Below are 266,475 nucleotides of genomic sequence, written 5' to 3' on the forward strand. Positions count from 1 at the left end.
GAACATATAGTTGACGCTGTCAAGGCAATCCAACCAAAGTATATAAAATTCCAGCATCCGATGAGCCACCAGACGAGCCTCAGTACAGATGAGCTAGATCATGGATTATTTTCTAGTGTTTGGATTGATATCTCAGGGTCAGTGCTCAAGAAGCCATTGTCTTCCTGCTCTGACAACCACCCATCACCGTTTTATGATCTGGCAGCTGTGACACATGGTTCATGTATTTCATGCTCATCAAGACATTCAGTTACCACTTGTGCCCTGTGGATGGAGGCATTCATCCTGGAACACTGAACAAGAGGAGAGAGAGAAATGTTTTTTTCCACATGAAGGAATTGCTTGCTCAAAATATCACCACCTATATACTTTATATATTGCAGAAACATTTGAAAGTACAGATCACACTTCTGCCCTCGTTGTGGCTTCAAAAGCACAAACTGTCTCCCAGAGATCTTGTTTTCAACACCCTGATCAGGATAATTCTGCTTGACTGTTTTCCTTCTTCTACCAAGGCCAGCACTCACAATCAGGTTCAATTCGTTTTGGTGTGTTTAGTGAGATTTAAGTGAGAGTATAATCAGATTATGACCTCGCCCGAGGCGTGAATGGCTGGAGAGAGGGAACGGACCACCCGTGGACTAACACCCAGCTTTCCGGTCGTGTCCTTCTAGTTCAAAAGGACTTTTCATTAAATGCTGTGATATGATTAGAAAGGCCACCAGAGTTGTAGCTGTAACACGAGGCTGGGGATTGTGGCATTAAAGCTCTTTGTGTTTCTAAACAACACATCAGTCAGTTCCCATGATTAAATGTTTTGATACATGTTTGAGTCAATAAAAATCTTGTGGAAATTTTGCCTTTAATTTTTTAAAGATTTCTACATTAAATTCTTCTGAAACTAAACATTGACAGTGGGGCTTGAACCAGAGTGAGGTAAAATATCTGTGTCACCTCTCAAGGATAAAAAAACTTAACTTTCAGAGAAAAAACAAATATATATAGTATTCCATTTCTTTATTCTTGTCATTGTCTTGTCAGGTGAGGTTACCAGAAACTGTAAAATAACTTTCTGAAGGGAAAGGGGCAATCTATGAGTTTTCTTTCACTTTGGTGTTTCAACTAAAACATTGCATTGTTCATTTTGTTTAGCACAATGAAAACACATTGGACATCAAAGTCATATATTTCTTGCAACCTGTTGCTTTCTGTTATGCTGCAGACATATAACTGAGCAACTTATGCAAAAAAAAAGAAAGAAAGAAAAGTAACTCACTGAAATAGACTATAAAGCTTTGATTGTCCTGAAAATGGCTGCACATTCACATAGCACAGAAAATGAACCTTTGCTTCTCTGTCCAGAGTTTATGTCCTCCTATGTTCCAAGTTGCTTCACTCACTGGTGCAAATACCTCTGACTTATCTCATGTGATTAACTCCAAGCTGCTGTTTGATCAATGCATTTTAAACAAAGTTCAACCTGACAGGGAAAAGTGGTTCTTATACCCCCCCACTCTCTCACACACACACACACACACACACACACACACACGGTTGAAAGTAATTGAAATGATGGAGTCTGTTTCAATGTTTTAATGTTTTTGTATCTGCAGCCATGTGACGTGTTTCACTTAAGCTGAACTTCCAACAACGTGGGCCATTGAAACAGAAACTTCTCAGGTCATTTTTCTTTTTTTTTCTTATCGTTACGCTTTCACAAATTGTTATATTTACCGTGACTATCCTGCTCTCTAACTCCGCACGCCTGGCAGGTCTCGATATCCCATCTTCCACATCATTAGGTTTCCTTTGAGCGTGTAGCTTCAACTGACCTGAACTAATTGTCGACCACAGACCGACCATGTAATGACTCAATCATTCAGACGTTCAGAGATTTCACATCAATCATTTCCTTTCTGCTCATTGTTACACATCACCTACCTCAAAGTCAAACATCAAAACTGACTCAATCCACCATCAGCTGTGTGAATACTGTGTCTGCTGCACACTTTTTTCTACACTCCGCCTGAGTATTAAAATCTATGTTTTTCTGGGAAAGTTGCAAGAATACTCGTTATAAACTGTGTTAACCTGAACATGTAATGCAGCCTTTATATAGAGTATATCTGGTTTCATTGTACATTCCCTTGTCAAGGCTGTAATTCACATTGTATGGGAGGTCAGGATGGGAGTATTATTTTCAGTCACGGTCAGAAACAGCTGCCAACCTTTGTTTTGTTATCTTTCCTGCAGTAACGTCGCTGAATACAATTTATTCACTTTCATCTCCTCCACTTTCCCCCTCAACTGCCTCAACAAAAAGCTCCTGTCAGTCCTTAAGTCTGCATTATTTTACTTGAACGCAACTTCAATTACTTCAAATTGCACCATTTCATAAAAGGTGACAGCTTTGACATTTCAGCCAGACGGAGACAAGAAAAAGAAGATCCAGCTGAGTTTAAAACAACGACAAACAACAGTCTCATCCTGAATTATTTTCAGCAGGGACCAACAACTGATAAAGTGAAACGTAAGTGAATTTAATCATTAGGATGCAGATGTGTCCTATTAAAACAGAGAGTTCCAGTATTTTGTAATTATATTGATATCCCTGCATTTGGAACAGACTGTGTAACACGTGAGAAAGTAGATAACAGAAAAATAAATAATAAAATAAGCGTAAAACTATTCATTGTTGTGTCTAATGGGGTCCTTCTAAAACACCCAGATTGGGGTGAGGTTGATTGGTAACTCTACACTGACTGTAGCTGAATGTAGGTGTGAATGTGTCTCTGGTTATACCCTCAAATGATAAGCAGTAAAAATAATGGATTGATAAAAAAAACAATTTTTATCAATGTTCAACTTAATTTTCATTAAAGACGATGAAGAACATATTAGAAGTTAAATGGAGTGAGCGCCACCATGCAGCCTTTTAAAGACACAAACATCCAGGTGTCTGTTTCCAATCACAGGCACAAGGTGGGGGGGGGGGGGGGGTAAGTTGAAATACTCTCATCTGCTCTCTGGCTCTGATTCACTTCACCACAAATACAACTGGAAGGTACGGAGGGAGCTGTCAGGAGAAGCAGGGTCTGATCAACTGCATTTTCTCTGAAGATGGGAACTTTGGCAGAGGAAGAAGGACAGACAATAACTGATGACGGCAGGAGGACTTGTTGCAGTGATTAATATCTCATTCAGTGAATTGGCGGTTCCATTACGGCTACAACTAATGCACTTATGGAAAAAATGCAGGATGTATTTGTCCTGGAGATGAGAGGGATAGAGTTTCCTGCAAAGAGACAATCCTTCACTCAAAGTTAAATTAAAGTTCACAGGTGGAGACATTTTTCAACTGAAGATTAGCTTGAGAAAAGTGATTTCATTGTTATTAATCAACATGGAGAAAAAGGTTCATTCAAAGTTAGCAGAACAGAATCAGCTACCAGTGGCTACTCCCTGTGATCGATATTCCCATAGCAACAAAGGATGAAATAACTATCTCCATTCGTTTTACTTGGCGTTTTAGGGTCTTTTACCACATTGTTTTGTTTTTTTCGACCCAAAACTTTCCTATTTTCATTCTTACATTCAGCCACAACATGATTTTTTTTATATAGTTCCAAATGGCAGACATACGAAGTTGGTGAGTTACAAGTGGCTGTATTGGAGCCTTTAGCAGTTGAAAAGCCAAAAAGTACTTTAAAACTCGAAACTAAAACTGAACCAAAAGATGAATAAATAGAACATTAGACTCCGTTTCACATCTTCACTTCCAATGAATGCTGGATGAGTAACTACAACTGTTTGCGAATGGATTTCTTAATATTAAGTTAAGCCCTCACAGAAAACACTCCTCCTGAAGCTCTGAAACTCTCGTCAGTAGTCCAGCCGATAAGGTAAAGCGAGAGTCGAGGCGGACATTTCCTATGAGCGATAGAAACAGTTGACCAATCACAAAAGAGTGGGCCCATTGGCCAATGGGAGCAGACTGGGTTTTATGGGGACCTTAAAGAAACAGGAACCAAGCATCTCAGACAGAGCCTGAATAGAGGAGCTGCAGCAAAGTATGCTATGTGTTCTGAACATTAGAGAATGGAAACCTTTCAAAGTAAATGAACCTCAATATGAGCATGATACTTCTCCTTGAAGTACTGCGACGCTTCCCACATGTGTCCTGGTTTTGTTACTGTTTGTTTTGACACTTGTTACAGAATGAAAATTGTTTATGATTTTGTCACTTATTTTATTAGTTTTGACTCACAACCTTGTCTCAACATTGAGCCAGTTCAGCCTCTTTCTCATATTTCTTTCCTATTTGTTTCAGTCTTATCCACTGTCAAACCCCCTTTTCATCCACAGCAGATGAAAAAACACAGAAAGAGAGAGGAAAAGCAAGGCTGCAGGTAAAGTTATGAACTACTGCTTCTTCCACAGCCGTTTAAGTGTGAGGTGGCTTCTTCTCTGATCTGTTCAGGGACACATGTTGGAGAGATGTTACAATCATGGAACAGTCTCTGTTTGCTTGTTCTGACACATTTTTTTACACCGGGATTATCTCATTGCACGGGAACTTGCATACTTCCATCTGTTGAAGATATCAACAGGAATTTCAATGCTTCAGGCACAAGGTCCAGTGGATCTGTTATGTAATGGACAGGAGCATCACACATAGAGATTTGATATGGATAGAGTTTCATAAATCTCACGAGTGGCTCTAAGCCTTGTTAGTACGCTGCTGAGAGCTTCCTAGATGTCAATTTCATGGATATCATCTGTCTCTCTTTGGTATGAAATACAGATGTAGGATCTCTTTCCCACATTCGAGAAGCAATGTGATACAGTTATGTAGTGTGGCGGGGGACTGTTTGTTTGCTTAGCCTTCGCTCTTCCTGTGGACACGAAGTAGGCAGCCACAGTGGACAGTGGCATCAGACGGCAAGAGTCTCATGAGTAAAAGAAGCGCTGAGGGATGAAGCATGAAATCTGTTTAAACATCCATTCAAACGCTACCAGGGTGCACTGTGCATATGACCTCGCCTAAGGATACTCAAAGAAAACAGTGTTATGAAACAGTTTGTATTTGTGAGATGTTGAATGTATTTTCTTTTTCAAGTTAAAATGGCACTCAGCAGAGCACATTCCTCCACTAAGTCCTAAAAGTCCCCTTTATGAAACCACATCCAAATCTTCATTTTTTAAAATTTGGATCGGCACCAACCTACACCAACCTACACACCCATAGATTTTGCTTTTTGGGAAATTGGTGAATATGTAAAAACATTCATAATAAAAAATGTAATGGGTGCTTTCTTGGCCGATGTTCCATCCTTCCACCAAGTTTCGTGGCTAACGTTATATAACCTCTTTGGCGGAGGTGATAAATATTTAGTTAAATAATGTTTGAGAATACTTTAGATTATGATTATTATATTATAAATTATTATAAAATAAAATTGGCTGTACAAGTTGTGTATTTCTGTTGGTTGGTTGGTCAAATATTTTATTCCAAAAACAAAAAATCTCCTCAGCTGTATATTCAGTTTATTTATTTGAAATGAACATAGCAATAGCATTGGAGCTGTGTCATACAATAATGCACAGGCACCAGTTGCACTGCATTTAGTGTTTGTTCAAAAGTTGGCCACCTTACAACTTTGGTTATACCCTGACTTTTTGTCAAGCTGGACGTGGCCAGGTCAAAATTTCAATGAGTCATTTAAGACCAAGACAAATTACCATCGATTTTACTTTGTGATTTGTAATAATTATCTTAACATCCTTTCTTGCTAAACTAGGATGATGAATATAATAATCATATGCGCCTCACATCAGTATGTTAGCATTGTTCGTTAGCAATCTATATTATATTCAAAAGTCCATTTTTGGCTCTGGTGGTCATGATGTTGAATACAGATCCTGTCTGACTCAGCTCAGCCGGTACAAATGAAATGTAGAGCGAGGGGGACTACCATCCTCCTAGGGTTAGGGTCTCTCCACGGGAGATCAGAACTAATGAGGATCAGAGGCATCGCATTATGGCTGAGTAACCATACAATGGTAATCCTCTCAAACACTTAATCTATCCCAGCATGCAAATATTTGGAATCTGTTACTTGAAAGCAAATATGTTTCAGAGTTTTCTTTTATTTTGCTGCTCCTTAAAAAATGTAAACGTCTTTCACAGAAACAGAGGATGCAGCTATGATAATAACAAGACTTATCTCATGTAAGAACTAAAGCTGCTCTTGTGTTGTTTGGAGCTGATGTGGTAACACAATTTTTATAGAGCTGGACATCTATGTTTTTGACAAGATGACCTTTTATTACCACATGACAAGTGCAGTGTCTGTAATAAACCTGCCTGCCTGGAATGGGCTGTTTGTTTGGCCTGTGGTGATGCTGGTTGCAGCTGTATTTCCTGAAACTATAAAACTGACCTGTAGTAATTGAGCCACAGCATTTAAGACTGGCTGCAGAACTCAGTCAACAGCCACCGCTGCTGCACACATAGCTGTTCACCTGTGTTATGGAATTTTCATAGATGCTGTCTCTTGTCCTCTCTGGGGCAGAGTGCAGCAGGCTGTTGTGTTTGGGAAGTGTGAGAGCTTGGCGAAGGTCAAAGCCTTCACTCCCTCGACATCACAGATATGAGACTGCGTAAGCAGCAATACTGTCTCCATAACTAGAACATACATTTGACTGTTTAGGAACAAGCACACCCATAGATTAAATGATCTGCTGGGGTACAAAGTGTGACTGCAGGAAAGCAGACTTCAGAATATGAGAGAGCATCATGCACAGATGTTGTATGGATGAATTCTGATTTTCCTCTTGGCCAAGCTTTAATAAATATTTCAGCATAAGACCCCGAACTGGAGAATCAGTTGCTGTTATGAACTGACAATGGGTGCTGTTCTCCAGTTTATTCACATTAATATCAATATTAAATTTATAGTGTGTCCAAAACTCATAAGATTTGACCCTGCACTTCCTTGGGCCCTTAACAATACACCTGCCAAGTGTTAAGCTGATAAGATGAACGGTTCTTGAGATATGCAATTCACATACAGACAGACAGACATTTCTGGAATTAGTAGAAATATAAGAATCTAACATTAAGTTTTTTATTAAAAGTAAAGAAAATAAACCCATCTCCCATCTCCAGTGATACATTTATGTGAAAAGAAATGTTTTATTTATTTGAACAATCATTTTATGAAATGATTCTTTTTTTAGTTTTTTTATGTTAACATAAAGTGTGTGTGAAAGGCTTATAAAAGATTTTAAACCACATGCAATTGATGGTCTCACAACAAGAACAGATGACATTGTGTATCTGAACTCAGCCCTCAGAGCTTTGCAGTGCTGTTTAGTGTCCACAGTTGATTGCCTGTATCCAAAGAGGCAGACAAAGAAAAGCTGATTGTTTGTAGTTTGTTTACTTATTGAAATTACCACCAGTCTGCAGGGATCTGCTGGGAAGATACTTAGCTAAATGCAAGATATGTTGCTATTTCCTCTTTTTTGGGTTGCAAGAATTGCATGTTAACTGCGGGAGGTTACGTAAAACAACGATGAGTTTGGCTTTGATCTGACTAATGATGTATGATCAGGACAAGGTGTCTGATCTCAGATTCCCTACATGTAAACAATGAGGAAACATTGTGATCATTGTTGTTGAGGAAAAAGTTCAGCAAGGATAAATCTCTCTCAGATGCCTTCTACAGAAACACGTTCTGAGGTTCTGTTTGGTTGAAAATATTCTGAAAAACAGTCTCCAGTTTCTGGCCTCTCGGTGAGAACGTGTCTATAATCTTTTCCACTAATATCAGTCTGTGTCACTGTGCGGTCTTGTCTCCTTTTTTAAAATGATGAGTCCTATGATTACATTTCAGCTCCTCTCACGTATTAAAGGGAGTAAAACTGCGGCTGCAGCGCAATCCGCCAATATCAGTTTCCCAAATCATGTTGCAGACGATAGCAGTGGAGTGTTGGTAACCCCAGGCGAAGCACGAGGTGATCATTAAAATAAATCCCCCTCTAAAAGAAAACATCATGCATCATGCAATTATTCATATCTGTGGCATCAAACCATGCATCACTACATTTAGGATTAGGTTTGAAAAGCTGCTCCAGTGCAAATGAAAACTTAGAAAAATGACTCTGTCCAGCAGATAGCAATGGTCAATTACCCATGAGGCATGTTTTGATTGACTTTTTCAGGGTCTCAAACATGTTTTCTTCATCCTGCTAAATATTTTCAAAACTCATTTGTCTGGATGTCATCAGTGAAAATGTCCATGAGTGGCCTGTCATGTTTTATCAAAAGAAAACATCCCCTCGATATGAGTGAACCACTTTTCATCACGACCACGCTGGTAAGTGGATGTGTTGTTTATCTTACTGTGCTGAGGAGACCTGGGCTTGGTAATAACCGGTCTGTGACGTACAGCTGAACCTAGAAAAACAATGAAGACATTTGTCTTTTTTTCCTTCTCACGTTATTAAGCAAAATGAAAACATGAAGTAGTCTTGTGATCCATCTAAAACAGCACTTTCCCTTGATGTGAATTATGTTAATCTACCGTATATTTACATTTCAGGGAGTTTGAGTCATACCAGGAAGATTCTGGGCAAACGTATCAAGGTGTTCATATCTCGCTGAGTACAGTTTATGTGAACTTGCCCTTAAATGACCCGAGACGTGAGAGAAAAGCGCAGTTCAATAAATCGCGATTCCCCGTAAATATGTAAACTGTAATTTTCCTCTGCGCACACCGGTGTGTTGCTCTCACAATTGAGTTTATAAACACAACAACAGCCTGTGACTAGTTCTCGCTTCCTCTGCTCTTGCGTGATGTTGTGATAAGTTACAGGCAGAAAATTAAAACAAGAGGTCATGAGAAAAAAACCTTGGATTAGGAACAAGCTCTTGCATTGCTCATACCAGCAGTGTTGGAAGATGTATTCAAATCCTTTACTTCAATAAAAGTATCAAAATCACACTGAACATATTTTCCACAAGAAAATGTATTTTATTAATTGTCAAAAATAAAAGGGCTCATGCTGTAAAATGGTCCCTGCTGAATAAACTGTATGATGTTTTGAGCTAATTTTAACTACTTCATATACTTTTTGGTAGTAACAGCAATGCATCAGGCTTATTTTCCATAATACCAACATATATTTAGTGTCACTTTTCAGTGAGGACCACGTATCTTTAAAAAGTTAACTTTTCATTAGTCTGTGACAATTCATTTTCCTGCTCCAAGAGTTTTACTTCATTTAGCACAGTTTACTTTAGTTCATTTAGCTCAAGAAGAAAATGAATGCTTCCCCCTGGTAACAGAATAATCTTTCATTTTCACACATTCAAATTCGCCCAGTTTGGAAAGAGGCTTACATCATTTTCACTGGACAGGAAGTAAAAAGTTCAATATTTGCCTCAGAGTTAAACTGGACTATATATCAGAGGAAAGATGCTGCCTGACATGAGCCATCAAATTATTAGTAATCTGCTTTTTAATAAACTGTTTTATTTAATGTAATAACAGAAGATGAGAAGATGGATATCGCTATCATGTCTTTAAGCTAAATATGAAGTTAGCCAGCAGATGATAGCTCAGCTTGTTGTAAAGAATGGAAACAGGAGGAAATAACTAATGCTGATGGCTCTGTCCACCGGTAACATAATCCACCTACACCCTACATAACCAGTATTATGTGTTTCACTGTGTGTGTAATTTCATATCAAATAAAAAACAATTGATAATTCTTGCTCACAGAGAAACAGAGAGTTTCCTGAAACAGCCTCACTGAAGTAAAGATTAGTCGTTCGGGGTAATGCAGACCATATGTAACAGGCTTTGTAAGATTTCACCAAAGATGAACCACATGCTTCCAAAATCTGAGCTGTAAATTCAATTTTCTTGTTAAAATGTAATCATTCCAAAACACAGAGGATCGTGCCACAGATCTCTGTGCAGTTTGATTTCAGCTTCAGTTAAAACAAAAGTCTCGGATGTGTTAACAGAATAACAGATGGTGCTGAATCAAAGTTTGAATTTATTTAATGTTACAAAGTTTCAGGAATTATTTTGAAATCTATTTTGAAATGAAATATAAATCATGTGCTTTTTTCATATGTTATTTGTTTCATTTTCTATCAGAATAAATAAACACATGATTTGAAGAACTGTATTAAACATATAGAATGTAATTGAACAATCAGAAAAATGTATACGCCTAATATCTCATTAAAGTATTAGAACAAGTGCGTACAAAATACTTGATGTCATTTATGTCCTATTGTTTTAAGTTAAAAGTTACATATATGAGAACATTTAAGGAGAAACTCAGAGTTAAAGGTTAAGAAATCACAAATGTTCTGATTAAAGACAGAACCAACCCGCTACACACTACATATACAGTATGTTGTCATCACATTTTATGACAGATAACATCGATGTATTTTATAATAACATTGTACATAGTTTCATGTACTGTTGTACTTTGTCAATCAACATCCATGCTTATCATTTTGTCATTGGATTCTGAGGAGAGCTGCTCAGAATATCCCAGGATGTGTTTGAATGAGACTGACCTCAGAATAACACCCAGTAAAACACTGGTACAAAGTAAGAACAGACTTTAGTTTGGATTGGTGTGTTATATGAAGTAATTAGATATGTACCACACTCACATTAAAAGAGTTTATTCAGTAAAAGATGCACCATAAAAAAACGAAATAAATAACACATATTTAGTTTCTTCTCAAAATAAACTAGAGTATGTGATTACATGTACAGCAATATTTCTAACTAACAAAGTTACTGAACTCCTTAATAGCATTTCATAGACCAGTTACTTGAGAACAAACCTGTTTCTAGATGCAAACAAGAACAATCGATTCAATTCAATTACTTCTTCCTCTAAAAACCAAGTGGGAGCTCTTGTTGTTTGTGGAATAAAATGTTATATCAATTATGATTTAGTCCATTGATGACACTGCAGATAAGATCTGTCCCATGTGAACATACATCCCTTCTGTTTCCATCACTGACCTCCTGAATGTTTTCTTGATTTTGTTATGGGAACACATGCCTCTGAGAGGGATACCAGTCTCTCTTCAATCAGTAAATATTCAAACCCTAACCTAGGTTTGTGGTTTTTCTCAGACAAAATAAAATTCACTGGATATGCTAACCACCCAGTGACAGAGCTACAATGTACTATTAAATGAAATCACTGAAGTGATAAAAATAGACTTTGCTATTCTAAGCCCTTTTCACTAATGCAACAATTTATGGTCATATAATTTGAAAGACAAGTTTTAACTTTTTATAAGTCCATCTTTATTTTACATTCAGTTTATTTCTGTTTTACTGGATTTTACAGATTTCTGCTTTTCTAGTTTTTGTGATGAAGTTTACACTCGAGGCTGAGCAACAATTTCAATTCAACATTTCCCATGCTCCGCTGACTCTATGGATCAAACTGCGGCAGCATTAAGTCTTGTGAACTGAAAATTACCAACTACTTGTTTTATCAACAAATCAGAAACATTTCTGGAGCTTGTTCGACAAATAATGACCACTAACCAAAGGGTTGGAAGTTTAATCCCCACCTCCGTGTGTGGAAGTGTCTTCGGGCAAGACACTGAACATACATAGATGCACTGTATGAATGTTGGTGTGAATGGGTGAAGGCAAAACGATACTGTGAAGTGCTTTGAGAGCGCTTCCTGTGAAGAATGGAAAGATGAACTTATATACATTTACATTTACAGCACCATTGTTAAGAACAGTACAGTCTGTGGGTTTCTACAGCTTCACTTACTCCAATATGAACAGGATCTCTAACTTACTAAATATGATTTATTTGTGTTAAACTTAATCTCCAGTAAATATTTCATCCCAGCAACAACAGATACAGTGCTTTATATTTCTCCATTTGTTCTATTTCATGCAATAGTGAGTAAGGATTTCATTGGCATGCATGTAGAAGACGTTTTGTGAGGCTGAAGAGTTCACAACTACATTCACACCAACAAACCAGTCTGGTTATCTTGCTCAAGGGCACATTGGAAGATGGAAAAGTAATAACAATTTTCAGATTCTCAGATTTCCCTTTAGATACAAGTTCTCCAAGTTAAAGCCTCTTTTATGGATAAATTACGTTTTGTAGACGAAGCTTTTTAACTGATGGCCTCGAATTACTGATCAGCTCAACTGAAACCTCTCACACTGAGCTCCGGCACAAAAGGAAAATCCTCCTCCTCTTTAATGCTCAACGCCTGCAGATGTCTTTCAGAAGGTAAATGTAGCCCCCATCTTGTTTTCATTTTACATGCCCCCAGTGTCATCTGTAAACATGATATCCTCTTTCATTGGTACAATAACAGCTATGACTGGAACCAGTCTGCTAAAGAAACATCTCAGCGATAAACACTTCTCAGTGTGACAAGTGTGACAAAGTTTGGTGCAACAGTTTTTGATTTGTTTTAGAATTGAACGTGCTCAGTGTGAAGCCTGGAAAGAGAGAGGTGTTCCTGTACGATAAAATCTGACGGTCCAAATATTGTCATAAAGTTTCAGGCCATTTTAGGCCATTTTGTATACATATGTAAATATATTACAGTATCTTACCAATCTATCGGTATTGCATCTTTTGACTCCCCATTAAAGATATTGGCATCGGCCCCAAAAATATGTCTCTAATTATGTCTCTACAATGTACATAAAACAAGAGCTTCTGACGTTGTACTTGGGAGCATTAGAAGTTAGTTTCTTAACTACCTCATACAGAAATGTATGAATCCAGTCATGGACATTTATTTCAGTGTTTCCCCAGATTATCCTTCATGGTAAAACTGAGAGAATTTAAGTGACACAATTCTGATGAAGGGAACTGGAAGCATTTAAACCTGTAACTGATTTTAATGTTGTAGCTGGTTTATGACTTAATATCCAACCATTAATCTTGGTCTGCATTAGAAATCACAGCCACATTCACTTCATGTTCAACTACTCACAACATGACCTTTCAGCATCATGTGTTTTTACTCATACTGTAACTCTAGTAGCAACACATTTGAAATACATAAGCATGCCAGTACAAATACTGCATGGTACAATGTTTTTCCCATATATTTCCCTGTTCTATATGTTTCCCACACATGTCTTTACAGGAAACAGATGAATGTCATGATGAAGGCTCTCCAGTGCAGAGAAGGAGAAAGAAAGGATCTGGTGTTCGACCACACATAAAGTTGTGACTTTATGCACCATCAGTTGGTCAGTGTATTTTAAATTTACATCTGCGTGTTGTGACAGTTGTTTGACTCGGTGATGTAAACACGGAGGCACCCTGCTGTGGGAACGTCCGAGCGCATGAGGGTCACTGCTACAGAAGGATAACCAAAGGGTGTGTTGGTACAGCTGCCCTGTGGTGTCCGTGCACTCGCTCAGGTATAAACCATCAGTCGTTCTCTCGCTCCTAACCTGAAGCATGTGTGTGGTGGTTGGGGGGTCAGAATTCACATGCAACGCTAAATCATGTTAGCGTGACTAACACATGGTTTGTGTGAACACTGCCAAGCAAAACAAGCACTCTCTCTTCAACACAACCCTTTGGACATGACATGTTCCTTCCAGGTGATTAATTTTTAATAAAAACAAAACTGTTGCTCCAATTTAGGAAGTTTATGTGTGATTTCCACAAAACCTTCAACTAAAAGAAATAAACACAGAATGATGACAGTTTTTTAATGTTGTAGTTGTAGGGAATGTAGATATGTATTGTCCCTCTTTATATACACTCTATGATGCTGACTAATATATGAAATGAATTATTTTCCACTAGAGGCAGTAAAGAGTCTGGAAAGACCACTGTCAAAAACACAACAGAAGAGGAAAAACGAATAGCCACTGATTTATAACAGCTTCTATGTGCAGTACATTTTAAATTGTATTAAACAATAGAATACTCAATATCCTGGTATAACAATTACAGTGTGATACAAACCATCAATCTAGGAGTGTGTATAAATATCTCCCATAATAGAGTTTTAATGTAATGAATGTCAAATGAAGGCAAAATAGAAACAAGAACTGGATCCTTCATCGTCCTTAATAATTGACATCATTGATAATGAGCTTGCATGAGGCACAAAAACCGAGGTCAGCCATAACCAAACCAAGTCCCCAGACACAGTCCCTGCCTTGTTCAGCATCTCTCTGAAGCTCAGTGGTTTTGAGGAGGTTATCAGTCACAGAATCATTTTCCTTTGTAGAGTTTGTTTTAGATGGGATCAGTGAATCTTGTGGAAGCCGAAGAAACAACACGGTTCCTGTTCAGACCCAACCTGAACTACCAACGTTTTACTAAAGATAACTGTCTGCACTTTTGTGACTTTAAAGCAAAAAAAAAAAAGAACTTTTCTCATTCGATCCTTGAAAGTGTGCAGCTACATGTGAGTGAGAAAATAATAATCACTGTGTTTTACAGCCATGAGTTTCAGCTACTCCCCCAGCATGTGGAGACAGTTTAAAGAAGCTCGATGGAATCCAGCTCCACAGAGAATCCAAAAAGACAGCGATGTATTGTATACCACTGTGGCCTCGGGCTTTATTCCCGGAGGAGAGCTTACAACTCACAGCATCTGTAACATCTGCAGCTCAGTTCATGGAAAATCAATGACTTGCATCCAAGGGTCCAAGGGTTTGCGTGCACGCTGCCACCTCTCAATGATGTGCCTTTGTAAAAGACTGCGTTGTCTGTGCGCAATTCTGTGGTTTCAGTGACAAGTACGATGATTCCTTCACCTGGAAACATTTAATAGAAAAGGGCTGTGATTTCCTGAAGGTTTTTGCTCAAATGTTTGGAAAGTTTTACAAAATACTGTAATTAGTTTCCTGTGCCGTCCACGCTCGACCACAAGTGCAGCTCCTAATTACATCTCTTTGTTTATTCCAGGTCAATTTGACTTGACGTAAAATTGTACTCCTACTGAGAAAATTCCTTCCAAGGTTGTATCTTGTCAAAAGAGGATGGAAAGATATTAAATGGGGACAGTTTGTAAAACACTTCCACATACCTGCATGGAATTAATAAAAAGTTAATTTCAGTTTGGATCGACGCCCAATTCGTCCAGTTCTAAAGTAAAATGTTGCCACAACTTTACCTTCACAAATTTGCATATCACTGTTTGTTTTCCCTGCCAAGGTGCAAACAGGACCAAAATAATCTGTGTAATGAAATATTTAAAATGTTTGATGATAGCGTATAGGTCTTATGGGAATGCTGTTCCAGCAGAGAGTGTGTCAGGCTCAGAGTCTGAATAAACTGTAATCCATTTAGAGCCAGGTTGAAATACTGTACGGCCACTGTAATCATTTAGATAGGATCACATCATCACACAGTAGTTAGAGAAGATAACAAACACGAAGCACAGAGAGAAACAGGAAATGTGAGCTGAAATTAATATATAATTCTATAAAATGAAGATGGTTCATCCGCATTTGAAACTATTTGGGGGCAGAAAAGCTCATTTGGAACAATTTAATAGTTTTATGACAGAATAATATGACTTATGATAGATGCTGAGACATGGTTACATTTTATATTAAACACTGATATCTGTACATAAAGGGGGAAATGATCCTGTATAAAGTTGAGTAGAGTCTACCACACATCCAGTAAATTATACCAGATGGGCTGAATCATGCAGGATGCGTTGGAGGTGCAGAGAGGCACAGAGTGCTGTGAAATGTGGGAATTTTCTATTACACAACCAATATGGAGAAGGGCTTTACAGTGCATGGGGCATGGCCTCAGGCAGCCAAAAGCAAAAACTACAACAGAGCCTGAAATGTAATAAATCCCCAAATAAAACTGAATCAGATTGAACTGAAGATGTTACGTATTGTTTTGCCTTTTTAATAGAACGCTGAAGAAAGTTCTTTCAAAGATGAATTACATTCATTAACAAACCTGATTGGTATGTTATTTAAACTGCTGAGGTTGTGGCTGGTTGGTGTACGGCTCCATTGTAAAACCAAAAGATTTCAAATCAATTAAAAATGACACATTTTAACTGATGGTCTTTTAGGCTTAGTGATCTCATTTCAGGTCGAATATGAATGTCGGGGCTTGTGGACACTTGGATGACACCACACGAGCAGTCTGGATGCATGTTATGTTTTTTTTCTGTTGTTTTATTACGTCTGAAGAAGAGGTCACTCTGGCTGCAATGCTGTTTACCCCTGAAACTCCAAAAGTGTTTTGTCGACTTAAACACTTCGCCCACCCCTCCATCGCCATAGTGGTGAGTAGATAATGAGTGAACATTTCAAAAATATCTTTAAAGCTATATTTTCACTAACTCAGTTCTAAGGACAGTGTCATTGTTATGTGACTGTTCTTTAAAGTCTTCCAGATAATATGGTAGAATTTCTAAATAAAGTCATTACAATTTTTTTTTGGGCTGGTTAAATTTAGACATTAATTGATTTCACTACAAAACAAGAAGGGATTTTTTATTCCAACATAACTTCAGATTGATTGACTATTGGAAATAATGTCTGACAGGTCATTATTATTCGTAATCATGTTGCCAATGGTATAACGTGCATTAGCTCCCATTTGCTAATGAATCACAAAGACAATTACTGAGCAGGTCATTACGTGAGATCTTTTTTGAACAATATTTCTTGCCATTGTGTTTTCTGTTATCCACTGTTCTGTAATAATATTCTGAGTATTTGTATATATGTAATTTTTGCAGGTGCCTATGTCAATGTTCTTGTATTTGGGTTCTTGTCAGAAAGTAACATTTAGCAAAAAAATAGGCAAATGACCCTGGACTCCAAATAGTCCTTTCTATTTAATGTCATGGAATAATACTTACTTACAACTCAACTTCAGGATGTGTCGAAGGAAATATTGACCACAGATTTCATCATGGAGAACTTCCATATGACAGGTCCAACAGTTCTCACCCTTCTTATTGATTAATGAAACTGAGAGATCCCCACATGTCAGAACAGATGGGTGTCTGTGTGTGTGTCTGTGTGTGTGTGTGTGTACATATTATTCAATCGTGAGATTATTTTCAAAAAGATTCCTGGATCCAGCCCTTGCAGCAGCAGCTTATTTTCACTTTGAGATGTGTTTGATTTGTTTTGATCATTTTGCCTCACAAATCCCCGATTACTCACACTTTCCTCTTATAAGAATCTGAGATCCAGGAGCTCCTTCCTCCTGCAGCATCCTGACTCCAAGCCAGTAACCTTGGAAACAGTAGGTCACATATATTACATGTCATTCATCAAAAAAGGGGGGATATGGCAACCTATTTGTCTGCCAACATGTCTGGTCAGATTGTATCTCACCATTCAGCTGAACAAATGACCATACAGCACCTGCAGCTGCTGAACTGAATGTGTCAATTACATCAAATGAACAAAGGGTTTGGTTGAAGGTAATAAATCATTCTGCTCGATGTAAGACAGACCGGCCTCTTTGTGGCTGTAGAAGAAGTGAAACTATTCCAGGTTGATCCTTGTTACAGATGATCCACTGCTTTTTTATTCACTGGCCTTCATCACGATTACTTCACATAACGTGTGTGTATTTGTGAAATGTCCAGGCAAGAAAAAGTTTGTTTTTCTGTTCTAATTGTCAAATTATAGGAGAAAATAAGACATAAAATAATGACAGCCCACATAAGCTGACATAAAAAGAACATTATTAATTTATATTATTGTTGGACTGAGATGAAAAGGGAGATTATTTGTGTTTATATTCAAGTTCATTTGTAAGAAATCCTTCATGACCTCTGGGGAACACTTTTGATATGTGAGTATGGCCTGAGGGGGTTCGTTATTTTTAATAGATGTTTTATCTGGTTTTGTTTGGACACATATATCGCAGTCACTCATGCAAGCCAACTTCTCTTTACTCCTTTCATCTGAAATTGTATCTCTCACATTTTAAAATGTTGACCTGTATCTGATTGAGGCTGAATATAAAGTACAGTAGGCCTTCACATCATCAGCTTTAGACATATTGTATTCAACCAAAAATTGACAGCTCCAGCTCCAACATTTTCCATATTAGGCGGCTCTCGTTTGAAAATAAAAACTCCAAAGAACAAACTTTTGCTTGTCTGAAGATGACATAATATAATAAGGCATAGTCCAAATGTTGAGAGGCATTTCAATGTACAGGGAGAAGGAGGGAGCAGGGAGAAATAAGGAGACATCACGGACATTTACTCAGAAGAGGGGAGGGGGTTAGTGACAGAGCTTCAGCAAAACACACATCAGACAGGAGGCAATGATGTGCTGCTCCGACACCCCAAAGTAACAGTGCAGTCTCTGGAGGTAGGCTTGTTTTGTACAGAGTACCTTGATGCGATCTTAAATTTCTATGTGACGTTTCGATAATGTAAGGCTTCATATGTTTCCAATGAATCGTATGAAAGTGGTGACATTGTGTTTCTCTATTCAGAAGACAGCACCAACCTTTGGATTCTGCTCTAATTTAAAATAAAAGGCACAAAATTAACTTTAACTGTGTGATTTGCCACAAAATCGCACAGGACAGACACAACCATATACTCTGGAAAGCAGCTCTGAACCTGGGTTTGTGATGTGACTGCTGTCTGCGCCAAAGTGGCGCTTTTACGCACGATGGAGGAGCTTTTACGCGAGCAGCACAGTTGGGCGCATAATGGTTCGTGGAGCATCTCAAGTCGTGGAAACGAAAGCCACGTAGGAAACACCACAGTGAATCCTTTGAAACGGAACGAAGAAGTGGCCAAAGTGGAAGTTACCGTCCTGGCGCTGGTGCTTCTGCTCGCTCTGACCGGGAACCTGTGCGTCCTGAGGGCGATCCACACAACCAAGCACAGCCAGTCGCGGATGTATTACTTCATGAAGCACCTGAGCATCGCTGACCTCGTCGTCGCGGTCTTCCAGGTCTTACCGCAGCTCATTTGGGACATCACGTTTCGCTTCTACGGGCCGGATCTGCTGTGCAGGGTGGTTAAATATCTCCAGGTCGTGGGTATGTTTGCGTCCACTTACATGTTGGTCCTGATGTCCATCGACAGGTGCATTGCTATCTGCCAGCCGCTTCGCTCCGTGCACAAAAGGAAGGACCGCTTCTGCGTGATCGCCTCTTGGACCCTCAGCCTGGTGTTCAGCGCTCCTCAAGCTTACATCTTTTCTCTGAAGGACTTTGGGGACGATGTGTATGACTGCTGGGGGGACTTCGTGCAGCCGTGGGGAGCCAAAGCGTACATCACATGGATGAGTCTCAGCATTTACATCCTCCCAGTGGCTATTTTGAGCGTCTGCTATGGTTTGATATGTTTCAAAATATGGCAGAACTTCAATTTAAAAACCAGGAGGGATCACTTCCTGACCCTCAGTGCAGCCAAGGCCTCCAAAAACGCGCACCCGCTCGCTCGCGTGAGCAGCGTGAGGCTCATTTCGAAAGCAAAGATTCGTACAGTGAAAATGACGTTTGTTGTGGTGCTGGCCTACATCCTGTGCTGGACTCCCTTCTTCTTTGTCCAGATGTGGTCTGCATGGGATCCTGCTGCACCAAGAGAAGGTAAAGGCACAACCGGTTTTCCTTTACGCACAGCTGGAGTTAGGTTTATAAAGTACAAAGTATGAAGTAGTTGCTAAAGTAAAACTTCAGTAACAATAATATTTATTGATTTTTGCAGATGTGAGCCCTCTTTTACAGTGTGCAAAATACTCAGGGTCACTATAGTTTGAGCATCATCTTTGTCCAAGATTTATATAGATGAGTTTATTGTTTATGATGTAAAACACCACTATTCTCCAACAATACAACACAAATGTTATTCCTCCACTATACAGTATGCCTGAGCACGGCAGTATAAGAGAGTCCACTTTGCCTCCGCAACAACACAACAGTGTTTAACATGCAGCAGCTACAAAGTGAACACAGATGAATGGGAGTGTCATTTCCAGTGGTTATCAGTAGACAGAAAGTCCCCAGAGCCACCAGGAAAGTAAATGTACCACAGCATCAAAGAGTTTCTCTCTCTGTGTTCCCAGTGGTGGTTTGTATAACTTTCCTTTAACTGCATGTTTGCTCAGATATACTGCTCATATCATCTGAGTTTGCCATTTAAGGGAATGAGGGCAGCACAGCAGATATGACCCATACCTTTTAAGTGGAGTTATCTGAGTGGAACTGCATGAATGATCATTAAGAGCATTCACAGAGTCAGATAGCATAAGTCACATAAAGCCTGTGTAATCATCTTCCTCTTTTAGTCTTTTCTTTCAAATGGTTTTGCCCGAAACTAGGAAAACAAACTAATTAAAGCCAATGAAAGAATGCACAGTACAGACCTCAGCAGCTGTCATCATAGGGGCCCCCATATAGTTTACATTGATGGACTCAATTACTGTGATATCAGATATTACCATTTAGTAAACTTTGAAATATTGAATTCTTTGAAAGCCACCTCCAAAAATTTCAACAACAAAAAAACTTTTTCAGTTTGGTGACATTACATTGTTGAGGGGCTGCAGCCAATCCCGGCTGTCACTGAGTCAGAGGCGGGGTCAGTCACTCACAGTGTTGACATAAAGGGCTTTAGGATCTAAGTGCATGGTTTGGAGCGTGTTGTAAGTGCATTTAGGGTGCGTTCAAATACACTTATGCTAGTTAATGGTGCAATACATTGCTGCGTCAGGTACATGGTTCAAATTGGTTGCACTTAGTCTCTTTATTAATCATGGTCGTAACATGCAATAAACCAATCAGAGTGTCATCTCCCATTCTCTTTAAATGTCAGATTAGCTTGTATAAAAAAGCTGACAGCTTGTCTGGAGTGTAGATCCCTGTAACGCAGACTTGCCAGATGGTGATAGAAAACTCGTCTTTTCAGAGCTTTGTGTGTGAGCAGACCATCTGTGTGTTTGTGTGTGTAGCAAGAGTGTGCACTTGTGCATATGATCTATGATATCTTGATAATATTCCCTTATAACAATAATGAAATACTGCACCATTGTCTTCAGATCCTGTTCAGGTTGATCAAAATCGCAAAAAACTTCCACAGCCTCAAGATCACAATGTGTCTGACCTCACTTCATTTCGAGAACATCACGCCCACGGGGCATCAAATGAGCCCTGGACATATAAATGACAAGTGTGTCACTCCAAAATGAGTAAAGACGCTTGCATTATGTCTGGTCTTTAGTTTAGGAACCAACACAGACCTGGAGAGAACATGCAAACTCCACACTAAAGGTCCAATCAAAAACCTTCAAATCACCAAATTTGAAGACGTGGTTTTCATTGGACAGTATTGCTACACAGACAGATCATTGTTTAACTAATCCTTTATTACTGACAGTAATTATCGATTTGCACAGTACATCAATCACATCAAATGTAAAATAATTAAATTCTAAGAATAAATACCTGAACTGATTATGGTATACATATGGTTAACACGTGTGTGGGAGAAAGAAACAGAGAGGGGAGGAGGACAGACGTCATCGATTTGAAATATTTCGACGTATTTTGGGGCAGTTTCATAAACGGCAGAGTGGTAGATAAATCATCTAGTTCACATGCAGTTGATGTTAACAACTAGATTTCAAAGAAAACATTTTGAAGATAAGTTTTTGTCCATCCCTTAGTGTAAAGGTAAAGTTAATTCATATTCCACTGACATATTTACTGATTTATTGCATTCTCTCTGACGTAATGGTGATCTGTAAACACCTTGAGCACTTTCTCGGCCATGAACTTCCTGTCATATCTTTATTGCGCTGAACAACCTGCAGAGGATCCACTCATAATAAAGCAGAATCTGACGTTGAGCACTTATGCAGTGTTTGATTAACTTTTTATCCTCAGACTAATCTTGGATAAAGCATGCACTCTCAATAAAATGGCAGTATAATTAAAATCCTCCATTTAATTCTCAGCATTATTGCCTCCTTTCTATTTTCAGCTTTAGTCTGAAAATAGTGGCACTGTCCATCATGATATTGCAGAAGAAGGAGTTAGCATTAAAGTTTTTCCTTTCATTTCTGGCAGACAGTGATAAGTGTCTGTTAGTTGAAGTGAAGAGAAGCAGGGTTAAATAAGAAAATGCTCTTGCGGTGTAGTAATTTGCCATATGAGGACTGTATCTTCCATGACCCTACACTTCCTGCACTAAATAATCTCTTGTTTAACTTCTCTGTTGAACAAGTCTTGACAGGCCATTTGGTTGACACTGTACACACCACACCTCCCAAAATAAAGCTATAGCGAGTCAGAACGGCATGAATAGAACAGGTCAGCATTTTGACCACAGAGGAGAAGAAGACAACGAGGACTAAATCTCTCACACCACATTAAAGATTGGAAAAATAAATTGGAGGTCTTCCACTTTCCCCCATTCCTACATGTCGGGATTCTTCGTGATCCGAAGCTCCAACAGTTGGAAATTTAATCAAATGGATTAATGAGATATAATAACTTGTGGTTTTTTTACTCAGTACAGCCCATTGTAATTGAAGCCAGTTTATCATATGTGTGTCAAGCTACAACTCAAGCTACTTAGAATCGCATCCATCAACTGACGGTATTTTCTTATGAAATAAATGTTTTTGGGCAGCTGCCCCGGAAAGAAACTGATTTATATAAGATGAAATAGATAGTTCAAACTTTACACAATCTGTGAAATCTTGACTTCATCTTGAAGAAATGCAGGTAAATTACGACCAGTGAGTGTTTGGCTTCTAACCGCTTCTTGACATAGCTTACACGCTTCATTACAGTCACAATGAAGATCTCACAGTCATGCTGGTGGTTTAGCTTGTTAGCCTGCTAACTTTTTCATCATGAACCACAATATTGAATACGTTGACCTGATGATGGTGTCACGTGAAAGGTTAATACAAATCAACCTCTGGGACCATGGAAGTGTCCATACCAAATTACGTGGAAATCTATGCAATTCTTTTTGATGCTTTTTAGTAAAAAACAAAAGAGTTGACTCAATGGCGGAGCTACTGGAAAGTTCAATACAACAAATATCTCAACAATGTCAGTGACTCCTGGCAATGACTCAAACACTTAGAATTGCAGTTTGAAAGTTTGAACTTCAGTCCATCAGGTGATTACATCTTACTGGCATTGAGAAAAACATGCTTCTTTATTGGCGTCTTGCAGATTCACCCATTCACTCCCCTTCTAAAAATCTATTTTAGGTATCAAGGAATTGGATCCCTTCCCAGCATTCATTGGGTGAAAGCCAGGGTTCACCCTTGACAGATTGCAGGTCACTAACAGTGACTGATGTTGTTTTGATGAATATATCCAATGAAAACACCTAAACCATTAAAGCTCTTCATTTCCAAATGTCCTGTCTGCTCTTAGTCCCAAACACACTTTCAAATAGTGAAATCTCTAAAAATTGGTAGTTATATAAATAGTTTTAATATAAATAATATATATAATTGTTACACAAACAGGAGAGAACTCTATTTGTTTGCAACATTTTTCCTCTGAGGACTTGGTTCTGTATCGAGTGTTTCCAGCAGCAGGATGGCATCTGTGCGACATACTGAAAATAAACATGATGATTCCATCATGATGAAGGAGGATGTCACCAAGCACAATGCTGTGGTTCACTGATGTGTTTAAAAAGGTTTTGACAGGAATTGAGGCCTTTGAGGCAGAGATGGTTAAGATATAATGTGTTTGGGTTACCTGCAGGCCAACTTTGAGGTTTGACAAGAAAAATATATCATCAGATGCTTGGTTATTTCAGTTTGGAATAAAAAACTATTCCCAATCCAACCCACTCAGATGAATTTAATAGCACTATTACAATTTGTATGTATTGATTTCAGGTCTGTGTTTTTCTCTGTCTTTTTCTCAAGACATTCCCTTCATCATCGCCATGTTGCTGGCCAGTCTCAACAGCTGTTGCAACCCCTGGATCTACATGTTCTTTGCTGGTCACCTGTTCCACGACCTGGTGCAGGGCTTCTCCTGCTGCTGTCGACAGACCCTGACAGACTCCTCCTGCGGCTGCGATCAACACTCTAGGCACAAGAGGAACTGCTCCACTTACGTCATCAAGAACACCAGCAGCCAGCGGAGCCTCACACACACGTCCAGCACAGGGGGACCGGGACACTGAAAAGCCACATGAACGCCATTCAAGCATCCGAGCAGCTGTCGAGTAGTGTGGTAATCATGCTGCTCACACAACTAATTATCTGCAGCAGTGCTGTGGTGTTGGCCATTGCAGCGTGTTCCTTTTCAAATGCTTTATACTGAGGTAAATAGACAATGCAAACATCCTCTCCAGACCATTCCCTGCACCCTGAGATAACAGAGAGCAGAACAACATCTCTGTCCAAACTGTGATGTGCAGTAAGGCTACATCTGGCATCAGTTTATATCTCTAAGGATTGATGCCCTCTGCTTTTGCAAAACATTGCTTTCCTTTTGAACTTCCTGTCCTGCATATACAGTGTTTCTCTTCTACTTAAGACTTATTTTCTGTGTAAACATACACAAGTTGTTGTTCATATACTTTTGTCCTTCAGTGTTGAAGCTTAAAGTCTTGTTGTCCTGACTTGACCTTGAAAGATAAGCGATGGTCAAATATTGTACAAATATTATTTCTTGGAAATCAAAGCAAATTGTTTAAATGCATTTTGATAATTTGTCGCTCAGTGCAAATACTTCTACATTTCAAGGAGTTATTGTTTGACCTTTAATGCAATATTATTTTGTGTACAAGTATTTTATACTCATGTTATTCTATCATGTGTGTGGTTAAATGAAAATGTTGCATGAACTAAGAAATCTATGAAAAAAAAATTCACTCTTAAAGTTTGGCTTCATGCAAAAATGTTCACTGTAAAAGCTCAAGACAATAATCAACAAAGAAAATCAATAAGAATTAATTTTATATTAAGCCGACTGGTTTCAATATAGTCAGCAGACTTTCTTGTGCCACAGATCAAACAGTGTTTGTAGCATGAAATTCGCTTTGTAAATAATTTCCACTACTTTCATGTGTGTCTGCACATCATTGTTTTCATCAACTCCATCTCTGTGTTCTCAGTGTACATGAACCTCAGATTTAAAGCACATTGAACCCAGTTGGGACCAAGTGGTGAAAATGATTCCCTCTAGTGGCCACAGTTATTACTCTTATCTTGTCTTTCTTGCTCAGTGTCTCCAGCTTTATGATTCCATATGATGTGCCAACTTCTTTACACTCAACATATGGAGAGTTTCAGTGTCATGATCATATAATGTGCATTCTTACCTCATTAAGAGTAAGAATTTTTAAAGTGTTTTAAAATGTTCTTTAACTTTGTTAAACCTGGCAAGGATTCAAAGAAAACCTTGAGGTTTAGAGCAGCATTCACATGGTGCAGTTTTAAGATGGGGGAGGATCATTTTTAAGATTCCAAGATTAAAACTAGAGTAAAATCTTCAGCTTCAGGTGGACCACCCTCTCTAACCCCTGAGTCATATAGCAAGAATCCTAACTTAAAATCCTCCTAGAGAGTTTGAATCACCACCACGACTTGTCTATTAAAGTTAAATTCACTCATTAATACTGTGTAGATATATGAACCAAAGCACCTGTTGACAATAAAGAAAACACCTTTTCATTGCATCGTAAAGAAAAGCTTTTAATGTGTTGAAATTGTGTTCAAAGCTTAACAGCTGGACAACGTGTTGTGCTTGGCAGCAGTCAAATGTGACCACGTGGACTATTGACAAAACTATTAAACATTTCACTAAAAAAAAAAATCTCCAAAGTAGAGAATTTCTGCTCGACTGTGTCCCTGCATGTCAGCCATGATCCCGCTTGCTCTCTGACGAAAAGAGCAGGTTGGAGCTGAAGCTGAGATAATGAAGCGAGAGAGTCTGGGTGTGTTGGCTGCACTCTGAGCCACATGTGGGCAGGGAGTGGCAGTGTGTGAACTGAAACGCCACTCAGTGTTATTCCAGGGCTGGGCCGCCAGCGAGCAGCTGACAGCTTCTTCAAATAGAGACAAATAGAGAGTACTGCTGACATACCATATCAAGAACACACACACACACACACACACACACACACACACACACACACACACACACACACGTGATGACTCACACTGTGACTGTGTCAAAGCATTCACGCAGAGGGAAACCGGCTCATGCTGCAGGTCACCCTGCTCCATAAGAAGGAGCCATACTGTTCAGTGGGAACCATATAAACAGCGTAGCCTATAAATAAATCTATATGAAATCCAAGAATGCTTGTTTTCAATCTGGAGATCTGTTGCATTGATAAATATTTGAAGGTAATTACACGTCCTGTCCTGTGGGCCATCATCTTTCATATTATTCATACCCTGGGACACATGCTTTGAATATTTGCTTCAATCACAATAAATGGGTTTATACGTTTTATTATCATTATTCATTTTAAAACATTAAATATGTTAAGTGCTCAGAGCTGATCTAATTTCAAACAGAAATCATTATCATTTCTTCCCAGGAAAACACATCTATCATAACTGGTTCTTCTTTTCTATTCTAGGTTTAAAATGAGTGACTTCTTTAATCAAATTATGTCATCATGGTTTTTGCCCCTTGAGGAACAAAACTAAACTGCAGATATAAAATGTAAGAAAATATAACACCAAACTAAAACATTGTAACAAAATTATTAAAATAAATTCAATGAACATAACAATTTCTACTGAAATGACCTCAAACTCTAAGAAACATAGCCCCATTTTGAAATCAGTAAAAGTGCTGCATGCTGCATTCCTTCTTCTCATTATTTTCAGCCCCTGTAACAAAAGTTATGGTGAAACCCAGTTTGTATCACGTGACATTAACTCACATCCTCTTTTCAATATCACTCCTGGATGAAATGTTGAAATAAATCCTCAAGGATTAGCTTCTCCTGGGTGAGTCTCATTCTTTGGCCAGGTGGATGCTGAAGCCTCCGCAGCATCTCCCAGCGCTCGTAAGGAAGGGACGCACAATGATGCCCAACACGATGCTCCACAGGCTCTGCAGCCAGCGGGTGCCCATACGAATACAGTGGATACAGGGACTCACCATCCTGTTACAGGAAGACGAAAAGCTCTTTTTTACCCCTCCTCTCTATAAATGTGTCCCGTTGTTCCTATTGTGTTTTCACCAAGAGCCAGACAGTGAAAACCAGTGCAGTTAAATAGTTCTTATTACACTTCCATGAAGATGGAAAGTGTCTTTAGATGTCCAGTCACTTAAACACTTGTGGATTATGGATTTCCCACCATGCATCTAAATAACATCAATGGTCACCTTAACTCAGTATTAGTATTTATTTGAGTTTTAAATCCATTATGAAATAAAAGCAGAAAAGAAAAAAGACCAATAAGTTTATTTTCATAATGAAAAATCTACTCAACTATTTCTATAATTTATTTCCATATGATTATTTATTTCTGAATTTATTTCAAGATCTTTATAGAATGTAATGTTTAATATTTGGCAGTCGAGGCTGCATAGACCATAAATATTGTTTAGCGATGGAGGTTCTCTGGCCAAATTAAAGTCAAACTACTGCTGTGGTTAGACACCACTCAGAGTTTGTTGTCATGTTAATATTATACATAATATTAGTCCTGAAGGCAGCAGGATCTGAACCTACCAGATGTGGAAACAGCTGAAGATGGCAAAGAGGAGGCCGGAGATCACTGATATGGGGATGGCCAGAAGCACAGTGACGATCCTGTAAATCCAAACCCTGCACACCTCAAACAGGGCGTGGCTCCAGATCCAAACTCTGTCGCCACTGCGCACCGACACTGGCTCAGCAATCACATCCTCAAACGTTACCTGGAGACACATGGAGAAGTGATGGTGGCAAAGAGGATGATTCACTTTCAACATAGAACACATCTCCACTGGAGGGCAGTGCAATGAGAAAGAAAGGTTCCTGCTTCTTAGTGGTTTTATCAATTAATGAATCAACATTTCTAATCAAGTGGTTGATAAAACAAAGTTACTGCAGAGGAATGCATTACCTTGAGGCAGTCATTGATACCTCGGGGGTCTCTGACATTAATCAGAGGCTTTGTATCGCTGATTTCCACTAGTGTGGAAGTATGAATGTTTTCCTCTTCCTCATGAGCCGGATGGGCCCTCCACAGCATCTGAGGTTCCTCCCCATTATCAAAGTCTTCAGAGTCCTCCAAGTCAATCTCTACTTCCTCTGAATCTTCCCCTTTCATCGTGGAATCCATGGGAACATGTGAAGCAGACACTCTCCAAGAGAAGCAGAGTAGATGTCCGTCTCTGCACCAACAGCTCAGACTGAGGCCGCTGGCCGGACTCCCCGGTTGCACCAGGGTTATATTGGGAATGTTACGGTGCCCTGGGTGGTATTTGCGGAGTGAGGATCATTTTCCTGTGCAGTGGGAGGACACGAAGTATAGGAGGGGGGATATTAATACTGTGGGCATGCAGATGAACCAGTATAAACACTGATGCAAGCTACAGGGAATGTAATCACACAGACAACATGAGACAAACCTGCAAACATGTGACAAAGGAAAACAGTTCCATTCAGAATATTTAGTGATTTAGAGATATAAGTACTATTGCCTTGATGATTTCATTCATTGCTTTTTTTTTTCATTTATTCCATTCATTCTCAGCCTGATGGCAGAATAGGAGTCAGGCTGCAAGACACTCCTGCCCCCCTCTGGCCAGTAATCGAAATGAAGTGTCTTCCTAAAATGAATTTCCTCAAGAATTAGAATTGCACGTAGCAGAGCACATATCACTGAGGCCCATCAGTCTCCTTACATTTCACAAACTCATAGATATGGGATATTTGAGAATGTTAAAGAAACGGGGGAATAAGTTTGTGACTCCCTGATCTGGCTGCACACCAAAATGTAATGGGTTCTTTCCCATGCTTCCATTAAGTTTTTGCATAATCTTGCTTACAAACAAACAAACAAACCAAGAAACTAACAAACAGATGGAGGTGAAAACCTAATCTCCTGTGTGGAGGGAATGATTCTGCAGGTGCAGCTTTAATCTCTCTAACAACAAATCTTTATTATGATTGTTTATTTATTTTGTACTCTTATGGATCCTATCTCAAAATAATAAGGAAACTGAAATGCTCAGTTGCTGAAATCAAGTTTATTCTACGTCTCAGATGCCATCCTCTTTGCTACTGGTTGATTTTAATCAGGGAAAATAAACCCCTTTTTCTTATAAACCGTTGACGTTGTTTTAGGGGTGAGATAATGGTTTACTGGAAAGCTGTTAATTGTGTGTGTAAGGATGCATCACTGCCTTGGTTTGCTCTCTCACCATCAATCCCAGAGCAGAAGCAACAGGAAATGTATTGTATCATGCCAGTATCCTCCTCTTTAGGTCCGGATACTGTGAAAAGTGTCGTCAGGACTTTGCACTCTGTTTGGTGTAAAACACCTTTCGCAACAAGCTTTTAAGGAAAACACTTTCACCTCTGTCGACCTTCGGACCCATTAACCAAACATGCTCAGTGTTAATAATAGGACAGCTTTGAATCCACAGAGTTAGACCTGATCTCACTATTCTAACCTACTTACCTGACCTTAATCACAGAAAGCCATGTCACACTCCTCCTCATTATGTTCACCAAACAATGGCCTGGTGCAGCAGCTGGCTAACAATCTGATAAAAATGAGGTGAATAAAGAAGGTAATTTATTCAGAGGCATTAATGCTGCATGAAATTCATCTGCAAAACTCAAATATTAAATTCATTTAACATTTTGTATTAAATTTGTTTGTGTGATCTTTGGCTTGAATATAGTTTAATTGGTTTGACTAGTACCAAAAAATGTAATTCAATCATAATTTGAGTAAAACTGCATGTTACCATATAGTGAACACATTTCTACTGACTAGCTGTGCATCAGTTCAGAGTTTAGTCCAAACAAACTCTACAATGAGCCAGACACAGTCTCCATGGTAATGATCATTCCTGCCCGCTGGATGAAGACAGAGAGAGAACACGGTGCATCGATGACTGAGAGTTTCCTGTGTCGGTGCAGGAGACGAGGGTATGCTAATGGACTGCACACCCCGGCAGATGGGCTTTGTTTGAGTCCATGGCTGCAGAGGTGAGGTCAGCAGAGAGGGTGAGTGGACAAGAGGAAGAGAGAGTCCCAGCAAATTATACCTTAACACTTATCTCAAGACGTCACATGTGGAGGGTGTTTTCATACCCAGGACATTTCTTTTTTTTCTCAGAATGTTCTGTACTCATTGGGGTTATTTTGTGAAATTCTGAATAAATTGAAGTCACACAGTCACTACTTTGGAAAATCTTCCTATACTGCTACAGTCATTTGAAAACAAAGAAGAGTTCTAGGATAATATTTTATCTAAAATACTGAATTAAAACTATATGTGTAAAGTGTATTCTGTGTATTTTATCTGGCATAATTCTGGTTGTTATTTAACATTTCGTAATACAGTGGTGTTTAATTCCCTTAAATCTAATCTCCGTTAATGTGCTTCATCAGGACTGTGTCAGGACTGTCACCTGATTGTGTTCCAAACAAAAACCTAATCCTGACTGACGAATGAAATTACAATACATGTCATTGAGCTGCAATTTGTGCATTCAACATCTATGAGGGGACATTTTTGGTTTATAAAATTAATATCAAAGTATATGAAATCGTTTTTATCCAAATGAGACAGACAAAACTTTCTCAAAATAACGTCTCATGGCCTCAACATGACAATGCATGATGTAACCTTGCATAAAAACTCAAAGGAGCAACATCTATTCAGATAAAATACACATGCAATGTTCATTGTGGAGATGTGTTTTTAACCAGGGTTGTACCCACAGTCCACCCCCTCTGCAGCTTATATGCAGGATAAGGGATGTCAGACTGTCAGACTGTCCAGCTGTTTTCAGTACAATAGGTCAGACTGATTATCTGACATGTCCAGTTAACAATGCAATCACTAATCTCTGCTGTTCCCATCTAAATCCACCACAGAATAAAAAATACATTTACAGAATGAATCTGACATGGTCATGTGCTCGACCATTTCTAAGCCGAGAGCCTGTAACATGCACATCTTTACTTCATCCTGGCTTCGGGTCCTTCATTAGTTTGTGAGAGCTGAGTGAACAGGATGTGAGGTTGTGCCGTGTGAACATGTTAAATGTGTACATGCAGGAAACTCATGCTGTGTCAGAGTTCCGTATCACTCACACCTTCTCCCTTTGAGAGCTCCTCATTATCACTGTCTGTGCAGCAGCAGCAAACCGGCAGCATGCACAATGTTCTCGCTTCAGCAGAGTTAGCGTTAAAAAAAACTCGGCTCAGTTCAATGCCTGAATTCTCATTTTCTATAGAGAGCAGACGTGTGTTTGATCTACAGTGAATATGATTTGTGGTTGAGGTGGACGGTCAATGTGATTGTCTTGATTTAATAGAAGTGGCCCCTGAGCTGGGAGGTCTTTCACTTTAATTAGCAGCTTATGAACACGGCCCAGACTCAAACATTCATTAAAGTGAATCTCACACTCTGGAGGCGGGCTGATGAAACAAGCAGTCAGCTCTTTGAAGTGTATTTGCATCAATCACCTCTTTCTCACTGACTCATATATACTGAATATGTTTAGGTTGGTTTTTGAGCTGAGGTACAAAATGTGGATTTTATTTTTGTGACACTTCCACTTTGTGACACTTCCTAATCCCCCGTCTCACAACATATGATGCTTAGAAACATAAAAATGGAATTGGTATTTTTGCCAACTTTTGTATCTCACCAGGAGTTGAAATAAAAATGTGTGTATTTGAACAATTAGGAGCACAACATGAGTCTGACTGTCATGTCCAATAAGTATAGAATAAAAATGATTTAAAGTATTACTGATAAATTCCAATAGGTAAAGAGGCTTGTGTCCTCTCACGGCAGCAGCAAGTTCAGGATCGACATCAGTGTCTTCCTCCATTCGCTCTCCCAATTTCACACATGCAACCTCTTCACAATAAAGGCAAAAATCCACAAAAATTACAGCTAAAACCGTCCACTGACCTGACATCAGCCCTGAAAAAGATCTCCTCATATGATCCCTCGTTTTCAATCATCCTATTTATACGACTGTGGTGATGACATTGACCTGATGACATGTATCCTGTTTGTGTACAACAAACCTTGATTGAAGTGTCTTCATTCATTTGTGCATAACGGCTTGTTCCCTTGCTGTATTTTATAATGTTGGCTTTGATAATAGCTGCATTGCTTCTCTGCAGCACTTACACAACTGAGTTTATAGCCAGACACCATAAATTGGCACAGTGTTAGCTTGCTTTTAACATATCTGGACGTCAATAAATTACTGTGTGTGTTTATGTGTGTGTGTCTTCTGTCTTCACTGACTGTGATAAGATGCATCACAGATACTTAACAGCAAGTTTTTATTTTTCACACATTTCCAATATGTTGATGTGTTGATTGATCTGTGTCTCTGGATGGTGTTCACAGGTTTTATGTAAATCTAGCTCTGTGTGCTGTTCTCATTTGTCCCCAGTTGTCAGCGTCTCTACCCGATGTCATCCTCTAATCTGAGCAGTGGAGCTGCCCCTACCTTCAAAACATCCACCACATTAACACAAAGACATCAATGTGTCTCCAGTGATCTGTATAGAATATTAATGATTAACGCACTTCGACAGGAACAAACTATACTGGACTATATCGGAATCTCACAAGTAAATCATATTCATAGATAGAAGGATGGAAATGTGGTTAATCTGCCCGTGTTCATATATTGAGAGGGTATTAAATACAACCATTTGAGCTGTTATGAAATGGTATTTTCTCCTTCCTCTAATCCTGGGTTAACTGGGCTCAGTCTTAGTCACAAATGGACATGGAAGTCAGGACCCAGAAAACCACAGCTCTTTTCTGCAGAGACAGAATCAGGATGCACATGTAGATATGATGATACTCGCTCATATGCCTCATTTGAGAGTTTTTTAGTGTTCAGAGACTGATGGGAAACTATTCTTAGCCTAGGCATGTGACAGACTTTTAGTGGGAAGGCGGACTCATGTTGATTCTTCAGTTTAAGAGACTTTATGAATGACAGTAAAGACATTTAAATGATTGACTGGGCAACAGAGTGTATTTTTGTTTTTGTTCACAGTGTATTACTTGCTGGTGATATACAGTCAGATTAAATTATTACTTACCATGATTTACATAAATCATAGTGTTTATTTGCACATATAAAACAATTTCTTGAACAAAAAGTGATGTGTCTCTTCTTTGAGTACAATAAATAAGGTTTACAGAAATCCTTGTCACATAAATACAACATGTCAGCATTGAATTATTATCTACTCGTATAGGGAATATTGCTGGTTTATTTGTACTTCATATAAAAATAAGTCATAATTTACTGTACAGTGATGACTTTTATTGAGATGGATCTACTGATTGCAGAAAACAGTAACATTGCTTTAATAGTGAGAATAGTGTCCCTTATTAGATGAGTCACTGTAAAACTCATTTTACCACATAAACTGTAACGATAACTAAACTGCCTATTAGCGTTCTGTCTCAGTATTTCTTTGAGTGTTATCTTTCGATGAAAAGATGAAAGTGTCAAGTATCAAAGAAAAAACCCTGTGTTTATGTCTCGGTGCTGTATCTGAGCTTATTTTAGAGTATTAACAGAGCAGAGTATTAACCCTGTGGCAAAACAGTGAGGTATATATAAATCTAACCAAACTCTTCTGGGATCTGTCCTGGTATCCTGAATCCGGTCTGCCCAGTTTGATCCAGAGTGTTTCTGGGACTGGGTGTGGCAAAGCTTGCTCGTGTCTCTAACGTGCAGCTGGTCCTGTGGAGGAACTGCAGGAAGTTCTCCTGGCCTGAGCCCTCGTGGCTGGAGGCCGCCAGCTCCACGGGCCGGGCCGCGTAGCAGCGCCTCAGTTTACAAAGCTCCTCCCTGATCTGCCGGTTCAGAAGCCCATAAAAAAATGGGTTAACTGCAAAGGAGGAATAGGCCAGCCAGGTAACTGTCTCCTCCAGGTCCTCGGGGATGATGGGTGTTGCATGTAGCGTCAGGTGGAGGTGGAAGGCAAAGTAAGGCAGCCAGCAGATCAAGTACTGACCAACAATTAGCACCAGAGTGAGAGCAGCTTTACCACCACCAAAAGGCCGGTCACGCATGATCCTGCGCGGGGCGTTGCGGGTTGTAATGATGGTGGTCTGGCTGTTTATTGAGTCAGAGCGAAGCTTCAGTTGATTAGTTGTCCACGAGGGCAGAGGTCCATGCTGGCGGGCGGCCACACGTGCAACCTTGTACACATTACAGTAGACAGCAAAAATCACAACAGCTGGCAGACAGAAGCATGTGACACTGAAGAGCACAGAGAAGATCCGTCTGTGATCACTGTGGCTCCAGTGCAGCGAGCAGTGTGCAGCACTGATGGTGCTCAGACGGCTGTAGGACGGCCACCCAAACACAGTGGACAGCCCCAGCACGGCAGAGGCCACCCACACCATCACCATGACAGCTGCAGTCAGCTTCAGCGTCATCTTCACCTCGTAGCGCATAGGGTGGACGATGTAGTAGTAACGCTCAACACTGATGGCCGTGATGGTGAAGATAGAGGCGGCTATGAGGATTACATTGAGGAATACGTACACCTGACACTCCAGCATAGTAAACACCACGCCAGCAAAGTACGGAGAGCTGGACACAATCCCCAGAGGCATGAGCAAGATGGCACAGAGCAGGTCCACTGCACACAGGTGACAAACAAAGGCAAATTTCCTGAGATGAGGGGCTTTTATGACAACAACCAGAACAGCAGTGTTGGCCAGAAGTGCCAGGACATTCATGGTCACCATGAAAAATATCCCTGTCAGGTCCTTGAAGCGCATCTGGGGGTTGGGAAGGGTGCCCAGGTGTCTGCTGGGGGCTGAAGGCATTGGTGGCCATGCGGCGGTGCTGTCATTGTAATCAGGGGTCGGGAATGAACTGTTTTCCTCCATGATTCATAATAAAAGTTTCAAAGTACACAGCCGATCTCCAGACTCCTCCATTATTCAGTGATGAGGCAACAGAATGCTTTACACATCAAATGAAACACACTTCACTCCTGTGAAGAGAAAATAAAATCCATTAACACAGAATATTCAACAGTTGTGGAAACTCATGTTCAGCTGGATAAATTGCATTTGCTGATGTTTACTGTCACTTAAGGGAAAGAAGCAGTGAACACAACACTGACATATTGTAGCGATCGTTGAGCCGGTCATTCTGATTGGACAGCAAAGATGCAAAGGCTCATGGGAATGTTTAGTGTCCTGGGTAACTGTAGCTGCAGATACAGGGCAACATTATAATTAATTTGGAGCATAGATGGTGACAGACAAAAAGTGAAGCCAAAGGGCCTCAATTACCACCTGGTGACCGGCTACAGTAAAGGTAAGAAATCCTGACTCCTCCAAAAAACGAATGCAATGTCCAATAATTTTTTCTCAAAGAAACGAATGTATTCCTTGTCATCCCTTGATCACTACTGAAAACTCTGGCTCCAAATTTGCGAGACAGCAATGTTCGTACGCAGGATATTTTGGCTTCATTTCTGGATCATTGGAGGAAGTGGAGACGCGTCATTCATCTTCATATAAAGCCTATGATTTGGAGTCGTATAGTGGTCACTTGGTGGATATATGACCAACAGAAACTTTCTATTCTCTCTCATTTTGGTCTGCAACAATTCATAAGGGACTTTGGCTCTCCAGTCGCTAAATGCTCCTCTATGTTCACCAGCGAGTCGCCAGCTGTGTCTGTCTGCTGCCGGAGAAAACAACGCAGGCCTAAGTTGACATAACAATGACAATGCAATGACATCATCAGGACAGACAAAGCTCCTTCAGAGCCACATAAGACATCGCTGTTGGTTTGGTGCACTAAACATGACATCTCAATTTATCTTAACCAATTGCATGCAGAAATGTCTTTCTATTCATAATTTTCTCCATTTGTACCAAACATCCACAGGTCGTCACTGCGTTATCATAACCTTCAAGAGACACACACAGTGCATGCACATATCTTGAAGATGTTGGGAAGTTAATCGATAACTGTTTATAGAATTTGTGGGGATATTTTAAAAGGGCTGCTCTCTCTCTCTCTCTCTCTCTCTCTCTCTCTCTCTCTCTCTCTCTGTTTAGCGGCAGCAACTTGATCAATAGGAATAATTCATGGAGGACACTCCGTCTCACTCCGTCTCTCCTCCGTCCGTCCCTGTCCTTTTGAAATGAAAGATAATGAGTGTGCTTGTTTTAGCCCAGCTGCAGGGAACCGGCGACATTGATTAGTATGTATTCAGAGTCACCCTGCATCGCACCATCAAAGAGGAAACCTCTCACCCACCCAGGTCTGACCCCTGAGTCATTGTGCACATTCTCATGACAAACAACAGAATACAATGACTGAATACATGTGTTTACTGTATGTTCAACATGTATATATGTGTTTATACTTTCATTCCTGTTCCTGCATTCAGTATCTACAAATAATCAGGTTTCACTTGGACGACTGTGGAAGATGCTGTGTCCTTAATACATGTGCTCGCTCCCTGCCAGTGATCCACTGATGCCCTCGCTCCCCTGCCGTAATCTGTCTGGTGAACAGCTATTGGCATGCCACGCTCGCTCTTAGATTTATCCCCACCAACCACATGTACATTTCCATGCATGTTATGTAAGGGTGTCCTCGTTTTCATCGGGTTCCAGCCTCAGCCTCAGCATATGCTCCGTCCTTAATGTCCACGTTTTACTTCTGAGGGGATAATCATTTTCAGCCAGTCTATTTATTTATTTAACTTCCTCTTATTATTAATTCATGAGAAAAACATTCAGTGCATTTTGCATTTGCTGTTGTTCCTTACCTTTTAGAAAGATGTAAAGAAATAACCATATATGAATTATTTTCTACATTATAATGAGGATGAAGTAATTATGCACAATTGGGAAAATCCCATAATCCACTTTGTTTTTTTGTTTTTTTTTAATTATGCTGACAACCAGTTTTATTGCATGTATGTAGTACAATTGATTGCCAATATTGATTCAATATCAAAGAGGAAAAATATATAATTTTATAAATAGGTATAATCTAATTTAGGAAATTGAAAATAACAATGTACATTTTATTAATCCAAGATATATAAACATTTTCTTATAGAGAAAATAAATTCATTTAATATCGCATATGTTCCACTATACAGAATGACTAACTATATGAGGTTTGGCTTTGTTATTCTGAATGCTAAAAAGGTTAACAGCTGATAAATACCACTGGTTATTAATATCATTAGCTCCATCAGTGTTTCTAAATATTTTTGGGTCTGTGTTAACTATACAGACTAAATGTCTGCAGGTTCATTAGAGGTCAAAATCTCACCCCATCGTAATATTCCAGGCCTTTGCAGAGAGGGCTGTAATGCACAGTTGAACATTCATGCACTCAGTGGAATATTTATGTAGTCTCATTACAGTATCACAAACAAATCTATCTTCATTTCGATGTTTCTTCTTCAAATTTTGATATAATTGTAAAAAGAAATAGGTTTGACTCTCCACGACCACTCAACTCTCAACTCTGTCTCAACAAGAATAAAACTTACCAAGTACCTCTTACAGTTTGGCTGCAGCTCCACCAAAACAAACTTTTCCTCTGAGTCCTTCCAAAGCTCTGTGGTGAATCATTCTCAATCCTCAGAGGTCAATGCTCGGGCTTTGCTTCCAGCTCTGGAGAAAGTGCTGATCCACTCGACAGAGCTGTCTCAGGAACTGTGTTGTCCTGTTGCAACTTCTGATGAAAACTGCTATTTTTTCCCCAAAGAATCAGACAAATGAAGCTTGAGGAGAGACTCCAGGGAGAGCTGGTGCTGACAGAGAGAGAGTGAGAGAGGTGATGTGCTGTGGGTTCACTGAGACAGAACAGCTGGTTTGTAAGAAGGGAGGGGGAGGAGCCAGCGGTTGATGATTGTTCACATCTTTCAAGAGAAGATGACTGTCAATCTGACACACACACACACACACACACACACACACACACACACTTTTAATCATTTTTATTATGAATCTTTACCATATGGGTTTTAATTTAATTTAATAAACCGAGCTTTGGTCCCCATGAGGTCCAGTGGTCCTGTTTAGGTTAGTGTTTATGCTGGAAATGGCCCTTAAGACTCAACAAGAATTACTACAAACACACGCTCTCTCTCTCTCTCTCTCTCTCTCTCTCTCTCTCTGTCTTACATCGGTCAGTGTGTGACTCTGACTGTCACACACTATCCACTGTCTTCACACACGCTCCTCTATTCTCTTCTCCAGTGAGATGCGTGGATTTGCTTGGTTCGTTCATCATTTCACACACAAACACACACGCTTGAACTTCTATGTTAATTAGGAAACTCACTGGCATCATGCATTCACCAGCCCCTTAGACTGACAACTAAATGCAACGCTAACCCATACCTAAACTTACCCTAACCTTAAAACCAATGTCCTCTCTCAGGAAGGTCTACGCTCACATACAATCACACACACACACACAACTTTCTGCTTCAGGTGGAGTTGATCCTATCCCTTGATTCCCTCCATTGTAATAAGAAGTTCCATTTCACATCAATTGCACCCTTAAGGCACTGGGATAAACCTTGGATAAATCCTTGCAGAGCACGTAAACAGAGCACAGCACTGACATCTGCTGGTCCCTGCTAAAAGTAAAACATTCCTGATGGAACACACTACACTGACGGAGGAATTTAAGTGTTCCAGAGGTTTATTGGCCCTTACATGGTGAAGCACAATAACAGAGAAGTAGAGTAGTAGATGCTGTGGAAGCAGGAAGATCACTTCTGGCTTATTCTAAAACTACAAAAGTTATTCTTCAAAAACAAGATCACTTAATGCATTGCACGATTTGTAAAGAACAATGTACAAATGAGATCTCTATCATTTCAAACAGTTCCTACTTTAACACACAACGGCTGAAGAAATGTGGTCCACTTATCTAGACAGAGCCACTACCGCAACTGAAATAATGTTTTATTATCGAGTCCACGTGACATTTTATAGTGCCGTCCAATTACTTTATTAGGTCACCATACTAACCTTCACACTTTTTAAACATACAGTACATCCAACACAAACAGCTGTCAAAGTAAAAAATGACAAATTCTGAACTAAAAAAACAAATAGTTAAAAAAACTAATTGACTACTGACACCAGATTCCATTGCTAAATAAACTAGTTGATTAACAAAGATAATCTGTCAATCGTTTCTACCAGACATGAAAACCAGCAAACCAACTAATAAAAAGACTTGAAATGCTATAACTGAGAGTCACTTGTCATAGGTTCATTTTCAGGCAGGAGTGATGCATCTTGGCAAAAGCTTTGATCGATGATCACTTTGTTTTCAGGTTTACTCAAACCCATCCTCTTCTTTAACAGTTTGTCCTCATTATTCAACTTTGTGCGGATCGCAGTTTTTATTTGGCTGCCGTCAACACCAAACTTGAGGGCCACATGCTCTGCAAAAAGAAACATATGAAAACATCTTTAGGTTTTAATCACAATTTTGTCGAATCAAGACTATATTGAACGAGCAGCACTGTGCGATTACAATTTAATGATCATGTTCAGATCGGGTATTAACATCTGTCCTGAGAGATCCAATCACAAGTGGTTTAAAGTTCACACAGAACAGAATGTGGTTTGAGTGATCGGACCACAGAATGTTAAAATCAGATCTGAACTGAGTCAATGATAATAATATTATAATAATAATAATAATAATAATATAATAATTGTAACTTACCAATTATATTCCTCAGGATGTCAGGTGGTAGTTGAGGCTTGTGACAATCATCTCCAGTGAAGGTGTTCCTCCGGCCCTGCAGAGAGTGGGTGGCCAACGTTTCTCTATCGAAAAGTATCATCAGCAGCGCTGAAGTGTATTTTTTGTAGTCCGCTATCTCTGCGATGCGCTCGTAAAGATTTTTTGGTACTCGAAGATTCTCAGCAAGAAACAGAAAGCTATGATCGTCCTGTGGGCAAAACAAAGACAAAATTAGTTCCAAAAACAACAAAAGAGATGATTCTGACTCCATCACTTTTATCATATTGTTTGCTGTTGGTGAATCTGATCATAAAATCATCTTCAAACAGTAGCTCAGACAGTGAAAAAGTTGAATCCTCCAAAATTGTGCCGTTATTAGAGGAAGAGGAATATATGACCTCTGACCTCTGGGATGTTATGAACTGCTCTCATCTCGGGCTCAGCCAGGAAAGAGATGCTTTCATCTTGGGAGTTTTGTGGCGCAACTCCTGCCTCGCCTCCTTGAAGAACATGATCCAGGGTGACTCGCAGTTCATGTGCCGTGTGCCTCATCTGCATCATGAGAGTGTTCATTTCTGCAAAGTGTTGAATCAGCTTAGAAATGTTGACACTGGAGCAGGTTTATTCTTCAAACTATTTAAATCAGTACATTGTAAGGTTAGAGTCAAAGCTCTGAGCTGAATGTCAGGAATGCTAAGATCATAAATCCAAGTTTGCAGAACAACCAGAATTCTGTCAAAACATCTTGTGTGACATTTTGTACTTTTTTTTAATTTCCTTACAGTACAGTCCAGCTGTTCATTTGAAAACTGCTACTACATCTCTTTACTGGTACATTGGTTGAGACAAATAAGATGGATTTGATTGGGCCACATATTGAGATTTTTATATTGTATGTTCCAAATATTCGAGACGGAAATTTGGGGATTTTTTTAATGATATGAATGAAAATCAATATTATTGGAATAGAAATGTCTGTGTAAGAAAAAAATCAATTTAAATCCAGGTTCATATCCATTCATTGATTATTGGATAATTAATTTAATAACAATGTTAATGACTGCATTATAAATAGATTTCTGCACATTCAAATGGCAACACTAATGACTATTTATTTAATTGGAAGTTGATTAACTAGCCTCAAACTACACTGTACTTTCCAGAAGCCTTCTTAGGAATTAAAGCAATAACTTTAATTTCTATCAACATCAAGTTTTTTCATTTAAAAAGGCTTCAACCGTGACAATGTAACATGTGTAATATGTGTTTATTCATAGAATACAACCTTCTCTTTGTGTCATTGAATCTATTAAAGATGACTTTGATGATTGTAGAAAGCTATGATCAAAATGAGTCACCAACCGTGTGGCTTCACCAGATATTTTGAACACATTAATTGATAAATAAATCAATATTGTTTTCCCACCCACCTTTCAGCTCCCTCAGCTCCCTCTCGGCCAAGATTCTACATCTGCGTTCATATTTGAGTTGAGCCTGCAGCTGCTCGATCTTCATGAGGAGACTGATGGTGTCAGTTCTGATGCCTGGACTTGCAATGTGTTCATCGTCAAACTCAATGTTTTCATTCTGCCACATGGGGAGAGATCAGATCAACACTTGAAATGAAGATGGTGAGGCTCATGTTCTCACTGACACACTACATCCCTCACCTCGTTGCTGGGGAAGGGTGAGTAGCTGGATTCTTCGGGCAGCCCATACTTCTCCACCTCTGGATCACAGCCAAACTCCGGAACATCTGGACAGACCTTTATCATCTTCATGGGCAGCTGTGCTGGAGTCGTTCCTAGACCTCGCTTGGGTGGCATGAGGATGGAAAACTCTAAAACAAAAAAAACAAAAAATAAAAGAAAGTGAAACACGATCTGAGAGGAGATGTGTGGTCAGCTGACTTATCAGACATTTTTTTTCTGTACAGGATGAAATCAAACTTTTGAGCTCAACTTTTTTCCACTTCTCTCGTTTATTCTCGATTTATCTTAAACTCATCTGTGGGAGACGAGGATGAAAAGTTAGTTCCTATTGCATCCAAACCCGCGGAGCCCTGAGCCTTCAGCTGCAGACAATGAGTGACCCGACCTGTCTCCCAGTACATTACCGATACATCATCCATGCATGTGGTCGAGAGGACGCTCACCTGGCTGCTCGGCTCGACCTCAGGGATAAACTGTGACGACACTCACTGAGGACAAAGCCAGCGCAGTAAACCAAAAAATACTGCGTAGTAGAGGAAGTAGTAGTACTACTGCAGTAGTACACTACATGGATCCTCCTGCAATTACGGCTCAATTATAACAGCCACGCAAATCTTTTGCGGTTGAATATGCGTGAGATGATGACTGTTGAGATTATCTCTCACTGCAGATGGTGCACATGTTTGTATTATGACCGTGTTTAGATTTTTACAATTGTGTGCGGAACACATTTTCGGAAACTTATTCCCCGGGGGAAGAATTTTCCCAAGTACAGTTTCCTGCGAAGCTAAAAAAATCTAGGTTTGACCAATGAAAACGCAGAGTTTCGGAAAGAGGCGGGACATGGTGGAGAAACCTTTTCCAGCAGCCAATCAGCGCCTGAGTTGAAACCCGGTTGAGCTTCCTAGTTTGGTTGGCGTGTACCCATGTGGGTTCAGAGCAGTGTTGACTTGAGGGAGAAACTGGTTTAGTTTCAAACGCTGCGTTTGAACATGTCGTCTTTTTTCATCAAGACGAAAGAAAACCCCAAAACAGCACGGAAGGGGAAACATGGAGCGGCGCCGAAACGAAAAGTAAGTCAGCACAACTGTTAGCAAACGAGCTAACCAACTAGCAGTTTGAGTCGCCTGGTGTAACCTGTCGTTCCAACACGTTGGAGCCAACGTGTTCTTATAAACCTTGTGTTGTCTCCTGCTGCAGAGTGATGGGGATCCCGGTGCTAAGAGCAAACTACGAGAGAAGAAAACCAACTCCAGATACAACGAAGAGATTTCCAGCGACTCTGAGAACGAAGGGTGAGTTTATCATCCGTATGAATTCGTCACTTGGTCTCCAGCAGCTGTGAACGTGTTCTGTTCGTGTGCTCAGCCCCACAGTGCCCAGGAAAAGACAGGTCATCGTGGAGAACGACTATGGGGAGACACCGCAGGAGAAGAAGCTGAGATTAGCCAAACTGTACCTCGACCAGCTGAAGGAAGCAGGTAAACTCATGTCTTCCATGTGACTTTTAGGTCTGACAGTGCGGTCAGTGGATGCGTTTGTTTATTGTGTGATGTCTTTCGTTATCAGATGAGAATAAAGCAGAAGAAGAAGACTTTGAGACGGATCTGATCGCAGGAAGGCTTGAAGAAGAAGTGGTAAGTGTGACAAACCAGTATATTTGTTATAAGGCTGTGTGACAATATATTTCACATCTGTCGATATCACGCTGAGTTTCATATTGTTTCTTGAAAGTTTAGAGCATGATTTGTGCTCCCGAGTGAACGTTGTGCTTTCAAACTCTTCTTCACATTGATTTTGGATTTAATGCTTAAGACCATTCACAGGTCTGTGTTATTTATCTTTGTGTGCATGTGTTTCTCCTCAGCTCGAGCAGAAAGGAAAACTTCAGCGATTTATTGCCAAAGATGTAAGTAAACTAATTATGATGTCTGCGGTAGGAATGTCCATGATCAAAAAGCAAAAAACAACTTTATTAAAAATATGTAATGTGAAAAACAACAGTGACTATGTAGTCTTCAAGTAATAAATAAAAAGAAAAGACTATTAACATTATAAAACAGAATAGTGGCATGTAGGAAAATTGTGAGATTTCACTTATCAGGTACTTGGTTCTGAAATATCAGTTCTCATGACATTCCTAGTCAGTTATTTTACCTGGGTAAAACCATTTTGTAAACAAATCACCTTTTATTTGATTTTCTATCTTTCTTTTTTAGCTCATTCAACCAGAAGCGTCCGAGATCCGTTTGTTAAGAGGACACAAACTTCCAGTTACTTGTCTGGTCATCTCCCCCGATGACAAGTGCATCTTTTCTGCTGCCAAAGACTGCTCCATTATTAAATGTTAGTATACAATGAAATCCTATGAAGCCATTTTATGAAACTTATCTTATAGTTGTCAAAGCTTAAAGTTTGTTTTAGCGTCTGAGTTCAGTTTCCTTTTTCATATATCTCAAGGGGATGTGGAGAGTGGGAAGAAACTGCACACGATACCCGGTGGAAGGAAGGGTACTGAGGATCGGCATGTTGGACACACCGCCCACATTCTATGCATGACCATATCATCAGATGGAAAATACTTGGTGAGTTGTGCTCAGTATATTCTGCTTTGGAAAACGTGCATATTTAACCACTGTAGTCAAGAGCTTCTTCAAATTGTATTAACACCAACTATCCCCACATCTTTTTAGGCGACTGGAGACATGAACAAATTGATCATGATTTGGGAGGCAGAGACCTGTAAACATCTTTATAAATTCACAGGCCACAAAGGCCCTGTGTCGGTAAGCTCACCTCCTCTCTCTTCCTCTCTCTTTTTAAAGTCTTACATTTTTTTTAATCTTCTATTTGAGGTCTACCTGTAAATCGTAAAGTGCCTTTTTCTTCTCAGGGTCTGTCTTTCAGGAAGGGAACTCATGATCTGTACAGCGCATCTCATGACCGCTCAGTCAAGGTCTGGAACGTGGATGAGAATGCATATGTAGAGACTCTGTGAGTAACGAAAAATGGATCTCTGCTAACACTTGCATTCCTCTTGATTGTGTGAATGTAACTGTGATTGTGAATCTCTGTAGCTTTGGGCATCAGGATAATATCACAGGACTGGACAGTTTGGGCCGCGAGCGCTGTGTGACCACAGGAGGACGGGACCGCACCGTGAGGGTGTGGAAGATAGCTGAGGAGTCTCAGCTTGTTTTCCATGGCCACGAGTGAGTCTCTCTCTTTGTTGCTTGTGCTTCTGAGTCTTGTTGAAACCAGTTCACATGTGTTAGTCTACTGGTAGGTTCATAAATGGTTAAGTAGGAAAAGTTACATAAAGATATTAAATCAGAGCAGGTTCAAAGCAGACATGATCACCCCTTTGTAACGCAGATATTTAAGCCCCTAGTATTTATTCTGCTTGTTGTTCCATCACAGGCCAGAGAGACAAACTGTAATTAGAATTGCAGTCAGTAGAGCGCACACGTCCTCCCAGAGACCCAACTGTCCCCTCATGAAACCACAATTAAATTCATTAGATCTGCACCAAATTGCAGATGCACATACACATCAGTCCCCTAAATGTGCTAGATTTTTTTTACTTCATGCTCTGTGAATTATTCTCTGAGAAATCAACAATAATGTTTAAAAACACAAATGCAGATGAAAACAGAACCTCCATGGTGGAGGTAAAAACCATGTGATGTCTTCATTGTTTATTTGATATCTTGAACCATATCAATAATTCTCTCTGCCTTGGTCCTTTGAGACAAACTGATACTTCTGACACTTGTACGATACATACAGAAAGACTGACATCTTTATCACTCTGTCCCACAGAGGTTCAATCGACTGCATCCAGCTCATAAATGAAGAGCACATGATCACAGGAGCCGATGATGGGTAAGACACGAGTTGCAGTTTAATTTTCTGTGACCTCATCGTGCTTACAGATCCACTCATGTTGCCCTCTCTCATCTTTCTGCACGACCTCAGCTCTGTCTCTCTTTGGAGTGTCAACAAGAAGAAGCCTCTCAGCACTGTGAAGAAGGCACATGGTTGCCATGGTGACGCAGAGCTGCAGCAGCCTCATTGGGTCGCTTCAGTGGCGGCTCTTCACAACTCAGATATCGTCGCCTCAGGTGCCTGTGGCTGTGAGAGTCCTCTTTATGAGCTTTTTAATAGCACATAAAAATGTCCAGGGTGCTTTCAATTAACTTCTCATTTTTTCTTGAATAAAAATCTAATCAACATAATTAATACATTTACTCTTAATCTAGTGTCCTACATTCTACGAATGGTTTCACTCATATGTAACTAAGCTGTACTTGTAGTGATGTGTTGTCTATTAGTAACAGAGCAACAATGTTCTTTTCTGTACAGGTTCACATAATTCACAGGTGCAGCTCTGGAAGTGTGGTCAGAATTACCGTGGGCTGGAGCGTCTGTTCACCGTACCAGTGGTAAGCTCCTACCTCCTCTTCTCCTTTGTAAAAAATGCTCATGTTTACATAAGATGTGTTTTCAACTAAGAACAAGTTATTTATATATATTTATATACGCTTTCTGGGCAGCCACATCAGTTTCAAAATGTCTCATTTTGTTTCTCCATCTGCTCCTGTTTCCAGTCTGGTTTCATCAACAGTCTGAAGTTTTCGAGCTCTGGTCAGTTCTTGGTGGCAGGAGTTGGACAGGAGCACAGGTAACTGAACTTATTGGTCATGTTTCCATAGTAACTGTCTGGAAAGGTTGCTGTCAGCTAATCAATGTTATCCGAGGTTTACTGTCAGTAAAAGAAAAGTCCACTGGGGGGCAGTGTTGATCAGTTGAACAGACTTAAACTCTGTAGTTATTTACACTGGGTTAAAGTTATAAGCTGTTTTTGGATGGATATATATTTTCATTCACTGAATGAGAATCGAGTAGAACTATGGTGCAGTGGTTAAAACGTAGTCCCGGTTTGGTCGCTGTCTCTCTGTGTGAAGTTTGCATGTTCTCCTCGTGTTAACATGGATTTTCTCAGGTAGTCTGGCTTCATCTCACAGTCCAAAGACATGCCGATTAAAGTTAGGTTAATTGGAGACTCTAAATTGACCATATGTGTGAATGTGAAAGTGAATGGATTGGCTCCAGCTCCCCCAGCGACCCTCAGGAGGACAAGCAGTGTAGATGATGGATGGTTGAATTCTGAATCATTTTCAATTACAATCATTCAAGAAAGAGTCAGTACCGAACAAACTAGCTCTACAGACCAGATGAATGTAGACTGTATATATGCCAGAGCAGTGTGGTCATGTTGCTGAACTCAAGTCTCACCAGAAAAGTACTTAATATATATGTTAGTATATTTCATGCTACTCATCCAGCCAGCTCACTTACCCTGCAATATGACATTATCAGTCACCTTAAAGTAAGGGTTATTATCTAATTTGATGAATAGATTCCGACAAGTCTCCATGAATCTGACCTTAATTTGAATTTAATCGACTCATAAATGTTGTTTTAATTAGATTTGCACCTTTGGTTTGTTATGAGGGGGTTTCTGCTTCTAAAGTTAATGAAAGCTCTGTGATTAAAATTAAAGTGGACATTATGAACGTATCCTGGAGGATAAAGTAAGATTTCATTTTCCTTTGTAAAAGGAATTCAAACAGCCAGTCTCCTCAGGCCTACCTCCTAACAGATATTCAATATTAGAATGGCTTCAGAGCACATACCTCTGCCAAGACCCAACAGTCCCCCTGAAAACCAAATCTTCATGTTCTGACATAGTTCTAAAACTATTAGATAATATAAAATGTTGATTACCTACTGAATCCACATGATCTCAGCTACACATGGGTGGTAGTTACAGGTTTTAGCCCTATTTGTTACCACATTATGTCCACAAGTTACAGATTTATATTGGATGTGCACACACTCACAGACCCCAGTTCTCTAAACACAGTATTTAAATAAAGATACGTGCAGGATTTCCTCGGAAACGGGTGAAAATGCCAATAAACACCGTATCTCACAATGTTAAGTAAAGTGATTAGAAAGGTCAGCTGCTAAATGTCTTGGGTTCATTATCGGTCCACGTCCCAGCTTTCCTCCAAGTTTTGTGGAAATCCGATCATTGGTTTCTGCATTATCCTGCTGATCAAACTAAACATAACCTCCTCGGTGAAAGTTATAATTTCTGTGATCAGTTTCGATTTGTGATCTTTAACAACAGGTTGTATTTTCTCTGATGTCTGTTTACATTGATTTGGTCTTTTCACACAACTGATCTGTACAAAGGTTAGAGACAGGATGAAGGTTCAACACCAGTGTTTATTATTGGACATCGTCAGATCTGTTTGTCACAGTTTGAAACTTCAGTCTGTAAAAGAGTGGGTCATGAGACAAACTCCCGTTTTGATTCTGTTTCACATTTTGCTTTAAATTTTCACATGTAGTCTGTTTGTGGTGACTATCTCTGATTCCCAGTTTCTGTTTCCATCTGTTCAGGTTGGGCCGATGGTGGAGACTAAAAGACGCCAAGAATGGGATCTATGTTATTCCTCTGAAAAGGAAGCCTCCAAGTCCAGAGGAAGCCAAAACAAATGAATAGTCCAATAGTTAGGTGTCTTTTTATAAATTAAACATTTAAAAACTGCTCATGTTTCAGGTCTTTGTTTATCCATTAACTGATATTAAAGCCTGTTTGATTTTGCATTTGCGCTTTCTCAGTCTTCCTGCAGGTGTCCTCTGGGGCTTTGTCGGAAGCTTCACTCTCCTTTTCACTTGTTCATATGATGGTTTTATTAATGACATCTACATTACAGAAATGTTAGGAGGGAAAATCCATATTTTTCACTTTGACAGTCAAACATTTTGAAGCCTGCGCAGGCTTCAGATTTAGTTATATTGGGTTTGAAGATGAAAACTAAATCCTTTAGTGCAAAAAGCTCATCTAATTAGCAGCATTTATTTTAGGTAGTATTAATAATTGCAAGTGTGATCCCAGACACTGCGATGATTAATCTTTTAATATTAAAAAAACATTTTATTTACATAAATTACAAGAAAGCACACAATGTCACACCAGTCTACATTAACACATCCTTTATATTGTGTAGTTGTCTAGTTTTTCATCACGTTCACTAAGGTTAATCACATTTTGTTTAACAGAAATTTATTTCATAGCATTTTTTTGTCAATGTCTAAAAACATCTGGAAAGATTCACAGCACTCTAAGGACAAGATAAGAACAGCCTTTTGTTTTGTGTACCACTATTGCTTCACAACAACCCATTTGACAACAAGACTGTAGGACAAGGCACAGTGCATTTAATCACAACTATCTGTAAACCAAAGATATCACAGCATATTAAATCTATACAAAAAGGCTTTTACATTTCATACAAACTGCTCGCTGTAGGAACATCGTTTAGCTTTCACAGTAAGGAGTTACCCTTACCACCGTCAGTCAGCCAAGCCCCAGACAGAGTTATCTCTCCGCAGCATGTTGGATGGCGAGGGTGCTCCGTCGTTCACCGCCATGTTTGTGGAAGGGATGACTGATGGGGGGGATGCTCTCGTGTTTAGAGAGGAAACCTTTTTCACAAAGAGGATGTTGTCGAGTCCACCACCTCGCGCCCGTTGCAAACGGCTGGCACGTAGTTAGAGGCTGATCCTGGGGGAATAGAAATAGCAGTGTTAGCCAGGAGAGAGGTTTTCCACTTGGAAACCGAACTGTAAACCAGAGATAAAGGCTACGAGCAAAATCAATGGTTAGTCATGGGCTTTAAAAGTGAGAGTAACTAACATCTACTCAAATACTATAAGTGTAATGTTGAAATACTACTAATTTACTTTACACAACTAAAAAACATTGATAAGGAAATACTTTCAGTCCTCTACATTAATTTGGAACCTAAGTTACTAGTTTATAAAAAATGACATTGGAGATTAAAATACGCAGTAATGGATGTGCCAGTAACAATAATCAGGTATAATATATAACAATATTTGTACATTTATAATTTTTAATACAGAACTGATGTATTTATACATGTATAAGTTTTACATCTTTAAGAGGTAAAACCTCTGGAAACTTCTCAGTCCTCAAAGGTTCATTACAGACAAAATAAATCTTTTAAGTCCAACATGATGAGTAAATACATTTGTGCAAGCCTTTAAATTGAACAACTATAACGAGCTGTTAGAACTCATCTAGCTCTGAAACAAAGAAAAAGCACACTGACTGCACTATGTAAACTTTTGTGTGTTTATTTAAACAGATTGTGAATTATTTGTCAGTTTCTTAATAAGCTATAGATAAAACTCATCTCCCATGAAAAGAAATATAATGACTGGATTTTAATTGCTTGGCCGGGGTGATGCAAAACCAGAGAAACGAGCAAGAAACTTTCAATATTGTCAAGTTTCCATTCTCACGTTTCATTGCTTGTATTTATGTTTAATTAAGTAATTTGAAAAAAAACTCAGACATCTGCAACATGTGGCAATACTCTACAGCTCCAACTTTTGGTTGTGTTTTATACAGAGTGGTTGCAATTCAGCTGATTGCTCTGATATGACATATGTCATATCTACTTTTGAAACCTAAACTGCTGCTAGGTATCAGGTTGCAGCTGAAATTGGGAAAAAAATAACTTAATATACATCAGGAAGATTTCAATGGTCCAGGTGCCTTTTTGCCTCTGGCACCTACATCAAAGCAAACCCAACCAAACCGAACTGAAACCACAATCAACCGTTCTCGGGGGGCCCCCTTCTAAGCTTGGGGGCCCCAGGCCATTACCTGCTGTCTACCCTGTTGCAACGCCCCTGCATGGCGGGTGCTTGTGGCTACCTTTAGAGTAGCTGGAGCTGGGGGCAGAGGCAGAAGCGGACACTGTGGCGCTGAAGCGGTTGGCCGTGACTCTGAGCGTGGTCACATTTTTCTGCGGCTGGAACAGGATGATGTGGATCTTGGGGGTGAAGAGGCAGCCGAGGACCACGGAACCACTCAGACTGACGGAGATGCACATGGTGGTGGTCTGCACCTGGGATGAGAGACGAGTGGGTGATAATAAATATGTCAGTCTGAACTCGGGCTGTTGTCTTATCTCTTCAAAGGACTTAATAAAGGTTCTTCAAAGGCCTCCTTCACCCCTCCACCCACACAAACACACCTGTTACTTGGCTGGAGCCTTGTTTTTGTCAAACCAGTTCACCACAGTTCTCTCCTGCTCTGGTTACTCCCACATCTAGAAAGGTTTAGGATTTTGCTGCATCAACTGTACTTGTGTATTAGAGCTGTAACTATTGATTAATCTGTGCATCAATCGACAGAAGGTTATTTTGATGAGAGATAAATCATTTAAATAATTCTCTAAAGAATTTTCTTTACAAACATTAGTTGAACAATCTGAAAATGCCACGTTGACCTTGAAGAAGTGTTTCATAATTTTTTGACATTCACACTGAAAAATCCTCCTCCCTTCTCTGCCGGCTACGTTTGGGAGTCACAAACTCATCTTCAAGTTCACCAAAAAATGCATGAATGAATAAGTAATGGTATTTTGTTGGTACATTTTAACTTCAACTTAGCATTCTGGTCAAAAGTCATTGCAGATATTATTGTTGACTTTGGCTAAAGAGCAGCAGGAACTCGCTGTGAACACAACACAGACCAATTAATTTAACTTTTAAAGTTTATTCATTAAGTCTGTTCAGTAACAAACAATGGCCTGTTTAAGATTTGGTGAAAATCTTGCATTTAAAACATTTCCTTAAAAGAAACTTGTAAATTTAATTCCGATATTGACTCATGTTTTACCTCCTGTCTGTCTACCTGCTATTCGGTGCTATGAAGATAATAAACAATATGTGTTCTCACTGCCGGCTGCAGCTGAATGAACACTGAGCTTGAACCAAATCGACTTAAACAATGAGCTGAAAGATGCAAAAACATCAGTGTTGCACGTCGATTATCTTTCAGTTCATGATTAATAGCAACAACTTCTGTGTAGTCTTTAGTTCTATAGATGCAAATATTGATTTTTCCACATGAACAGTGTTGCTGCACCTAAGAACAATTTTATATTTGATGTATTCATTCATTTTGCATTATCATCCGCATTTCCCTTTTCAATTATGTGTGAAGTTTTCAGTTATGTATGTTAGCAATTCTAATCGTGCATTGTGTGCATGAATATGAGAATGTGAAGAAGGATGTGGGGGTAAGCACAGCTGGTAGTCCTGGAAAGTCCGGGTCTTGTTAGTCATATTTCAGCTGCTAATGTGAGCTGACTGCTGGGGTCATCTTCCTCTTCCCACCCCACTGGTTACCCCTGCAGTCCAGGAACTTCTATTTGCAGAACCACAGCATGAAGTGTAATCCCTCCTAAACATACATCAGTACGGCTCCAGTGCAGAAATATGAGAAGTCCTCACACATTTCTGCTTCAAAAATAAGTAATGAAAACACCAGCAGGACTGCGGCTAACATGACTTCAATTGTCTTCTGTCTGCAGCTCCTTATCTCTTTCAGCTGCAAAATGTCTTTCTAGCAGCTACTTCCATTTAACAGCTTGTTCCACAAATAATTATTAAGCAATAATCAGACATGCTGTGGCACTGAAGACTACTGTGTTCTTACTTGAACACTGAAGGCAAAGAGAATGAGGTTACACTTTAAAAATTATTTAATGCCTTAGTTAGTGACTTTTTCATTACATTTCTATGATTGGTTTTATTATTAACTTGATATTTTCAACAGATATTTTCCTTCTAACTTGAACAAATGGCATCTTAGTATTCATTTCACATGGTCTATGTCTTTTATGAGTTTAGTATTTTAATTTACTGCGGTTACTCTGTGAAAAATATATAACAGTAAAGGTATGAATGTGTAATTAAACAGTGTATAGTACACATATTGCAGGATATTTACTTTTAATGTAATAAAAATATTCCTTCTGAACATGTCTGTGTCCATGAGTTCTAAATGATTCACTGGGCAACCAAGCTGATCTCTCATTAGAATGTCTGTGTTATCCAACCCTAATTTGAAACGTGGCAACTGAACCTCCCATTGTAACTTGTGTCCCACAGAACCAAAGTAGCAAGGTCTCTGTTGCGTTGCCAAACCTCGTGCTTCCAATCGCTCCGCATGCTGCCTCTCCAGCATAAAGCCCGATATTCCACAATCTTCAGCTGCTCTCATGTAATTCGGACTCAGGAAAGGTATGGGCAGTTTTTCAGTTCGTGGTTTGGGTGCCAGGAAGGCTGATTGCTGCAGACGTGAAAAAGCCCAAGGTACCCCATGATGATATAAAGCTTGTATGAACCTAGACCACCACCCCACATCTGTTCGCACAACAAAAGCCTTGTTGCACACCCTGGTCGAATGCTGCGGCAGAAGCCTTGAGTTTGCCCAAGGCACGAGCACTCATAACTTACATGGTCTGTCAGCTTTGTGCCCGATGTTTAGTCTTATTTGTTGTACTTTGCGCTGCATGGACAAACACATTAATTCATCCTTGCAGCTATAAATATATTCCAATTTTTGTCCTGCTGCAGCTTCACAAACGAGTGTAGTAGTTTTGCATGTTCATCCCATTAATTTATTGTCATTAGTGTGAAGCAGGTCACAAGGTTTTTAAACATTTAATTTTCTAAAACATTCAGTAATGCTGTGATTCAGTGAATCAGCTTTACACTCATTATTTCCATCAGTATTTTGAGTCCTCGTCCGTCCCCCAAATCTTTGTTCTCGTCTTGAAAGATCCGTCAACCCACATGAAAAGAAAGCTCATTCTTTCATGAGTCTGGGTGACAGTGATCAAATGGAATGTGAAAGTGACACCTTTTCTTTAACACACAAGGGAAAGTCATTTATAAACCTTGTTTACATTATTCCACAGCACTGGGCTTGTGCAGTTTCTAGAAATATAAATTATAAATACTCAACTGACTTCAGAAGAAACAATTTCAGCGTTAGTTACCCTGTAGTCACTGGCAGTGACATAGAAGATGGGCTGAAAGGCGAGCCAGATGATGCAGGTGGTGTACATGGTGAACCCGATGAACTTGGCCTCATTGAAGTTTTCTGGGCATTTCCGCGTCTTGAAGGCGTAGACAGTGCAGAGGATGATGAGGACGCAGTTATAGGTGAGAGACATGAGCATGCTGGAGTCCCTGCTGTTGCACTTGAGGGTGACCACGTCTCTCCTCTCAGGGCCCACCTCTTTCCGAACTCCTGGCACCTCCACCAGCAACCAGATGATGGCCACGAGTAGCTGGCAGGAGATAAGAACGCCGCAGATTGCTACCTGGGAGCCCGGGCTGATGAAGCGCGGCCGCTGGGCTCCGTCCTTCACCCCACTGAAGATGCGAGCAATGCGGTTGGTCTTGGTTAGTAGGGCGGAGTAACACACTGCGAACGAGGTGCCCAGGCCGAGTCGACGTAAAGTGCAAACAGCTGTAGAAGGTTTGGCGATATAGATGAAGGTCATGCTGTAGCACATCAACACTCCCAGCAGCAGGATATAGGAGAGTTCACGTCCGCTTGCTTTAACCACAGGTGTCTCATTGTGCTTGAAGAACAGGACCACTACTGACAGAGTGCACAGTATACCAAGGCAGGAGATGGTAACAGGCCCAATGGCCCAGGCATCTTCCCACCGAATGTACTCTTCAGGAAGGTGATAGCAGCCGGTCAAGTTACCCAGAGGCCACTGACCGAAGCTGCAGTCAGCACAGGTGAACTCATCCTGCAGGTACTGGTAGGGCTGACAGGAGATGCAGATCCAGCAGCACACATCTCCGGGCTGCATGCTCTTTATTTCATTCTTCTTGCAGGGGTCACTGCACTGGGAGGTGGGCGGTACGAGACCACGCCAGGGCACCAGGGTGGTGTTCAGGGTCAGGTTATGGTCCCAGTAACCAACCTTCCTGTAGATGAACTTACCATCCTCCTTGTGGTAATGAAAGATGTTGTAGCGGCTGATGCTGTCACCAACCAAGTTGAAGCGCACCATGTTCTCTGTGTCTGAAGGTCTGAACGGAGCTGATAGGAAGCAACATTAACATAAATTAGTGTAAATACCACCATATGCCACAACAGCACTTATCTTACTGCATGTTTTACAGTAATTTATGTATGATTAAAAAACAATATGACAATAAAAAATTTGACAATCCTGCCACATGATGGAGTAAAATGTTGTAAAATCTCTCAGGTTCTTGCTATGATCATCTAAATGGGAATTTTCATTTATCAACATATCATAGATATAGGACTGAATAATCCCCCTCCCATTTATTACCCCAAGTTAATTCATGGAATATTAATTTTCCTAATTACATAATATAATAATATAATAATTACAAACCCCTTTTTCAATGGAGGATGCATTTGAAGTCTTAATCCAGTTCCATGCTCATTTGTAACCTACATTTGCTCTGCATTAAATCTAATTCATTTAATCCAATTTAGCTATTTAAAAATCAATTTACATGAAAAACGGTAGATAGAACACAGGCATTCTGTTTCCTTTAGTTCTTGTTCCTACCTTCAAACTTGGTCTTCAGGATGAATTCCTTATAGAACCTTTTGCCGTTACCTGGTTTCATGGCGTCACAGACCTTGGATGTGTTGGAGCATACTGCTTGCCTCATGTTGTGCAGGGCATAGGCCATGGCGTAGACAGCGTTTACCACAAACATGATCTTGGACTCCTGCTCAAAAGTTCCGTCTCGCAGGCTGCGTTCACTGCAGCCATGCTCCTGGAGGCTGCAGCCAAAGCGGTGCTCCCAGAACTCTTTAAACCATGGGTTCCTTGTGTTGGTGTACGGGTTCAGTTTGGTGAAGTAGTCCTCAAACTCTCTGATTGTGTAGGAGGCCAGTTCAATGGTGAAAGCTCCATCTGCTGCGCTCTCACTGCCCCTCACCACACTCTCCTGGGCTCCCCATCCATCACTGGCCACCCAGGTGAAGGTGACATTCATGCGAGTGGCAGCCACCAGCAGCTCACGAGCGTCTTCACTGCGGGTGAACAGGATGACTACTTTGGCGTTGGACTTTTGCTGCAGGGAGCGGATCACATTGTCATAGCCCTGGCGGTTCATGGAGCGACTCACCTTGGCTGAAGTGGCGATGCAGATTTGGCGAGCGCGGGCCTCCTGCTGGAAGGCATCAATGCCGGTCTCACCGTAGTCACCCTCTGAGGCTACTGTTGAGACGTAGGTCCAGTTGAAGTAACGCAGGATCTCAACCATGGCCTTGGCCTGGTAGAAATCAGGGGGGACAGTGCGGGCGAAGTAGTCGTAGCGGGTTTTGTCGCTGAGCTTTGCGCTGGTGGAAGCATAGCTGATCTGCGGGATCTGGAACAGCCGCAGGAGGTTGGCGACCTGGAGAACAAGAGGAAAACATTGGTTTGACCTCATACTTCCAAAGATTTATTCAATATTTTAATAGACCTCTGAAAACATGGTCTGACATCTGTTCTGTTCACAAGAATGGCCTGAGCATTATTTGATAATTGTGTTTGTGAAGATTATTGCACTTTCAAAACAAGTTCCATGAATAGTTTCAGTGCACCTGCTACTGAAACATCATTCCGGTAAAACATTTGGTGTTTTGACGATGGTGGTGGAGAGTGCTGTCAAATGCCTCAGTCCAAAAGGCCAGAACAAATGATTCACATAATATTGATGCTCATCAAACCAGTTAGCGACCCCTCGTGCCCTCTGGATTGGGGGCAAAGTCATCCCGGAAAAGACCACTTCCCTCAGGATAGAAACGTTCCACCACAGGAAAAAGGGGATCACTCAGGTTAACCTTGTATTGATTTAAAGTGACCGCTCACCCAAACCATGTTTAGCAAAAGCCCCCCACAAATCCCCTCATTGTACGGGGGTCAGGCAATGTGTCTCATTCTCTTAGTGTATGCAATTCTTGTCCAGAAGGGTCTATCTGCAGACTGCAAGACACGGGCGGAACGTGTGAGGGTGTAACTTGTAGCCAAACCTTAACTCCGGATGTTCTACATAGTTTAACTATTTTTACGTTAAATATTCCTTTTTGCATTTTATATTATCATTTACTATTGCAGTCGTATTAACATGCCTCATCCTCTTAGTTTAACAGCCAGGGAGATTTTATAAGAATTTAATTATTATTTTATTAACTTATTTTTTTATTCTGTCTATGGTGGAAAATTGACATATCAATTATTTTTGTAATGAGGGACTTTTCATGTGCTTTTTTTAAACGGCCCCTCATGACCCAACTACGTTTTAACCCCAACGTAACTCCTAACCCCGTCTCCTTCCCCCAACCAGATAATCTAAAAAGCGATTAGGTAAAATGTTTGGAATTGGCATTCAAACCGGCCAATGGTAAACATCAGGTGGGAGTGTTTTGTGGCAGTAGATAAATGCAGTACTTTCATTTTATGAAATTCATCCTCTATTGTCCTATAACCGTGGTACACATTTTTAAGATTTACTTTTTCAACAAAATGCTGCATCTTTGAGTCGTTTTGCTTTTTGACTTCTAGATATCAAGTTGAAGTTGAGCTATCCAGGCGCACAGCTCTTGTCAGATGTGCTTCAGCTCTGTGACAGAAACTGGCAGCGGAAACAGCAACAAATTCAATGTTCCTCTATCTCAACCTGTTTACTCTGTCAGGGATCCACATCAGCAGCAGCAGCAGCTAGTGCTACAAGCCCCCATCACAGATAATGTCAGATAACAACAGCAACAATGGCACAGAGAATTTTATCAGGGCGTTTTGCTGCTTTCTCACATTAAGGCCATTCAGTCAAGTCGTCCAAGTCTCAAGGCAGATTCTTCCAGAAGTCACGACGCCCACTTCTGCAGACAAATATATCGATTGGCTTGCAGAGGTGTTGGCTCGGGCCGAGTTTAACCGGGGGGGATCATTTCTGACTGAAAACTGTCCATGTTGGACACAACATAAAATCACAGCAGCTATTTTCACACACACAGTGAACTATGACGATGATGATGAGAGCTGGTGAAACCCTGACAGTTTGCAGGATTCCTCGTGAGATGCAGCGGTAATTAGTGAATACCCATGAGCTTCAATGTGACTCCCTCCTTCCTCAGGCATCACTGTATGCCTGGAGGCTTTTCCAAACAGTGGCATCCCAACGGATATAATTGGAACATTCCACTTTCACACTGACTTACAGTAAAAATCTCCCTTCTTACTCACTCATTAAAACCCATTAGAACTTTAATAGAGTAAACAATCCTTTACGTCACATCACAAATTCTACTTTCACATATTCCGTGTCCCTATCGACGTCCCCGTCCTGAACATGTAACTCGGCGGTGTTTTTTAGCCTCACAGGCAGCGAGGCTGGAGGGATGGAAATGTTGGACAGTTGGATGGTTCAACACCTAGAATCAGCCTGAAATATCATTTAAAACCTATTGGGTGGATTGAAATGATTTACAGACATTCACACAAACTTTGGTGATTCCCTTTAGCCAGCACCAAAAACAAGTCAAAGTCGTAAATATTTAGCAAATATTACGTCTTCCATAGGATGCATCAAGAGCAGATAGAGGAAATTACTACGGGAAATTCTGCAAGTGGATAAAAAAAGGCTACAACAAAGTATCAGGCCACTTTAAGGGGAAAAACTATGGATTTTGAGAATAAGGTTGTAATATTATGAGAATAAAGTCATGATTCTGGGGGGGGGGGCATCAGAAAATCAGCCTGTGTTACTGTGAAATCAGGAATGTTGAGCTTCTCGTTAGTTAAACTAGTATCACAAACAACAAAATTCAAATAATACTCATCTTTTGGTACATCGACATCACATTATCATAAGTATCAGGAATTTGAAAAGTTTTGTAAGAAAGAACCACACAGACTTGAAGTAAATGGCCTCTTTGCAGAAGAGCAAATGTCTGGTAGTGGTCCACTGTGAGATGATCCTTTGTTATGCCTGTGTGATATTCAAATCACAATCAGATGCGTTATCTAGGTTTTGGATTCAGAAGGAATGAAACGACCATGGGTTGTCCTTACTGGTTATTTCCTTTTTAATTCTTGTAATAATATAATAATAAAACGTTCTCTTTAAGAACTTTATTTTCTATTTGTATACATTATTCACGTACTGTAACGACCCTTTCCTCGTAATCTCTGTTTTTCTTTTTCAAAAAGGCTCTTACACTCTGACATGAGAGACAGCACAGCCATTCTGATCATGGAAGTATACAAAAACATATTTTCATCGCTTTGGGCACTCTTCATATAAAGTAAAGAATATCTAAACATATATTACTATACCATTAGAACATATAAATACCACATGGGATTACAAACACACTGTTTTGAGTCAGAAATGACTGTCATTAACTCTGAACTGCCAGTGGCCATGTGCTTAACCTCCGTTAGTTAAAACACCCCAGAGACAGGAGCCGACAGAAAACGCAGGGACACTAGAAGCTCTGGAGGGGATGAATACAGTAAATATGATGTATTTAGACAAGCGCACTGCGCCCAGCAGTAGTCCGTTCCAGTGTTTCTTGTAGAATATAGGGTAGAGGTCACATCAAATTACCCACAGAGAGATGTGATGATTTCTGGTGTTAATGCACAGGGAAGCCTGATTAGAGCCACTGATTCATTTATGTTGCCTGGGACATATACAGTTTTTGTATTCAGCAAGGTTAAAATGTCTGACTGATACTGAGTCAGCCGCTAACACAAGCATGTTAATGAGGTGGCTTCCTCTTGGTCTTCATCAATAGATTCCTGGAGATGCCTGACAGCGCAGCGTTCAGGACAGCACTGGAGTGTGTGACAGTAACCGTCTGTTCTCTCCATCGACGAGTCAGACGAGACAAGACCCACAGTACCGGCTCAGGAGTACCAGGCTGGAAATTCGATTTCAACGCGTGAGACGTGCATGAAACCTGCATTTTCATTTCTTAATTAAGTCCTGTCTCTGTAGGTGCTACGCTGATACTACTTTATTTAAGACTTCCATTAGCTTTAATCTTAACCAATACATACCTACAGTGTTAGACTTTACCCTCACCTGTCTCTTGTGAAAAAACATTCTACTTTAGCTTGTGTCGACTGCTGCTAAATAATGAAATTTAAAAATGAGATGCTTTTCATGGTCCACTGGTTTCAAATTCAAGAGTCCCCAAATGTGACATGGTAACCCAAAAATAATGCATCACAGAGGCATAGCTACACCAGCCTCGCTGTATAACGGGATCTGATTAGATTTTAAGGCACATTCTTGAATAAGTTTTCATATTAACTGCATGAAGCAATGTTTCATAAAACTACGACTCCAAACTGAATGAGCCTATTTGTTGTGTGGGGACAAGTTTTAATATGCAAAGAATATTTGCAAATCCTAATTAGACTAATGACCTCATAAGCATGACACGGTCCAGGTTATATTTAATATATTATAGTGATTACAGCAGCACATTGTATTTTTAACATCTTATTTTGTTGTATTAATTAGGAAATACATTTCAAAGCTACTTTAAACCCAATCCAGTCATAGTGTTTTTGCTGTATTACAGGCAGTAATAGAAAAACATGCTGTACAATGGAGTGAGTGCATAAATATTTTAGATAGAGACTAATATTACCATACAATTACTGTACATCATGTTATGTCAAGACAAAGTCATCCAGGACTAGGGAAGAAATATTATTACTAGGAATATTATCCAGCTTTTTGTGTCAACTCTTCAGTCAAATGGGGTATCTACAAAGTGAATAAAAAAATATTGTTTATTTTTTATTACTACTAGATTGATATAGTTATATTTTAAATACAAATTCAACATGTGTCAAGAATTGGTTTGTGGAATAATCAATAGACAAAAAGGTTTGTGGCAGATTAAACTCGAAAGATTATGAATCAAATTCTACTGTAGCTTATAGTTTGTAGTTGATGTTTGATAAGATGTGTAAGAGATGCATCATGAGCAGAAGCATTATGGGATTTCTGGCCAGCGTTCCTTTACCAGAGTAGAAGCACAGATGAAAGACATGAGACAGCTGGAACGTGGGCACGGTCTCTTACTCATGTGTCTGTCATGATTTTTCTTTACATGGAAAGTCCATTTGTATTTCCCCAGGGTCCCTATGAAGCTGAGGCCTATAGAAGATACAGTAGATGACATGTAGAGTGAAACCTCAGGATGCTCAGTGCCGCAGTTCAGCCATTCACCAGGGAAGCACCACATACACATGCAATGGGGGATATACACGTATACAGTGCACATGGCTGCTGGGTTCAATATAATGTATTGAAACTGCAAATATACGGCAAAATCTTTTATACTAAACCTACTATGGTGTGAACAGGGTTGTATGTAAGTACATCCAATATACATGTAACAATGTGCAAGCAGATTCTACTGACCAAACAATTATAATGGGTTTATTGATTATATTAATCAACCTGGATGTTTGGTTAAATTCTTAAACAAGGCATGGTGTGTCAAAAATAACAAATAACGATCTCTGTTATGTTATACGAACATACACATGGATACAGGAATGTGTATTTTCACTGAAGTGACAGCTGAGTGTTTATCTGATTACAAAAAGACACAGATGTTGTCTGAACAGAAGCCACAATGTTACGTGCCAAACTTGGCTTCGGTCCAATTTGGGAATAAGCTTGTTCAATTTGTGCAGATAAGAAATCAGTCACATAAAAAGCAAATCACACAATAATGCAGCGAGGAGGGAAATAATAATAAGTATCCTGATAAAGGCGACCCAGGTTAATAAAAAATACAACGTTTTATCTTTCCATGTAAAGGGGCATCAGTTTAAATTAATTGTTATGATTACATCATAGTAAAAAAGAATCGAATCATTTAAATGTAATTATTGTGATACAAGGCTTGAGTGGGAGTCAAAGGCGATTAATGTTTTCCATTATTATCTCAGCCAAGGAGGTTATGTTTTTGTTTTTCATTCTGTAAATTAGCAGGATTATGCAAAAAAACACTGGATGAATTACCACGCAACTTGGTGGAAGGATGTGGTGGGGGTCAGGGAAGAGGGTGCGGACTTTGTTTTTTCACTTTCTTTAACATTGTGCCATAGGGAGTTTTTCAACATAATGATTTCTCAGTGAATTATTCATGGGTCTTGGTGAAAGAAATCAGACAGGTTTAAGGGACTGCTATTTAGCGTATATGTGTGTTTGCAATTGGTGCGGATACGAATCAAAATCCTGATCCAGTGAATTTAAATGTGGTTTCATACGGGGACTGTTGGTGAAGGAATGCACTCTTGTACTTTTAATGTAAGCAGAACATCTGAGGTTTGATGCAAACATACATAAGGGGAAACAGCATCAAGGATAAATGTGTCGCTATAGTGGATCGTGGAGAGATGGAGACGCACCTAAATTTTCTATGCATATCCACTAGTAACTCTCTCAGAGATAATTTAAGATAAACAAGAATATGAGTTCTTTCCTCTCTCCATCCAAGTCGTATTCTCCTAAATTGGAAACTGGCACAACTTTGCAGAGCTCTGCATCTCTGACACATTTGCTCTTTTGCATTTGTTTTCTTTTTTCCACCTGATCTCTCGGCTCCAAGTTATTCTTGATATTTTCTTGTTTATATCCTCTGCCAGAGAAAAAAAAAAGAATTCATAGCAATAGCGCTGCAGCTCTTTTGATAGCCTGTGCCATTCTGTCATCCGTTTGATCAGCTACCCATCGGTCCCACAGATGATGAGGATTATTTTTGATCAGAAGCAGCTTGGATTCTACCTCCCTGAGTTTTAAATATGCTGTGAACTGAGGTGTAATGTTATGTGTTAAGGTGGGAAGACATATGTTGAAGCCATTCATTCATTCATTTTATATCCAGCCTGTGATTTGCCCTCAAATCGTCGCCCAGTAATAACACTGCTGACAGAATATGTGACTGCTTCTTGAATATATGTCATGTTCCTTCTCTCCAGCATGTTTAACATATTTAGCATGGATGTTATATTTAGCACGATAATGTTAAATTTGTATAGAAAAAGCTCCACAGTTCCAGCTTGATCATTTTTTTTCTCACTATGGTTCATCACTTTTATAGATGCAGGATTATGCAAAAACTACACAACTGATTCCCATGACATTTGACCAAGGGAACAAACCCATAGTGTGGATCCTGATCAGGGGCAGATGTGGGATTCTTTTTCCTCCATTTTTTTTAACATAAAGAGCATTTTGCAACCTTTTCAATGACTTCTCATAGATAATTAATGGATCTTTGTGGATATGTATTAGTGTGAGCCATGTGGTGCAGACACAAATAAAACTCAGTAGCAGGTGGGTTTAAATGTGGGGACTGTGAGAGCCTTTGAATCAATAATAATACATTACTTTTTCTACGAATGAGGACATTTTAAATAACTTATAATAATGTTAAGGCCCTCACAGTATGAAGTTAACATTATGGTCTTGGTTTTTAACAGGAAAAGTCCACTGTGACATTAAACACAAACTTTCCCTCACCGTATCCAAAGTGATTTTGGTACGTAGACCAAAGCACAGATGTGACGCCACAACCACCTCCTCATAGCTGTGGTGCAGTACAGAGACCACGTAGAGCCTCATTCATCATATCATGTTCTTGTTATCACAATATAATTGGTAAAAACTGTGTTTTAAGGTATAAATATAACTTCTGTGAGACGGTTTGATACAGATACAGAAGATAATGGTATGAGGTGTTGTTTTCTTTAGTATTTTGGTCTGATGTCAGTCTTTTGATTTGATCTCATGTGAAGTATTGTTTTGTGGAGGCATGGAAATGTTTTTATATATACCATTCTTTACAAGCCTCATGACGTCTGCATGTGCAGACACCCGCCCACCTATGGAACACACATCCACACCTCAGACATAAAACACAAACATACAGAGAATCAGAGAGAAGAAAGGCCGACACAAATGATGAGATACTGAAAGCAGCAGATGCTCACAGTTGTGTTTTATGTAAGACCATATATTGCATGCGTTCATGTCTGAGGGCAGAGTTACATATGATCCACAATTACTCGTGCTTGCATAACAGAGAATGCAATGAGACAAAGAAACATGTGTTGATATTCTTACATGCACTATCAGGATAGTTTCAAGGGACCTAGGGGGCCCCAGACACAAGAGACCAAGGGAACCAAAGCAAACCCCTGGCAGAAAGTTGTGATTGTTGGTTGGTGGAGTTGTTGCAGTTTCCTGTACGAAGGCGATGACAGAATTTACGTAATCAGATGTTAGGACTACTCTGTTGCAACGCCTCTGTTCAAAGATGCAGCTCTTCGAAATTAAACTTAAAAATTAAAACTGAATCTTTTTCACCAGAAAAACAAAACTCACTAGAACATAAACCCTTTGGAGATACTTTTATGTACAGAGACACATCAGTGGAAAATGTGGCTCTTTATCATCAGCTTTTTCTTAAAGCTTTGAAACTTAACTTTTGAAATTTAAAATAAACTCGGTCAGTCCAGTAAGTTTGACTGTTGTTGAGTCCGGAGGCCGATGATTCTGTTGCACAATTTTGAGCATCATCCTAAGATTTCTGAGCAAAGACTGATCATGTATTCCTGTCATAGCGTGTGAAAAAGCACAACAGCTCTCAGACAGACAAGATGAAGAGACGTGCGTCTGGAAATCAATATCCAATCAATACTATTGACCGTGTGGGTCCTGACTTTACCCAGCCTTCTAGTCAGTACAATGTTTCCCTTCACTGTGAATGACATTCGGATGTGCTAATTAGGGAGTCAAGCTATGTTCTCCGAATGTGCTAAAATTTACAGTTCAAAAATAACAGTTTCACAGCGAGGAGGAGGAGGAGGAGGAGGAGGAGGAGGGGAGAGTTGAGGGGAGTTCAGCTTTATTATCACATGATAAACAAGAACCTTTTGAAGTTAACACCAAAGCAGCTTTTTTTTTTTCCTTCACCCGATGCACTCCATGAAGCCGCAAACACAATAAAGGCAGAGCCCTCTTCAGTTCCTCAGCAGACTTAATAAACCAGCCCAAACCAAAAATATTAAACATCAATATACAATACGGCAGAACAGATATAACCTCTCACGACCTGGAATTTATGAGGACCTTCCCAGCTGCTGCAGCCGCAGGACCGGGTTTGTCTGATGGGCTTGAAGGATTTATTTTTGAAGTAAGTTTTCATATACAAATCTTTTAGGATACTTCTCAGTAACCGTCATTTGAAATGAAAAACAGTTAATGTATTGCACACTATATGTTACATTACAGAAGGTAGGTTCCTGAACTAGAATCTCAGCAATAATAATTTTTTCTTTTTCTGTGTGTTGAATTATTCAATTTCAGGATGCACAGTGTGCATTAGTGTGTATTTGTGCCAGAAAGGTTGTGACTATGCCTCTAAGTGCCTATCATAATGTATATATAGACTTGTAGATTTGAAAGATACAGATTGTCTTTAAATGTTATTTGTGCTGAAAGTGTGGGCCTATTGGAGAATTATTTCTCTACAATGTCCATTTAAATCCGTAGCCGTGAAGTGCGTAGGCTGTTAGTAATGAGTCATGATTCTTGGTTCTCTCCAGGTTCTGTACAGGTAACATCCAAGATGACATTTAAGACTATTTTCCAACAATTAAAATGTGAGAAGACAGAACAAGGCCGAAAAACATGTGCCAGTTTGAGTAAGCTGGTGATGAAAGCCTCCTGAACACTGCTCGGCTAATTATGAAAGAATCCTTTTTAGGGCTGAGGAGAAACTGGCTCGTCTCCCGTCATCGTTTCCACATCTCGTCCTTGGCCCCAGTCACGCGCAGCGTCAGCCTCCGCACGCAGGTGGACACATCATCGCCAGCCAACGGAGATGCACCCCACAGATGGGAAAAGCAGCTTCTCTCAAACTGCCCTGGGACCATCGCTGGCACTTGTCCTCCTCAATATACCAACACCAAGTTTTTTCTCTGGGATTGAAAAGGGTCGTTTAAACCAATGACCTCTCAAAAAAGAATCCCACCATGGGCTGCTCACCGCTCTCACAGCTCCATTCATTACTATAATGCCCACTAACTGAATGTGCTAACAATGAGACGTTTGAGCATAATGACTAGTAGAGGTATGTATTCAAATTCAAGCAAAAACTGTCACAAGAGTTTCCTTTGGAATCGCTGTGACTGTGTGGTCGCTGTAGACTCATTCACACAGACAGCCCTTTTCAAGCTGCTTAAAAAACATGCTGTTTTTCAACAAAGCATCCTCAACATTACAAAGACGACACTATATTATCCTCCTCCTCCAAAAGAGGGAGGCCTGTGTTTAATGAGGGCTCCCTATGATTCCAGCATGGTAAGTTGGTTGTGCTCAGTGCAGTGTCACTCACCATTCAGCTTCAACCTGCTGACACAGAGCATTCACCACTGCAGACTCCTGGCAAGAACTTATCTAAGGCTGGATTGTATCCTGGTGTTTTGGCACAAACTGACAAAGGAATCCCAGAGAGGCTGCAGCACTCAGCCTATTCAAAGAATAAGTGGTTCCCATATATTACTTAAAGTGTCTAGAAATGGAGCACGAATGAAATACAAATTTATTTCATATTCTCCCGAAGGGAACGCTGTGAGAATTACAAATACATTTGGTTAACAGCCACCTATGTCAATCTTTATCAAATGTGAGTCTGATGTGTGGGAGGTTATAAAACTTGAGGAATAGTGTTAAGATTTAAAAACACTCTGTGACAGTAGTGGAAGATTGTTTTAAAAAGGTCAGAATTCTGCCATAGTGATGATATGAACAAAAATCTGTTTTTAATAAATGTTGAAAACAAACATTTGCCAACAAATGATCATCGAGTTTAAACTATCTGAAGAGTAACTAGTATTTGAGCATTAGTTTGACAATGACATGGTAACTTCTCTTTTAGGTGACTGTTAATGCTTGAGGAGTTTTATAGTGTAATGGGCATAAATTGGCTTCAGCCTCAGCCTTTATGCATCTGTCTTATTTTTAACTTTTGTATAGCATTGTTTTTTATTTGGTCCTGTTGCAACCAACAACTTTTTAAATCATAAACCAGGATTTGGTTTATATTGTGTGTGTATGGACTAAAATCCATGGTTTATCTTATATTGTTATATATATATATATATATATACATACACTGCCTGGCCAAAAAAAAAATGTCGCCACCTGGGTTTGTGCCTACTGTACAAGCCTGTGGGGGCAGTGCTATGATCTGGGGTTGCTGCAGTTGGTCAGGTCTAGGTTCAGCAACATTATGTGCCCAAAGAATGAGGTCAGCTGACTACCTGAATATATTTGAATGACCAGGTCATTCCATCAATTTTTTCTTCCCTGATGGTGTGGGCATATTCCAAGATGACAATGTCAGGATTCATCGGGCTCAAATTGTGAAAGAGTGGTTCAGGGAGCATGAGACATCATTTTCACACATGGATATGGACTAAAATCCATTGTTTATCTTATATTGTTTTATATATATATGGACTAAAATGTTAAACATGGGGTAAAATATTTTATTTATAGACCTAAATTTGTTTTATATATGGATTAAAATACATTTCTGTTTTTACCCATATTTCTTTTAAATTGTGTTATGGACTAAAATACATCTTATATCAACTAAAAAAGATTTTTGTCATTTTCTTAAATATGGGTTATATTGTGTTATAAATACTGAAAAACATGTTAATCAATTACCTAAAATGGTTGAATATTGAGCAAAATATTATAAATATAAATATATATAATATAAAACATAAAAGATTGATATTATTTACTTAAGTTCAAATCAACCCTGTTGTACAATATGCACCTGATATATCTGAAATAGAGATATTCATATTATTCATATGCCACACTTGTGAATTGAACATTTTCAGCAGCAGTTTCACACATGGATTATAATGTCATATCCACACAGTAGTATGTACAGTGATTAAAATGCATAAACACTGCAGCATGTTCGAGAATAGTGATTCAGTCATCAGCAGTTTTTCAGGTGATAAACATGAAATATTCATGAAATGCTTAGTGTAAGTCATGTGTAAAATATATAACATTATTAGTCACAGTGTATGTTTTATAGTTGCATGCGGCACATGTTAAGCTTTACTCATTTCAGTGAGCTTTAACACCCATCGAAACATTCAGCCTTATAGCAACTACATGTTGTTATTTATATGTTTGCTAACTTACACATTTTTTATACACCAAACACCAAATATTCAGAAAATATAATTATTATAATAATTTAAATATATTTGACAGAACATCTAGGTTGTTTTTGGATGAGCTCCTATTTTGGTACAATCCATCTTTTTATTTGATGATATGTTTAGTATGGAAAGCTGTATCATTGGACTGTGATGAAACCAAGCATTAGGCACAGCTACTCACTTCATGACTAATAATACAATTATTTGATTAATAAAATCAATTAATCCAAATTGACTGTGTGTGTGGTGTGTGTGTGTGTGCAGTTATTAGAAAGTGTAGCCAAATTATGCCCACACACTTTGTCTCACTAACACCCAGTGCATCATGGTAATTATGGTGTGTGTAGGCAATCAGAATTAATAATTATGCTCATCGCCTGTGGCAACATTTCATATGTGTGTGTGAAAGGTCAGTTTTCTTTGCAAGGTTGAAATAAAGTAGCCCACAGAGTTCATGTGAATGTTGACACTTCAAACAGAATAAGTTGGATTCTCAAACCAGCAGAAGCTAAATCTTTTCCAACTGAGTGTTTGTTCTGAGTTCTCCAGCTCAGTTGAAGTGAGGATTAAAAGCATTTTGGTTGTTATCTAGTGATGTGAGTTGTATGTGTGTGTGTGAGTCTGTATGCTGATTAGTAATGTGAGTTTATCCATCTCTAAGCTTTTTAAAGCATGAATGAATAATGACTGATTTAATAAATTAGGTGTGAGGTTTTCTCTGAAGGAGAAAAGTTCTTCAAGTTGCAAAAAAAGTAGTAAAACCCTTGAATATGTTAAAAATTAATTGGAGAGGGTGAAGCGTTTATAGAGTATTGAGTTGAAACATTACTAAAACCAAGAGATCCCAACTATATTGCTAGTCAGTTTGGCAAATTGCTGGATCCTGTCTTTTCCAGTAGTGTTTACATCCATTGTTAACATTCATACATATGTCATACACATGCAGATTGCATTATGGTATGGTTAAGGTTGTGGTTATGTCTAATGTGGTGAAGTTATGGTTAGGGTAAGCAACTTAAAGACTTTGGTAAGACTATGATTGTAGATAATAGATCTGATCTTTGAGAAAAGGTATAATGCTCAGTTTTGGTTTAAACTGTTTTAAAGACACAATTTTCCAGAAAGGTTGTGATGCTGTTGAAGTGTATTTCATTGTACAGAAGTGTTTGTGTTCTTTAGTCATTGATATAATTGTGGTTGACATAAGAATAGAAGCACCTGTCAGTGTAGTGCAGAAATAAGCAGTTGAATCCATACTTCTGAAAAATAGTTTTAGACAAATCTGAACAGAACCTTCATCAAGTGAGATTTATTTTTTGCAGACCAGAGTAATAATAACTGAGTGTACCTAATAAAGTGGCAGCAAAATGTGGATTTCAATTTAAGGTCATTGAGGCAACATGAACTCTGGGTTCCTGCGTGAAAGTCAGATGCTCATCCACCAACCCAACTGCTATTTACCTTTACTTTCCACCTTGATTAGTAAATAACATGTTATTGCATGCATTAGCAAATTATTCAGCAGGTATTCTCCAGTAAAAATGGAATTCTTAGAGATACTGGACCAAGAAATCTGTAAATAAATGGCGAAAAAGTTTCTTGTATGATATCTATATATTTTGCATTTCACACCACTTAATTTGAATAGCGCTGCATTGATTGCTGCACGCGTAGCTATTTTGTGTACATGCTTACAAATGCAACTCTACACTACACACTAAACATGTGAGATAAAATTCATTTAATCTACCTGAATGGAGACATCGCTGTAAGACCCTCCGATGACCCCAGAGATGGCGAGTGGAACCTCGTTTTGGATGGGCCTGGAGCCGTCTGGGCAGATGAAGCCTGGATCATGCACCTTGGTTAGGGAGGCCCGGACAAAATCTAGGGACTGCTCCAGAGCGTAAGTGTCCTTCGAGCAGGTATCGAGGATGTGGGCCCCCAGCTGGAGTCCAGGAAGGATGTGATCACTGGAGTTAATCTCATCGAGTGCCAGCAGCATGGCCTCCAGTCTCTGGATTCCCCTCTCCTCATTGATCTTACCGCAGTCCTCCATCCCATCACCTTTTTCGTGCACAGGGAACAAGCCTCCGATCACCAAGTCCCCGTCCATGATGATCTCACGTTTTGCTGCGGGAGGTAATCTGGAGATGTTGGGCAGGACTCCTCGTATCAGCAGCTCCAGCAGGAGCATGTGGAGAGGCCAATAATTGGCAGAGTTGGCCAACGACCTGGGGCAGAGCACAAGCATGGCAGGATCAGGTAGCAGGGTTCAGCTGGTTGAAGTGACGAGGAGCAGAGGCTTACAGAGTCAGGAGGGGGATCACTTTCAAGTCGTCTCTCAGTGGATGCAGCATGTTTGATATTTCCTGAATGAATGAAAGGAGAAACCCAATTAATGAAACCTATCATTATGATCAATCTATCTTTTGATGTTGAACAGCATTTTCAGGAGATTGAAACTGAGCAGGGAAATAACACGATCATATTATTGACGAGCGCTGACATCTTATTGCTTTTTGTCACTGATTTCCATTGGTGCCATTAGTCTCTCAGGTTTTTACCCACTGAGTTAACCAACGAAACGAAACAGTCACATCAAGGTATCAAGAAGAGTAAAGCCGGGCAGTTTTTATGAGTTCTCTATATTATCAATTCTTACCTGAGCTGCATATATGCAAATATCACCAGGCACTTTAAACCTGACATACTGTATTTTTCAGGAAGGTGAGTTATGTTTTAAAACAGATATTATTTCCAACGGACTCTGCAGTCTGTGGTTCCTGCCACTTCAACTAAAAGATAAACACAGAGTTATCGCCGCCACAGAGTGACCACATCAAACATTCATGGATATTTAAGGTACCTCTCCAGCGAAGCGTAATTTCCAAGCTTACAACTGAGATATCACCTAGATGGTGGATATCCTCAATGGTTGGGGTTGCCATGGAAACATGGTGGGTAAAAAAAAAAAATAGGGTTGGACTGCAGGGAAGTGGGCAGTGAGACATGTATGCTAATATAGATTCCTATCGTGTCGAGGTTACAGATCTAGATCTCACCGTGAGTCATCTGATCAGGATGGAGAGCCGGTTCAGTTTCACAGAGAGGGAACCCGTCTTGTCTCCGTTTCAGCATGCAGTCATTCATCGCATTCATCAAACATACAAACAATTTCAACAAACATGTTTATTCAATCAGGGGCCCTGGACCCCTGATGACTCATACCAAGTCTTCCAAGGATTATTATCGATGTATCGTAACCAACAGCAGCATCGCATTGCAACAGAAATTCCCCATGCGTCTGTTTTGGTTGAGTGGATTCTTTCTGATAAACCCTAGAGCTTCACTTTAGTTTGAACTATTCAACATGCTGCAATTCCCCTCCATTAACAAGCGCTGGGCAGTCTGTTGCTGATTTTCCTATTACTTCTCACAGTTTTATCACTGATTGCAAAATTATGTAAAGATGTGTCATTTCTAGACCTAAATATGGGTCAAGTCATTTTATTCAACCTGGGTGTTTCCTGTTTTTGAAGCTCAAAGAGGCAGAAACACCCCACAGAGGGGTAGGGTTAAAAAAACACCAGCTTCTGCAGCTGCACCCAGAGAAGTTCATTTGCTGTGTGAAAGCATGTTTTTGCAGGGACAGTTGAAGAATGGCCTGTGATGATCAAGAAGCAGTCGGAGCAACAAAGAGCAACAATGAGGAAACAAGGGGAAAGGTGCAACGAATGCTGATCAAAAAATATTACATCAGGCTGTTGATGAATCCTTCACCAGCAAAGAGGATGACTCGTTTTAAAGTGTGAAGTCATGATGCAAATCTGTGATCTCTCTACAGTATAGGTGCAGATGTTTACTCCCTCATCACATTTTACCCTATCAATAGAGCCAAGGTGAGAAAGTTAGTTGGAGAGTTCAACAGAGTCTAATTGCTCCTCTGTGCTGTCTGTTACAGCAGATGGGGGCTTTCTAGTTGCTATGACTGGGTCACAGTGTGAATTAATGGGGCAATAAGGAACCGCCAATTAGGCGGGCCTATGCAGACATGGGCCAAAGTGAGGTTGGAGGTCCAGAAGAGCTTCTCCAAACCCCCTTTAAGATGTGCAAATAAAGTCTTTCTCGGACATGAAATACAGCCATCAAAACCACATTACCCACCAATTATTGGAAACGCTTATTAATAATCGGTAGCGGTCTTATCAGCTTGCATGAGTGTAAATCTCAGCTCTCTGCTCAGTTGTGAAGTGGCTTCTATCGGGCCCGGATCATATCATTAAAACTATCTTGATGTGGAAACGGCTGTCACACTTGCACACAGCAGCCAGGCGAATCGCACTGGCTCCCCAGCTGTCTTCGCACAATATTCCCTCTGAAAGGCGAGTTCAAAAAGAAACGCTAGTGTGCTTTACTCAGCTTTGAACCACCAGCTAATGCATTACTACTCCTGCCCGGGCGCAGAAAGGATTTCTCCAACATTAGCATAAAGATGCTTTGAGAGAACATTCCTCATTGTCTTATCCATATGCAGCATATAGCTCGTGTGTAATGTGTAATGACCCACAGCAGAGTTCGCTGACAGCAGTGACGGTGACTGGCACATATACGACAGCACATGTCTTTATGGAGAAACACAAAGATATACATGAGTGGAGAATGAGCTGTAGAGATGGTTTCTGAGTTCAATGAATGTCTGATGTGATAATCCAACATTAACATGATGTGCTATTTGACACTATGACAATGGTCACATATCATTTCAATACATATCGCACCTGAAGCGTTTAGACTTTGCCATCACCTCTGATCGGCACATTTGCGCTTATGCTGGACACTTGAACGTACATGGAGTGACATAAAATTTGTATAATCCACGACATGTAAAGCATCAAGCCTGATGAGTAATAAGAGCCTATAAACACACTTGTCCCACAGGATTTACAGAAACTGTGACTAACACAGATGGGACAATAATTTACACCATAGTTTTTTCTTCTTCGTGTCATTATTCACGAGACACGTCAACAGATTCTCACATGAAGCTGCAGAACTGAGCCATTTGGCCAGAAGACACACGCTAAATCAGCATTTGCTTTATAAAGGCCAAGCAGCAGTTTGTCTCGGGGCACATACATCATGACCTTTGATTATCGTCGCTCTAAAGTTAACCAAGCTGTTCAAAGCATGAGACCTTTCATTTCCTCTAATGACAAACAGGCGAAGAAGAAAGAAACTGCGGCTGCTATAACTGCACTAATGATTCCCATCACTGCATCATCTCCAGCAGGGACACAGTTGATCCCTCCACCTGGACTTGTCAGCTGAAGGAATTAGGACGCCTCTGCAGTGGCAAGCAGCCCGCCGATTGAGAGTTTGACCGTACATCAAGTGCAGCATTTTATTAATATAGCACAGACAGATCTGGTTGTCAGCCTGTTTGACTCCCAAAAAGATTTAATCTGTGCTGATATTCCACCTGGATTTGTATTCATCACAAACTGACACTGAGAGACAAAGTGCAACTATGAGAATCAGACAACAGATTGTCTCTTGGCTTTTGGGCACCGTGGGTTGCACCTTCTAATAATAACCTGATAATAACATTCATCACAGACATGGAGGTGTGTCTCCTTTAACTTACACCTTTTACATTAAAAATAAATCCCACTGCTACATCACATCCTGTCTGATTCACTGACAACAATGTGATGCGTGTAAGGTGGAATTTTGCAAAAAATAAAATAAAATAATACTTTCATAAACCTTACAAACTGAAATCATCCCAATTACTTCTCAGAGTAGGATACAATTATATTTTTAGGGTGCTGTCTGAAAACTAATGATGTGATTGGCTTGAAAGGAGCCAGTAATAGGCTATATTAGATTATGCAATATTTTTGACTTTGAGGCAACACAGAAGGACACAAGTTTGCTTATGAATTCCTACTGCATATGTGCAAGTACAGTCACACGCAGGTGTTAGATCTTCTAATAATAAAGTAAACCATTAAAAGTTCAGTTCAATTTCGCTGGTGGTTATTGAGATGAGATGCCAGGTGATATAGTGAATACACCGGCATATGGCTCTAATACGTGACCATAATAACGAATGCATTACAATTTAAGTTGAGGTTATGGGATGCAGAATCAAATGAGGAGGATTTTGTTACAAATATTTAAAAACTGCAAACATGGGTGGCAAAAAAGAAGCTTATCTTTAAAGAACCCTCCCAAATCAATGGATGAGCTCTTACCTGGTTGTAGCACTGGGAGTCTCTCGCCGGAGATGACTGCAGGTCTGTTTTCCCAACGTGGAGCGCTTCATGTGACGAGCACGCTCCAGATGTGCTGCACTTGGAGCATGTTGGCCAGGACCTGTCCTTGGTTCTGAAGTGTTGCTCGCGCTGGCACGAGTCTGACTAACTCCTCTGAGTGTGAGCTCTCCAACTTGCGCCTGCAGCCCTGATGTGCTCAATACGACGGATACAGCCTGAACCGCCCGGGTGCTCATATGTGTCCAAAAGCATCGGCGGGAATGACGCTCCCAGGATCCTCTCTTACCACCAACAGTGGCAGGAGGCGAGTGAATCTAAAATGAAATAATAGTGGAACATAGATATATTTGTTGCATTGCATTCGTAGCCGCGTTTCATGAGAAAGTTAATCGACTTCAAAATAAGAGCTGAGGAGGAGTCCAGCTGTAGCGCGGTGGGATCGCTGCGCACATGCGGCCGCTCTGTGCCGCTCCACAGCCAAGAGTGCGGCGCGTCGACGCCGTGCGCTGCGCTCTGCTCTCCCCAACCTGCCCGTGCTTCATGTGGGGTTTGTTTGCGAGTTACAGCACCGACACGGGACTCCAGCAATAATGAGACCTAATTTAACCAATAGAATATGTTGAGGAATAAAGAATGAAGACGGTGCATAAATAAAAATATCCCCAAATCCATGTCTCCAACTTCTCACAGGTCTGTCTGTGACGCATCCGTCGCATCCCCCGTGGAGCTGCTGGTGTGAGTCTAACTTTTAATGATAAACGGAAAACAGTGAGAGGAAATCATTAGCCTACAAATAGACTCTCAATGCGCTGCCTCTCTCCAGCTAAAATTAGAAAAAAATGATAAAAGAGAAATGAGCATCAGTTGTTTTTTTGTTTCTCTCTATGAAGGCTGGCCAACTCCTCATTCACCTCCATCTCATTAAAACTGAATCACACTCCAGTTGAGTGGCACAGCACTTCACAAGCTGCAGAGGTACGTTGCACACTTTGCTTTTCACTGAAAGGACACACACACACACACACACACACACACATTGTTTCTATCTTAGTGAGACAGTCATTCCTTAGCCCCTTATCGTAACCTAACAAATCCTATACCTTAATCCCCAACCTACAGCTGATTAACTATCCCGAAGCAAGTTTTGACCTTTAAATACACCTTTGAAAAAGTGAGGGCCAGCTAAAATGTCCTCTATGCTCAATATGGTCCTCACAGAGATATAAGTACACACATAAACACAGTTGTGTATCCATGGCTTCAGAGACCATTGCATGGATTTCCTGGAGACTTGAACCTTGGTTACTTCTTGCCGGACCCTTAGTGTTTGCCTATTATTTATTATACAATTACTTATCACAACCATTAAAGAATTGTTTCTCTGTACTTGCAGCAGCTAAATAAAGGTGTGAGGATGTAGTTAAACAGTGTCCTGTTCCCTTCTGATCAAATGTCTCTAAACCAAGACTCTCCATATCACATCATGTCAGTTTGCATCATTTAGAAATGACCATGTATCAGTGTAATCTATAAATCTTGTTTTTGACACAAAAGAAATAGAGCTTACTGTATCGATTCAGTCTAGTAACTATTTAACAGTGATGCAGTGGGAACACTGGTCTCACTGGTAATTTAGGTTAACTACACAACATACTGTTTGGTGGCAGAGCATTTAGCAGAGACAGCATTTCAAGATGTTCCAAACAGCACTTATTTTTGGTCTCCTTCAAAACAATATCACATCAGCCACATTCCTGTTGCATAATTAGTGAGAGGAGTTCAGGAAAGGTCTGCTGCACCAGTTTGGTTTTGTGTTCATGAAGCAACAAAAGTTCATTCTGGATGAATTGAGCTTCACTGCTCATCCATTTGTGTCGCCTTCACTTAGAAGCACCTTCAACACCACCCTTCCTCTCACCCCCACACATACAGAACACAACATCTCACCATTCTCAGATGTTTCATTTTCAGACAAACAATAGCTACTTTGCAGTCAGGGATTGGGAAAAGAGGAACTTCGCCTGTGTACAGTGGCAATTAAAATGACGTGTGGGTCCTGCCTGTTGCATAATTCCCTCAGCTAACACAAAGGGACCAATTTTCTCCTGAAACAGAATTGTAGTTTACAGTACAATAGTAGAGGACATGTGGGTGGAATGGAGAGTTTGGATAGGACCGTGCTGCTTAATGACGGGGGGGGGGGGGGGGCTGAGTTGGAAGCCAGTGGTCACTGTGAATAGTTTTCTGATCATTTGGCATTAATGAATGATGATGAAACAATCAGACCAAGATCCAAAACTCAAGCCATTTTCAGATTTGACATAACAGGACGTGACGGTTTCACGTCTGTCTTGGGTTTGAAATGACATGAAAACTTGCTCTTTGTGAATTGTTCGCACATTTTCCTACTGTATTGTCACGTGAGCATTTTACTATGAGGCTGGCAGGTAAAGTTTCAAAAAATATCTGGAGTAACCCACTCGAACATTTGTGTTCTCATATACAGCCCTGGACTTGCATTTCTGAAAGTAGTTTTAATCTCTCTGCGGTTTCTCTATTTTTGTTGATGTTCACATATACATGGCAACATGTGGTCTTCTGACAAAAATGAAAACGCTTCACCTACAGGGAAGAAGAGATTTAATCTTCTGATGCAGGCTGTGTTCGCCTTGGCTGAGTCATCACTTTAATTTCTCCATTTCTCCACAACATCGGCAGTATATCATCAGGGGACTTCAGGTTTAGTGTGAGGGTCAATTCAAACACATCACAAAAAGGAAAATGTCTCTCTCACTACTCTTGCATGGCATCAAAGCATGCAAACAGTTATCTTTAAATTTGAGTTTTGAGATAACCTTGACATTTCTGCTGCACCCACACATAATGGTGTTGAATAGTTTTTGGTTCTTGGAGTTCAAAATACTAAAAACTTTATATTAAAAGATTTGATAGCTATCGAGATGTGAATAGGATTTCAATGAATAAGATAAACAGTCAGTACCTTAAATACCTTAACTTAAACAGCATGACTGTTAAATACCCAGGGACCGTCCTGTAATTAGAAGGTCGTAACTTCAACTTCCCAATCAAAGACTTCATCCTTGCTTAAACGATAATTCTCTTTTATTACCCTGTCTGCTGATGTAGCCGGAAGCAGGGTATTGTTTTCACCCCTGTGTCCGTGTGTGATTGTGTGCATGCAAAATGACTCAACAATGCATGGACGGATTTTCAGAAAACTTTCCACCACACACATCTGAAGACCGAATCCTTCTGCCAGACCAACGCTGTCCTCACGGAGAAAAATCTGTCCACATGAAAAAATACAATATCTCTGAAGACATAAAATCTCCTCACAGACAAGTGGCAGTCAAAGAGTTTGGTGTAATGCACATAGTTGCGAGTTCCGGCAGGAAAGGGAGACCTTGGGGCAGGAAATAGGGACGTTGGAAAAGAATGAAAAGTTGAGGCTCCATAAAATAGAGGAAGAGGAAACCCAGACCATGAGAACTCTGCAAGACATGGAGAATATCAATTAACAGGCCTGGGAGGCATGTGAGGAACAACTGAGGGAAGAGGTCAACATCATCCCAATGCAGAAGACTGAGGGTGAGGAGTGGGAGGACAGGTCCTGTGAGGAAGCTCTTCAGGAACATCTGGAGTCACTAAAGAGGCTGATATTAACCTACAGAATGGAACCAGGCGTGAGAACCTGCAGCAGCAGAAATCTGTGGCTGAGGAATGAACAGTAGAGGCCATGCAAGTCAACAAATATCTTCAAAATAAAGGCATGGTGCTTCAGACATTACTCCAAAAAGAAAAACAGCTGAGTGACAATAATGAGGTGAGAGTCACAGCTCACACGTGAGAAAATGTTAAATGGTCTGTATTTATATAGAACGTCTCTAGTCTTGATGACTACTCAAAGCACTTTACAGTAGTTTTATATTAGTTATTTATATTCTCTATGAAAAGGGGCAATTTGGGATTCAGTTTCCTGCCCAAGGACACTTTGGCATGTGGAATTTGGAAGACTGGGATTGATCCATTGACTGTCTGGTTAGAGGACAACCGCTCTAGCCCTTGAGCCAGAGCCGAAAAGGCTTAGAAGGAACTAAAGGAGGCAAGAGCTCATAGTTTTGATGCTTCACACTGAGCTTCAAGAGGAGGTGGCTGCACATGAGGAGAAGCTGCAGAAACAGGAAGGCAACAAAAGGCTTAGTTGTGGTAAATGTTTGTGGGGATTTTCATCTGAGGGTGGAGAAGACTGGGACACATGAGCTGCTTTCAGATATGCACTAAAGTCTGGACATTTTCCTGAAATATTCTGAAGGGGCTGTCTCCAGAACACAAACAGCATTCTTTTTCATATCGTCTCCTGTCAAACTCTGGTAAAATGTCTTGAACATGTCTGAGTGAGCCCATGAGAGTGTACAGCAGGAAAATGACAACATAAAAATGTAAGCAGTGGCTGATTGGGGCATATACAGTGCACACAGGGACAATGCACTCAATAAAACAATTGCACACAGCAAAATGGCTCCAGCTAAGTCCAGCTGGACAAGAAACAGTCAGACGATCAGACAGGATGAAAACAAACCACATCATCAAAACCACTACTTTAAGGCAAAGTAAATTAGAAAGTGAATGCAAGTGAAATGTTGAAATCTACGGCAGAAAATAAACAATGTAGCCTAAAAATAATATATAGTTCACAGATGGGCATGAATTCAGCGAGGTACTACCACACATGTGTATAGCAGAGAAACCAGAGTACGCCCACAGCTCACAGAGCGTCTTTAGAATCATACACGCAGAGAGCATCTCATCAATTCGCTCTTACTCTCAGAGCCCATCCATCTTGTTTAAACATATCCTCTAGGAACTTCGCCCCATCTTTAGAGTAATCAGCATTTAGATTAAAAATGCAAACACCTGCTATAGATCATCTTATTTGTAGAGCATCTGTCAGGTCAAAGCTCAGCATTCTGCCAATTAAGTCTGAGGCAACTCCAATCTCAGGTAAATTAATGGATAAGTGACACTGTGCGAGTCGCGGTTAGCTTCTTTTCTAACAAGTCCAGAACTTACAGAAGTCTACCAAATAAATGTCAACAAAGTCTTTTAAATCTAAAGATCTCCATTCATTTATTATTGTCTTAAAAATGTCTCAAAATAGAGCCAAAGATTTTCTATCTGGGCTTTGTCAATATGCTGACATTATTTTTGACAACATCACAAGTGTGTGTTGTGTGCAGCCTCTGCAAAAGCCAGTGATGGAGGAAGTAAAAACATACAAGTGTAAAAGTAAGCAAGTAATGAATGAATGAATAGACTTCAAGTATTACAAGTAACAATAATTGCAGAGGATGGATGGATGATGGATAGATACTTTGATCCCAGGAAATGTATCATTATTCCCTAATGCAACGGTAAACCACATCAACATGGCTGGTGGTCTCTTCTGAATCCAGGTCAGGTGTTTCTTCACCATTATGCTGCTGCGCCACAAGATCACGGCTCTGACATATTTGCTAATATATGCAGTGGAATAAATCTAATTAAGTAAAGCACAGACGTGAAAATAAAGTTAAGCAGTATTGAACTAAATGTATTTTGTAACATTCAACAACTAATCGAAGTAAAAATGTATCTGACAATGTAATGCCACAGTTACAGTCACATCAAGTGGACGAGAGTAAAGTGAAAGGCATATGCCTTATATGGGTTCAAAGTAAAAATGCTAATCTGAAGAATCATAAATGTATGAGCCCAGCAGAGGCTGTAAACTCACTCAATTTTACAGATGCACATCGTGTTCTGCTGCCTGCATCCTTCACGAGTGCATGACTTGCAGTGAGCAGCTTGGTGTGATCTCGTGTGCTGGAAGATAAAGGATATGGATCATTGGGTCATCAGGTGGTCTTTGAGGTGGGAGCTGCCATATTTATTTCAAAGAGGAATGATAGAAAGAGGCAGAGCAAGCAAACAGGAACTAGCCTGTGCAAAGAAACAGAATATCAAATAGTCTAAACATTAAAAAAAAAAAAAAAAAAAAAAAAAAAAAGGGGGGGGGGGGGGGGGGGGGGGGGGGTGTGAGGACATAATTTAAAGATTCCACAGGCCAGATGTAGAGTGACTGTAAGTCAAGTATTATAGGTAGAGTCAGAGCTTTGGTTTCAGTCGTAGTGGAATGAACATCAATGATCAGCCCACTCGTCTTGGCTGCACACTCATAATAATAATGTCCTAAATCTTAGAGGTGGCCAGGAAGAGGGTTATTATGCTTTCGTTCACATTTTCCCCCAACAGTCATTTAAAATGCACATTGTAATATTCATAACAAGATGCGCAAATATTCAAAAAACAAGAAAACAGTGAAGAACACTTTGTGAGGTCTATGTGCTTAAAACACTCTCTGACTTCTCTCAGTTTTTAAAAACATCCTTTGTAAACAAGTCACTACATTTATTTGAAATGAACTTAACTCTGCTTGTTTAAATCCGTGTTACAATCCTCTAAAAAACAAATATCTAGTTGTCCAGCAAAATAAAGTCATGTCAAACAAACATCATTTTCACAATAGCTATGATCATTTCAGATGGAGAGATAAAATATGAATAGTGATATTCAAGTAAAATGCTTTGGCTAACAAAGAGTTCATTTGTCTATGATTCTGACAAACAGCCTCACTTCTGTAGAAACTGATGACCTGAACATTTTTTTTACTGTCAACCGATCCTATGAAAAGACCATAAGTAACAATTAATGTATAGAATTAAAAGCCTCGAACATAGATCTCCATAGTGGGAGAATGTAGTCACTGTAGTTTATCACCTCTGCCAAGAAAGTTATGTTTTCCTTTTATTTGTAGTTAGTGAGATAAGGTTTTTTCAACATTTTCCTCATTCTCTCAGAGAATAATTCATGGATCATGATGAAAAAAATCAAGAACTGATATGTATAAGTGTGTGCAATTTGGTGCAGTTCCAAATATTAATCCAGATCTTGTGAATTTAAATGTGACTTCAAAAGGAGACTATTGGGCCTTGACGGGATATTTGCTCTCTAAATGCCATTCTATTTTTGAATGGATGCAATCTACTGTAACTAGTCAATAGCAAAGCAAATGTGGATAAAATAATTCCCAACAAGTACTCCAGTTCTATTTTTTGCTAAAAAAATGCAGTTTCCCGCTGCGTGAAGGAAGAAAATTGACTTATTTGAAGTCCGAAGTACCTATTTATGAACGTCTCTAAGACAGAATGGTCTTTCATGGCAGAAAGCAGAAACTGATTAACATGTAATTGGTTTCAGTCTTTTCATGTGAAGAAAAATAAAGAATAACTTCCCCCAATCCCTTTATTCTTTCATCCCTAACAAATATGTCTCGAACTTTCACTCCTCCCCTCCAACGACACCCAACCACTGCTGAGTGGGAACCTCCAGGCTCTTCTGGACAGAGTCTCCACGAAGCCTCGCCTCTCTTTCTTCAGACTCGGGTCGGCCAGCCAGCTCCGGGTCCAGCTCTTTAAGCGAGGCTCCCCTGGAGCTTCTCCCTCTGTTATCTCCATCCTCTTCTTCCACAGAGTGGACCAAGGAACCCGCTGGGGACGTCTCTCTGCTGTCTGACAGGAGAACCCCACTCCCTGAGCTGTATTCACTGTTCGAGTCTGCACCTAGAGCAGTGAAAAAACAAAAGGGAGGGGGTGGACAGATGGTGAGAGGGTGTCTATAAACAAACACCGCATGAGAAAAGACTACGCTGCCCAAATAATACAGGGCGGGGATTCAACCAAAATCTGCATGGTGGTGGTATTTGAGCTGTATAGTCTTTTTAATTTTTGATCAAACATGGAGGAAATATCAGAATATTACTCCTGAAAAAAGTTTATTGAAATGAAATGCTGTCAGTGTTTCATATGGGACCACATGTGAAAGATTACTGAAATAGTTTAGGGCCATAAAAACACACCATGAGTGACAGAGACAAGACAACCGACACCCTACAGTGATATTAAAATGAAGCTGTCTCTTATTGTCCTGTATAGGTTACTTATGCTTTTAGTTGACTTATTTTTTTATTATTAATATTGAATAAAATAAATACAATTACTGGACTAATACTTACTTATAATGCCCTTTTTATTTATGCTTGTTTAACAGTTTACATTTTCATCTACTAACTGCAGAGAAATGACAAATGCACTGTTGCATTTTGCATATTCAGTCTGACTTGGTTTCATTGGTAAATAAGGAAAAAGAAAACTGAAACAAAAGTTTAACTCCAAAAATGTGCAGGCTGTTAATTACTGATGATCTTTTTAGGGTATCTCTACATGACAGCGCAGACGTAGTGTATCTCGCTTGTCAGTGTCACATATTTTCCTGGTCGATAATGAACTATGAGCTGAGCGGCAGCACCTTGTGCACTGAAATGTTGTTAATTAGAAACTCTTGAAGGCTACATGTCTCTTGCTCTTTAATTGGAAGGGATTATATACGCAGCCTTATCACTTGTCTACTCTGTTTCTGAGGGTGTGTGCTTTGCAGGTTAATAGAATCAACATCATACTCTGTGTGTGTGTGTGTGTGTGTGTGTGTGTGTGTGTGTGTGTGTGTGTGTGTGTGTGTGTGTGTACACTTGTACCAATATCTTTGTGAGGACCATGAAACCAACAGTTAGTGAGGACATTTTGGGAAAGTGAGGACATTTGGCTGGTCCTCACTTTCTGACCCACTTTTAATGAGCTACTTCAGGGTTGAGACTTGCTTCTAGGGTTAGGGTAAGAGTTAGGTTAAGGTTTGGGTAAGGGTTAGCGTAAGGCATTTAATTGTGATGGTTAGGTTAGGGTAAAGGGCTTGGGATCATTATGCCTAGTATCCTCAAGATAGATGTACAAACGTGTGTGCATGTGTTTTTCTGCTTCTCTCGACAATTTGTCTTTTCTAGCCGTGAGTGTTTGCAAATAACATTCTCCTCAAATCAATATGTACCAACACAAAGCCAGCCTGTCATTAACTGCAGAACTGATGATGATACACAGATGGTAGCGTTTCAAATGAAACAGTGGACACAGCCAGCAGGAGGCAAATCAATCCTGTTGCAGATGATAAAATACAAGTTCTGAGAGGTGGCTGAGGTTTGTGCTGTTTTTCAACTGGACTTATAAGACATTTTTTTACACGTCACACATTTGAGGTGAGCACTGGCTGTAATAGACTGTGTCCACTTCTGACCCCATTGTGCAAAAGTGAAGCCGAAACATCCCAGATACGTGTGCTGCCATCTTGTTCTTGGTGTCATTTGGAGCCAGAGTCTGTATTAGTGAATGAGGTCAGGTTGATACACACACTCCACCAATCGCGAGCCAGTCTCAGCTGTCAATCGTGACGTTTCAATCTATTTTAAATTAATTATTAAACTTCAAAAAAGTAGGAAACTGAAAGATAAAACTCCAGAGATGTTGAGATGAAACGTTGTTGAGATATTCCAGTGGCAATTGCTTCACGTAGACAGAGAATATGAGACGGGACGACTGAGCTCAAACAACAGGTTGACAACAAGAATTTAAACTAAAATAATTTAAAAAAAAATGTTTTCCAAACAATAACATGACATTAAGTAAACTATTGACAGAGAATATGTGTTCAAATATGTGCTAAGTGCACTGTACTGCGTAGAAGGAATTTCTAGTTATCTTCATGAAAATGTATTAGAAATTCAAATAAAAAAAAACTAATTAAATGTAGCCACAAGCTCTTCCTGATTAATTTAAACCCACCTTGTGTGCATGTGATTGATGGAGGGAAGAGAAAAATGAAATAAAACATTAAAAATATGCTCACTGAGCTCTGAAATAGCAACGAGTTTGGTCTCACGTTGGCTTTTCCTGCGCTGGTTGAACGCCTGAAGCAAGTCACAAAATCTAATCAAACATTGGGGACGAAAATTCCTTTACATTTGACTTGATATCTTCATTTTTTAAGTGGAAATTGTATCTGCATTTGATTGCAGGGGTTTAGTGTTGCCCTCTGGCATCAAGTCTCTATTAGAGTGACAGTTGATCCATTAATGGAATTTAAGAGTGTCAAGATTTAATGTGCTTACTCTTTTCACATAATCACTATTATCAAGCTGAAATCCTGCAGGTCAAAAACAGTGCGGACCAAGATGTTTTTTTAAAAAGTGACTTGGAATCAAATACGATTTTACTGAGACTTTTTTGATTGACACAGTAAAATTGGTAAATGATTAGTTTTTAGGCTTTTTAAAGATGTGGTCTCAGATGTGTTAAAAAGAAGAAAAACAAGCAAAATTAAACTCTCTGCAATTTTTAGAAGATGTTAGAATCCTTTGGTGCCTGTCGACTTTTAAACCAACCCACACCACTGCAATAAACTAACTCAATTCAAGCATATCCTTGAATTTAAAAGAAATGGGACTTGCTCTCATGGAATCGAGATTTGACATGAACTTGCCCCAAAAGACAGCTCTGGAAAGAGCAAAGCCAGTTGAACTACTGTATGTGAGAATGACAGGGTGACGGCTGTTCGACAGATAGAGGAGGCTGAGGGGGCGTTATTCCACTCACTGAGACAGGTTCAGTATGGAGGGCAAAGGAGTAGCAGTGGTGGGTTTGGGGTTTTCCTGAATGCTCCACTGACCTGGCAGAGTGAACCCCAGTGTGACGGGAGCATGGCTACCTGTCACATTATCATTCAGTCATGCATCCAAACGCACTGCGCTGGTGACACATGAAGAACTCTGGATTTGTTAGCGTCACTCTCAGTTTCTCTCAGCTTTGTTGCAGTGTATGGATCCAGAGGGGAACTTCTGAGGTGTGCAAAGTTTTCAGCTTGTGGATGGAAGGCGAAGAAAGATGCAACATAATAAAATAAAATCAGTCTGTAAAACTATTAAAATAAATCATTTAGTAGACTCTTAAAAATCTTTTAAAAATCAGACCAGGACACAAATGCCAGTGAAATAAATGAATCATTGTACAGTGTGCTCCTCAGTGCCTCCACCACTGCACCAAACTGTGGAAACTCACTTGCTTTTGACTGGCAACTGACAGTTTTTAGACAGACATTATATATGAATCCATTAATAGTTTGGCAGGAAATGCAGAAAAAAAGCCCATCACAATATCTGAACTTAAGTCTAACCTCCAACGATATTCAATTTGCATGTTTCATATGTTTAAAACACTTTTTAGAAGTTGTGATTAAGAAATATGTTGCATTTTTGATTGATGAATAAATAAATACAGGTTGATAAAAGTGTCGCTGATTCATTTCCATTTAACTTATGTCAGCTAACATGACTTTATCCAAGTCATAACCCGAGACGTACATAAAACATGTGGAGCATGTTCCAATCATTCAGACACCTTTCTAATAATTTTAAGTGGCCAATATGTGCATATCAATATTAGGGAGTATAAGTTTCCTTATGACAATATAACAATATATATAAACACTTGAATTAAGAAAATAAAACATTTTTAAGGTGAATTGAGAACATTAATGCAGATCTTTTTTGCACTGTTTATTCTGTAATTTATGTCAGCAAAAGTAAATGTCTGATGTCTGTCAAATGCTCAAATTGGCAGATGTTTAGCATCAAACTGATAAAAATGTTGGCTCTAAATTTAATTCGTCTGAATAGTCAACAAATAAGAAAAAATTCTGTCAACTTACTTTCCCTGAACACGAAATCAAACAATTAATAAATACAAATGTCTTTAGCACCAATTTCTGTTTAAAATTTAATCTACACTGTAAAGTTCTGTCCCATGGGTGTTTTGTTTTTTGAATCGATGTGAGTCTTTATGTTTCAGCTGGGTTATATTTGCATTCATTTTAAGGTCTAGCTCTGTTGAAATGAATTTAATTACACCACATGGCCGCTGCCACAAAGCTGTAGCAATTAGGTGCTATGAGGCTGTTATCATCAAACAGGCTTATTTTCACACTTCATGTGAACTCGTGATCAGACTCGCTCCATCTCGCTCCATCCAATATTGACTCCTGCAAACACTGCTTCACAAGATGTTATGTCTCATGAGGATAAATTAGTGTCAAGTGGAATTGTGTACTAAAGTGCTTGTGCATCGTTTACAGTCAAAGTGAGATTGCCATATGGACTCCATATTGCTGTGAATGCGCCCTCGGTGGGTGACAGCACACTTCCACCAGAGGCTGTTGTGTCTGGGCTTTTCATTAACACCTAAGAAGGTGTCAGTCTCAGTTTTCTTCTGCTGGGCTGCTCATAAACAAAACAGCAGTAGAAACGAGGAGAAACTCCCTTGGGTCCAACCCAAGCAGCAACAACCACAGCTAAACACTGAGGCCAAAGCAGAGGTGTCTTTAACGTGCAGTTTCCTGGTGGCCAACAGAAAGTAGCTGATTGTATTGAACTAACTGCGAAAAGTTCAAACTTTTTCCCCATTTTAAAAGCTGGTGAACATAGTGAAGCGTTTAGCAGCTGGAGAACCATATATTTCCCTGAGGACCAAAAGCAGAGCAAGAGTGAGCACTGATTTGAAAGTCATTGGGTGGCCAGAAACACAAATGAATGTTAATTGGGCTCCATATCTGCTGGATTTGTTTCTAACATCAGAATATAAATATCATCATATGGTGATATTTCTATCATTCATGTTTTTCATAGTCCAATAGTAATTAAGAAAGGTTTATTATGTGATTCTGATTCCTGATATAACATAGTTTTTTCAAATATTGTTAAAACACAGTAGTATTTACTTGATTATTTTCAATATTCCCCTTTATTGAGTTTCCATTATCACTTTATTCTTTGAATAATTCAAGACCTGGATCAAGTCCTAAATGCAGGACAAACTTTATACCTTGTTATACTTTACATATCCTTCAACACATATTTTGTTTAACTTAACATGGAAAAGGTAATCACTAAATAAACATGCATTGACAATTGTGTTGACTGGTTCAGCTTCAGAACATAGGGACTGAAAAACCTCCATAAATTAAATGTAATCTTGATTTACAAGTAATTATTAGTTTAGGATGGTGGTTAATTTGATACATCACAGAGATCCAGCAGTAACACTAGCGAGCCTGTTGTGAGGAGCTAAACAGGGTTTGGATTTGTGCTTATGATGTGCTTATGCAGTGCAGCATGGAGTACATATACCTGAGATGTCTGTATCACTGTGGGGTTCCTCTTGTTCTGAGAGCCTCCTTTCTACCTGTCGGGCTTCAGGGACGTAGAAATCTCCCTGCCGGGCCAAGGGGGCCATGAACTGGATCTGACCTTCCCGGTAGATCTCAAGGAACGGGTGAGCACACAGCCTCCTCTCCTGTAAGAGCAAGTAGGGCGACATTGAAGAGTAGGTGTGCGTATAACAAATACAATACTTAACATGATTGTACATATTTTCGTAAAAACAATTCAACTGTACAATTCAGTCATATAAAGAGATGAACCTGTTGTGGTTTAGAACATAAAGCGGAGATAGAGCAGTTCGTCCACTAACCAGAAGGTCAGCTGTTCGATCCCAGTCTCAATTCTGCATGCATAAGTGTCTTTGAGCAAGATGCTGAATCCTAATTATGATGTCTGTGCTGGCAATGTATGAGTGATGTATAATAGAGAATATGCTGCACACAGAGGTACTGTATGAATGAGAGTGTGAATAGCTAAATTGTACTTTACTTAGAGAGTTCATCAAGTAACAGTACCATATAAGTGCAGATCATTGACCGTTTGTCACAAACTGTCAACTGCTGACTTGAAAACTGAGTTTAGTGCAGAAGTTCTTGAGATTATGTAGAGGAGCTATAGGTGAGAATGCTAATGTCTGAGTCAGTTGCTCTGGACATTTTCCAGAAATTTCCCCTCAAGCCTCCTATTAAAATGTCAGTGTCTGAAAAATGTACAGCGAGCATCCAGGGCTAGTGATGTCTTATTTTAACATGCGAGGGATGCAAAGTGGAGGAATACAAATATCACAGAATGACAAAGAGGTGCCATGCACGAAAATGCCAAGATGTTCACTTGGAAAGAGACGGATTCAAGAGCTTTTTGTGATGGGGGTTGATGCCGAAGATGAAATGCTAAAAAAAAGAAAAAACAGAATGAATGTGTCATGCTCTGCCTCCTGCATGCTCTACTCAGGCACCAATCCTCGGCTGAGTGTTTCAGACAATCTCCTGCTGTGTTCTTCATATGGGAAATGAAAACTTTGGAAGATTTGCAGACCGAATTTTCTGCACTGAAAATGGATTGACTCACATCTCTACCAATGTTAAAACAAGTCCCATCAACACTTATTTAACGCATGCATGTTAACATACATGTACATGTAATGGACAGAGGAAGCACCATAGCAGGATACAAGTGCAGACATGTCGCCAATACAACACTTGATCATGAGTGAGAATGATACGACCCCATACGTGGAAACCTGACTGCTCCACCCCTGAACTCAAATGAATCACTTCCCCCTCTCTTCACACCTTCACGCTGAGCTCATTTCAGATCTCTGTAATCTGTCTTTATGAATGTTGCAGCCTCCACACTGCTCAAACTGCTGCTCTGCTACTCGCCTCACTCCTCCGGAGAAAGCTGGAAGTCTCACGTGACAGAGACCACTTTAACTTCTCCGGGCTCATTAACCTTTCATACACCGCGCTTTGTTATTCCACTCATGCAATGCCGATGTCTGTTGCTTTCACCCTTTTGGCATATGCTAAATGTCGAGCAATAGTAGACACACACTGCAGCTGCAGAGCAGTGTATCCATGTATTCAATTATGCATAGTAAATTTGTTTTAATTTGCTCAACTTGATACCAGTTGATGTCCATTTTGCTGCTGCCAAAGTGCAACAGTTTTGCTGCTGCCTGACACAAAATCACTAAGTGAAGAAGATGTTGATTATTATCAGTTGTGGTGTTATACAGGCTACAGATCAGAGCACAGACTGAGGATTTAGTGTTGTTTGCTATGAGGATATTTTCCTTATAATTCCAGAAATTAGGCTCACATATCTTGAGAACTGTTCATCTTATCTGATTCACACTGGAAGTGTAGTGAGTGTACTGAGTCGTACTTTGAATGAACAGGTGAACAGCTCTTGTGCAGCAGCAGTGGTGTAGTCAGTCTTTTTCTTTTTCTAGTTTCAGAAAGAAAGCTGGCACCAGTTTTAATACAGGCCAAGCAACCAGCCTATTCCAAACAGGAAGAACTGGAACTGCACTAGTTGCTTTACTCAAAAAGGTTGTTGGCATAGGTATAATACATTAAATTGAGAATAAAATCATGTTATTACGAAGATTTCTGTAATCTCACCTCACACTTTTCCTCTACCTCCACACCCTTGAACGATAATAGTCCTGAATCATTTCTTTATTTAAATTCATGACATCTCTCAAAGAGTTGAAAGTTGTTTCGGATTATTAGAGTTTCTTGACAGATCCTGGGAGAGCGGAGTCCCTGTGGTCCTTGCTGACAATTCAGTTTCAAGCTACGTGGAAAACAGGAAGTTTCTTTAGTGGAACAACAGCAATGCCACACACATGGAATATGATTATCAGGCAGAACGAACACACACACACACACACGCACACACGCGCACGCATGCACGCACACACACGATAGACTCTTTTTTTTTAAAATAAAAAGCTATGTCCTATCATCTCTCTCGCCGTCTGTCTCTCAGCCCAATTATGACAGCAGTAACGCTCGTCTTGCTGCTGTGTGCAGGAAAAACACTTTCAGTTATTTCAGCAACATCAATTATTAGAGACTTTCTCCTCCAGAAACATCTGCGTATCCCCTTCGCTTTGGCTCATCAGCCACAGTCAGACATGAAATACATATTGCATATCGATGTGCGCACATACATGCACCCACTCATTTAACTCTGCATTTCAGCCTCCATCAATAAATGATCAAAATGCAAAGATGAGATTTAGCAGAGCCGTGCTGTCAGTACAATTGCTACACAGAGGTGTTCAGCGTTAATATTCCACTGATAGATTCTGATTTTTCAGAGCTATATTTGCTCTGATTTACAGAGAGCTGTGGAAGGGGAAGACACTTTATTTGGCTACTTGGTGTTTTAAGTTGCAGAAAGTGCTGGAGAGGGACTCACAAATACAGCACTGCAGAAGATGTACTAAATAGGAGCACGCTCAACAGACTAATGGCACACTTAAAAGATCCAAGCATAAAAGCCTTATTTGCCAAGGGAGTACAGTAATATGGGTTTTAAGAACACTACATTTACCTTTAGAAGAAAATAATAGGAACACCAAAGTAAAAAATGATAATAAAGGACCTGAAAAAGAGAACAGCTTCTATCATAGTAATCCTACACTGTAAAGGGACAGTGTACAGTTCAGTGAGAGACGTAGAAAGTGGACATCTGTTTCCTTCAAAACATCCTGTAAATGAATAAGTCATGTTTAGGCGTGATGATTCAGACAGCTGCAGAAGATTCAGCTGGTGTACAGAAATGTAAAAAAATGTTTTTATAATTGACGGGGTCCTGGTTTGAGTCTTATGTCTTTGAGAGATTATTATTGTGGGAAATGGAGACATCACGATAAACTGTTGTTTACATTGGAAATTTGGGAAAACAGGGCCCCTGCAAAATGGCTCCAGAGACCTCAAAAATAATGAAGGTGCAGAGCAAAAGTATCAGGAACTAGAGGGTTCTACAAGACTGCAACAGACACTTAAGGTTAAAAACATATTTTGGCTTTCTCTAAATGTAAACAAAACTGGGTGTCGGACAAAACAACTTATCAGGGTGATTTATCAAAATTTAGATGGAGATAAAATTCCTGCTTTCATTATCACATGTTTTGGATTCATTGTTTTGGCTTCATTGACAATCTGTGACCTTATACTTACTTTAAAATACTAAATAAGACTTAAGATACTTAGTTAGATAAGTTTTTTTATCCGTGCATCTGCTTTTATTATTATTATGTGATTTTCCATGTCTTCTTGTTTTCTTCTTCGCCTACACACTAAACATTTACTGATAATGGATCTCACCGACATTAATTCCTCACAAAAAAACAGAAGGCATGAGCTCCATCAGCACAAACAAGTTTTAGAATGATAAATGAAACTCATTAATGAAAAGGCGGAGGGGTGAGGAGTACTTTCTCAGACCAGTGATGGACAGACAAGTGGGTGAAAATATAAACAAATATAATATGAAAATCTTATTCATTCTGGATGGAAGAATATTCAACAAGAGGATCCACTCTCTCACTGTTTAATTGTGTCAAGAGCTAGAAGTTCTCCAAGAAGTGAATAAGAAGGCCACATCTAAAATAAGAGACTTCCATAAAGCTTCATGAATTGAGATATAAAAACTAATGCGGGCACAAAAACTACCAAAAACATAGAAGAGGAGTTTTGGACTGTTTCATTGTCTTCAATGGATTGACTGGCTGATCCAGAAGCCTAACAATCCCTCAGAATAATCAGTGAATATGTAAAAAAACAACATCTCCTTATGTGGGGTGAAAACATAACGTCTTTAGCAGAGATAATAAAAAAATGGACAGACATTTTGTCGGAATGATTAACAATAGATCATTTAAATGGTTTTCCAAGCAAAAAAGGAAAAGAAACCAACAAACATAGCGCCACCTTCTCCATCACAAGGGTTTTTTTTGCTTTTGGACAGTTCTCTTTTGGAGATTGGCTTTGAGGTTAGGCTTCAGGAAACTGTGATTTGTTTACAGGTGCTAAACATTTTCTGAACCAAATTATAAAATTATGACTTTAGAAAGTTATCGGCATAATTACTCAAGAAAAGAAAATCGCTGGCTTCAGTCCTTTTGTTATTTCTGCATTGAATGGTTAGGAGTGATAATGGTGAGTTGACATTGTTAATCATTAGTTTCTTGACATAACACCATTGCTTTCAAGCTAAAAAAAAAAAAAAAAAAAACGACCTGCAGCAGAGAATAGCAATTTATCAACTTAACATTTTCTTAACTGTGAAGACCTTTGAAAGCCTAAATTTTAATGATTTTGTTAAAATTTATTGCGAGACTTGAGGACACCATTATTATCTCAACACCCACACAAGGAGCCTGTACTTACCACTGACTCAATTAACTGGTGAGTAAACTACAACCTATAACAACCATCAAGCCAAGACATACAGCAAGGTCAGTATTGCTGTGTGTTATAAACTGAAGTTGTGGGACAAAGGGCAGGCCAATAATTAGACCAACAGTGGAATTGCTGAGACAAATTGTGCTTGGTAGGCTTTTGTAATTGGGCAGGGGATTGCGGATAGTGTACTTATTGATTTTTCTTTGATTTTCTCCATAGTCTTTCCCCATGGTTTCAGGGCCTCAGGGGCCCGGGAGAGCACTTAAGGCAGTCCAGAGTTACAGGGTCAGAGCAAGGTGGGTTTTTCTTCACATCTCCACAGCACAGAGATGGCAATATTTTTTGGGGCAGAAGAATATCTGTTATTTTGCTCCTCTAGCATGAAAACATTATTACATTTTTAGGGGAACAGACCTGGGAAATTAAAAAAGCCCCCCAGCGCACGATCTCACCTTACTTTTATTCAATTGTTTGAAAATGTAAGAAAATGAAGAGCAATCAGGGGCAGAACTGGACGTATCCATCTTTGCTTCATGTTGCTTTGTTTTAAGCCGAGCCAACCGTAACTGGAAAGGAAGAGTTAGGTCATGAATCATAAAAGACGGGTAAATCATCATCATCATCCTCACCCTGACCATCACCGTCTTTCACAAGCTTCACATGTGCGTATCAGCCCGTGCCACTGCCGCTTCACGAGCGAAACGTTCAAAAGGCGCCACGTGAGCTCCGTTAATCGTTATGGTGAGTTTAATTATTGAGCTAATTCACATGTCACAGTAAAACCTTGTAATTAGGCTGCTTTGTTCTATTGAAAGATTGTGAAAGGCAATCTGCATCAACAAAAACGAGTGGAATTAGTTTTAGTGGAGGGGACTGCCAAAAGCGTATAAAAATACACACAGGTGGGTACACATGGCCCTTTTATCACCTCGCACACACTCCCTCACGCTCGCTGTGTGTTTGCATCCACTCTGCAGCGCTTCCAAAGGAAAGGGGTGAAGGAGAGATAAAGAACGAGTTGTTCACTCTTTCTTCGTTTCTAGTCTGGAGAACATCTGCACTGGTTTCTTGTAAAAATATGTCACATGTGTCCTTAAATAAATGAGGCTGTATGAGGTATTTTAGTTTTGGCTGTACAACATAAGATAAACGTATAAATAAACAAAAATAGAGGTACGCAATTGTTTTTGAGTGCCATTTGTGTTTGAAATTCTTAACAAATCAATCAAGTTAAATCACAAAAAGAACATCTGACTAAACTGTGTAAAGGCCAAAGTCATTTGAGAGATTGACAAGTAATCTCAGCCTGTTAATTGGGATTTTGATTGAGTGAACTTGAGTTGAAGGGTGCGTGGAATAATGCTTATAATTAAACTATATGAGTGCATGTACATCTGAAGGAGAAATATGGGATTGATGAAGAATAATTAATGTAGCATCCCCACATATAAGACTCATGCGTAAATGCTTATCACATTGGAGGTCAAGGTTAGTGAATGCCCTGTTGGATTTATAAACTAAAAGCCACAAGATAGTGTAATAAAAAAATATCTGGAAACAAATGAGGATCACACAAACAAATTTCCACATGAAACGAGGCGTCTTTAGGGATTAAGACATAGTTTACAGTTTTCCTACAGCAACGGAAGCAAATTAAGCCTTGGAAGTTAATGCAGACAATTCCCAGGTGTCCCAGGTGTTTATTACTTACAAACGTGTCTTCAGTACAAAGCTTGTGTGGTATCGCACTCTCTGATGCATTCTGACGGGAGTATGGATATATTGTGTTCGTAATGGCAAGTAACCAAGGAAGAAAATTATTTGGTCGTGGCTTCATCCTCCAGAATAATGATGAGGCAAAACAAACCAAAACTATATGTCACAGGTACTTTGGGAGTAAAAAAAAAATAAGACAGTGGCTTAAAATAAAGGAACAGAGAGCACAGGAGAGCACAGTCTTCTGATGAGCTGATTATTTGTCCTAAAATGTACATAGTTGTGTACAACAGGCTAAGGAACCCCTGGAGAAATATTCAGTTGTTTGAAGGGAAAAATGACGTAAAGAACCCCCAGAAAACCCACGAAGACATGGATAGAACATGCAAACTCCGACCAAGATTCGAACCAAAGCACTTGTGAGGCGATGGTGCTAACCACTGCATCCCTGTGCCACCAATTGGTGAACACCATAAACATTTCACTCTATTAACGCCTGTCGACATGCTAGCTATGATCTAATAATATGATATTAGTTCCATCATAAATATCGTAATTGTGTGTTGACATGTGTTAAAGATTAAATATTTCGTATTATGGAGCAGAACAATGCTGCAAGCTAGTGAACACATGTATTGTGTTTGACCAGCAGTCTTTTGATATTATTTTTTTTCCGTTTTCAGCTTTTTACTTACAGTAATTTAGTATTTTAGTTATAAATTGTGAGAAATGTTCCTATGTGCACACTTCAATCAGGTTTCTAAAAAAAAAGATATTTTGCTGCAATTTCCCTCTCGGGCAGATATTCAATGAAAAGAATAGTACATTTTTCTCCAGTGTGGAGCTGGAAGCGTTGGTGGAGGGAAGGTCTAGAGGCACTCTAGGAAAAACAAATAAATTGAATGCATTTGGACACCAGAGGAGTGGAGACAAAACAGGCAGGAGGAGAATAACCTAAGTCAAGCCTGACATAAATAAAACCTGTGAACGAGGAACCAGAGGAAACATTTGAATTTTCATGAATCTTACCTTCATCTGGAGGGTTTCATTTAAAAAAAAATTCACATCAGTCTTAAATACAAACAGGGTGGTTCTGATAAACCTGTTCTCCTTAGCACAAATGATACCTGCAGAACTGAGATCTTTGCAGCAATAAGACTAAATAAGGACGTTATTATATTGCTGCTTTTTCAATTAGCGCTGCAAATTACAGTTCATCTTCATTATCAATTAATACATGTTCACCACCTTAGTTTTGCAAGACTCTAAACCCCAAATAGACCCTGACTGCTGTGCGATAGAGACAGAGCAGCACATAGAGGCACTGTGCTAATGATTGGATGAATATGAAACTGCTCTCTAAAGCACTTTGAGTGGTCTTCAAGATGAAAAAATTTGTCCGACCCTGGAGCCGAGATGCTGCTGTGATTAAAACTACTCGATGATGCCTTCAACTCACTTTAAATGAGGACAATTAAAGAAAAAGAAAAAAACTATTGAAAACTATTTCCAGTGCTATAAAAAAGAGAAGAGCAAAACTACTGTTGAGATAGGAGACACAAATCTGTCAGGGTCAGTCACAGAAAACACACTTTTCCAGTGCATCTTTCCCCGTCACTGCTGGAGGTGATAACACCTCAGCTGTCAGACTAACCAGGCTGGATGTACAGCCCAGCAGCAACACAAGGACAAATGAAGAGCTGACTATCCGAGGAAATGCTGCTGGTGTTTAACTAATAACTAATATAAATGTAATAAAGATAGTAAAAGTTAACTCACTGAAACTTAAGCTGAGATAATATAGAACCCAATGTAATAGTGAATGAATATACGGCTTAATTTTAATAATATTTAATAATAAAAAAATAAATGACTCCTGATTTGTTCTCAGGGTATTTTTCTCTATATGGACTGAGTTTGTGGTACATTTCGATGTGGCGTGAGTAACTGAAACCTGTGGGAATATATTAAGACTATTGACCTTTTCCAGCATTTGACTAAAAAAGTAAAGTTCACAGTGACTCCACATCCGACTGGATATAGTAACTACTGTAAAGAGAAAGAGTCAGTCTGGATAAGAAAAAACACATAATAAAATTATATGAAAATATCATCTTGATAATTAGATTAGAATCAGATATTATTATTGATAAACTGTGGTTTTAAACAGGGCTGCTTTCATGCATGTGCTCACACAATAGTGTCTGAAGCATCAGTTCGCAGGATGTCATTTACAGTAAATTGTTAAAAGTGTCTCATTTGCCACAATCATCTTGTCAGAGACACATTTACAGAAGAAAAAAAAAGGACTATTGTTCAATGTGCGTAATGTTCTACTTCTAATCAGGAGAATGAAGATTACACAATGATATTAAGATTTATACTACATTTATACATTTTCTTAATAAAAGAAACATTGTTTTCTAAAAATGCAAAAAAGAACTTGGTCTCTGTTGTCATGTCAGGGTCAAATCAACTGAAGTGTGTTTGACTAAATGTTCCTGTCTCTATGGTTCAGTGAATATAAAGAAGTTATATCATGGATAACCCTGACCACCCTCTCCACAGGGGAGCACCTTCTCCAAAAGGCTCAAACAGCTTTTCTGTTACAAAGACAGTTACAGGTAATCTCTCCTGCTACAAGCTGTGAGACTCTACAACACTTCACCTCTTTTTAACAAACACCTGAACCCCCACATCTTCCTCTTACCATATTTCTAATTGCACACTTTCATTCATTGAGATTTGATTATATTATGCACATTCTTATATTTTGCAGTTTAGTGGAGTATGTTCTAATACTTTTATATTTCGTTATGTGCCTGACGCTTTTCTGCAATAACACGGGGATTTTTTAGTCTGAGATCAATACAGTATTATTAGTTATCAATATCCAGCTGTTTTTCTCTTACAAAGTACAAGATAAATACTGTTATAATGGTAAAAGTTGTTATAAAACTTCTCAATTCTCTTCAGTAGAGAGGCTCTGCAACACTGACACTGGTACTCAGCAGCAACACAGATAGAGTGGTTGAGTCGACAGTGACATTTGACGGTTTCCTGCAGCGAGTGTGTTAATAACAGTAATCTGTAAGATTATAGGGGATAACACTGCCTCATTTTACCACCATTGCACTTTGCCCTCATTCCTCCTCCTTCCCTTGTCTAATCGTATCTGATGAACACCTCTTATAATGCTGCATTTCTCTCCGTTTTCTGTTTTGCTTCATCAAATGTCATCTTGAATGACAAAACATCCATAACAATATGTGTTTCCTCAATAGAACAGTCTTTTCTGACATTTCTCAGAATCCTCTTCCTTCACATAGAGGAGGGGATAATGGAACATAGTATCTTCACAGCCTCTACATTTCATTTCAAAGCCCTAAAGGGAAAAAGTGCTTTAAAGGGACCAAAGGCATAATGAGTGACAGTAGTTGCTGCCAGTGCGAACAATTCAGGTGTCACTCAAACAACAACAGTCTTTACACAGACTTATTCAACCCTGACAAATGAACAAGGACTGTTTGAAAGTCACTCAGCTGAATAAAAGCAGTTAAATCCTAAGCCTCTTCTTTATCTTTCTCATTTTCTTAAGTTGGCTCGCTGAAGTCTCAAACCTCTGCACCTTGGTTTGGTGCCCCCAGCCTGTCGTCGGACTCATACTTGAATGGTTCAGAATTGCCTCTGGGATTGCTTTTCAGAAAATCCTTCAATAGGACGCGGGAACAAATTCATTTAATTTGCATGTCTATCTCGGCAATAGAGACAACCACATTGTTGGAACGTTTTGGCCGACAAGAGAGAACGAGTGTGTTTTCTCTTCTATTATACTGCAGAACACACATTTAAGCTGTACGAACAGAGCAGGTGTTCAAAATGAAATATGTAGAAGTAATAGAGGAACAATGTCTACAATTTAGGACAGACTGTTGGACTCTGTTGCTTGGTAAATCAGCCAATCACAATTGTGCCAGTCGCAAGTTCCACAATCTAGGTTGAGATCCATTTTTTGCTGATTGCAATAACTACATTTTCAATTTTATTTTTTATTCCAGGCGGTTTTCTATATATTGGCAAAAGAAATCTGAAACATTTAATTTGTTCTTTTCCTGAGGGATCCAGCTGAACTGCAGCCAGCAGCTAATAAGACAGCACAATATTTGCTGCCAGTGTTTCATTTTGAAGAAGTTTAGTTAAGTCTCTGTAGCTCCACAGCATCTTGTTATTTATGAATTTTCTTCTGTTGTTGTCCCTGACATATTTTCTCCATATACCAACAATGCAATGAAGGACAAACCATGAAATTCAACAATTTACAATCACAGTCTAATAATATTCAAAGCAGACAGGACAGCACACATATTTTAAGCGTTTGCTCAATCTTCACATCTGGAGTGATTGATAAGATCGCCACTGGCATGAAACAATTTGTCCCATATCTAAAAATATCAACCTTTCCTCAAATTACAGTCACACCCCACTGCCTGATCTTGATTCAGAGCGACAGTGCAACGGAGAGTAAAGTTTAAATCAGATCAATCATATGTAGATGTGACATTAACAGTAGATTCCCGCTAGCAGCAGGATGAAAGTCATGTTTGAACGTTTGACTCCACAGAGCTTCCCGAGGGGAGAAATCGCTCGTAGGGTTGTGATGCAACATTGGTGATAAAATAGATCTAATGGTTTTGTGCATTAATATGATTAAAAACAAAGAAGTCAATGATTTGACTGCAATGGGAAGAAATTACAGCGGTTAATAAGGTCTTTAGCTGAGCAGCCCTTTATCCAAGTCCAAGCTTATTCTAATTATTGCTAAAAGAGTAATAATTAACTTTTTTTTTCTTACTTTGGTCACATAATTTTACTTCAAACTGTGTCTGTGTTGCGAGACATCAAGAAAGATGGAAATGATAAAGGAGGACAACAGATGTGATGCTGTGCATGCAAATAGTTTTCTAGATTGAATGAGGGGATAAAGAGGGAAATGAGTTTCATCTTGTTGGAGATGAATCCCTGAGCAATAATTCAAAACCAGGCAAGATAACCAGCTAGTTTGTACCTTACCAGTAATTATAGCTCGTACTTTTTGGAGATTAATCCCGTTGATTTTTTTAGAAATAAATGATAATTTATTAATGTCAAATTTCCTTCTGACTCACAACCAAGACATTTATAAAATTGGTAGATTAGTAAACAAAATTAAATAGAAATTACATTAAATATTCTGTACAAAATGTCTAAAGAGCAACAAAGTGATTTTTATACTATGCGAGAAAACAGAACTTATGAGTTAGACATTTCCACATCATCTTCAGTAAGAAACTCATAGGTTACCAAGAGCATGTTATAATGTATAAATCCCATGATTACAATACCTTTGTTTATTATTAAGCATGGGTATGAAGGCTTGCATTATAAATTAGGGCCACCGTGAACGTGCAGTGTATTGGAAAGGTTGGGCTTTTGTGGGCTCAATAAACAACAATGTGGTCAGTGAAAGAACTACGTGCTCTGCAAACCGGCAACAGACATGGTTCTGTTTTAAGTCAAGAAAGAAAACATAAACCATCCACACTTTGAGAAGTCCTGTCAATCAGCACCTCCGAAATGTAAAAGTTATTTAAATCTGACAGTTTGAAAATAAATCATCCCAACCACAAGGTCTGGTCCGTGCATCTCATTAGTGTCATGGTTGAAACAGACAAAGGAAATGTTCCAATTCTCAATGTTTGACTACAACTCAAAGTTCTGTATGAAAAGTAAGTTAAGGGGTTTGAATTTAGTTTCTCTCTAAATTATTATTATTCCACAGAATTACAATTGGGCTCCCCTTCAAAATCAACCATCATCATCATCATCATCATACATGACTTTGTCCAGATTATAAACCCCACAACCTTCTCTGACCTTCGTAAACATACATCACAGTCAGCTAAAAGTCTGCGTGTTCAACAGGCCCTGCGGACTAACATCTGTGCACTGCTTTGCATCGCTCCTGCCTTCCGCAGATGGCTCTAATAGGATTTTGCAAGAGGCAGCACCTTTTCTTCCAAAGAATTAGGCTTGATTTGGGTGCTGAGGACGACTTCATGATCGCCTTACCATGAAGAATAAAGAGAAAATGCCATTTCTAAAGAACAAGAGGAAACTTGCTTTATATTCAGCCCAGAAGCTCTGCGCTGGCAAGAAATTTTAGTGCCCTCCAGCAAACAAATGTTCCATCGTCTGCCTTTCACAAACCTTTAGATCTCAGTGAATGTCAGCAATATTATCCTCCCAATCCAGTCTGAAGGCCTGGCCCCCATGCTTGAATCAAATCTCAAGACACCAAGGTGGCCGTGATGTAGTCCACCACTAAAAAGCCAAGGCACAGAAGAAAAAACACTGGGACCGATCAATGGCCTGAGTAGGCAAATATCAGGCCTAGCCATGGGGCAGTGATTCAAAGTGTGTGACAGACAGAAATCATTGTGCCATCACAGGCCAGGCATGCTAAATGCTGATGAGCTTGTTTGAAAAGGTCTCACCACTTGGGATATTTGAAGTGTCATCAACAGCATGCATTATTCACAAAAAGAGAGCCATTTAGAGCCGGCTGTTCTGTTAAGCGGCCTCTGTAAAACGTGAGCCATATTTCAGTTTAAAAATTGTTGTTGAACTATATACAGTACAGTATACAGAACTACTACTAAAATATTTACGATAAAGTCAAATGCTGTGGTGTTTCATCATTTGTGAATAGAGTTTACAGGGTATTCGCCTTTTCTCACATATCTCAAATGTGATTTCAATTCTTAACAGTCCTCTGTATGGTTCAGCCTCTTGAAGCTCTTTATTTTAACTGGAAATTCATCTACTTTCATCTCAAACACTTCAGGTCACTTCAGCGATATTAGAATCACTTACACACACTTTAAGACCTGCGAAACCGGAATTTCATTCATTCGTTTTTACTGACAAATGACCTGCTAAGATAACATTTCAACTCAACCAACACCTCAAATACTTTTACTGACACCTCAACTTTTACTAGCACCTAACTGAGACTTCAACTCCTTAAACTGACACTTCAACTACTGTAAACAACACTTTAACTCCTTTTATTTAGACTTCTAATCTTTTACCTGACACTTCAACTCCCTAAACTGACGGCTCAACTCTTTTTATTGACAGTTCAACTTCTTTCACTGACACTTCAACTCCTATAATATGAATAAAAATATATAAGGGAGCATGACTGGGTCTGTTCTTTAAATGCTCTAAAAATAAAAATAAAATAGACAGTCTAATCATTTTTATTTTATTTATTTGCTCGACATTGACAATATTTTTGTCATCCCTCGTGTTTTCAGTAATATTGTTACACCAGGTAAAGGTGAATTGTGGGTGAGTACTGCAGAATCAATCTAGATGTGGTAACAAGGTATACTGGATATTACAAAAAGAAAAAACTGAATTTCACTGTGAAATTTAATTGACTTGGTGGTTGTACTTTGTGGTTTAAGACCACAGCGGGAAACCAAAATCCCTGTTAAACAGATATTTGAGAACACAGCTGTATATTTTAATATCTAGTCTAACAGCACTGGACTTTTCTCTTTTCTCTTGTGAGTCAGAGGAGAAACAGCTGCAAACTGCACATGCACAGTGGAACTGTCCAACCTGTGCGTGATGTTATTCGACCTCTAAACACGCTGTTTGTGGATTTCTGACTGTGGCTGGATCGCGTTGTCTAGGGGCAGAAACCGCAGATCAAAACTCCAAAATTACTTTTTGCCTGGTCGATCTTATTTTAATGGAAACCAGTTTTTGAGACAAACAGATAGACAATTTGTATTATTTCTGTTCTGCCTTTAATGTCAGCCTTGCTACAGAATGTGAACATAAGCGATTCTTTTCAGTATCAATACAGCTGGGAGTGAATAATGGACGAGGAATTAAATCCGCCCACATGAGACATTACAAGCAGAACCACGAGGCTGCTGAATCGTATCACACTGCATCAAGTGGTGTTTCTAATATTTTGCCCACCAACCTATGAGGGTGTATCTGTAAGAAACACAGATGACAGCCTCCAAAATAACCAAATGTAATCAACACTCTTTAAAACTGTTTTAGCAAAACATTAAGATTTTTCTCAAAGGTTTTATTTAAGGACTAATAGAACATGTACCTGTGTAGCAATGTACACCTTATAAACTGGTAATGGATTGAATGAGGAAATGAAATCTAGAAATTTAAGTAGACGGTGTGTCAAGGACCAGACTGTTATAACGTTTATTCATTTACATATTGACAGGTTTAATAATTATATAATGCTATATTGCTTCTCATTACAGGGAGATACTAGCTACGCCTCAACTACGACAACTAACTATAACCAGACAAGCCAGTAAATCATATGTAGCAGGTGTACAAACAAAGATCATGGGAAGATTTCATATTGTTGTGGAGGGAGACTGATGGCCGGTTTGTGCGTGCTGACCTTTTAGACAGGGTAAGTGCCTCTGGAGCGCAGCCACGTTTAAACAGCATCCAAGCAGATGGCGGAGGCAGCCAGACAGGACACACAAACACATTCCTCCGGCACAGGCAGAGCGATTGAGATAACCTGTGGTGTTGCCACCTGTTTTAGCACACTGCATAATTAAACCATATCTGCCTAAACTCTCTGCTCATCACAATGACTCACTTTCCCAGCATCCCTCAGGCAGCGCTCAGTGAGATTGTTCATCATAAAGTGCTAAAAGAAGCTCAAGATGTTTTCCTTCTCTCTACTTTTGTCTTCGACTTCACTGCATGTCTCTATCGCCTCCTGAGCCACGAGTCGTTTCCTGCTGCACGGTACCTCACACACACACACCTACTAAACCCTCCTGGGGACGCCGCCGAGAAGGCGTAAAGAAAAGATTTGACACGCTCAGCTTTTCGCAAATTACATTTTCACTTTGCGGAGCATAAAAATGAACAGTATGACTCAGGCGTGCATGTGACGATCATGAGGTTAGATATTGATCCTATACCTCAGACTCAGCAGTGATTCATTCCATCACACACACATGTGTGCACATTTCACATTTCCTTAGCTGTTTTTTCCTATCACTAGAATAAGCACACAGGCAGGCGTTGCTCATAGTAACCCCACTTTTTCCCATTCCCAAAAACAAATATCATTAATGTTTGAAAATCTGAAATATTCTGTAAATGGCCAGCATCTGAGTCAATATAGAACACTGAGAGTCTTTGAATGTGTGCTGCCTTACTGTAAAGCTTTGTTGGAACACTGAGGCCCATGGGATGTTTGCCGAACGTGATGGGCTTAAGATTCTGGCTGTTTGAAGGTAATGTATGTTTCACTATAATAAAGAGAAGTTTATTCAGGTTTTCCTTTCCCTTTACACAGGGATGTAGTAACTTTTCACATACACAAAACCATGGGCGAATCTATTGAGTAATGTATGTACTCTATATAAGTATATGTCATTTGAACCAACTGTTCATTATATTGTTTATTTTTTTATCATTAGTCTTCTTGTATCATACGTTCCTGAATGTAATATTTGCCCTTCTCACAGGTTGAATCAGTAATAATGTCATAAAAACTTTTTTTGTTGCAAAGTCCTATCTCACAATATTAAAAAATTAAAATTAAAATTCCTGGAGCTAAACCAAAATTTAATAGGTTCCTTTCTTGGGTCATGCCAGACCCTCTCCACAAAATTCAATGGAACTCTTCTAAGTAGTTTTTTGTGTAATTCTATAAACAAACAAATGCAGAAACTCCTTGGGGGAGGTAACGTCAAAGGATAAAGTGAGTTTTTGCAGAAAAGAGTCCAAAAAGCGTAATACCTTGATGTAGAGCTCTAGCTGTGGGTAGACCTTCCACACTCTCAGGAGAATAGAGAAAAACGTCTTGTGGGGTAATGAGGTAGTGACCACGTGTGTGACTTCAGGAAAAGTATAAACATTAAAGCCAGACGTCTCATAGCGCTTCAGAAGCTCCTCGTCAGCCTTGTTTTCTCCTTCACTCAGAATACTGCCGATAGCACAGCGGCACTGTGGTCCAGGCACCTACAGGAACAAGACAACGGATCAAATGAATAAATAAATTCATATTTAATAAAGAGGGATAGGTTATATTAAGATGACACATATAAATAAGACAGACTGATAGATACGTCGGATAAAAGAGATGCTCAGACTCAGAAGTCTTCATTATTTGAGTTTTTTTCTCATTCCAGTGATTTCAAATGCCATAATTATACAGATCCTCTGACACCAACAACACTGACAGATTAATACCATCAAGAAATAAAAATGCTATTTGGACATCTATAAACACTCCATGTTGGCTTGTGTTCTATGTCGGACCTGGTTGTACGAAACCCAAACACTGCATCATCATCATAAATATAAGGGTGTGTAATATAAGGCAATTTTATGGTAGTGCGTAGCACACATTTAAAAGCTGATACCCTCTGTGATGTTGACCAGGTGTCAAAGTTAAAGAGAAAATATGGTCATTAATAGAAGCTCTAATTGGAGCATTTGGCTGTGAAGCAATTATTGCTCCTTCTTCCACACTGAGCACCCTGGTGCCCATTAAAATAAGAAGAGAGAGATACTTTTTTCCAATGAATATACTCCTGGGACTTCCAAGACTTTCTCCCCACTGTGCTGTGCTGAGCTGAGCACCACTGACGGTTTATGTGATAAATAAGCTGGAACAAGCCAATTTGTTCAAACCTATCAATGCTGCGCTTCAAGCACAGTTGGTGTGTCTGTGAGTGCCTGTTTCCTCCTCTGTTCCTCATCACACAGGCCAGAGTGGAAATCACTGAGCACTGCAGACCAGGCTCACAAGGTTTCACACTCTCAGATTCTGCTTTGTTTGGCAGATTGAGTATCATTATGAATATAGTTAAATCTGTGATTGTATAGAACATTTTACAAGCTCAACCCTCCGACTATTTTACAGATTTGGCTACGAGGCAAAGAGGTTACAATAATTGTTGAATTCATTTATTGACAGACGATTACTCAGACACTGATTTGACAATTTAGAAAGTTACAAAAATCAATTAGAATGATACTCAATAGAGGACATACCTCGTACAAGGCAACAGTCCTCAAAATTCAATCAAGCTGCACCACATTGATATTAGTTTCCTGACTATAAATTATTTTTTCAGCAAGATCCATGAATTATTCCCTGGGAAATCGATGAAAATGTCAAAAAAAGACGCTCTGTGTTGTGGTAAGTGATAAAAAAAATCCTGGATCCGCACCCAAAGTGTTGAAAGTGTCATGATACTCAGTTCAATAGTCGTTACGCAATGCTGCTTAATATTAGACAGACAAACAAACACTAAAGAAAAATGAAGCTCCTTGGCGACAGTAAAAAAGTCTTTAATTTATCTTTTCTCTGATTCAACTCAATATCTTTGGATAGTGACTGCTGATTAGACAAAATACAACATTTTGATGAATGCATTGTTTTTTATTGAAAATCTGCTTGAATGACAAAAGTGAAACCTCCTCTGCTGTTTCATAAATACTGAACTAAAAAAAGCTTTGTTTGCTTGGTAAAGATAATGAAGGACAGATTCCATAGGTTCTCACAGAAAGAGAGATGATCTCCCATCATAAAATACACCTCTACCCAACACTCCAAATCAATAATGGGGTTTGTCACTGTACAGTAACAAGAACAGCAAGGATTTCAGTGAAGCCAGGCCAAACTAAACAGATAACACATCAGACACTTTGTTCAATAAAAGAAAGAGATGGGCTTTAAATATGTAGTTAATGGCCTGACCTTATTTTGAGTACATTTGGGAAACTTTACACATGAGGGTAAAGTCTGAGCCAAGTGGATTTATTAATCATCACAAGGCTCCAAGTGTCCGGGGGAGTCCAGAACAAAGAAGCACAGACAGCAGAACAAACCTCTACAGAATTATTGCTTTGCCTCTCTACACTCATCAAGACACAAGAGCACTGTCTTTTGAAGTTTCTTCAATACACAACAGCTCATCTGAAGCAGCTTCAACTCTAGGAGTGGTTTCTTCGAGTCGCTGTAGCAGATCGTCTGAATTGGCCTCTGCAAACTATCTTCACCAGCATGCAATGTATTTTCTATCTGCCTGCAGCTACAGTAAAGCTCACACTTTAAATGTTTTACTGCACCTTTGTGAAAGAGAGAGTGGGATTTTCTACGATTTCATCATTCACCAAAAAGACTAACATTTAGACTGATAGTCCCTCCCTGAGCCGTCGTGCCCTCTGCTGTCATCACGCTGTGACCCAAACATGGGTCCCTGAAGACAACAGGACATGTGTCACAATTGTGACAATTCCACTTGTCATCCAGGTTTTTATTCAGACAATCCTTGTCTCAAGGACCACATACCCTGACCCTGATCGCTTACTTGGAATATAAAGTTTGACGAAAATCCACATGATCCACCCACGTTACCTCCCTCTGCCGTTTGCTGGATGTAGAGGGGGAGTGAAGAAGAAACAAGCTGCAGGGTTGAGGTGAAGTGGGCGCACTGGGTCTGAAGAAAAGAAAAAAAATCCTGCATGGCTTTGAAACTGTGAGACGACTAGGGGAGGTTTAGTGAGTGGGGCTCAGAAATTTGTGAACAGACAGAGCTGCTCAGGCCGTGTATCCATGGCAACCATCTCAGGACCAGCTTAAGTCCTTGTTGAGGTCTTTTGTTTCTCCAGAGGAAGTGATTAAAGGAGGTAAAAGTGAGAAACTCGAGAACAGAGGATGAGTCTGGCCCTTCTGACACTTCTTCTCCGTCAGCGGAACTTTTGAAAAATCTTTCTCATTGCAAACATCAATGGACAGTGTCTCACTATTTGGCCACAAAACACCAGCCCTGCTATCTGAGAGCACTCTGGGGCTCCTGACGCTGGGACTGAACCGCATCCCGAGGCTCGAACGCTAATGAGCTGAGATCATTACGCCAATTATTTTAACTTAGATCAGGACTTGGCTGTGACTGCGCGGAGGAACTAGGACCCTCTCCCAGACTAATTGCTGGCTTGGGAAAAAGAGGATGAGCACAACAAAAGGAGTTTGAAGCGGGGTTTGGAAGAGTCCACTGCTGATCTCTGGTTACAATCCATCAAGTTGTTGTGCATGAGGCTACAGCAGGAGAAAGCTGCGCCACTTAAGTCAATACTGTTAAATACTTCTGCTCATGACGAGCACATTTCAGAGAATTACAGCAGTTGAGTCACGGTGACAAAGGTAAAGTCACAGTTAAGTTGATTCAATACTGAAGTTTGCTTCTGATTCTTGTCAGTTCCATTTACAATATTGATATCTAGCTAGTGGTCACTTCTCCAGAAAAATATTCAGTCTACGAAAATATACAAATCTTCATATTTAGGATAAATAATATTTTCAGATGATGTTTTAGCCATTTTAGCTTAATTATGGACTAATCCTAATCATCAAACAAATTGGTTTTCTTTTACTTAATTGATTGAGTAAGCCGTTAATTTTCAACTCTATGATGCTTATTCTCATAATGCTATTATTTTTATATTGGGGAAAACATTTTTTTATGAATAAAAACCTGGAAAGGGCCCCCCCCCCAAAGAGTTTCAAACTGTTTTAAATCTCTCAGATCGCAAAAATATTTTGCGATCTGAGACACATGAAATGTCAGTGCCATGGGTTTTTCTTATATGACCAAATTAACCCATTAAATTTGATTAAGATCTGTGATGGTGCAGACAAAAAGAGATGACTTACATATGTTTGAGCAAATAGTTTCTCATATAATAAACATATCTGGTACAAATGTCCCTGTCCCAAAAATACAGTAACGTTCTGTCTTGAATAATAATGATATTACCTTAATAAAAATTCCTCAACTCTATGCCGCATTTTTTCCTCAGTGCATTAAAGTGTGTCCATTCCATGTGGCTTCAGATCATCAGTTTGATGTGACAGACATGCACTGTTCATCGTTCACTATCAACTTGCAATTTAACAGACGCATGTTTCTATAGACAACATCTGCCCGTTTCCATACCTAAGTGCTTAACAGCTTCAAGATGCTACTGTACTTGTTCTGTCCCGTCTGTTCAGTATTGGGGGAAAAAAAGACTCACAATAACCTTGGGTTAAAATGTAAGAAGCAGGACCACATGAGTTCGGAGACCCCCATGGAGGGAGCAGGGTTAGGTATCAGGAAAACAGATCCAGCAGATATTATTTCCTGCTGCTTATAGACACTGCAGAAGTTTGGGAATGGATGAGTTCTCACAGGCAACAGATGGAGTGTGGGAAAACATCTCATGAACAGATCAAACTTACTTAGCAGCACTGGAGTGACAACAGAGGAGACCTCAGCAACTATCAAACTCAAGGAAACGCTCAGAGCCTGCCTATAACACTGATTTTTAAGAAACTCAATGTGCAGATCAGGAAGCTGCTGTGAAAACCCCTCTATAAAGTCAAGCCAGTCAACTTATGGTCAGAACACAAGCAAATTACAATAAGCAGTTGAGGGATCTGGCTGAGACCGTAGATATCGATTAGCTTGTTATTGCAAAACCTTGTTTTTTAGATAAGAATGTGATCAGTGCCATTAGTGGTTAACCATGTTTATTCCTATGATTAAAATATTTTGTATTTATTGAAATGTGATTCTTTACTGATAATATATTGAAAAGTTTTGAAAGATCTGCAGTCTCATAGACTCAAAAATGATGCTCTGGTGTAGGACTACATCTCATGACATTAAAATAAACAACCCCAACACAAACTTGGATAATATTGGGTGACATCTGTATCCACAAAACACACCACACCCTGTCCAGATGTGCTGTGATAATATTCAGGGGAAAACACAAACATTAGTTGGGGCCAAACTCCTCTGCATCATGCTGAGCAAAACCAGCAAAAAGACTGAATGTCAATAACACATGTCAAACCGCTAACATGACTATGAAGGGTAAAAACAACCTTTTTTAAGGGCATGAATGGAATTATTTAAACCATCATGGGCCGGATCTGGACTGCTCAGATTGGGGGGGCAATTAGAAATTTGGAGTGGGCACCTTTTCACACAGTGGACTTAGAGTTGAGAGTTTTTCTAAGTTTTAAAGAATGCGTCAAGCTGTGAACGGACTGCAATTAAACACAACTCTGATTAAGCTTAATGATAAATGTCAAATATGTTAAAGGTCCAGTGTGTAAGATTTAGGTGAAAGGGATCTATTGGCAGAAATTTACTGTAGAATAATCCTCATGATGTTTTCACTAGTTGGTTTCATCTACATTGTGTGAATTGTAGTTTTCTTTACCCCAGAAAAGACCCTTTATATTTAAATACTTTATATTTACATGGAGGGGGTCCTCACTACAGAGGCCGCCATGTTTTTTTACATCAGTCAAGACTGGACAAACTAAACACCTTTTGAGTTTTTATGACAACTGAAGCTACCACAGGACAGGAACTGAAGACAGCACCAAAAATGAACCTTATTTCCCCTGGGGAGCTGAGTGAGGTCGATCCATCCAAGATCAGTTGTAATCAGATAATAGTTTTTGGAAATCCAGGCTTGTGTCCAACCAGCAATTCAGAAATCAAAGAAATTCTGACGGGGCGAATGGAACAAACGTGATTGGCAGATTCAAATGGCTGTGGGCAGTGCCCACCCCTGCCAATGAGAATGGGTTGACCTGCTGAGGCGAGGTGCTCGTCTAAACTCGGTTTAAAAGAATGACACTAGCGCCATCTAGCGGCCAACTACTTCACAATATATGCTCTACCTGATTTTTTTTTTTTTTTTTTACAAGTAAAATAATTGAGTAAAGTTCCAAAGATAAAATGCTGGTTTCAACAAGCTATCATTTAATTAAAATGCTGTGTGCTGGGTATTTACCTTTCTAGGGTCATCATAAAAAACTCCAATGGATGAGAGCTTTGGTCCGATCCTGTGGGACTCGTTTAAAAGTGGTCCGCACGCTTTGTACGGTCCCTCTGTGAACTTGTAGGCGAACGTGATCTTCTTAATGGGAGCAGAGCCGGTGAGCACCGTGATGCCAGACAAGAGGCCGGAGTACAACACACAAGCAGCCGCTGTGAGGACACTGAGCAACAGGCTGAGCAGCACACACACCCCGAGCCAGTCCATGATGCGGCGGCTCCCTGAACACAGCTCGTACCGTCAGTCAACACACATGTTTAGAGACATGTTTAACACACGACGTTGCGTGGTTTTCACAGGACACGTGTTCTTAGTGTTTTGTGTGTTTCACCGAACGAGCAAGCGCCAACATTACACACAGGACTTCCTGGAATGTACCATGTACGCAGACCGGAGGGGGGATTTTTTTTTTCCGGTTTTTTTTTGGTTTTCAGTGTAAAGTCAATAATCGCAGTATACAATATTAATACAATACTTTGCTTGTAGAAATGCAATTCGGTCCTACAATTAACAAGTCAAGTTCATTTATATCGCAGAGTTCACTCAACAAGTGTCAACTCAATGTGTTTACTACAATACCTGAGTGCAGTACCTCAATACTGAAATATAACTAATGTGGCACCATGGATCATTTCTCTACTTGGTGTCAATATAGATAGTTATTTTAGTTTTTATATCAAAATAATCAATGAATATAGCTTTTTTGTGTTTGTTTAAAATGACATGTAAAAATATGTGTTGTTTGTGTAAGATATTGTCTGTATAGCATTGTGCCATGTCCTTGTGTGTCCTTGGTTTCACAGTGAATCATAGTGTAATTACCTGAAAACTTCTTATTTAAACAGTAATTCATTATTTAAAAATGATTAGAAGGACAAAAAAACACTCCATCTATCTTTTATTGTTTTGTTTTTTATATCACAGCCAGCATGCTTAACACGCTAAAGTGAACAAGTAAAAAGACTCATATTTTATGACTTCTTGTTACTGTATGACATTGACGTCCTCCTCACTCCTGTGTATCCTTGGACTGAAACAACAGAAAAAAATAGAATGTAAAACATTAAACCTTATCATCTCAATTTGCTCAAATGAGCGCTCCTGGAAATGTAATTAAAGTCAGATTTTTACCTTGATGATCTCCCGACTCTTGACCCTCAGCTTGTTGACCTGAGACTCGGCGATGTCGGCTCGCTCCTGAGCCTCCTCCATCTCGTGCTGAACCTTCCTGTACCTGGACAGGTGACTGTTGGCCTGTTCCTCCTGTTTTAAAAGGCATACTGAGGTCAAAATGTGTTGACTGACATTTGCATGACACGTCTCATTATGAGGATTAAGTGTACTCACAGCCTCCTCAGCTTGTCGCTTGTAAGATTTCACTTTGAGCTGCAGCTTGTCCACTAGATCCTGAAGTCTGGAAATGTTCTTCTTGTCCTCTTCAGTCTGTTGCAAATCAGGAATGACAATCATGATTCAACTGTCTTAATTACTGCAGATTATTAGGATTATGGTAGTTTAATAATTAGTGATTCAAATTGTAGTTGACCTGATAACTGAGTTCCTTTACTCTTCTTTCATATTTTCGCACTCCCTTGATAGCATCAGCACCGCGCCTCTGTTCAGCATCTACTTCTGCCTCCAGTTCACGAACCTTGAATGAAGAAGTATGCAATGATTTAAAAGTTAAAATGTCATCCTCTTGTACCGTAAATATGAATGGGTAAGTCTGTGTGCCACTTACCCTAGCCTCCAGTTTCTGGAGCTGCTTCTTGCCGCCCTTCATGGCCAGATTCTCAGCTTCATCAAGGCGATGCTGCAGGTCCTTCACTGTCACCTCCATGTTCTTCTTCATCCTCTCCAAATGAGAGCTGGTGTCCTGCTCCTTCTTCAGTTCCTCTGCCATCATGGCCGCCTGATATTTTGAAGAATTTCAGATTGTTTAAACTGTCGAAGAACTTAAATGTAAAAAATGATGACTGACATATGTTATGATATTCACATCAGTGATGGCCTTCTTGGCCTTCTCTTCAGCATTTCTTGCTTCCTGAACAGCATCCTCTACTTCACCCTGGATCTGAATGAGGTCAGCCTCCAACTTCTTCTTGGTGTTGATGAGGCTGGTGTTCTGATAGAAAAATATTTTTGATCATAAGGTATACTGTAAATGTTAGGTTGCTAGGGGTCCCACATTGCTTGACCCTTTATTTACCTGAGAGTGCAGGAGTCCCACACGCTCACTGGCATCAATCAGCTCCTGTTCAGCCACTTTGCGGCCTCTCTCCGTCTGCTCCAGTGCAGCTCTCAGCTCCTCGATCTCAGCCAGCATCAGGTTGTTCCTGCGCTCCACCATGGCCACCTGCTCCTTCATGTCTTCCTGACCTCTGATCGCTTCATCAAGGTGCAGTTGTGCATCCTAAATTAATCATAAAAACACATTTACAATGCAGCTGAAATAAAGTCAGCTTTACTTACAGTTTTCTTTGGCACCACACCTTAAGCTGCCCCTGCACGTTTCTCAGCTGTTTCTGGGCTTCAGCTGCCTGGCGGTTTGCATGGCTCAGCTGAATCTCCATCTCATTCAGGTCTCCCTCCATCTTCTTCTTGATTCTCATGGCATCGTTCCTGCTCCTGACCTCAGCGTCCAGCGTGGTCTGCATGGACTCGATCACTCTCTGGCTGTTCCTCTTGATTTGCTCCATCTCCTCGTCCTTCTCCGCGAGCTTCCTGTCAATTTCACTCTTGACTTGGGTGAGCTCCAGCTGGACACGCAGGATCTTGGACTCCTCATGCTCTAGAGTAGCCTTGACACAAAATATATTTATGTTGCATAGGTCCAGCATTATTAAAGTTGTTTTTAAAAAGAGATGTTTTGTCCGACAGTACCTCTGCCTCTTCAAGTGAAGTTTGGAGTTCAGACTTTTCTGTTTCTGCAGTCTTTTTGCCTTTCTCCAATTCATGAATGGTTTTTCCAGTCTCACCAATTTGCTCAGTTAAATCAGAGATCTCCTCTGTAAGAAACATAACGTATATGTTGTTTAAGTATGTCTGATATAATGAATTATGATAGAATAATATATATATATATCTATAGATATATATATATATATAAAACAGTACTGTTATAAAGTCACAGACCCTACACAGTATACCTGTTGGCCCACTGGGGGGCACACTTTTCATAACCCTTCCTTTTATACAAAGCATTTGTAATGGCTTTCCTAAAGGTCAGTGTATAAAGGAAAGTGTGTTTTTAAAATGTTTCATACGTTGCAGGTTCTTGTTCTCCCTCTTCAGAGTCTCCAGGTGATCCAGAGCTTCTTCATATGAATTTTTCAGCTTGAACATCTCAGTGCTCAAAGAACGAGCCTCCTTCAGAGATCCCTCCAGCTCGGCCTGGCTCTCCTCATACTTCTGCTTCCACTCTGCAAGAACCTGAAAACATTAAAAAGACCCATATTTTTAGCAATACATAATTCAGTGGCCTTCATTATAAAGCATTAAGAAGAAATAAAACAATCTCACCTTGTCAAAGTTCCTCTGCTTCTTGTCGAGGTTAGCAGCCAGAGAATTAGCTCTCTCCACATCGATCATCAGGTCCTCCACTTCAGCCTGCAGTCTCTGTTTGGTCTTTTCCAGAGAGGCACATTTAGCATTCACAGCCTCGATGGATTCCTCTGCATCCTGAAGACGCTGAGCGAGCTTTTTCCTGTTAGAATAGATAGGAAATAGGTTCATGAAAACTTGTGGGTACATGTGGAAACCAATGTGACTTCAGGACTGTCCATTACTTGGCCTCCTCCAGCTCCTCAGTGCGCTGAATGGCATCAGTCTCGTATTTGGTTCTCCACTGAGCCACCTCGCTGTTGGCCTTGGACATCGCTCGCTGCAGCTCAGCCTTGGCCTCCTGCTCCTCTTCATACTGCTCTCTGAGCAGGTCACAGTCATGACGGGAAGACTGAACAGCATGAGCCAGGGCGTTCTTGGCCTTACAATGACAAACGAAACCATTTTTATTAAGATGATTTTTTGTCTGTCTCAATTCAAACGATTAACTCTTTAGTTGTGCCACACTGCACTTCTCTGAAGTCTGTTTTTTTAATATACACATACTTTAACTTCCTCTTCAACGTGCCTCTTGAGCTCTTCAATCTGCTGGGTGTAAGCCTGCTTGCTCCGTGTTAGCTGAGAGACCAGGGCTTCTTTCTCCTCTATCTGGCGACTGAATTCACCTAAAAGGCAACAGCAAATTAAAATGTAATCCTAATGCAATATTGCCATGAATTGCAAATACGACTAATTGGCATTAGAAAACTATACATAGAATATTTCTTTTTTTTCTCACCATTCTCTGTTTGCAGTCTTGCCCTTTGAACTCCAATATCATTCAATTGTCGCACATGTTCTTCATTTCTGGTCTTAAACTCACTCAATTGATCCTCAAGTGTACGACACATCTTCTCCAGATTGGCCTTAAATTAAAAAAATGTGTTGATGAAGTAAAGCAACATCATCTCTCTCTGAGAGAGCTGAGCTTTTAAGGTTTTTACTTTACCTTTGCTTTGGCAACAGTCTCCATGTTGCTGCTGAGGTCGTCGATCTCCATCTTGAATTCACTTTTCTCTTTCTCCAGCTTCTGTTTGATTCTCTGGAGGTTATCGATCTGCTCTCCCAGCTCCGCCGTGCTGTCAGCCTGCTTCTTGCGCAGAGCTGCAGCCGTGGCCTCGTGCTGCAGGGTGGACTCTTCGAGATCACGCCGCAGCTTCAGAAACTCTGCCTCACGCTTCTTGTTCATCTCAATCTGAACGGACGTTGCTCCTCCGGCCTCTTCGAGCCTCTCGCTGATCTCTTCAAGTTCCCTGGAGAGATCAGCCCTCTGCTTCTCCACCTTGGCCCGAGCAGCTCTCTCAGCCTCGATCTCCTCCTCCAGCTCTTCAATACGAGCCTAATATTGTCCAAAACACAGATGAACACAACAACATTCTAATATCCTTTCTTCAAATCTGGGCCGTCCAAAGTCAGTGAGGTGCAGTCAGGATTAGATGCTATTAAAAAACTGTACCAACCTGAAGTTCTTTAATCTTCTTCTGAAGCTGAACAGAAAGTGATTGTTCATCCTCAATCTTGCTCAGAAGCTGGCTTGTTTCAAAGTCCTTCCTGTGTAGAGAAACATTTCATAAACATTGGGAAATAATTGTTAAACTGGTCATAATTTCCTGTTTGTGTATCACAGGCATTGAATGCATTGATATAATCAGTTTTGATAGTGAAGTAGTATTCTTTTAATATGGAGAACCGCCTGTAAACAGTACCCTGAGAATTTGATTATAGCTTCAGTACATCCAGACAAACCATGTTGGGTCAAACACAACTTCACTGTTTATATGAATGCTATTTCGCTCACTTCTTTAATTTTTCGTCAGATTGCTGCTTGTCGTTTTCCAGATCCATGATGGTTTCATGGGCCAGCTTCAGATCTCCCTCAAGCTTTCTTTTGGCTCGTTCAAGGTCCATACGAAGCTTCTTTTCTTGCTCCAGAGAACCTTCAAGCTGTTTTAACCGAGAAGGGGTGTTAATCTTTTGAATTTCTTTTTCATGAAGACTAAAATCACAGTCTGTTATTATTACTCACATCGTCCACTTGCTGCTCCAGCTTCACTTTAGCCTTCGTCAGAGTGTTGACTTTGTCTTCCTCTGCCTGCAGATCATCAAGGGTCTGCTGATGAGCCTCTTGGAGAGCTTTCTTCTCTTTAGACAACTTTGCAATGGTCTCATCTTGAGAAGCCATTTCCTCCACCAGGTTTTTAACCTAAAGAGTTTTAATAAATTGTTAACATTTGATCACAGCATCTGAAACGTACATTGTTTAATAAACTGAATTTATGACCATCACCTTGTTCTCAGTGGCATGTTTCTCCTTTTCCACCTTGGCCAGGGTGAGCTCCAAGTCATCAATGTCTTTCTTCAGCTCGGAGCATTCGTCCTCCAGCTTCCTCTTCTTTGCTGTCAACTCAGCATTCATTTCCTCCTCATCCTCCAGTCTCTCAGACGTCTCTTTGACTTTGGCCTCAAGCTGGATCTTTGCTTTAATGAGCCCCTCACACCTTTCCTCAGCATCTGTGAGGTTTTCACCTTCCTGAAAGTAAAATCAAGCAAGTGATTGTTGAGGATATTTATTAGAAACAGACACAAAGAGCATGATGATCCAACTTACAGACTGCACTTGAAGCAGGAGATCGTTCTTCTCCTGCAGAAGAGAAACCATCTTCTCCTCCAGCTCCTTCTTCTTGGCCAGAGCCTTCGCTAGCTCCTCTTTGGTCTTTTCAAAGTCCTCTTTCATTTGGGCCATCTCTTTCTCAGTCTCTGCACTCTTCAGCAGAGGCTTGATCTTGAAGTACACCTTCATCCATGGCCAGGTTTTGACATTCATGAATGAGCGGATGTTGTACTGGATAGCGTAAATGGCCTCCCTGGGGATGATCAAAGGAGTATCAAAATAAATAACCAGATTCACTTTACATTTAGAAAACAAATATGTGCCTAAAAAAATATGTGTTTAAAGTTAACTTTCAACAGCACCTGCGCTCTATCATCTTGACAAACTCCCGTCTCATGAGGAAACCTCTGCAGAGAGCCTGGGTCATTGTGACCAGGATAGCAAGTTTCTCATCTCTCATTTCCTCCAGAGTTCCCAGAAGACCAGCTTTGAAGAACACCTGTTATGAAGTATAAGTACTTTACATGATGTTTGTCTACACAATCAGGATTGCTGTAAATGAAACAAACTTAATGGATAAATTGATTACCTTTGTGTGTCCAAACTTGTACTGAGTATGGTCAACATCAATGGAGCCCAAGAGTTTCTCTGAAGCCTTCTTGTTGTCAATGAACTGTCCCTCAGGGATGACACTGGCATTCAATACTTTGTATCTGATTTGAGGGAAATTGATCATTAATTAATAGTTTCTTATGAAACTTTAACAATTTCAAACATTTTGTAGAGTCTGTAGTAGTCACCTCTGCTTGAAGTCACCATAGACAATTCTGCTGGGGAAACCTTTCCTGCAGATCCTGATTCCCTCCAGCACACCATTACACCTGAGCTGGTGGATGACCAGGAAGTTCTCCATGAGACCTTAAAAACATGTGAAATTCAGTTCCCTGTCACATGGTGACAGTAGTCTTTATAGATGCATAAATGAATACTGATAGTGGGATTACCTGGAGTCTTTGATTCATTTGGAATCAAACAACGTACAAAATGAGGATGAGTGCTCCTCAGGTTAGTCATCAGCTTGCCCAAATTCTCCTGAAATACGGAAGAAGAATAACCTTTTTAGTAGCATTTAGGAATATAATGGTTCACATATTGTGGTACACTTATGTCTTTAGAGTGTTAATTGTGGTTCTTACCCTGAACATAGCAGATACTGTCTGAAAAGACCCACCCTTCTTCTTGCCAGCTTTTTTACCAGCACCTTCTGCTGGTAAATAGAATTTAATAATATACGTGAACAAATATTTTGACTTGGACTTTCTTGTGCTGTAGACAAATGAACTCCTCCATATTTGCTCTTAACAATGTGGTCCGTACCGTCTCCTGAAGCGTGTGATGCATAGAGGTGAGCCAGCAGTTTCACTGAAGACTTCTGGTACAGCTGAACCACTGAGTCGTTCAGGGGGTCTTTGTTCTTGTCCAGCCAGCCATTTACACTGTAATCAACAGTGCCAGCATAGTGCACTAGAGAGAAGTGGGCCTCAGCTTTGCCTTTAGTAGGTTTTGGTTTCTCAAAGGACTTGTTTTTACCAAGATGCTGGTCGTACAGTTTGTTCTTGAAGGTTATGTCTGTCGCCTTGGGGAACATGCACTCCTCTTCAAGGATGGAGAAGATGCCCATTGGCTGTTGTGAGGAAATTATTATTTAAAACAAAAAACTTTTGAGTCATCAGACAGTTTTCTGTTTGTGAACATACAGCAAGTGTCTCACCTTCTCAATAAGCTCAATGCAGGCAGCCAGATCCATACCAAAGTCAATGAACTCCCATTCAATTCCCTCTTTCTTGTACTCTTCTTGCTCCAGGACAAACATGTGGTGGTTGAAAAACTGTTGCAGTTTTTCATTGGTGAAGTTGATGCACAGCTGCTCCAAGCTGTTGTACTAAACAGGGGGAAATATCAAATTACATTAACACAAAATGAAGATCAAAATATTAATTCTTTTAGATTCGGTCCATCCTGACTTTAAAATGGAAACCTTGATCAAAATGATGTAAATGAAGCTTCTTAAGATTATGTTTCATCAGCCAAACAGACTTACATCAAAGATTTCAAAGCCAGCAATATCCAGGACACCGATGAAAGAGCTTCTTGGCTGCTTGGTGTCCAGCATCTCATTGATTCTGACGACCATCCACAAGAACATTTTCTCATAGACAGACTTGCAGAGAGCCATGACAGAATTGTTGACCTGATTTTACAAAAGAATTGTGAACATTAAGAATTATACTGTTAAAATGAGCAAAACATGCTTCTATGTTTATGGGATAAAACAAGAGATATCACTTAGAGAACTGTAATAAGAGGCTTTGTCAACATTAATTAAGAAGACTATCATCAGCATAAAAGAGGACCTGGATATTTAAAAAACATATTTGTCGTGTCTGAGTTAATTTCATCTTTTTATCTCCACCTACCTGAGGGACAGTTTGACCTTTGGTCACAAACTCGTTCCCAACCTTCACTCTGGGGTAGCAAACAGCCTTAAGCAAATCAGCAGAGTTCAGACCCATAAGGTAGGCGATTTTATCTGCCACTAAAAAACAGAACACAAAGTCATGGTTAAAATCCATAATACTGAGGTGACGTCATCAACGTACCTATTCATTCATTCTCTCAATGAAAACCTGAGCTACAACATAGAAGCTCATGGTGTGTGGGTTTCATACCCTCAGTGCCGTCAGGCTCAGCCTGCTCCTCACGCTGCTTCTGCTTAAATTTCATGTTTCCATGATGCATCACAGCTCCAGTCAGCTTGAATATGCCGGCTTTCTCTTCTCCAGTGAAGCCCAGGATGTCAATAGCAGTCTGTGATAAAACAAAAGCTTCTGTTATTCTTGAGAATAAACACTCACTGCCTCCAGAAATATTTAACATCCTAACAGTCCTAACATCCAGGTACATGTAATCCCCTATAACACAAGTTACAACTGGAGTTCTAAGGTGAAGACACTTTCACTTTTCAAAATAAAGACAGACGTGGATTTATTATCTCTTTCTCACCCTAGCATCATTTAAAAATCATAGTAAAGTCATCCTTACATCAGTGGCAATGAATTCTTCAATGTCATCGATACTCTTGACAGTGATTTCACCCTGACTGATCATATGATAGTCATATGGATTTGTGGTGATCAGCAGAGCCTCTGCAGAAACAGAAATAAAAAAGATAGATACGAAATAAATCAGAACACATTCAGTTCATTCTCTTAATAAAGACAATGAATACAACATTATTCACTAATTTCACACCTATGAGCTCAGGTTTGTGTCCTGTTGTGAGCTGGTAGAAGATGTGGTAGCTCCTCTCAGCAGACAGCTGGAACGTAACTCGAGACTTCTCCAGCAGATCTATATGGGTTTAAGTTATTAACAATAAAGGAGCATCAGCCCTGAAGGATTTGACAGCACAATGAAAAAATAGTGCGTAAAAAGTTTTCACCAAGCATCTTACATGTTTCAATATCAGCTGAAGCCAGCTTTCCAGTTGAACCAAAATGAATTCTGATGAACTTTCCCTGTGAAGAAACAGGTTAAAATTCAAATCTAAATTCTGTCATATGGAATGATCATTGTCACAGAATAGCAAACAATTTAAAATAAGTTATATTAGAAAAAAACTTACAAAACGAGAGGAATTGTCATTCCTCACAGTCTTGGCGTTGCCATAAGCTTCCAACAGAGGGTTTGCGGCAATGATTTGATCTTCCAGTGACCCCTAAACATAAAAATAATTTGTTCTGCTTTTTACTCATCTTTTTATGACTTTAGATTTCATATAAATATTGTTTGACTTCTCTTACCTGCATTTTTCCAGAAGTATGTTCAGCTTTCTTTCCTCCAGCCACTGCGATTGTCGCAAAGTACTGGATGACACGTTTGGTGTTGACAGTCTTTCCTGCACCGGATTCTCCGCTGGGTTTTACGATGTGTAAAAAGTATTATAAATATACATTTATGATTATTAGAAAATATTTATAATAAGTAATTTTGCTACTGTTCCCAAGACCTATAAATAAAAAATTCACACTTACGTAATCAGGATTGACTGGTTTTCTCTGTCTGTAAAATATCCAAACAATATACAAGTTTACTCCTAAAGTACAGCAGCTTTTATGGAGACATAGTAATTTAAAAATTAATAAATACCTTGGAGCATGAACTGATAGGCGTTATCAGAGATGGAGAAGATGTGGGGTGGAGCCTCAATTCTCTTCTTTCCTCTGTATCCTGCTACAACCACTGAATCATACACTGGGAGCCACTTGTAGGGATTCACAGTGACGCAGAACAGCCCTGAGTAGGTCTGTAACAGTGTGAAGTAAATGTTGAAGATTAACTGATAGAGAGGTGGTGCACTGTTCCTCTTTACAAAGTTGATGCTTCAGGAGGAAAAAAAAACCCTAAAACATACCTATGACATCATCACAAAAAGGTATTTAAAGAATCCCTATGTAACTCTTCTTGAGTAACAGCGCCCTCTGCAGCCACATTGGTGATTATCTCTGTGGGGCTCTGTGTCTGAGAGATTAGTTGGTTTTCATGTAGAGAGAAAGCTCGGACTGCATTGTCCCACTCATTGAACAGAAAAGAGAACTCCACGGTTGCTCTTCCTCATTATCTCAGATTTCCTGAAGGAGTCTTTGCTGAATATTGGAGATAAACACTGGTTTTTAATGACCTCTATGTCTTTTCAACTGATCTACAGTTTATCATCAAACTGAACTTGCATACCCAACGTTACACAGAGCAATAACATCCAGGGTGAGGAGTGGGAATGAAGGTAGCATCATTCTGCCGATTCTAAGTCAGTGAAAAATCCAACTAACGTCCGGTGGACAGATGAGCTCTTCAGTCAAAATCACAAAAGTTGGTTTGGAGAAAAATAGCAACAGTGTTTGATTCCTAATTGTCCAGTTGAAACTTCTGCATGCGGCTGTAAATGTATGCTGTGAAAGTAATCTCTACTCACGTAGATCATCCATGCTGCGTAACGCTCTTTGAGGTTATACAGCACAGAAGGCTCACTGAGGTGGGTCATCATGGCCATGTCCTCGATCTTATCATACTTGGGAGGGTTCATGGGGAAGATTTCAGTGTCTTTTACAGTCAGAGACTGCCAAAGAGACAAGAGACATAAAATTAGTTACCAACAAGCGTTCATGTGGTTGTCTAATTTATCATCAGATTTTAAACTCTTCGCTTCCAAATCACAAATTATAAATTGTCATTTTTTAAAATCATTTTAACAGTAGAATTACATTTTATTTTTAACAAATTTGTATCTTTTACTTTTCAGTACATCTTGTCACCCTATCATTAAAGTCCAGAACTTAAAGCAAAGCGAAACTGAAATGTTTCCATTCTTACCTTTCCAGTGAAAGTCTCCACTGTGGCTTTGCCCCCCTCCTTCTTGACAAGTTTCCCCTTGAGGTACATCTCACCAGGCTCGGACACAAAATATGCTGTTTTGGCATCAAACGGAGTGTTCTGAGCCTCAAGCCTCTCTCTCTCTGGCTTCCGGAGGTAAACGGCCGCCGGGCCAAAACACTCCATTTCCGGGTCCCCACTCATGATGACACGTTACTGCAGGTGATGAAACAAGACAATGGTCATTTATTTTGAATTCTAGTGAAGATAGATGAGCAAATAGTGCTGCCTGCAGTGTCTAGTCATACTGTCGTTTGAATGAATGAATGGTCTGAAATTGGTTTGAGACAGGTACTGTAGCTACTAGGCTTGGCAAAGTACCAAATACATAGATGTCGATAGGGTACTATGAATTTATCTCATGTACACTGTTAACAAAGTAAACTGTTAAGTTATGAGTGTCCAGGAAAGTAGCTCAGGTAAATGTTGTGTTTACCTTGGAGCACACTAGGTAAGCAGGGGTGTTTCTGGAAGACTTCAGTAGAGACAAAAGAAAAAAGAATAATGATCATAAAGGTTATTACTCAGGAGAGTTACATGTTTATCTTATCGTTCTATTATTTAAACTTAATATTTGATTCAAAAGATGCATGGCTGCTGTGCCACTGAGAGACTTACCTTTGCTGGGTCCCTGTCCCTGGTGGAGGTTTGTGGCTCTGTTTATATAGAGTGATGGGAGCCTATCACATGCGTCTCGCTGTATTTGGTCATGTTTCTCAGCATTATACTTGTGCAGTAGTTTCTAACCTCTAGGTGCAACATAACACAGTTTATGAGATGTCTCCATGCCAGGTCGTTGAGTGGCGTTAGAATTGTTGGGAATTAAGGTTTTTGGAAATATTTTACGATATTCCAGTATTCCTGGACAATAAGGATGCTGTGATGTCTATGTCTATAGCATCGGTTGTCTGATGTGAGGATGAGAGCAGCTTTTTGTTATAATACATATATTTTATTATTATGAATTAAAGACATACTGATGAGAGGTTGGTTCTGCATGTGGATACAATATATTTAAATAAGGTCCATGTGTGAGGTTGGTTCAGATCTTGCAGAAGGTTAAGTCAGTTCTTACATACAGTCCAAAGGTGTGACTAATGCAGCTTTTTAATGGTGCTCTGGCACAACAGTAACCCTTTGCTATGCCTTGGAGAAGCTTTAAAAAGTCAATGATATACTGTTTCAAAGTCCTTACAAGTCAGAAATTATTAAAAAACAAAATGAGTGCCAGTGAGCTTTAAAGAAAAGGCAGGATTGCCAAGGGATTATTTCTCACAACAGTGCCAACAGCTGTTCTTATTATTGCTCTCAAGGCGTACACAAGGGAGAGTGAGACCGTCCCTAAATGTAGAGTGACTGAGTGATGGATCCAAGCTCCGCTTCCTTAAAAATCACCCCACCCGCTACGTGAAGATTTTTTTAATGCACATGAAAGATGAGGATGTTTCTCTTCACATTCAATGCAAAGCTTTATTGTTCATTACATAATGTGAGGAGATCGGAGATGTCAAAGATGACAAGTGTACCAAACATTCTTGCCAAGAAAGTCACCTCAGCCCGAACAGCACGGTTCGAGCGCCATTAGCTTCTGTTTCCATTGGATCTTCTTACGGCATTGAATAAGAAAAATAAATTCTAAAGTGGTTACCAACATGATATAATGAGCCTCTGTCTCCAGCAACCTTGTGTGTTACATGATTCCTGCTTGGAAATCTTCTGTCTTATTAGGGCAAAATTCAAAAATAGCACAAGGCTTGTGTCGATGCTCGGGCCAAATGCCACATGCTCAAGAGGCTTATTGTGTTTTTACGGCCTTTGATCTCCGTCTGTCACTTTCTTCATTTGTCAAGCAGCAACAACTGTGCTCAGGATAACAAACCAAGGTGAGTAACATTCCAGTGCGCTGGCTCGCCACCATGGATATACTGTACATTAACAGCAACAGTAGCATCCATGTTTAACCTTGTAGTAGATGTATTATTAGTCTATTCCAACTATTAGTGTATTTGTGAAATGCAACTATGCCTTTCTCCATTTTATATGTGTTATATTTTTTTATATTTTCTGGTTTTTAACCCACACTAGTAGTTGCGTGTAAATCTGTGGACTGACTCTTTAAACCTTTTTCATGAAGACTGAATATATGTTGTCCTGTAGCAAAGTCATTCACACTATTAAGAATTGTTGTTACCATATAATTGAAATATTTTTAACGTTTCAGCACCACTGTGTTTGGAATGATGCAAATGTCACACTGACTAACTTGTCGACCTCCAGGGTGAGCTTCTCCTTTATGTCCAAACTGAAAATGCTCTGTTCATACGTCAGGTTGTTACACTGCCTTTCATACTTTTTAACGTGTTCCTCCCCCGTTAAACTGTATCACTCGTCACTTTGGAGAATGAAAACAATTTGCTTTTGATGAGGTTTAGTGTTTGTTGGTTATAAGTTGGTGGTGCGGGGTCAGCAGCATCTTATAAACACCAGAGGGAGCCTCAAGTTGCAAAGGTGCAAACAAGCTACTTATATTACCAGCTTCTTTATCAGCATCCTCCTCTGCTCTCCTAATAATACATCATCCACCCACAATGACTGGCATCAAGTAGAATGTTTGTTAGTCTACAACAAGGTAGTGTTTACAAAACTGTAAAAGTACGCTTGTTCCTATTCAGGGTCATGGAGGAATTGTTGGAGTTAATCCGACCATGTATTGGACAGAAGACGCAGTTCATCTTAAAATATGGTATGACACATTTACACATCTAGATTTGAATGTTTAAATGTTTTAGTACATATGTGACTTTGGCTGCTCTTCTCACTGCAGGTGTTGACATGTTTGTCTCTGTTTTCATTTAGTGTGAGTTCACAAACCACTGATGTTGCACATTGATCTTAGAAATATTACATTTAGGTAATTGCTTTCCTATATAAACTCACTCTGGATGGAATTCATTACTTCACTTCCATGTATCCTTTGTCAATAATCATATAATGTTTGTTATTGACGGTAATGCTGTTGGTTAAAATCATTCTTTTCATACACATTTTGTGTGTTGAGTACATTTTTACTTTTATTATTATTTTAATGAGAAACAGTAGGAAAAAAATTCAGCATGGATTTTATTTTTCTACTATTATTAACTAAGTTGTGTTACATAGGTTGTTTGCCAAAATTCTGCTTGCTTTATTCATTAACGTACATCACATGCTGTGGATGACTTAAGCCTCATGTGCTACATGTGCTCTACTGGACCAAGTTCAAACATTGCAATGTTTGCCCATAAAACTGATTACCTTCACTCAGATAAACTGTTGTTGTATAAAAAAAAAGTATTGTGCTTCATTTTGAAACCTTCTCCTCAAGCACCAGCTGCTTCTGTGAACTTGTAAAACCTTTGTGCTCAGATTTCCACTCTCGCTCTTAGGTCTTAGTGAAATGACCCTGTCAAAATTCCCAAGCCAATAGTATGCCAGGTATGACGTTGACAATCACTGCCTCAAGTGGCCACATTCACTTGACTTCTCACTGTTACTTATGGGTGGTAACTGTTTAACCATGTTCAGCAGATTTCTCAGCATTCTCAAATGAGAAAAATGCATTTTGTTCACAATGAACTGATAACTGATACAGTTAGATGCATATTGAGTAGGTGTATATATGTCAAGATGTCCTTACTTACTCCACAGCATGGTTCTATCTCACTTTCCTAGTCATGCAACTCGATATCATCTTCACTTAGATTATCTTCTGCCTCCTAAATTCTAAAAAACTAAAAAACTTCTATCAAACCTTGTGTAAAATAGGTTGAAGGTTCCTGTAAACAAACCACTTCATAATGACCAAGAAGAAGATAAATAAACTGGTTGAAAAGCAAAACACACCCTTCCATCAATAACAAAACCGACTAAAACAACAGACTAATGCTATTGCTCATTTCCACAGGAAGTGGAAGAAGAAGAAAGATGAAAAGGATTCTCTGCTAATCCACATCAACTGAGAGAAACATCCCAGAAATGTTAAACTGAGCTGCAGGTATGATACTGGTTATATTTGTTACTGGAAATAATTACAAATCTACAAAATGTATATCTATAATCTAGATATCCTCATAGGCATAAGGTTTACGTCATTAAGCGGTATGGGAATTTCCTCGAAATATTCAGAAATGGAAAATCCCAGAAATGAAGAGAAGAACTAGTTACCTGTTTGTCTGCCTGTGTCAGAACCACTTACCTGTGGGAGACAGAAATAATCAGACTTGTCAATGTCAAACATGTCAATATATGAATGAATGTATCACTAAAAGACATAGACATGTGCAAAATGCAGGGAAATCCATACTGTTCAATCTGTGCACAAATATCTAAACAATAAATATTAAACATACAAATACATATTGTGGATAAAATCATACATATACAAACCATGTAGTTTGAAAAAAATCAAAGTCAACAGTGCATCCACTCTAACTTGGCGTGTTACTCAAATAACTCAATGCAGAGACTATTGATTACTAGTGATTGATTAAAATAAATATTAGCAGTTATTCTGAAATACACCACTCCTTAACAGAGGATTGCTTCAGCAAAGTATTTCTGTAATCAAACTTACCAAATGAATTCATCATCAGTCGGTGACTGACAGCTTCACAGATTCACATCTTTGTTCAGGAAATTCAAGAATGAGCTGGAAACAACCAGAGATAAACTGGCATTCCTCATTCTCAGTTCAGCTGAATATATACAAATAAACTAGTATTGTCAAAATGTAGATACGGACTGTGTATACACATTTACATACGTGTTATCAAGTGTATTTACAGATTCATCCAGCATCAAATATCAAATATCACATCGCTGGGGGTCGAGCGGGTAGAATGGGTCATCAGTCGATGATTAGATCGTTGGCTCCTCCAGTCTGCACGTCAGAGTCTCGATGACCGGTGAAAAGCACTAAATAAATTCAGTCCATTACCCTTAACAGGCCTCTTACCTTCACCTCATCTCCACACAATCTACAAGGTTGAAATATGATAAAATCCACAAATGTGCATTATTCCTGCAAATTATTATAAAACATTTTCTCTTTGTGAAAAGAAAACATATACAGTATGAAAGGACACATCTATAAAAGCATTCAGCAATTTAAAGAGTTGTCATCTACCAGCAGCCAACCTTTGACTGCCAACAGCCACTTGATATTTGACACTGATTGTATCAGTAACATAAACATGTTGTTAAGTGGCTGTCAGTAAGCCATCCTAATTACTCTTCTGCATACAGCTGTGGAGGTATTGAGCTGTGAATAGTTCTGTAGCACATACAGTTAAATGTGTTGAATATCACATTAACAAACTGAAGAGCAGAGGATGAATGTCAGTGATATCTACTTTAAAAAACTGTTCAAGCAAATGGCTGTCACTGTCACTACATTATCAATAAGCCATTATATTTGACACTTAATTATGTTTAGGTGTCATTTTACAACTTTTAACTTAAATGGAATGCATATTAGGATAAGAGATTGCATTACCACTACGGCCAGCCATATTAAAAATCATAATGATTAACTTTATTTATAGAGCTATGTGATAAAATACCAGAAAAGACAAATACATCGAATAATCATAATAAGACTGGTGGTATAAGTTTTCATGAGTCTTCAAAAAGAAATAAAATTGAAATCACATGTCATTAACATCTTTGCATCTTCCATTAATCAATAAATTAAATCATTCCAGTTGTCAAGTCTAAACTTTACAGGTTACAACTTCAATACTCTAAACTGTACACTCATATATATATAGTTTTAAATATTAAACTTACCTGAACCTGAAGCTTTCATTTTCATGATTGCAGTTATAAAGATTTCTCTTTCGGTGCAGACTCAATAAAAAAAACAAAAGAAAGCAACACAGAGGTGCTTTATACAGCGAGTCAGATCTCCCAACTCTGGATAATGCTGATTAAATCTCTCTATTTTCCTCGCCTCCATCCCTGTCTTTACTAATTTGAATTTCTGTCTCACACAAGACTAAGTAGCAAAACACACACACACACACACACACAAACACAAATTCTCACACACACACACACACACACACACACACACACACACACACTCTCACACACACACACACACACACACACACACACACACAAATACACTCACACACACACACGCACACAACCCTCACAGTCGCACTCAATCCTCAGTGTGCTGCGTAACACCTGCACAGAGATGTTGTATCTATCACACACTGGGGAATATTTGAGGTCAGAAATGTCTTGACCTCCCTGAAGGCTTGATTGTGTTTACAGAAAACCAGCAGGTGGTCTAGTATTCCAACAAGTTGTTCATCCGTTTTCATCGACAAATTGATTATGTATTAAAGATCTAAGATATGGAATAAAGAAGATGAAAACAAAGAATAAAAACCAATACAATTAGAAAACACCATACTTTTGTATCATACTGTTATAAACCCATAAACTGTACTGAATTATACAGGCTTTGTTTATGTGTCTGGGTCATGTCAAATAAGAACAGCTGCACTATTTAGACAACTCAGGCATGTGAACTTCCCAGGTTGTTTCACTTCTTACTTTTTATTAGATATACTTCCTCAATTACAATTGTATCTTAAATACCATAGAGCAAAATCACAACACATTGACAGCACACTGTTTCGTCTACATAACTGGCTGACACAACACAACATGGCCCATCCCACAAAACTACACTGATGAAGTAACTGTTCATAAAATAGGAATGGAATTATCATGTATTCATTTAGTTTTTATTTCATATTTCATATCACATCAGAAAACATTTGCATTTTTAGAAGAAAAAAGCTTTTGATTTGATTGATATCTGCAAACAATTAATCTGATGATTTCTAGCATCGTGTCACATTGGTACACAGCACACTGCAACTAACTGTAGTTAGAAAGATAAATTACTTTATTTACAAACTATATAAACTTTGCACAGAAAGAAACCACAAAGTTGCACGTACCTCTTTTGAGTGGCATATTTTTCCAGGTACGAGCTTTTGTAGCATCAGAGGCTCCTGCAGGAACCAAACAATTAACGGTGCTCTCACATTAAACTCCTCAAACTGGGGAGGAACAGAACCAACAACAAACCACTGTGGATCTCCACTTTGCACAATACAAAACTAAATTGAACTTGATAAGATTATGACTTAGTCACAATGCTGATATTCTGTCACTGGAATTCACAGCATCACAGTGTGGACATTTTTTCGGAGGTTCTAAGTAACAGGATGCTGAAATACAGCCGACATGTAATTAACACAGGCCTTCGATGCATTTGTAAACAATTGCAAAAGTCAGAGCATCGGTATTTGGGAGCTGGAGGCTATATTTGTTTTAAGTCCTAATAAGACTGTAAAGACAGGCCAGACATATTAAATGTCCTTTCATTGTAACTGAATCACACCACAAGAGAAAACTTCCCAGGCGTCATCTTTCTTCTGTGAAAGCACAACAGCATAATGGACGATAATGGATCTCAAATTAGCTACAACTAAACACTCAGGCCTCTGCTCAAGAGATGTTTGAGAAACAGTGTCACTGCCAAAAGGTTTGGTTGATGGAATAATCTGTTCAAAATGTGTCTTAAAAATACTTTCTGCTCTGCATTCATTCCTATTTTTAATATATAAATCTCCTTTAGAATCTCGATATGCAGTATTTATTTCATTCCTCCGAGTTGAACCGCTGTGCACAAAGCAGCATGTGTGAAAATGCAGAGTTAAAAAAAAAACCCACCGGCTGGTTTTCGGTCTGGAATTTAAATTTTAATCTGGGCTTTAATTTAATCTTTGTTCTTGTGTGGTGTAGGATAAGGTGGCACCTGTTGTGACGATGAGGTTGGGAAGCCATCTGATACGATTCTTCTTGGACAAGCTCAGTGACCTTAACAGGAGGGCTGCTCCTCTGTGGTGGGCAGAGATTTCAGTATAAAAGAGGCACTCCCAGGCTCCACAGAAGCTCTGGACTGATAGGCGGTAAAAGAAGGTGAGTCGTCTATCCCACCTCATCACTGATCTCTGCTTTAAATTAAGTAGTTCTTTTTCTATTTCTAATTTGAATTGGATTTTTTTAGCATCCACACAGCAACTGCAGCGCTTGACAATAAAAAGGTAAAAGACATTCATGCAACTAGTGACTCGACTCAATACATGCTAAATCAAATTAAATGCAAAAATAAACTGTGCATTTGATTTGATATAATCTTAAATGATTTATCTTTATACGGAAATCAAGATATTTTATATTTAATATTACTTTTTTCTACTTTAATTTACAGAGCTGCCATGAGTGGGGACCCGGAAATGCAGTGTTTTGGGCCGGCGGCCATTTACCTCCGCAAACCTGAAAAGGAGAGAATAGAGGCTCAGAACATTCCCTTTGATGCTAAAACTGCTTATTTCGTGACTGAGCCCACTGAGATGTACTTGAAGGGGAAACTGGTGAAGAAGGAGGGAGGCAAAGCCACAGTGGAGACTCAGGGTGGGAAGGTATGTGGATGTCAGGATCCAAGTTAAACTAATGACTTCATAGTCTTGCGCTTTATTTCATAATGATTCTGCACGCTGACAGTACCAAAGTTACTCTGTGTCTGTGCAGACTCTCACTGTAAAGGACGATGACATCTTCCCCATGAACCCTCCGAAGTTCGATAAGATCGAGGACATGGCCATGATGACCCACCTCAGTGAGCCTTCTGTGCTGTATAACCTCAAAGAGCGTTACGCAGCATGGATGATCTACGTAAGAGCAGTTTGAACATCAAATAATAACTTTTTGTACTGTGATTGTGATGATTTTAACCAAAGATCTCATCTGCCCACTGTATTTATGTAGATGTTAATTTGTTTAAGACTTTTTGTGATGAGGTCGAATGTAGGGTTTGTTTTCTGATGACTCTTCCATGTGCATCAACACTGCACAATGGAACAGGTATCTACTATCCCTGCATCCAAAAAGTCCAACCCCAAACATTTCTATTTAACTAAAGATTAAATGTGTAAATGTATCATTCTTTATCTGTTCACACTGTTACAGACCTACTCCGGGCTGTTCTGCGTCACTGTGAATCCCTACAAGTGGCTCCCAGTGTATGATTCAGTGGTAGTAGCAGGATACAGAGGAAAGAAGAGGATTGAGGCTCCACCCCACATCTTCTCCATCTCTGATAACGCCTATCAGTTCATGCTCCAAGGTATTTATCACTTTCTAAGCAATTCTGTGTCCTGAATAAGCCAGCCCTGGGAAATCATACACACTCTGAATAATGTTTGGGTGTGACTGGTAAAAGTTAAGCTTGTAGTTGTTGTTTAGTAGAACTGCTGACTGCTGTGATCTAAAAATATAACAGTCTTACTGTTTTATGTTCTCAACAGATCGTGAGAATCAGTCTATCCTGATTACGTAAGTCACAATCTCGCAAAGATGAAACTCAAACTAATTGTATCTGTATTTTCTTTATATCTGACGTGTACTTTGTTAGTATACGTCAGATATAATACATGCCGTATTATTTTTTTCATTTAATGTATTATAGCGGAGAATCCGGTGCAGGAAAGACCGTCAACACCAAACGTGTCATCCAGTACTTTGCGACAATCGCAGTGGCTGGAGGAAAGAAAGCTGAACATACTTCTGGAAAAATGCAGGTAGGTAATGCAATGATATACTGAACATGTGTATGATAGTGTATACAAGAAAATACTAAAAAATTCCGTTTTTTAGGGGTCGCTGGAAGATCAAATCATTGCAGCTAACCCCCTGCTGGAGGCTTATGGAAATGCTAAAACTGTGAGGAATGACAACTCATCCCGCTTTGTAAGTTTTACTTCACAGAATCCTGCTTTCTTAAAAAGAGTCCGTTTTTTAAAATGCTGTTAAAATCCTTTACCTGATGTTGTATTTTAACCCTGTTCAGTTTTTCAGACAGTTTGAGTTTGAAGAGAATGTGTAGATAGATCATAAATGTCATAAATAAAGCCTGCTGGACTCAAACCCATAACATTAAGCAGTGTCTCTTCTACGCCCTAACTAATGACTTCATTCTTCTGTAGGGTAAATTCATCAGAATCCATTTTGCCTCAACTGGAAAGTTGGCTTCAGCTGATATTGAAACATGTAAGTTTCCAGCCGATAGTTATCCCGAAGGTTTGGTCAAAGGACAGACTGTAAACCATCTTGTTGCCTCGTCTCTTCAGATCTGCTGGAGAAGTCTCGAGTGACGTTCCAGCTGTCTGCTGAGAGGAGCTACCACATCTTCTACCAGCTCATGACGGGTCACAAACCTGAGCTCATAGGTGTGTAACTTAACCATATATGTCAGTAAATACATGCTTTACCTGATATACAGTTATATATATGCAGGTAGAATCAAATACAACTAATGTGTTTCAGAGGGTCTCCTCATCACCACCAACCCATTTGACTACCCCATGGTCAGTCAGGGTGAAATCACTGTGAAGAGCATCGATGACGTTGAAGAATTCATCGCCACTGATGTGAGTGGACGCATTAAATCAGAATCAGACAATCCAAAAGCTTAAAAGTTACACTAAAACTTTTTTTTTTCTTTTTCTGAAGACTGCCATCGACATCCTGGGCTTCACTGCAGATGAGAAGATGGGCATATTCAAGCTGACTGGAGCTGTGATGCATCATGGGAACATGAAATTCAAGCAGAAGCAGCGTGAAGAGCAGGCTGAGCCTGACGGCAATGAGGGTAAATAACAAAATAGATAATAAATAAATAATTCATTGATTTATAAAGAATGTTTTACTGTGTTCCATTCAAGCAGAGATCATAGTCCTGTTTGTATATCATCATTATTGCATATGTATCTATATTGTATATTGATGCTTTGAGATGGGAGGTGTATGTAAACATTGGACTGTCCATGGATCCTGCCTGGCTGGATTCTCCTGGAGCAGCTGGAGGATTTGAACATTTCAGCAATCTGAGCTATACTCTGCGGACTCTACCCAGCAGTACAGCACAGTACAATATTGGAGGTTGTCACATAACTTAGTAATATGGTTATTCTTTGTGGTTTCTGCTTTTATCAGAGGCTGATAAAATCGCTTACCTTATGGGCCTGAATTCTGCTGATATGCTCAAGGCCTTGTGTTACCCAAGAGTCAAGGTTGGCAATGAAATGGTGGTTAAAGGTCAAACTGTGCCACAGGTAATTAACACAAATATATAAATATTTGACTTTTGTGTGACACATAAATGCATTAATTAATTAATATGAAAATCCAACTCTTTCATTCTTTAGGTGCATAATTCCGTCATGGCTCTCTCCAAGTCCGTCTATGAGAAAATGTTCTTGTGGATGGTCGTCAGAATCAATGAGATGCTGGATACCAGGCAGCCCAGAAACTTTTTCATTGGTGTCTTGGACATTGCAGGGTTTGAAATCTTTGATGTAAGTAGAACTCCACATAGCACCTTATAATGCAGAGTGAACCAGCTCAGTGAAAGTCTGGTCCTGTTTCTTCTCCCTCGTTTCCAGTTCAACAGCTTGGAGCAGCTGTGCATCAACTTCACCAATGAAAAACTGCAACAGTTTTTCAACCACCACATGTTTGTCCTGGAGCAAGAAGAGTACAAGAAAGAAGGAATTGAATGGGAGTTCATTGACTTTGGTATGGATCTGGCTGCCTGCATTGAGCTTATTGAGAAGGTGAGACACTTGCTGTATGTTCACAAACAGAAAACTGTCTGATGACTCAAAAGTTTTTTGTTTTAAATAATAATTTCCTCACAACAGCCAATGGGCATCTTCTCCATCCTTGAAGAGGAGTGCATGTTCCCCAAGGCGACAGACATAACCTTCAAGAACAAACTGTACGACCAGCATCTTGGTAAAAGTGCCCCCTTCCAGAAACCAAAACCTGCCAAAGGCAAAGCTGAGGCCCACTTCTCTCTGGTGCACTATGCTGGCACTGTTGATTACAATGTAAATGGCTGGCTGGACAAGAACAAAGACCCCCTGAACGACTCAGTGGTTCAGCTGTACCAGAAGTCTTCAGTCAAACTGCTGGCTCTACTCTATGTATCACACACAGGAGACGGTAGAGTAAATTTTTTATTTTCATATTAAAGATAATAAACATCATCTGCACATTTTAGTTGTCATAGATAAAGAATGGAGGACGCTCGCATACTTTGTTTAATGTAAGCCCAAAACTGTTATATAATGTAAAAATAATATCAGCAACACGATGATCGCACTAACCACCAAAATGAAAATCAAACTTTGCAGAAGCTAAAGGTGGAAAGAAGGGTGGTGGCAAGAAGAAGGGTGGCTCCTTCCAGACGGTGTCAGCTCTCTTCAGGGTTCGTTGTCATATCTTTACATACATGTTTTATATTACATTTTTCAAAACTTGCATAAATCTTTTGGAAACACCTCACAGGGTGGTTAATAATCAGAGATCCCAACTCTAAGATTTACATAGGAAACGTGACTTTTGTACATTGGTGACTTGTTTCCACCACAGTGATATATATTTGTAACAGGACATTTATGGTGTTGTGTTGATTAGATTGACTTAACATTGGTGGTTCAGGTTCCATCAACTTCAGATATATGTTGTAATCAAAGCCTTTGCAATTTGAAAAGTCAATGTATAACCCATTTGCTCAGCACCATTTGTAGGATAGAAACTAAAATGTTCTGTCCGTCACCAGGAGAACTTGGGGAAGCTGATGACCAACTTAAGGAGCACTCACCCACATTTTGTACGCTGTTTGATTCCCAATGAATCAAAAACACCAGGTAGGTCCTGTGACTAACAAAAGTCTTCATGAACACCATTCAGGTCTCACAGCTGCTCATATGAGACAGGACGTCATGCAGCTGCTTGATTTAATGACCTCATGTCTCCACAACTCACTAATACACTTGATTATTCACTCACCACTGTAACTGAGCAGGGGGCTTCATGTCCGTGTCCCTGTCATTGTTTAAGGTCTCATGGAGAACTTCCTGGTCATCCACCAGCTCAGGTGTAATGGTGTGCTGGAGGGAATCAGGATCTGCAGGAAAGGTTTCCCTAGCAGAATCGTCTATGGTGACTTCAAGCAGAGGTGCTGTAGTTATTAACGTTGGTGGTGTCAGACCACATGATTCTGCTTTCTACCTGATCTGATTCAAGTTCAATCCATTTCAGATACAAAGTGTTGAATGCCAGTGTCATCCCCGAGGGACAGTTCATTGACAACAAGAAGGCATCAGAGAAATTACTGGCATCCATCAGCGTGGACAAATCACAGTACAGATTTGGTCATACCAAGGTGAATAAAATGACTCCATCACAAGCATGATATAGAAGAGTTACTGTGCAGTTTGATTTAGAAAGAAAATGTGTTGGTTAAAACAATGTCATGACAAATGTAAACAGGTATTCTTCAAGGCTGGACTGCTGGGAACTCTGGAGGAGATGAGAGATGAGAAACTGGTGGAGCTGGTCACAATGACTCAGGCTCTCTGCAGAGGTTACCTCATGAGACGGGAGTTTGTCAAGATGATGGCAAGAAGGTGGGTTCATAATTTTGCAAACTTTAAATAATCTGTGGAATAAAAGACCTTTGAAACAGATTTTTGCTTCAAAGTTGGTCGCTCCTGGCAAATATTTCATATTCTACTTTCCAAGAGTCTGTTCTGTAGCAGCGGTGGAAATGTCTGACATACTAATGAGATCCAGGGAGACAGAGGAGTCTGCTCCAGTGGAACTGCAGAGAAACGAATACAATTAATTATTTAGACATATTTTCTGACTAAATTCTTTGCAATGGTCACATAACCTAAATTTTATTTTGATCATGTCTTTACTTGAACTTGATCATGTTTATTGGAAACAAATACATGAGTTTTATCCAGCTCAATTGAAAGGGCATTTAGGCTACAAGTTCCACAGGAAAAAGTTCTCTTGCTGCACTTAAGATAGCAGGATGCTGAACCTACACTGCATTCCCCAGGCAGATGTATGAGAAGATGTCAGAAACTCAAGATAAGGCTCAGGCAAGATATACAACTTTATAACAGTAAAGTCTGTAGCCGCAAAAGTTCCAAAACACATACTGTCAAAATATAAGATAGAAAAATAGATACAAACCATCATATTTTATATTTCCACATTCCAGAATTCAATGTAATTTAACTTTCACGACCATTAAGCAATTTTAATTTAATGCTAAATACGTGTATCACACCTTTCATTTTATGGTTCGTATATTTATGGTAAGTATTTTAAATAAAAGTAATTTACTGTATATTAATGGCATGTACACTTAAAAAAGTAAAGCAAAACATTTAAAACAATAGAATAGAACATTTCTGGGGGTGGTTGTTTTTTAACATGGGTGACTGCTGCAATAACAAAGTGCCACTCACTTTCCCTTTGTTTTCAATGACCAATAGAATGTTTCTGTTTTGTATTGTTTGTATCCCCAGGGAGGCCATTTACGCTATCCAGTACAACATCCGCTCATTCATGAATGTCAAAACCTGGCCATGGATGAAGCTGTACTTCAAGATCAAGCCTCTGCTGAAGAGTGCAGAGACTGAGAAAGAGATGGCCCAAATGAAAGAGGACTTTGAAAAGACCAAAGAGGAGCTAGCGAAGGCTCTGGCCAAGAAGAAGGAGCTGGAGGAGAAGATGGTTTCTCTCCTGCAGGAGAAGAATGATCTCCTGCTTCAAGTGCAGTCTGTACGTTAAATAAACAGAAGAAAGATCCTACTTTTAAGATTTTAGTTTTTACGATTAACTCAACATTATTTTGCAAATCTAGGAAGGTGAAAACCTCACAGATGCTGAGGAAAGGTGTGAGGGGCTCATTAAAGCAAAGATCCAGCTTGAGGCCAAAGTCAAAGAGACGTCTGAGAGACTGGAGGATGAGGAGGAAATCAATGCTGAGTTGACTGCAAAGAAGAGGAAGCTGGAGGACGAATGCTCCGAGCTGAAGAAAGACATTGATGACTTGGAGCTCACCCTGGCCAAGGTGGAAAAGGAGAAACATGCCACTGAGAACAAGGTGATGGTCATAAATTCAGTTTATTAAACAATGTACGTTTCAGATGCTGTGATCAAATGTTAACAATTTATTAAAACTCTTTAGGTTAAAAACCTGGTGGAGGAAATGGCTTCTCAAGATGAGACCATTGCAAAGTTGTCTAAAGAGAAGAAAGCTCTCCAAGAGGCTCATCAGCAGACCCTTGATGATCTGCAGGCAGAGGAAGACAAAGTCAACACTCTGACGAAGGCTAAAGTGAAGCTGGAGCAGCAAGTGGACGACGTGAGTAATAATAACAGACTGTGATTTCAGTCTTCATGAAAAAGAAATTCAAAAGATTAACACCCCTTCTCGGTTAAAACAGCTTGAAGGTTCTCTGGAGCAAGAAAAGAAGCTTCGTATGGACCTTGAACGAGCCAAAAGAAAGCTTGAGGGAGATCTGAAGCTGGCCCATGAAACCATCATGGATCTGGAGAACGACAAGCAGCAATCTGACGAAAAATTAAAGAAGTATGTAAAAATGAGAGCTTAATTAACACAATCACTACAATTACGGTGCAGCTAATTCATTCAATTATTTGTGCCATTAAAGGAGAGACTTTGAGATGAGCCAGCTCCTCGGCAAGATAGAAGATGAGCAGGCACTCAGTGTTCAGCTTCACAAGAAAATCAAGGAGCTGCAGGTATTTGTAAATATGTATAAGAAATGAGAGTCAGAGACACCAAAGCCATGTCGAATGTGCTGGTACACACAAAATAATTTTGGGTTTGGAGTAAAGCACATATAACCGTGACTGTATGGGGTTTTTTTGCATTGCAGGCTCGTATTGAAGAGCTGGAGGAGGAGATCGAGGCTGAGAGAGCTGCTCGGGCCAAGGTGGAGAAGCAGAGGGCTGATCTCTCCAGGGAACTTGAAGAGATCAGCGAGAGGCTCGAAGAGGCCGGAGGAGCAACGTCCGTTCAGATTGAGATGAACAAGAAGCGTGAGGCAGAGTTTCTGAAGCTGCGGCGTGATCTCGAAGAGTCCACCCTGCAGCACGAGGCCACGGCTGCAGCTCTGCGCAAGAAGCAGGCTGACAGCACGGCGGAGCTGGGAGAGCAGATCGATAACCTCCAGAGAATCAAACAGAAGCTGGAGAAAGAGAAAAGTGAATTCAAGATGGAGATCGACGACCTCAGCAGCAACATGGAGTCGATTGCCAAATCAAAAGTATAATTTACACCAAAAAACAATCAAACGATGTTTCATCACCAGTAGAATGAGTGATGACTCCAGTTCACCATGCATTGTTGATTTATGTCTGCAGGGCAACCTGGAGAAAATGTGCCGTTCTCTTGAGGATCAACTAAGTGAATTAAAGAACAAGGATGAAGAACACATGCGTCAGTTAAATGAGATAAATGTTCAAAAATCACGGCTGTTGACTGAAAATGGTGAGTGCAACATCTGGGATTAAAGATAAATAACAGACATGCAATGTTTCAGAAAACACTAAAGCCCATTTTCACACATATCACTAGCTATACTCAATAAATGAACTCTGCTTGACTCTAATCAGGTGAAATTGGTCGTCAGTTGGAGGAAAAGGAGTCTCTTGTTTCTCAGCTGACAAGAGGCAAGCAGGCGTATATTCATCAGATTGAGGAGCTAAAAAGGCACCTTGAGGAAGAAGTTAAGGTAACTACTGCAGACTACCACACAGATTCATTTTTTAACGAGGAGAAAATTAAAGAGCTATGCTGAATTTACTTTTGTCATTATTAGGCCAAGAACGCCCTGGCTCATGCTGTTCAGTCTTCCCGTCATGACTGTGACCTGCTCAGAGAGCAGTATGAAGAGGAGCAGGAGGCCAAGGCTGAGCTGCAGCGAGCGATGTCCAAGGCCAACAGCGAGGTGGCTCAGTGGAGAACCAAATACGAGACTGATGCCATTCAGCGCACTGAGGAGCTGGAGGAGGCCAAGTAATGGACAGTCCTGAAGTCACGTTGGTTTCCACATGTACCCACAAGTTTTCATGAACCTATTTCCTATCTATCCTAACAGGAAAAAGCTCGCTCAGCGTCTTCAGGATGCAGAGGAATCCATCGAGGCTGTGAATGCTAAATGTGCCTCTCTGGAAAAGACCAAACAGAGACTGCAGGGTGAAGTGGAGGACCTGATGATCGATGTGGAGAGAGCTAATTCTCTGGCTGCTAACCTCGACAAGAAGCAGAGGAACTTTGACAAGGTGAGATAGTTTTCAGTCCGTTAACATCTTTAATTTAGGTAGTGACGAAAACACTCACCTGTTTGTTCTGTTTTCAGGTTCTTGCAGAGTGGAAGCAGAAGTATGAGGAGAGCCAGGCCGAGCTGGAGGGATCTCTGAAGGAGGCTCGTTCTTTGAGCACCGAAATGTTCAAGCTGAAAAACTCATATGAAGAAGCTCTGGATCACCTGGAGACTCTGAAGAGGGAGAACAAGAACCTGCAACGTAAGATGACAATTCCTGCTTGTTATTGGGCAGCTTTGGCTTAGGAGGTAGAGCGGGTCGTCCACAAACCAGTGGGTTTGTGGTTTGATTCATCAGCTCCTCCATTATGTGTCCCTAATACGTGCCCCAGAGTATGGATGATTGGTAAATAGCAAAACTGTACTGTGAAGCACTTTGAGTGGTCAGAAAAAGTTATGTTAATAAAGATATGAGGTTTAGAATTGAAAAAATACTTAAATTACTAAATTAAACTTATAAAAAACAAACACTAATATTTGATATAGATTTTCTGATTTTGTTGTGTTTATTCCAACAGAGGAAATCACTGATTTGACTGAATACATCGGTGAATCAGGAAAAACGATTCATGAACTGGAAAAGGGTAAAAAGTCAGCAGAGACTGAGAAAGCAGAAATCCAAACTGCTCTGGAGGAGGCAGAGGTAAATAACATGACACTTAGGAACTAAGAATCTTTATGATCAACAAATTCCAGCCAATACTTGATACTTAAATTCTGTAAACACTCACATTTTACTCTATAGGCTACGCTGGAGCACGAAGAATCCAAGATCCTGCGTGTCCAGCTGGAGCTCACCCAGGTGAAAAATGAAATTGACAGGAAGCTCGCGGAGAAGGACGAGGAGATGGAGCAGATCAAGAGGAACAGCCAGAGAGTGATCGAGTCCATGCAGACCACGCTGGACGCTGAGGTCAGGAGCAGGAACGATGCCATGAGAATCAAGAAGAAGATGGAGGGAGACCTGAATGAGATGGAGATTCAGCTGAGCCATGCAAACCGCCAGGCAGCTGAAGCCCAGAAACAGCTGAGAAACGTGCAGGGGCAGCTTAAGGTGTGGTGCCAAAGAAAACTGTAAGTAAAGCTGACTTTATTTCAGCTGCATTGTAAATGTGTTTTTATGATTAATTTAGGATGCACAACTGCACCTTGATGAAGCGATCAGAGGTCAGGAGGAAATGAAGGAGCAGGTGGCCATAGTGGAGCGCAGGAACAACCTGATGCTGGCTGAGATCGAGGAGCTGAGAGCTGCACTGGAGCAGACGGAGAGAGGCCGCAAAGTGGCTGAACAGGAGCTGATTGATGCCAGTGAGCGTGTGGGACTCCTTCACTCTCAGGTTCAATAAAACTCTGTTTCACAGGTACCGTTAAAATGTTTGTTTTTGAAATTGTGAAGAATACTGAATTCTCCCCACCGTGGATTTTTCCTTTTAGAACACGAATCTCATTAACACGAAAAGGAAGCTGGAGGCCGACCTGGTCCAGATCCAGGGTGAAGTAGAGGATGCTGTTCAGGAAGCAAGAAATGCTGAAGAGAAGGCCAAGAAGGCCATCACTGATGTGAGCTCTGTTTTAATATTCACTTACTGATTGATTCAAAACCCAGGTGCTTATACATTTATACAAGTCACATGCTTCAGACATTCCAGTGGTTAATGTGGAGCAGCAGGTTCTAAATTTAGAGCAGTTAAAGGTGAAATACGTAGAATATACAAGGTTTGTCATGGAAAACAGTCCCAGAGACCCATCAATAATATTTGAAGATATGTTTAAACAGTGCTGAAAATTATACATACATTCTACCGGTGGTCCGTGGGTATTGGTTCCAAAACAGTGAAAGCTTTGAGCTTTAACTTTTTTTCTTTCTGTACAATAAGGCATTTTTAAGGAAGATGGTGTTTCCAGTTTACAGGCTGACATCACTGAATTTGTCATATTAGGCTGTATTGTCACTGATCACTCTGCTCATTGGCCGTTTCTCAGGCGGCCATGATGGCTGAAGAGTTGAAGAAGGAGCAGGACACCAGCTCTCATTTGGAGAGGATGAAGAAGAACCTGGAGGTCACAGTGAAGGACCTGCAGCACCGTCTGGACGAGGCCGAGAATCTGGCCCTGAAGGGCGGCAAGAAGCAGCTCCAGAAATTAGAGGCTAGGGTATGTGCCACATAAAGAGTGCTTATTTGTTTTTTTGTTGTTTTATCCCAGAATTTTTAAATTAAAACTGAATGTCAGCACCATATGCTCATTTATACTGGGCTATCCTCATCTTCTATTTTACCAGAGAGGCTCATTAGAGTTGCATTCAATGACATTTCTGTTCGATTGCTGATGAAATCTGGAAATCTTGTTTTTTAAGGTGCGAGAGTTGGAGTCTGAAGTGGAGGCGGAGCAGAGGCGTGGAGCTGAAGCTGTGAAAGGCGTCCGCAAATATGAGCGCAGAGTGAAGGAACTGTCTTACCAGGTAAAATAAAGGCAAAATAAAAGATATATTTTATAGTACACTTGGACATTTAATCAAACTGAGAGGTAATCCATTATTTTCATGTCGCATTTTTTTTTCTGAGGAGATTCTTTAATTTGTTGCTCTGAAGACAAAGTGGATGTAAATTATTTTTTTAAACCCCTAGAGGGCATGAATCACCTTCATATTTTTGACGCTCCTGCAGTGCTTGACATACTGAGGTGATATAGAATACACCACTGCCAAAAATAAACATCATTCATGCAGTAGTGTGCTCCCATTTGTAAGCTACACACACGACAGTCATAGACACATTTTCACTATGACAAAATTGTAAGGAGGAGGAACTGACTGTGCACGCACTGAGATGTTTGTGCAGCACCGTAGTAAAATATTCTCTGTTTAAGTTACATCATTGTTTGGAGCATCTGTGGTTGTGCTCTTGTCACTCTTTCTGAAATGCCATCTCTGTGGAAGAAGCATAAGAATACGCTGTGTGCTCTGTGAGTGGGTGAAGTGTCAATCAGAATATACTGTGTACCGCCTATAGGCTGAGGAGGACAAGAAGAACATTGCCCGCCTTCAGGATCTGGTGGACAAGCTGCAGCTCAAAGTGAAATCCTACAAGAGGCAATCTGAGGAAGCTGTGAGTATGAAATGCTTCACTGACCACAGGATGCAGCGTGATTTCACTAGTGTGGGATTTTTTTAACTCATACAACTGGCGAGAGGGTTCAAGATGTGACTAAACCTGAACTTTGTCGTCTCCAGGAGGAGCAGGCCAACACTCACCTGTCCAGGTACAGGAAGGTTCAGCACGAGATGGAGGAGGCTCAGGAGCGAGCCGACATCGCCGAGTCTCAGGTCAACAAGCTGAGGGTCAAGAGTCGTGAACTCGTCAGGGTAAAGTGGTTTTTAATTCCATTCATGCGTGTGTGATTACACTTGCTCCTATGATGATGGTTCCTAAACACTAACTTCTCATTGTCTCTGCATTGATTTTAAAGGGAAAGGAGGCTGAAGAATGAGCATCAGTCCTGACGAAACTCAGCACAAGGAATCATACAATATGATTTTTGTTGCGTGTTACCAGAAATAAACCAGCAAGCAATTGACTCTTTTACGTCTACTCAATTTTATTCAAAAATGCTCACAACTGGTTTTGCTGATGTAATCGACGTGAGTGTTTGTGAAGGTATAAAGAAGTTCATGACTCATAACTTTTTGTCTCAATCCAGCACTGTTTTTGTGCTGGATTGTAAGTTTTACTTAATTCTTTCAAATCAGGTAGTTTCTTAACAATGGCGACTATAAATTAAATAAAATCTGAATAACTGTGTAATATAATCCAATAAAAAAGGAAGAATGGCACTCAGTGGAGCTCATATCTCCATCAAGGCCCCAACACTCAACAACACTTAAATTTAATTTTATCAAGCTGCACCAAAATGCATACACCTATAGAACTGATTGATTACAAACAAAGGGACAGGGCTGAAAACACAACCACTGTGGTGAAAATAACAATTTCTATATATTAATTGAACAACAGTTGCCTCCAGAGATACTTGAATCTAAATCAATAATTATTGTTAACCATATAAATCATCCGAAATCTTCTGTCATTAGAACATAAATCTGAAATCTGATAGCAGCAGTGGACGTCAGATGTGATCCTGAGTGTATTTTGTGTCCACACGTGGGGCTGTGCAGCTCTGTCTTTCAAAGTCAACTGTTGCTTATTATCATGTAAAAGTCCTGCAGGTTACAACAAGTGCAAATCTTTGCGTGTGGTGATAATGTTACTGACAGTCGTGTGACTTGACAGTTTTTCTATCTGCTTCTCACATACACACACACACACACACACACACACACACACACACACAAGCACTCATCACACCATGTCAAGTTGGGATGAAAATAGATCTAAGATGCGACACACGCTACTCGTGCTTCAGCACATGCAGTGATATCAGGTCACTACACTGTTAGTTAACATTCATTATGAAGTAGTTTGTTGGATCTTTTCAGAATATGCAAATGTATGCATTTTCACTGAACAGCCAGTATTCAAAGTACAAACTTACTGTATGTTTCACCAAAACTCACAGGCAAAATACTTCAGAGGCAGGATGAAGCCATAGTGCATCGTTGTACTTGTACAGTATATTATATTTTGTTCCTTTAATTCAATGTATTTTAATAGAGAAGGCAGTGTTTTTTTAGTTGTAGAGTTCCAGGGCATAACTTTGGGTTGAATATTGGGAAAATGATGTCAAATGGCATACTCTGGATAATTCCAGATTCATTATAATAATAATCAGTATTAATATGACTAGTGACATGACTAATAATATCAACTAGTTAGTAGAAAAGAAGCTACAATAAAACTGTGGGGTGGGGGGGTCTTTGTGCTACAAACCAACCACCTAATCATCTTTTATAATAGTTGATATTTTTTCATAACTCACGCCATAGGACAGTTCTTTTACTTCTCCAAATCCTTCTCGTACTTAAATAGCTCTGTCTTTGTTATTTTTGATTGTATCTGTGCAATTTAGCTAGTTCTGCAAGTAAATGAAAATGCAGCCTATTCTATAGCATCACAGTGACATTTGTGATGCATTTGTCAGATATTAAATTGACTTAATTAACCGAACACAATATTTTCAGTCTGGTTATTGAAGTTAAACAACTGTCTTTAAGCTATTTATCTATCAATCCATCCATTTACTCTACCTCTATCCTCTGAGGGATAGAAGTATCCTCCTCATGGGACTGGAGCCAGTCCCAGCTGACAAAATGTATTCACAATATACAGTTTTTACTGCTTTAAATACTGTATCATAAATCCTGATTCCCATTCTGTATTTTTATTCTTCATTATATCAGTACCTTAAATGTATGTGAAATATATTCACAGCAGTATCAAACAAATTGATAAATGTATCAGTAGATCTATTCATTAATTAATATATACTATATTTTAAAACTGAACTCACATCTAAGAGTTGCGAGGAACTTTGCCCTTTTGTCAAACAGCAGGCTTGAGACCACAAAGAGAGCCAGTGTTTTATATCAAAGGTTGTTCCACAATAAGACTTGAAGCTGTGACCAATGGCTGAGCTCTAAGTACATTGCTGAGGATACGGCTATATTTGTATTTCTTCCAAATAAGCACAGCTTGGAGCATCAGAGATCAAGTAACAGATTTTTTTATTGAACATATAGGCCTATTTTGTTGCGTGCAAAGTCCCACCTACTTAGCCCCTAATGCCCTCTCCTTGTCTTTGACAGTTCAGTGTCATCTTTCAACAAGGAAAGAATGCAAACTACCACACATCATATAACATGATCCCCTTCTTGCGGCGTATGGGGACAAACACTTGACTTGAAGGAAGGTCAAGCTACAATCCTGGCCTTGTCTTCAGTTCATCTGTCAGGACGGACAGTTCAACAAGACCATTTAAAGAAAGGGTTTAAAAATACATGAGCACCCTCGAGACAGCACAAGTGTCCCTTCTCGAAAAACCTGGAGACACGAATCTGATCACCTGTTGGCTGCAGATTCCACAACGGACAATAGAGCCGTAACCGACAGTTTTAGAATTTACTGTCCTACCCCCGACCCCTCCACAAAATAAATCAAGACACTTTCTGAGATGCAATGTTCAGGCCTTCCTATTCTGGCAGAGTCTTTAGCGCCACTAAAATATAGGCACTACTGGGGTCAAAGACATCAGACAGTCGACTTGTCAACAGCAGCAGTTCAACTCGACCTTGTCTGTGAAGCTGTCTGTGTTTCAACCTTTGTCTTTGAGCATCACAGAGAGGAGATGACAGGGTCAACGTCTGAGCCAACCCACCACACCCCCGACCTTCTGACTGAGGCAACCTGACGCTGGAAAATGATTAGTGAAAGAGTGAAAGTGATTGTTTGAATTATTCAAGGACATTTTTGAGCTTGTTAAAATGAATGGGGATGAAATTGGGAAGGATAAAGTAAGACAAAAGAAGCAATGAGAAAACAGTCACAGTAATTCAAACTAAAATGAAAACATTACAACACCACTACTTCAGTTTTCAGATGCTGTTATGATGAGGTTTGTATAAGAAATCTATTCCACTTTTTAATCTACTGTGCAATTCAAGTAATTACAAGGAAATTAATTGATCTGGCCAAAAAAGTTTAAACTCATTTTTTACAAATATATATGTATATATATATATATATATATGTGTGTGTGTGTATGTGTATATCTGAATAGTTCTGTCTGATGTGTTCCTGTTAGCTTAACATTCAGTATCAGATATCAGACGTAGTTCCTGGTAAGCTGACGCCCCTTGACTTCAACCAGACCAGACGACCCTGTCAAAGTGGACACTTCTGTCATCGGTCTGACTTCTTGGATTAGCACACCATCATAAACCACAACAAAACTGTGAACCTATGGATCTCTAAGAATTTGGAATTCTTTAGATTTTTTGGAGTGGTGTGAACCTATGTGAGAACACTGACGGAGGTAGATGAGTGAAAATCTGATCCTGCTTTGCCCTAAAAAACTTTACTTGGAGTCATGTAGGCTAATACTGGAGAATATATATGTTTTTCAACTTTTATCTTAGTACATTGATAATTAAAATATATTGATTTGTTTTAATGTTACTCTTACATGTTTTAAATCTGGAACAGCCACTAAAATAGGTATGTTTAAAATTACTGTGTTGACTCAAAGAATATCTGCTTCCATCACATGACTCAATTCACACATACACACACAAAACCCAGACTCCCTTCACTTTGTGTTGTGTTGTACAAATTGAAGTTTATTTACATTGTGCAATTTTTATAAATGGAAAGTTCAACATGCTCTAAAAGAATAGAGGGAGGATCCCTGCAAACATTGCCCATCTGATCCTTTGCACATTGTGATCAGGCCAGTATGACTGCAGAGCCTGTTATTCCACAGTAATTGCAAACATTCCTGGGGATGATATTTCATTGATCTAAAAACAGAAATGCTTTTCTTAGACCAATCTAAATACCTGGTAAAATCATGGACTCTAGTCTATGGGTGAACTCTGGTCTATAATTGAAGGTTAAAAAAACACTGCACACACTAGCATAGATTCAACAAGGTGTTGGAAACATTCCTTAGAGAGTTTGGTCCATATTGACATGATAGCATCACACAGTTGCTGCAGATTTGTGGGCTGCACATCCATGATGCAAATCTTCCGTTCCACCACATCCTAAAGGTGCTCTATTGGATTGAGATCTGGTGACTGTGGACACCATTGGAGCACAGTGAACTCATTGTCATGTTCAAGAAACCAGTTTGAGATGATGTGAGCTTTGTGACATGGTGCATTATCCTGCTGGAAGTAGCCATCAGAAGATGGGTACACTGTGGTAATAAAGGGATGGACATGGTCAGCAACAATACACAGGTAGGTCGTGGTGTTTAAACGGTGCTCAACTGGTACTAAGGGGCCCAAAGTGTGCCAAGAAAATATCCCCCACACCATAACACCACCACCACCAGCCTAAGCCGTTGATACAAGGCAGGATGGATCCATGCTTTCATATTGTTTACATCAAACTCTGACCCTACATCTGAATGTTGCAGCTGAAATCAAGACTCATTAGACCAGGCAACGTTTTGCCAATCTTCTATTGTCCAATTCTGGCGAGCCTGTGAGAATTGTAGCCTCAGTTTCCTGTTCTTTGCTGACAGGAGTGGCACCCAGTGTGGTCTTCTGCTGCTGTAGCCCATCTGCTTCAAGGTTCGACATGTTGTGCGTTCAGAGATGGTATTCTGCAACAAGTCTGTTAACAAGCAATTGAACAGATGTACCTAATAAAGTGGCCAGTGAGTGTATGTAAATGTGCACATATAGTATATGTGTATCTATACTGTATGTACAATATTTATATACATATATATAGTGTATGTACAGATACAGTGACCTAGTGCTTTGTGATAGACCTTATCAATAGAACATCAAAGCGAATGCCATCACCATTGGTCTGACAAGTTATTTTCCACAGGATGTACGCTGCATGTCATAATTTGGCAGATGCATAATAACCTCCCAGAGAGAGGAAATTAAAGAGCTATAAATATGGATATTGTTGTACTCTCTATTGTCCATCCTCCCTTCAGAACAAATCTAATCAACTTTGGAATTTCATAAAACACAGACCTCAGCAGTGTCTCTGCTATCATGAGGTATCATGATTCTCACAGGTTCTTAGATTAGCAACTGTTCGGGCCAATTCTGTTCCTTTGTCAGAGGAAAGACTTGCAAGGCTTCTGCAACAGAATACCAGTGACACATGAGAGCTTCTCCATGGCTAAACTCGGATCCTGTGCAGTGCCAAGGTTGCATTAAGGAGATTACCGTAAAGGCCGAAATAATGTCTGATCTTCAGTAACCGACACGCTTGCCAGAACAATATTTACACAAGATTAAAGAAATTACACATTGTGTCTTGTATCTATTCATAATCTTTCACATTCTGAAGCCATTCCAACAGCATTTGGTGAAAGAGTTAACAATGAGAGAAATTCACAACTATGTTGTGTGTTTTGTCTCACTATGCACTGCTGTCACTGAGGAGATTATTATTTTTATTCTTTCTATTTGAATAAATCAATTATACTGAACAATCTGTGTATGAATTATTGTGGAATAAATCACATCAACACTCTGTTTACATTTGTTTTTATTAATAGGAATATATCTGGTGATGATACTGCAATGTCAGAAGCTTGGGCCATTTATACACACTAATAAACCATTATCATTTCTATCATTTACAGAACAGCCTTTGTTATTTCCCATTTAAATTCTTGCCATTGTCTAAAACATACTCCTGTAAACTATCTGAATCAGAGGGTGGTTTAACCTGTGACAAACAGCCTGTTGATCAGTGATGGAAGATGTCATGGATTCAGATTAGGGGCAAAACATACTTGAGCAAATAGCATAAAACTACATGACCATATAAAGCAAGTCATTCCTGCTGAGTGTACACTGATCTCTCTATATAAGAAGGAAGGCTGGACCCACCCAAGAACTGACAGGCGACCAGTCAAGGTGAGAGTGAGTCTTTTATTAGCAGGAGGAAAGCCAGCAGCTTAACGAACAATGTAGGGCATGATCACTTATTGCCAGAAACCACAAAGTGAATAAAGGACTATGATTTCTCTATGCCAGGACTTCAGCATACAATAGGTTTATTTTTAAAATGAAATACCGTGACTGCATTTTTTAATTTCAGTTATTTGTTTCTTCTTTATAACCCTCATTAGACCATCATCATCTTCAGCTGTTCTTCTCGGGGGAGGAAACAAGGTATGTGTTTTAGTCTGATCATTATTTAATTTGATCTAAAGACATTTTAACTCATAGTTACTTTGCTATGTGTGATTAACCTTTATCTTGTGCCTAACAATTATCAGTCTCGTTAATTGATTAAACCTTTAAAAAAAGTTAAGAGAAAATATTTCTGTTAATGTTTTATTTTTGTCAATAGACAATATGATATTTCATAACAAGACAGTTGTAACACATTCATCACATAAGCAAATCAAAAAGTTGATGGAAAATTTAACAATCTTGCAAAGTGTAAATATAGTTCATTAGTTAATTTGGCCTAAAACACACTTAAATAGGGTAAAGCAGTGATACATTTTCTGTAGTCTTCAATCCTTACATTCACAATTGCATTAACAGCGTCTCCTATTACTTCAGTAGTAGGGCATGTGAAGCAGCGATGAATGAAGTAACTTGAGTTCTGTCTGTTTTTTTTTTACTTACTTGCAGTAAACAGTCACCATGAGTGGCGACGCGGAAATGGAGTGTTTTGGCCCGGCTGCTGTTTTCCTCCGGAAGCCGGAAAGAGAACGGATTGAAGCTCAGAACACTCCGTTTGATGCTAAAACAGCGTACTTTGTGGTCGAGCCTGCTGAGATGTACCTAAAGGGGAAACTCATCAAGAGGGAGGGTGGCAAAGCCACAGTGGAGACTCTCTGTGGGAAGGTGAGAGTGGAAATAAAAATGATTGTCAAGTTATATATGTTTACAGTATACAAATGTTTCTCAAAGCATATTTGCACTGATCCCAATGTGGTTTCATTAACTGCTGACTATTGGGCTGATGTCTCTGTAAAGTATGATAATTTATATAACAGTGCATGAATTCAGTGTACGCATTATTTTGTTCAGCCCTATAGTACAAAATACATATATATAACAAAAACATAATCCGATTTTAGGTAGATTTTGGTTTTCATCAAACTTAACCTGTGGACTGTTAAAACTCAGGTCCTGTGTCTTCTCTGTTTCTCCAACAGTCTCTGACTGTAAAAGACACTGAAATCTTCCCCATGAACCCTCCCAAGTATGATAAGATCGAGGACATGGCCATGATGACCCACCTCAGTGAGCCTTCTGTGCTGTATAACCTCAAAGAGCGTTACGCAGCATGGATGATCTACGTGAGTTTTCGCCACTAAACACACAAACAATGATGATGGGAAGAAATGTATTAGTGACAATACCCTCTGTCTCCACAGACCTACTCTGGGCTGTTCTGCGTCACTGTGAATCCCTACAAGTGGCTCCCAGTGTATGATTCAGTGGTTGTATCAGGATACAGAGGAAAAAAGAGGATTGAGGCTCCACCCCACATCTTCTCCATCTCTGATAACGCCTATCAGTTCATGCTGCAAGGTATTTATCACTTTCTAAGCAATTCTGTGTCCTGAATAAGCCAGCCCTGGGAAATCATACACTGTTTTCATATTTTCAATAATGTTTGGTTGTTTGGCTCCGTCCCACATCTTCTCTGTCTCTGATAATGCCTATCAGTTCATGCTCACTGGTGTGTAACCCGTATCTAACAGAAACCCATTGTTACGTTTTGAAATAATTTAACCTGAAATGGAATTTTTTTCTTGTCCACAGACCGTGAAAATCAGTCTATCCTAATTACGTAAGTTTTACAAATGATTCCCCTAAATGGGTTTTTTTCTATGAGTTTTCTCGGTTAAATCTATAACAAGACGGCAGTGATACTAACTGAGCTGTTTTTATGCTCCAAGTGGAGAATCCGGTGCAGGAAAGACTGTCAACACCAAACGTGTCATCCAGTACTTTGCGACAATCGCAGTGGCTGGAGGAAAGAAAGCTGAACATACTTCTGGAAAAATGCAGGTAAACAATCAGTTAAAGTAAAAAGTGTTGAGAATGCTGACACAGATACATTGAATCTGACCCTGGATGAAGGAATAGAACATTATTAATCTATTTATTCGTTTTCTGACTTGTCTTCTGAATGAAGGGGTCACTGGAGGATCAAATCATTGCAGCCAACCCCCTGCTGGAGGCTTATGGTAATGCCAAAACTGTCAGGAATGACAACTCATCCCGTTTTGTAAGTTTTAGTTAACATGAGTTTTCAATCAATGTCAATTTTCAATAAATTCAAATTCTAATTCATAGTTTTCTTTTGAATAGGGTAAATTCATCAGAATCCATTTTGGAACAACAGGAAAGTTGGCCTCTGCAGATATTGAAACATGTAAGTCTGGAAATGGCACCGCAGATTAAGCTGTTTGTTCTTGTACCCTCTGTTCATTGAACACAACTGACTGGTGTGTAACTTGTGATGAACAGATCTGCTGGAGAAGTCTCGAGTTACGTTCCAGCTGTCTGCTGAGAGGAGCTACCACATCTTCTACCAGCTCATGACGGGACACAAACCTGAGCTCATAGGTGTGAAATTAGTGAATAATGTTGTATTCATTGTCTTTCTAAAGAGAATGAACTGAATGTGTTCTGATTTATTTCGTATCTATCTTTTTTATTTCTGTTTCTGCAGAGGCTCTGCTGATCACCACAAATCCATATGACTATCATATGATCAGTCAGGGTGAAATCACTGTCAAGAGTATCAATGACATTGAAGAATTCATTGCCACTGATGTAAGGATGACTTTACTATGATTTTTAAATGATGCTAGGGTGAGAAAGAGATAATAAATCCACGTCTGTCTTTATTTTGAAAAGTGAAAGTGTCTTCACCTTAGAACTCCAGTTGTAATTTGTGTTATAGGGGATTACATGTACCTGGATGTTAGGACTGTTAGGATGTTAAATATTTCTGGAGGCAGTGAGTGTTTATTCTCAAGAATAACAGAAGCTTTTGTTTTATCACAGACTGCTATTGACATCCTGGGCTTCACTGGAGAAGAGAAAGCCGGCATATTCAAGCTGACTGGAGCTGTGATGCATCATGGAAACATGAAATTTAAGCAGAAGCAGCGTGAGGAGCAGGCTGAGCCTGACGGCACTGAGGGTATGAAACCCACACACCATGAGCTTCTATGTTGTAGCTCAGGTTTTCATTAGAGAATGAATGAATAGGTACATTGATGACGTCACCTCAGTATTATGGATTTTAACCATGACTTTGTGTTCTGTTTTTTAGTGGCAGATAAAATCGCCTACCTTATGGGTCTGAACTCTGCTGATTTGCTTAAGGCTCTTTGCTACCCCAGAGTGAAGGTTGGGAACGAGTTTGTGACCAAAGGTCAAACTGTCCCTCAGGTAGGTGGAGATAAAAAGATGAAATTAACTCAGACACAACAAATATGTTTTTTAAATATCTAGGTCCTCTTTTATGCTGATGATAGTCTTCTTAATTAATGTTGACAAAGCCTCTTATTACAGTTCTCTAAGTGATATCTCTTGTTTTATCCCATAAACATAGAAGCATGTTTTGCTCATTTTAACAGTATAATTCTTAATGTTCACAATTCTTTTGTAAAATCAGGTCAACAATTCCGTCATGGCTCTCTGCAAGTCTGTCTATGAGAAAATGTTCTTGTGGATGGTCGTCAGAATCAATGAGATGCTGGACACCAAGCAGCCAAGAAGCTATTTCATCGGTGTCCTGGATATTGCTGGCTTTGAAATCTTTGATGTAAGTCTGTTTGGCTGATGAAACATAATCTTAAGAAGCTTCATTTACATCATTTTGATCAAGGTTTCCATTTTAAAGTCAGGATGGACCGAATCTAAAATAATTAATATTTTGATCTTCATTTGGTGTTAATGTAATTTGATATTTCCCCGTTTAGTACAACAGCTTGGAGCAGCTGTGCATCAACTTCACCAATGAAAAACTGCAACAGTTTTTCAACCACCACATGTTTGTCCTGGAGCAAGAAGAGTACAAGAAAGAGGGAATTGAATGGGAGTTCATTGACTTTGGTATGGATCTGGCTGCCTGCATTGAGCTTATTGAGAAGGTGAGACACTTGCTGTATGTTCACAAACAGAAAACGGTCTGATGACTCAAAAGTTTTTTGTTTTAAATAATAATTTCCTCACAACAGCCAATGGGCATCTTCTCCATCCTTGAAGAGGAGTGCATGTTCCCCAAGGCGACAGACATGACCTTCAAGAACAAACTGTACGACCAGCATCTTGGTAAAAACAAGTCCTTTGAGAAACCAAAACCTGCTAAAGGCAAAGCTGAGGCCCACTTCTCTCTAGTGCACTATGCTGGCACTGTTGATTACAACATCACTGGCTGGCTGGACAAGAACAAAGACCCCCTGAACGACTCTGTGGTTCAGCTGTACCAGAAGTCTTCAGTGAAACTGCTGGCTCTACTCTATCTATCACACGCTTCAGGAGACGGTACAAGCTGTTCTGTTCTGCTTCATGAAATGTTTACACTGACAACCTATCACCTCTGTTGAATGTAACCCTTTCAATACAAATGTTGTTCCAATGACAGCTGAAGGTGGTGGCAAGAAGGGTGGCAAGAAGAAGGGTGGCTCCTTCCAGACTGTGTCTGCTTTGTTCAGGGTAGGATGTGTGAAACTATGTGCTTCATTGCAATGAAGTCTAACTCAGTGCCTTTTGCAATAATATTACTGATGTTCTTTAATTCTTCAGGAGAATTTGGGCAAGCTGATGACCAATTTGAGAAGCACACATCCTCATTTTGTGCGCTGTCTTATTCCCAACGAGTCAAAGACTCCAGGTGCCTAACACAAAGACCATGTCCCAGTCAAAATAAATGTATAATGTGCTTTGACAGTTATCTGTGTCATTGTGTCACTGTGTTTTAATTAATGATTACATCTATACTACAGGTCTTATGGAGAACTTCCTGGTCATCCACCAGCTTAGGTGCAACGGTGTGCTGGAAGGAATCAGGATCTGCAGGAAAGGTTTCCCCAGCAGAATCCAATATGGTGACTTCAAACAGAGGTTAAAGACATATCATCTTTGCAGACATTAAAAAGTCTTTACCCTCAATCTACTGCATTTTAAATGAATAAAATATGTACTTGTAGATACAAAGTTCTGAATGCCAGTGTCATCCCTGAGGGTCAGTTTATCGATAACAAGAAGGCCTCCGAGAAACTGTTGGGATCCATTGATGTGGATCAGACACAGTATAAATTTGGCCACACCAAGGTAAAGTATGAAACACACATTTTCGAAAAGGCTGTTCAGCAATCATCAATACCTGATAAGTAAGTGTGAAAAATGAAATGTTCCAATTGTTGACTTTCAGGTTTTTTTCAAAGCTGGTCTTCTGGGAACTCTGGAGGAAATGAGAGATGAGAAACTGGCAGAGCTGGTCACAATGACCCAGGCTCTCTGCAGAGCTTTCCTCATGAGGAGAGAGTTTGTCAAGATGATGGAGCGCAGGTGCTGTTGAAAGTTAACTTTAAACACATATTTTTTTAGGCACATATTTGTTTTCTAAATGTAAAGTGAATCTTTTAATTTCCTTAAATACTCCTTTGATCATCCCCAGGGAGGCCATTTACGCTATCCAGTACAACATCCGCTCATTCATGAATGTCAAAACCTGGCCATGGATGAAGGTGTACTTCAAGATCAAGCCTCTGCTGAAGAGTGCAGAGACTGAGAAAGAGATGGCCCAAATGAAAGAGGACTTTGAAAAGACCAAAGACGATTTAGCGAAGGCTCTGGCCAAGAAGAAGGAGCTGGAGGAGAAGATGGTTTCTCTGCTGCAGGAGAAGAATGATCTCATGCTTCAAGTGCAGTCTGTAAGTTGGATCATTATGCTCTTTGTGTCTGTTTCTCATAAATATCCTCAACAATCACTTGCTTGATTTTATTTTCAGGAAGGTGAAAACCTCACAGATGCTGAGGAAAGGTGTGAGGGGCTCATTAAAGCAAAGATCCAGCTTGAGGCCAAAGTCAAAGAGACATCTGAGAGACTGGAGGATGAGGAGGAAATGAATGCTGAGTTGACTGCAAAGAAGAGGAAGCTGGAGGACGAATGCTCCGAGCTGAAGAAAGACATTGATGACTTGGAGCTCACCCTGGCCAAGGTGGAAAAGGAGAAACATGCCACTGAGAACAAGGTGATGAGATGTTTTAACAGGATATTTTCACATTATTACGGGATGTGTTGATTAAACCATTTCTATTGCTTAATCAAATTATTGAAACTTTTACAGGTCAAAAACCTGACAGAGGAAATGGCTTCTCAAGATGAGACCATTGCAAAGCTGTCTAAAGAGAAGAAAGCTCTCCAAGAGGCTCATCAGCAGACCCTTGATGATCTGCAGGCAGAGGAAGACAAAGTCAACACTCTGACGAAGGCTAAAGTGAAGCTGGAGCAGCAAGTGGACGACGTGAGTAAAATCCACCTATGGAAGCAAATGCTGAACTATGGATTATAGCTATATCTAAACATCTCTTTCCTTGATAGCTTGAGGGTTCCCTTGAGCAAGAAAAGAAGCTTCGTATGGATCTTGAACGAGCTAAAAGGAAGCTTGAAGGAGATCTGAAGCTGGCCCAGGAATCCTTAATGGATCTGGAGAATGACAAGCAGCAATCCGAGGAAAAAATCAAGAAGTAAGAATCTATATTAACAATAAATATTAGATGAGAGTTTCTAATCAAACATAACTATAATACACCAAATCTTGTCCTTCTCCTCCAGGAAGGACTTTGAGATAAGCCAGCTCCTGGGTAGGATTGAGGATGAACAGTCTCTTGGGATCCAGCTGCAGAAAAAGATAAAGGAACTGCAGGTATTAAATTGAGCAAAAGTCACTCAAAAGCAGGAGGGCCTTGAAATGTTGTTGAATGATTTTCACTCAAACTTTGTGTGCTTCAGGCTCGTATTGAGGAGCTGGAGGAGGAGATTGAAGCTGAGAGAGCTGCTCGAGCCAAAGTGGAGAAGCAGAGATCTGATCTCTCCAGGGAACTTGAAGAGATCAGCGAGAGGCTTGAAGAAGCCGGGGGAGCAACTGCAGCACAGATCGAAATGAACAAGAAGCGCGAGGCCGAGTTTCTGAAGCTGCGTCGTGATCTCGAAGAGTCCACGCTGCACCATGAGGCCACGGCTGCAGCTCTGCGCAAGAAGCAGGCTGACAGCACGGCGGAGCTGGGAGAGCAGATCGATAACCTCCAGAGAGTCAAACAGAAGCTGGAGAAAGAGAAAAGCGAATTCAAGATGGAGATTGACGACCTCAGCAGCAACATGGAGACTGTCGCCAAATCAAAGGTAAGAGTGCTTCATTTTCATTCAGGGAAAAAAAAAAATACATCCAATAATTTAATTCTAATCTATGTTTTTTTTCATCAGGCAAATCTTGAAAAGCTGTGCAGGACATTAGAAGATCAACTGAGTGAGCTCAAGTCCAAGAATGATGAGAATGTTCGTCAGCTCAACGACCTGAGTGTACAGAAAGCAAGACTTCAAACTGAAAACGGTATGAATCTTATGAAGGATCAAAATATTTTAATATTCAAATGTTCTCAGTGCCAATAAGAACTTGTACAAAGATAAATGTTTTCCTCTTAATTGCTGATTTTAAAGATGATAGCATATTCGACTTGGTTAGACTGATGTTATTGGTCGATATGTAGCAACTTCGACCGTAATGAAATTTGAGATTCTTTATCCATTGTTTCAGCATTGAAAACTGTATGTAAAATGAATGTGTCCAGAAGATACCCAAATCAGACTTTATTTGATTTAAAAGTAGGGTTGGCAAGTTGGTTCTGAAACATTTTTAATGCCATTCGTTGAAATCCTCTTCCTGTCCTGATAACCATCAACAAATAAAGTTGTCTGGAAAAAAAACGTTTTTACAAGAGGGCAGCGGTTGGAAGATTCGGTTACATTTTCTCAAAGTTTAGCCTGCTCTTATAGCTTTTCCAGGATTACCAAACCCAGCTTTACCTCAAATCCTCTTTAATTGCTCTCTCCCTCTTTTCGACCGAAACTTTTATGCATTGTTTTCACAATGCAAATGTTAGCATTAACACACTAGCCCCAAACCTGGAAAATGTACCTCTATTCAACATGATGGACAAAGAGAATAATAATTAATCTTTCTTGCAGAATCTTTTGTTATGAACCTAAAGTGTACATAATAAGTTTACCGTCCTAAGTGTCATTTTCTGACAATATCTATCTTTAGGTGAAATTGTGCGTCAGCTGGAAGAGAAAGAAGCTCTTGTTTCTCAGCTGACAAGAGGCAAGCAGGCTTTTACCCAGCAGATCGAGGAGCTGAAGAGACACATAGAGGAGGAAGTTAAGGTAACAGTCTTTGAAAAAAGATGATTATCACAGAGGAAAAGGTCACCTGAGGATCAGTATCAAATATTCATCAGTTTCCCCTATGGATTATTAGGCCAAGAACGCCCTGGCTCATGCTGTTCAGTCTTCCCGTCATGACTGTGACCTGCTCAGAGAGCAGTATGAAGAGGAGCAGGAGGCCAAGGCTGAGCTGCAGCGAGCGATGTCCAAAGCCAACAGCGAGGTGGCTCAGTGGAGAACCAAATACGAGACTGATGCCATTCAGCGCACTGAGGAGCTGGAGGAGGCCAAGTAATGGACAGTCCTGAAGTCACGTTGGTTTCCACATGTACCCACAAGTTTTCATGAACCTATTTCCTATCTATTCTAACAGGAAAAAGCTCGCTCAGCGTCTTCAGGATGCAGAGGAATCCATCGAGGCTGTGAATGCTAAATGTGCCTCTCTGGAAAAGACCAAACAGAGACTGCAGGCTGAAGTGGAGGACCTGATGATCGATGTGGAGAGAGCTAATTCTCTGGCTGCTAACCTCGACAAGAAGCAGAGGAACTTTGACAAGGTGAGATTGTTTTCAGTGTGTTAACATCTTTAATTTATGCAGTGACGAAAACACTCACCTGTTTGTTCTGTTTTCAGGTTCTTGCAGAGTGGAAGCAGAAGTATGAGGAGAGCCAGGCCGAGCTGGAGGGATCTCAGAAGGAGGCTCGTTCTTTGAGCACCGAGATGTTCAAGCTGAAAAACTCATATGAAGAAGCTCTGGATCACCTGGAGACTCTGAAGAGGGAGAACAAGAACCTGCAACGTACGATCATTTATTCTGTATTTCCCAAAAGATATAGACTCTAAAAACCAGTTAAATTCATCTGAAGCATCTACATTACTGGATATGTTTTAAACTTTTATTCATAAACCTGGTCCAACAGAGGAGATCTCAGACCTGAGTGAACAGCTTGGTGAGACCGGCAAGACAATCCATGAGCTTGAGAAGGGAAAGAAAACGGTGGAATGTGAAAAATGTGAGATCCAGACTGCTCTGGAGGAGGCAGAGGTAAAACTGAATCATCATATCAATTATTACAAATGCTGTTATTACTAAAAACATGCAGTAATTGTACAAGCAGGGGTGATTAGACCAGCAGGAAATATCTAAACTATTGCATGAAGAAAAAGTGCCCAGCTGTGTTTGTATTCCTGTTTCTGTTTTAGCTGCAAGACATTTCTCTAAAATATTAGCAACAAAATCTCAACTAAATGCTTGAGTGCTATTTGTCCTCACTGTGATGTAGCCTCAGTTTCTGCAGCTGATAAAGGTCACACTTGTTCACAGGCTACCCTGGAGCATGAGGAGTCCAAGATCCTGCGTGTCCAGCTGGAGCTCACCCAAGTCAAGAGTGAAATTGACAGGAAGCTCGCGGAGAAGGACGAGGAGATGGAGCAGATCAAGAGGAACAGCCAGAGAGTGATCGAGTCCATGCAGACCACGCTGGACGCTGAGGTCAGGAGCAGGAACGATGCCATGAGAATCAAGAAGAAGATGGAGGGAGACCTGAATGAGATGGAGATTCAGCTGAGCCATGCAAACCGCCAGGCAGCTGAAGCCCAGAAACAGCTGAGAAATGTGCAGGGGCAGCTTAAGGTGTGGTGACTCTGCTGGAGGGTTTGTTGCAGTGCAGACTCTTTTAAAAAATTGCATTTCTGTTATCTTATAACTTTTTTTACATTTAGGATGCGCAACTTCATCTGGATGAGGCCATTAGAAGCCAGGAAGACATGAAGGAGCAGGTGGCCATGGTGGAGCGCAGGAACAACCTGATGCTGGCTGAGATCGAGGAGCTGAGAGCTGCACTGGAGCAGACGGAGAGAGGCCGCAAAGTGGCTGAACAGGAGCTGATTGATGCCAGCGAGCGTGTGGGACTCCTGCACTCTCAGGTACTCTTAAAGGCGAAACAAACATGGATCCAAATTTTGTTCATCTCTAGTTGAATTTCATTGTTTCTTCTTGTGTAATAGAACACCAGCCTCATCAACACCAAGAAGAAGTTGGAGACTGATCTCGTCCAGATCCAGGGTGAAGTAGAGGATGCTGTTCAGGAAGCAAGAAATGCTGAAGAGAAGGCCAAGAAGGCCATCACTGATGTGAGTATCATAACATATGTCAGTCATCATTTTTTACATTTAAGTTCTTCGACAGTTTAAACAATCTGAAATTCTTCAAAATATCAGGCGGCCATGATGGCAGAGGAACTGAAGAAGGAGCAGGACACCAGCTCTCATTTGGAGAGGATGAAGAAGAACATGGAGGTGACAGTGAAGGACCTGCAGCATCGCCTTGATGAAGCTGAGAATCTGGCCATGAAGGGCGGCAAGAAGCAGCTCCAGAAACTGGAGGCTAGGGTAAACAGGAATTTGCCCGGCACGCACGCCTCTGCTTTTGTTTCCGTATTATATTTTGATAACAGACAGTTTTTGTTTCAGGTGCGTGAGCTTGAGGCTGAAGTTGACGCCGAGCAGAGACGAGGAGCAGAGGCTGTCAAGGGTGTTCGAAAATATGAGAGAAGAGTGAAGGAGCTCACCTATCAGGTATTTCATATTCTATTAACTGAGTGGTGCAAACCTGGATGCAATGCATATGAATACATTTTATGAATGAATCAATGTTACTGCAGACTGAAGAGGACAAGAAGAACGTCAGCAGACTTCAGGATCTGGTGGACAAGCTGCAGCTGAAAGTGAAGGCCTATAAGAGACAGGCTGAGGAGGCTGTGAGTCAGAAACACCAAATAAAGCTCAAATAAAAGCTGCATGAAGTACACACAGAACTTAAAAACTAAAAATGACACTGATTTATGTTTAACCATCTCCGACAGTAAATTACAAGAATTAGTTTTCCTCTGTATTTTCAGTCTTGATGATTTTTTTGTTAAATTTCCTCCCAGGAGGAACAGGCCAACACTCACCTGTCCAGGTACAGGAAGGTTCAGCACGAGATGGAGGAGGCTCAGGAGCGAGCCGACATCGCCGAGTCTCAGGTCAACAAGCTGAGGGCCAAGAGTCGGGAAATTGGAAAAGTAAGAAAGACAAAAATCACGAGCAACAAGCCGTTGTTACTGTCAAGTTGTCGTTGATTGTGCTACAGGAAAGCAGCATTTGTTTTACTGCTCCAAATGTCTAATTGGTGGCTGTTATTTTAATCTAAATGGTGAAAACTATAATACATATGGCAATGTGTATTAAGACGACTCATCATTTTTATTTCTTTCCATTTTAGGGAAAAGAAGCTGAAGAATAATCTGCAGCATCTCTGAGGGAAACAAATGAGAATCATAAAATACGATTTTTCATTGAAATGCTCTCTCACTAAATATTCGTTGAATAAATATGTTACAATATAACGTTGCCAGTTTATTTTTGTCTCTGCACATCAAAAAGACGGTTTATTTGTTGTGTCATCACACACGTCAGGGCTGAAAAAACACTTTTGTAGAAAAAAAGATTCCAAAGGTATATGATGACTTTATGTTAATGACTTTAAGTGTCTTGATTGACCCTAAAACATGAACAAAAAATATTTTTTTAAGCTAAAGCTAATTTTGTTCGTTAGGGAGGGTCAGTATTGATGCCACTGTGCAAAACATTCACATGGGAACAATTTCAATATGTGTCACTGTCTTCAATATTGTAGCCTAATCAGGTTTTCACATCCAGAAATGATAAACAACATCTATAGTGCACTATAAGTGAAGAAAACAATTCTGATTTCAGCCCCCCGTTGGGCAAAAGCTGCAGAATAGAGAAAGTTGCTTAAATTATACACGTGTTGTTCAATTAATACAAAATAAATCAATTTATAAAAGTTTGTATTAATATTTAATATCTTTTTATTTAAAGCTCAGGGGAACAGTTTGACATCTTGAGACTTCATTGTGTTAAAAAACACATAGCTGCAGCCTACAGGGCCTCTCTAACCTGGAACACTGAGCAGGTCAACCTGTGATGAAGCGTTCGTCCCACACATCAGTGAAAACTCCGCAGTCAGAGCTCTCACGGGTCAGCTGCTGGGAGAGGCAGTATGTTTTTTAGTACATTAATCGATATTGTGGGAGTAAAGATGAAGCATATTTCGCTTGTTACATCACTGCCCTTCCTGACAGCGGGGACAGATAAATAGACAAATAAAAACCCACAATCCTCTGGGGCGAAGCAAATGGCCAGTGCTACACGTTTCCTCTTCGGGGAGCTATTTCATTAACACTGTGACAAATGACAGCTGCCATCTTCCCACCACTAAAAATATTGCACCTGTTTGCTCGTGAATCTTTTGTGTGAGTCAGACGTGCAGTTACTGCTCTGAACACACAGACACTGACGGACAGTTGAAGTATATAACTGTCTTCTCCAGGACCCTCCCCACTTAGGTTCAAGCAAGTTTTAAATCCCCCCTAAACAAGCATGGAAGTGCCTTTGTTGATTTTGTCATTGTCAAAAACAAAAGGTCTTAATAATAATAACAATAATAATAATAATGATAACTGCATTCGTATAGCACTTATCTAAACAAAGTTACAAAGTGCCTCACAGGAAAAATAATCAAATCCATGGCTAGGAGAAGAATAAATTATAATAAAAAGGTAATTCAGTAAAACATTTTGAGCCACGGGGCAGGTTGTTGTGGTTGTTGTAATGAAAATAATAACTTCAATTGTACGTCACCTTGATTGGCCAGCCTTGACCTAGGGACAGCCAACAGGGACAGGCTGGCCGATCTGAGTTTACGACCGGGATTATAAGGAGTCAAGAGCTGCGAAATGTTAACAAACCCTAGAGGACAGAACAATATGCGCACAACTTCAGACCAGGAGCCAGTCACTTGTTTGTCCCAGGTTGATCTTTGATAAATGGACAGATGGATGATACTTTATTGATCTACATTAGCTTGTTTATGTAGCTTTATTTGCTACATAAACATTAGGTCCAGATTTAAATTAGAACATCATTATGTAGTTGACTGTCTGTGATTGATCATATATTTCAATCAGAAAGAACTGACAACTCTTTCACTCATTCAGAATAATAACACATTAATACAGAAGTACATGTCATCATTTTTGTAAAACACACTCTCACCCACACACAGAATAAAGGTCTTATACACATTATCTGACACTACTACACGACTATCTGAAGATAAAATGTAACTCGGAGCAGTTTTACCCAAAGCGATGAGGTGATATTCTGCAGGATCAAACCTCGTCTCTCCGCACAGCTTCCCTTCTCCTCTTCACCGACTCTCAGGTTCAACTAGTGAGAGACGAGCCTCTGAGCTCTGCTGGTTATACCTCACATGATGCAGGAAAAATCAATTTTAAGACTTTAACTGCTTTGGCAAACTCTGAGGCTCTGATATCATGGCTAAATCAGACGGTGTATTTGTCTTTAAGCCACATAACGAGGCAGCGTGCCTGCTGGATAGAAGCTACCAGACAAGGCCTCTGACAGCAGCTGGCCTGCAGTGCTGTTGCTTCGTACAGTGAGAGAAGCCAAAATATCCCAAAACCCCTGTCCAGCACTGTTAATGAATGTGGAAGTAGCTGGCGACCTATCGTCTTTCCTCTGATGACCGTTTGATATTCTTACTGACTGACATTGGGAGCAAATGCACACGTTTCTCGACTCTTGAATTTCTTTTTCTGTCCTCTGCAAGCTGCCTAAAATTCATGTTTTAATCCTCAACAGCTGACATACATGTTTGTGCATGTGGGACAGCCAACTGGAGCACAGCGGAGAGATGGGCCTGCAGGAGCCCCACTTAACCTCCGAAAACTGCAATACCAACATATAAAGAACTGTGCCAGGACATGAGAATCTGACTAGACATTGAGAGAAACCCGTGTCACAAAGATCACTGCTTCTAAGTTAATATTATATCAAACTAATATTTCAGGTACATTTTCATTTTGTGTGGATATACAATAGAGACAATGAAGACAGACAGGGAACATATTGGAATGACATGTAGCAGTCTGATTAGCTATGAGACAAAACCACGACGTGCTGTCCAGAGCTCATATATGACCATAGTATGTGCATCCTTACTATTCTATCAGGTCACCACCTAACCAAACAAAGCTTCACAGAAAGAGGATGAAGCATAGAGCATCAGTACACATTCAATTAGTAGAAGGATTAGTCGTTCAATTGATTATAGAATTTACAGAAATTAAATAATCCAACCTTTCACATGTGTGATATCCTGCTTTTATTTGTCTTACGTAGTAAACTGAAAACTGTATATGCGTCAAACTGCAACTCTGAGAAAACAACAATGTTTATTTTTCCTTTCCTGTCAGGAATTTTAAAGGTTAAAAAATGATCAAAAGATTAATAAGTATTCACTAGTATCATCCCATTTTAGAAGGTTTATGTTTCTAACGTTTGTGAATTTCAAACGAAATTCTTTGTCGATTCCTGAAGAGAAATTAAATCACAATGTGGGGATTCATCTTGTGTCAAGTCTTTTCCTTGTGCTGAATCACTTTTTTACTTCTTCATATCCCCTTTTCCCAATTGTTTTGGAGAAAGGGGAATCTATTCCATAAAGAGAGAAACAAGAGGTCTCTTTGAAATAATATCAATGGAAAATAATAATGTCATTTAAGTACAGGTCAGATTCGGCTTTTATAATGTGGAGATGTTTTGGGGATTTTAATCTAGAATAACTGTAATTTAGTTGATTGGGCTGAAAGGTTTATAAAATGTGTATCAACTGTTATGGTCGGAGGATGAAACTGCACATAGAGCCACTTTGTGTCTCTTGAAGTTTTAACATGATTGCTGTAGAACATCGTAAATCAGTGAAGAACAATAATTATTCCAAACTGAAGTGAAAAATATCAATAGCATTTAATCACCAAAGATATAAACATTTAAATATCCATTTTGTAATGTGACTGACAAAATTATTACAAAGTTAACCTCCATCTTCTGCTGACTGCTTCACACTGTCTGTACAAAAATGAGGTGGCGCTGGAGACTGGCACAAAGAGAGGAAACTGTCCCGAGTAAATGACGACGTCGGCAAAAACGAAAAGCAAAGTTACAGCAAAAAACTTTAACATTCTTATCTTTTGATACAAGAAAGAAAGGGACATGGACGTACAGTAAATATCGCTATTTTTCTGTTTTGCAAGATTTTCTTGTAAATTGCTTATTGTGCCCACGCAAGCTTCAATCACATTCAGCTCCTTCCTGTTCAATACAAATATTATTCACCAAAAAAATCAACAAATAAAGAATACATGAATAAATCAAATAAGCAACACTTAAAATCTATTTCATAAATAAAGTTCATCAATAAAGGGGCATTCCCCCACATGCCTCCGCCTTGTTTGGTTGTTACACAGCCTTTAAATGCACAAAAAACCATTATCACCATTTTTATGTCACTAGGAGACATTTCTCATGAATAAACAACAAAAGTTTCATCAGGCAGGTTGTTGCTCTTAACTCCAAATGTCTCTGTGCTTTTACTTCTGATAAAACACCTAAATTGCAAACACTGACAGTTATTGTAGGCTTCACTGAAGTCAAACTTTCAGCTTCTTTCGTTTACACGCGGCAAAGAGCTTCGAGGCCTCAACGTCACCGCGGAAACGCCACAGAGGACGCCGTCACTTCTCCATCCACGGTGCTGGAGAGCTGGATGAGGACGGAATGTCCACCAGGCTATGTACACAAATCTGCTCAAAAATATCATGCAAATAAATACTGCTAATTTAGAACGGAACTACAACACTGACCTCAACAGTAGCAATACAGTGTAGGCTGCAAAGAGTTCAGCAAAATGTCTTTCCTTCAACATAATATGACCTGATGTAAAGACTGCAGGTCTGAAAGCTTTGTTTTGACTGAGGTCTCCCAACAGTGTTGAGCTTTAATTCTGCTTCTCCAGGTCCCCGCCATGCTCGGGTCCAGCTGAGATTCACAACAGTAGGCGTTCTGTACATAAACATTCACTCGCTTCAATCAGTCCCAGAGGGAAATTTCTCGTTTCCCCGCAGGCTTCAGATAGAGAATATACAGTGTGCAGATGGGACGAAGTAGAAATCTATGAAAATGGTCAGTGTCTGTGCTTTGATTCGGGGCTGTACCACAGCGCAGAGAGGAACGAATCGTAGCAGTAGGGCTGCAGGGTTTGTTCTGTCCGTGAGAAGGCAGGAGAGGGGAGGCCAGCTGCTCAACACTCTTCAGTTCTGCTCTTTCAAAGTCTTTCACAAATTCACACAGAGCATCTCTGTATATTCGCTGCGTGGCCAAGAAGTGTGTTTAGAGTTGAATCCCTGCAACCCTTGGATATCTTTCACGTGTCCTGCAGGATGAACGTCCACAGCCAATAGATCAAAAATGTTCCTGCCATCCAAAACGAGTGCAACAAGGCACTGCAGGGTGGAACACCAGGCAGACGGGGGGGGGGGGGGGGCAGCATTGTACAAATATTTTGTCAAAAAAGCTTCTTCTTTTTTTAGTAACTCAGTAACCAGAGTCTGTGAAGTCGCTGTGGGAAAGTATTTTCAGGATTTTATCATGCGTAACACCGTGAATCAAACACTGACACACTGAGAGGTTAAAAAGTCTCTACTGTCAGTCTTTGTCACTTTTAAGGTTACTTAAAGTTTTCTACGCTCAAAAATATATTTTGCTTTTTGTTACGTCGCCCGGATCTTTGATTTTCTCTGTGAAGAATCACGTATGCTCAGCGTTTGACACAATCGTTTTACATTTCAAACAGTTTTTGAAGAGAGAAAATGTATTTCTTCTTAAATCAAACTTAAAATCGTTGATTGGGGACATCACAACAAGTTTGCAGCCTGTCGTTGTCCAATATTCAACTTTACTCTGAAGTCCACTCGTACAGTGTGTGTTCATGAGGCTTAAGGTAGGACACATCCTGCGTCCAGTATTTAAACGTTTTAAGTAAAAACTATTTGCATAATCATGATTTTTGGATGACGATGAAGGAGCAGTTATAATTTTAAGATGAGAATTTTTTTTGTCCTAAGTGCTTTAACATCAATTTGGCCGTAGCCTTCTTTGTCAAATTAAGCAATAAATGATTTTAATAGTCATTGTTTTCTCTGGTTTTTATCACATTTTTATGTTTTTGGCAAAATATATGATAAATAAAATGTGAAGAGCATTTTCGTTGTTCGACATTTTACTGAGAAAACAACTAACTGTGGATCAATTAGATAACTAATGGGCATTTAAATTCATATTTATATATGTGTATATTTATTTTCGTATGGTATAATATAAATAAGAATAAGAATTCTGGTTATAAAGAGGCAATATTGACTTACATGAAAAAGAGTTTTAACCCCTAAAATTACATTAGTACGCACGATAAAACGAAAATATTGTACCACAGAGAACCATCACTTTCAGTGAGACATCAGGGAAATCTTAACAGAGCGTCAAAAAGCATCAAACACTAATAATATACTGATAACACTGAAAGCTACATTCCCCATACAGAAGCATACATAAGTGCATAAATTCAGATTTGACAAATAGTGATGACACAAGATACAAAAACAGAGACAAAGAGCTTCCCACTAATCAAACAACGAAGGAAATACGTTTGAAAACGTGTTGGCCACAGACTGTCCACACATTCTGTGCTGCAGGACGACAGATAACACTGCATGAGAAGTTCTCCTCATTTCATCATGAACCAAATATTACTGATAAAATGTAACTCTAACCCCATTCATTTGTCCAACAGCCTTATTGCACTAAACACTGTGCAGTGTTCCTAAATCTTATAATCAAATGAAGATGGGCAACTTAACAAAATGAATTCATGTTTGATGATTTTGGTTTTTTTCTTTTGGTCGTCTGTTGTTTGATTTTACATCTTGTTTGACTGGAAGCACTTCAAGATCATACCAAGTATCTGTGGAAGCATTTCAACAAAACAAAGCGTGACTGGAACAATCCTCGTATCACAATGAAACTACACGTCTGTTTCATCACTGATGTTATGAAAAGTCACAAAATCTTGCTGGAGGTCTAACTGGTATTTCTCATCATACTAGCTTCCTCATCTGTTGTCAAATGAGTCAAAGTGCTTTAGGAAAATTACTTCAGGGAAAAAGGGTTCTTATAATCCATCTGTCAGGAATCTGACCGACTTAAAGATTCAACATACTTGAGATGGCAGCAGGAAATCATTCTGGGTCATGTCATGTATGATACAATTTAAAATACTGAGACTGTCTTGGCAAAGATCAGAGGTGGACTGAAAGACACTGAAGTGAATGTGAGGTTAAGGCCCAGATCTATAAATGTATATGTTACATGTAACCACTAGAAGTGCAGGAGAAAAGACATTTAGCAGGACCGAACATGCAAAAGGAAAAAAGAAATTTGAAAATTAATTTTAAAACTACAAAAGCAAAAGTTACAATAAGCAGCGTCTGAGCTAATTTCAGGTGTGAGTTTGAACCATGAAGCTCAACCAGCAGCTTATTCTGTTTATTTATTTACATGACCATGCTGTAGTGTGTAGTGTGCACAGTGTAAAACTGTCAGTTTTGTCAATGTCGAGGCTGAATTCACTCTGGAGTAGTGCTGTATGGAAACTGTAAATCCATACCTACAAAGAAATCATATTAATAACAGTGAGGTCAGAGTGGGTCAACAATAAAATACAATGAAAGATCTAAAAACTCAAAACCTTTAAATATTTCTATTCTATGCTACTTAAAGGTACCATGTGGAGTTTCTGACCACTTGTGTAGCTATTGAGCAATGTTTGATCATCCTTGATGTGATCCATGAATGCAAACTGAAGCTTTGTTTACAAGGAAACTGCGGAGAGCCCCTTTAATACTACTGAAGAAAATACAAAGTACTGCACCTTTTACTCCACTTCATGAATCTGTTATAGTTAGTGGTGAGTAGTTAGTTCTAGTTACAACTTCTCATTTTACAGATTTTACCATGATACTGTGGATTGTTACGGTCAAACTAATCGGAAGTGAGGATTAGGGAGTTACAACAGTAACATGATGTGTATGTTAATGCAGCAGTAATCATGAGATAACATAACACTGATGGGGGCTTTCTGCTGTCATGTGATGTGTTTGATCATTGAAGTTCATTTTGTTGCCAATTCTTGAAACTTTTTCTTTAGTAAATATAAACCTGCACTTTACTAGAGTGTATTCCTACGATAGAGTATTTTAACTACACATAAACGAAACTAGTCTAACTAAGTTTTTAGATCTTCACTGTATTTAACGTCTGTTCCTGCTGGTTGGTTTATTTTTTATTCACTGAACTGTTAAAAAGTACATTTCAGGTGCCTCCCTGACTGTTTGTTAGACCGTTAATGTGGCTGAGCTTGCGTCCAAAAAATGTCATGCATGTCCTGACCTATGTAGCATGCACATCCAACATTCTGTACCTATATTTTGCACTTAAGCCCCAAAACACCAACAAATGCATATAAGCAATAAGGCAAAAAACACAAAGCGCTGATCCAGGTTTTTTTTTTTTCTTTTTACCACTGTGCTCGTAGATCAAATGAGAGTTTTGCACTTGATGTGACCTTCAGTAGATCTGAGCCTTAACCCAAAGAGATGAAAGATGTCCGGGCGTTTGCACGTGTCAGAGATGAAAGAGAGGCAGGAGAAGCTGAATAAAGAGAAGGACTCCTATGGAGGACTGCAGAGAATGACCCCGTCCACACTCTGACGTGTTTTCCTGCAAAGAGAGTTCAACAATAAATGCTCTTTTTACACAGCAAATGGCACATCACTTACAGCATATGTTGAGAAAACCCCTGTGGTTGTTTGCCTCAGTCCTCAGCATGCTATGGAGGTTTTATACATTTTATAGATATTATAATGAAAATGATGAAAATAAGATGTGGGACGTATTTATTTACAGGTGCAGTTGTTTTTAAAATAAATTATATGAATGAATGTATTATCTTGGCTGTGGAGCTGGAATGACGTTAGCCAACTAGCTTGGTTTACTATTGTTTATTTGGTTGAACTTAGCTCGGCACAAACCAACAAAGCAAGGCTAACATAAAACTAAAATTAGGTTATTCTCTCTGTGATGATAATTCTTCTACTAAATATTATCGGGGTACTTTTTCACATTTAATTGCACCAGCCTGATTACACTTGTGGGTCAGGACAATAAAAACATAAAAATTGAGAACACCTGGGCAAAATAATAGAACCGTCTTTGTTTTTGAATGCAATACAATTCAACAGGACCACAGTTTTCACTATATGATGATGACTTTCATGAAGTTGGGATTTATTGCAGGACTGAGTGTATATCACCTCATGTACTTACTAAGGCACTGTAGTCAAAGCAGGAAGCCGGGCCTTTACGATACCGTGCGTTACTCAGTACTTCACATGGATTCTCCTCCTGAACTGTTGGCTTTCAGTTAAGGGGGGCAGCAATAACAGTGACACTGAAAACAAGGTTGTTGAAATTTCTACCTTTAGCACAAATGAAGACATCACAGAAAGGATACACTCTGTCCTGACCTGGGTCAGCCTCTCTATCTCGCAGGAGCTGCAGGGCAGTGTCTCAGCAACGACGAACAGCAGGTTGGTGTTTTCTATCCGTTTTGCATGGAACAGACTGTAAAAGACATTGTTGGATATTTTGGTGAGAGCACAAACACGGCGTGAACATATTCTGCTGACACTGCAGGAGAACACACCGTGAGCAGTTTCCACAGTCCTGCAGCACGTTGTAGGAGTTGGTGGTGTTTGTAAAGTAAAACTGGCTTTGGATGGTGACGCAGCTGCTTTCTCTGGTCTCAAAGCCTTCAGTGAGGACATTGTCTAAAAGGCAAAAAACTTTATTCCGTTTTTACGTGGCATTTTAAAAATACATCTACCATTGATTGTGGTAGTTGTACTTTGGTTATAATTGTGCACAGATTCATACAAAAGTAGCTATTTCCTGGTACACACACACACACACACACACACACACACAGAGATTATGCCTGACCTTGATAGAGCCAGCTGTTATAGGCCAGTCCATACAGTAGTTGCTGGAGCACAGACCTGAAAAGAAGTACTGATATTTCATCTTGTTAAGGAAGGAAGTACATAAATAGCAATCCACAAATGTCACAGCTACAGTAACACTGTGCTGAAAATAGTCGAGCATCGGGGGGGCGGCTGTCAAGCATGAGAAGAAAATATGGCCTCCGTTGTTTCATGTGCAGAAGTCTGGACACGGTTAAGATTGTTTTAAAGGGCACCTCGCATGCTTCTGGTGTCATTTGATCTGCAGCGAACAAAGTCTCACCATGCCACAGTAGACGTCCACCAGGCCAGGCTGAGCATGTCAGCAACGGACGGCTGCAGAAACAGAGTGTATTGAGAGATTAAAGCAAGCGTTAACTGTCACATAATCTAAAACCTGCAGCTCGTCTCTTACCACAAAGATGCATCTGGGTGCTGCACCAGTGTGGCTGCTGCTGACAGGTTCACACGCAGACTGGTAGTGAAAAGACTGACGACGGCTGAAAATTGAGTTGTTGTAGAGCGCATGCATCAGATAAGGGTCCACGTCACCGAAGAAAAGTCCAATCTGTGATGGAAAGAAAGATCTCAGAAAGATCTGGGGAACTGTCTCACATGATGACTTAAGGGCTCAAATTATATTGGTTATAAATAAGATTTGGAGGTTGAAGTTACATTCAAGTTAAAAATAGAAATGTTAACTCTGTTCTCCAACTGGATCTGATTGGGCGATGAGAATTCAATGACAGAGGATGATGCTCTGTTGCTGGACACAGTGAAAACATGATTTGGAACACTAATACCTTTTTTTAGCATTAACACATCAATAAGTTAGAAATCGAACTTTATATTAGAGTAAACACGTTGCTGCTCACACTCGTACCTTTTTCCAGTGATCTCTCTGGTTGGACATAACCAGGAAGCCTCCATCATCAATGAGATAACAGAGGAGGTCCTACAGACAACAGAACAGTTTTACTGTCGTATCATTGAGCAGCAGCAGAACGTCACAGACTAAAGGTTGATGGAGCGAAAACAGCTGATTTAAAAAACAGCAGCCAAGTGTAGAAAAACTGAAAACTCTATATCAAAAGAAAAATATTTTGAAATAGTAAAGTATATTTTTTGTTAATATGAGAGTAAAATTACAAAAAAGAGAAAGGCTCTTACATCAGTGTTGACTTCACAGTCCATCTCACAACTTCTGGATGGTCCACACTGTTTTTAGAGTTAGAGTGAGACATTAGCGTCACTTTGCTTCTGTAAATTCTGTTTAATTGAGGTGATTATTAGTGAACGGGGACATTGTGCTGGACCTTGTGTGAGCCCTGTCGACTGTCCGACACGTTGCTGGCAAGGATCTTAAACTTGTCGACCCACGCTTCCAAGTCCAGCTTCACTCCAACCACTGAGTGATGCGATGCGCAGAAGCAGAACATAGAGAGTGAAAAAGAAGCAGTGTTTTCATAGAAGAAGCAAGAGCAGGGGAAGCTGAAATCTATTTCTGATAATGCAGGTTGTATTTTTCTTACCTGCAGGTTTGAGAAGTTTGCCTCCAAGATTCACCTCTACTGCTGAACTCACTAGGATTCCAACCGTACCATTTTCTGCACCTACAGGGTCGTCCATGGCTGTTCACACACATAACATGATGTTAACATACAGCCTGACGTCACATGTGTTTAAGTGCTGCATTTATCATTTGAAGTTTATGTTTAATTTAAACTAAACATCATTTTGCAGTATTCTTTAACATGGATGATAATTAGTTACCTTAAGATGAGTAGCTCAGCGTCCACTACTCTAATCAGAGCTTTCAACCACATCTCATTGTCTTCATCAGTAAATGGAACTGGCCCACATGACCAAATGTATCATGTGTGGGCAGATTGGAATGACCGACCTCAGTTCAAAGATAAAGAATGACTTTCCACACCGAGGTCAGTTACTGTGTGTGGTCCTGTTTGCTAATGAAGAGTGCGAGATGCGGTTGAAAGCTGTGAAAAACCTAATAAGTGGACCTTGAGTAAAAACTACAAAATACAAACATATACTCATCTCAAGGTCAAGAATACACTTTATTGCTAAATTGTATGCAATTGTTTAAAAATATATCGTTGACGTAGCATTTAAAGACACGTTTTTGAATCCTTTGGCATTTTTACTTTCTTTCTAAAATTTAAATGAGCCAACTTCTATCACCTTTAAAGTTCACCAACTAGCACATAATATTTAAGAATAAAAATTACCATTGTTCATAGACCTTAACTATTTCTCAGCTGGGTGCAGTGACTTCCTGCACCCAGGCGGGGGCCACCTGGTAACCTCACAATCTAACTGGCTGCCAGCTCTGCTCGCTGTAACTTCATATTCATATAACAGTAATGAGAGTTGTATTGATCATCTCATCTGTGTCTCAGCTGGAAAGGAAGTCAAAGTATTTTCCAAGGCAGCAGTATAATACTTTTACGCAGCATCTCAAATGATAAACTGCAGGCACCACGAAGTACATTTGCTCAGTTACTCACAGGATCTGAGTGGAGCTCGGAACATGTATCCTCTGTTGTCCAGGCTTCGTCTGTAGTAATTTGAATTAAAGGGTTCAGGATCTTCCTCCCACAGTTCAGCAGCTCTACACGAACAAAAAAAAATCATTGAATGTTTCATGAAGAAAAACTAAGAATATCTGTGCATACATCAATATTACTCACATGTTGGGGAAAACCCGTGTTATTCCTCCATCTGTAGACGCAAACACCGCCAGGAAGCCGTACCTGTAAGGATTAGATTTTTCTTAAAGAATTCTGTTTTGCATTAATTGTCTCTTTCTAAAAAATATATATTTTATCTATAGTAGAGGCTGACTCACGAATTCAGGTCCTTGTTCTTCCACACACGAGAAGCCAGCTGCCCGATAATCCTAGAATCCAGAATCAGGTTGTGGATGAGGCCTTGGTCACCTGAGATGAAAAGACAAAAAGATCATCTCACGAGTGTTTCCAGAGTGTTGCAGATTAACTTCTACCACAAACTGTCGAAACAAATGTGACTGACACTCATCAGATTCTGGAGACATGTCCAACATGAGTGAAAGGAAGTTCTGCAAAAACTGGGTGTTGTTGTCAGAGATGTGCAGACGCTTGCAGTATTCCCTGCAAAGAGAGAACACAGATAAATAATAACGTTCCCTTTATAGGTAGACAGAGGAAGAGAGAAATAGAGAGACAGACGTTTGAGTCACCTCGGAGCCAGAAACACATGACCTGATAATTCAAAGGAGCTGGGCAGCAGAGACTGCATGTCTGTAACACAAAGACAAGAGGGGATATTGTTATAATCTCATCCAATGTATGTGTTACTTCTTTATAGTAGAATTACAACCAGTCAAGTTGCAGTTTGCATTTTTCAAGACCTGTATCACAGACTTCATTTGTAAAGTACTTCTACTAGCAAAGTTACACAAGAGGATAAAACACAATATTAAACTATAAATCAAGTAAACTCAAAACTCTTAAAGAAAATGTAATAAAAAAATGTACCTAGATATTATTACGTTATTAATTTGTCTCTTGTGAATAATTTCACTGCAGCCTTTTTATTTGTGATATAAACATATATCAATAAACATGATTTGACTTCATTTTGGTTTTGTGAAATTACAATGAGAAAAAGCTGAATAATAAAACACAAAGTTGAAGCCATGACCGCTGCTTCAAATATGGATGCTGCTTCACAGAAGATCTATACAATCACCACAGTTTCAATAGGAACACTGAAAATTAGAGTCACCAATTCTGTATCTGTCCAAATCTGAAATATATTTGACAAACTATACTCGTACAAATGTTTTTAAGCTATGAGCTTGTTAGGTCATATTGACCTTGACCTTTGACCCCTGACCAACAAATTCTAATCAAGTCATCCTTGAGTCCAAGTGAATAATTACGCCAAAGTTGAAATTAAGTTCTCGAGATGTCAGGCAACCTGAAGATCAAAAGCTCCGTCTCCCTGGTACTCACACTGGAGCTGCAGCATCACATCACTCAGGTCTGCCTGGATGTAGTATTCGTTGTACGGGGGTAGTACCAAACCCAGACTGCAGGTGGCAGCATCCCAACAGAATGAGGAGACAGAAAGAGGAAGGGTCTGATGAGTGAACTCATCCCTGTGAGTAACAACACATTATAATACATAACATCGAGGCTGCTCACCTGTAGTCTGTGCCGTTGATCGGAGTCCAGGTGTAACCCCTGAACACCTCATCAATGTATTGCTACAAAAAAAGGAGACAAGACGATTCAGTCAAACAAGTATCGCACAAAAGTAAAGACTACAGTTCCCCCAGTTGTTTTAAGGAGGTTTTCCATATTGCAGTTTTTCCACCTTTAATACCAACAATTATAACATCTATGTGATCAAAATGTTTACACCAAAATTCAAAATGGTGAGTGGATGGGATAAGGTTAAGTTATAGGTGATTTATATTTTACATTTAAACATTCTGAATTTCACACTCATTTCTCGATAGGTTGTTTGAATAATAAAGTTATTGAGGACTTGTTTTAAGTGACGGAGCAGCTTGTTTCATCGACCCTTTAAACACCAATGTAAGTCAATGTTGAGTACGAGGTGTTAGCAAGTCTACAATTTATACAATTAAGAGGATGGAACATAAACTGTTATCTGTTAAAGATCTCTACAAAATGGCTCCTTTCAGATTAAATGTGTTCATTTACTTGCCTCGTCAATGGACTTGATGAGTGTTTTGACCTGCATTTCACCTGGTCTTCCATCAATCATTTGTCTGCGGATCTAGAGCATGAAACACAGCGTTATCAGTCAACAGGTTGTAAAAAACCATGCTGCGTGGGCAGATTATCCTGAGGCGGACAACGTTGTTCTCTGACAATAACTTTGAACGTGAGCTGAACAACAAGCAAGGAACAGAAAACGCCTAAAACCAGGAACGTGCTCACCTCCTCTTTATTGCTGTCCTCCACCTCTGCATCCAGGAAGTCCAGCGTCACAGGTTCAGGGAGGTTCACGAGCTGAGACAAGAAGAGAGAGAAAAAGATATTTAAATGACAGCATCATCAAATGTTAAAACAGGCATAACAGCATGTGGATCATCAATGTCTGTGCTCATTGACCTGTAATGAATACACCCCCATGCTTCTTAAAACAAATACCCACAGTGTTAATGCGTTAAGCTTGAATAACTATGGACCACCTTTGGCTGGAGATTAGGATGTAGGAGAAGATATCCGTTTGGATCAATGGCAAATATGTATCCATTGGCTCCGAGCTGTTCAGGACACAAAAAGTGACAGAGTGGGTCTGTCTGTATTATCTAATGCAAGTGCCAGTGAAACTATTGTGATTAGTAGTGGTGCTGATGTGATGTACATACATTGTACCGTGGTGTCAGACGCTTTATCTCATCGAGATGCACGTCAACTCCCATGACGCCCAATATCAGCTGATTCTGTTGAGACAACAGAAGAAATACATTTAAAAACTTAAAGGAATAGTTCAACATTTAGGATAAATACAGATACGACTGATATATCTCTACATATAGATTGATTATCTTCGCTATATATAACACATAACATTATGTATATAATAAGAGAATTAATCGAGAAACCGAACTTGCACAAACTGCAAAAATGCCAGCAACCCCAACAGAGCACGCATGAGAGCATGAGACGGAGATAGGGAAGAGAGAGCAGCAGAGCGAGGCAGACAGTGCTGCACACAGTTCTACAATGAGTAATTAGATTATTACTGAGAAACACTGGTAAAATTATATAAATAATATTCCCATGTATATTTTTGGCTATGGCCAGTAGGGGATTCAGCGAGTCCACTTAACAAACACAAACTGCGCCTTTGAGTTTATCTTTGCTTTGATAACAGTCCAGCAAATAATCCCATGATGTTCAAACTCTATTTATGAATTTAATTTTTAAGATATAAATTATAAACTGAGTTTTAGAGGAGCAGGTATTTGGATTTTATTACGTTTGGACCCAGTGTTTATGCTAAATAAAAATAAATGGCTGTTCTTGATATTTTCTGTAGAAATATGATTAATTTTTACATACACAAATATTGAAATATTCCATTAATAGTTGTCATATTCTGGGACATAATTCAACAGTGACTGTAATCCATTAATATAAAAACATTTGACCAGTTTTGTTACCTGTGAGTTTCCATCCACAGTGAGATTAAATACAGGCAAAGTCCCGGTCACTACCATTCCAAGACCCTACGGATTTCAAAGACAAAACCCAGATCATAAAAATCATATGCTGTGAGTGTCTATAGAGTATTTTTAATGATTTACTAAATTCGATGGAATCCAAGTAATGGTGTGATAAGCTCTCACCAATGCATCCTGATACACATTGGTCCACTGGACCTGTTTGGCATCGCTGCCTGCCAGAACCATGGGACGTCCCAGCACGTCCAGGTACTCCTGTCAAAAAAATGAGCTGCTTCAGCTTCCAAACAACCAACAACATCAGAACACTGGGGAGAACGGATGTGCAAATAAATGGAAGTAGATGTTTCTGCAAAGTGAGTGAGAGCCACAATAACCAATGAATGGGCATCAGCTGTGTCAGAGGCACTAGACAAACCCACCTGGGTGTTAATCCTTATAGCACAGATGGAACGGATCTCAAAATAGTAACCTGGCAAACAGTGGAGAAAAAACACAGAGAGAGAGAGAGAGAGAGAGAGGGAGGGGGGGGCTAAGTGAGTGATGCTATTGGAAAAAAACACAGAAGTGGTGTTCATAAATATTCCAGATTTTACTAGATGTTACAAAACTGGTGACTCAGCCTCTTAAATCCTACAGATGGGAAGCAGAAAGAGGAAAACCACTGAGCTTTAAAACTGAGGTCCATGCATACAGTTCAGTAAAGACTGAGGGATCAGCTGATCACCAATCAGGGTCTGCTTCACAGAAACAATGTCTACGAGAATTGTTTCTGAATCACTTTGCTCTTTTTCTTACAAGTAAGATCACATGTTCCCAGGTTCTTGGTTGAAAGCAAATCTGATCTACACCAGTGAAACTGCAGCTTCTGTAGTCACCAGGAGAGATGTGGAGGGCTCAACTAATTATCCATCCATCTTTTATCTATACCGCTTATCCACACTGACAATGGACGAGAGGCGGGGTTCACCCTGCACAGGGCGCCAGCCTGTCGCAGGGCCGACATACAGACACAACAAACCATTCACCCTCACACCTAAAGTCAACTTAGAGTCTCAAGTTAACTGAACTCCAATCTGCATGTCACTGGACTGTAGGGGGGCAGTTGGAGAAAACACACGCAGCCACGGACAGATCATGCAAACTCCACACAGAGAGACCCCGGCTGAATTATTACTGTGAGACGACAGTGCTACTCAATTTAAGTATGTGTAATTTGAATTAAATAATAAATAAGCTATTCACATTATAATGAAGAAAATACATTTTAATTGATCTTTACCAAATACACAACCAGTGAGATACACATCAACCTGAGTGCATAACAACTGGATGGTAAACGAGGAGAGAAGTCAACATAGAGAGTAAAAAGTACCTCACCTTTATTGGTACATGCAATCCATTGCAAGGGTGTGACATCATAGTTGTGTTGACCCACAGAAAAGGTGAATACTCGAACCTGAGGGACAACAAATGAAGAAACATTAAGATTAAGACAAAACAATGATTCCTGTTTATATTCTGTCTGTCAGTGAACGATGGAGTAATCAGAGGAAAACCAACTGTTTTATTGGGCCAGTTGTATTGCATGAAGACGTCCTGAGCTCTGTCTTCTCCTCCATCAGTAAACAGCATGATTATTTTATTGCAGTTAGCCCTGGGGACATTTGTCTTCTGTAAAATAAGAAGTGAGTAGAAAACAGTAAAGCAGTTGGTGCAGAAGTTGGTTTTAACATAATCTAAATCAATACGTCTCTTACATTTAACAGTTGGTTGAAGGCAAAATGAAATCCAGACTTGTAGTCGGTGGTGCCTTTCGCCTGCATCTGCTGCACCGCGTCCTTGAAGATCTTTTTGTTGCGCACGTTAGCCTGGACAAGATGTTTGAAACAAGGAACAACAGCCTCGGCCTTCTCGTTGAACTGAGACACAGACAGCAGAAGACACAGACAAGTTTCAAATGTAGAAAGACTGAAAAATAAATGTAATAAATTCAGATTTAGAGATGGAGATGTAAAAGGACATAGATGGGGTATAGCAGATACAAACCCGGGCCACGTTGACATAGTCATCATCAGACAAAGTGTCCAGCATTTCCATCACTGATGCTTTGATCAGTTTCAGGGTGAGTCCACTGACACTGCCGCTCCTGAGAAAACACACAAGTATCATCCATCATACTATGGTGATGATTTCACATATTCATACATTGGTCACATACAACTTCGGAATACTGTAAAAAAAAAAATGGCGGCCTCCGTAAAGAGGACCCGCTCCCGATGTAAATATAAAGTATTAAAATAGAAAGATCCCATTCTCAGGTAAAGAAAACATTTAAATATATCGATTACACGCTAGTGAAAACATCACTAGGATTATTTTATATTTCTGCAAATAGTTCCCGAACACCTAAATCTTACACTCTTCAAACTTTAAACTTGATGTTTGCACATTATTAGCAGTATGAGCTGTTGTCAGCTCATTTTGATGCATAGTCAGTGTCAAGTGCAGTGTTTTCCCACGACAATAGATTCAACAGCAGTTAATTACTTAAAACTGCAAACAAAGAGAAAGTTTTGCATGATTTTGGTTCATAAAGGCTTAAACAGCAATAAAAACTTCAGCCATATACTCTACTTTAGACAGTATATCAATGATATACTCAAACATGAGCTCTTTACTAAATCCAAGTGAATACACAACTTAACTTTCTGAAACATTTTTAATTACTTACACATCAACAAGAATGACCATATCTTTTGGGGATGAGGCTCCCTGGATGTACCTGTAATGAAGAGATTTTACAAAATGTCAAGCTTTAAAATCGAATCCACACGTAAAAGCCCAATTAAAAAACAGCCGACTGTACCAGGGCCTCCTCCTGACATCATACAGGTCGATCTTATCAGGGGCCTTCCAAGGCGTTGCTGTAAAAGGGAAAAGGTTTGTTTATATATTATATTGCTCAATCAGTTTAAAAGTATCCCATCATATTCCACACATACCTGGATAGTAGCGGGTGACTCCCGTCGCACTCCCAAACGCCTGCCACAGCAATGACGGATCCTCCCGACTGTTCTCCATGAAGACTTTCTCCAGCGCCTGCGTCCAGTTCAACTCGTTCAGAATGACTGGGGCTGATGGGAAAAGAGTGAGACGATATAAATAAATCAAACCAGACAAGAGTCTGATATTATTAGTAGCTGCAGTGGAAAAGAAAAACACATAATTGATCAACTTGCCTCCTTTATAAATATCCGTTGGAATCTGAACAGCCGTGTAGGAATAGTTGACATTGTTTTTGAAGTTGGGATCATAGACAAACTCCAGCTTGATGTGGGAGGGATTTTCCACCTCTCCTTCTCCATCCATCGAATACTATGACAACAAGAAAATACATTTCACGTGTAAGTTGTCATTTTTTTAATCTATTATATATAAAAAAAATATTTCCTGCGTTCAGTAACTTCAGTAAGAAAATGAAAAGCAGACGTGTCTGGTTATTTGTCACTCACATAATCCAGCTCAGCCTTGGAATCATAATAAGCCATATCCAGCTCCTGGAGACAGACATGAGGACAGGTCATCACCTCTATGTGTTGAAGTGTTATTGCAGTGAAACTAACAAACCATTAGTCAATTTATACTCAAGTTAAATCATGTCCCTAACCTTCCTGAATTTAAATTGGTCAAGAGTAATGGTGATAACAAACTCTACAGCCTATTCTGCCATTTAGTGGCTGTACAGATGAGTTTAGTCTACAGTATATGAAATGATTACAAAATAAAAATGCATGTCGAAAGTAGTCATGCCCCAACATCATGACCTAAAACAACAACATATGTAGTGATCTCCATGATAAAGTAACAGTTTGTCATCAAGAATAGTAATAACTTTTATTTCTTTAATGTTTTAGCTTATTCATACACATTTATGCATCCAGAGGCACGAGGTTGATTCATACCATCAACTCCATATGAGGTACCGGGGGTGTGAGCAGCCTGCGTTATTGTGTTTATTGTATAATTGTGTTTACAAGAAAAATCTGTTTTATCCTAATTCAGCGAAGCAGCTACTGAATATGCTAATATCTTTGACACCAACATATTTGTTATTGTGTAGGCTGCTTCACATCTGTTATCGCTGTGAACCTGAAGTTTTAGAGAGTTCCAGCAAAACTCCTGGGAAATCTGTCTCCCCACCTCAACGTGCTACATATTAAAAGTGCTGCCAAATCTAAACAGAGACGTATGAGCTTTAAACTATGACACAGACGGCTGCATGATCATTTACAGTAATCACCTGCAGGACATAAAAACATAATGATGCAAAACAGAGGAGCACCAATATTTTCTGTGCTTTTGTTCTCTCGCCAGTTCTGTCACGTTATGAATCAGTGGACAGGCAGTAAGGTCTGGGCAGAGCATGGCCAATTGTTAGAATTGTTTTTTTGCAGAGGTGGAAAATAAGCGTGACATCTATTTTAAGATATTTTCTATTATCTGATAAACAAATCTAATCTTCATCCTATTTTACATTTCAACTACACACAGGTTTACGTCCGTCTGCTGTTACTGACGCAGCTCTCCTGTTGGCAGCAGAGAACCGCTCTGTAACTTCCAGACATTATCAGCTTGTGCTCTCCATAAGTCAGTCTGAGGAGGTGACATATTTCCTCCTTCATGTTCATTTCTCCTAAGAGCTCTGCTGCTTCAGATCCGAGCCTGTGAGTTGTGCATCCCCTAAATCTTTCACCTGCTTATCATGATGAGATTCATTGGGTTTTGTCTGAAGGGAAGGTAAGGATGGATTCATTCTCGGCCTTGGAGACAAAACAATCGGACCTTTTCAGAGCATCACACAATATTCCTCAGCGATGGATTGTGCTGCAGTTTTCATAGAATTGTAGATGTTATTTTCCATTTTACCCTCAGTTCTTCAACCTCAACCTCAAAGGCTTTATGGACAAAAAAATCGTTGGGGTAACCATGACAACTGGAAAACTTAAGCGGCAGAACAGTTACTAAATAGACTCTGTGGTTAGATTGTTTTGTACCTTTTTTACATTGTAATACTGTATTTTGAAAGGCTGCTTAGTGGACTTTAAATCTAAATGACTAAATTATAAACTAGAGTCCAACAGTTGCCTAAAGCAACAGATTTCACACACTCATAGATAGCAGTCCTCTAAACATGCCAGATTTTTTACCCATCAAGATCCATAAACTATTCCCTGGGAAACTTAAAAACTAGTCCTGAAACCATCTTCTGACAGCGATCCGCACCAAAATTGAATAGCTTCTATGCTGACCTATACCACATCCTTCCACCAGGTTTTGTGTTAATCCATCCAGTAGTTTTTTGGGTAATCTTGCTTAATAACAAACAAAAAGACGAGTGAAAAAATTAACTCCTTGGTGGAGGTAACTCCCATCAAGGTAAAAAAAATAAACATCAGTGCATTGAGTGGTTAAGACAAGAAAAGAGCAATACAAATGAGGACCTTTACCCAAAAGAGCCAAATTCCCCCAGACCTTCAGAATAATAATCATATCATAAAGAAATAATGGAAAACAGCAGATTACTGGAAGGCAGGAAATCAGTCTAAAAGCTTCAGTGTTCGGTCGACAGTGTTGTGAGGTATACACAGTTTTAATGAAGGGGACAAAACATGCAAAACCACCAGTGGCGCCTTTTAAAACGACAGGAGGATTCTGTGCCTCAGAGACGGACATGAGAGGCCGTGTGAGAGGATGAGGTTAACCCCGTCTCATTTTATCGGGCAAATGAAGCAGACCGAGTGGAAAAGTGGAACGCCACAGTGTGTGGGACTCAAACACAGCCGCACACAGCTGAGTGCACTCAGTCATCTGTTTCAGCAGCTGAGTGCTGAGGGATCCACTCAGCTCACTGGTGTAAATGTTCCCTCGTTCTTAGGTCGTCCCATTTAGAGTCACGGTGCACAGAGACGAAGCCATCTGGTTAGAGTTTACATCAGCGGTTAAATGTGACCGCGCAATCATTTCCATTATGTGAGGAAATGTGTTCGGCTTTATTGTTTTGATTGACTAAACAATAAGTAATATAACCTAAATCTTTAATCAAGATGCAATTTAGTTAAGAAATACAACTAAAATATAAAATAAAAATAATTGTGCCTGCTCAAAAAAACCTCATATTATTAGAAACCCAGGATACTGTTGTATATCCACAGTATATGGATCATTGACTGTATATTGAAATATTATGATGAACATATCAGTGAGTTTTAAATACAGGATGAGCACAAAACATCATTTTGAGGAAAATAGTGAGACAGACATAAAAAATAAACTGAACTGTCAGAAAACACTGCAACACAAAGCCTTAAATTGTCTGGACTCAGTGGCCCTCAGCACAGTTAACATTTAAAAAGTGATTGAGCGTTTTACCTTGATTCCATCCTGCCAGGGATGCTCTCGCTGGAGTCGCTCTGCTTCTCTGGCCAACCTCTTAATGTAAGAGACAGACAAACATTAGAGGAAGAAGTTTATTGATACAACTTGTCTCAGTAATGAAGAACACTATGATGGGTCCTCTGACAGAGACATTGTGTTTGTTCTGTTGTGTCGCGTTAACAGTATAGAAATAGATATTCACACATCACAACAATTTATAAAACTGGATTAAATGTACATTATCTGCACAGTTCACAGTCAAACATATTATTATAAACTATAAGATGAAATACACAGCACAGAGAAGCAGAGTCAGTGACATCACTTACATGTTTAGTTATATTTGATTTTTTTTGCAGAAATAAAACTTACATCAAGTGCTTTGCGCTTCTTAGCCAGGAGTTTCTCAATATCCGAGGCAACCTTCTCCACGATCTTCCGTGGCTGATTCTTCACCAGACTAAATCGTCGCCTTTCTTCATTGTATATCTGTAAATGTTTAATGGACCATGTAAAACATGTAAGAGACAATAACAGCAGCACAATCATTCTGTCAAGTCTGTTTCTGCTGAGCTAATGTGTTTCTATTGACGATAGAAAAATGTTATTACTTTCAATTTTATTGTCCAAGCTGACTCGGCACAAATCTCCATTAACGTTAATGTAGCTGATTGTTATGTGCAGTATCTCTGTGGTGTTATTTGATATGTGAAACTACTACTCCTGATTTTCAAGTGTGTCTTTTGTAAAACTAACGAAACAAACATTTAAGAAAACAGATGAAAAGAAGAATTTTAATCTCATCACCTCAGAGTATTCCTGAAAGCAGTCTTACAATTCAAAGCTCATGAATTTGCAAAAGCAAATCTTTTTCTCATCCTGACACAGGGGAACAGTCAGTTGTTGTTTGTGTATTCAGCCAAAATCTAAAAATGGCCCTTGTCCTGTAATCTCTCCACACACAATGGCTGTTGTATTTGTTTCCACTGTTTTCTTTGTTAGTCTGACTGACAACACATTGCAGATGCTCTAGATATAACAAAAAGTCTACCTCATGACAATGTTATGTACTTTAATACTTAAGAACTTAAAAACAAGATATGATAATAATAATAACACCAGCTATTATATAGCACCTTTCAAAACGGCTGTTACAAAGTGCTTCACAAAGAGGATGAATAAAAACACAAATATGAAACGTCAAAGACAAGACGCAAATGAATATACAAAAACGAAAATCAAGGACAGTTGGTCAAATATTTGAAAGTTATGGCAAAAGAAAAGGATAAAAGAAGTAATAGCGAAAAACAATGAAGTAAAAGCCATTTGGTAAAAGCATTGCGTGTTGAGGGATGATTCAAAAAGGAGCTAGAGTATACCAGGAGAAAAACCCACTGACATGCTTACTCCACTCAGACAGCCCTTGGCCTAACTGGGACTCGAACCCAGAACATTCTCCTCTCTATCTCCTGAGCCACGGCCGACCACAAAAAATAACGTCCTTTTAATTTTAATTTTAACTGTAACTTGAGTCTGAAACTTGCAAAACTGAAAGAACCAGATTCACCCAGATGATGTTAGTGCTTTTTCTCCTGAGGGCCTGGACTTAAATTAGACCACACATGGCATCACATCACAGTGAACTTCAGGGGACCTGAAATATGGCCTTTCAACATCGCTGCCAAGTTTCCCTTATGATTTGTTACGCTGCAGTGCTTTATGGGTCGTCAGACGACATCTGGGAGCGACAGCAGATAAACCTGCTTGGAGAAAAACTCCTCCAATATTTTACTCTTACAGACAATTTATATTTAAAGTTTTATAGTTTGGTTTCAAAACTCTTTTGTACTTCATTTTTTGCAGTGATTCTGAGGAAACATTAAAAAGGAAAATTACTTAAGGAATCTGCATTAATTGGGACAATAAAATACAGACAGAAATTGCAGTGATTTAAATAAAAAGAAATCATAGAGACCGTGTCCCTCGTTTATTGACAATATCATGAGAAATTTATAACACCATTTTTATTGTAACAGTATATGTCAAGCAGCTCTGATGTATTCTCACACTCAGTGCTATGATATTTAACAGTCCACATTTTATGATCCAATTGAGAGAACATTTAAAATCTTGCAAACACAGCAGAGGTTCACAGATGTGCAGCACATGCATGTTTTATCTTCAATAAATCATTAAATGTAACACCTTGAGCTCCAAAATCTAAAAAACAAAGCCTTATAGCACAAATGTTGTCTTCATTACATTACTCCAGAGAAACCATGGTGACTCTGAGTTCAGAGGTCTCATCTTCCTCACATATACAGGGTAGGATAGAGGACCGGATACCTGCAGCCTCTCAGCCTCAGCTGGGTATCTTGTGGGTTTCAGGGCATCACACTCTCAACCCCCTCGATGACAGATGTCAGTGGGAAGATAAGGACAAGACAGGAGCGGAGACAGTGACCTGGATGAATCCATTTGGCAAAGCTACATGCACATCACGTGACAGCCCTCAACCTATAAATGGACTTTGTGAATTGAACTTGCAGACTTCCCTCAAGTTGTGCACTGAGCAGATGCTTTACAAGCCCACGCTGCACAGATGGGAACATGCAGTAATGAACAGGGTGTTTGCTGTGACCCGTCCGTCTGTGAGCTGCATCCTGTGTTATATTCAGGATCAAGATGTTCCAGTGAGGATGGAAATGACATCGATAACACTGTAGCCTTTAAAACAGACAATGGTAGAACCAGAAAATGGTCTCATAATGGATGGAAGGATGGATGGATGGAAGGGTAGATGGATGGATAGATAAATGGAAGGATGGATTTTTACAAATACAATCTGTTTGATTTGGTCCTGACATATCTCAACAATTGGTCCCTCTGTCCCTCACATCAAAATCTATATTCGTCAAATTCTTTGGTTTAAGGCCAAATACGTGAAAAACTAAGCATGATAGGCAATAATAACGTGGTGAAAATGGCAAAACCTTGTTGCGTAAGCATGTTAGCATTTAGCTTAAAGCATAGATGTAGACTGTGGGTACATAAAACAACAGCTTCCTCCAAGCAACCTTTGTGGCCTTTTGTGAAGTGATCGCCTCCTAATGTGCTTTTGCTGGGCTGAGTGCAGCCCTTAGAATATAAGTATCTTGATCGCCCCCTGGTGGCTGGCCATAAGCAGATGGGACATGAGCCTAACTAAAAAGTCTGTACAATATAAATATTTATTCAAAGATGTTGTATGTTTGGTTTAAATCAGTTTACACTAGATGGCAGCACCAGTATCGATGATATTCTTTTCCTACATGAGCAAAGATTCCTAGAAGTAGAAATTGAATGTTATTCTATAAATGACCTATGGTCACATGATAAATTGACTTCACCACCAATGAGCTTCCAACTTCAAACAGGGCGATTATTTCTTCTATCAAAGCCTCTTTTTTTAAAGTTAGTAATAGTCTGGAAGACTGTAAGTATAAACACAACGAGGCTGTAAAGACAGAGTGGTGAGTAAATCAGTTTTCGTGTTTGGTGGGATGGTATTATGTCAGCCCAGGAGAATGGTCTGGCTGCACCATTATCTTTCTGCTCTAGAGGAAATCTAGAGGAATCACTGAGCAGTATACAGAGTCCATCAACATGGTCTGCAAATGTAAAATCATGTCTTTCTGCTGGTTGAGGAATAGACAATGACATTTCATTTAAACCACAGGCCTTTCCTCGACCACAGAAGATTGCATTTCCAGGCACAATTTCTTAACAGAACCACCGAACCAGAGTGTTTCAGGAGCACGGGCGGATTAATGAGGATTGAATGAACAAGCGAATCTCTCATCGAGGCATTACTGCAGACTGCGGGCTGACCATCTGCTCTGCTGTGACACAAACAGAGAGGACACGTGCCGCCGCTCTCTGCTGGGGGAACGCCCCCACACATATTCCTAACGCAGCGCACGCTCGCCCCCTGCAGATGATCTTCAGCCCCATTTTTTTGGCATCTGCCTTTTCAGGGACAACCCCTTCCTCCCAGCCATAACTTATGGTATAGGACAGAGAAATGGTGATGTTCTAATGGATTTGGGTAAGAAATGTCTTCCCAATCATGGAAAGAATTCAACTGGTTATATAAATGCATTACTCCGAATTAATCTCTTTCGGGTACATTTGGTGGAAACATGATTTCATGGTTCATGAAACTTATTATTTTCATTATCTATTAATCCACCAGTTACTAAATAGTTTCACATAGCTCAAGGTGACAAATTCAAATCGCTTGAATTTGTTTTTTCAGACGAGACAAAAACTCAAAGCTATTTAGTTTAGTATAAAAGAAATAGATTTGAACCATTGAATCCTCACATTAGAAAAACCTGAAGAAACAAATGTTTGAACATTTTACTTGAAAAATATCTCAAAGTATTAATATATTATTTAATTCATACATTTCCAAATCATTTTCCATCAGTTTATAAATACATATAGAATAATTTACAACTTCTAAATGATTCACAACAGCTCAAACATTTAGAAACCAGGTTAAGTGCACATAAGGCCAAATAATCACATTACTGATTTAACTAATTGAATAATAGTCAAACTCCTTTATCTTCTCTGAAAAGGTTACCTCCATCAAAAAACATAGTTTCTTACTTTGGGCTTTTGGGATACAATTTCTCCAATACAAAGGAAGTGAAGTGATTTCTTTTGTGGGGCTCACAACATTGAAAAATCACATTTAAACATAAAGTCTGCCAAACATCAAAAATACCAATGAACTGATCCTAGGAACAACCTCGTTCTGTGTAGCTTAAGCCTGATATATCTGATTCCTCTGAGCCATAGTTCCATAGTTGTCCATGAACTATAAAAAACAAACACCAGCACTGTAGATTATTTGTCACACAATCCCACCATGTACACAGTGTACATTTAACCCAAATCTGAACATAGAAATTAAATGTTTGCTGCAAACAACAGCATCCCACTGTGTTTGTCTTGATTATTATAACAGATTTTTTAATTAACTTAATTAATGTGGATTTGTGAGCTGTTTTTAAAGATTTACTTCAACCATTGATCTTGGGGCTGAGAGCTGAGGAGTGTTGAAGAAGTAAGACACAAACTTTTCAGTCTTTTCGTGAGGTTTGTCATCAGTATGAAGAATGTAGAATGTCAGCTGCCTTATCCTTCAAAATAAATTATCTTTCTAGAAACAATATCCTATAATAAATCAAAAACATGTTTAAAATAGAAACCATTAACCTTTAAAAAAACAGATTTATCATTAAAGGATATATGTCAGTCTAGAAATGAGGATACTGTCGAACTCCAGGAATCACATTACCTTAATGGATATATAATGTGAAACATGAAGTAAAAATGCACCAGATGAGAACATGTAATCACTTATTTAATTGGGGGCTTTGTCATGTTTCTGAAAACAGAGACAAATGACCTGTTTCACTATTAACATACAACACTGACGTTAAGTGATGAGCTTATGAAGCCAATGACTTAATGAAGCATAATACTACATATTCTAACTGGTGGTGGTGGTGGATTGTGATCATGGTGGCAGCTGATCATGGACTATGATTACAAAAGGATAAACATTATGCCTTCTGACATATTCTACCATTACTGGCAATAGCTCCTCCATTTCAATTGTCATTGCTGCTCCCTTCATCTCTATCAGACATTTTCTTATGTACAAATACTTTAACACACCTTTACATTATGTTTAAAACTGTTTCTTTTAATAAATGTCTCCATCCTGGGAGAGGGATCCCTCACATGTGTCTCTCTCTGAGGTTTCTACATGTCTCCCCCTGTTAATAGTGTTTTTTTGGTAGTTTTTCCTGACTCTTGTTGAGGGTTAAGGAAAGAGGATGTCGCAACTTGTTAATCCCTATGAGACAAACTGTGATTTGTGAATATGTACCATACAGATAAAATGTGATTGTTTGATGATTGAAGTCTAACTGCTGCAGGCATGTGCTCTGGCATTGATCATTATTGAAAACAGTAATACTAGCATATGATATATAAAAACACGTTCTGAAAACAGTGGAATATGGAAGATATTATAGAGAGTTTATGTCTGACCCAGGAAAACAATAGTGTTGTGTTGGTGGTGCTTCATTGCTCTGTAGGGTGTCCCGAAAAATCATGAGAGAAACAACTGTAACAGTTATTATTGTCTTCATCTATGAAGCCATTACATCTTAATGGTATATCGGATCGTTGTGTTTATGCAGCACTACGATGAGTGAGACCTGTATCCTATAAAAAAGAAAGAGCGACACACTCACCCCTTTCAACTGCTGAGCTCCGGTGATTTGTTGAAAGACTCTGTCAATCTCCTGCTCGACACGCCTGGCCCAGTGCATTATCCTGTGGATAAACATCACAGCACAACTGTCACACAACCAGAGAAGAGATACTGTGCGTGCGTGTGCGTGCGTGTGCGTGCGTGCGCGTGCGCGTGCGTGCGTCTGTATTTCACAGAAGTATGCAGCTATATTTTACCCAAAATAGCTTTTACCATTGAAAATCTGTTTCATACAACAAAAAATAATACCACTGTTTACACCAGTTCATTGTTCAATGACGAGACAGACAACAATAGAAGCTTAAACAGCTGTTGCATCCATCTCTAAAGTTGAGCATAAGCCCTGTAATTTTAATCATAAGCTACCTAATCAGCTTTTGTTGACTCGTCATCACAATTCTGCGAGAGCAAAGAAAAATACAAACTCTGCCTAATCATAATTAGGTGTAAACAGCTTTTAAAATCTACTGTGACAGCCGTGATCACTTGGTGCAATTGGAACTTCTCCCATGGCCACAGCAGAGCAACGAATGAGCCAGAATCAACAAACCATCCCTTGTGATGAGAATGGTAAGAGAAGTGTTAACAGGAGAGGAAGAGGTACAATTTAATCATCTCTGGGGATTAAATCTTAAAGCTGACAATGTTAAAGATTGTTAAATATATGTCAAAAGCAGCAGCGGTCTGTCTGATAGAAACTGGAGGAATTATCCTTCGAGCTATGATGACCTTATGTTATGAAGCTGCTCTTTAGAAAATGAGCTACCGTCAAATGGAGATAGTTTCTGTCTTATTCTCCACACTGTGTTTTCAGTTGTGAACCTAAAGATGTGACTCTGACCCCTGACTGAATCCACCCACAACTTGCTTTGAAGATTTCATGCACTCTAATTACAGCCACTTTTGGCCAAAACCTAGTGGACTCATCACACATCTGCAGAACTGAGCTTTAAATGACAGATGGTTTGAAATGTGCACATGCTCTGTGGACGTGAAAGAGATGCTCGCTTGTTCGTGACCCCAATTCAAGGTCAGGTCTTTTTTTATTGCTGTGAGAGAAAAATTTGCATCATATTTAACACTGTGGTGCTGAATTAGAATAAAACTAGATTTCAATGTAGCATAAAAAATGCTAATGTAGCCTATTCTTCACCCAGCTACTGTGGACTGCAAAATGGATGCAGGGAAATCTGTCAGTTTTATCCATCCAGCCTGCTTTTTAATCTACTGCTTTTGTTTATGTTGTGCAAATTGAGATGAGAGAGACAGAGAAAGTTTGAGAAAGTGCCCAGTGTTTCGTCAAACACTGTGATTGTGTTGCATGTAAATATTTAACTAATGAGATTCCAATAGGATCAGTGCTCCTACTAATCTCTTTGGGGAATGCCAAATCAAACAACATAAATCTCATCCACCAACACTGCATCATCACATGTGGTTTTTGCAGCTAAAGCCCTCCCAGACCACACAGACCAATTATGGGCTTCTGCATTATGTGCTACTATATCATTGCAGGGGCAGTAAGTATATAAAGGAAAATAGTCAAAATTAAAATAATCAATCATATCCCAATCTGCAATATTAAAGCGACACACAATCCTAAACACAAGCAGCATACTGCATTATCACAATCATCACAAACAAATTTGGATAACGCCATGTTGAAGCCAAAAGGAGAAGAGGAGCGTAAGGTGCAGAACAATCAATAGAGATTATAATAAATACGACAGAGTTTATGTTACAGTCTCCTTGTGTGCTCACCTTATCCTCAAGACACCCTGAGGATCACTAAAGGTTCACAACTCCCTCTGTTCACCTGCCTCCCTTCACTGCATCAACCTTCATTCATTGGCTGAACATGTGATCCTGCAGTTCAGTCTGACCGGATGAATCAAAGACGACTTTGCAGAGGTGAAACACTTATTTGAACTTTTTAACGAAATTAGTCCAAGCAAGGAAATAAATCTTAATTTCCTGAAAATCACCAAGGATCTTGTGAGTGCCCAGAGAGTCGATCCATCATCAGTCAAACAGCTCCCGGCAGAGTTACGAGGCAACATCACAGATTAAAGTCTTGTCTGGCTTGTTTATCGGACGAGCTACAAATCCCCACTCAACTGTCGTCCACATCCACAGACAAGACAAAACCTTTTTAGCCATGCTTTCTTCTCCTCTTGATGCTGCTAGCATGAGCTGGAAATACTTTCAGATCTAATGATGAATAAAAAGCTTTTAGTGCAGTGATAGACTTTTCACACTCCTTTTTCAAGAGGATTTATGTCTGGATTTCTTTGAGAGAACTCTGAAAAAACACTAAGATGTGAACTATACACCTCATGACAATCACTGTAAATGCTTGCTCAGGATGTGATTGAACACTTGACAAAGTGTCTTCAACAGGCACTGCATTATGTAAAAGTGAAATTATTTCAGCTTGAAGCAGCAACAGTGAGGAATCCTCTGAAAAAGAGCAGCAGCTGTGAATATGGTGAAAAAAATATGACATGGACTGAATGTCTTTCTCTTCATTTCCATTGTCTTCATTCAAAATAGTTTTTAAGAGACATAATGCTTTCTGCCATGTATGTTTGATGCCTTTAAATCTTTCCGTTTTTTTTAACTCTGCGCCTCATTCGCCTCTACAGCCCTGTGAGACATCAGAAGACTCTGTATCATTGCGGTGCGATGCAGCGGCTGAATAACACAGGTTACTTCCTCATGTTACCCGCTCTACTCTTACACCCCTGGGATGAGAGTGAGAGAAGCTCTACATGATGTGACCCATATTCACTCTCAGCGAAGAGAGGGAAAGGTGGAGCGGCAGAGTGATAGGTGGAGTATAAGAGGCAGATAGAGGAGACATTTACAGTTTTATGCATTTGGATAAATGTGTGTGTGTTACAGTATATCTCTTTATCTATGAATCTACCTATCTACATACGCGTTTGTATTTTTACATCCATCTACGACAACAGTCTCATAAAACTAAGTAAGTGGCATAGCTATATTGGTCCTTGGTACCCACTAAAATGTTTCAACAGCTACCGGATGGATAGCCATGAAATTTGGGCGGCTATTCAGGGTCCTCAGAAGACAAATTCTATTGTGGTGATCCCTTGGATTTTTCCTTTTAAGAAGATTTTCAATGAAAACTGTGAGATGGATTTTCAATAATTTGTTTTACATTCATGTCTTTCCCAGGATGAATTAGTAAGATTATTCAGTCCATGGGGCTGTTTGTGCTACAAGTTGTACTTTACATGTAGTGGTAATTAGTAAATGTTAGCACTAAACTAACATGGTTAACATGGTAAACATTTTACTTGGTTAACATAAATGTGTTGTGACGCACACTGAAATCAAAAACTGGTTGTTGGACGAGCAGTTTGTCAGTTCAGACATCATAAAGTACCAGCTGGTGCAACACAGCTTTTATCAGGGTCTCCTCCATCTTGGCTCACTTTCAAAACTATGACAGGATCGACCACACAAACGTTGTCATTAGTTGAGACAGTGCTGGTCAAAGACAACCAAAATTGAACTCCGTGTGAAGCCATGCTTTACCACAGGAAACTAACATGCTTGCCCCCTCACCACTGCTATGTTTGCATATGTGAGACCTAGGCTTATGTCTCTCAATGAATTTTGGGCACTAAACAAAACAGAGTACCATTCTGCATTCCCTTTAAAAGCCAGGTGCACTTGCACCTTGGTGGATTGCTACAAGGGTGTTTTTTTTTTCTTCTTTTGTTTCTTCTGCAAAGAAAATTTTCACTTTGCACACAAGCAGAACATGTATTTGTGCAAAAAGCAGACTGTTCACTTGTTCTGCACCTGCCTATGAAGGTAGATGTGTCTTTCTTGATACTGCCAGTGACTTCGGATCAGATTTTTGTTGGTCAAAAGCTAAATATTTTACATTGCGTCAAAAGAGCAGTGCACCAACAATGGACCAAACATATCTTGTTTTAAGACCAATACACCCATGTGTGTTCAGATGAGTGCTATTGCTTTTTTTTCTGCAGGCTTTGTCTGATTTTAGATTCAACTGATCTGCATTCTGCATGATGGTGAGCATCACCCGTTCTAACTTCCTTTCTTCGACCTCCACCCATGCTGCCTTTTATAAAATGTATTTTAGAGGATTGCAAATGCTAATACTAAACGCCTTTCAAGCATCAGAACACTCTTGTTTGTTTATTGTTCCTATAGGTGTCAAATCCTTCCAGCTTTTTGCCCATTCCACATTTTTCTACACACTTTGAAAACCACTGGATCTATCTATCTATGCATCTATCTATCTATCCATCTATCGATTTGTCCAATTGCAGACGGAGACAGACATGTCAAGACAGAAAGGGTGGGAGTGAAAAGGGTGAAGTGAGAGAGAGGGAGAGGGGGAATAAATCCTCACTGCTGCAGTATTAATTCTTAATTGGAATGAGATGCTGTTCTTCAGCGTAGCAATTCTGCTTCATTTATCTTACATGAAGAGACCTAGGGCAGAGGGCTATGTCGTTGTTTCAGAGCACTCAGCAGAAAAATATGGGGAGAGAAGGAGGAGGAGGAGGAGGAGAACGCAGCGGTTATACCCTACTTGAAATAACCCAATTCATCATAAAATTCACACATAGACACACACATACGCCGCCCAGATTTATAGACCCCCGTTCATAATTGGTAAATACAGCTCGGATCCGCTGTTGTGATTGGCTAGAAATCCCCCCACTGTGTGCCCTGAAGATGAGTGGACCATCTGGCCATGTTTCTCCCTCTAGAGCAGCCTGATTGCAGAGCCTGGAGGTGGGCCCAGATAACTGTGGTCTCAAGTTAAGCAGCAGCTGTACTTAACAGCAGCGGGTTAAAGGTTAAGAATGAAGCACTAAGAACGTGATTAATTTAAAAAAGAAATAGAAACTGTGTATTCTGTTGCAGGAATTGAGCAGGAACAGGAACCACACCTTCATTCCTCCTTGTATCACTGAGCATGCAGTGCTGCTACAGTTGACTCTAAAGGTTGCTAGCTCAAGATAGGATCATCTTAAAATCTGCCTTTCACAAAAATTAAAGAAGCATTTTTGCCATTTACTTGAAAGCCTGTGTGGAAAATGTTTGTTGCCTGCTGCATGAGAATAGCAGAGGGTACACTGTAAAAAAAGAAAAAAAAAACTTGATGTTTTGACAGTGCCTCATGCCGAACTAATTAAAACAATCTCAGCTATAACTTATAGCATTCATTTAGTCAAAGTCTCACTTCACGTCACAGCTCAGCATCAACCACATTCTTTTTCAAACTAATGATCTCACATCAGAGATAGATCAAAGAAATTAATTACTGGACATTAAAAATGAAGTAACTGTAATTGTATCAGCTATTAATTCTAACTTGGCAACTAAACATTAACCAGGTGTTCTGGTTGACTGAAGCAGTAACATGTGATTTCTCATTTATCCCTGCAATGGTCTGAATATATAAATGCATACACATGTAGCATGCAGTCCCAATGTGGACAACACCTTGCACAGCTTTAAACACCCTGCCTCTACATTGATGCAATCGCCAACACTGTCAAATTATATAAGAGCAGAGAACGAAGCAGGGGGTGGAGGGGGGTCTGAAGTATCTCAGTGTGGACGAGCCCAAAGTTGTCTCCCATCAACATCCTGTCACTACACGTTTCCAGCCAGGGGGACGGTTACTTACGTGTACTGCTGTGGGAACGTGAGAGCCGCTGCTCCAGGCCACGATGCGCTGAATCCCATCAGGATGATGTGGACAGATACCAGGCAGACGATGCTGCAACACCTTGTGCCTATCGCCATTTTCCATTAAAGAAAAATCTCGTTGCGGGTTTTTTTTTCTTCTTCCGACGCGTGGATGAGGCTGACACCGTGGGAGCTGCGCTGGGCGGGTGTTTGGTGCTGGTGAAGGTCCGGGCTCAGTTTCCTCTCGAGTTCATGTCGCGTGTCTGTTGTCAAGTGGACGCGGAGGAGGAGGAGGAGGAGGAAGAGGAGGATTCAGGCATCGGAGGCATCGCGGACGGTGGGAGATGCTCGAATGCAGCTGTCAAGACACTGCGGAGTCTCTGATCCTGCTCCCACATGCACCAACCACACCACAACACCGACCACACCACAACACCAGCTCACAGGCCGGCGCGTCCACGACAGCTCTCTTATTTCTCTCTCTCTCACTCTCTCTCTCTCTCTCTCTCTCTCTCCCGCTCTCTCTCTCTCTTCACCAGCAGCCCGTGGATGATCCAGGCGCGTTCACGCTCACCAGGCAGCAGAGCAGCAGCAGAATCTAGTTTGGTTTTATTTATCTCTGCAGAGCCACGTGGGATTTGTCATCCGCATACATTTGAATTTTTGATTAAAGGGGATGTTCACCCAAAAAATGAAAATTCACTCTATCTACTCCCCACTATGCCGATGAGGAGGGGGTGGATGAAGTGTTTAACTCCACAAAACACTTTTGGAGTTTCAGTGGTAAACAGAGCTGCAGCCAAATGCAATAAAATAAAATTGTAAAAAACATAACATTTATATCATGTTTTTAGTCTAAATGTCTGCTGTGATCCACGCATGCACGTGGCTTTGGAGGAGGATAACAGACGACATTTAGACTGAAAACATGGGGTCTTTGAACGCAACTAAATTAAGAAACTGTTAAACTGCTTCTCTTCCCCTGAGGCTGCATCACCAACCAGGCCCCAACACACAGGGGCCCCACTGGTCCCATGATTCACCTGGGTTTGGATATTTAATGATCATGTTGATCATATACACATATGATAACCATTTAAAATAAAAGTGTTATGGGGAAACCTGGACATAACATGTTATAGTCCTCCAGTCTCCCTAATCCATAATAAGCAATAAAACAACAAAAATGCAATAGCTGATAATTATATCTATGATGTTATTTTATTGAAGACGACCTGGTGGTTCCCTTTTCTTATCTTTGCTGCTTGATATCTGCTGTAAGTTGGTTCCCCTGCTCACATTTCAAAAGCGAGTATAGATGCCTTTTATGTTCAGCACAAGCGCAGGTGCCCAAGGGATCAACAGGTCCCTTGGTAAGGGCACTTGTTTGAAGTGACTATTAATGATCGTTATAGGAAAGTCACAGAGTTCTTGTATGGTTTTGGGAGCATGTGGGTGCTGAATTCATTACCCTGCACCTGGTCTAAATAGGGAGTAAGAGGGATGTGCACCTAACCTTTCTGCATTATTTTGTATATATATAGTTTGGGTTATATCATTTAAAGATATTTACATAATTTAAAGAGATAAGAATTCACATATGTGTTTTAATTTTAAATAAGTCACGCATGGGACTTTACAACCAGCTCTGCGCTCATGTAACCTGACAACTTAAGACATAGTCGGTCAAAAAACAGAAAAACTTCCCTGATGGGATTGTTAAAGATAAAATATGTACATATGATGACAAAAATACAGTCTTTAATCAACAGGAACTGTCTCTCACAAGCATCAGACTTTTACAGCTTTGGATTTTCAGGTTAGGCTCTGTCTGTTAGTTAGTATACGCAAGAACTAGGGAAGGGTGACGGATCATAATTTCCACTTAAACAAGAATCATGTGAACATTACAGGAAGTTGTGGCTGCAATCATCAACACACATCCCGACTGGAATATTATAGTATGGAAGTTGATTCATATACTGCAGCATCAGGGAATATTAACAGTTCAAGTCCATAAAAGCATGGAAACCACAGAACTGATTTGAGATTAATAGCTCACAAGTATAAGAGGCATAATTCAGTCCACTAATTGCAACATGTCAATATATGAGCTGTAACTTTGTGTAATGTATCATTATAATAATAGTAATCCTGGAGACCACAGCAAAGTGTGTGGGGAGACTGTCGGAATCAGGTTAACTGTCCCTGCATGGGCCCACCCTCATAGGCGTCTTTGACAGACACACTCATATCCCCACCTCACCCCGTCTACATTCTGTCCTTGCATCTGATCCTGACCTCTGAGCAAGGGAGACAGCGCAAGAGAGAGTGACTGTCAAGGGTTTTTTATTTCCTAATAAATAACATGCCAATAAATGACTGCCCTCAATGCAGAAAGACATGGCTGCAGTGTTCCAGTGAGCGTGCATTGATGTCATGTCAAACTTTCCCGAAATAGAGGAAGAGGGATCTTTTCTCGTACAAAATCTTTTACAGCACCTAAAGTGTGTTTTTCTGCACCCAGGCATTTAGATGCTCGACAGCTGACCCGACAGGATGACTGCACCTATCCCTGCCCCCTCTGGGAGGAAGGATGTGGGTTCTGCTTTTAGTCGCCTCTCTGACGGCCCCATGTGCTAATACTGCTGTCATGTCCTGCGGAGAGAGAAGACTAATTACTGACTGCTCAGTCTTCCTGCCAGTCCCCCTCGGAGAGCCATACACTGTTAATTGGACGACAAATCCAGAGGGAGCTGAACTGTAGACGAGGCCGACCTTTATCTCGCGTAAACAGCATTACAAATCATACGAAGTTGTTTATTTCTCATAGCTCTCATTGCTCCTTTATTTCGCAACATCCGTGTTCAGGGAATATTCCCTATTTTCTTTATAATTTAAGGTGAATTCTCATGAATAAATGTAAGTAACTTGTTTTGGGGATTTGCTATGAAAACACAATTTTACCCAGGCTGAGCAGATCTTTACAGTTTTCCAGGTTTTAAAATGATACATATACTAAAATGTTCCATTTATTGTGACAATATAACACAGATATTCTACCAGCTCTGTGAAACTGCCCTTTTACTTGATGCTTTGGGCAAAGTAAATGCAAATGTCAACTGCTCACAAAGACAGTGCTAGCTTGCAGAGTTTTGAGGGTCTATATACAAATGACAGTGTTGTGGAAATTTGAGTTGTGGCCTGATGATGGTGGCAGATGAAAGTTTAGAGGACAACCATGTGGTTACAATTCAAGATCTCAATTCAGTGTAAGAAGTTCTTTCTAATGGGCTCTGGTCTGAACTTACTTTCATTCTTTACACAATGGCATTCTTGTAACCCCAGTTTTATTGGATCCTTTGATTGTTCCATGTTATTTATTTATTTCTTGTGATAAATGATTACATGACATTTTAACCTTTTAATTGCTTTGTAACTTTATTTTGAAAAGCTATATATAAATAGAGTTTATTATTATGAAATAAATGTCTATAATGACAAGCTATTCAGTCGTTGTTTGCCACTAACATTGTACTAAACCACAAATATCAGCCTCATGGTGGCGCTAAAGGAAAGTCAGGGGATCCTCAAAGCAACAAAGATGCATTGTATCCTCATGAATGTGTGAATGACAATGCCTCCCATTGCTGCTGACATGTTTCAGTCTGGACCAAAATGATGGACTAATAATGAGCAGTGTGTTGTACTGAACCTCATTGGTTCCTTTAGGACACTGTGTACAATATTATCTAATAATAATGAAACTCACTGTGGTGTGTAGGCAGGACCTTCTGTAACAAAATGGGAACCAAATGAGGTGCACTTGATGATAAATTGAAGGCTGCACAGATGGGTCATGTGTTTCAAATGTTAAGGATTTTTTCACTGATGTAGTGATGGTAAATTGTGTTTGGAGCAGATGGTTGGTTTGAGGCTAAAATGTCTTTGGTGTGGAGAAATTTTCCTCCACAGTTCTAATTCTGATCACACAAGAGAATATGACACTGAAAGTGACGAACAAATATATTTATTCAATTCTAGTTTATTAAATACAATTCTATCTGTGTTGTCATCATTTTAAAATCAAGCTAAATTTAAAAAGTGGCAGTTAACCAACCTCAAATCCAAGCATTTATCAATCAAAGTTATCTTCACATTTTAGTCAACTGATGCTTTCTAATGAAAATATGGTTCACACAAGCTATGATATTTCTTTGAGACTGCATTCACACAGACACTCAATCAACAATCCTTTCAAATAATGGTGTCAAAAAATCCTGAGAAGCAGAAATAATCAAAAATTATAATTAAAACAACAGACCAGAGGTTAAGTGCTCAGTGTGGCTTAATGATATTATTCTTTGGTAATCTCTGCAAATTCTTCAAGTTAAATATTCAGATCATGAGTGAAGTGTGTTTGAGAGAAGATTAATAGACAAGGTCTCGTCTAAGCCTCATCAGGAAAGGCCGGGACGCTGGCGAGAGTCGGGATGAGCCTCTCGTATATGCTGATGCCTTTCAGGAAGACCTGCTCGTTCAGATACTCGTTGTGATCATGCAGCAGGATTGGCGTCCGGTTCATTGGGGAAAAGCCGATAGCAGGGATACCCACCTTGATTCAGACAACAGAGGTAGATGTCATGATAAACAGATTAATAAAAAAGCAAATGAATTGACAATTGCAGAAGGTGGATTCTCATTGTTCCTGCTTTGAAATGATTGAGTCCTTAAACTCACCGCTCGGATGAAACGGCTATCTGTGGCAGCTGGAAATATCTCTTTTTCCAGAGTCATGTTCCTACAATGGAGATATGAACATATGAACATGAGACTCACTGCAGACAAATAGTAATATATGATTTTATCATCTGCAGCTATCTGGTTAAACCTTTCCAAAAACTGCATGACCAGAGAGACGTACACATTAACAGCAGGAAACATAGATGATAGAGGAAAAATTTGCCTTTCCTCAGACACTCAGACCAGTAATTGTAACCACAGTGGATATAAAAGCTCTTTCTAAACAAGAGAAGAAGATTCTGAGAGCATTTTGCAGCTGAGGTGTGAAGACTCATGGAGTGAATATATCAAAAAGGGTGTGTGGGCAAAAATAGAGGGTACAAAATAATTAAAATAAATACTATGCAAGGATAAAATGAATAGAATAAATTCTATCTGAGTTAACTTACAGTGCGTCCATGTAGCATATAACATTCCATCTAATCTAATTAACTGCTCTGAGTACAAGTTGAAAATAGAATCTTTTTATGAAAAATGCTAGTGTCGTCAACTTTGCCTTTTTTCATGCATTGAATTAGATGAGAAGGAATCTGTCACCCTGGGAACAAAGACATGAATAAAAGCCTGTTCTGGTCCTTTCTGGCCATTTCTGTTTTTTTTCAAGCTGTCTATGTCAGACAGAAAAGCCCATTCATAGGAGCAGATCTGCCAGACACTGAATGTTGCTGGTAACAGTTGCTGATGAGCGCTGTGCTTTTATCAGTACACACTTTATAGGCATCAACACAACAATACAACTCCTCCATGGCTTTCAGTGATGAGCTCATCTTTTTTTTTTTATATATCTTTTGAGGCATTTTACCTTTATTGACAGGAAAGTGCAAGTTTGAAATGGGAGGAGAGGGTGGGGAGGACATGCAGCAAGGTGCCGGGTCAGAACAAAACCTGCGGCCGCTGTAGGACGGCTTGGGCCTCCGTATGTAGGTATCAAGATATGTGCCATCAAGTGAGCTAGTGGGCACTGCAGTGCAAATCTTTACTTAGTGTGAGGGCAAGCATCCCTCGGTCGATGCTCCTGGTGAGATCAATAGTAAGAAAAGAGCAAAGGGACTATGCTTGTCTATAATATAAAGATGGTGGTCATATTTTGTAAGATATTGTTGTCATGGAAACATAACCCACACACAGTGCTTTTCTGATGTAGCGCTCAAGTGAGGCACTCCCCAAGAGAAAGACACTGCATGGAGACACACACCTCCTGATGCAGTGGTAGATGGAAATGGGGCACAGATCGAGGTTCAAGTTATCACAATATTCTGAAGCTTTCTCTTTTTAATGGACTCTGTCAACAGTAATGTAATCTTTACAGCTTTTCATATGCCTCTGAATCTGCATCCATGACATGAAAAAGAAAAGTGTGAGAACAGAAGCAGTGAGTGTGTTAAGTGCACAGTGTTCTCACATTGCTTTGCAGGTTGCACTGAACGTGCTCCACCAAGGATCATTCTCCTCTGTGGAGGTGAGATTCTGGTTCATATGTTTCTGCAAAGAATGCCGACTCATTTAGTTTATTTGACAACAGGAACAAAACAACAGAAGTCAGAACAACAGTCTAAGACCATGTGCACCAACCTGAGCAAACTTGTAGGTGACATCTTCTCCTGCTTCCTTGCACCACTGTTTGATCTGTCCTTCGAACTCCTGACAGGAGAATAATATATCAGACGTTTGTTTAGATGCAACACTGAGCTGAAGGACATTACACACCTTCACCTCGGCCTGTGTGACGTTCTGAGCAACACAAGGTCAATCTGCACATACACACCTGTAGATTTACAGTGGGGGGTATTCTGAGGTCAAAGCTGACGTCCATTTCAGCTGGGATGACGTTGTAGGCCACGCCTCCTTTGACCATGGTCATATTAACTGTAGTGACGTCACCGAGTGTGAAACATTCACTGGTATTCAGCCTGAATTTCACACACAGAAGTAATGACTTTACTGCAGTTACAATGCAAGACCAACACTGAACACTTTACTTATAACCACAAACATTTCCACAAAGTCTGATGCTCTGATTAATTAAGAACTAATAACTTGTTGTTAATCATATTAATTTGTGTCTCTGAACAAACAATATTAGGGGCGATACACACCGTGCCAGCACGCTGTAGATACCATTACAATAAGACAATGCTACATTTTATAATGAGGCCATCCAAACATCATTTATACAATATGATGACAAATGATTGCTTAATATAAATATGCTGTAGATCTGTTGTATTTTTTGTTTATATTTTTCTTGAGAAGGTTAATGCATTAATACACTATAAAGCAATTTGACCTACCTAAGCTTTTGGTTGTGTCTATAGTCCTACAGGATGCAGAGATACCTTGAAGACTGCAGTTTTTTAAAACTACAATATGCATGACCAAACACTGACTTTGTGGCATTGATTCATTATAGAGCTGTGCAAGGTGCTCTTTGCCCCGCTGACGCTCTTACTTGCTCACACAAACAGAAATCCCACCCACATTGGTACCGTCCTCGGCAGGCAAGCCTTACCAGCATAGCAGGGTAACCAAGGGCCAACTTTCCTTCAGTTTCTAGAAAACATCAATCATTACCTGATAACTTCCTCGCAAGTGTCCAGCACATACTTATGTATCTAAGGACTAATAAAGAAGCTTTGTTCTCAAACTGTTCTGTTAGAATTTAGATAGTTGAGTTGAGATTCTGGATTCAGAAAATAAGTGTTATCATGTGGTATCATTACTAGATAAACCACATGTACCCTGTAGTATAAAAGACTAACAAGTTAAATGACAGTTCTTACAAGATTTTTCACAAAGTTTTTCAGGTATTAATGGAAAATTGTGAAACACAAACCTGCATAAAAGTAGTAACTATAACTATTTCATGAGTTTCACTTCATTATTGGAGGATATTTCCTTGTAAATGTGCTTGAGCGTAGGTGACAGATTACTGTTCCAACAGGGTATTCCATAAATCAGGGCTGCTCAGGAACCTTACTGTAAAACTGGCTCATGAAAGCAGGAGGAACCCAACAGACTCACAAACATTTGAAATCACCTCGACTCTGCTTGAGTCAGTCAAAAATCTGATTTACATCCCTTGTGAACTGCATATTAATTATACCCACTATATGAATAGATGCATAGAGAGACCATTCATACTGAGGCATGGAATCAACTGATAAGGCTGTATATTTGGGAAGAAATTAAACTCAAAATCTTCGTCAAACTAAGAAAACCTATCTCGCCAAGATGTAATATCATCCATATTACAGTATATAACTTTGTATATGATGTATATGTACTGTATTCTCACCTGTGTTTCTCTTTCTCTCTGAAGTCCAGGAAGGAGTTTATGACTTGTCTCTACAAAGAGAAAGAAACGTGGACATCGACACAGTTCTCGTCACACTTTGACAACAGCGAGTCAAAGGAATATTAGTAAAGCAGCACTGTGTTACTTTTGCTGAGCAGCAGCGCCCTCTGCAGCCACATGAAGTAATAGATTATGTTGGGCTCCAAAAGCTCATCAATAACTTGACCAGTGGGGCCGCTCACTGAACTGAAACAGTGTTCATTCTTCATGATCACTGCCATCCCGACTTGGAAGTGTTGTCCCTGTAATATGCCAAACTCCATTTGGTATTCTTGATATTTTCAAAGTTTTTTCCGTCTTTTTCAGTGATTCTCCCTGTTAAAGGTCAGTGTACCATCAAAAGAATGTTAAAGTTCTTCTGCTTCTTAGTTCAGCTTATTGGCAGGTGGGAGCCAACGTCAAGGTGCATTATCACCACATACTGTATCTCCTATTACCCCATGTGATAAATGTGATCAGCTCAAGTTATTATTTTAAGGTTCAATTACTGCATAATGTTGTCTGAATTGGTGACATGATTCTGACACTTACCAGCTTCTCAGCAGCTGTGTTCTCCACAAACCTGGACCCATGGCCTGGACTACCTGGGCAGTGGACTGTGATCCCTGGAAAGAAAAACTGACTTCATCATCCTTCACAGTTTAAACCAGAACCAAGTATAGATGTAAAAATCCTTGAGTTTGATCAGATGTGTAGTGGGTGTCTTGCATTGTGTACATTTCATACTCACACCAGGGGTTTCTTTCACCATAAAACACAGTGAATGCCTCGCCAGGATTAGCCAGACCTACAGAACACATGCACGTTAACAAAACACATTTGAAGATAACTCTAAAAGCACAATCTGTGAGGAAAATGACAGATTTTCAGAATGAATAATTTGCAACAAAACCAGTTCAGTGATCCTGAACCTACTAAACTAATGCCTGAAAATGTGCACTGAAATTTTGAAATGTTTATATGACAATAAAATTGTGGCAAAGAAAGCCACAATATTAGGTGAAATGATGTTAGATTTCACCTGCAGTGCACTGTATCAGGGTCACTTACCAAAACACTAAAGGGATTTTTATTTGTGGTCACTTAGCTGGTTATGTAGCATAAAGAACAAGTGTAATTGCTGTGGTTATCTGCAGCAAATGTTTCATAAAGTACAAGTTTTGTTGCCGTGGTTACCTGCAGCAAATGTTTCATAAAGTACAAGTGTTGTTGCTGTGGTTACCTGTGGTTAACTGACACCAGGTTCAAGTTACTAAATGACTCATTGAGCTTCAGTCTTTAGATTTTTATTCAGTTACTTTTGAAAAACATTGCAGTTACTTATTTACCTTCATCGAGGGCGAAGCCAATGTTTAATTTCTTGAACTCAGGATGCTTCACGAATGTTTCCATTCCCTTGTGACCTCCAACCTCTTCATCTAAAAAACACATATTTTAATTGACAATGTAATATTCATATACAGAACAAGTGTGAACTTGTGACAATCTACCTAAGCATGGCGGGGGGGGGGGTTCCTAACTCTGTACTTTTAAGGGTACCGACCGAATTACGTCGGTACGACTGGGTACCGTTTCAAGTTAAATCAATCTGTGCCAAATTTCAGTACCTGTTAGCACATCTGGGTGAGAGAGTGTGTATACATGAGTGAGTGAAAGAGAGAGTATACGTTAGATAAAGAACGAGTGAGCAAGACCATGTGACTCACCCCTGGAACGTGGTCAAGCCAAGCTCATTTCTTATAACTGCAGACACTCAGAACAATGGAGAGTCATTGGCGCAGACACCCAGGGAGCCATGCATGGTGCCAGGGCACTGACCCAGGGACTGTCAGAGTGCATGTCCCCGAGGGAAGATGCACAGCTCCACTATGTTCGCTTACAGTGTTCATTTGGGCGTTTTCAAACATGTTTGGACGGTGAAAAAGTAATTTTTTTACAGTGTTTCCCAGCTTTGTCAGTAATTTACTGCTCCTCTCTGTGTCTCTTCCATTGTGGGACTATCATTCAAAAGCTGCAGAATTATTTTATAGTAATCAACCGAAGATATATAATATCTTACCAGGAACAAACATTAAGTGGACAGTTCGCATCAGTTTGCGTCCCTCTGCCTTCAGTCTTCTGACTGCCTGGATGTATCTACAGAGAGAAGAAGCAGACACAGCAGAGTTGTAACAAAGACAAAAAAGAGATGTGAAGTAACACTGTACAGGTTTGGTTAGTGCATGTAAAAACAGGTGATTCTCATTCAACATTATTTCAAGTGAAGATCACAAAAAAAACACTAGAGCACAAATCCTGTGTACTAAATCAAGTTATCAAGGCAGTTTATACCCACTGTATAGTTACACATTTCATGTCCTGTGATCCCCGGGCATAAATGTTGCCCTCTGCATCTCTGAAAGCACTGAAAGCATCGTATTTCCAATGTTCCTGGAGAAGAGATTGATATCAAATCTATTTTTTTCATGTCTATTACAGGTAATAACAGGATTTCAACGCCATTAACAGAGACGAATGTAATACCTGGAAAACAGGTACAACATCGGTGTGGGAATTCAGCAAGATCGATTTCAAGCTTGGGTTCATCCCTTCCCATGTCATGATGCTCACCACTCTGCCTGGACAAACCTAAAGGGACACAGAACGACAGATGGAACACTTTTCTCCTTTTTCCTTGCAGAAGACGTATTAAACATTTCTGGTCTGTACTTGAACATCTGTTTGCTTCATGGACTTAACTATCAGCAGTGACACACACCTCAATCTTTTTCATGGGCAGCTCGAGCTCCTCTGCTATTCTGTCCAGGAACCGCAGAGCAGCATCTATAAATAAATACAGATTAAACAACAGTCTGTTTAAAAACCTGTGACAGAGTAAAAAATCTCAGACTATTAGTCATAACCCATGTTGTTGTTGGTCGTGGTGGTACTGGACTTTGGCAAGATCGCCAAACCAGGATAGAAAGCCAAGGAATCAAACTGTCTCTATCCATTTTCAGCCTCTTATTTCAGTCAGTGTGTGGAGGTGATTATGTCAACAGAGTTTCTTAAATTTTTCTAGTTTTCCCATATCAACTAGGGGATGTGCCTCCAACATTTCCATTGGTCTGCTACAGGGTCGCTGGTCATCATGCCTGGTCCAACTCCAAGAGCACATACCTCTGCCAAGGTTATTGTTCAATTTTTAAATTCTGAAGAAGTTAAAAAGGAATTCCTGGATCTGCGCCTAAATGTAATGGATTGTTCCTTAAAGGGCACATCCCACCCCTCCACAAAATGTAATGGACTGAATGACAGACAGATTGTAATGAAAACAAAACGTCACAAACACTTAATGTTTAACTGATGCAGATAAGAGCTGGACTTTGTATAACTTTGCCTTTTTGTCTGTCGATTGTGATACATCTGCCTGTTTTGGACCAACCCCTGTGTACTGAACCTTCTCCATCTAAGACAGTGTTCTTTAAAGCCGAAAGTTGTATCAAAACGAAATATAGCACGAGTCATTAGCAATAAAAGACAAGCGAGATAAATGTCACATTTTTATATTACATACGTTTATTTGTTTGCTGAGGTCAATGAATTATGTGCTTGCACAAAGCATAAGAAACATATATACTGAACTTTTGCTGTATTGCTATTGATGGCAATTATACTGCGATCATTTTTGATATTACTTGATTACACTGGCGTTAAACACAGTATTTAGTACTAATCACATCAAGTTGAATGTTCAAAATCCTCACATGGACCCACACATTTAAATCTCAGCTACATTCCCAAACATCCATTTTACAGTCGGACATGTGTCTCACCATAGTCGGGCTGTGGATGCACAGTTCTGAGGCGGAGGTAGTCTCTGAACAGACCCACAGATGGGTCCTCTCCTCCGGGGGACTTTCGTCCTCCTCCTACGCTACCCGGACCATCTTTGTCGGGCAGCATGTTGTGGTTGATCCGCTGCTCTGAGGACCCGGGGGGGACAACGGTTTTCAGAGAAATAACAGACCGTCAAACACTAACACCAGCGGGACACTGTGAGGGACACACCACGTGTCTCTTAACGTCGTTGCTTCAGTTATAGCGTCGTTGACATAAAAATAAAAATGTGTTTTCAGCTCTTTATATACAGTCTATGGTTTTCAGGTGTTTCACGGTAAATCTGCTCCCGAGGATCAGCGTCAGGCTACAACAGTAAGCTAGCAGTTTCTATCTGTGGCTACGTGTTTCTATCGTTAGCTCTCGTTCAAGCTACAGCATAGCTAGCTACAGGGAGCTAACACACAACGATCGACAGATTTACTCCATTTATTGTAGCTGGAGTTTCTCCTAAAGGAACTCACCCCGTGTACGAGTGGCAGGTGACGGAGGAATCGCAGTCTCTGTGGTTCCAGCCAGCCGGACCTCAATTCGGAGTGCGCGCGTGTTCAGGTCTTTAAGGTAAATCGAGAGCGAGCGGACTGTTCTCCGGGTTGAAATGACAAAGTAAAAGTCCGAACATTGTACCTTGAAAGGATCTTGCCTTTGATATTTGAGGGGCTGTAAAAACACATTGCACAATAATTCCAACCAATGACTTCCACCATACTCAAACCAGACTCTTGTACAGTGCCATGCTACAGCTGGCTCAGACTCTGAACATAATCATGGACACGAGCTATATAGTTATATTTATATACAGTCTATGTTTTCTGATTATTTATAAATGATTCACAATTGCTGATGTAGACACAGGTTGATCTTTTAACACTGTTTCTCTGCCCATAACAACAGTTGATGTTAGCAGTGCAAGAATTGTGCTGGATCACCTCTAATTTATTTATCAACCGCTGAGTCAGTGTGGGAGGAAATATACAGATCATGTACTCACATAAATGTTGAAATAGCGTAATGTAAAAACACCTCATTCAAAAGTTCTGCATAAGCCTTGCATTAAAAAAAACACATGCGTACTCCTGCATATTGGTTGATAATACACATTTTATGAGCTGATCCAATACTTTGAATGTAAAAAAAAAAAAAGAAATTGGCAGATGACTGTAAAAATGTTGTGGTGTGGGCCACAACATTTCCAGACATGGAAGAACCCTCCGAATAGAAAATCTTAAAATACATCAGAAGGATGATTCCCAAAGGAAACATACAAAACACACATTTTTTGTTTTTATTTTAAGCTACAACTTTAGGTTTGTTTTCTGCATGATTGTCCAGACTTATTGCAAATATATTACATGCCTCTTTGCATATTTACAGTAACCTACATGTCACCTACAAAAATGGTAACTGAAGCAAACACATTCCATGTTTTTACATGCAAAGAGAGACATGAAACACATGAAACTAAAAACTCACTATAAACTAACTATACAAGTCCGATGGCAATTTAAAAAAGGTTGAGCTGAACTCATCAAAAGTCTTGGTTGGAAAACTGAAAAACAAATAGTTTCATAATGAAAATACTGGATTGTTAGGGGTCACTATATGACTTTACATGCCGAATTCCATGTAATAAAACCTATGCCCATGCTAATGGTCTTCAGGTGACGATAGTATGACAATGAAGCTGATTTTAAGTCATTTTTAGCAAAACTTTTAACACATTAAACCACCGATTAGAGTTCCTCTTTCTAATTTTCCCTTTTCTCCCCTTTGTTTCCATCTTTCTACCCCAGCTTCCTCTGCGGTGCATCTTGTTTCAGTGTGCTGAGGAAGTCGATCAATCCCTGGTGAAATTCTCTGGGTTTGTCCATGTAGCAGGCATGACGAGCTCCTTCTAACTTGAGCACAAAGTGCTTTGGGAGTTGTATGAGGTTCTTGTGGGACTGGGCCCCCAGATTTGTGTCCAGGGCTCCAAACACGATCAGAGTGGGAGTCTGGAGGAAGAAGCACACAGGACTGAGGAGTCTTCATATAAACATCAACCTGTAAACAGCTTTCTGAGGATGCACACCATTCTCATTACCTCTGAAACTGGACAAATTGTTGTCGTCTCTTGTATAGCACTCACATAAAAGCTACTGATGCTGACTTTAGACACAGATTTATGGCAAAATGTCAAATTCACATCATGATGATGCAACATAAATAGTCAAGATTTGTTGAGGTAAAGAGAACTGAAGCTTTTGATATTTTCTTCTTCCACTTTATTTATTTTTTTGAAAATAAATGTTTCTAGCAAAAACAACCATTTCATCGTTCCAGGTTCTCAAATGTGAGGCTTTTCTGCTTTCTGGTTGTTTTACATTTTAGACATGAACTCCGGTGGCTATCCACAGAATTGGATCTGGAATCTTTTTAAACTGTTAGCTGGACAAAACAAGCAATGTCAAAACATCCCTTTTTTCAAGAAATATTTTTGAGCTATTTTTCGGACATTTTATAAACCTTACAGTTAAACTTGAAAAATAAATGGCTGATTGAAAGTGAAAATATCTGTGAATTGTGGCCCTGTTGTTTCAGCCCTACAGACTTTGATTTTGATGATTGATTTTGATTGTGTCTAATTTGTGTGTTGCACACACAAGGCACAGATATTAGGAAAACCAGTGGTTCAACCATACACTCAATACAAAGATGGACATTCAACAAGGCCTCACAGTTCATTCACGTTTGAGAGCCCCCTAGTGGGTTGATCAGGTCATGCCTGAGTGGTATGGATGATTCCTCATTTAAAACACAGTTGAGATATCATGGTGTTATTGAGAAACACCAGTGAAATCTGTTTACGCAAATAAGAATCACCACATGATGTATTCTTCCCTCACCTCAATACTTTGGTACTGCTTTGGAGTGTAGCTCCGAGTACCAACTGGTGCTATGGGGATGAAGCCATGTAGCTGAGCGCTGTTCTTCATGAAGAAGGGAATGGAGTAATGTCCACTCATGGAGGGGCTCAAAAGCACAGCTGCCCTGACACCCAACGACTCCATGAACCTTGAAAGAAGGTCCACTCGATTCTGGTCAGTCTTCAGAGCCTCTGAGTCCGGGGATTTTCCGTATCCTTAAAGAAGAGGAAGAATTTATATCTATTTTTTATTTCATTTTTCAAAAATATATATATTTTTTATTTTGCAATAGGATTAGTGACATCATCAAATACTGAGTCTCAAAGACATCCCTTATCGGCAGAGATAATTATTTTCAAATAAATACGAATACAAGCTGTGAGTGCTCAGATTTCAAGACAAAAAAGACATTTACGCCGGTGTGTGTGAATGCGCTCGGTTTGGCTTGATGCGGTTGGCGCAGTGAGCAGCGTGAATGATAGAGACACAGAGAGGAGCAGTACATTACTGACAGAGCCCCTAAAAAAAGTTTAAAAAAAAAAACATTTCATGGTCCACACATGTATGAAAAGACCCAAAATTAAAACTGTGTGGACTCAGTGGAGCTGTGCATGGCTCCCTGGGTGTTTGCCCCGGACTTGGTGGCGCTGCGGCCGGGCTGTGCGCCCTCTCCCTCGCGCTGTGGAGCTGCCCGTGGTCCCTGCGTCCGTAGCCAGGTGGAATGTTTTCAATAAAACAATGTTGTTGGAATGGAAATAATGCATTTCATCTTTTTCAGTGTCTGCATAGACCACTTACTATATAGGGTCTATGTTACCAGCGAACCCAGAATGACTTTCACACTGTATACTTAAACATGTGTTTATTTATCACAAGTCACATAGTCATGGCAATATTCAACAATGTTATCGCACATTTTCCTAATGATCATTTATAATTTAATCAAGTTTTATAGTAATATGGTTGCAGTCATTAGGATGAGTGTTGATTATGTGTTTAAAACCTCAGTTCTACCTGGCAGGTCCATCGCCAAGGCCTGATATCCATTTGTTGCCAGCAGAGCCATTGTGCCGAGCTCCTCCCAGGTTTTGGATGTGAAGGCCTGGCCGTGCAGGAGGACCACTTGCAGCCTACACAAAGAAATAACATAAACTCACTTAACAACACAAGCACAGACCAGGAAAATATGGCATGTTAGAGCTGCACACTCGTATCAAAACTGTGCTTCTGTCAGCTCACCTCGGTAATATCTGTCGTCCAGCGCCATCCACAGGCAAAGCCTCTCTGAAGAACAGCGGTGGGTCCCCGGGCAGCTGGCCGGTGCGAACGGACACGTTGGTGGTTGGAACAGGAGGCGAGGTGGCCATCAGCCCCAATCTTTGGGCTTCCAGAGACGGCTCCATGCTGCCCTGGCGAATGGATGGCAGCAGCAGGTACAGCAGTAACGTGGCTAACAGTACCAGGCCCAGAACAACGAGACGATTACGCAGGAAGTTCATTTTGTCAAGAGTAACCTCCTAGAAGAAATGGAAGAGAGCAGCGAGTGACGCCCAATCATATACATCCTATTCATACAATATTTCTATTTGTTTTTAAAAGCTTAATAAAAAGCAACACATTTTACAAATCTGAGGTAGATGTGTTAAACTTGCTACCGATGAAATTGATACTGCAAATATTTAATCATATTGTTTTATTGCCTGTTGGGATACAAGGAACTAGAATCCTGGATTTGTGTCAACAGATGTTGTCACATCTCCAGATGTCAGAAATTGACTTTTATCATACCACCAAGAATGATGGCCAAAACAACAAAAAATGTGATACTGGTGCCATCAGCATGTGAGGTGGTTAATTAGATGAAAATCTTTGAGTTTCAAACTACAAAAAGCAAAAAATCTATTTTATAGACCTGTCATATCGACAGATCTCCAGATCCAGATGTCAGTGATGGACTTGATGGTTAAAAACTTATCATAACACAAAAGAAATAAGTGGTGGTTCAACAGAATATTTACAAGTGAAGGCTTCACTGGACAGTACAATCTTTGGTAAACCACTTTTGAAAATGCTAGTGAACTGTAACATTAAAAGGTCAATGAAAATGAATAGTTCCAATTTAATGCAGCTCTGCAGGGAAAATCAAAGAATCTAGAAAAGGGCCCGAAGTGGAATGATTTAAGGGAAAGTTAAGATCAAAGGATGAAAAATAAGTGACCTTGCCATGCAGAATAAAGTCAACTGATTAATGTTACTGAGTCAAAACATGCGAGAACACACACAAACACACCCAGACATGGACAAGGATTAGATATAGTACAGGAAATATTAGTGGGGGAAAGATTACTTCTTGTTTAAGGGTGAAAGACGGTGAACCTAATAGATAATAGGAACAATGGGTTCGGTTTAGAGATAAAGATCAGCTCTGAATGACACGACTGACAATGTAAACATCCTGGTAAAGGTGCATTACACGACAAACTGTGACGTGTACACGCTCTTTGCTTCTGTGGTTTCACAGGTTTATTTACCAACAATAAAGGCTGAGGAGACGACGACAGCTGAGTGCAAGGACACGCTGGACGTGTTGGAGGGACACATACCGACACACTGAAGACAGGCGGACACGATCAGTGGACGCGGGACGAGGCTGTCTGCTTCATCCTCTTCTGCACCGCTGCTCGCCACTGGTGGAAGTGTTGCAGGAAGGGTCGACGCTGCCGATCGTTAGCTCTGCAAAGCGACACACAGACAGAAACACTGGCGCGCGAAGCTAACTACGCGTGTGGCTGTTGAAACAAACACCGCCCGCACATCCGGTGTCCCTCAGGTGAAGAGACTGTGGGAAGTAAACAGCAGAGATGGAGTGACACACGAGAAGACGGAGGAATCTGTAGACTGTGTCGGCTCAGTGTTTAATCTGCCTCCGTCTTAACCCTCTGTTTCGCGTCGGAGCAATTTTCAAGGTGCACACGACCACAAGCAGCGTGCGTCATTTCCTTCTAAAGCTGCAATGTAACAACAACAGTCACATAATGAGAAGACATAGAAACATTAGATTCAATCATGGTCTCTCTCTCTCTTTCTATATATCTATAGCAATACAATGATAATAAAGGGTTGCACCTGGATACACTGTATGGATGTATTGTAAAAGCAGGAATAAAAGGAGGACAATACAATTATTTAAAATCAATTTTAATATTGAAATGTTTTTATGTAAAAATGAAATTATGAAATGCTTTTAAGTACAAAACCATTTGATAGTGCTCCAGTTTGGTTTCAAACAATAAAAGTTTTGCACTTTGGCAAAACAAGGCTTTTAAGGTCATTTTCTCGCTAACAATGAGACAAAGCTGTTTCTATAATGGAGAGGTGGATGGTACAAGATCCTGATGTTCCCATGCATGTTGGATGGGATATATAATCTCTGCAGCAAATTCAGGTTCTCCTCCCATTTGAAAAAAAATAAAAAAAACAATCAAGACAAACAAAAAGTGCCCAGGAGAAAGAAAGTGGTGACATAATTCTGAGGATTTGTGTCAAGCAGCAAGTTTAGCAACCAGCACTACACCCACAGGGTCCCTCAGGGGACACAGTCACATGCCTTCAGTCAAGTACACAATACACATGTGGAGTGGAAGGTCCAAATTTGCATTGCCCCTCCTAAAGCTGAGGTTCGAAAATTGGTCTGAGCCTCTTTTCCAGGACCCTGGAATAGACTTTCCAGGGGTGGCTGAGCGGTGCAAAATGTTAGTTTACTTCTGACTGGAGTGCATTTAAATGTATGCATTATATGTGAAGTGGGAATAGGAGAAAACTATTAGTGCAAATTCAAAGGTTGAAACACTATCCCAGTAAAATGGTTGGCAGTATAAGTTTAATGTCCTTTGAGTAAAAAGGCTGTAAAGCACAAAACAGTGTGGATGCTTAATGCACTTCTTCCTTTACCCTCATATTAAAATGTTAAGAGGTATCCATGGTATTTGCTTTTGGCATAATTGCTGGGCAACAACATCAATATGACACATGGGTGACACATTTCTTCTATCTTTACAACATAAAACAGAGCTACTGTGTTACTGATCTTACACATCATATTAAAAGATAATGACAAATGAATTATTATTATTATTATTTTCACACTGCAACAGAGTTAAAGATCAACAACGGTTAAGATTCACAGCCAACACATCTCTGACATGAAACATTAAATGGAAAAAACATCGTTATATACTGTGATGTACTGCTTTCAGCAAAATTACACATTTTCACCTAATGCATAAGAATCAAGCTCAGATTCATTTCAACGGAAAATTAGTTAAAGTGCAGAATTTCAAAAGTCCAGCATACATAAACTGTTGTATTGCAATACTGGTTTTGTGTTTCTCCATTTTCCAGTTTGGGAAAGCCGTCAAACATATTACTTACTTCCCACCTCTTCTCTAATTTAGGTACCTTTATACTTCTTTGAGCACTGCCAGAATAAATACAAACAGCTACTGTATAAATATGAAACTGCTCTACTAGTTTTAGTCTAGTAAATATATTTACAAGTCTGAAGATGTACCCACAGTAGTTTCTATCAACACAGCATCACTGGCAGGAACCCAGACACAAGCTGCAATGCAGGCAAGTCAAGCTACACAAGACACACAATAAAACTGGTTATTGTGCACTGACTGTTATCAATACTGGATTTCTAAAGCTAATATTATATCTGATAACCACACATTAGCCAATATTCATTTCAGCATAAACAAACTTTTTTTTTTATTTCCTTGCTAAAGTGTTGAGGCCAAAACGGAAAACTAACATATTCTTGCATTTGATAATATGATACTGGTCGTATTTGATAGACCTCTTGTCGGTCCTCAAGAAAATTTAAAAATAAGGCCAATGGGATTGCAACCTATTACCAGCGAACTCTCCCATCCCATCAAATATTAACACTTGTCTTTTCTGCGCGTATTCACTGATCTGTCCAGCCTCTCTTTTTTAATGCACATTTAGTTTACTTGTAAAAAAAAAAAAAAGAACTGGTAGGCAATATGGATACAGATATTAATTATATTAGCAAAGCATTGAGCCCAAAGGGGGCTGAGATGAAGACCACTGCACTAATGCACAACCCTCAATGATCACAATATGTAAACAAAAGTAAAAGAGCATTTCGAGGCGCAATTCTGAAAACTGAAACAGGCAGGTCCAGCCATGTTGTTTCAATGAGCCAAAGATAACCAAAGAGATTTCAGACATTTGCCACAATTTATCACAATCATAGTGTACTATTTATACGTCCATCTTAAGGCTAAAGGTAATAGCACTTGATTCATCAACGGATACAAACTATTAGGCAGCAATGTGAAAAGGCAAAATACCTAAAAGTACCATTTTGTTGCACCAACGACTAAAAAATATTGTATCTTGAGTAAATGTACCTTTGTTCCGCACATTTGGTTAGGCATCATGTTGTTGTGTTCATCATAAGAAAGTGCAGGTGGATTTAAAAAAAGTTAAGCTGTAATTGTTTCTGCAGGGACAGTCCAATCCGGAGGTCAGGGCCAGCATGGAGCTTGGCAAAAGCCTTAAAGGTTCAGTGTGTAGAATTTAGTGACATCAAATGATGAAGTTGCATGTTGCAGCTGAATACCCCTCACCTCACCCTCCTCTTCCAAACATGAAAGAGAAGCCGATAGATCCTTTTCACCTCAATCTTACACACTGGACCTTTAAAATTGGATTTGATTTTTGACATAATTCAATGTAAGTTTATCAGCTGCAAAACTGATTGAAGGACATAAGTTCCAGGAGGCGACCCAAGACTGGCGATCTCCCATTGCAGTGTCAGACAAAAACATTACTGTTAGATGGTCTGTGTGCTGGAATGAAAAGATCCTGTCATAGTGCGAGATGAGTGAGGATGGGATTTAACTGTCACTCATGCAGGGTAACCTACCACCTTTACATCACAAAGTTTGAAATGTTCTTTTCAGAGCTGACAGATGCAGGTAAGGAGTTTGGGCTCCTGTGTTTCCTTAGTGTAGCAGAGTGAGGAGTCCTATTGGGAGTAGAAGGCAAAGAGGCCAGGTCCCGAAGACAGAGGAGGCTCTATTCTGCCCTTTTTCTTTCAGAGCACAAGCCTCGCCCCTGTACCCATGGTAGCACTGGCACTGGAAGTGTGTGCGGTAAAGTGTAAGCTCGGCTGGGCCAGGTGCTCCTGTAACCTTCAACTGGCCACCCTGACTGGTGATGCTGTGTGTTAAAGGGCTGAGGTGGAGGTACACGTCTCTGTCTTGTACTCTGCGGAGACAGCGGCCGTGGGACTTACACATCACCTGGCTGCAGTGCTCTGCTGCTGTCGACACATTGAGCAGGTACTGGCCCAGGAGTCCCTGAAGATACTTATTAAGGATGGAGCAGCTCTTCTGGAGGATCAGAAAAATAAAGTTACACGCAAACCTCTAAACACTTAACTGCTCAGTATTAAACACATGCAGATATCTGGCATGGTGCATGAAATGCTTCCATTTATTTTTGAGCTGTACACTGTGCATTTTAAATGAATGAACAAATAAAGCTGTTTTCATACATGAACTCTGGAGAATGTCCGATCAATTGTGTTGGGGCTTTCTCTAGAATTTTCCTTTCACAACACAACAACACAGAAATCTCCGGAGCGTTTAAGTGAGTGGTGGCACAGCATGCAGGAAGCAGGATGTAACATATAAATCCCACTGCGGAGATCACATGTTTTTGTTTTGCTGCAGAGGATCTCCTGCTGCGGTCTCAAAAGGGGTCATGTGGACATTCTCCAGAGGTTTTACTAGGGAGCTGGCCAAGCAAATTCGTCTCACTCGGACATTTGCATTCTCACATACAGTCCCTCCGGATAATGTCAGGAGATTATCCGAGGTTCAGGGCATGTCTGAAAGCTTAAATTAAGTATAAAAACGAACAGAGGGGGTTCACTTACATCACTGCTTGCATAGGAGGTGTCCCCCCAGAAGATTATACCTGCGGCTCCAAGTGCAACACTCTCACCAATGGTGGAGACCAGATCCATCTACAAAACATTGACGTACACAGTTCAGTGGTGTATTCTACTACGAGCAAAAAACACAAAAAAAAAACAGTGATGTGAAAACTAAAGATAACAGATAATGAAGCCTAATGTGCTTGATTAATTATTGAATTGGTGAACTAACCTCACTTAGAAGTGTCATCTCATTCATATACGTAGGTCGGGCATAAACAAAAACAGGATTCGCTAATCCATCCCCAACAGATGCCAGACGCATCGCCTCCTTCACTCTGTTCCGGACAAACAGACGCCCATAATTTGAAGAGCGTAGTACTGAACCCATGTATATGGATGGGAAGAATGCCGTACATTCCATCCACAACCAGTTCAGATGATTATTGCGTGTCATCTCCACTGAGGGGCAGCGGCCTGTGTAGTTTTTCAGTCCAGTCATGTAATCATGGTTGTAACAGTCTGGAAACAGGTAGAAGCCCCACAGTTGATTTGGCCTCAGACTCTTGGCAAATTTTAGAGTCTCCAGCATAAATTTACGAGCTGACAACTCAAATTCCTGCTGTGCAACTTTAGTCACTTGATCTGGGGTCCACTTAGGATTCATTTTGGCCAACATTTCACGAGATTTACTTCGATAAATATCTTTATTATCCCAATTTCGGATCCACAGTGGGCGCCACTCCTCCCAGTCAATAACAGCCAAGCCTTTTGCATCTGGTTCACGGATGTACTTCTGCACACCTCCGGGCATCTTTTCATAGTGCTGAGTGAGGCTGGCGAGCTGTGGAAGACCTCCATTCACTGCAGTGCCATCCCGCTTGTAATAAGGATACAAGCCGAGGCGCTCCTTGTAGAAAATTGTGAGATTCTGCCGGACAAAGCCTTCATTGGGAGACGCCACAATGTCGAACTGGTCCAGAGATAGAGTTACACGATGTCGCGGAGCACACTCCTGTGTTGGGGCATTCCAGGCAAGAAGAACTGGCTTGTGGGAATATAATGGCCATCTTGTCTGCTTCACGTCTGCTGAACATAGGACTGTCCATAATGTAAACAGAGTCAGAAGCAGCCAAGGCAGCTGGCCAGCTGCAGTGAAGGGAGAGTGAAATACAGCCTCCATGGTCACTTCTCTCCTTCTCTATTCTTGCTCTAAAAAAAAAAAAGAGGCAGTTTTGTTCAATTCAGCCAAAATTAAAAACCACAAATTGTTCCAAATATATTTACAGATGATGATGATGCAGGGATCGGCACTTTTTCTAATAATGTCACAATAATTCAATACATGAAAAATAACATCTGTATGTGGACCTTCAGGTAATATTAACTGACTTTAAAGCAAAGTATTGATAGGGTACTTACTTAAAATAAATAGTTTGTGGATATCATTACTGTATAAACCTATGGTGCCCTTTTATATTATAACCTTTTATTATATGAAATAATTATCTGATATGCTTTTACTTGTGAGATTAGACTTTTTTAATTCAGTTTAATTTTACTGTTTGAATTTTTTATTGTATTTTTTAAAGATACATGTGATTGTTTGTATGTTTATGTTCTGACAGACATTTATTTATTGAGATAAAATAATAAAAAGTATGAATTATAGAAAAGAGGATCAGGGCTGATGGGTACCAGTGTTACCACGTATGCTTCAGTGATCAGCTTCCTGTTTGACACAAGTTCCATGAATCATGTTGCTCTAGAAATCAGTTTGGGGAAGTTCCTGTTGTTTAGAGAAACATAAATAGATAAAGAGGGTCAAATAAAACGCTCCTCTTCCCTGTGGCCTGCTTCTCTCAGACTCTTTGAAACTTGGCCACATGAGCTGAAAAGTGTCATTGAAAGTGAACGTGCTACGTTAGCTAGCGGCTCGTGTCCGCTTCCTGTTCTCAGTCTGACCTTTTCCGATGAGGAGGAGGGCGACGCGGGTTCGTTCCACTTCCACGCATGTAACCGTGGGATCGTTGACTTTTCCACGGCCCTGCCATGTGAAAACCACCGGCCGCGGTCCAGCTTCAGTCCATATCGGTGGAGGACGGCGGCTCCGGGCAGAGCTAACACCGAGCATCACTCAGACTGAGGGTTGAGCAACACCCGCCCGGCCAACCCCTCAGCCACCGAGGGGACGAGACTCATCGTTTACTTCAGCCTCCACATAAATTAATTATAACACTCACACAATTTAGACATTTAAAATATCATAACTCTGTTTTAATGTCGTCTTTCTATCCAGACATGTGTGTGTGGGTGGGGGGGGGGGGGTTAATAACATTCCAAGTGCCACTCGAACCCCCCCCTCAAATAAAGGCAGAGTAGACTGTCCCCCAAACACAGTCCTGTTACGTCACGCGTGTAATCAGAGCCCCGGTTTAAAAAGTCACTTCCTGTTTTTATCCCTGCAAAACCTTTTCCTGCAGCTGTTAAAAGCTCACTGATGTGCTCTGGTCTTTTTGTGGCAGTAGAACATGTCCGTCACTTGTTCTGGTCTCGTGCCCACGCTTCTGTTTGTCTGCACATTTATTACCAAATACCTTCTCCCTCTCCTATGAAATGTATTGTTTGGCCTTACTACACTTTACTACTCCAAAACTCATCAGTATTACGTTATTGATTTGATCCTATTACTTGCTAAATCACATATCCACCAATCTGAATTTTAATTGTTTGTTGAAAGAGTCAAACAAAAGATCAATTCAATACTAAAATTCCCAAAGAAGCTCTGAAAACACTGAATTTATGTTCCATCTGCAATATTTCCACTGATTGAATTCCTGCTTGTCATAATCCCCTGACATTATTTGCTATGTTTTATGTTTGCTTTGTTAATCGTTGATTTTGCCAAAAGCATAAAATATAAAATAAAAGCAAACCTCCTTCATGCATTATTATTTATCTTATTCTATTTTGATTTACTAAAATTTCAGTCATTATTATTTGTTTGAACGTTTTACTTTGTTGACTTTTTGCCGTCTTAGTTTAATTTATTTTATGTTGCACTATACTTGGGCTGCAATACTCAAATGTCCCCCATGAAATCAATGTGATATGACGTTTATTATTCAGACTCAGGGTCCACAAAGAAGACAACACAATCACATAAGGGATTGAATTTAGATTATTTGAATCTTATGTGTAAGTAAGATTTATTGTAGTTGGTCAAAGCAGTGCCAACTATTCAATACATCTTTGAGAAACTCAATCTGAAAAATCTTTATATATATCTCTATATCTCAAGAAAACATGTTACAGAAACAGAGAATCTCCAGATCACTCACATCTTTCTTTTTTTTGAAGAAGCTCATAATATGAGTATTTAAAAAGAAGAGAGTCACTTTGTCTTGTGAGTTGTTTGCAGCTTTTTGATTCAAGCTTAAGTAAGAGTTAACAACACTTTTTATGAGTTAACAAGTCACACAGTTTAATTGGTAATAATGTGACTTTGTTTTTAAATCTGATGTTCCCGAATTATGTAACTTACCAGCAACCTCTTGCTCTCAGATGAATTGGGCTGTTGCAGATGATCGAGATCCGGATGCGTTCATCAGAAGGGAGCAACACAGTTGTTCGTACTGTGTGGAAATCCACCAGTGACCGGTCCTTTAAATATTCAGGAGACTCCACCTCTGTTTGAACTCGACTTTACAAACAAGTGTGTGAAGACTTGCCAACCTTTCATTTTCAATAGAGAGAGTGACTGTTGCTTCTCTGACATCATCAGAAATATTTAAAACCTAAACTGCTTGAAGTGGACAACTTTAATGTCACTAACAGGGCACACAAAATAATATTCTTAGTGTTTCGAGGCTTTTTTTCTGTTTAGTAGTTATTTCAGATTAAGAGTGTGGAAGCAAAGACAGCACAGTAAATAGCTGATGATATCTTGACTGAAACAACAAACCTGCCATCGAATACACTAGAATTGCCTCAGAATTAAATAATTCATGTATTTAAAAGTCACATTTTGCTTGGTATCATAACTTTTTTTCTACTGTGACAGCAACCCACGTCACACTGCTGCTTTTTTCCTACTGTGCACTGGGTCTAAAGACAGGTTTAACTGAAACCTATGTGAAGTTGCGTCATTCTTAAAGACATGGTTATGACTCATGCATTCACAAATATAGTTTTCAAGAGCTGAGAAGGTAAATATAGCTTACTGATAAACTTTAGTTAAGTCATCGACCCTTTGTGACTAAACTAATGACTTTGAAAATAGCTTTTGTGAGATATCTGTTTGAACTTATGACAAATAAAGCACATTTAATTACTTTTATTGACAAGTCATATATTTTAAAACCATTTACTGCATTACACCATGAATAACTTTTAACCTTAAATATGCACTCACACCTCCTGACCTGTGGATTTCTCTGCTGAATGCTATGTTAATTCAACAGTTCCTTTTTGCCGCTGCTGTTTAGTCATTGGCAGGTTTCTAAAAAGAATGTAAAATAATTTACACATTCTAAGCTAATAAGATAAAAGATTAGTCTTAATAGAATCTCAAAACCTGCCCTGACTTTCATCAAAGCCAAACCATGGGCTGTTTGCTGAGTCAGATTTTTTTCCTTTAACCCTTATGCCACAATTCACCTCATGGCCTTGCATAATATTACAGTTCTGTGAAAGTAAACAACAAAAAGTAATTGTATCACCATGTCTCCCCCAGACTCAACTGATTTCAGCCAGAGGACTTGTGCAGGGTAAATTAATTTCATGGGAGCAATAAAGTGGAGTGGATTTTGGCACAGTCCTCTTTATCCTCTGAGCAGAACAATATCAGAGACAGCTTTACAGAAACCACTTTCTCATGGAGACATGGAGATTGATGGCCTCCACTTCTCTCAACATCATCCATTCTTCAATAACACACACGCATGCACACACTTCATCGGCAATCAGTGTTTCGCCTTTGCAATTTCCTCTGCAGGTGGTTAATGTCATCACAGGTGGAGGTCGGGAACATTATATCCACAGCATGGGCGTCCTGTCAGTTCTTTGTAGTGTTTACAACCTCTGACAATTACAAAAGACTCTTACAGCCATATTAAATATTTCTGATACAAAGACTCTAGAAAAAAACACATTAAATTCTGATGTAGCAGTTTTCTCACACTCGCTACATTTCACTTTTTATTAAAAATGACTTGCTGTCAAATGAACAAAACTGAAGATGGAGGTTATTTATTCATTTAGATAATAAAAAGTATTTTCAATAGTCCTGATGTTATATAAATTAAAGAATTTTACAAAATAATTATTTAACAGTAAAATATGATTTCTATTAGGCTCATTGACAGGAATTATAGTAGGTATAGTGGTCTCCAGGCGTCTAAAAGGAACGTACTAGTTTCTTTATCTTTCACTTCTAAATCCTTCGATACAAGGAAGGATCTTTAGTCAAATGATGACTGGTATTAATGTTTATGGTGGAAGAGACCTTGGAAATTTTGTCAAACACGTCTATATTTTTGCTGAAATCTGCCAATTAAATTTGTACTTTTTTCAGTTGTGGTATGTGAACGCTCTGCTGGTTGCTTATAATGCTTGAATTCTCTTGAAATTTTCCCACGACCTTTGTGCCCACAGGCATTTCCAGCCGGACGTGTGTAGTAAATATAATCTGCAGCGGTAAAAATAAAGTCATTATAGGCCATTAGTATGTAAAGTACATCCTTAGATTTTCACCCCCCCTTGATCTTGATGATTTGCAAACTAAATGCACTCTACTGCTGTTCAGTGAAAATGAATGGATATAAAAAATAAAAGGACGACACAGTTCAGCATTTTAAATTGTAATTAAAAAAGTTATAATAAATTAAAAGTGAAACATAATACGCCAAAACAGCAAAGAAAACAACAGGATCTCTTATTAAACTGCTGCTGTGTACATGTGAGGCTCGGAGGTAACTGAAGCCAGTCCATCCATGACGTTAATCCACTCCAGATTTCGTGGGCAGCTGATTGTCAACTCCCTCAGATGTTACTGAAAAGCTGATCCTGTTCCATGCATGATAAAGCGAATCATGAGGGTGTCGATAAACTAAAGTGTGCAGCTAAAAGTTCCTGGTCTATATATACTGTGACAGGAGAAAGAACTGGTTATATTCTCGTTGAAATCCTAGAGTTCAGTGAATCATACAAGAAAACTATCGGCAGCAACAACTCCAGGTCTGTCACACTTCATCCTGTGTCTGCACACACATTCACACATACATACATGCACACAAACCATGATCTGTAAACTGAGTAGGTTTTGCCAACTTGGCTACCTTCAACGTCCCCACCGGTGACCTATTCTGTGTCTGAACACAAGCCAAAAGATCACATGCAGAGGCTCAGCAACATTGCATCTGCCTGTCCACATAAGAGCATCAAATATATCAAGAGATCATGTGTTTTTTAAAAAGGTGGTTCAGGCTTCCAGCTGAAGGGAAAACCACGGGACGGAGTTGACACAGTGGCTCGTCTGAGACAATCCTCAGACATTGTCATGCTTCACAGAGAACAACTGGGAAATCTACATGGATGCATGGGTGGTCCAGCTTTATAATTCCCTGAAACAAAACAAGAGAGATTAAAATTATTTGAGCTAAAAATACAAAGAACTGGTGCTGGTGAACAATGTCCTAGTTTAGATTCCTAATTCCCTTACCTGAGGTGTTAGATTTTTTTGAATTCTTTTCAGTTTGGCCCTTTTACGTCCATTTTTTGTCACAATTGTTTCTTCATAGAACTCGTGGGCCAAGTCACCGTCTTCATCAAAGAACAAAGAGCTGCAGCAGAGAAGAAAACCACATATAAATAATGTGCCTGAGTGAACTCAAAACTTTGTACAGTCATGGCTTGACAATACAACGAGGCCAAATCATTTTAGAACCGCAACACAAATAAAATCTGGTGTTTGGATTTCAAGCCCACAAACCTGTGAGCAAAGGAAAAACAAACACCAGTTGCTTAGTTTGCTGAAGCCTCACCTCTGTTGGACTGTCAGCTGTTTCCTTGTGGGTAAAGTGCACTCTGACATTTCTGAAAGGTCAGAGTGCACGGTAAGCTAATAGGTCAACTATGAATTAGGAAATAACCATTGGATAACAGAGGCGTATAAGATGAGAGTTACGACCACTACTGCAAAACCACATCTGCAGGAACCAAACAATACTACCTCATCAAGATTTAACTTGTTTCTCTGGAAGATTTTGGGCGCGAAGTGGACAGGAAGCTTAAAACTGATCTCAAAATGATAAAACTCCAAATTAGTAACCGAATACTGTTTTCACCTTATAGAAATGTCAATATGAGCTTCTATCTTGTGAGGCATCGTGATAACGAGAACATCACATTTCATCAGTACGCTATAATCGTTATTATATTCGATGGAGATCACATGATCCTGAGGCTGTTATTTACCTCCGTCTAGTAAACACAAAAGGTGTTCTGCCTCGGAAACTTCGAACTCTGGCCAGGGACTGCTCATTTCCATCTTTGGTTGGGTCATCCACGCTAACTGAGCCAGAAAAAGGCCAAAATCCTTTGGATTTGGAGCCGCTGCCGCCCATCTTCAGCTGCTGCACATTATTTTCTTGGGTCACAGAACTGGCAGTGGTGCTACAGCGTCACTGTATCAGATGGGAGTTGACCTTCAGGATAAGACACATGAAAAAAAGAACACATGAAAGGTTAACTTCTTCTGGTATATTACCAAAACAGGCACGATGATTTTTACATCACAATTTAACTTCAATCTTCAATTTATGATAGAAAATAAGAAAAACCACAAGATCATGGTTTTGGGAGCAAATTGCAAACGCTCGTGTAGATGATTACACATCACTGTTTGTCTGACTTTCCTTTTCTTGTGGTTGACACAACAAAAGAGAGACAGGAAACAAAGCCCAGACTGCTGAAGAGTCCAGCTGGTTTATAATGCACATGTCCTGAATGTCTGAATGTAGCAGGCCGGTGACATGACAGTACAACCAGACGACTGCCACGGACACATGGAGGAGCAGCACACTGTGTCATGATGCGTAGATCCATGTCCGACATTTGGAAAAGCCCAGGACACATCGGTCAGCTGTGCTCGTGTCCAGAAGGCTCGTTGACATTAGTTTACCTGGGGAGGGGAAGCTAACGTTGCTAACCTGAACCGACAACACGCAGGACGAGTCCCTACACGCGTGTTACTCGCTGTCATGTCACTTTATGCGCTGGCTGCTAACGTTAGCTTCAGATCAAGACAATTAGCTCCCCGTTCCTAGCATTAGCCAGGTCGACATGTTCTCGTCTGCTTTGCAGGACAACGTTCACTGACGTTGCCAGATGCGAACGTTAGCTGCGTTGCTAACCGGCGTCTTTCGCTTCCGTCTGGCTGATCACGTACCTAAAGTGTCCCGTTCGCTGGAGAGAGTGTCTCCTGGAGGAGTTTGCCTCGGTGGGATGATACGGTTGCACAAGCTCGGACCTTGTAACACACACACACACACACACACGTCTGAGCTAGCTGTTTATGCTAACGTGACACACGTTGTTCTTCCTGGGTTCTATTACTGTCGACTGCAAAAGAGACGCGAGGAGCTGTCGCCGCTGCGTGGACGGGAGGGACAACAGCGGGTAAAGAAAAACCCCTGTCATGTTTACGTTTAATATTTTACAATCGGCTTTCAAGTTTTTATTTTAAATCTGTCAAAGACATTTGTAGAATAGTTGTTTATGTATTTTTGGACAGGTTTGATTTGCAAAGCAGAAACTCTTCCATAGTTACATGGCAACATAATACTTAATCGTCAGCCCTGGCTTCTGAATGGTTAAGTGGGTTAATATGCTGCATGTGCTTGGAACTTTGAGGTACCACTACTCCTTGACCCTGTTCATATTCCTATGCACAGTTTTGTATTTGAAGAACACATTTTTCAGTTAACATTTCAGCCAGACTTTTTTTGTTGTTGAAGCCCCATAGTCCACTCCACTCTGTGTAAGAAGGTATTTTCAAGAAATAGACAAAGCCAAACTCACAGTAGTCTTTTTTTATTTGTCCTCTTTGTAACTTTGTAGCAGCTAGTTCGAAATGTTTTGTATATATATTAAGTTGTTATGATGTTCTTATTATTATTTACATTATTAAAATTGTGTGGCCAGCAAACACTGTTATCTACCTGGGGCTGTTATTCATAGTTTGGGTTTAGCATTATGTTGCAAATAATGAAACTCTTAATGCTGCAACATGCAATGGCTTTAGAGACAATAACTTGCTTCCACATACCAACAGCCTGCACGAAGCTTAGTCCATATTCAGCTTCAGCTTAGTTTTAACACCTTTAGGATGAGTTTGAACAAACACTGTAAACCAGGCCTTAACTTCCAACACCAGAGCCTGATCACACTGAATCTGTGGCCAACTGAGAGTCAATTACTGCAGCCAGGTTCCAAATCCTTGTGGAAACCCTGCTCTGAAGAGTGCACAGTGTTATTACATTCCTAGAAAATCGGAAAAGATGGTTAATATTCCTTGTCTGTTTGAGTCCATTTACTTTTTGCCAAAAAAAACAGTTTTTTCACACCAAACCTTGATCAAACCTCTTACTTTGTGTCAAATTTAAAATCGCTGCAACAACAGCATTAAATGACCCATTATTTACTATCATCAGTTTCTTTGAATATTAGAATTTTAAGTTTTAACTTATTCAGATCCATTTCACAGGTTTAATAAAGTGCCAAACTTTAAAAAAGAGTCTCAAAAAAGGAAACTAAATGTAACATAAAAATATAAATGCAAAATATTTCTTAACACCACTATAGATAATCTAACCAAGAGTTTTTCAAGGATTAACTGCAATGGATAGTTTGTGGTGATCTTAAATGTTTTTTGCCAGTTCACAATAGTGGTTAAACTCACACACTCAGTGGCAGTGTCTTCAGGTTCTCTCTAAATGTAACAGCAGTATCCCTTCTTCTAAAACAACCCTTTTTCTACACAGTGTCATTGTCAGGTCTTCTCACTTTTCCATTGCTTGAAATATTCGTATTGATCCGTGATACTGATCCATGATGGCAGCAGAAGGCTCTTTTTCTCTCAGAGTCAAGCAGGTGTATTAATCCTCGCCATCGCCTGCTTCGTCCTTTCTCTCGCAAGAGTGTAACGCTTCACAATCTGCCGGACATGCTCCTCTTCTTCTCGTTTCAGGATCCGCAAAAAGTTGCACAGCTCAGGAAAGCTGAACGCATCCCACTGTGGAAGAGGGTAAGTTCAAAGCACTTTTACGTATCACACGTTAACTGTCAGGATATAATGAAGACTTCTCATATGACCAAATGGAAACTTACATTGACATCCCCAGTGTCATTTTCTTTCAAAACCAGACTCAGGACTTTCTCACTGGGTCCAGCACACAGGCGTAGGTAGAGTGGACAGACATCGTCAGACATTTTGCGCGTGTACACTAAGTAGAAAGGGAATAAAAAAATAAAAATGCTATACTTGATAACACAGTTCTGTTTTACTTTAACACACAATATCAAGAACACTACCTTGACCTTGTCTTTCAGTGCGTTCAAACAGGGCAAACTTGGCCGGGTTGTCCACCACAGTGAACTTGTTGAGCAGCGCCTCAATGACTTCCCGTACCCGTGTTTGTGAGCTTATGTGCAGGTGCTTTGCAGTATCTTTGGGGAGGTAGAAAGATGTCCGCCGTTTCATCCGCCTGTCCTGCTGATCTCCGTCTTGTGTCGAGCACATCAGGCTCTGAGGAGGAGGGAGGGAGATCGGCCGAAGCAACTGAAAGTGGACCTTGATGAAACCAGTGTAGAACCCGTCTTTATTCTGAAGGTGGACATATGGACAGGATTAGATGGGGAGTGAAAAGGTGCATGGGTATAGTTTGTAAACCACTTTTAACATGTAACTAAAAAAAGAGAAATTACACAAACAAGTGAAAAAATAAACAGAAAAAAGTAATATTTACAGTGATGAGGAAAAAAAACACTTAATGATACACTTAATAAACACATATTCTTACCCTTTCTCCATAATTAATAATTATGTTTTGGGTATGTAGGTTTACGAGTTATATATGTTTTAATATGTTGTTTACCTGTGCTCTATATTGTATATAATCTACAAAAACACATGTGACAATGAATACATTATAAATAATTAAAAAAGACTATATATATATTTTTACATATATAACTTGCACCTTCATACCCAAAATCAAATATAAACAAACAAAAAGGAGAGGAAGATAAAGTATGGAAAAATAAATATTAAGTGACCAAATAAAGTGAACCCATATATAAAACTGTAAGTTCAGAAATATAGTTTATGTGTCACTCACCACCATCATGGAGAGATTACTGTTGATCTGAGCGTTATACTCTTTAACCTTCTGCTGAATCTCCCCGACACTTAAACCCTGTTTACCCAAATCGATCTGTTCATCCTGAAATGTAAAGAACGGGGGAAAAAAGGGGTCACAAGGTTTCAGCAGAAAGCGTGTGAGCTTTCAGGATGAAGAGAAAGTGATGAAGCAGAAGAAAGAGTAAAATAAACAAACTCTATCATCTCAAATGAAGCAATGCATGAATCAAAATCACTAAAAGCAGAAAGTGGAAACTGCTTTGTGCCTCAGGAATAATCAGCTTTTCCACTGCTTCCCCGTTGACCCTCTGACCTTTTGAAAGAAAGATGCACATGCAGTAAAATACAGCTCCAGCTCCGAGCCACTGTCCTCTGCTGTATTTCCCAGGGTCATTTTCTCCGAGGTTTAGATGAGCGGGACCTTAGATGTTTTACTATTTCTGTCATCCACACTATCTTAGAATAATCTCCAGATCTGTGGGTCCAAAATGTCTCTGCTGTCCTTTGTCTGTTTGGAGAAAACTGATCCCACTAACAGCTCTACAGCCCCAGCTTTCCCATCAGCTCCTCCCTGGCAATAAAACTTCACAAAGATATCTGAAGGGGCCGGACCACTCCCACTCCCACTCCCACTGAGATCTGCTAAAATATTTTATTTAAAATATTTTACTCATGTTATTGTTCATGTGTGAAGAGAGTGTAAAAATGGATTATGATACATTACAGATGGAAAAGCATTTGCTCTTGTTCATATTACTCATTATTGTCCATATCATGACTCAAACTGTCCAGTTCTGGCTTCGCTGAGGGTCGAGCAGAAATAGAAGTATTTGAACCTTCAAAATAAAGACATATTTACTTGTACATTCTAAAAAAGAGGCTTCCGAACATATCAGCAAAAACAACAAAAAGCATGATCTTTGGCATGACTGGCTTTTCAATTTCTACACAGAGATTCACTCTGATTTTGCATGTGTTTCAAATCAGTGAAGTACTGCAGCAAAGTCAGTTTGTGAAAATGACAGCTGTGAGGTTGATCCGTGCATAATGAGCCAAAAATATGAAATATTGATGACAAAGTAATCGAGCCAAAGCTCATTCATTTGGGGTTGATACATGTAAAAAAACAGACTTTAAATCTGGTGAGTGGTGGTTTGTTGATCACAGTGGTGTCAGTATTTTGCAGCTCTGTAATAAGGACATCTGTCTTATTTGTAAGTTGTTAAGTTGTCCCCTCCCCTCAGCTCTCTCCTCAGTTACTTTCTGTATAGAGGCCTCAACAATGAAGAGGTAATAAATCTAGTATCTTTGTGGCACAATAAAACACAGCAGACAGCAGTGGGCAATCTGGTTGACTCCATCTGCTTTGACCCGCCCACCCACACAACACTAACAATGAATTATTTTATTTCTACAACGATCATTTTGGCTTGGTTGGTTATTTCAATCTTTCTTTGTAAATAATCTTTAATGTTTGATTGAAGATTGATTGTATCTTCCTGGAGGACAGTAATGCTTTCTGCGTGTGTAACCGCAGCTTAATTCCTCACCACATTAGTGTCTGTCTCGATGGCGTCAACAGAGAAGTCTCCCTGGTGTGTGAACAAACCTCCATCTGTGCTGCAGTCCAGTCGGATAAATGGTCGACAGCGGTAGTGACAGGTGTAACTGCAGTCTGAAAGAGAGAGAGAGGAGAGAGAGAGATAGAGAGAGTATAAAAGGGCGACTCATCAACACTTGTGGTGTGGCACCGTCTGCTCTGGATTTTGTTCAGTAATCTGTCTTTGTCCTGAAAAGTATCTCCCAAAATCACACTAACCTAGATGCATAATCTGTGTTACATAAGCAACATACCAATGGTTTTGTATTTAGAAAATGAAAATAGCTAATGTTAGATATTCAGAAGCTATTTTCATTGCCGTTTGTCTGACTTTTAGCAGGATTATGCAAAAAATACAGAATCAATTTTCTCGAAACTTGGGTGGATAGGGTTTGGGCTGAGGAAGAACCCATGAACTCTTGCTATTGATTGAATCAAGGAGGCTAACCCAGGATTCTTTTTACTTTCTTTAACTTTATATTATAATAATGCAGAGATCTTGATTGAAATCTTGGATCTTGGATTTATATCTGTGTGCAGTCTGGTGCAGCTTGAATATAAGGGGATGTGCTCTGTTGAGTGTCATCTAGTTTTTTCCAGTTGCTACATTACTTCATATCTTTTGTTAAACTGGGCTGTCAACGTGTCACAGTTACGCCTAAAGTCAAACGACACAGAGAAACAAAGACATTCACAAGTGCTGTTTGAACCAACATGCAGTTAAAACATGATGTTACCAGACCTATCGTTCCACAAACCCTGATAAGGTTTCTCATGAATGGAAAACACAACATGAGCATCCTGCTTCTGGTGATACTGGAAGCTGGAGAGGGAATATTTTATGAGAACTTTGGATGAACATGGAGCGACACAGCTGATTCACTCTTCAATGTTAAGATTTCTTTACCCATTTTTTATTCCAAGGTTAAATTACAGAGAGGTTGATCATTTAGTTTTGTTTTCTATAGAAAGGAAGCAATGGTTCACAATGTCTATTATTAATCCTATTGGCAGGAACAGCCTGACATGCAGATTTAGTGGCTGGTCGCCTGTTTTTTCTTTTTAGGTCAATGCCTACAGACAAAAACATGTTTTGCTTGTACACACCAAGCATTAAGCTGCTTTTATACCATGTTTTCCTTCTCGACATGAAAAAAAGGGCAAACGCCTTCAATGCGTTAATCTTTCTCTGGATATGTTCAGACCATTTTCATACTAATTGTGGCTCGAAACACCAAGTCCATTTAAGAAAATTAATATTCTATTGCTATGCTATGCTATTAATATGCTAATATGCAGTATACTTTTATAAAAAACAAATAAATAAATAAAATGTCAATATAATTACAGCCACAAATGTTATTGTCTGGGTCAATGGTGTAAATGTTGGGGACTGTTCCGCTGTAGATTTAGTGTGCAAGTTATAATTTGCTGCAGCAGGACAGTGTACGTGGGACTGACTAATAATTAAAGCATCTATCTACCAGCAGGTCAAGGAAAATTCTTTATGGTCATATTGTTTTGGTTTTTTCATGGTATTTGTTGACAATAAGAGTAATATATAATATCACCTAAACTATAAAATCACAAGGATCTCTTATCCTTAAAACCAGGGCCTAAATCACCATATACATTGGGGGGGACATGTCCCCCCCAATATTCAGATATGCTCAAAATGTCCCCCCCAATATCTATCTGATTAAAAAAAAAAAAAAAAGTCAGGCAACCACATACACATCCCACTGTCCGAAATAATCAATAGCAAAAAAGTCATTTAATCATTATTATAGCTAAACATAAGACATTTTTGATATAGGCTAGTTACTACCGGTTGTAGGATTGCAGTTATGCGTGGTTTGTCCAGATGGTGTTGCCCGCCGTACAATACCATGTTGACACACCACCCCATCCAGCAGAATTCATTGCTCGACTGCTGTGGGTATGTCAAACCCTCTCTCTGTTTTTCATTACTTTCAAACATATTTAAAAGTGGAAAATCAGAATGTAGCCTAATATGAATGTTACTAATCGACTTTATTAAAGTTGTTGATTATATTTTTTGTTAAGTGTTAAGAAAATGTAATTTCATGAATGGTCTTGCAAGGAATAGCCTACTAGCTAGCTGGCTAACATTAGCTAACATTCTGACAGGAATTCTGAGCTAACTCACTAGTATAATGTTAGGCTACATTCCATTTACAGGTATTAGCTAGTGAACAGCCAGAGCAACTAACATGAGGAGAGGAGAAGTTTCCCAGCTCCTATATCGAACCATATTATATTTGTAAGAAAACCCACATGAAGTTTGAGTGTCAATCATTTATGTAGCACGTCAATTTCACAGTGAGTCATCATGAGCAAGAGGAAGAGTGGCAGCGATATAAGACTGTTTTTTGGGCAGCTTCAGAAAAGAAATAAAGTAAGTTCAGAGCAGTGAGAAAATGAGTAATTACCATTAATGTCAAGGAGTCAATATAGTATAATCAAATAGGCTTTCTAGTCTATAATTTACTATGTCTAGTCCAGTAATTTTAAGACAAAATGGGGGACAACCTTGAACAAATTGCAACAGAAGCAAATGCAACTGATTTTATATCCTCAACATGAGGGAAAAAATCCCTGGAGAATCCCATTTCCCAAGTTTCAAAAAAGACCCAAATATAGTCCATTCGCTAGCCTCATTATTTTCCTCACGTGAATAGGGTAAAATGTTTAACCCGCCTTAGATATCACCATGTAAATTACTGAGTTTATTACTTACATTAAGACAAATGAAAAATGTATACAGGCTTTTTGAAATTCGTTGTTAACATGAGCAAACAGTGCATAATCTAATTACTTATGGCTAATTTGCATACATAACACTGCTTCTGTTGCAATTTGTTCACCCAACATAACATAACAGTCCAATGTTAAAGTACAGACTCGTGTTGCCCCCCCATATGTAAAACATGTATAAATATTAGACTTTCTAGTCTATGGTTTACTAATATTTCATCCATGTTCACTGTGGTGTGTTCAGAGTAAGGACAGAGAGAATGAACAAGAGGATGGTGACAGGACAGGGAGAGTGTGTGCTGGTGACATAGAGGTGAGTGAGAAAGGAGCTAATATGAATGGTTAAGACCAACTAATGACAACCTAACAGTCTAATATTGAAGTAAACATATATAAAAATTAGACTTTCTAGTGGTTTACTAATATTTCATCCATGTTCACTGTGGTGTGTTCAGAGTAAGGACAGAGAGAATGAACAAGAGGATGGTGACAGGACAGGGAGAGTGTGTGCTGGTGACATGGAGGTGAGTGAGAAAGGAGCTAATATGAATGGTGAAGACCAACTAATGACAACCTAACAGTCTAATATTAAAGTAAACATATATAAATATTAGACTTTCTAGTGGTTTACTAATATTTCATCCATGTTCACTGTGGTGTGTTCAGAGTAAGGACAGAGAGAATGAACAAGATGATGGTGACAGGACAGGGAGAGTGTGTGCTGGTGACATGGAGGTGAGTGAGAAAGGAGCTAATATGAATGGTGAAGACCAACTAATGACAACCTAACAGTCTAATATTAAAGTAAACATATATAAATATTAGACTTTCTAGTGGTTTACTAATATTTCATCCATGTTCACTGTGGTGTGTTCAGAGTAAGGACAGAGAGAATGAACAAGAGGATGGTGACAGGACAGGGAGAGTGTGTGCTGGTGACATGGAGGTGAGTGAGAAAGGAGCTAATATGAATGGTGAAGACCAACTAATGACAACCTAACAGTCTAATATTAAAGTAAACATATATAAATATTAGACTTTCTAGTGGTTTACTAATATTTCATCCATGTTCACTGTGGTGTGTTCAGAGTAAGGACAGAGAGAATGAACAAGAGGATGGTGACAGGACAGGGAGAGTGTGTGCTGGTGACATGGAGGTGAGTGAGAAAGGAGCTAATATGAATGGTGAAGACCAACTAATGACAACCTTAACAGTCTAATGTTAATGTTAAGTTAAGATGAGATCATCCTCGTGCATTTCAGATCATACCCATGGAGAGGGAGTTTGACAGTGAGAGAGAAAGAGATAGAATGAGCAGCCAGACAGGCGATGATGAGGGCACTGGAGAGGAAGGGAGGGAGCTTGGACCTTTCCCAAATCATCCAAATGTGAAAGTCATACCGAGTCAAACCCTATCAAATAAAACACTCTACTTTCAGGAGAAGTGGTTTAAAGATCATACATGGCTCCATTACAGCCCCTCTGTAAAGGGTGTTCTCTGTTACTATTGTGCTAAATACTTTGCAGCACAAAAGTCCAAGCTTGCATCAAAAGCAGATTCAGCATTTGTCAAGACTGGCTTTAACAACTGGAAGAAGGCACTGGAGAAATTTAGTGCACATAAAGACAGCCAGTGTCACAAATTAGCTGTGATGACTAGGCTTCAGGAGCCAAAGACTGTTAATGTGCAACTTTCACGTGAGCTTGAAAGACAGCAGCAACAAGCAAGGAGAAATCTTATGAAGATTGCTGGGGGTGTGCAGTACTTGGCACGGCAAGGTCTGGCTTTTCAAGGCGATGAGAAGGAGAGTGGGAATTTCAGCCAGCTTCTAAAGTACAAGGCAAAAGGTGATGCAGAGCTGACCAACTGGCTAAAACGTCAGTTTGATTTCACCAGTCCCAAAATGCAGAATGAACTGTTGCAGCTGATGGCCAATACAATCATCAAAAAAATTGTGTCAGACATAACATCAATGCCAGTGGTCCAGTTCGCACTTATCATTGATGGAACCCAGGATGTGTCAGGTGTTGAGCAGGAGTCAATATGTGTGCGCTTTGTAGATGCAGATCTACAACCAAAGGAAGAATTCCTGGGACTCTACGAGGTGTTATCAACAACAGGGGAAAATATAGCCAAGGTGGCTTGTGATGTGATGACGCGTCTAGACCTTCCTCTGTCTCAACTCCGAGGACAAACTTATGATGGTGCCGCAAACATGGCTGGACGATGGCAGGGAGTGCAAGCCATATTAAGGGCACAACAACCACTGGCTGTGTACTGTCACTGTGGTCCACATTGCGTGAACTTAATTACACAGGCTGCCTGTCTATCATCTCCACTTGTGAGAGATTCAATGGCTCTGGTCCATGAATTGGGGGGCTTCTTTAACCAATCTGGCAAGTTCAAGTTGGTATTCCAGGAAATTGCCAAATCGGAGCATGGTTTCACCTCATTGAAGCCTCTCTGTCCAACCAGGTGGACTGTTCGCACCCCTGCCATCCACTCAGTTCTAAGGCAGTATGAGTCAGTGCTGACAGCCCTAGAAGAAATGGCATCAAGCAGCTCATCTGAGACGTCAGCTAAGGCTAATGGTCTTCATGGAGCATTTCTAAAAGGCAACACTGTGCTCGGCCTTGTAATGGCTGAGGACCTGATGGGGGATCTGGAATGCCTGAACACCTCCCTGCAGCATAGGAAACAGACAGTTTCAGGCATGTTGAAAGCTGTGGACCATGTAAAAACAAGCATGCAGGAAAAGCGAACAGAGGAACACTTTGATGTCTTGTTCTCAAAAGCAACTGCTATGGCAACAAAGTTGGACCTGCAACCAATTCAGATGCCTCATATCCGCAAACCTACAAAGCGTTACACTGGTCAGGCTTCAGCCCATATCCATCCTGATGCCCAGTCCTTCTACAGAGCCCAATTCTACAACACCTTGGACACAGTGAATACTCAATTCATAGAGAGGTTCGATCAAGCTGGATTCCACAAACTTCAGCAGCTTGAAAATGTGCTTCTACAGGGAACCATTGATGAGGTTGTGGACCAGTATCCCGAATTGAATCCACAACTGCTTCAAGTACAGCTGGCCATGTTCGCAGCCAATTACACTTATGAAACAAGCTCAGATGTTGTCAGCATTATGCATGACATGGTGCCAGAAGTCCGAAGTCTGTTCAGCCAGGTGGAGGCTTTACTAAGGCTCCTGCTCATCGTCCCTGCATCCTCAGCAGAGGCTGAGAGGAGCTTTAGCGCACTACGAAGGCTCAAGACATGGCTCAGATCCTCCATGACGCAAAGCAGGCTGAATCATGTTGCTATCTGTCATGTGCACCAGAGGAAGCTGGACGAACTGGACCTGGAAGATATATGCCAATCTTTCATCAGTGCCAATGATAGACGCAAAAAGGCGTTTGGGTCCTTTTCTAGGTAGAGGAGAGGGGAGAGGTGAGGAGAGGATAGCAGAGAGGAGAGGAGAGAGGAGAGGAGAGAAGAAAGGATAGGAGAGAGGAGAGGATAGGGGAGAGGATAGGAGAGAGGAGGAGAAGAGAGAGAGAGAGGAGGAGAGGGGAGAGGAGGAGGAGAGAAGGAGGAGAGGATGTGAGAGGGGAGAGGACAGAGGAGGAGAAGGAGGAGAGAGGAGAGGAGGGGGAGATGATGGAGGAGAGGAGAGAGGAGGAGGAGAGGGGTGAGTATAGAGGAGGAGAAGAGAGGGTAGAGGAGGAAAGGAGAAGAGGGTAGAGGATAGAGAAGGAGAGAGGACAGGAGGAGGAGGAAAGGAAGAGGAGAGGAGGACATAAGCACACATACATACTTTTTTCATTTTTATTTTATTTGGTTCTGTGGGTTGTATTTGTTTTGTTTCATGTATTCCTGATGCTTTGGCAATATAGTTCTCACAACATTCATGACAATAAAACAAATTTGAGTCAAATTGAATTTAATTGAATTGACTTGACTGGAGAGGAGAGGAGAGGAGATGACGGGAGAGCAAGAGAGAGGAAAAGAGAGAGGAGAATATAGGACCACAGGAGCTTGGCAAGGGAAGACAGGATGAGAAGAGAGCAGTGAAGGCCCTCCTGCCCAGTGCCCACACAAGTAATACAATGTAATAACATGTAACGCAATGCATTATCATTATGGTAAAAAGAAAAAAAAGGTATATATATATAAGAGAGAAATTTGGTCCCCCCCAATGTTGACTCCATGGTTTAGGCCTTGCTTAAAACACATTAAATTAGATTCATATTCAGAAGTTACTCACTGGTGCAGCGTAAACCCTGCTTGTAGAGACCCCAGATGAATTCTCCACACAGGTCACACCAGGTGGGGTGAGCGTGACTGTAGACCTGGAAGTCATGACCCACTCCAGTCTCTCCTGTCTGACACCCGGGTGCCTCGATGCTGACGCTGTCTCCAACCAGACGGACGACGCTGAAGGAGCAGGGCTGAGCCGATGGTGGGGCACCACGGGCCGCAGGGGCAGCCAGCTCGATGGGATCATTCAGACTGAGGTCCTGCAGCTCGATCAGCTCACATTTAGACATCCTGTCCTCGATGGAGACACTGACATGTCAGTGACATACGGCTCTGAGAGGAGATGGCATCAATAGGAGCACCTGAACGTCTGTATTGAAGATGTGGATGTTGTGAGTGGTGAAGTGTACACAAGCACCACGTCAGTTTATTCCATCCACTTCCAGCTTTGTTTGTTGTTGAGGAACAATCAGCCGCGAAATCCTTAGGACCTGCAAGACAGATGACACTTCTAATACATGCATGGGTCAGTTTAACATACAAAAAACATGCAACACACATGAATTATGTTGCATTATGTTATAGGGTTTAACATTGAGGAAAAAAAGATGAACCTCTGTTATCTGATGCCATGATCCATATGATTATGTTCAAATATGGGACAAGATGTTGAGTATAATCCTGTGCAACCCAGAGACGACACATCTGTTTTTCTGCACCTGACAGTGAAACAAAACTTAACAATATCATTCCTTATCCACTAAAAATCATTTCAAACTAATGAACCCACAGACTATTCAATGCTCTTTAAATGTTCACCAATTTATATAAGTAACCATGACAATGACAGTCAACTGAATTATCCTTTACTTATCAATAATTAACTTTTTGCTGACACCTCCACAAGTTATTGTTTCCTGGATGTTTGTAATAAAGAACTACGCTTCAGAGAGAAGTTAAATCTTTTTTCCATCACTGGTGACAGAACAATCACAGACAGGGAATAACACAGGAACACTTCCTGCAAATCTAAACAGAGCTTGTGGTTTAACATGTTCGCAGACAGGTGCATGTGAAAGTTAGTGTGACTCGTTTCACTGTGGAGCTGCATATTGTGACTAGAATGTGAACAAGCCGGGATGTTTCTGCCAAGTGGGTCACCACCACCACCACCACCACCACCACCACCACCTCCTCCAGCAGCAGCAGCAGCAGTACACGGTGCATTATTCCCACAGGCCAACAAGAACATATTGTGACCGGGATCATCCTGCAGCTCCTGACACTTAAATGTTAAACTATGCTCGTGTGGTAAAAGACAAACTTAATATTTCATCTCTCATTTGTTGCAAGAAGCATCTGATCCTGTCCCGGGACAGCCCGGTTTAAAGCTGAGGTCTGGAACAGAGCAACAGTCTCATCTGACAGTGACACACATGACACAATGAAGCGTCAAATAAACGATCTTACCTCGTTCACTTCTCCATCATGAGCTCAGAGCAAATGTGTGTTAGTCGCAGAATTAGAGCAGAACCTCTCTCCGGTCTCACGCACTTGTGTTTGCGCATGAGTGCGGATTACCGTCTAATCCCGTGTGCGCATTAACCCGTCCTGACAGAGGCTCCACGGGAGGACACTATGAGGAGCCACAAGGGACAAAACTCAGGACTCCACTTACACATACATGTAACTGACATGTAGATACATACACATTTACATGCATGTACATACACACAGTGGTGGAATGCAAGTACATTAAGAATTGTTGGATTCAAGAGGGTTTTTATGTATCAGTACTTTATCTGAGTACATTTGTCACTTTATCTGTACTTTCTGCTCCCCACACATTGTGTGACATGTTCACACTGATTTTTAAAAGTGATCGATAATTAGAGGGGTGTGGGTTCAATGATCCAATCAGAGCAGATAGGTAACATTAGACCCCGCCTCCTGCAGCAGCGTCACTGGTCAAGAAGAAATAATCTGAAATGGATTCAGAGGAGACCAAACCTCAGCCATGTTCATGTAGCAGACGTTTGCATTAGTCTTTAGACTTTTCTTACTTTTATTATTGTAACTTAATTCAAAAAAGAAAGTACGAACTTACTTTTATTATTTAGTACTTCAAATCTTGAATTGATCTTTGTAAGGGAGGTAAAATGTGCTGGTAATAATGCACATATCTAGATTTTCCACTCTTGTCATAAATAAGTTCAAATATTAGATCACTTACACTTTCTTTCACTCTAAGAATAAATCAATCATGTGTAGGATTGTTAAGCCTTGACAGTTTACTCTACTGAGTGCCATTGTAGTGGAACAAGTAAATGTAATGTAAATAGCATACATGAAGTTCATAAGGGGAGTTGACAACTAATCAAAATTGATTTCAAAGTTTCCACATTATTAAAGAACTGAATGACCTTGAAAGGATCAGTTTTATGTACCTGACAGCACTGAGGTAAATCAAAACACTGTGACTATATTTTTTACTTGAAAAACAAACTAAATTAGACTTTTCCATCCAAACGCTGGGCTGCTAATGACAATTTTCATCGTCGACTAATCTGCTGGTCATCAGATGAGACACACATATTATATATGAGTGTGTGTATATATGTTGTATATGTAGACTCTGATTCTAAAAAGATACTTGTAAATCAAGATATTGAATTAATGTAATCAACTAAACCAAACAATATTTAAAATATATAAAGCCAATAATTGTATCAGAGTTTAATTATCAAGTAGCACAGGAAATGCACAATAAAGTCATTAGATACATTCTCAACATGGGACTCTGAAAACATGTCTGATTTGGAAGTAATGTTTTAGTGCCATCGTCTGGACAACACATGAGGAGTGAGAGAGAGATTGAGAGAGAGAGAGAGAGAGAGATTTTCTGAATGGGCATGTTGTTTTTTTTCTTCATCTGTGTAGCCAGTGTGGTGACAATGTGCAGTCACAAGATTGCTAGAGAATAATTGGAGCACAGCAACCAGCAAACAGCTGACAGTGAGTATTCACTGAGTTATGAAATGAATGGTGTTAGTCAAAGACACCACACCCCCACCCCACCCCCATACATACGGTTTATCCTTAATTTGTCTGCTTGGGAATATAATTGTGAACTATTATTAGTATCATTATTATTATTATCATTATTATTATTATTACTGATAAAACCTGCAACATTTGAAATGAGTTGCTTTTCTTCTTTGAATGTTGAGTGTATTAACACTAACTGTGCAGCTCCACTCGTGACTGACCCATAATAACCTTGTCTCAAGTGTGTGTGTGGTGAATCCTCAGAAACTTTCCACGTCAGCCTGGACAAGGTTCGTCAATTCACGATAATGATACAGGAAACTGGAAGACTTGTGGTTTCACAATAAAGGCGTGGGAAGGATGCTTGCTGCATGTACACACTTTATATAGAGCATCAATTTGATTTTAAATAGACTATTCAGTGTCAGAAAAGTGATTAATTTGATCCCAGTAACTTATATATGGTACAGTTGTATTTAGGAGTGGTGGTGGATTAATATAACGTTTTACACTGAAAAATCGAAGCGGAAGTGTGGCTTGTTTTCTTGAAAACAGCAGATGAGGAACTGGAGACTTGTGAGAAGATGTGTTCACGTGTGTGTGACAGTTGTTTGGTTGTGAAGGATTCTTTTCTAATTCAACCTCCGGTGTGTGAGTGAAGCAGGACTCAGGCAGGAGGAGTTCACACTTCACATCCAGCATCAGTTCCGGCTTCAGCTGCAGCGGACTTCACGCTGGGTAGCAGCAGGTTAGCAGCGTCCATATTTCTATATTATTAAACACGTCTTTACCTCAGCATGGTGGTAGACAACAGAGAGCCTGAGTCTGAGCCCCGGATCTACGGGTTTACCAGGAGAGCTTCAGCTGTGTCCACGCACTTCATCTGCATCGTTTTCAGCCTCTTCATCGCTCTGATGTCCAGACCTGGCTCCAGTGAGTGATGCCACACACACACACACACACACAAACACACACACACACACACACACACACACACACACACACACACACACACACACACACACACACACTTTATGTTGCCCCTGTGTTCATCCTGTGTGATTTCATTTGACTTCCTTCATGTTGTTCTAGGTTTGTTTTCCTGGCATCCTTTCCTCATGACACTGGCTGTGAGTTGGAGCTTTCAAAAATAAATGTACTCAGCTGTAAACACGTGAAATCATCAATACATACAATACATATATACATAAATAAAGAGTATGTCGATTGATTGGTCCAGGGCTGCTACTAAAAAAAGACTGAGACTAAGATAATAGTAATTAATTTGACTCAATATGGGGAAAGATGCTGTGTTAGCACTAAAGGGGATAGTTATGATAGAGACATCGCTGAGACATAAGTAAAGATACTTTATAAACACGAGGAAACAGCTGTAAAATTAGAAAATATGAATATAAAAGGATTGTAACAGGATCACATGTATGAAATTGAACTAGCAAATAATTATTGCACACTAGAGTTGGTAAATCATTTTTGCTAAAATCAAGATATATTAGGAGCATTTAAAACAGAAAAATGTCCACAATTTTATGCGATCAACTGATTGATTAATCAAATATATGTTGCAGCTCAACATTGGTTGATCAATAGAAAATGTCTTGGCAGTTATGTCACAGGAAGTTATTTTTAAGTGAAGAGCAGTTTAAATGTCATTTCCTGTCATTTTCAAATAACCTAGACAATAATGGTCACATGATCAAATGCAATCAGTTGACATATTTTTCTTTTTATTTCTTCAGTTCTCCTTCTTCATGACAGAAGCCATTCTCCTCTTCTCCCCCCACGGCTCCCCTATCAAAAGTTTCTCACACAAGGTCAAAGGTCGTGTTCACTGGATCCTGCAGTGCCTGTGTGTGTCCTGTGCGGTCCTGGGTCTGGCAGCCATCTCTTACAACAAACACCTGAACAGTAAACCCCACTTCACCTCATGGCACGGTCTGCTCGGCCTGCTCACGGTGTGCGTGGTCGGGCTGCAGTCTTTGGCAGCTGTGCCTCTCATCTACCATTCCCTGGTCAAAGGCTGGTCCCTGGCCAAACTCAAACGCTATCACGCGGCCTCCGGGCTCATCACGTACCTGCTCGGCAGCATCAGCCTGCTGCTCGGCCTCTGCTCGGCCTGGTTCACAGCCTCTGTCGGGGAATACACCTGGTACCTGTCAGCACTGTGCCCGGCTGTCAGCGCCCTCATCATAATGAACCAAGTCACCAGTGCGTACATGGCCAAGAAACGTCTGCAATACTGACATTTTTTTCAGTCTCATACAACCATTTGATTTTCTGTAAAAGGAGCTGATTTCTGCAGCTACAGACTCATATTCCTCACAAGGAGTGTGGATAATGAAATAGCTTTCTCTCATTGCCTTTTTTATACAATGTAGAGGACACAGAGGTCACACGTCTCTGTAATTTGGGGTTTTAGGTACGCCCCAATGACCTGAAGAGTTTTTATTTAACGGTTACGCACACATTTTGATGTTCCATGTTGAGCTTTTTTGGTTTGTTTGGCAGCTTCTGATGTTTTTAGCCATGCTAGCTTTAACTACGACCATGGACTGTATGTACTACTATTCAGACAAGAAGCCAATACATCCTGGATATGAAGGCTGATCTTTTGCATTTGGAGCCAGATTCTGTGCAGTAGCGATGGAGCCACAACAGAGGTCCAGTTGAAACATCCTCTCAACCAATCGCGAGTCAGTCTTAGCAGTCAATCAGGACCTTTCACTTCCCTTCAAATGAGTAATATAACAATTGGAAAAACTACAGTGATAAGAACTACATAATCTCATTTGGCCCATGTCACATCCACTAACATGGAGGAGTTGGAGGAATTTATGTCCTATACTTGAACCAGCCACCAGGTGGCGATCGGGAGGATTTAGCTTTACTTTTGGGGAGCAGTCTTGTTGTCCATCTTTATATAATGAATATTTTTAATGCTTATTAGCAACATTTTAACATGCTCACAAGCCACATTAAAATTGTGAACCAGGTAAACATAACATGTTAAACACCAGTACGCTAGCAATAGCATTTTGCAAAGAATTGTTTCCTCTACATTCTCAGATCTGCTAGCATTGCTGCAGACGCAATATTGTTTTAACCAACAACTTTAAATGTGCCAGATTTGAGCAAAAAAAAAATCGGTAAGTGAAATAAAAAATGGTTTCAATATTCTCTACAGACTGAATAGTGTGAGGTTGGTTTTGACACATCACCAAAACTTTTTGGCAGTCGTAAGAGATCCTATAGTGAATCATGAGCTCATCCTGGCTATGTCCTTGAATATTTGTTGATCTCAGGTTGAATTTTTGTATCTTGTATTATCCTTCCTCCTGGTTACTGACCTAACCATGTCTGATGATGTCATACTAAAGTTATGTCCAGATTAAAAGCACATGTCAATGATTCACACTGCAGTAAGTGTTTTATTGTTAAAATAACATTGATAACACAGTCGGATTCTGCTTTGATCTAGGCTGCATGTACGAAATTCTTACTGGATCAGCCGTCAATGGGTCAAAGTGAACAAATGTTTAAAAAAGTAATAGCAAAAAAAACAAACAAAAAAAACAACCCCAGTATATTTTACATAAATAAATAAACTTCAGACTTACACCGAAATACAGGAAACAACTGTCATGTGAGCGAACACCGATAATTAAGTTATAAAAAACAATTTTTAAAAAAATGAAATGTTCCCATGAATCACAAACCAATGCACACAACTGACAAGAATGGGGTTAGAAGGGGATTTCTTTTATGTACTGATAATTTTTATGATTCATATGTGTAGTGTTTCCAACGGATAAAGACTGAAAATAAAGGTCAGTATAATGTACCAGATATGATCCGAGTGCCAGCTCCACCTTCACATCTGAAAACAAAGCAACTCACAAGTTTCCAAGACATGTTGAAGAAAAGTGGAGATGTCTGATGATAGAAATAAAGCATACATGATGAAAGGGAAGGAGCCGGTACAAAGTAAAACTAAAGGTGAACAGTACTCAGACTGTGGGGGCAGAGGGGCCCCACGAGAAAACGGAACTACAAACATGAGCATTCGTAGGGAATAATCTGCTGTCTGAGGTTATCCAGTGTTTTCTAAAGTCTTAACCACTGCATCGAACCTATTTACTTAACGGAGGAGAGGGATCTTCCTACATCTAAATACCCCAAGGTGTCATCACAACACAGAAACAAGGCTACAGAGAACAGCAAAGACTTAGACTTCCTAAAGCACCGCAGATCAACACTGACCGACACTACTGACGATAGTACACTGCACTGCATTTAGGCAAAACGCTACCATATTAATGGCACTGTCAGTTTGGTAAGGCCGCCACACAACCCGACACAGTTCTGCCAACGTCACTGGTGGTTGTAATGAAATCTTATTCATGATGAATTTGATGTTTGGTGGATACATTGATTTAAGGTTTTATACACTCAGGCTGTACAAATGCAAGTTTCTACAGTTTAGGTAACCTGTTCTCAAGAAAATGATCAGTCGTAAATTTCATAATGAGAAATACACTTAGCATGTAGGTGGACTCAGCGATGGTAAATCAACTCATACTGAGGACACACTGGGTTTGTTTGTGCGCCTTTCAGCTTCCACACTTGGTGCTTTTAGTCATTATGCTGAATCTGCCCCAGAACTGTGTTTTGAGTTTGTCAGCGACTTGTCTCAATGCTCAGTAGATCTTCTTCTGTGATGCTAAAGACCCCTTTGTGTTATTTAAGGCTAAAAATGAAAGAACACAGTCTGAATCCATGTCCCAGCCCCTGTGTTGTCAAAGGCTAACATGACGGTACATTCATTTTGGTTAAAAAAAAAAAAAGAAGAAGAAAATTACAAAGTTGAACATAAATTTGTTTGCCCAGCACTTGTGTGAAGGCGTGTTTATCGTCATGATAGTCGTAATAATAAGCCTTCTCCCTATGACCAAAATCTACACACTGCACAGTATCGACTTGCAATATAAACAATGATAATGACTGCTATTTACAAAGTATCAACATGTTAAATTATTGTTTCACACATAACATCTTTTCAACAGGGGATGCCACAATGTCTATCAAATTGCTAAAGACTAAAATATGCTCTGAAAGCCTAAAGTTTCTGTTCTTTAAGGTAAACCCTGAAGAATTTTCTCTTCATAGATGAAGTGGATTTTGACAGATATTAACACCATTGTTTTTACCCTCTGTGACCCATTTATTTTACACTTATTTCTTACACTTAGAAAACTGAAATAAGTAAATCAGTGTTCAGCAGGTAAGTTTGTCTGACAAATCTGAAAGCACTTGACTGTTTCCCAGCAAAATATATGATGAGAAAATCCAACAGTTTTGAATAACGTTACTCCATCTGAATTCAGAAGAAATAAAACGGCACAGCGAGGCCTTGCTTACAAATGCAGCAGGTGAGGCTGTGCTTAGAAAGCCACCTAAAGCTTAAGCTGGTCCCCAAATGACATAACGTCTGTTCCCACTGCTCCGATGCTCCAGGTGAAGTCTGGGATATTCAGCATTAGGATTTGTTACTGTGACTTTGTAAAGTCATGAAGGTTCACGTTGATTCTCTCTTAGGTAAGAGTCCATGTGTTTGTGAGGGAAGTTCAATGAGACCATAGAGATGGGAATTTTATTTCCCTGACAATTAGGTGAGTGATGCGTTGTCAAATTTCATTGTGGCTTTTTGCTACTGATAGTTATTATTTTTATTCACTTTTTTTCCCCTCTTGATCTCCCTTTCATTTTGATTAGCTCAAACATTCAAAATATAACATTACCTCTGGCCATCATTAACCAGCTTATGAGTTAGGGTAGATACTGTAACATAAATCATTTAATTTAGTAATGTAAACACGTAATTATTCCCATCCCTTATGTACTTTGTTAACTATAACAAGAGTTTGTGTGAAACTGCTTCTCCGTGACTTCACAAGTCGCTACTGTCCCATCACCTCTATAACATCGTCATCCGAACTACTGCCGCCGTTCTCCGTGATCTGGTGTCTGTCTGGTTGGGTCAGAGCTGCCCCCAACAGGCTGGAGGTGGGATTGTAATGAGAGAGGAAGCTGGACGTAGAAGAACTGGAGTTAGGAACAGGGTACCCCCCTGACCCAGAGAGAAGAGGGGTAGGGAACATCCTCGGCTCGGACAGCAGTGACTGACTGTAGTTGAGGGGGAAGCCTGATGAAAGCAGGCCAGCCATGTTGTGGTTCATCAAGTATGGGGGCAGAGAACCTGGTGCCAGGGAGGAAGAAGTTGCTGCTGATGGTGTCGATGACATGGGGACTGTGGTGGAAGGAGAGGAGTAAACAGTGGACAGGGAAGAAGAGGAAGGGGTGGGAAGGTGTCCATTCCCTGGGGCAGACTGTCTCAAGAGGTCTGAGCCTGCAGAGGGGAACATAGTCTGTAGGTCGGCCAGTGTTTGTCCTGGTGTCTGAAGGAATGATGATCCACCGCTGCCACCCATTAGAAGTGGGTGACTCATGTGCCCTAGGTTACCCAGAAGGGAGGAAGAGTTCAAACCCATGGGAGGAAAACTGAGCCCACTGGAGCCCATGGACAGTCCAGGGAAGCGAGCTGCAGAAGAGGTGCGTTTGCCTCCTAATTGTGTGCTTCCCTGGCTTTCAGTACTTTTGCGTTTGGTGCCACGCATCTCTAACGCCGAGCTCATGAGGTTGTCACTGTGCTGCCTGCTGAGATCACCTGTCAGATTGTTTTGAGAATTGTCCCCATCCCCTGCTTGTATGGCAGACACAACTGGGGGCGACGGCAATTCGTTCCCCATGCCGGTGGCCTCGTCACCTGTAGATGAAGCGTAGCGGCTGAGTTCTCTGAGAATCTCAGCGCTCAGAGGAGAGGAACACTGTTCCCCATTGGGGGAGCGCTGCTGCTGATCAAGAGGGGATGAACAGCCATTATTCACTGGATGGATCAGGGAACCTTGGGTATCTGGGGAGGGGACAGAAAAATACAGTCATGATAGGTTCAGAAATACAAAAACTCCACCCACAAAGTTACAGGAGTTGTTTAGATGTTTGTAATGCAAAACTAAGTAGGTTAAATTATGGAAGTATTATAATTAATATGAATTTGTACCTCTCGAAGCAGCAGAGCCTCCAACTGCTGGTCTACTTATCTTTCCTGATCGAATAGCAAAAATCCTTCCATCATTTGTCCTAATGTAGGTTCCTGTGTTGGAGGAAACAAGTGTTTCCATTTACTAAAATTATTCATAAGCAGAGAGAAATTGTTGTGTTGCTTTAAATACCTTTAGATCCTCTGATGACATGGATGCTCTCTCCTGCACTAATGCGAGCTTGAACATCCGTTGTACTGTTGGCTCCTGGGATTACAATATCTGTAGATCCAATCAAAGAGGCTGATGTTAATGTCTGGTCATTACATTTCAAAACACAGAATTCACTTTGCTTCTGTTGAAAGAGGAAATAGTTCAGGTGATTTAAACTATAACATAATGGGTTTTACTTGGTATTTTCAGTGGTTCAAGATTTTTCAAAATACTACACATTACCAGTTGTGGTGACAATCCTCTGCACATAGACTCCAGCTTTCTGCAGGAAGTTGACAGGCAGGCTGCCGGCTGAGCTAGAGCCGGCCATGCCCATGCCGACCTGGCGAGGCATCATGGGTATTGGGGTTGACTGGATGGGCCTGACACTTGCTACAGGTTTGTCATCCGGCCTTGCCATGGGACGCCTGAAAATATGAGCCCTCAACCAATGAGATGAACTCACACACACACACACATACTCAAGCAGCAGCAACAAATATGTAAGCTTTAACCTCAATCAAACAATTCAATTAATTGTAGATTTTGTTTTCTGTGTTTGCCAGTAAGCAAGGCAGAGTTAGCTCTAGATTCTTATGGGGAGTGTGACTTTTGATAATGTAAGGCTGAGTCTAGGGTGATTTAGATGTTTCATGCATATGCTCATGCACTGCAATATCAGGCAAACTCTCAAAGCCAGACTGTAGTTGAGGATATGAGCTAGTAATGAACAAAGCTAAACTGTTAGCTAACTACTGAATAAAAGGAGGGCAAGATAAAATGTAAAGTCTGAAACTCACCAGCCCCGTTGGTTAAATGCTGGTATGTTTGTGAGCACCTGATCACTGGTTGGATAATAGGGTGCATACGAAGGGCGGGAGTACGGCACAGAAGCTCGTTTCTCGTCTTCGTAGCTCTTCTTGGCCGCTCTTTTCTCCGCTTTGGTCAGTTTCGACTCCTTCCGGTCCACCAGCAGAGACTCGTGATGGAAAGGTTGCTATTGACACATGCGGAAACAAGTGAAAATGATTCACAGTCTATATAGGATTCACAATATTAATAAAATAATCATGTTTCCTTTTTTTCCCCTTTTCCTCTCCTGCTTATCTATTTCACCACAGATGTACTCAAGCTCTTTTCAGATAGGATTGAGATTTTTATACATTCAGCTGGTGAAATGGAACTGCTAGACTTCCATTACATCCAGATTGGATGTGATGACAGAATGACACACAAGTTAAGATTCTACTGTTTTTTTGAATTGAGGCATTAAGAAGTTTGTGTTTTTAGATCTGCAGACTGGGGCTACTATTGGCCTACCTGGGCATAAAGTGAACAAATACAATAAAGACCATAATAGTATTAGTGAGTATCTAAATAGTCAGACTACCGCGGTGGAGAATGTCAACACTTCCGGGTTAGTTATTAAGTACCTACTGTTTATTTGTATATCAAACAATCCACACCAAAGCTTTGTTTCTTTCAGAGTCCTGGCCGGCGAGTAACTGTACCTTGGTGATGAAGTGAGGGTAAATCTGACAGGCTTGGTATATCACTTCCTCAAAGTCGTCCGAGGATCCCAGAGGGATTTTTTCAGCACCATGCTCTTCCTCTACAAAGTGCAGCAATGACTCCACTTCCTTACGAGTGAAGTTCAGCACTGGGTTCAGGTCATCAACTACACGGTCTATATTAACACACACACAAACAAGATATATCCATTTAGGTATTAGTAATGAGCAAGATCTAATTACACATGTGTTAAAAAAGACTGGGTGGGGTTTAATTAATAGTTATATGATGCAAAAATATCTACAGTGATTCAAGCCTTAATGGACTCTACAGAGTTTTAAAAATCAAAAAGTCATTTTGTGAGCAAAACGTTCTTACCAGACATGCCCTGTTTGGACACCTGTCTGTCATAGATTTTCTTCTCCAGGGTGTAATCACAAACAAGGCGGTAAATGTAGCATGGTTTCCTTTGACCATACCGGTACACTCTACACACTGCCTGGGCGTCATGACAAGGGTTCCAGGAGGCATCGAACACAACAACGCGGTTGGCCCCGATTAGATTTACTCCTAAGCAGCCAGCTCTGGAAGGAACACAGAAAACCAAAGATAAACTTCCCATCAGAGTGTTGGGGATGTGTGAGAAACGATGAAAGAATAGTAGCAGAGACAAAGACCTGGTGGAAAGTAGGAAGACCCATGCTGCGATGTTCTCTGGGTCATTGAACTGATTGATCAGTCGTTCTCTTTCTGTGGCAGACGTACTCCCATCCAGTCCTGCAGACACAGACATACATCAGAATACACTTTAACTTAGAGCAAAATGAAATGCAGAGAATAATGGTGATAATTTCACTGAATGACAAAAATAGGAGGTTGTGCTTCATTTTCAGAGTGCTTCTCTCACACGCTTGTTGTTGCTAGGTTACAGAAACCGTCCTCTAGTGCTTGTACATCATATTAGATTGTGAATAAACTTGTCAGTGACAGCTGGGGCCAATTTCTCCTCCTCCATTGTTGACAGTGTCTCACTCCCTTCTTGCTTTTGACTGGTGTGTGCGAGATAAGTGACATTGACAAGTTTGGCAGTGTTCCAAATGTTTCAACTGAAAGTGACAATATCTTTGGGCCGAGGATGTTTGATCTTTGGCTACCAAAATCAAGTGAGTTAATCCTTCAGTCCAAGTGAATGTCTGTATAAAATGTGAAACGATTCCTCGATGGTGTTCCAGGGATCTTCTCCACAAAATAAAAATTGTGCTTTGTGAGATCATCATGAACGGACGGAACAACCTGAAAACATAATGCCTCTGGCCACTGGCAGCCACGGGGCGGAGGCATACAAATGGGGGATAGGTTTAGCTTGTGTTTTCATTTTAATGTTGATGCAATCATTGTCAATGCAGAGCTTATCAGCTCACTTGTGTTTGCCTCTGTATTTTATTAATAGTAAAATTATAGAGTTTTTGATGCTGAATATGCGAAATACTTTTATTTGCACTGAAAATTCACTGAAATTTTTTATCCCATGTATTGTGTTAGGGATTAAAAAGTTGGCTTTTAGATTTAATCTAGTAGGTGACTACATTGCAAATAATCTGACCGAACCCAGTTCATAATAAACTATTTAAATGGAGAATATATAATAATCAGAGAACATATAAAAAGAAAATAATTTTGCTGAATTCTCTATTACATTGCTCCTGATCATGCTCGTTTCCAGAGCACAGAGCAAACGTGCTGACAATCAGAGCTGTGGGGTTTCAGTGCTGAAAGCCACAGAGCAGAGAACAGATTGGATGACTCACTGTAGTAATTGAGGTTGCGAATCCAGTTTTGGTTTTGGGTGGCAGAGGAGGCGACTTCTGTTGGCACTGGTCTCTTTGATAAGAAGTCCTCAATGACAGTCAGTGTGGACAAGCTTTGACTAGTGGCAACACAACAGACACAGATAAGAACAGGTAAGAGAAGTAAGTAAGTATGTTTTGGTATTAAAGAAATTATTGTGAAATCCAATAATCTGATGTGTATAATAGTCACAGTACTGCATCACTTTTGTTTTATTTAAACACCATCATTGTGGCTAATTGTAAAATTCCTGTTTATAAAAAGGTAAATAAGCTGTAAGAGGACTAAAACATTTATTTTCAGTCTTTATCAACAGTCTGTTAAAAGCTCTGAAAACGTCTGATTCATCAGCCTGTTCAGTCTACCTGCTCTCTAAGCTGCGATTTGTGTATAATAAGATGTACGCTGGACAGAGATCTTACCTAAACACCAAAATCTTGTCTCCTCTTCTCACACTCTCATCAATCAGATGAAAGAGCAGAGTCATCTTGGCAGAGTTTTGAAGAACTCCTTCTTGGTAGTTTAACATTATGTTCTTAGCCTAAAACAAATAAATGGAAAAACAGCAGTTAAATGTCAAGATGCTTTAAGCCCCAAAAAACAGAAATGACAAACCCCAACATTTTTCTTTGTTGTTAAGTATAACAGTGTGGATCCAGGGATGTGTACTTAAAGCACCATGCTCTGCTTGCACTTCAAAAACCAAAGAAATAAAGCAGGTGCTCACATTTTGAAAAGTTAGTAGTAAAAAATCTTATGCATTAAAAGTGGATATTTAGTTTACTGGAGTTAGACTGCTTAGTGTCATGACATACCCATTCATATGTAATGACTTGATTGGCCCTATCTTGCGAAGGATTGAGTGGTGGCAGGGTGATGTTAACTTTGCTGTTGCTTGAGTCGGCTACTTTGGCTTTGAGGCCAGCACCGGGTGCAGGGCAGCGAGGGTTGATGTCATCCAGGTCTAGGTCCTGCTCATTGGCCTGATTCTCCTTCTGCAGGGCTTCGTAGAGGACGTCAGGGTGATTCCAGATCTACAGGAATGTAGAAACACACGGGATTAGCAACTCAAAAATGACAACAAGATTCTAAGATACAAACCAAAAAACGTAGGAGGTAGGAATGCACACTCACCTTGCAGCACACACAGAAGGCTTTGAGTGGGTTAAGACCGAGCCAGCCGTTGTTTCCTGCCTCTCTGAAGCGTTTCATAAACTCAGTGTACAGTGCCCTCTGAATGGGAGAAAGTCGTACTAAGATGACATGCTCCTGTTTGGAGGGAAGCTGGTCCTGCAGAACATCATGACCCCTTCTGTAAACCAGAAAATCACCAATAAATTAAGTATTGTCCATGGAAGTCTTTTTTTATTACCAAATTATTTTCTAATTTCTGACAGAGCGCTCACCTCTGCACAAAACCCTCCAGCAAGCTGTGCAGCACATGGCTGCGGTAGCGCATGAGGCGGACATCTTGAGGTGTGCTGTCCACGCACTGCCCATTCAGAATGGGCCGCTCAAACATATTGCTGAACTCCTGCCTTGTGCCTAAAAAGTCAGGTCTGACGAAGTCCACCATGCACCAGTACTCAATGAGGTTGTTTTGCAATGGGTATCCGGTCAGAACAACTCGACGTCGGGAGCGGATGTTCTTCAGCGCCTGTGATGTGCTGGCATGGTAGTTCTTAATGCGGTGACCCTCATCACAGATCACCACATCTGGACCAGGCCGCGCAATGGACTTTTCAATTCCTGAAAAGAGAAAGAAATGAGGGAAGATTGTGTGAAGTGAGACTGTAAATGTAAATATATATCAAATAATAAATTGTATCTCATATCTTCATATAAATGTTTATGGTACATAGAAAACTTCACTGCTTCTCTTAACTTTTAAATTACCTTTCATGAGTTCCTGCTGTCGATCCTCTTCATCCAGGTCAATGATGATTGGTCCTGCAGGCTTCTTTGATTTCCTCTTCTTGCCCATAACAAAACTCTTCTTCATGGACAGCAATCGGTACATCTCATAGCCCATGAGCAACACGCCTCCATTTCTAGACCAGTCCTCCACAACCTTGGCCCTAGCCAGTGTTGTTCTGCAGGTCACACAGTCAGTAAAATTAGAAGCTCAGCTTAACATTGAAGACCAAACTCTGCAGACAAAAACACAAAACGTTGCACGTTACATACTTGTGCTCATCGTTGAGAATGTGAACTTTGAATGTGCGGCCAGTGTGGAGCGTAGGGTCCGTGTCAGGGGAAAGGGCTTCTTGAGCTGGAAGCCAGAGGTTAAACTCTGTCAGCCAGTTCTGAAGTGTGTTCACCTTGTGCGGAGGAAACAAAGATGGAGGTTAATTTAAACTAAATCAAGTTTATAATTGAGGGAAAATGAATGAATTCACTATTGACTACATTGCTTTCACACTTCATGTACTCACTGGGACAATGGCCAGCACAGTGTGGGCCTCAGTATTCCTCAGTAAGATGTCAATGAAGGAAATGACCTGCAGTGTCTTGCCCAACCCCATGCTGTGAGCAAGGATGCAGCCAAATCCACTGCTGGTCTTATAACGCTCCAGAGACTCAATGAGGTTATCATAGAGAAACCGGATCCCCCCGACCTACGAGATGAAAAGAAGAACATTTGTAAGAAAACAAGCTGAACTGTGGGTGTCTGTAACAGAGTTTATATTTCGAGAGTTCAAGAGAGAATGAGATGCTGTGTTTACCTGGTGGGGTTTGACAGCCCTGGCCAGCTGTGGAGCGAGATAAATGTCTTTCTCCTCTGCAGGGTGATTGATGTTAACCAGCACTTGACCCTGGGCGTCAGGCAGGTTCAGAGCATCGTTGATATGCGCCCCGCTGCTCTCCTCTGAGCCGGTGGTGCCATCAGCATCCTCATCAGCCGACTCGCTGCTTATCTGCAGGGCGTCCTCATCCCCAGAGCTGAGTTCAATTACATCTGGGTGATGATTGGTGAAATTAACACTATGTGAGAACTTGCTTGATTCTCAAAATGTTGAATGATTTGGAAATTGCCCTCTCTCACCATCTCTCATGGCCAGTGCAGGCAAGTTGGGTTCCATTTTGTCATCTTCATCACCGCTGCTGTCCAGACAGATCACATCCTGCTTGACTGCGAGAGCCTGGACCATGTGGGATGCTTCTCCTAAAAATGAAGCAGTGTCCACTGTTGGAAAGATGGGAGGGGAGTGGTGAAATTTAGTACACAGACTGTCAAACTGAAATATGACTGGACGCAAAAACATCCGGGGTTCACTGAGCAAGTGACAGTCACCTAGTTGAGAGTCTGGGACAACTGGGGCTGGTGTGGGAAAGTCCTTCCTCTGCTGCTCCAGACGTTTCCGCCTCTCCATCTCTTCCTGTTGCGCAGCCTTGGTCCCAGCCTCCAGCTGGTCCTCTTTTAGCAGCTTTCTATAAGCACGGAAGAAAAAAAGGTCATGTTACAGTATAGAATATTATTTGATGGGCATATACATTTATCATTAAATTTACTTAATGGGAAGGTCAATGTACCTGATATTTTTCCTCATGTGTCCAGGTTTTAATGGCTTAGAAGGTTTAGAGCCTTTTGAAGACTTGGAGGATTTGGTTAATTTAGAGGCTTTTTGTTTCTTGGTTTTGCTGGATGGTGGTTTGCTCATGTTTGCACTTTTGGGGCTGTTTGGAGGCTGAGAGCAGGAGGGAGGTCTTGACGGAGGTCCAGAGGGCACTCCGGAGGACGGGCGGGATGCAGGCCGAGACGGAGGCTCAGAGGAAGGCTCTCCGGAGGTAGCTGAGGCGGAGTCCCTGCCATCCTGGGCACTGGTGGGCCGATCTTAAGAAGAGACAGCATTTCACTTGAAGTTTTAAAACACAACTAAACAAGCACCAACTTCTAATACATACTCTACAGACATATTATCAATTAGAAAACTTAGGAAAAAAAAAAATGTCTTCCCTCTGTTTTCAGCTGTTATCACAATGTTTACCAATGACTGTGAAGGCAATGGAATGCATTAGAGTGATAAAAGGTACAAAAAAAAGAATTTCATTTATCACTCACCAACACTGTCATCTTCATCGTCTCCATCATTTTCATCCTCATCTTCCTCCACATCTTCCTCTTCCTCCTCCTCATCATCCATATACTCCTCTTCACTGTTAAGGCTGGGCTCCAGGTCACTTTCTGAAATTGCCTCTTCAGACATGGTGTCTTGCAGGGCTCTTAAAGTATTACCTACACACCTTCATCAGGAGCCCTAACATGATAAAACACATCACATCTTGAATTTACAGTGGTAAAACTACTTGCTATAACTACAATGAGCTTTCTGATGAGACCGTTTCCCTATTTATTTACCCTAAGTTATTATGGACGTTGGTACAAATCGTTTTTCTAACCACTAAATTATTACCATACTAATTCTTTATCTACACACCCATCATGTTAGACCTAGTTCAAGTTATGGTTTAGTTGGCAAACACCATCTCACACAGGAAAGGCACTAATAGCATAACTATGTGATAAAACAAGAAAAAAAACTAAACACCGAAAAAAACTTAAAACACAAAGTTCTATGGCTAGATTTTGCACGTACTTTTTAAACTTAAAAGGGGAAAACTGATCAATGACCTGGAAAATCTCTTTAATCGAAATGTCAAATGTACAGAATATTTTGTATGCAAGACCATAGAGCAGTGTGTAGACAAGGATCTTAATCATTTGAGTTAATTCGCGCATATACCTCCATCAAGGCCCAACAGCTTTGAAGAAAGTGATATAATAATTTCCTGGATCCGCACAAAAGTTTAATTGGGTCTTGTTCTTCCCTGACCCATATCTTTCCACCAAGTTTTGTTTTAATCTGTCCAGAAGTTTTTGCATTTTGCGTACAGACTAACCAACAAACAAATGGACAGCGGTGAAAACTAAACTCCTAAGCAGAAAAAGATAAAGAATATTACAGTAACTGCATGGAGATCTATTTCTACTTTGGTTAAAGTTTCATCTTAACTTTAAATAGGGGTCGTGTTTCTAACCCTAACCTACAGCAGGGTTAAGAGTTTGAGTACACAATGTACCTTATGTTTAAACTCACTGGGTCATTTGGTGGTTCCATCCACAGTAGGGTTATTATTATTATTATTATTATTGGACTCACACTGTTTCCATTAGTGAGTATCCCACACTGATCACCAGACATATAGGATCATGGATGAGGGACAGAAGAGTCGACAAGAGCTGGATGCTTTGAAACTGCAAATAACATGACCCCTAGGAAGCTTTCCCCCCCAATAGCCGAGGATGGAGGCAGCTAGCATGTAGCACAAAGCTACCTCTGCAGCCAGTCGCTTGTGTTGTTGTTATTGTTAGAGAGCACGGACAACAAGCAGCTGTCGTTTCACACCGGGCTTCCTGGCTGGATGCATATGAATACTATTGTTTCCAAAGCTGAGTCAGCACACCAATCTGCTAGCTACTTACACAATAAACGCAATTTCAAACGTCGAAACCACGTAGGCGCCCGTGTCCATCTGTGGCAGCAAAACAGGGCGAGCTGGTTGGAACCGGGGCGGTGAGAAAAAGCAGCTTTCCCCGACGAAGCGGTCGTTCTGTCGAAGGTGGCAGCGAGATAACAAACCTAATACTGTCGAAGTGTAGCGAGCACTTTGCTAACGCTAGCCGAAATGAGGGCTAGCTCGGGTGCGTTAAACACAAACACCGGTGTGTAGCTGCAGCTCACCGTGAATGATGCGCCGTGTCCCGTCAATGGACCCGGGGTTCACCTCGAAGAACGACCCGTCAGTTCTTATCCACCGTGTGTTTATGTAAATGATCTGATAAACGTTGCTAATTTCAATTATTCTTTTTTTTTTCTTCCCCAGCGTGACCATAAATACCTTCCCCGAGATTACCTCAAGTAAGGTTCCGGGATGAAAAAGCCCGTCAATTAAGAAACTTCAAGAAAGAGAAGGAAATACTCGTTTTAAGAAGCTGGCCAATACACTTACAGAATTAATTTATTAATAATATAACACATCTAATATCTGATGGTAGTAACACAACTCTAATCCATCACAGTTTTTCAAATTGGCCAGAGAGTAAAAATATTGATTGACAGCCAATGTGGTGAGAAATGGTTGATTGCAAAATGTACATTAAATATATGGATGTTGTCTCTCAAAGACAAAGCCATATTATACAAAATATACAATGTACAACATTTGTAATACACAATAAATGCTAAGTGTGAGTTTTACTGAATGTCAAATGTATTGGGCAGCTGAGTAGCAATGGAAACAAGTTGTTTTAATGTTACTCAGTATTGTCTCTGTTCTTCTTATGCTACATGTTTAACGATGTGTTGAATTTGTCTTGTATCCCTCTAAACTCTCTTTTGAATGTGTGGATAAATGTGATCAAACCAAACCTTTGTGTTAAACAAGCTTCAGACTTAAAAAATACAAGATTCAATTTTTTGCTTCATGTTCAGTAATCCTTTTAATCCTGTACATGACCATACATTTACTTAACAGGTGATAATAATTGTCATAGGCTTTCATAATAACATTATAGTTGTAGTATTCATATTAATGTTGTAGTTTATCTAAGCAGTAAATATGCAGTGCATGCAGTACACAGCACCTTCAGGAAATAAAACTGGGGCGCTGTTTTAGAGCATTTAGGAAATCAATCAATTACATTTTTCACAATTTAAAATCATATGCTATGAAGTTTTACTGGTTACACATCAGATTTATTCTCTTTACACTCAACAGAAGTCCTGTGTGTGTTAGTGTGTATATTTATGTCTAATGTTACATACTTTACATATATTATTCTGGCTGCAGCATGATACCTCTAAGTTTTGCTCACTTGTTTACACACCGTGTGTTTTTATTAGCTGTGTTTGACAACAGGAAGTTAGAGTTAATGAGCCGGACGCTCGTCGCGCCTTGATGACGTCGCTTTGAACGCGGCCAGTTCTGTCTATTGTGTTTATGTTGAGCTCTGCACAGTTGTCTTGTGAATGGACGCAGCGTCACAGTTAAAGTTAGTTTTCTCCCCTGACGACATGGACTGGAAAACATCCTAAATACCGATCATCTGTGCTCACATGCAAACATGAACAAAGGCTGGCTGGAGCTCGAGAGCGACCCGGGTGAGAAATGTCGACACAGACACACAACACAGAGCTAACTAACGTTAGCTTACACATGAACCACACAGAGGGACAGCTTAGCTTCTTCAGCACTTTGATTTAATAAACACGCAAAGCAAGTTCAGTCCACTATAAGATTAAAACATGGATGTATAGAATATCAACGTGGATTGTATTGTACGATATGATAGTAGTATACAAAGGGCGAATTATGAGGAGGAGTAAAATTAGCTCTGAACAATAATACAATAGTCTGTAATTTACTTTCAGTCAGTTTTATTGCATCCTAAATAAAACGCTGTTTACTTTCAGGGCTGTTCACTCTGCTGGTGGAAGATTTTGGTAAGTAGCTCATTTTCAGCAGCTGAACCTCCTGCTCTGCTGCAGTGTAAAAAGCCAACACAGACATTTGGAGTATGTGGATGAATAAAACTGTGTGTTTCTTTGCATGTGTATATATTTTGTCAGGTGTGAAAGGTGTCCAGGTAGAGGAAATCTATGATCTTCAAAGCAAATGTCCAAGGTATGTTAGTCGGTGCCAGTAAATGGTCATTCCGTGTCAAATCATCACACTGCAGTTTTGCAATAAGATGAATTAACATTTAGCTTACAGTAATGATTCCACCACCTTGTAGTTTTTTTAGCACACTATCCAGTAGCCTGGGAGCTCATCAACAAAGTGCTGATTGTTATTTTGCACATACCTGATCACACATTGATCACAAAATGCTGCTCAACAACATGGTAAGGAATTAGTAATGTGATGCCACTTCAGAACCATTTCATCTGTGACCTATATTAAGGGAAATATGTTAAGTCAAATTCCCCCTCAAAGAGTTTAAACTTTGTTAGCCCATATCTCCCACAATTGTTATGTGAGTGACACAAAGTTTTGGTTTCATATTTTTCTCATGTGACCAAACCAGCACATCACAAATCATTAATATCTGTAACATTGTGGCCCTAAAGTGTTATGATTTGACACAGAATGACCCTAATGTGAAGGAAAGTCTCTTGGTGGTAACACATTAATCGAGTCAATCAACATTCAAGCTCATGTCTGTGATTAAACAACTTCTGTTTCTTGTTGGACTTATTGTAGCAACAATATGTATAAAATTCTTATCATCATTTTATTTTTCAGTCCTGTCTATGGATTCATCTTCCTGTTCAAGTGGATTGAGGAACGTCGATCCAGGAGGAAAGTCAATACTTTGGTGGATGAGACCTCTGTCATCGATGAAGAAATTGTAAATGATATGTTCTTTGCTCATCAAGTAAGTGTTGGTGGTTGGAAATAAGAACAAATGATGTATTTTTGTTATCACAGTTATAAATCCTTAGTAGATTTGTTATTAGCTGCCATATGAAAATATTCTCAAAAATGTAATCCGTCAACATTTAATGAAGTGGTTGATATATATATATGTATATATATATTCAAAACCATTAGCTGGTAATGTAAAAAAATATAATTACTGTAACAGTATGAAATTGCTCATTCCAGCCCTTCAGTGTCCTTGCTCATGTCTTACAATAATGCGAAAAGAAAAATAGTTATTAAATGCTAACTCTAAATTGGACTTTTTTGGTTTGTGTGCTGTAATTTTTGTATCTAGCTGATACCGAATTCATGTGCCACCCACGCCTTGTTGAGTGTGCTTCTGAACTGCAGTGGTGTCGAGCTTGGCACCACTCTGAGTCGCATGAAGGCTTTCACAAAGGGTTTTAGTCCAGAGGTGAGTCTTTTGTTTGTTGTACTTGTTCAAGTTCTGTTATTTTGTTTTATTTATCTTGTAACATATTCAGAAAGTTGAGAAAAATAATATTAACTCTTGGTGGAAATGCTAATTTAGGTAATTGAAATAGAATTTTCTCATACATATTGAATAGACAATGATAAATTACAAAAACAAAATCCCACACAGCTTCCCAGGCTTATTCAAACACTTATTGGACCTCAACCATAATTTAAAATCAGGATATTTCTTCATTTCATCATCAACCATCACCTTCTTGGTCTCAGCTGCTCACTTTAAATGCCATCTTATCCTTTTTCTTTTACTTTCTCTCTCCATTTTTCCTCACTCTCATTTTTTAATGTCACTTTCAGAGTAAAGGTTATGCAATAGGAAATGCCCCAGAGCTTGCCAGAGCACACAACAGCCATGCCAGGTATGTTACAGCCAGTGGCTCCTTTTTTAAATATGCTCACTCTCTCTGATCCTGTGGGGTTAAAAAAAGAGAGGTGGCAGGCTTTGTACGTTCATCAGTTTTCTAAGCTCTCTTTCTGTGTTTCTATGGAGACCGGAGCCCAGGCACCTGCCAGAGAAACAGAATGGAATCAGTGCAGTGCGAACCATGGAAGCTTTCCATTTTGTTAGCTATGTGCCCATCAAAGACCGTCTCTTTGAGCTCGATGGACTCAAAGCTTACCCCATTGACCATGGTAAGACTCATAATGACATAGACACAGTGTGTTACATGCTGGTTTTGTCTGTCTGTGACACTGTGCCGTTCAATCAATGTGTCTGTTCAAAGTTGCCACTTATATACATTATATTGCAGGGCCTTGGGGAGAGGAGGAGGAATGGACTGATAAAGCTCGGCGAGTTATCATGGAGAGGATTGGACTGGCCACTGCTGGGTAAGTCCTGAACCAGTTGGCTCAGGCAGAAGTGGTTCAACGCTCTGTTCTTATGCTGCTGCTCTGCTATTTTACAGTGAGCCATACCATGATATCCGCTTCAACCTGATGGCAGTGGTGCCCGACCGCAGAGTTAAGTACGAGTCCAAACTGGAGATTCTGAAGAGGAATCGACAGACTGTTCTAGAGGGTCTACAGAAGGTGAGGAAGTGCTAGAGAGTTCATCACAGACAAATCTAATTTCTAGGTGATTTCTTGGTGACAGAATAGGTGCCCAAGTTATCTGTGTTCGACGCACATAGTGTGGTTGGATGATAAAAGTATGTGAGCTAGAGGTGTTAAGATGACAGAGCAAAGTTCATTTCTTATATAATAAAAACCCTCATTCCTAATACTCATAATAATAATATGAGCATATTACATTTTTATGTAGTGTGACTAAGTGGAAATGTGTTAAAAAAATTAGAAAGGACCGAACCTTAGTCAAGTTAATCTCCTTCATCATAAATAGTGTTATAGATATAGAAGTGTGGAATATCTTCAGTATATTTTTATGCCTCCCCACCACTGACAGTCATGGCTTGAAAGAATTATATTTTTGGGGATTTCGTCTGTCCTTCCATCCGTCCCATTCTCATGAATTTCTATCACAGAAAACCATCAGAGCATGTCTTCAAATTTGGCAAAAACACTTGGACTCAAGAATGAAATAAATAGATTTGGGGTCAAGCTCATTCTAAAGTCACAAAAAGCTAATTAAAATGCCAGTCCTGAGAAATGTTCAGGTAAATGTCTACTAGGATAAATGATGAAGGTGAGTTGTGTTCTACAAAAACAAAAACGTTTTTCTGGCTTTTAGTTAACACCATTATTTGCCTCTGCCAACATGATCGCTTGGCAGAGGCATATAACTGAGGTGGTAATTTTAATTTGAGAAGGAAATTAAAAGACTTTGTCATTACTTCAGATGATCCGGCTCACCCAACCGGAGCTTGTACATGACAAGAAGGACTCCTCCTCACCTGATGACAGCACCACAGTGATCAAGAAAGAGACAGATGTGGAGCCAATTACGTCCCAGGGGGCTGATCAGGCATCTCCAGGTATTTAAGTTCAATTTCTTCCTACCATCTTTGAATTTTATCTTGTAAACTATGTAGATCTAATCAATACAAACACATGGACTTTTGCTTAAGATTCAGTGGATCAGTCTAAGGATGCTCCTAGCCCTTCAGGAAACACTAAGGTCATGGGCAAACCAACAGTCCCGTCTGGAGGAGGTTCTCAGCAGGCACCAATTGTTCAACGTCTGCCTGCTTTCCTGGACAACCATAACTATGCTAAGTCTCCAATGCAGGTAAGTGTTTTTGCTAACAGAAAGATTTGAGATGTTTTATAGGTTATCAAATGTGTTGATGATTGGATTTCTGTTGATTGTGTGCTCAGGACCTCCAGTAGCACTTTTAAAACATTCATTTGACAGTTTTCACAAAGAAATCTCTGCTAAAGTTTGAATGACCCTGACTTTGTTTCAAAAGAAATACATTTGATCTATGTAAGACAGGAAGTTGTATAGAAACATTACTAAATACTCGATTAGCACTAAGGACATACAGTATGTCATGTTACTCTCCGACTATCTCAGATATGATTTTTTTTTAGATTGGACACTCTCAATTTCTTCTCTAAGACTGATTAACTAAGGATCAGTTCCTGTCTTTTTAGTCAGTCCAACTTAAAACGATTTTGTGGAGTTTTATTGAAGTTTTTAATTGACAGGAGGAGGAGGATCTTGCTGCTGGAGTTGGTCGCTCTCGGATGTTGGGGCCTCCCAAACCACCATACTCCGATGATGAAGATGACTATGAGGACGATGAGGAAGAAGTAACTGGTTCTACCAGCACTTCGAACAGGTTAGTCGTGAGATGTGTTTATAGGTATCATCATGTTACCTATTGTGATCTGACAAACTGGAGATAAAACTTGCTTCACTTATTTTTAAACCTCTAGTTCATACACCTTTCGTAGGTATATCTTAATGTTTGATTGTGTCTAGGTTTAGGCGGAAAGCAAGTCTGCGTTCACGACCAGGACGGGTTGTGGCTGGAATGGAAAGCCAGATTGCTCTGAGTGTCTTGGCTGAGAAACTGAAGAAAGAAGCCCAAAAGAAAGATGCCCTAAATACACCGCTCTCCGTACGCACAGAGGGCCGCACGGGGGGCATTTGTATCACATCTGCTTCACAGCCCTCCCCCACACCCAGCAACGAAAGCACCGACACAGCCTCTGAGATCGGCAGTGCCTTCAACTCCCCACTGCGCTCTCCTGCGCGCTCCCAGGCTGCCACGCGGCCATCCAGTCCGGTCGCATCCCATTTGTCTCGTGTGCTGTTCGGGGAAGATGAAATGCTCAGGCTGGACTCTAGACATAACCGTGCTGTGAGAGAACTGGGTCCCTCTGTCAGCATAGCCATGTTACACCTTCAGGAGGATGGAATCATCTATGCTCTGCCTCCATCTGGTGAGTACGCATGATTGTTACTGTCGTCCATGTCAGTGCCTCTGCTGAAGTAAGCATTTGATCACATGTTATTACGCTCAAAGCATTTTACTCACGACAGTAGAAGTAAACAGTTTGACTGGCCCATGATGAGGATAACGTAAACTACTTTTAATAATGTGTTGTTGCTTTTCTTTCATCTGAACAGTAGATTGTGCTGCTGAAGGTACAAAGCAGCCCGAGAAGATAAAAGAGGAAGAGAAAGCAGGAGTGGTAGCAGGAGAGAAGGAGGGAGAGAAGCAGGGACCATCTGTGGAGGTGAAAGAAGAGGTGAGCAAGGACGGAGCAGAGCTGAAACCCAGCAAGGAAAAACTCCCTGCTACGGATACTGCTGCAGGCAGCAAACCCCCCGGGGATAAGTATTCACCAAAGGTAAGTCCAGAAAAATCCACTGTTATATTTACCTTCATATGCTTATCAGCCTGCCTAGAATTCTTTTTGTGTCACTCTACCCTCAGATTTGCTAATCAAGGATTTCTGAAGCAGTGTCCTAAAAATATCCAATAAACACACAGCAGTTCATCTTATCGTGTCTCTTGCAGGAGCTGCTTGCACTGCTTAAGTGTGTAGAGGCCGATATCGCAAATTATGAGGTGTATCTAAAGGAAGAAGTGGAAAAGAGAAAGAAATACAAAGTAGGTTTTGTTTACCTGTTATCAGTCCAATGTCCTCAGAGTGATGTATATTGTTTTTAATCAGAGCGGTTTGTTTTCATTTCTTCAGATTGACGATCAGAGGAGGACACACAATTATGATGAGTTCATCTGCACCTTTATTTCAATGCTGGCCCAAGAAGGTACATTTTATCACCACTTTTACTACGTGTCTAATGAATTTATTTTGTGTTGTCTTTCTCCATTCCATCAAAATAAAATCTTGGGTTTAGGTTGCATTTAAATCCCTGGTTCTCAGTGGTGGATGATTTGTTTGTTTTAACTTCTCTTGATTCATTAAGGAAGTCAGGTGAGTAGGTGATCCTTGATGAGTGGTCAATGATGCATTTGCTTTCACACAGCAAAAACAATGTGGCCAAGTCCACCTCCCATTGTGATCTGAGATCTCAGAATGCATTGAGGACCCATTTGGAAGCTTTCATACCATTTGTGATTGATCACTCAGGACTTAGATTCTAGGCAATGTGGGGAAGAAAAGAGAAAGAAATGAGCCTTACTAGTCCCTGAAGTGGAATATGTTACACGCAGACAATCAATGAACCAGTTAACATTTTATTTTTCCTGGAATTTTTATTTAGAATGTTTTAAAAATTTGATTTTTATTTCATGATTTACTCATTCCTTTATCTGGTATCGTCTGCAGGAATGTTGGCGAGCCTTGTTGAGCAAAACATTTCCGTCCGCCGTCGCCAGGGAGTAAGTATTGGCCGCTTGCACAAACAGAGGAAACCGGATCGCAGGAAACGCTCTCGACCTTACAAAGCCAAACGCCAGTAATCACAAACAATCATAACGCCTGTAAGTAACGGAGAAAAATAAGCTGCTGCACTCCTGAAGCTCTTTGTCAGACAGATTATTGTTACATTTTACTCTGAGCCTCGTCTTCTTCATGAAATCCACCATGTATTTGATCAGGTCTTTTATCCCATTTGTAAATATGTACCTCCATTTTAGTCTCAATGTAAATTTTCTTCTCGTGCCAATGCTATCTACAGTTTGTAAATATGACAAAAAGGCATGTCCCCAATGATGCACCTGGATGCTTTTTATTGAAACTTCTTCCTTAGTGTCATGTGGTCACTGCAATACAGTGGATTCTCTTAAACACCTCTGTAAATCACATAATACACACTTTGGTGACCATAAGTCAGACTCCCTTCAGCCGTGTCCCTCTCTGGTGTTTTCACGGTGCCAATGAAGTATTTATTGAATGTTTTGACGAAAAACGTCACATTTTATTCATCAACAGCATTTCAGCCTCACTATATTCAATATGGGTAATTCACTGTATAACATGAAAGAAAGCATATTTTAATCACATTCTTCATAGATGCTTTTAATATCAAGAAGAAGTCATGATGCATCCTTTTTTTTTTTCTTCTTCTTTTCATTGGAATGTCCAGTCCACTGAGAGTCTGTATGTATTTCTCTAGAGGTCCTGCGAATGAAAATCAAGCTCTTGTGTTATTTTTGTACCTGAACTGGATCTCAGAGTGAGTGAACATTAGATTGGACGTGTGCAGTTGTGTGTTTTGTACATATGTATCTGTTAATGGCTCAATTGTACAATGAGTTCAGTCATTCTTTGTGCTTGGCAGTTCATATTATAAATAAAGTCAGTGAAAATACCTCGCTATAATCCGGATTTAATTCTTGTGTTTGTTTTTTTATTTTTAAAGTCACTTGACTGAAGAGGTGGATCCATGACTATATTATTGTAAGTTTTCAGCAATTGGCTTACAAATGTTGGCAATCAAATTCATATTTATTAGAGTAGGCTTATGAAAATGTTTATTTGGTGAATTACATTTTATTGTAGTGACAGGTGGTGTACACTAGGGAGAGCAATCATTCAAAGAGGAAGGGGGTCACTTCAGATCTGTCTCTAAGACAAAGCTGTGAGGAAATACCATTCACAATAAAAATTAACTTGGGTTTGCTGCAGTGGGATTGTGTTGTGGCACCATGGCTTTGGTGCACGTTTGTATACAGATGCTAACATTTTTTCTATTCTGTATCCTAGAACGGTCTCAGTTTTCATCTGTTTTTCTTTTTGAATTAAATTTGTAGCAAAATACTGTACAGTTGCAGTTTTAAAAATCCACTTTTTTAAGTTAAAGTCAACAATCTTTTATAACATGTAACACAACTCCTAGATTCTACCCTTTTAACAAAACAAAAATCATCTGGATTTTGTGTTTTCTTCTATTTGTCAGTCTTTACCTTTTTAGATGTGTTTGAGTATTGGCATGATGATTTTATAATAATGACACTTTCTCTCTGGCAGAGCAGTAAAGTATTCACAGTGGCCTGTGTGGGAGTCGGAGCTAAAACAAAATACCCCACAGCCACACATCTTCAGCGGAGCAGATGTTTGAGTTGAATAAATCCATTCTGTACTGTTATGTCACCACTGTTTGCCTATAATTTGTTTGGCTGGCTTCATATAACCTAGTAGCACATATGTACATTCGCTTAACTTGATTTACTTAAACCCAAGCTAACATAGTCACATTTATTTCTTCTACAACTCAAACGTATCCAATTTGATGTCCCATGAGTAACCCCCCCTCCCTAAAAATAAACTGCATCTGAGAAGCTGAAGCCAATAAATGTGTGTCATCTTAGCTTTGACAGTAACAGCTTAATAGATTTTCCTGAATAGTGAGTGATTCATCAATCAATGAGGTGACTTTCATCATTTCAGCTCTATAGTGATTCATATATAACCAACTGCTATGGCAAGAGGTGACATT

At 39.9% G+C, this 266,475-nt stretch overlaps 20 protein-coding genes across 35 annotated transcripts; 7 read left to right on the forward strand and 13 right to left on the reverse strand.

The window, feature by feature from the left end:
* The first annotated feature begins 17,363 nt into the window (after positions 1-17,363).
* Positions 17,364-25,842, forward strand: oxtrb (oxytocin receptor b). 2 transcript variants are annotated; one of them, XM_069536562.1, is made up of 3 exons: positions 17,364-18,392; positions 18,520-19,629; positions 23,943-25,842. In XM_069536562.1, exons 2-3 carry the CDS (start codon positions 18,702-18,704, stop codon positions 24,203-24,205), a joined length of 1,191 nt encoding a protein of 396 aa, XP_069392663.1. In that variant the 5' UTR covers positions 17,364-18,392; positions 18,520-18,701; the 3' UTR covers positions 24,206-25,842. The 2 variants fall into 2 exon arrangements, with proteins under 2 accessions (XP_069392663.1, XP_019957096.2); XM_020101537.2 differs by having other exon boundaries at positions 18,523-19,629.
* On the reverse strand, positions 25,695-28,450 carry cav4a (caveolin 4a). 3 transcript variants are annotated; one of them, XR_011245641.1, is made up of 4 exons: positions 28,101-28,446; positions 27,725-27,912; positions 26,927-27,151; positions 25,695-26,074 (listed from the first exon to the last, which is right to left on the reverse strand). XR_011245641.1 is itself a non-coding variant. In XM_020101462.2 (3 exons), the coding sequence occupies exons 1-3, from the start codon at positions 28,317-28,319 to the stop codon at positions 27,001-27,003; spliced, it is 558 nt and encodes a 185-aa protein (XP_019957021.1). In that variant the 5' UTR covers positions 28,320-28,450; the 3' UTR covers positions 26,471-27,000. The 3 variants fall into 3 exon arrangements, 1 of the variants encoding a protein (XP_019957021.1); XR_011245635.1 differs by having other exon boundaries at positions 25,695-26,100; XM_020101462.2 differs by lacking the exon at positions 25,695-26,074 and having other exon boundaries at positions 26,471-27,151; positions 28,101-28,450.
* Positions 28,451-33,306: 4,856 nt separating this feature from the next.
* LOC109638544 (probable G-protein coupled receptor) lies at positions 33,307-38,081 on the reverse strand. Of its 2 annotated transcripts, none has more exons than XM_069536563.1 (2): positions 37,767-38,081; positions 33,307-35,221 (listed from the first exon to the last, which is right to left on the reverse strand). In XM_069536563.1, exon 2 carries the CDS (start codon positions 35,112-35,114, stop codon positions 33,834-33,836), a length of 1,281 nt encoding a protein of 426 aa, XP_069392664.1. In that variant the 5' UTR covers positions 35,115-35,221; positions 37,767-38,081; the 3' UTR covers positions 33,307-33,833. The 2 variants fall into 2 exon arrangements, with proteins under 2 accessions (XP_069392664.1, XP_019957124.2); XM_020101565.2 differs by having other exon boundaries at positions 37,760-38,081.
* An 823-nt stretch (positions 38,082-38,904) lies between these two features.
* LOC109638593 (uncharacterized) lies at positions 38,905-41,810 on the reverse strand. Its single transcript, XM_020101646.2, has 5 exons — positions 41,655-41,810; positions 41,415-41,571; positions 40,390-40,559; positions 39,964-40,192; positions 38,905-39,676 (listed from the first exon to the last, which is right to left on the reverse strand). The coding sequence occupies exons 1-5, from the start codon at positions 41,808-41,810 to the stop codon at positions 39,474-39,476; spliced, it is 915 nt and encodes a 304-aa protein (XP_019957205.1). The 3' UTR covers positions 38,905-39,473.
* Positions 41,811-42,382: 572 nt separating this feature from the next.
* On the forward strand, positions 42,383-48,318 carry rrp9 (ribosomal RNA processing 9, U3 small nucleolar RNA binding protein). Of its 2 annotated transcripts, none has more exons than XM_020101644.2 (15): positions 42,383-42,769; positions 42,897-42,991; positions 43,065-43,177; positions 43,266-43,333; positions 43,564-43,605; positions 43,916-44,042; positions 44,157-44,281; positions 44,390-44,482; positions 44,590-44,690; positions 44,774-44,908; positions 45,519-45,581; positions 45,675-45,832; positions 46,062-46,141; positions 46,307-46,380; positions 48,171-48,318. In XM_020101644.2, exons 1-15 carry the CDS (start codon positions 42,689-42,691, stop codon positions 48,271-48,273), a joined length of 1,458 nt encoding a protein of 485 aa, XP_019957203.1. In that variant the 5' UTR covers positions 42,383-42,688; the 3' UTR covers positions 48,274-48,318. The 2 variants fall into 2 exon arrangements, with proteins under 2 accessions (XP_019957203.1, XP_019957204.1); XM_020101645.2 differs by having other exon boundaries at positions 45,675-45,820.
* Positions 48,319-49,113: 795 nt separating this feature from the next.
* On the reverse strand, positions 49,114-74,373 carry grm2b (glutamate receptor, metabotropic 2b). The gene is made up of 7 exons (XM_069536564.1): positions 74,209-74,373; positions 70,259-70,320; positions 69,699-70,182; positions 55,229-56,066; positions 53,660-54,723; positions 50,521-50,713; positions 49,114-49,338 (listed from the first exon to the last, which is right to left on the reverse strand). Exons 2-7 carry the CDS (start codon positions 70,306-70,308, stop codon positions 49,265-49,267), a joined length of 2,703 nt encoding a protein of 900 aa, XP_069392665.1. The 5' UTR covers positions 70,309-70,320; positions 74,209-74,373; the 3' UTR covers positions 49,114-49,264.
* A 5,776-nt stretch (positions 74,374-80,149) lies between these two features.
* Positions 80,150-110,408, reverse strand: LOC109638454 (testis-expressed protein 264 homolog). Its single transcript, XM_020101442.2, has 4 exons — positions 110,002-110,408; positions 103,936-104,157; positions 87,410-87,575; positions 80,150-81,908 (listed from the first exon to the last, which is right to left on the reverse strand). The coding sequence occupies exons 1-4, from the start codon at positions 110,251-110,253 to the stop codon at positions 81,628-81,630; spliced, it is 921 nt and encodes a 306-aa protein (XP_019957001.2). The 5' UTR covers positions 110,254-110,408; the 3' UTR covers positions 80,150-81,627.
* A 523-nt stretch (positions 110,409-110,931) lies between these two features.
* LOC109638485 (myosin heavy chain, fast skeletal muscle-like) lies at positions 110,932-125,699 on the reverse strand. Of its 2 annotated transcripts, none has more exons than XM_069536566.1 (41): positions 122,369-125,699; positions 122,187-122,225; positions 121,691-121,906; positions 121,293-121,436; positions 120,470-120,626; positions 120,355-120,382; positions 120,124-120,235; positions 119,946-120,038; positions 119,775-119,838; positions 119,573-119,671; positions 119,363-119,466; positions 118,990-119,128; positions 118,738-118,856; positions 118,362-118,511; positions 118,032-118,202; positions 117,638-117,944; positions 117,457-117,524; positions 117,265-117,352; positions 117,061-117,178; positions 116,850-116,973; positions 116,623-116,759; positions 116,258-116,513; positions 115,937-116,179; positions 115,676-115,852; positions 115,448-115,593; positions 115,110-115,200; positions 114,599-114,988; positions 114,389-114,515; positions 114,157-114,275; positions 113,835-114,031; positions 113,569-113,752; positions 113,313-113,478; positions 112,930-113,054; positions 112,539-112,847; positions 112,256-112,459; positions 112,046-112,171; positions 111,788-111,958; positions 111,593-111,697; positions 111,394-111,489; positions 111,178-111,309; positions 110,932-111,076 (listed from the first exon to the last, which is right to left on the reverse strand). In XM_069536566.1, the coding sequence occupies exons 3-41, from the start codon at positions 121,892-121,894 to the stop codon at positions 111,056-111,058; spliced, it is 5,811 nt and encodes a 1,936-aa protein (XP_069392667.1). In that variant the 5' UTR covers positions 121,895-121,906; positions 122,187-122,225; positions 122,369-125,699; the 3' UTR covers positions 110,932-111,055. The 2 variants fall into 2 exon arrangements, with proteins under 2 accessions (XP_069392667.1, XP_069392666.1); XM_069536565.1 differs by having other exon boundaries at positions 117,457-117,527.
* On the forward strand, positions 124,444-142,671 carry LOC109638505 (myosin heavy chain, fast skeletal muscle-like). The gene is made up of 43 exons (XM_020101514.2): positions 124,444-124,493; positions 125,694-125,783; positions 129,620-129,796; positions 129,885-129,921; positions 130,089-130,299; positions 130,409-130,552; positions 130,847-131,003; positions 131,185-131,212; positions 131,346-131,457; positions 131,534-131,626; positions 131,863-131,926; positions 132,007-132,105; positions 132,203-132,306; positions 132,389-132,527; positions 132,872-132,990; positions 133,084-133,233; positions 133,321-133,491; positions 133,579-133,882; positions 134,074-134,147; positions 134,502-134,589; positions 134,783-134,900; positions 134,984-135,107; positions 135,215-135,351; positions 136,267-136,522; positions 136,605-136,847; positions 136,932-137,108; positions 137,191-137,336; positions 137,419-137,509; positions 137,647-138,036; positions 138,134-138,260; positions 138,386-138,504; positions 138,592-138,788; positions 138,871-139,054; positions 139,132-139,297; positions 139,614-139,738; positions 139,841-140,149; positions 140,229-140,432; positions 140,530-140,655; positions 141,079-141,249; positions 141,452-141,556; positions 142,107-142,202; positions 142,328-142,459; positions 142,564-142,671. Exons 5-43 carry the CDS (start codon positions 130,096-130,098, stop codon positions 142,582-142,584), a joined length of 5,814 nt encoding a protein of 1,937 aa, XP_019957073.2. The 5' UTR covers positions 124,444-124,493; positions 125,694-125,783; positions 129,620-129,796; positions 129,885-129,921; positions 130,089-130,095; the 3' UTR covers positions 142,585-142,671.
* Positions 142,672-148,562: 5,891 nt separating this feature from the next.
* LOC109638506 (myosin heavy chain, fast skeletal muscle-like) lies at positions 148,563-160,571 on the forward strand. The gene is made up of 41 exons (XM_020101516.2): positions 148,563-148,663; positions 148,879-148,921; positions 149,393-149,608; positions 149,923-150,066; positions 150,145-150,301; positions 150,536-150,563; positions 150,673-150,784; positions 150,912-151,004; positions 151,088-151,151; positions 151,247-151,345; positions 151,452-151,555; positions 151,790-151,928; positions 152,061-152,179; positions 152,406-152,555; positions 152,713-152,883; positions 152,971-153,277; positions 153,378-153,448; positions 153,539-153,626; positions 153,739-153,856; positions 153,943-154,066; positions 154,167-154,303; positions 154,413-154,668; positions 154,747-154,989; positions 155,086-155,262; positions 155,340-155,485; positions 155,574-155,664; positions 155,751-156,140; positions 156,222-156,348; positions 157,063-157,181; positions 157,276-157,472; positions 157,555-157,738; positions 157,816-157,981; positions 158,103-158,227; positions 158,507-158,815; positions 158,905-159,108; positions 159,190-159,315; positions 159,403-159,573; positions 159,655-159,759; positions 159,846-159,941; positions 160,116-160,247; positions 160,448-160,571. The coding sequence occupies exons 3-41, from the start codon at positions 149,405-149,407 to the stop codon at positions 160,466-160,468; spliced, it is 5,814 nt and encodes a 1,937-aa protein (XP_019957075.2). The 5' UTR covers positions 148,563-148,663; positions 148,879-148,921; positions 149,393-149,404; the 3' UTR covers positions 160,469-160,571.
* A 3,484-nt stretch (positions 160,572-164,055) lies between these two features.
* LOC109638508 (voltage-dependent calcium channel subunit alpha-2/delta-2-like) lies at positions 164,056-195,532 on the reverse strand. Its single transcript, XM_069536567.1, has 38 exons — positions 194,955-195,532; positions 189,231-189,312; positions 183,286-183,402; positions 182,908-182,967; positions 179,991-180,035; positions 179,718-179,853; positions 179,481-179,612; positions 179,345-179,402; positions 179,210-179,260; positions 178,525-178,624; positions 178,236-178,397; positions 178,039-178,149; positions 177,856-177,934; positions 176,898-176,947; positions 176,641-176,730; positions 176,455-176,520; positions 175,657-175,731; positions 175,477-175,551; positions 175,223-175,294; positions 174,987-175,058; positions 174,458-174,519; positions 174,266-174,342; positions 173,488-173,548; positions 173,301-173,398; positions 173,116-173,206; positions 172,958-173,020; positions 172,775-172,878; positions 171,779-171,877; positions 171,563-171,654; positions 171,417-171,464; positions 171,130-171,201; positions 170,662-170,814; positions 170,530-170,582; positions 170,227-170,282; positions 169,931-170,054; positions 169,739-169,848; positions 169,552-169,634; positions 164,056-168,945 (listed from the first exon to the last, which is right to left on the reverse strand). Exons 1-38 carry the CDS (start codon positions 195,071-195,073, stop codon positions 168,850-168,852), a joined length of 3,294 nt encoding a protein of 1,097 aa, XP_069392668.1. The 5' UTR covers positions 195,074-195,532; the 3' UTR covers positions 164,056-168,849.
* Positions 195,533-198,970: 3,438 nt separating this feature from the next.
* LOC109638451 (aminoacylase-1) lies at positions 198,971-207,652 on the reverse strand. Of its 2 annotated transcripts, none has more exons than XM_020101436.2 (15): positions 207,458-207,652; positions 206,930-207,079; positions 205,873-205,937; positions 205,638-205,742; positions 205,450-205,544; positions 205,174-205,250; positions 204,443-204,532; positions 203,845-203,901; positions 203,646-203,719; positions 203,055-203,104; positions 201,525-201,669; positions 201,332-201,400; positions 201,162-201,241; positions 199,697-199,757; positions 198,971-199,571 (listed from the first exon to the last, which is right to left on the reverse strand). In XM_020101436.2, the coding sequence occupies exons 2-15, from the start codon at positions 207,057-207,059 to the stop codon at positions 199,407-199,409; spliced, it is 1,263 nt and encodes a 420-aa protein (XP_019956995.2). In that variant the 5' UTR covers positions 207,060-207,079; positions 207,458-207,652; the 3' UTR covers positions 198,971-199,406. The 2 variants fall into 2 exon arrangements, with proteins under 2 accessions (XP_019956995.2, XP_019956996.2); XM_020101437.2 differs by having other exon boundaries at positions 206,930-207,149; positions 207,458-207,591.
* Positions 207,653-208,264: 612 nt separating this feature from the next.
* abhd14a (abhydrolase domain containing 14A) lies at positions 208,265-212,869 on the reverse strand. The gene is made up of 5 exons (XM_020101428.2): positions 212,503-212,869; positions 211,139-211,416; positions 210,914-211,029; positions 209,879-210,114; positions 208,265-208,987 (listed from the first exon to the last, which is right to left on the reverse strand). Exons 2-5 carry the CDS (start codon positions 211,396-211,398, stop codon positions 208,778-208,780), a joined length of 822 nt encoding a protein of 273 aa, XP_019956987.1. The 5' UTR covers positions 211,399-211,416; positions 212,503-212,869; the 3' UTR covers positions 208,265-208,777.
* Positions 212,870-213,081: 212 nt separating this feature from the next.
* On the reverse strand, positions 213,082-220,555 carry hyal2b (hyaluronidase 2b). Of its 4 annotated transcripts, none has more exons than XM_020101702.2 (5): positions 218,841-219,025; positions 218,583-218,664; positions 217,108-218,087; positions 216,876-216,965; positions 213,082-216,327 (listed from the first exon to the last, which is right to left on the reverse strand). In XM_020101702.2, the coding sequence occupies exons 3-5, from the start codon at positions 218,056-218,058 to the stop codon at positions 215,938-215,940; spliced, it is 1,431 nt and encodes a 476-aa protein (XP_019957261.1). In that variant the 5' UTR covers positions 218,059-218,087; positions 218,583-218,664; positions 218,841-219,025; the 3' UTR covers positions 213,082-215,937. The 4 variants fall into 4 exon arrangements, with proteins under 4 accessions (XP_019957261.1, XP_019957260.1, XP_069392703.1 ...); XM_020101701.2 differs by having other exon boundaries at positions 218,574-218,664; XM_069536602.1 differs by lacking the exons at positions 218,583-218,664; positions 218,841-219,025 and adding an exon at positions 220,420-220,555.
* A 2,165-nt stretch (positions 220,556-222,720) lies between these two features.
* tusc2b (tumor suppressor 2, mitochondrial calcium regulator b) lies at positions 222,721-225,501 on the reverse strand. The gene is made up of 4 exons (XM_020101429.2): positions 225,325-225,501; positions 224,352-224,581; positions 223,597-223,717; positions 222,721-223,498 (listed from the first exon to the last, which is right to left on the reverse strand). Exons 2-4 carry the CDS (start codon positions 224,498-224,500, stop codon positions 223,433-223,435), a joined length of 336 nt encoding a protein of 111 aa, XP_019956988.2. The 5' UTR covers positions 224,501-224,581; positions 225,325-225,501; the 3' UTR covers positions 222,721-223,432.
* A 451-nt stretch (positions 225,502-225,952) lies between these two features.
* On the reverse strand, positions 225,953-238,577 carry rassf1 (Ras association domain family member 1). Of its 3 annotated transcripts, none has more exons than XM_069536623.1 (7): positions 238,408-238,577; positions 236,945-237,428; positions 229,848-229,972; positions 228,275-228,379; positions 227,469-227,760; positions 227,265-227,380; positions 225,953-227,169 (listed from the first exon to the last, which is right to left on the reverse strand). In XM_069536623.1, the coding sequence occupies exons 2-7, from the start codon at positions 237,225-237,227 to the stop codon at positions 227,020-227,022; spliced, it is 1,071 nt and encodes a 356-aa protein (XP_069392724.1). In that variant the 5' UTR covers positions 237,228-237,428; positions 238,408-238,577; the 3' UTR covers positions 225,953-227,019. The 3 variants fall into 3 exon arrangements, with proteins under 3 accessions (XP_069392724.1, XP_069392726.1, XP_069392730.1); XM_069536625.1 differs by having other exon boundaries at positions 226,878-227,169; positions 229,907-229,972; positions 238,408-238,565; XM_069536629.1 differs by lacking the exons at positions 229,848-229,972; positions 236,945-237,428; positions 238,408-238,577 and adding an exon at positions 228,611-228,837 and having other exon boundaries at positions 226,878-227,169.
* On the forward strand, positions 233,768-236,245 carry LOC138413455 (zinc finger MYM-type protein 1-like). Its single transcript, XM_069536576.1, has 2 exons — positions 233,768-233,832; positions 233,939-236,245. The coding sequence occupies exons 1-2, from the start codon at positions 233,827-233,829 to the stop codon at positions 236,111-236,113; spliced, it is 2,181 nt and encodes a 726-aa protein (XP_069392677.1). The 5' UTR covers positions 233,768-233,826; the 3' UTR covers positions 236,114-236,245.
* Positions 238,578-240,509: 1,932 nt separating the features above from the next.
* Positions 240,510-243,414, forward strand: cyb561d2 (cytochrome b561 family, member D2). 2 transcript variants are annotated; one of them, XM_020101511.2, is made up of 3 exons: positions 240,510-240,918; positions 241,078-241,115; positions 241,746-243,414. In XM_020101511.2, the coding sequence occupies exons 1-3, from the start codon at positions 240,783-240,785 to the stop codon at positions 242,247-242,249; spliced, it is 678 nt and encodes a 225-aa protein (XP_019957070.1). In that variant the 5' UTR covers positions 240,510-240,782; the 3' UTR covers positions 242,250-243,414. The 2 variants fall into 2 exon arrangements, with proteins under 2 accessions (XP_019957070.1, XP_069392776.1); XM_069536675.1 differs by lacking the exon at positions 241,078-241,115 and having other exon boundaries at positions 240,779-240,918; positions 241,746-242,473.
* On the reverse strand, positions 243,415-256,589 carry rad54l2 (RAD54 like 2). Of its 2 annotated transcripts, none has more exons than XM_020101491.2 (22): positions 256,421-256,589; positions 254,740-254,935; positions 254,211-254,511; positions 253,972-254,108; positions 253,723-253,863; positions 253,403-253,635; positions 253,112-253,294; positions 252,864-252,997; positions 252,573-252,769; positions 252,083-252,425; positions 251,811-251,988; positions 251,492-251,710; positions 251,099-251,217; positions 250,637-250,755; positions 249,506-249,605; positions 249,207-249,412; positions 248,828-249,003; positions 248,117-248,313; positions 247,560-247,744; positions 247,296-247,385; positions 247,124-247,216; positions 243,415-246,976 (listed from the first exon to the last, which is right to left on the reverse strand). In XM_020101491.2, exons 2-22 carry the CDS (start codon positions 254,882-254,884, stop codon positions 245,964-245,966), a joined length of 4,509 nt encoding a protein of 1,502 aa, XP_019957050.2. In that variant the 5' UTR covers positions 254,885-254,935; positions 256,421-256,589; the 3' UTR covers positions 243,415-245,963. The 2 variants fall into 2 exon arrangements, with proteins under 2 accessions (XP_019957050.2, XP_019957051.2); XM_020101492.2 differs by lacking the exon at positions 256,421-256,589 and adding an exon at positions 256,162-256,355.
* Positions 256,590-257,613: 1,024 nt separating this feature from the next.
* bap1 (BRCA1 associated deubiquitinase 1) lies at positions 257,614-265,347 on the forward strand. 2 transcript variants are annotated; one of them, XM_020101502.2, is made up of 17 exons: positions 257,614-257,839; positions 258,152-258,181; positions 258,308-258,362; positions 258,984-259,116; positions 259,459-259,578; positions 259,953-260,014; positions 260,146-260,288; positions 260,408-260,486; positions 260,564-260,687; positions 261,454-261,589; positions 261,683-261,843; positions 262,266-262,399; positions 262,543-263,006; positions 263,194-263,417; positions 263,588-263,680; positions 263,769-263,841; positions 264,363-265,347. In XM_020101502.2, exons 1-17 carry the CDS (start codon positions 257,803-257,805, stop codon positions 264,494-264,496), a joined length of 2,202 nt encoding a protein of 733 aa, XP_019957061.2. In that variant the 5' UTR covers positions 257,614-257,802; the 3' UTR covers positions 264,497-265,347. The 2 variants fall into 2 exon arrangements, with proteins under 2 accessions (XP_019957061.2, XP_019957062.2); XM_020101503.2 differs by having other exon boundaries at positions 257,639-257,839; positions 263,197-263,417.
* The last annotated feature ends 1,128 nt before the right edge of the window (positions 265,348-266,475 follow it).

The sequence above is a fragment of the Paralichthys olivaceus genome, chromosome 2 (assembly GCF_024713975.1).
Source record: "Paralichthys olivaceus isolate ysfri-2021 chromosome 2, ASM2471397v2, whole genome shotgun sequence".
Lineage (NCBI taxonomy): Eukaryota > Metazoa > Chordata > Actinopteri > Pleuronectiformes > Paralichthyidae > Paralichthys > Paralichthys olivaceus.

Coding starts and splice junctions, on each gene's coding strand:
- LOC109638451 (XM_020101436.2), bottom strand. CDS start 207,059: ATGCTGCCCGACAAAGATGGTCCGGGTAGCGTAGGAGGAGGACGAAAG. Junction 203,720..203,844: donor TGGTGAAAGAAACCCCTGGT/GTGAGTATGAAA, acceptor TTTTCTTTCCAG/GGATCACAGTCCACTGCCCA. Junction 201,670..203,054: donor AGAGAGAAAGAGAAACACAG/GTGAGAATACAG, acceptor TGTGAAATTCAG/GCTGAATACCAGTGAATGTT.
- LOC109638485 (XM_069536565.1), bottom strand. CDS start 121,894: ATGAGTGGGGACCCGGAAATGGAGTGTTTTGGCCCGGCGGCCGTTTAC. Junction 117,179..117,264: donor AAATGAATCAAAGACTCCAG/GTAATCCCACTA, acceptor CATGTTTTTAAG/GTCTCATGGAGAACTTCCTG. Junction 111,077..111,177: donor AGAGTCGGGAGATCATCAAG/GTAAAAATCTGA, acceptor CTGTTGTTTCAG/TCCAAGGATACACAGGAGTG.
- tusc2b (XM_020101429.2), bottom strand. CDS start 224,500: ATGGGCGGCAGCGGCTCCAAATCCAAAGGATTTTGGCCTTTTTCTGGC. Junction 223,718..224,351: donor TTTGTGTTTACTAGACGGAG/GTAAATAACAGC, acceptor TCTCTGCTGCAG/CTCTTTGTTCTTTGATGAAG. Junction 223,499..223,596: donor AAAAAAATCTAACACCTCAG/GTAAGGGAATTA, acceptor GTTTTGTTTCAG/GGAATTATAAAGCTGGACCA.
- oxtrb (XM_069536562.1), top strand. CDS start 18,702: ATGGAGGAGCTTTTACGCGAGCAGCACAGTTGGGCGCATAATGGTTCG. Junction 19,630..23,942: donor TCCTGCTGCACCAAGAGAAG/GTAAAGGCACAA, acceptor CTTTTTCTCAAG/ACATTCCCTTCATCATCGCC.
- LOC109638506 (XM_020101516.2), top strand. CDS start 149,405: ATGAGTGGCGACGCGGAAATGGAGTGTTTTGGCCCGGCTGCTGTTTTC. Junction 153,278..153,377: donor ATCACACGCTTCAGGAGACG/GTACAAGCTGTT, acceptor TTCCAATGACAG/CTGAAGGTGGTGGCAAGAAG. Junction 156,141..156,221: donor AGACTGTCGCCAAATCAAAG/GTAAGAGTGCTT, acceptor TTTTTTCATCAG/GCAAATCTTGAAAAGCTGTG.
- LOC109638508 (XM_069536567.1), bottom strand. CDS start 195,073: ATGGCGATAGGCACAAGGTGTTGCAGCATCGTCTGCCTGGTATCTGTC. Junction 173,207..173,300: donor GTCTCCAGAATCTGATGAGT/GTCAGTCACATT, acceptor TTTTCATCTCAG/GTGACCAAGGCCTCATCCAC. Junction 169,635..169,738: donor GACCCAGGTCAGGACAGAGT/GTATCCTTTCTG, acceptor GAAAGCCAACAG/TTCAGGAGGAGAATCCATGT.
- rassf1 (XM_069536623.1), bottom strand. CDS start 237,227: ATGTCTAAATGTGAGCTGATCGAGCTGCAGGACCTCAGTCTGAATGAT. Junction 227,381..227,468: donor CACTGAAAGACAAGGTCAAG/GTAGTGTTCTTG, acceptor CTTTCTACTTAG/TGTACACGCGCAAAATGTCT. Junction 227,170..227,264: donor ATGACACTGGGGATGTCAAT/GTAAGTTTCCAT, acceptor CCTCTTCCACAG/TGGGATGCGTTCAGCTTTCC.
- rad54l2 (XM_020101491.2), bottom strand. CDS start 254,884: ATGTCTGAAGAGGCAATTTCAGAAAGTGACCTGGAGCCCAGCCTTAAC. Junction 254,109..254,210: donor CACATGAGGAAAAATATCAG/GTACATTGACCT, acceptor CCGTGCTTATAG/AAAGCTGCTAAAAGAGGACC. Junction 252,998..253,111: donor CTGTGCTGGCCATTGTCCCA/GTGAGTACATGA, acceptor CCTCCGCACAAG/GTGAACACACTTCAGAACTG.
- hyal2b (XM_069536602.1), bottom strand. CDS start 218,058: ATGGAGGCTGTATTTCACTCTCCCTTCACTGCAGCTGGCCAGCTGCCT. Junction 216,966..217,107: donor AGATGACACTTCTAAGTGAG/GTTAGTTCACCA, acceptor AATGTTTTGTAG/ATGGATCTGGTCTCCACCAT. Junction 216,328..216,875: donor CCTCCTATGCAAGCAGTGAT/GTAAGTGAACCC, acceptor CTGATCCTCCAG/AAGAGCTGCTCCATCCTTAA.
- grm2b (XM_069536564.1), bottom strand. CDS start 70,308: ATGCTGCATCCACTGAGAGACGACTTGAAAGTGATCCCCCTCCTGACT. Junction 70,183..70,258: donor GTGATCCCCCTCCTGACTCT/GTAAGCCTCTGC, acceptor GCTCTGCCCCAG/GTCGTTGGCCAACTCTGCCA. Junction 50,714..53,659: donor TCACTGCCAGTGACTACAGG/GTAACTAACGCT, acceptor CTCTCATCCCAG/GTGCAGACCACCACCATGTG.
- rrp9 (XM_020101644.2), top strand. CDS start 42,689: ATGTCGTCTTTTTTCATCAAGACGAAAGAAAACCCCAAAACAGCACGG. Junction 43,334..43,563: donor GAAGGCTTGAAGAAGAAGTG/GTAAGTGTGACA, acceptor GTTTCTCCTCAG/CTCGAGCAGAAAGGAAAACT. Junction 44,483..44,589: donor GCCACAAAGGCCCTGTGTCG/GTAAGCTCACCT, acceptor TTTTCTTCTCAG/GGTCTGTCTTTCAGGAAGGG.
- cav4a (XM_020101462.2), bottom strand. CDS start 28,319: ATGGATTCCACGATGAAAGGGGAAGATTCAGAGGAAGTAGAGATTGAC. Junction 27,913..28,100: donor GTATCAATGACTGCCTCAAG/GTAATGCATTCC, acceptor ATGTGTCTCCAG/GTAACGTTTGAGGATGTGAT. Junction 27,152..27,724: donor TTCAGCTGTTTCCACATCTG/GTAGGTTCAGAT, acceptor TTCCTGTAACAG/GATGGTGAGTCCCTGTATCC.
- LOC109638544 (XM_069536563.1), bottom strand. CDS start 35,114: ATGGAGGAAAACAGTTCATTCCCGACCCCTGATTACAATGACAGCACC.
- LOC109638505 (XM_020101514.2), top strand. CDS start 130,096: ATGAGTGGGGACCCGGAAATGCAGTGTTTTGGGCCGGCGGCCATTTAC. Junction 133,234..133,320: donor CAGGGTTTGAAATCTTTGAT/GTAAGTAGAACT, acceptor CCTCGTTTCCAG/TTCAACAGCTTGGAGCAGCT. Junction 138,789..138,870: donor GAGGAGCTGGAGGAGGCCAA/GTAATGGACAGT, acceptor CTATCCTAACAG/GAAAAAGCTCGCTCAGCGTC.
- cyb561d2 (XM_020101511.2), top strand. CDS start 240,783: ATGGTGGTAGACAACAGAGAGCCTGAGTCTGAGCCCCGGATCTACGGG. Junction 240,919..241,077: donor GATGTCCAGACCTGGCTCCA/GTGAGTGATGCC, acceptor ATGTTGTTCTAG/GTTTGTTTTCCTGGCATCCT. Junction 241,116..241,745: donor CTTTCCTCATGACACTGGCT/GTGAGTTGGAGC, acceptor TTATTTCTTCAG/TTCTCCTTCTTCATGACAGA.
- bap1 (XM_020101502.2), top strand. CDS start 257,803: ATGAACAAAGGCTGGCTGGAGCTCGAGAGCGACCCGG. Junction 258,182..258,307: donor TCTGCTGGTGGAAGATTTTG/GTAAGTAGCTCA, acceptor ATATTTTGTCAG/GTGTGAAAGGTGTCCAGGTA. Junction 263,842..264,362: donor TTCAATGCTGGCCCAAGAAG/GTACATTTTATC, acceptor TATCGTCTGCAG/GAATGTTGGCGAGCCTTGTT.
- LOC109638454 (XM_020101442.2), bottom strand. CDS start 110,253: ATGGACTGGCTCGGGGTGTGTGTGCTGCTCAGCCTGTTGCTCAGTGTC. Junction 87,576..103,935: donor AGCTAGAGCTCTACATCAAG/GTATTACGCTTT, acceptor TTGCTCTTACAG/GAGAGGAGGCTGTGTGCTCA. Junction 81,909..87,409: donor CAGTGATACAGACATCTCAG/GTATATGTACTC, acceptor TCACTGCTCTAG/GTGCAGACTCGAACAGTGAA.
- abhd14a (XM_020101428.2), bottom strand. CDS start 211,398: ATGAACTTCCTGCGTAATCGTCTCGTTGTTCTGGGCCTGGTACTGTTA. Junction 211,030..211,138: donor GGACGACAGATATTACCGAG/GTGAGCTGACAG, acceptor TTCTTTGTGTAG/GCTGCAAGTGGTCCTCCTGC. Junction 210,115..210,913: donor CTTGGCGATGGACCTGCCAG/GTAGAACTGAGG, acceptor CTCTTCTTTAAG/GATACGGAAAATCCCCGGAC.
- LOC109638593 (XM_020101646.2), bottom strand. CDS start 41,810: ATGCCACCCAAGCGAGGTCTAGGAACGACTCCAGCACAGCTGCCCATG. Junction 40,560..41,414: donor GGAGCTGAGGGAGCTGAAAG/GTGGGTGGGAAA, acceptor AACACTTTGCAG/AAATGAACACTCTCATGATG. Junction 40,193..40,389: donor CAGTTCATAACATCCCAGAG/GTCAGAGGTCAT, acceptor TTTTGCCCACAG/GACGATCATAGCTTTCTGTT.